This window comes from Pinus tabuliformis, chromosome 6, assembly GCF_031772625.1.
Source record: "Pinus tabuliformis cultivar Carrire ecotype Pingquan chromosome 6, CPIR1, whole genome shotgun sequence".
NCBI lineage: Eukaryota > Viridiplantae > Streptophyta > Pinopsida > Pinales > Pinaceae > Pinus > Pinus tabuliformis.
This window is the reverse complement of record NC_142292.1, coordinates 1939870318-1940158675: the sequence shown is the minus strand read 5'-3', so window position 1 is coordinate 1940158675 and position 288358 is coordinate 1939870318.

Genomic DNA, 288358 nt, shown 5'->3' with positions numbered 1-288358 from the left:
CCTGATTGAATCATCTATCAGGGAGTTGGGGCACCATAAGTGGAATCTGATCACATGGTCTCCCGGGTCTTCACCATTCTTCCCTTCGAATTTTGGAATATCTAATGGAAGTTTAGTTGGGACCGGAGGCCAAGCTAGATTGTACCTAATTGGATCATTCATCAATTTAGTCAACTCTGGCAAATTAAGCATGCCCAGAAAAGAAATTCATGGAGGACCTTGGGAATTCCATTCGGAATGGGCGGGGTTCCCATAGGTCTAAAAAGAATGACCTAAATTTTGAAAGGCACCAGGTTGCCCAAAGTAACTCATAGAGCCTATTGAACCAAAGGGTGATCCTTGTTGTTTAGCAAAATTTAGAGTTTGACCAACTCCTGCCAAAAATCCTCAGTAACTGGTGAAGTTACCCCCAAATGAAGTATTGAAAGGAGTTGACAGCCCCTGATAAGGGTTCCATGCATTAGAAAAGGGTGAAAAAATTTGAAATGAATTAACCGAGGAATATAGCACATTCCCTTGTTGGCCGAAAAATTGATTCCTAGCTCCTATCCCACTAACCGCAGGGTTTACCCAACTCTGAAAGGGGTTACTACCTTGACTTGTAAGAGGAAAAGGCATTGACCCTACTATCAAATTGGAATGTGGTATATGACCACTTCCAAATGGGAAACCCTGAAAAGAAGCTGATCCGCTCATCATGGATGTAGAGGCAGTTGATGTTATATTCAAAGGAACTAAAGGGATACCTTGAGTGGGCATTCCAAAAGTTAAAAATCCAAAACTAGATGCATTAGGCTGAGAACTTCCACTCGTTGACGAAATATAGATGTGTTGGGAGTGTTAGAAGGGATGGAAATAGTTCCTCCCCCTTGCACAGATATGGGAATCTACATGCTCGCAACACTTGTCATGGGTGCCATGCTTCCAATAGTGGCCATTGAAGGGATAGATGTATGTGGACCTGGGCTTGAAGGCCTATGAGTCGGAGTTCCAATGTATAACAAAATGTCTAGATGATCGGGAGGGAGAGAAGAATATAGAGCCGCAACCGACTCTGAAAATTCTTCTACTTCAATACTATCTTCCGACTGGAAGAGTACTCGAGAAAGAACTGGTGTGTTTCTCTCTAACTCTACACTAGTACCAGGTCTATCTTGGGAACTAATGCCCCCAAGTGGAGGATCAATCTTCGGTGTGCCTGTTGCCACTGATTGGAAACTACTAGTAGAATCACTCCTACCCCTTCTAGGAGAAGGCTTTGTTCTCGTAGGTGAAGCCCATGAAGTCTCCGAGACCATCGAGATGGTCGATCAGCCACTTTGAATTATTTTACAAAATCTACTTAAAGACTCAAGAAAATTAAAAAGCTAGGCCGACTAGGAGCACATAACACTCACTAAAATGTCCCTAAAGATATCAGAAATCAAACAACTTCCAAGTATTTCTGCTCCAGGTGATTAGGACCAGACACCAAAATATAAGAAAGGTAATAATAAGGGCCTTCTGAAAATAAACTGGGGTAATTACACCCCAGGCCTACTAGTGAAGGTATCAGAGGTAGTTACACTGACCTCCAAACAATAGCCTTTTCTAGTGCAAGCCCCTAAGCTTCACAAGGGTGCCCTCCAAAAGTACTGTTTAACTTGATACAAAATCAACCTCAGGTTCCACGGGATTCCCTTCTGCGGCCACCTATGTGGATCCCTAGGATAGGCAACTATGGTCACCAACTCGTATCAGAAGTCGGGTGGAACAATCGTGAGGTAGGATCCGACAAGTAAGAGAGGGTGTATCTCTCGTCCTTATCTTCAATAACCCTCCTGCTTTACTTCCAGTCACAGAGCTTTCCTGGTCTCCCTAATGCTATTGGATTTCACTCTTTAATCAAACTTCTATGTTTTACAATTTAGAGCGGCCTTGGAGAGTTAACTCTCCTCTCACCTAATCCAAGGCCCTAACAAACCTAAACTTGTTGGTGTATTTTGATGACAATACAAAAGTTCTAGTTTATTTTATTAAGTGCTTGATTTTAAAAGACTGTTCTTTTAAGTCAAAGGGATAAATGGAAATGAAACCGATGGTGTTTGTATGACGCAAAAGAAATCAATGAAAAATTAACTTATATGAATACAATTGTTTGTTCTTCGATGAAAATAGATTTCTATGTGGGTTCTACGAAACTTCTATAAAGAAAAAAACTTTTTTCCTTTCTTTCCTTAAACACACTTCACACATACAAAAACTAAAAAGACTATTGATGCTTTAATAATGCAAAACTACCCTAATGCAAGGTGTAAATGAAGATGCAAGATCCTAGATTACTCTAAAAAGAACGAAAACAATTGTTTATAACTATTAATAAGTCAACTTAAGTGTTTAAAAAAAATACAAATTTTGAATACAAAATCTTTTCCAAACAAGGAAAAATCCAAAAAGATCGCAATTTAATTTCAAAGAATCAAAAGAAACCAAAATCAAACTTGCAAAAAGAAGACAAAAACAATGTTTTTTAAGATCTTTTATTTTTCAAGAAATAATGAAAACAACCTTTCGAAAGCACTCTAAATGCCACTTAAGACTCAAAGATCGAAAGAAGAGCACAAGGAAACTTTGCAAGTTACAAATTTGACAACGAATGAAAACTTGAACAAAAAGGCTTCAACTTGTACTAAACAACCCAAATAGCAGCAAAGAGCTTGACAAGTTGACCAAAAAGTCAGAAAGGAAACACTTGCAAATTTGTCAAAAGGAAAATTTCAAAAAGCAAGAAAAGGTGTAAGGCCCCAAAATGACAAATAGCAAAGCAAGTAGACCAATAATTGAGCTTGACACTAAGATTGAAAACAATCTAATGTTCTAGAGGACTAGAACAATCAAGAACCTCTGTAAGAAGTCTTGTGTGACAAAACACAAATCATAAAACTCACTCAAAAACAAACCTAGGCCAAAAATTCTCAAAGTGGAAGAGATTTCAAAATAGTAAGCTCGCAAAATAACAAAATTCTATAAACAAAAATTGACCACTCAGAAACCAAACAGACCAAGGAACAAATATTTCTAGGCAAAGAGATTTGAGAAAACAATGCAAAAAATGGTATATGCGACTGTGTTCAAGCACAGAGGTGTGTACACGTGCTTCTGATAAAGGAAACTCCCGTATATGTGGGTTCACTTCACAGAAACAAGTATGTGTACGCTACTATAAATAGACTAAAATGCGTATACAAAGCCTTGCAAGAAAAATAAAAAATAAACCCAGATCAAAAATATCAGACTTAAAGTCTGAGATTATACTGGACCAAACAATACTGTCATAGGAAGCAAATGAGGAACTGAGCCCTAATTGACACTGAACAACCCAAACTAGGAATAACAAGATTGTTATCTCTAGTGGAGTCACCAATTTTGTTACGGGAATAACTACCCTAGGTCTTTTGGTTGAAACCCCAATAGAGCAAGAGAAAACTACAGTAAGAAACCCTCATAAAACTTAGGAAACATGCTTATATAAACAAACTACGTGATAGCGACAATACTCAGATGTCCTTCATTTGGGTAGTTCTAGCAGGGTTCAGACCCTCTACAACTCCTGATGATCTTCGAATCTGCAAATCAACCAATTCGAACATACATATCAGCATATAGATAAAGCATTTTAATGAAACTAACTTTATATCATATAAGCAAATAATTAGTTATACATCAAAATAACATTCATACATGAATTACAACAGTATCTGATGCATAAACAAAGTTAATCTCAGGAACAAGACAACACTTCTTTTTATTGTAGAAAGCTATAACTAACACAGAGAGAATTCACCCGAGTCTTCTTCTTTTGGCTCCAAGTGGAACCATCCTCCAGATCCGTCCAGTCCCATTCTTCAACAGTCTCCTTCCATAACTAATACCATGATATCTCAAGCAAGAGGGAGAATATCAACACTCATGGAAACAAGAGTTTCTTGAAACTTGGGGAAGTGCTTGAAGCACAAGGATACTTCAGACTCTGTCAGCGATAATATCAGTATAATAATTCTATCTCTTCTCCTCCTTAAGGCCTTCCCATAGAAGTCTATTTATACTTATCCCAATTAGTTTTTCAGTTGGGAAAGGGTTGGGAAACAGTTGGGCCATGGGCACTAGGAGGTAATCAACAGGTAAAACTCGTGAATTCCGCCCAAAATTAAGAAAATTTATTTTTTTTAAGTGTTTTAACACATATACACGGGTTGGGTATTGACTAACCTGTGTGTACACACTTTTATCTCAAGGTAAAGTAGCATATAGGGAATAAAACACTGTTTTTAAAATATTTGGACCAAGTCTGGAAGGACGGGTTGCCCTAGGCCATAAACCAAGCATCATAAATACCAAGGGTGGTAAATGGAGTTATAACAGATGGTGCAATCGATTCTTCGATTACACAAATAGCGGGAAGACCATTTGGTCAAACTCTTTCTCTTTCCAATCAAACTACCAATGCATCAGAAAATACTCTTGCCTCCGAAATTAATGTCATGTGATCTGGCAATGCCAAAAATCCAAAGCAAACAGGGAGAAAGAAAAAGGGGGTAAAAAAAAAGAAACAAGATAATTCCCCTCCATAAAAATCATTTGATTCCTATACTTCGACAAGGAAACCTTGTTATCGATGTCTGATCTATAATGACGATCATTTTACAAGAGATTGTCCACACCGCTCTGAGGTCTCTAAAATTTTAAAGACTTCAAACACATCGGCAGTGTTGACTGATATGTTTCCAAACCTAGAGACACATTTGGTTGCGACAAACCATGCTTCGACATCCCAAGTACTCATGTTATCCATCACAAAGCCACATAACAAAGTTTTCGTGTCAATTAGAAACAAAGATTATGGAAATCCATTGTCATCGTCGAATAATCAGGCCAATGTTCAACCTAGTCCTTCGGCTTCAACTTCATCTGAAAATGTTCCACCCATTGTACCTGAATTGACAATTAAACCACCAAAGTGAGTTGTGCACAAATCGACATTTAACCCTCGGGCTTGAGCAGCTCAAAATTATAACATAGTGGAAGAACTTTCTTAATCGCCTTCTACTATGTCGACACTCGAGGTGTTGCAAAACTGTCCCTCCTAGAAGCAGGCTTTACTATGAGCAATAGGTGGAAAATATCATATGGATTCAAATCTTGTGGATTTTAACCATGCGGGATATACACCAGAGTTACCGGCATACTTAGCTTTCCTAATTCAAGTAAAAGCTCTCAATAATAATGTTCACCGAACTACTATTGATGAGGGGACATCTAGTTGCATTATGTCCATGAGCTGCAGGAAAACACTTGGTTCACCACCATTGTCATGATCATCGACCACGTTGAAAGGTTTTGATGGAAGAACATATACTCCATGTGGGATTTTGAGTAACCTAAAAATTGAATAGGGGACAAAACAATTACTGTTGAAGTTGAGGTAGTTGATGGACCCCTCGATTACAACATTTTACTAGGAAGGCCTTGGGTATATGCTATGGCTTCTGTGGTTTCCATGTACTTTCGTATTATTGCATTCCATTTTAAGGGTGGAATCACAGTCATTGATCAGCTAGCCTTCTTTGTCAATAGTTCACAAGCTACGGGAAGCATTCCGTTGGTACACGGAACCCCACTATCACTTCAAAGTGTTGGAGTAGGTCTCTTTAAAGATCCTTCCCTAATGGGTACATTTACCCTACCGTCACCATCTCATTTGGTAGAAGTGGCAAGAGTAGAGTCTTGCAACATGATTTCCTCCACCTCATTTGATTTAAGGAGGAATACCAACAAAATTGAAGTTGATATTAATATTGAGGTGATGCTGCTAATCCCCATTGAATCATCATAGCAATCAATTTTTCGAGCTTGTGCGGCAAACCCAAATCCACACTCAACAATTGTATGGGTAGATCAGTCGTTAGAATATGGTACTTCTTTGGATCCTTTTTCATGTATACATTCTACAGATGAAGGAGTCATCCAATTGATGATGATAGGAGAGGAACCATGGGAAGATTATCATCATTGTTCCCATATTCTATATGACATCAAAGATTATTCAAATGAACTAAAACACCCATCAGTCGTTGATTTCCTATCAATTTCAGTTTTCATAGACACAATCGAATCTAAGAAAAACCTGTCGAATATTGAAGAAACGATTTCTATTAATATTTCGACAAAGCCTAATATTGTAGAGAACATTCATGTCAGAAAATATTGTTCTCCATTGGAACTCGATAATTATAGTCCTTTCTTTCGTGAATTTAGAGATATTTTTGCATGATATTACGAGGAGATGCCAGGAATTGACATTAGTATTGTTGAACACAAAATCAAAATGTACCCTGATGTTAAGCTAGTCTGACAGCAGCTTCAACCTTTTCCTCCAAAGAAAGTTGTTGCAATTAAAGAAGAAGTTGAAAAACTTTTGCGAGTTGGTTTTATTTACCATGTTCCTCTTATTGACTAGGTTTCCAACATTGTTCCTATCATGAAGAAACAAGGAACAATTCAAGTGTGCGTCAATTATATATATGTAAATTAGGGATGTCCAAAGGAAAATTATCCTACTCCTTTTATCGACTAGATTATTGATGAATGTGACGGATGCAAAATATTATCATTTATGGGTGGATTTCTCGGCTATAATCAAATCAATATGTGCCCACAAGACCAATCAAAAACAAATTTTCTTTTTCCATGGGGCACATTTACCTAGAGGAAACTCCCATTCGGTTTGAAGAATGTTGGGGCCACATTTCAGAGGGCAATGAATTTTTCCTTCCATGATATCAAGCACATTGTTCAACCTTACATTGAAAATTTACCTGCTCATTGACGAAAGCGGATTGATCACCCGCAACACTTGAGAGCAATATTTTTATAGTGTCGACACTACAAGATTCGACTCAATCCACAAAAATGTGTGTTTTGCGTTGGTTCTGGTCGCTTGCTTGGATTTGTAGTGTCTCGAGAAGGGATTCAACTAGATCCATTAAAGGTTCAGGCAATTCTGGATTTGCCTCCACCTTCAAATATTTTACAGTTATAGAGACTCCAAGGGAAAGACAACTTTATGATGAGGTTCATTCCTAATTACACTAAAATGGATAAAGTTTTTACACATCTTTTTGAAAAAGGAGATACCCTTCCATTGGGATCAGGTTGCGCAGGCTTCCTTTGACGCTCTTAAAGATACCCTGATTAGAGCTTGATTAATGTACTCTCCAAATTACCAAAATGACTATTACCTGTATCTCACCACTGTAGATAGAACCATTTGGATGGTTTTAGTCCAAGAAGAAAATGGGATTGAACATCCTATTTATTACTTAAGTCATAATCTCAATGATACAGAAAGTAAGTACTCTTATGTCAAAAAACTAGCTTTGGCAGCTATGCAAGTTGTTCAAAGATTTCGCCATTATATCTTGTTACGGAAAACAACTGTCATTTTAGATTGCAACCCTATGACATACATTTTGTCACGTCAATTGCTGGGGGGAAAATATTCAAAATGGATAGTTATTCTACAGGAATTTGATTTAGAATTCATCAAGTCTAAATCAAAGAAATCTCTAGTTTTTGCTGAGTTACTATGTGACCTTCCCTCGACCTCCATCGATTCAACATCCAAACCATCAATTTTGGATGAGTCTCTATTTCTAATTTCATCATCTGATGCATGGTATGGAGATATACTACTTTATTTCCAAACCCAAACTTTCTGGCAAGATACCTCTCGCTCGCAACAACAATGTATTCGTTACCAAGCCAAAGATTATCTGATCATTGGCGACACACTTTACCGTCGTGGTATCGATACAATTTTATGGAGGTGCCTCACGCATGAGGAGGCTGAGAAAGTATTGAATGATTGCCATTCAGGTGCCTGTGGTGGACACTTACCTAGATATGCAACCGCACAAAGAATTCTTCGTGTTGGTTACTTCTGGCCAACTATATTTAAAGATTGTATTATTGTTGTCAGAAGCTATCATGCATGTTAGATATATGACCAAAAAACTAGATTACCACCTGCACCATTGCATCTAGTCATTGTTGTTGGTCCATTTGCCAAATGGGGCATTGACTTTACGACATGTAACCGCACCTCGGTCAGGGGGCACAGGTATATTATAGTCCTCATTGACTATTTTAAGAAATGGGTCGAGGTGATGCCAACATTGAACAATAGTGGTGCAACAGCTGCTCTTTTCTTTTTTAACCATGTGGTTGCCCGGTTTGGTGTACCACAAGCCATAGTTATAGATCATGGGTCGCATTTTCGCAATCACATGATGGCTGAGTTGACTACTAAGTTAGGACTGTCACATGATATTTATACCCCATATTACCCGCAAGTGAATGGACAAGTTGAGGCCATCAACAAGGTCCTGAAGCAGATGTTGCAAAGAATGATAGGGGTTGATAAAAGAAACTAGCACTTAATCCTGTACTCTACCTTGTGGGCATATCGAACCTCGTTGAGAAATGCAATTGGATTTACACACTTTCAGTTGGTGTATGGTTTGGAAGCAATCTTACCAATACAATGTGAAATTTCATCGCTCAAACTCATAATTGACCTGTTACGCGAGACTTCTGAAGAAGAAGTGCGTTTCTTGGAATTAATCCATCTGGATGAAACCCGTCATGATGCCGCATTGGCTAACGAAGCACATTAGAAATGTATTAAGGTGCAATATGATAGGAATGTCAAGCCTCATATCTTCTCATAAGGAGACTTGGTCTTGCTTTACGATTAGGAAGCTGATAAAATTGGAGTAGGGAAATTCGAACCAATATGGATGGGTCCTTATGTTGTCAACCATCTTCTGGCAAAAGGAGCCTATGAGTTAGTAGATTATGATGGGATTCCATTGTTGCAGCCCTGAAACGAGTTGTACCTCAAACATTACTATGCCTGATTAAGTGTAGTAAAACTCACTGTATATATGCTTTCATTGCATGTGTGTGTGTGTGTTTTAGAGATTTTAATCTGGTTAGTAATCTGCTTTTCATTTGTTTTAGATGTCAGAGTCTTCTGAACCTTTTGTTGGTTATGCTGATGGTGCTAGTCGTACTACACAGAATTTGTCTTCTGCAACATGAGCTATTTTCACTTCAAGTGTTGAGTTAGTAAGTTTTCAAGGGATTTGTATCAGTTGATCGACAAACAATATTAGTGAGTATAGCATGTTGATTGAACTAATCTATGATGCCATTTCAATTAGCATTCACCGAATCATCGTTAGGCTGGACTCACAACTCATTGTACTACAACTAACAAACATTTATACTATCTGAAATCCAACAATTTTTTGTATGTTCCTTAGAGTTCATATTTTGGAAAGACATTTTGAGCACATTCAATATCAACATATTTCCAGAAATCTTAACACATTAACTGATTCTCTACATAATTATGTGTTAAATAGACATTTGCAAGACATGTAAAAGTAATATTTTCAATTCACATCATCAGTTGAATAGGATTGCATATAACCATTAAAAACTTTGAAAGTAAAATAGATAGGTGTTCTAAAATTTTTTACAAAATTTGTGCCTAAGACACATTTGGTCATCTGACCCAAAAACTCAAAAATGCATACAAAATATCCTAAGTAGATCTAGTGGTGCTCAGATAATAGGTCACAGCTTGTGCTATCATGCGCAAAAGCCTTGCCCAACAGTTAGGAACACCAATAGTGTGGCACTACAACTTCATAGGTAACTCCTCGATCCGGATATCCGAAATATCAAGGGTTAGTCCCTCTATATGATCCTAAAACTCTGCTAAGGTTTCAACCAAATCCAAGTCTTAGAGAACTGCTCTCCCGATGTTTCTCTCTACTGGCCCACTTACAACCTATTGGTGTACCTTAGGTCGAATAGTACACATCTGTATGCATAAGAGTAATTTTAGTTTAGTCTTGGAAAAATTAAAAAACACAAAAAAAATGTAGAAAATTCAAAAATCAAGAAACACTTTGGTCCAACAACTTACCCATAGCACCCCATTGTGCTCCAACTGGTAGAATCAAATTTGGATCTCCACGGTAATCCATTCCTGAGTATGGATGCTTCTCGATAACAACATGTCGCTCAAGCCAGCTGAAAAATGTAGGGAAGAAAATGATTGTTGACTAACCAACATGTCACGCCATCAATTCAACCCACCTCTGCATACATGGATCTCTAGGACTAGCCATACCTAGTGATACATGTTGTGGTTGCATCAATGGGATTTTCTCTAAGGAAAAAGAAATTAAGATAAAAAAAAAATAATAATAAAAAATAAAAAATAAAAAATAAATTAATTAATTAATTAAATTAATCAGAGACAACCAACATCTCATCAAAAATTATTTTTCAAAAATTGAGAGCCGACATTCATCTTTTTTTCTCTCCTCATTACTATTTAAACCCTCAAATAAGCTCTTATTCTATCAGCATTCATGTTGTCCTGATGATGGATCCCGGTTGGGATTTGAAACGTTGGCAGAAAATGGTTCTTACTGTGGATTCTCCGGTGACTAAGTCGAACATAGTAGAAATTCTTCGTCTTACTGCTTTTTACCTTAGTCAGTTGTTCTTTCAGTAGTGAAAGTACAACCTCTCACCAGTTGAAAACTTTTGGTTCTAGACACTCTAGTGCATACTGCTTATAAGATCTGTTCGCCAAATGTAGTGTCACACTCCTAGCCAATTTTGTGATCGTGAAGAGAATCATTATTAAAGGAAAATCACTTACATCCCTGATATTTATTTTGTCATCCTTGCTATGCTATGTACCTGGCTGACAAAACTGTCTGATGCAATCTCTCATCGATTCACCTCCACGGGAAAATCTAGAAAGTGAGACAGGGGCACCTCTCTTCGATAGTCTGGTAATAAAGTAAATATCCTCAATAGTAAAAGGGACCATCTTGTCCCTAATGTGAAATGTCTGATCTATCGGATCCCATGCACGAACAAGGAACTGTGATAGTTCTATTTGTTGCCTCATTCCGGACAACTTAAAGTATTTGAGTAACCCATAATTTCTGAGGGCCTCAACTGTACCCAGGTTGTTTAGGGAAACCATGTATTGTTCTTCATGCTCTCTTTCTCGCCATGTAATCAACATTATGATCCAATGAAATCCTGAAACACAATAATAAGCTAAATTAGGATCCTTTCCATGGAAAAAATAGGACAAATTTTGGAGCTAACAGCTAAAACAAACTTAGGAAACTCACCCAACGTAACCCAGGCATAGAGACAGTGCACTGCAGAGCATCTAGCCTCCTATTTGGGTGCTCTTTAGTGTAGTTTTTGATGTGAAAGCCTACACTAATCCCAGGGAAAAAAAGTGTAACCCAGGGGCCCCAAAAAACCATAAAATTTTCATGAATGACAAAAGAATGAATTGAAAAGAAAGTAGAGATGTTTAGTTCCTACATGGTTCGGATGGCTCAAGAAATGGTCCACAGAATATTTTGCAATCAACTGGTGAAGTTTGAGGTAAAAACTGAGCTCAGGGCACAAAACTGGATGGTAAGTTCCAAATGGTAAAAATGTTATGGCAAAAACTTGTTTTATGTTTATTTCATGTTAATTAATCGACTAAACATTAGTATTTTCCTATGAAACATATATTTTTAATCCATTTGGTGATGTTTTGAGCAGGTTTTACAACTAATTTGCAGAATTCAACTTGCTTGATTGTAAGTTGTTCTTTTGACCACAGAGCACACTTTTATCTCTTTTTTGAGCTCTGTTAAAAACGAAAAAGGAACCCCATTGGAATCCTCTTTAAGCTCTTTTCAGAATCTCTAAATATGAAAATATTGTCGAGTGCTTGTCCTTTCCAGCTCGTTAACGGATTGGAAAAGATATCTCTCTTGTATTATTTTATGCTTTTTTAGACTTGAGAGATTAATTTACGAAAAATAACTTGTGGAGTTTTCTTTTTGTACCTTTTCAAACTCTCTAAACATGAAAAGGACCGAGTTATCTTTGTCATTAAACTTGTTAAAAACATCAAATAGTGACAAACTTGTCCATCTAGACAAGACCGAGTTTCACCTTCGCTAGACTCATTAAAACATCAAATAGCGATGGATTCACCCAAAGGGTGAAATTATACAACAAGCATATGTTATCCTCCTCAAGCTTGATAAAAATAAAGAGGTACTGGTCAGCAATGACTAGGGAAAATGGAAAAAGGGGAAAACCACTTTATGGTAGCAGGTCGCTCTTGAACATGACACTTTCACTCCATCACCATGACTATCTGGGTTGGGTTATTAGCTTGATGGTTATCATACCATTGGTCTATCATACCATCCATTGCTTTGTTTTGGGTCAATGCTACCAATTCACTTTAGTGTCACTGACATGTTCAAGAGAAGTCATCTAGTCAAAATCCATCTTTTGCAATACCATAAACCTTCATTTTCATGACCACCATTCCTGAACCTTGTGTCGTCAGTCAAATTCCATCTCTAAAATCACTACACTCATTTCATGTTGTTGATGTGGGATACATCAAGGCCCTCCTGCGATGAGTCGCTTCTTGTCAACATTAGCTCATTATCCAAGAAATTGACTTAGAAACACCCATTCAGTACCTTGAGGCTTGGATGCATCAATGGTAGGTTTCTTGCTTTCGGCGATAGGCAAACATCAATGGCCTTCGACCAGAAGACTTTGTATGGTGTTAGACATCAAATCATCCATTCACACCATGCAGAATGTACTGCAGTACCTTGAGGATCATTATCATTATCGGTGATCTCTCTCACATCTGTTAGCAACTTACATCATTGGTTGGTAATCAGATGGTGTCTTCCCATGTTCAACTTCAGATCAGATATTCACATGGTTAGAATCATATTTGAGTGAATCATTAAATGAAATTGAAGACCCTAGATCTAGTTTCATCCATCCAGGCTACAATATCAAGAGTACTAAATCATATGTACAATGGCTTTACATTGATAGTCATTCTGATCATAAGTCTATATCTATAGACAACTGTTTATGTACATGTAATGAAAGTTTATAAAATGAGCATGAGTATGCCTTCCCTCAACAATTCATGTAAAAACAAATATCATGATATATGTATTGTAATTGATGCAGGTAATCTTCCACTTCGATACATCCTCATCACATCGTAATGCATTTAATTCGACATTGGAATTTTTCCGAATTCATTCTTTATGGGGAAGCTATTATAGATCCATTTGGGCACATCAAATCCCAGCATTCAGATCAGTGTTTTACGGCCCATCAAACACTAAATTCAGTTGTTTCATGCCCTAAACAAGTCACCCTTTTGAATGCCTCCTTCCCAGATAGTTTCATGACTTGAAGACATCCAGAAATTTCCTCTAGAGGGACCAGCACAGGTAAACCCTTTATGAAGGTGCGCTGCATAGCAGTTAAGTCCATGTCAGGGTGCTCTGTAGAGCACTTAGGCTTCCTTTCACCTAAGCTAGGCGAGAATGAGAAAAATTCACATAGGGTTTGGGGAATATTCTTATCTTTTGGAGTTATCTAGAAGTTTCCCTGTCTTATCAACTCCTATGAGCTCGAAAATGCATAAGGAATGAGTTAAGGAGCATCCTATACTCTCATCCCTTCCTCCATGGAACTAATTCTAAGTATGGAAGGCCATTCAATGTCACCATTAATGACAAAGATCCTCCTATAAATTGACCACTCATCTAAGTGATCAGGGGTTGGATTATGTTGGATTTTAAGGAGATAATGTTGCTATGAGAGACTTGACTTTGGAGCAAATGATGTGATGCCACAAACTTTTCTTGCTTTTGATGTGATGTGGATGGGATCCAAGCTGAAGGAATGACTTTGAATAAGACACTGATGGTTGTAAGTCCTTCTTTTATCTAATAAAGTGTTTGAACCTTTTTCCATATGTTGTGTTCTTTCATAATGCTTATATGTATGAATTGCTTCTGATTCCTTTCATTTATATTCAATGGATCATATGCTTTGATCAGTTTTCATCTTCTGTTGTGTTTACAGGGTACTTCTCAAGCAGATTAAGTACGGGAAGGAGTGACGAAATCGATACAAGGGAGACGAGAGGAAAGTAGAACTACAGGTAGGCCTTCTATCCCCTCTTCTTATCTATTATTTATAGGAAAAGTTTAAAACACTTTAAACTATTGTTCTAGGCACAACTACTTGTCTAGTGAATTAGTGTTTATCCGTAGATGCTAAATTCTCCAAAATAGTGGTAGATTTCCTAGTCGCCATAATTTTGCTTTCAATTTTTCTTGCCACCTGAATGCCTTCTCCAATGAATCAAGCTCCCAAAGGTGAACCTAATGTTGAATGTGATATTTTAAACACCCTATGAAGACATAAATCTTATGCTGCTCTGGAGTATTGGTTACCCTAATATTCAATTTTTGGAAGTCTTCAATGTGCTCTGTCATTAAACCCTTTTGTTTGAGATTTATCTATTGGCTAAAGAAGGTGTTTTTTTTGTATGTTCATAATGTGCTATAATTTCCTCTATAAAAATTTACCAGGTGACAAGTGGTTTATGAGAAAAAATCCATTTATACCATACAAAATAATTTGGTTCTAAATATAAAGATGCTATAATTACATTTTATAAGTGTTTCGCGTCTTGTAGATCAAAATATTGCTCCATCTGTAGTATCCATGTTACAGGATTCTTGCTATACCTCCTCATATACATCTTTGGAATGCGGTGTTTTTTAAATCCCACATTTGAGTCTCTAAAATCATAATTCATATTCCTTCTATCCTCATCATGATTTTCATGGATTACCTTGTCACCACCGGCAAGCCTTTCTTGTAACAACTTTGTAAAACATTCCTTCAAACCTTCCATGTATGATTTCAAATGATCCATATTAGCTTATGTTCCATTCTTCAAAACTTGCATGTCTTCTTTTAAACCACCCATGTAATCTTTGGTTTCTCTTTGTGAGAGAAAAATTTGTTGCACTTGGTCCTGTAATTTTGATATAGCATGCTGCAATTCTTCCTCTTCATGCATCATATTAGATCTTTACGAGAGCTTAGTGGCTGTAGAATTATTTTGTTTTGGAGGTATTTTAGAACCAAATACTTATATATATGCTTCAATATTCCATTTGAATCACTTCAAACTGATTTTTCAAGAAAGACTTATAACAAAATTTAAAAAATACACACCCTTTTCTTGCTTTTTTGGAACTGGATACTGAAATTGTTGTATATATGTAATTTCGAATTCCCAAGGATTGAAATTAGTTTGTCTATTAGCCCTATGAATATTCTTTCCATTGCCACAAGCTAGAACAATATGGGATTCATTAATATATAGTTATGTCATATCTCCCACGATGACCTGATTATGGAATAGTGTAGTAGAGCGGACTTGTACGGGATGCCATGTGTCATGGTTTCAACATTCAGCCATGAAATTTCTAAAGAAGAAACTAAAATCTGTTTGATTTCAGTCACTTTTTACATAATTCAATTTTGATTCCTGAAATAAAAGTTACGACGATTGTCCCTAGGTTACTTGTTTGAAACTAAATTTTGGAGCATGAAAAAGCCATAACTTCTTCAGACCATATCTTAGACAATATAGAGAAACAAGATCTGAAATTTTAGAAGAGAGTTCACCAAGATGGCAGCTCCATGTGGGTGAAATGTCATGTTCTGATGCTTTGTAAAAGAAAAGTTATACTAAAAATTAAACGATGACTTGTTTGAAGTAGTGAAACCCTAGAATCCAAATCGCTGATAGCAAATGCTATGCAACCAGCTCACAAATAGATATATAAATGACTTAAAAATTATCCTCTTTGTTGGAATAATGTGGAAATGATATGTCCAAATAGAGTTGATAAGTTATGTTCTCATAGTTAGTGTTTAATTCTATCTGTTATGAGTTGTGTCTTCATATTCTGTGTTGTGAGTTGGTGATCCGAATTATTTGGATCTTAATTTTCGTAGAGGTTGTCTATGTGTGCCTATATAATGTATTGGTTGTCCAAGTAGTTTAATCAATGATATTTGATTTCATTATTTTCCATCTCTCTATATTTCTAATATGGTATCAGAGCCAGAGAGGAAGATCTAGTGAGGCTTCATATCTGAGAGCAAGAGGGTTGTGAAAATATGGTTTTGAGATCCTGTTGTTATGGTGTTTCTACCAAATTTTTTATGTTATTTGGTTGAGGAATATTGTTGAAAAATATTGTCTGCAGTCATTATGCTTGTATGTAACTACAGTCTCTGTAAGTGAGAATCCCTTGGAAGTATATAGCTACCGCAAGCATCATAATTATAGGTAGTCTATTGGTTGGAGTCGTAGTGTGTAATTCATCGTGTTGGAGGGTGTAGATTACAATTCAATCAAAATTGAATATTTTATTCACCATAATTCTTGCCATGGTGCTGCCTAAGTTGAAAGGTATGATTTTATTTTTTAAATCAATCCAAGCCATAAGTTTGAGGTTAATTTCTCATGGAGGAGTAAATTGGAGTAATAAGGAGCCCTGTCAAAAACATGAACTCTTATCATGTATTTACTTATTTCAATCTGTTTTATCTTTTGTATTGAGAGAAAATTGTGGATGAGGTATGGAGGCATAAGAAGTCAAAAATTTGGTGAAAAAAAATTATGGTGAAAATTTTGTCTTTATCTATTGGTGAAAATTATCTTTATAGTTATTTTTTGTGAAGAAAGTTAAAAAGGTGTTGGGCTTTTTTTGTTTGGGTGAAATAATTTATTTGAAAGTTTTTTTTTGGGGAGTGTAAATTGTGTTGGGTGAAAAGGAGAAATAAGGAGTATTTTTTAGGCTTTGTTTTTTATTTGAAGCAAGATAGAGTCTTGTTTTTTTAGATCTTGTGCAATTGGTTTTGGATTTGGTGAATCTGGATGTAGATATGGTGAATTTGGGTGTAGATCTAGTGAATTTGGGTGTAGATCTGGTGGACTTGGGTGCATTTTTTTATTGGGGACAAACGTTTTTTCATTATGTCAAATCTTTTGGCTGAAACCTATTTGAAGGAGTCCACTAGGCTTGATGGAGGAAATTATGCAAATTGGAAATTCAAGGTATTAAGAGTTTTAGAGGGAAATAATTTGTGGCCCATAGTGAGTGGGGCAAAGCCCAAACCCACTGCTATTGCAACTATTCCATATTGCGAAAAAAGGGAAACAAAAGAAAAGGTGTTGCTACGAATGTCAGTTAAGTACAACATCAATCCTCATATTAGGGATTGTAAAACATCTAATGGAACACGAGATGTTCTCAAAATCATGTATGAGACATCTAATACCATCTAGATTTTTTTCTTGAAGACCAAGATTTTGTCAATTAAAATGGAGGCCAATGAAAGTATAAGAAATTTCATTTCCCGTGTCAAACAACTAAGTGATAAGTTAGGAGAGATTGGTGAAAAGGTATCCAACACCGACTTGGTCACTATCACATTAAATGGCTTAGTGCAAGATTGTCAAAATGTTTGTTTCAAGTCTTTCAACTAGAGAGAATCCTCCTACTTTTGATGAATTGACAAATATTTTTCTACAAGAGGAAGAGAGAATGAAGAACTTCAATTTGGGCTCAAACAATTCATATTTGGCATTGGTAGTCAAGGGTAAGCAACCATACAAAGGCAAGCCATGGGACAAAAGCAAAGGAGGAATGTTTCAAGGAAAGCAAAAAAGTATGGCACAATCTAAATTTCCAGTTCATGATAAGAGAAATGGTGATTGTTATTATTGTGGCAAAACTAGACATCATGCTAAAGATTTTTATAAAAGAGAAAATAATGAGTCTAAACATAGAAACAAAAGGCATAATGGGAATTTTGTGGACAAAGACACCTCAATCAACGATAGGTTTAAAAATCTCAATTTGTTTGTTTCTGAAGTTGCATTGTCTGTTGTGACTAATGATGCGAATGCATGGTTCATTGATTCTAGTGCATCACTCCATATGTCTTGTAATAAGGATTGGTTTGATGAATTCCATGAGAACATTGATGGAACATGTGTTTATCTAGGAGGTAACAGATCCCTTCAAGTTCAAGGTTATGGAATAGTAGGTGTTATGTTGACTAATGGAAAAGAGAGATAGATCCGTGATGTGATGTATGTTCCTGGTTTAAAAAAGAATTTAATTTATTTTTCTACTATTGTTGAACAAGATCTAAAGGTGGAATTTGTCAAATCACAGTGTGTTTTTAAAGATATCTAGGATCGCTACAAGGTTATTGCCACAGGTACCGAAGTTGGAGGCTTGTATAAGTTGAATGTGAATAAGACAAAGCATCAAACATTGGCATCTACGACAATGCCAATAGAAAATTTATGGCATCAAATGTATGGGCACTTAAATCACAATGATTTAATGTTACTTCAAATAAAAAAAATGGTTGAAGGTCTTCTTGTTATGAAGAATAATCATGCTGAATGTGAAGCATGTGCACTTGGCAAGCAACATAGAGAGAAATTTCCTGTACATGAAGTAAAAAGGCAAAGATAAATACTTGAATTAATTCATATTGATGTATGTGGACCTATGCAAACTAGATCTCTTGGAGGAACATTGTACTTCCTTATTTTTGTTGATGATAGATCTAGATACACTTGGGTCTATTTCATAAGAAATAAAAGTGATGTTTTTGAGTATTTTAAGGAATTCAAAAACATGGTGGAAAAAAAAAATGGGAAATATATCAAAATTCTCAGATTTGATTAGGGAGGGAATCCAAGTCAAGAGATTTTAATAAATATTGCAAAAGTCATGGGATTCTGCAACAATTTATAGTGCCTCATACACCTGAGCAAAATGGAGTTGCTGAGAGGAAAAATAGAACACTACTGGAATGTGCATAGAGCATGCTTCAAGGTAAAGATATCTCTAACGGTTTTTGGGTTGAGGCCATTAATATTGTTGTTTATTTGAAAAATAAACTGAAAGTTTAAATCTGAAAACACCTTTTGAAACATTTTATGGATATAAAGCAAAAGTGAATCATTTAAGAGATCTTGGATGCAAGGCATTTGCACATATTCCAAAATATGAAAGAAGAAAAATTGATGCAAAATCAATTAAGTGAATGTCCATTGGTTATTGTGATGATCAAAAGGCATACAAGTTGTTTCATCCTAATTCACATAGATTGCTTGCAGGTAGGGATTTGGTGTTTCATGAGAATGTAGATGAAGGTGATAAAATGAATAACATAGGTGTATGACATGATATTGATGATTATTTCAAAATAGAAGCAAGTTTTCAACAGGAACAAGAACAAGTATAACAACATGTACAGGAAAAGGTACAGGTTCAAGAGAAGGAAGCATCTAGCTATCATGATACTCCAAGAAGAGAACAAGAGTCTCCACAAAGTAGAAAGAAAGATGAAAGAAGTAAGACTCTAAGGAGGTCATCATGTCAAATTCAGCCATGTATAAGGTATAAAGATTATGCATTGATGTCTCATGTAGTGAATGTTGTAGAACCTTCACATTATGGAGAAGCTAAAGAATATAAAGAATGGAGAGATGCAATGAATTAATAATATAGCTCCATAATGAAGAATGACACATGGGAATTAACAAAATTGCCCAAAGATAAAGTTCCCATAGGATGCAAATGGTTGTTCAAACCAAAGTTTAATTTTGATGGTAGTATTGATAAGTATAAAGCTATATTGGTTGCAAAATTTTATTCACAAAAAGAAGTCGTTGTTTATGAAGACACTTTTGCACTTGTAGATAAACTAGATACAACTAGAATCATAATTGCATTAGCTACAAAAAAAGGAAGGAAAGTGCATCAGTTAGATGTCAAATCTGCTTTCTTGAATGGTGAGTTAAAAGAAGAAGTTTATTTGGTTCAACCTAGGGGGTTTGTAAAGAAGGGACTTGAATATCCTATTTGCGGGTTAAAGAAAGCTTTTTATGGTTTGAAATAAGCACCAAGATCTTGGTATGTGAAAATTGACTCATTATTTTATGAAAAAGGTTTTGTGAGAAGCAAAAGTGATCCTAACTTGTACATCAAGAGAGATGAAGATGGGAACGTTGCCTTGATATATTTTTATGTTGATGATATTATCATAATAGGTGGTGCACTCAGAATGATTAAAGAAATTAAAATTCAGTTCTCACAGGTATTTGAAATGAAGGATCATAGTGAATTGAATTACTGTTTGGGTCTTGCGATTTGGAGGGAATTTCATAAGACAATCATCACACAAAGCAAATAGGAGAAGACAATCCTCGAAATATTTCATATTTTTGAATGCAAACCAGTGCCTACTCCTTTAGAACAGAATGGAAATTTGTATAGTGATGATGGATCTAAAGAAGTGAATGGAACTTTTTATCGTTAATTGGTGAGAAGTTTGATCTACCTCACAACTACCAGGCTAGATACAGCATATTTTGTGAGCATCCTTAGTAAATTTATAGCTAAGCCTTGTGAAATCCATTGGAAAGAAGCAAATAAAGCCCTTCGATATCTGAAGGGAACACTTTATTTTGGTATTTTGTATACTGATGAATCTGATGTTGAGTTGGCAGGTTTTTCTGGTTCAGATTGGGCTGGAAATCCTGATGATAGAAGGTCAACCTCTAGATATGCATTCAATTTAGGATCGAGGGTCATATCATGGAGGAGTAAGAAACAACCAATTGTTTCTTTGTCATCCATAGAAGCAAAATAGAAAGCCTTGACCAATGCAACTTATGAAGCTATTTGGTTAAGGAGGATTTTTGAAGATGTTGGATAAAAGCAAAGAGGACCAACAAGCATCAAATGTGACAACCAAAGTTCCATGAAGCTAGAAAATGATTCCATTTATCATGCCAGAAATAAAAATATTGAAGTCCAACATCATTTTATAAGGGAAAAGATACAATCAAATGAGATTCATTTAGTCTATTATAATACAACTGAGAATGTAGTAGACAACTTTAACAAGCCTCTTGGAAAGATGAACTTTGAAATATGTAGGCAACAACTAGGCATTGTTGAAAATCCATTTCTCCATTAAGGGGGGATGTTGGAATAATGTAGAAATGATATGTATAGATAGAGTTGATGAGTTGTGTTATTATAGTTAGTGTTTGAGTCTATCTGTCATGAGTTGTTTCTTCGTAGTTTGTGTTGTGAGTTGGTGATCTGAATTATTTGGATCTAGATTGTCCTAGAGGTTGTCTATGTGTTCTTATATAATGTACTAGTTGTTCAAGCAGTTTGATCAATGAGATTTGATTCCATTCTTGTGCATCTCTCTGTTTTTCTAGTAATCTTCAAGGGGGGAACTCCTTTACATTACATAAATGAAAAATTCTGGATGATACAAATGGAAAGGCCTCCTTTGTATATAGAGGAGTCTAAGGGGTCACAATATGATTAGGTCCTACATAATAATAATAATGTAAGGGCACAAAAATAACAATAGTAGGAATCTATGGGGCATAAAACTAACAATATGGGGGCTACAAGGGCACAACAATAACAATATGGATGATACAATAACAATAACAATAAGGGGGCTACACTAGTATTATAGGGACTAACAGATTTGGTGAACGGGAGGGAGAAACTACAAAATTAAGAATTCTTATGGTCTAATTTGGTACAGGAGGAAATAAGGCAAAATATCAAAGATGAGACTTCATCGAAGGTCAAGGATGAAGAGAATCATTCCTTGGATGGAAATAAAAATAAAGGGAAAGGTAATAAATCCCAATCCAAAGAAGAATCTAATGAAGGGGGGAAGAAGAAAGACTTGTCGAGAATCAAGTGATTTCACTGTGATGAATTTGGTCACTATGCCATGAAGTGCCCACACAAGAATACTAGAAATAAGACCTCAGGAGGAGAAGAAAGTGAAGCTTTAGCTTCATAGTTCAAGCTTGACTTTACTCTCATTTCATGAATGCAAAACACAGTGATGGGGAGTGTGTGGTACATGGACAGTAGTGCCTCATTTCTTATGACAAGGAATAACAATTTTTTTAGTGATACAGAAGAGAAGGATCTCTAGATACACATCGATATGGGAGATTATGTAAGGTACAACATGACTGGGGTTGGTATATTGACCTTTCAGAGGGAGTCGAACTCCCATCTCAGACTTAAGGATGTGATGTTTTTTCCAGGTCTAAAGAAGAAACTTGTCTCCATTACAGTTTTGGAATACCATAGTTACGATGTGATATTTAGAAAAGGAAATGAATTCCTGAGATACATAACAATGAGAAAGGTGAAGAAGATCGGGGTCCATGTGAAGAACCTCTAAAATCTAGATTTGGAGGATTGTGTTGGATTGATCACAATAGTAGAGAAGATGCAGAGTCATGGTTTTAGTTAACTTTGGTATAGAGTACTTGAGCATTTTGATCATGGTGCTTTGAAGATCATGCAGCAAATAACCATGGGCCTCCCCAAAGGAGAACTAGAGTAGCATGAAACATGCAAAGGGTGTACCTTGGGGAATTACAGAAAATACACTCTCCATGATCGGGATAGTAGAGCACATGCAGTCCTTGAAAGGATCCATTCTAATGTTAGTTGACCTTACTCAACAACCTCCACTTCTAGGCATAAATATTTTGTCATATTTATTGATGAATTCTGACGGAAGTGCTTGATCTTCTTCATGTAAAAGAAGGATGATACTTTCTACAAGTTTTTGCAATTCAAGGAACTTGTTGAGAAAGAAAAATGGGAAACAGGGTGAAGGCCCTTAGGAGAAATAATGGATGTGTACGTGTCGAATGATTTGAAAAAAGTATGTGCAAAAGAAGTCATTCGACAATAGTTGGTAGAACCCCACAACCCACAGCAGAATAGGGTGGCTGAGAGGAAGAACCGCAACATTTTGGGAGCATCACAGGTGATTTTGCATGACCAAAGAATACCTTTTCACTTGTGGATTGAAGCATGTAACGCAACGGTCTACTTGAAAAATAGGATTCCTCATCAGATTCTTAGCATGATTACACCAAAGGAGTCTTTCTCGAGGAGGAAGCCTAATGTGTCACACTTCAGTATTTTTGGAGCCTATGTTTACTACCATGTCTTCAAAGAATAAAGGAAGAAGCTAGAGATGACAAAAAAATTGGAGGTATTCATCGATTAAACAAAAATTCTCCACAACTACCAAGTGTACTTTCCATCCCTCAAGATGATATTTGTGCAAGGGACATAAAATGTGATGAAGACAAAGCCATGTGGTGCTCCCTCGACAAGGAGCTTCAGATTCCACTAGAGGAGGAACTTTTATCTCCAAAATAAGAGCTACAGGATGTTGTGGAGAAGCCATGAGTTGAGAAGAAGATAGCGTAGATAACCACTTGAGCATAACCATCCAGAGAAAGTAGGAAAAGGACTAGCTAAGTTGAGATACTTATGCAAGATGTAAGGGAGAATGTGGGTTCTCCTTAAAATTAGCATAGGCATAAAAGCTCACTAGATCAGTACATTATTTACATGGATCTAATGACTGAGCTTGTAGAGATTGAGCCATCCACTTTTGAGGAAGCAGTAGAGAAACTAGTATGGGTTGATGCAATGGTGGAGTATGAATCCATTGTAAAGAACAGTGTTTGGGAAGTGGTCCCAAGACCAGTAGACAAACTAGTTGTGGGCTTCAGATGGATCTTCAATGTGATACATGCAACAGATGGAACCACAAAAAATTACAAGGCCATATTTGTGGCCAAGGGGTTCTCTTAGGTTGATTGGATTGACTATGATGATACCTTTTCTCCTATAGAAAGGTACTCATCCATTATATCAATCCTTTCTTTGGTTGCAAAGATGGGGTGAAGATCCACTAGATGGATGTGAAATAACATTTCCCAATGGACTTATTCAGGAGAAGGTATATATCGAGCAACCAAAAGGCTTCGATACTTTTGATCGAGAGTCTCATGTGTGAATATTCAAGCAAGCATTGTATGGTATCAAGGAAGGACCCCGTACTTGGTACACTAGGATTGATATCTATCTCATCGGTATGGGCTTTACCAAAAGTGAAGCAGATGAAAACATCTATCATATTTTGGTAGAAGGTAAAATGTTGATTATTGTCTTATATGTTGATCACTTGATTTTGCTGGTGATGATAGGTTGATCAAATATTCCAAGGAAGACCTTGCAAGAGAGTTTGAGATGAAGGACATGGGCCTCATGCACTGCTTCCTTGGATTGGAAATATGTGAACATGATGAGGAATTATTTGTCTCTTAGGGAAAGTATGCCAGTGAGATACTTTAGAAGTTACGCATGGATGGGTGAAAACCCATGGAGACTCCTCTAACAACCAACTAGAGGAAAGAGGATGTCACTTCAAGTGATGAAGTGGATGCTATTGTTTACAAGAAATTGGTGGGTTCACTCATTTATCTTGTGAACACTCGACCAAACATGTGCTTTGTATCCAACCAACTGAGCCAACCTATGGTTAGGCTAACCAAATTTTTTTGGAGGGAATCTAAGAATGTTCTATGGTACCTCAAAGGCACGACCTAGTTTGGACTTTGTTATAAATGGATAGAGGAAGTGAAGTTTGTGGCTTTACAGATGCAGATTGGGTAGGAAGTCCATTAGAAATGAAGATTACATCAAGTCAAATTTTTAGTGTTGGGTTCGCAACATTTTCTTGGTATAGTATGAAGAAAAATATATGTGCCACTCAACTCAGTAAAAGTAGAATACATGACTGAAAATCAAGAAACATGTGAGGCGATCCAGATGAGAAAGATACTTGTTGGCTTATTTTGTTAGATGATGGATCCAACTGTAATTTATTGTGATAATTAGAGTTGCATCAAAATCTCTAAAAAAATATTTTTTCACTATCGATCCAAGCATATTGATATTTGGTATCACCATATACAATAATGTGTGTAGAGGTGGATAATGTTGTTGCAGTACATTCTGACAGAGGAACAAGATGTCGATATTTTGATGAAGGCCTTGTTAAGCGGGGAGTTTAGGTTTCAGAGGTTTAGGATAGGGGTGGTTGATAATCCCTTTCTTGTTGAGAGGGAATGTTGAAAATGCAACAAGAAATTCTCAAGTTGACTTTGCGTTGGTAAAACTAGAGAAAATTCAAATTTCTATTTCAGGAGAAATATTGGAGGTAGTTAACTAAGTTGGAATGACACTCGTCACTTAGTTAACTCAATTAATTCGAGTTGGGGAAGCTTGAGTTCAGTTCAATATGTTTGATTGCTAATTTGTAGAAATATATTTTAGTTAATCTGAGTTATTTTCAGTTAAACTAGTTCTAATTGTCAGAAGAACTAATGGAGGTCAATATGTGGAAGTGGAACTTCAACCAAACTTAGTGATCAACCAACTAACTGATAAATTAGCCGAAAATAATTGTTGCATGGAGAGAATTCAAGTTACCCAGTTGAGATGGGGATTACAAGGTAGTGTACTCTCAGTTGTAGCATATTCCCATGTGTACAGGTGGTGTATGTAGTCAGAGGAATGACCTAGAGGAATTGCGTAATTCAATAGTGAGAAATTCCTAAATAGTAGGGGCCAATTTCTTGGAGGAACAATGCAAAGAAATAGGAGCTTGGAGGGATTGAAAATTGGCTAAGTGTTGACCATAGTCAGGAATTTAGGGAAATGGATAGACTATACACTTGCAGGGTGTGCTCAAGCTTGAGCAAGCACATGTATTTCATCTCTATTCTCTAATTAATGCAATACATATAGAAAGGGATTTTGTGTTGTTTCTTTCCCCTAGATAAATATCTATTCATGTGTGATGTTTCCTTTTGCATGTTTATGGTTTGTGTTCAAGATGGTGAATTGGCTTCCACAAATCAGTTGAGTATCTTCAAGTCTTGTGATTTAATAAATTTCATCAGCAATTTTGAATCTACACATTAATTTCTGCACATCACGATGTGGAAGATAAATGAACCAATAGTAGTCATGGAATAAAATTAGCTCATCTTGAGAAAGAGTATATAGTATAATGGGCATGGATGACTTCAAATTTTATTGATATTTTTTAACCCCAAAACTCAATAGGAAAATTAGGAAAAACACATTGACATTGTTTTGTCACTGCTACAACACCCTCCATAATTTTCACTACATTTCAAATTTTGGAGCCTACTTCATCGCCATATCAAGTGTCATCTCATTTTTCAAGTGTCATTTCATGTTTCTTTGTATGTCATAATTTTTCTTCAATCATCTCAAGTTTCGTCGCATTGATTAGAACATCTCTAGGTACATCTGATGGTCGCAACACCTTTGTGTTGTAAAATGACACTTTTGGTTTGCAGTTGCACACACTTCACTCGTTATACTTGGGGAACACGTAGAAAGTGGCATTTTTTTAGGTACCTATAATACTAGTGTAGCCGCTTATTGTTATTGTTAGTGTAGTCCCCTTATCGTTATTGTTGTGCCCATGTAGTCCCCATATTGTTATTATTGTGCCCCATAGAAGCCCACTATTGTTATTATTGCGCCCTTACATTATTATTGTTATGTAGGCTCTGAATATATTGTGACCCCTTAGACTCCTATATATAGAAAGGAGGTTTTTCATTTGAATCATCAAGAATTTTTCATTTATGTAATTTAAAGGAGGTTTCCCACTCAGAGAGGATAATTTTTAAGTCATTGATCTATGTATTTTTGAGCTAGTTTCATAATATTTCGTATTAGAGATTTGGATTCTATGGTTTTATTGATTTGATATAACATTTTTTCTATGAAGCATCATAATCTAAAATCACAACCACATGGAGCGAAAATCTTGGTTAACTTCATGTATGAATTTTAGATCTTGTATCACTATAGCTTTGGATATATGATCCAAGCAAGCTAGGGTTTTTGCAAACTATAGAATTTCATCTCAAACAAATGACCTAGGGAAAATTATCATAACTTTATGTATCAGCATCAGATTTTAATTTCGTCAAAAGTGACAGAAATAGGATGGAATATAGTTTTTTGGGTATCATTTTCAGGGAAAAAGGTTGAAACAGTGACATGTGGAACTCTATAAAAGTTCTCTCTAGTGAACTAGTCTATAATCGGGTCATCGTGGGATATTGGGCATAACTCTTTCTTTAATAATCCAATATTGGTATGGATTATTCAATTTGAAAGAAGACTCGGAGGGCTACTACAAGACGAAATTTTAGATCTTGGAGATTCACAATTACATAGATACAATAGATGCAATATCTAGCTCCTAAAATGCAAGAAAAATGTGTGTATTTTTTAAATTTTGCATAACTTTTGTTTGAAAAATCAATTTGAAGTGATTCAAAGGGCATAGTGAAGCATAAGTACCATTGTTTTACTTCAAAATGCCACAAAAATAAAAAATGGGCACACCTGGCAAGAAACTATAAATCTCTTCTATGACACATGATGGAGAGAAAGAAATGCAACATGATATATCAAAGTTACGAGACAAGTGAAACAAATTCTGTCCTCGCAAAGAGTAACCAAAAATAAAATGGAAGCTAAGATGGATGGTTTGAGGAATGGTTTCAAAATATACATGGAATATATGAAGAATGGTTTAAAAGCGGACATGGAAGCTTTGAAGGAAGGTTTGACAATTTTTCTACAAGAAATGTTTCCTAATGGCGAAAAGGCATTAGATGAAATTCATGATGAGAACAAAAGAAATGTTAATAATGATTTCATAGAATCTAATATTGGATTGAAGACCCACCATATTCCAAATATAAATATGAACAATTTTGATGGAAATGATCTAGTAACATGGATACTATAGATGGAGCAATATTTTGATCTTCATAATGTGCAACACACACAAAAGGTAGAAATTGCAACTTTATATTTAGAACCTAGTCAGGTTGTATGGTATCGATGACTTTGTTCTTGCAAACCACTTTTCACTTGGTCAATTTTTACAGAGGAAATGATAGCACATTATGACGATACAAAGAGAAACACCTTCGTTACCTAATTAATAAATCTGAAACAAAAGGGTTCAATGGCAAAGCACATTGACTTCCAACAATTGAATATAAGGGTAAATGATATTCCAGAGTAGCATAGGATTGATTTCTTCATAGGTACTTTAAAGGATAACATCAAACATGAGGTTTTCCTTTGGGAACCTGATTCATTGAAGAAGGCATTCAGGTTGGCAAGAAGGAAGCCTACCACTCACAACTATAAAGATGGAAGCTTTTTGCTCCTAGCCTTCCACAACCTACAAGGTTGAAACCAAAAAAATTGGAAGAAAAAAGAGGAAAAGGAATTTGTTATAGTTGTGATAAAAAATACACTAAAGGTCATAAGTGTTCTGAGAAGAAATTAATTTACATAGATTGTGAAGAGGAGGAATAAAAGGAACAAGAAACTTAAAAAGAAGACGATATGCACTAGGAACTAACCCTAGAGAAACAAGAAATGAATCCAACCATATCTTGTAATGAATTAGTAGGAATTACCACTCCTCAAACTATCAATATAGAAGGACATAAAAGGAAGAAAAAGGTAATAGTGTTGATTGATTCAGGCAGTACCCATAACTTTATTCATTATAAGACAGTTGCTTCCTATATCCAACATGAGAGTGTCAAGTGATGGCTGAAAATGGAGGAAATATAAATTGATCTGGAAAGTTCCATAATATAAAGTTGACCATGGGGGAATATGTATTTAATAATCCAATTCTTTCCATTCAAAGGGGTGGTGTTGATGTTGTACTAGGAGTCCAATGGTTACATTCTTTGGGTACGATAGATTTTGATTTTCACAAACTTCTCTTGAAATGTTTTCGGGAAGGAAACGAAGTTGAATAAATGGGTATCACAGGGAAACCAAGAAATATAATTAGCTATAATGGCATGAGAAATCTTCTAAATAAAGAACAATGGGGCGTAATTGAAAAATTATGCTCACTAGAGGTTCAAAAATCGAAATCATCTATTTCTCCCGATCTCCAAAAAGTCTTGGAAAATCATTCCAAGGTATTTGAGACTCCCAAAGGCCTCCCACCTATTCATGATCATGATCATGCTATTCATTTGATTCTAGGAAGTGTTCCTCCAAACATCAGGCCTTGCAAATATCCCTATGCCCAAAAGAGTGAAATTTAAGGTATGGTTGGAGAAATTTTAGAGGTCGGTATAATTTAACCTAGTCAAAGTTCTCCCTTTGATCTAGTAGTATTGGTGCACAAGGAGGATGGATCATGGCACATGTGTCCGTATTATAGGGAGACAAACAAGCTCACTATTAAAGATAAATTTACCATTCTTATCATTGATGAATTATTGGATGAATTAGATGGAGCAATTTACTTCACCAAGTTGGATGTTCATTCAGGATATCATCAAATTAGAATGAAGACTAAAGACATTTCGAAAATAGCATTTAGAACTCATGAGGTTCATTATGATTTTTTGGTCATGCCTTTCGGCCTTTCCAATGCACCTTCTAAATTTCAAGGTTTGGTGAATTCCATTTTCAAACCCTTAGAAAATTTGTGTTATTGTTTTTTTATGATATATCAATCTACAACAAGTCTTGGAAGGATCATGTTCAACATGCTTAGAGGGTGCTCAAACTATTGGAGGAGAAACAATTATATGCAAAAACCTCCAATGTTTCTTTAGAGTATAGGAGGTGGATATATGTCATATTGAATCTCATGAGGGTGTTAAGGTACACCCTAACAAAATTAAATCCATTAAGGAATAGAAAATACCCACAACCATAAAGCATCTATGAGGATTTCTTGGGTTGATAGGGTATTATTGTAATTTTGTTAAGAATTGTGGGAGAATAGTAGCACCTTTAACAACATTATTGAAGAAAGATGCATTTTCTTGGAATCTAGAAGAAACTTTGGCCTTTGAACATCTTAAGGAGGCAATGTGCCAAGAATCGGTCTTAGCTATGCTAGACTTCACAAAAACCTTTATTGTGCAATGTTGCCTCAGGAAATGGAATTGGTGTTGTTTCAATGCAAGAGGGAAGACCCGTTGCTTTTGAAATTCATCCAATCAAAGGAAAGTATTTACAAAAACCTATTTATGAGAAGGAAATGTTGGCAATACTACCTGCACTATATCAATGTCGACCTAACCTAATGGGAAGACACTTCAAGGTAAAAATAGATCATGATATTCTTAAATAGTTTTTGGAACAAAGATTATCTTCAGAAGAGCAACAAAAATTGGTCACAAAGATGTTAGGTTATGATTTTGAAATCATCCACACAAAAAGAGAAGCAAAATGTTGTTGCAGATGCACTCTCAAGAAAGGATGAGGATGTGGAATCATTTCTTTGTGCCATTTCTATTATCCAACTAGATTGGATAACCAAAACAAGGGGTGCATGGAAGAATGACGAAGATGTGTGGACACCCATTCAAAAGTTGCATCAAGATCCCAATACATATGATACATTTAGCTAGAAAAATGATTCATTATGGTACAAATATCACTTATATCTTTGTAAGAATTCCAAAATCAAACAAAACATTCTTTTGGAATTGCACATCTCTCCCTTAGGAGGGAACTCAGGAGTTTTTAAAACATACCATAGGGACAAGAAGGAATTTTTTTGGGATGGCCTTAAATCTGATATTCAAGTTTTTTTTCGCAGAATGTTTTGTTTGCCAACAAAATAAAGTTGAGACAATTAGGACTTGGGTCTGTTACAACATGTATCCATTCCAAGTCAAAGTTGGGCTGAAACTTCAATGGATTTTTTCACAGGTTTACCCAAGTTTGAAGGAAAGAGTGTCATCACTGTGGTAGTTTTTAGAATTACCTAGTATGAATAATTTGTGCATTACCTCATCTATTTAAATCTAGTACAATTGTTACTGCATTTATGGAAAGAATTCAAAAGCTACATGGAAACCGAAAGATTATTGTAATTAACAAAGATCCCATTTTCACTAGAAAATTTTGGAGGGAATTGTTTTATTGTTTGGGTACTCAATTAGCTCATGGCTCACCTTATCATCCTCAATCTGATCGGAAAACTGAGAGATTGAACAAATGTTCGGAAGGATATATTGTTTCTTTGCATCTGATTAAAAAACACAATTGGTCAAGTTGTTACCTCTGGTTGAATGGTGGTATAGCACTTCCATCCAAATTACAACAAAAATGACCCAATTTATGGCACTTTATGGATATCGTCCAACATCCATCACATCATCTTTAAGAGAAATTCTAAGGTTCAAGCAGTGGAAGATCACATCGAGCAACAAAAACAAGTTCTCCAACTCTTAAAGGATAACCTCAGTTTGTCACATAATCGAATGAAACAACAAGCATATCAACATCGCAACAAAACAATTTTTGATGTAGGTGATTGGGTATTTTTATGGCTACAACCATATAAACAAATGTCCCACAAGCAAGCTAAGAAGGATAATAAACTATTAACAAATTACTATGATCCTTACAAGGTGTTGAAAAATATTGGTACTATGGCATACAAATTGGAGCTTCTAGCATCTTCCTGAGTGCACCCAGTTTTCCATGTTTCATGCTTAAAGAAGGTTATAGCTAACCAGCTCCCATTTCAAACAATATTTCTAGAACTTGATGAGGAAGGAAAAATCATATTGGAACATGAAGCAGTTAAGGAAACAAGAACTTAACAACTACAAAATTGATCAATTTCATATTATCTCATCAAGTGGAAGAACATACCCGTTGAAGATTCCACGTGGGAGGATGATACTTTTATACAGGAGCATCCATAACTACTCAAGCGTTGAGGACAAGACTTTTTTGAAGGAGAAGGGCATGTTAGGTCCCTATAATACTAGTGTAGCCCCTTATTGTAATTGTTAGTGTACCCCCCTGACTTTTATTGTTGTTCCCATCTAGTCCCCATATTGTTATTATTGTGCCCCATAGAAGCCCACTATTGTTATTATTGTGCCCTTAAATTATTATTGTTATGTAGGCTCTGAATATATTGTGAACCCTTAGAATCCTATATATAGAAAGGAGGTTTTTTCATTTGAATCATCCAATAATTGTTCATTTATGTAATTTAAAGGATGTTTTCCCCTTGAAGAGGATAATTTTTAAATTGTTTATGTATCTATTTGTGAGCTATGATGTCCACCAGTGCAAGGAGTTGCTTTGCCTCCTGTAACGTGGCAAGGCATTGCGTTGTAGAAATGGTGCACATTGTCGCCCTAACCTCATCGCACTACTGCTGGAGTTCGCAGATCTCTGTATTCAAAATCTACACAGTGGGATCTTCCTACAGGGTCGTCACTACTTCCATGGCTTATTTGAAGAAATTCATGTAGTTAATGACTGTGTCATCCACAATAGTTATCCCTTCTTTGAAAATAGCTTCGCATTGTTCCCTAACTTCTAGTGGAGTCAAAGGTTGTGACTTAAGCTCCAGTTTTGTGATTTTAATATTAATCTTGAACTAAACTCTGGCCACCTTTGCCTTAGCATCGTGGATGCCTGCATAAATTTTCTTGATCTTGGCCTCGAGGAGTGCCTCCTCAGGTATGTGCAACTCCCGCACTGTCTCGCATGCCTCTGCCACCACAGCTACTAGCTAGGCACTCTGTGCCTGTATCATTTCCTCTGCCTTTAGGGCCTCTGTCTTGTCAACGAACAATTGCTCATTGTTCACCCAATATTCACTTATTAAGTTGAGAGTGTGCTTCTCCTGTCCCTCAATTTTGCTGTCACACTTATCTGCATCACATGAAGTTATTCGTTGGGGATCATTACGATATTGAGGCCGACGTTGTTCAGAGTGCTCACAATGACCTTTTCATCGACTGATTCCACACTTAAGGACCCTTTTGGTAGCGTGAATGTCCTGAGGTCAACTGACCTAAAACGTTTTGCAGCTTGACTTGTCCCTAGCACCAGTTTCGTCTATGCAACACCCACCTGACTTGCTTCCACCTCTATCCTGCTGGTCTAGATCTACAGTTCACACAGATCCTTCTGAATAGTACCTAATGACTATAATTGTTGTTGTTCAAATTGCTGCAATAGTTCGGTGGTGGTGTCGTACACTTTGTTCTCGATCTCGTCAAGGTTTCCCGTTGTCAGCATAATGGGATCTAGTAGTGGTTTAGTCACCTTTGACTTCTTCTGAGGCCCATCTATCTATTGTTCCCTTTACCTCTTGACCTAGAATGGTGTGCTCTATCCTTCATCACTACCACCGCCCTACGCTGACTACTCTTCTTCCTTGGTCTCGGTGAAGGGGATTTACCACTTCGCTTGAAGTCATGTTGCTCTTGTTCATATTGCTACTTTGTAGCGCACTCTTTTTCTAATCGGGCCTTCTCCTTGGCCTCCTTCCTTCACTGCGTGGCCAACTTCTAGACCACTTGTTTCGCTGCCTCCCTCTTCTTCTTCTCCCTGGAACTCCCCCTCCTTTGCTGGTACCTGTGGCTAGGTTAGTTAGAGAGTGCCAATCTGCTAGCCACCACTTGATGACTTCCTGAATCACATCCTCCATGGCAAGATATGCCATATCGAACCACTTCTGCTCTGCATCTTTTTGCACCTTCATATACACTCGGTGGAAGTTTGCCTTGAAATCTGTGTACTCTAACAGCTGCTCATAGAAGGTTAGGGACAACCGTCACCACTATTTGATGGCCATGTCAATGCTTGACTCCATCAAAACCTAGAAAATTTTTGTCTCAGTGACCTACGCGGGGTCATTCATAGACCAAAGGGAGGCAAATTGTGTAGCCTCTAGCAAACCTACCCCCAATGGGGCAAACTGACTATCCTCTTGCAGTTCTCAAGTAACCGGCACAATATAGAGCAGCAACCATGCATAGTGGAGGGTCTTGCTCTCATCTTGAGCCTTGCAATAATTCCCAAGGAAATTGCTATATAGATAGTGCGACGAGTTAAACTACAAGCCCTCCATGCATTATGCAGCTAACGAGATCACAGGCATCGAAACCTCATCCACACAGTACTTCCTCATGACCTTACTAGCTAGTAATTGTCTCGCAATTTACACCGCGGGGTTGTTGATGGATGTTATGGAATACCCACACAGCTTCTTGATAAGCTCAAATTTTTCCTTCATCTTCTCTACCAAGTTGTGCTCTCTTGTTTTTCTGCCAAACTCCTTAGCCGGATTCAAGCCTTTTTGTGGCAAGATTGTGATTCTGTGGATGAGCATGTCTGTGCTGGGGATAGGCACACCAAGCCATAAACACCCATCATGCACCAAAGTCAGTAGTTGCTTTATACATATGATATTGATGTTGAAGCGGTGATACTGGGGAACCCATAGTAGGTTCAACAACCCTGATTGACTTACCCTGTGCATCCACTCAAATTGCTCCAACACAGTGACACCAGATTCTTTGTAAAACACCCATTTCATGTAATTCTCCATCGTAAGGTGGGGGAACCTCTCATGGTTAGCCAAGTCCTAGTCCTCCGTATTTAAAAGGGGAACCCTCGCTAAGCATGAACCTTCAAAGGTTATATTTTCTGGCAACAAGTGCTTGTGAATGCCGAATTTCACCACATTTGGGTCCTTGGTGACCTTCACCTTTCGTTTTCGCAGAGGTATATGCTCTAGAAACTTGGAGACGGGCTCAACGCCCTCAACGTCTATGTCTTTAGTGCCCTCTTTAGCCTCCAAATCTACAACCTTCTTAGGGTGCTTGTCCTTCTTTTGTGCCTGGGTAGCAGAGTGCTTCCTATGCGACTCATGAACTGGCATTGGCCTATTATACTTGTCTTTCTTCAGCTTATAGGTCTCATGCAATGGTGTAGGCTTCGGCCTATGTGACCTCAATGTTGTAGGAATAGGAGTTGAAGCCTCCATACTCACAAATTCTGGAGTCGCTCCTTTGAAGGCAATAGTTCCTTCGGTGCTTGAAGTCTCTCCTGGTCCTAACATAATGCTGCAAATAAATTGCTAGGTTTCATTGGGTAGATTATCAAACATAGAGCTTGTGACCAAATCCTCAAAAAACTTGTGATTCATAAGCGACAGACAACACAACACAAAAATTCTAAGAATCCAAAGTGTTCTCTGCTGAATGACCACATGTAATTTATAGGAGGTTTTGAATTCAAATTTTACTATTCCCCCCAAAATCCATCCATTAATGCTGAATTGGTGGCATATCTCCAAATATTTCAGCCTTAAATGGCACCGCCCCGCTCCTCTTAACTATCTCCTGGCTTTCAAATCATGAACAATGACCCTAATGGTCATTTTCTGGCTTTGCTGCACGGTATCTCCCCCCATAGCGCAGCTCCCTTCATATGATCTTTGATATAGTGACATCGCCATTTTCTACACAGTTCCTCTGTCACGTAGCTCCCAAAAGCACACAATGTAGTTTATAGTCTTGCGCTCCCTTGCAACTACCTGGAGCACCAAGTCTGTGCTACCGTCATGTATTCATTGAGTTGGCTCTCTTACAGATGGCTTCAACTAGCTCCCATTCACTTTTCCGGGGGAAAGGTTCTCCGTTCAGCATTGCGAGCTAAACCACACCCCCATCTGTGATGTCTTTGATGACATATGGTGCCAACCAGTGCATCTGAAACTTTCTTGGAAATTTAGCAAACTTACTATCATATAATAAAACCAATTCATTTACCTTGAATGTGTGTAGCGCTATGTGTCGATCATGTCATGCCTTTTCATGTTCCTTTTGTACTTGCTAATGAAATCTAGCCAAGAATCTATCATCTTTGAGTTCCATCAACTACGCAAGCCATTCTTCCAAGGCACTGTAGTCCACCATCCTTGTGAAGGCTACTATGCGTAGACTAGGCATGATATATTCCATAGGCATCACAGCTTCTACGCCATAGTGTTATCAAGAAATATAGTGTCTATTCAGAGCTGCTAGTACCACTAAGACGGGTAGCTATATTAGAAACAAACAGATTAAAGTCACTTGTTTTTCCTTTACGAGAGAGAGCTGAGAAAGAAACAGAGAGTACCAACCTCAGTCTTCTACTTGGCTCCTTGCTTGTTTCCTTTCCCCTTTGACAGAATCTCACCACTGCTTGCTTACTTGCCCTGCTTCAAAGAACACCTGTAGATTCACAACAGCATAATACCAACAAAGCATCGAGATATTTCACTATAAACAATATAGGATCAAATATATATTGACCATACAAATGCATATATCAACACAATATTCAAGGAAACAAAAGAATATGGAGGAAAACTCAAATAGATTTATTAGTAAAAGTAGTAGAAGAGAGAATTACAACCACTTGGTCTGACCCAGTGCCATCCTCCCAACATGAAATCCCTCTTCACCTCATACAAAGCAAGATCACCCAACATTGTCTTCATAGAGAAACCAATAGCACTTCCTTGCAAATTACAAAATTCCAGCCTTTGGATCCCTTGGATGAGGGATCCATATTTAGATGTTTATAGGAGAGTGAGTCAGCTTCTCAGATTTTGATTAGTGTCATTTCACTGATAGTTATTGGTTCCACATGGAGATTTTAGGTACCTTACTCATCCCTGGGCGAACTCAGAGAGGCAAGTGTCAAATGAGCAGTTTCTAGAAGATTCTCTGGGTTTCCACCTAGCAAACAGCTTGTACCATTTGTCTTCTCTCACTCATTGCACTATATAGAAGGGCTTTCCAGTATGCATCGCACTTTTTGCATGTGGAAGGTGAGATGCATCGCACCTTTAGCACTGGGCAGTCTTTATGGTCATGCTTTGACTAGTTATGAGTATTTTTTCATGGAGAACTTTTGGGAGATGATGTAATCAACTAACCTTGCTCCTTTGAGGTATGAAACAACACTTTTAGGGACTTATAAGCCCTTGGTTTATGGGCATGTATGATTGTTTGCAGTGCCCAAATATGTCTATAATAGTTGCCCTCTAAAGCATGAGGTCGTAAATCCTTTTGATGGCGGGTGAAATGCTTTATAATGAGGATCCGAGGTTTTTCGAACTGGAAGGTGACCTGTAATAAGATACAGTACAATACATTATCTTCATAATATTTTTCATGATCTAGCTGAGGCGGGCATTCGTATGCTCAGCTTTGATAAATTCATTTTTATGTACATAGGACAAACAACTATCTGTGTGCAGACTGATGATTCTAGTAGAGCCATCACCCCTTAGTTTGGATGACTATTTGCGCAACAATGATGTACATTTGATGTCTTTATTCTCCTGAATATATCACAGCGTGGATGTATGAAACTAGATCCAGGGTCTTCAAAACTCATTCAATCTTCGCCTGAAGTACAAGTTGATCCATGTGAATAGATGTTCTAATGTCAAACATGGAAAGACATTGCCTAATTACCAACCAATGATGTAAGTTGTTAATAGGTGCAAGAGGAATCACCGATGATGATGATGACCCTCACGGTACTGCAGTACAATTCACGTGATGTGAATACATGAGTTGATGTTGAACACCACGCAAAGTCTTTCGGTCTAAATCCATTAATGCAAACCTGTCATCAGAAGTGAGAAACTTTCCATTGAGGCATGAAGGCTTCAAAGTACTGAAAGGGTTGTTCCTAGGTTGGCTTCTTGGATAATGAGCTGATGTCGACAAGAAGTGACCTGTCGTAGGAGGGAATTGATGGATCCCATATCTATGACATAGAATGGAGCAAATGATTTCGTAGAGGTGAAAACGATCTAATGATACAAGGTTCAGGGTGGTGGTCATGAAGGAATGAAGCGTGAAGGTATTGCAGTGGATGAGACACAAGCTGGGTAGGTGAATTCTCTGAGTGACTTCTCTTGAACATATCGGCGACACTGAAATGGATTGGTAGCGTTAACCCCAAAAGTGGATGGTATAGTGGACCAATGGTAATATGACTGGTGAATGGAATAACCCAACCTAACTCAATCATGGTGATGGAGTGAAAGTGTCATGTTCAAGAGTGACTTGCTACCAATAAAGTTTCTTCAAGTTTCTTCCCAATTTTCCCCAGTCATTTCTGACCAGTACCACTTTATTTTTTTCAAGCTTGAGGAGGATAACATACACTTGTTCTATAATTTTCCCTTCGGGCAAACCCATCGCTATGTTTTAACGAGCCTAGCGACAGTGAAACTCGCTCTTGTCTGAATGGACAAGTTTGTCGCTATTGTTTTAACGAGTTTAACAACAAGAATAACTCGGTTCTTTTCAATTTTAGAGAGTCTGAAAAGAGACAGAAAGAAGACTCCAATATTCCTTTTTCATAATATAATCCCTTAAGTTCGAAAAAGTATAAAACAATGCGAAAGGGATGACTTTTCGATAGTTTTAATGAGCCGAACAAGACAAACACCCGACCTTTTTGTGTAATAATCCCTCAAGTCCAAAAAGATTAAAATCTAGAGGGGGGATGGCACTTCTAATCACTTTAACGAGCTGGAAAGGCCAATTTCTTGGCAATCTCTTCATATTTTACGAGTCAGATGAAAAGAGCTTAAAGGAGACTCATTTTTTGAGGACCGAGTGATGTTTCTAGATAGAAACTGGTTCCAGGTAATGTTTGGAAATTTTCAATCACGACAATGTAAAGAAGGTGGCTAATAGGATCACTCATCGCAGATGTTCCTTAAAAGGAGTAAACAATCAAATGGAGGTGTATGATCGGCTAGAAAAGAGTGGAGGTGATGGTAAGAACACGACCAAGGTTCAAAAGCTGATAATAATATGATCCCAATGGTTATTTACCGGTGGTGGGTTCATTTTCTAATGATCTTAAACTCTGGTGGAACATATGCTCATTACTAGGCTTAATTTTTAACGAGCTTGAACTTCGCATAAAACTGCTCGTGCCAGTCATATAATAAGGATGTCTCATCGATAGGTTCATTTTTTAGGGAGCTTGCACCATTCGAAATTATGCTCTGACTCCTTTTATTATGTAATCTAGAAACGACCAATCCTATGAGTTTAAAGGGTTAAGAACCTACAAACTAAGAAAATAAATGGTTGTTTTTCACTTTCACACAAAAAGGTTTGCATGCCCCCAGGTATAGAAAAGTAGAGTTTCCCAAGTTACCCCTCAATTTGTAGACAAAACATTTGTTCTATTGGGAAAGGCCTAATTTTTCCAAGTTACCCTTCAATTTGCAGACAAAACATTTGTTCTATCGAGAAAGGCCTAACTTCTAATAGAGGTATCTTATTTAGGTCTAATCCCATTTTCCTAAATGGACGGGTGTGTCAGACCAGTCATATATCCTCTACGGAAACCTACCCTATACCTGAAGTTTTCCTGGCGAAGCAGACCAGGGTGCATGCCCCCTGGGTTTCAGTCACGACCACCGAATCACTCGCGCTCATCAAGTGGATGGACTGGAGATTAATGAGACATTCCTTGCACAAAAAGACCTGTTAGTGATGGCATTTGACTATTAGCTATGTTTGAACCAGGGAATGAAAGCTGGTCTAGGAGTTGGACCACTCTGCCTTCATGCGGAAAGCACATTACTCGAAAGAGTGAGGAGACAATGGCTCCCATGCTATAAATGTAGTGACGCCTAAGGAGTAGATTGTAATCTAAAGATCCTTGGACTACTGTTACATTCAGATAAACATTTTTCCTTCTCAAAGTTATAGGCAAACTTGGAAGGATCCCTAATGGTCGACTGGTTCCTTTATTGAAGCCTCTCAGATTTCGCATATCAGGCAAAAGCGATGGCGAACCAAGCACTTTTGAAGCAGTTGTGGAAAGGATACTCACAGAAGCCCCTTCATCTATGATGGTACCAACCATGACCATTTTGTAAGTTTGCACTATGATTCAAAATGGTATATTAGATGGTAAATAGGGTCTGCCTAGTAGATTCCAATCGAAGGAAACGACTAGGTTGCTTGGAGGTGGGACTGAATAAATGGCTGGATACAACTCTGAAGAACTTCCTTCCTAAGATAAAGGGATGGGCAGATTGCCCCCATGTTCATCAGATTCTTTGTTTATGAAAAGATTTTGAACGGTGTCATTCTCATTCTCTTCGGTGATTGTATCATCTGAAGGTAAATCTTCTGAAGTCAAGATGGGGTTGACTTCCATCTCGACCTATTGACTTTGGTATAATGTGGACTCAGAGGGTTTATCTTCAATGATAGGTGCTTCGACCGACACCAAAGGTGGGTCAGTCAGATTTTCAACTAGCAATGGATTCAGCAAGAGTTTCTTGTATCCAGGAGGGAGTCACTGCGACGATGCAAGACGATTATCCAAGACTCTTTTAGCTTCATCCAAAAAGGGACAATGGTGGAGGGCATGATCGCCTTCACACACTCTGCAGGGAAATTTAGATTTTCCTTTCTGTCGAGTGACTTCGCTTTCACTAGTTGACAGTGTACTTCCAACATGATCATCAGAGGTTGATGACACTAGATTGTGCAAGCGGGGAGACCAGTCCCTTAGGATCCGAAGGATGCAAGGAAAATCTCGGTGATAGTGGTCTCCTTTGCAGATGACACATGGAGATTTAGGTTTGGACAGTCGAGTTCGTGGATTTTCGCTAGATGATGCAAAGTTGCCCCTTTTCATCGTTGGCTCCTTCTTTTTCTTCTCCTTCCCTTTATTCTTCTTCTCAGTTACTTGGTTTTTAGTTTTACTAGTTTCACCAAGCAAAGAAGAAGAAGGAAAGGGAGAAACAAATGAAGTAGAAGGTTGGGGGGTGACTCTAGTATCATCTAGTTTTTTATTTGACTACTCAGGAATCACGGTGTTTTGAACGATAGAGGTCGAGATAAGCCATACCAGCAGGCCAATTGTCAATCCAGGGAGGGACAATGTGGCCATATGAGGTGCGCCAACATCTCCACAGGAGGAGAAGGGACTAGGATTTCCCCCAAGGGGAAATCCTTGGTTGGTGGACTCCATTTTCTCAACCCAAGATCAATGAGGGAACAATGACGTTATTCCATTTAAAATAAATTTTAAGACGCTTTGACACAACTTGCTTTTTCACTTTTTAAGAGTTGAGAAAAAGCTAAAGATGACTCTAGTCGCCTTCGATTTTTAATGAGCCTGAAGTGACAAGTGCTCAGATGGACCTTTTGTTGGCATTATGATTCTAGTATGGCTTTATGATACATATGTTGTACTTGATGGCAACCCACTCATCTCAGATGATAAATTATAGTGTAGAGAAAAGTTCACACACTTATATGTAGAGAAAAGTTTATTTCATGTAGAGAAAAGTTCACGCACTTTTATGCAGAGAAAAGTTTATTTCAAGTAGAGAAAAGTTCACGCACTTTTATGCAGAGAAAAGTTTATTTCATGTAGAGAAAAAGTTCACGCACTTTCATGCAAGGAAAAGCGCTATATGTTGGAGAACTTACCTTTGGTCCATGGTAGTTAGTCCTTGGTATTTGAACCTATGAGGAAAAGCGCGTATATGTTGGAGAACTTACCTTTGGTCCATGGTAGCTAGTCCTTGGTATTTGAACCTATGAGGAAAAGCGCGTATATGTTGGAGAACTTACCTTTGGTCCATGGTAGTTAGTCCTTGGTATTTGAACCTATGGTTTCGGACCATGGTACCTCATCAAAAGTGTTGATCTCACGCAATTTCATTGTTGGTTCATGGTATTAGTCCAACAGTTTTTTGATCCTATGGTTTGGGCTCATGGTATTGATCCATGATTTTAGGAAGAAGCTTGCCTATATAAAGCAAAGGAGATCACTTGGCTAATTTGTTCTTGCAAATCGAATATCTTAAGATCTGAAATATTGGGTTATTGTTTTAAAAGTTTGATCTATGAAAGGGAAGTTGAAAGCAAATCTGTGAAGGGTGATCTCTCGAGCACTACAGCTGCGGAAGTGCGGAGGCGCCACAGAAGGCGCAGTGTGGAGGCGCCACAGAAGGCGCAGTACGGAGACGCCACAGAAGGCACAGTGCGGAGATGCCACAAAGCCGCCACAGAAGGCGCAGTGCGGAGGTGCCACAGAAGGCGCAGTGCGGAGACGCCACAGAGGCACAGTGCGGAGGCGCCACAGAAGGCGCAGTGCGGAGGCGCCACAGAAGGCGCAGTGCAGAGACGCCATAGAGGCGCCACAGAAGGTGCAGTGCGGAGGCGCCATAGAAGGCGCAGTGCAGAGGCGCCACAGAAGGTGCAGTGCGGAGGTGCCACAGAAGGCGCAGTGCGGAGGCGCCACAAAAGGCGCAGGTGCGGTGGTCACGGCGCCACAGAAGGCACAGGTGTGGAGGTAGTACAGATATCCGCAGATCTATACCAGTGAAGTTGCGATCCCTGCTTAAAATTTGTTTTAACTGCCTTTGACTATTCTGCAGGGTTTTGGGTGCATAACTGATGTTTGGTTACTGTTATTGAGTTCAGATAACAACATGATTAATGACTTATCTTTATGTACTAGATCTGGTTGATAACTCTCATAATATCATTGTATATGTATGGATTTGGTGATTGGGTGATTCAGAAGGTTGTTTGATTATGAGCTTCAATGTTGTTGTTGGATCCAGTTTGAAAATTTATGAAAAGTGGTCCTTGAAAGAAAAGAAGTAGGGGGTTGTAGCTCCCTTCCAAGAGAGACTGGAAAACGAGAGAGAGTTGTAGCTCTCTGCAGGTTGCAGCCTGCGTACTGGTAAAGGACTGCACCAGTACAAAATCATTGTAACAGGAGTTTCTAATTTGAAAGAAGATAGAGACATATTGCAGCAGGTGGTTTTCACCCACATTGGGTTTCCACCTTATATCTGGTGTTCTTTGGTGTGACTATCTGTTTTTCTTGTTCATGCTCATTATTTTATGGTACTGATATGCAAAAATAATTCAAAGTGTAAATAAGGAAGATTTGTTAAAAGAACTTGATAATACTGATTCACCCCCCCCTCTCAGTATTATTTTCAATGCCTTTTCCTTTAAGGAGTCTGAAAAATAATGAAAGAGACTACTCTGGAAATCTAGATAGAGGGATTACCAAACCAATTGCAAAACTGCAGAATACATTTTACGGTACGACAGTCAATCTTCCCAAATGTTGTGTTTAGTGGATTGCGATCGACGGTAAAGGATATAGCCTATTATGGTCTCCCAATATATACTCGACGGTATGTGGGAGAAGAAGTCCGTACTGGCACTTGTCATCTCAAAGAGGAGGAATCACCAAACCTACGATGAAAGCAACAGTTACCAAGATTTACGACGCCAGAATACATCTTTAGCCTAGACTTCTAGATGTTGTGCGTTAGGTTCCAAAGCATTTTTATGTTCATTGAATTTATTTTATAGTTGATCTTTCTTAATAAGTTTTCCTTTAAGGTTCACGACGTGATGTAGATATACAACTCCTAAATATGCAATCTAAGATGATAAACAGTCGTTTACTCTTCTTTTTACAATGAAAAGCCCAGCTACTAAGGAAAGAGAAATGAAATCCTTTCAACATAGAGCAGAGAGCACACACAAGATGCATTATCCTAAATCAAAATCAACAAGCAGTCTAAATGCAAATGCATGTGCATGTATTTGTTTTCTGCTTTCTTAATGTGTGAATGACAAAAAGAATGCTAAATACAAATCTAAATTATCTCTTCTTTCAAAGTGACAGTACTAACGATTTTCTTTTCAACAAACGACAGGAAGGCAAGACGACACTTTGCAATTTTGAATTGAAAACTATTTTCGACACTTGAAATACTTATAAATTCAGAACAAATACAAGAGTAACAGTGTAATCGACTATCAAAAAGAGAAGTATTCTTTTCTTTAACTGAAAACGACACTTGCGACACTTTCAAATCAAAAGACGACAGCTCTATTAAGCTACTATTTTGTAAATGAGAACTGTGAATGGTGAAAAATACATAAAAACATTCACAAATATTTGTACAATGGAGGCTGAATGATGCAAAGGAAGGGGGTTTCTACAATGGTCTATTGATCATAGACAACAAAACTCCTGAATAAAACTGAAGACAGTGAAGATAAAACCAAAATCTAGAGGCATAAACAGTCTTACCTGATCATCGCACCTATAACATAGGGAAACAGGGATGCATCTCACCTACTGCACACGGGAGGTGCGATGCATCCAGTCTGCCTAAAGGAGAGGGTGTGATGGTCAAGGAACGAGACTTTAACTTGGTTTTTGGTCACAGTTTGCAGTTTAGTTCAGGGATTTAGGCCGAGCAAATGATAGTCAGTAACTACATGGTATAGGGCTGATCTAATTAGGTTACTCAAGCTACCTCTAGGGAACTTAGGATGTTTGCAAGTCAATTGTTCACTTCATAAACAAACCTGGAGATTGACTGAAGAAGTGTTGATCTACTTTGCACTTGCATAGAAAATGCAATTCGAAGGCTAGTTGGCTTGACTTCAGGCTTCATCTGTGGTTTATGAATCAAACAAATAGAGACAAGCAATCAAACTAATCACTCCCTATTGGAGTCTCCATTTTGCTATTAAGAAATCTAGTGTCTATTCAGACCTACTAGTGCCACTAAGATGGGTAGCTATCTTAGAAACAAACAGATTAAAGTCACTTGTTTTTCCTCTATGAGAGAGGGATGAGAAAGAAACAGAGAGTACCAACCTCAGTCTTCCACTTGGCTCCTTTCCCCTTTGACAGAATCTCGCCACTGCTTCCTTACATGCCCCGCTTCATAGAACAGCTGTAGATTCAAAGTAGCATAATACTATCAAAGCATAGATATCTTTCACTGTAAACAATATAGGATCAGATATATATTAACCATACAAATGCACATATCAACACAATATTCAAAGATACATAAGAATATGGAGGAAAACTCAAATATATTTATTAGTAAAAGTAGTAAAAGAGAGAATTACAACCACTTGGTCTGACCCAGCACCATCCTCCCAGCATGAAAGCCCTCTTCACCTCATACAAAGCAAAATCACCCAACAATATCTTCAAAGAGAAACCAACAACACTTCCTTGCAAATTACAAAATTCCAGCCTTTGGATCTCCTGGATGAGGGATCCATATAAAGATGTTTACAAGAGAGTGAGTCAGCTTTTGGGATTTTGATTAGTGTCATTTCATTGATAGTTCTTGGTTCCACATGGAGATTTTAGGTCCCTTACTCATCCCTGGGCGAACTCAGAGAGGCAAGTGTCAAATGAGCAGTTTCTAGAAGATTCTCTAGGTTTCCACCTAGCAAACTTCTTGTACCATTTGTCTTCTCTCACTCATCGCACCCTATAGAAGGGCTTTCCAGTATGCATCGCACTTTTTGCATGTGGCAGGTGAGATGCATTGCACCTTTAGCACTCGGCAGTCTGTATGGTCATGCTTTGATAGCCTGGGGGTGATATGGTGTAGTTTTTTAATGATACACGTGGAACACTTCTATAAGGGCACTAATTGTTTCAATAAGGAAGTGGGTATCATGATCACCCATCGATACCTTTGGGCAACCAAACTTGGGCAACACATATTCAAACTAGAACTTGGTTTTTTTTGCCCCTGTAGAGTCCTTCACAGGCTATGCCTCCACCCATTTGGTCAGATAATCTGTCGCGATGATGATATAACATGCACCAGTTTTCTTGCCTGGGGGTTGAATCGGTCCCACAAAGTTGATTGCCCATTTTTCGAATGGCTACAATGACACCTGAGGATTCAGGGGAATCTCATCCCTTCACAATGGCCTACCCATCCTTTGACATGCATCACATGCCCTACAATAAGCTTTAGAATATTTATGCAATGTAGGCCACCACAATCTGGTGCACAAAATATTCTGCATCATTGCCTTTCGTGCATACTGTCCCCCTACAGCCCCTCCATGAGCTTCAACTAAGATGCTATTTCATTAAAAATTGGTCACATACCATCAAAGTATCTCATCAACGCCCATCTTATACAAATTTCTTGCAATTACTGAGAAGTTTGCCGTGTGCACTACTAACTCCTTTTGTTGGCTAGTGTATCTCTCTAGAGCTATCCCTGTGGTCAAAAGGTGGATAATATCTACAAAGTGGTTGTCTGCTATGTGCATCGCGAAGAGCTGGGCATCCAGTAGCCCTTCCTTCAAATTAGTAGGCTCCTCCCCCATTTCAATTTGTGACAAGTGGTTAGGTCGTGCATTCAACCTTCCTAGCTTGACAATTGCTTCAAATTCATATTCTTGAAACAACAACACCCATTGACATATCCCCTCCCCCCAACACAGGCTTATTGACTAGGTACTTCAAGGCCGACTGGTATGTGTACATATTGAAATGTCCACCCAATAGATAGTGTTTGAATTTTTGGAGCGCATATACCATAGACAATCCCTTGCGCTTTGTCCTTCAGTAGTTCTTCTCAACCTTTGATAACTTTGTACTTACAAATGTTATAAAGTGATCCATCTCTCCTTCACCAGCATATGTCAGTACTGATCCTAATGCAATACATGAGGCATCAACATGCACATGGAATTCCTTCCTCCAATCTGGGAAGACCAATATCGACGCGGTGACCATCTTGTGTTTCAATACATCTAAAATGTGTTGACATTCTTCATCCCAACAAAATGTAGCATCCTTCTTCATTAGCTTTTCCATAGGCGTGTTAATATGAGCATAAGCTTTGATGAACTTTTGATAATATCAAGTATGGCCCAACATTGCACACAACTGTTTGACATGCCTCAGGGCTTCCAAATTGATTATTACTGCAATCTTATTAGGGTCCACCATTAGTCCTTGCTTGCATACCAAATGACTCAGCAAAATCCCAAAGGGGACACAAGACAAGCACTTCTTTAGGTTCAATGCGATTTGATACCTTCGGCATGTATCCAACATTAAGTGCAAACTAGCTACATGGTAGTTTACTAGCCTAAACATTGTCAAGTCATCAAAATATACCTCCAAGAATTTGTGAATAAGCTCTTTGAATGACACGATGACTACGCGAGAGAATATCATCAGCAAATTCTTGAGGCTGAAGGGAATCATTGTATACTGAAACACTGACATTCCATCACGAAGTTTGTTTTACTGTTGTCTTCCGACGCGATCTTGATCTGATGGTATCCAGAGAAGCCATGAGTGAATGAGTAGGCTTCCTGCCCTCCAACATTTTCCAGTACCGCATTAGTAAATGGTGTTTGGAAAGGATCATGGACGCACGAATAATTAGGCATTCTTAGATCTACACAAATCCTTATCTTTCCCTTCTGCTTCTTTTCCTGAACTACCGTTGGGCTCATCCAATCAGATTCCTCCATTGGTTCAATAATACCTACCTCAAGCATCTTATCCAATTCCAAGAGGACATTTTCCTTGTATTTGGGATTAAGGCAACATGGCCTCTGCTTAATGGGCTTCACGTCCAGATTCAAAGTTATTTTCATCACTCCCAAATCACCTATGATGCCTTTCAGGTTAGAAAATTTTGTATGAAAGTGATCGTGGTACTCGCCGAGTAATTCATCAAATTTATCCATTGTGGCATCATCCCAATAATCTCTGATCTTCGTGAACTTAGGCTCCACTTCAATACCAATGTTTATCTACGTACTCTTCACTAACATGGTGATATCTGAGTTCTCTATTTGCAAACCTCTAATCTCGCGGAGACCTTCTATTTCTGGGATATTGATATTCCATGGATCCTCATCCTCCCATTCAATAGTCATGTTATAGCATTCCAACACATGGCACAGTTGGGTGCTCCACTCTGGCTGAAACAATTCCAAAGGATCCTACGAATTCAGAAGATCATTGCCTTAACCTCCTGCAGCGCCTCATCAATGCTTCCAAATCCATCTTCAAAGTTGAAGGTCATCAAGAATTCTTCTCTTAATATAGCCCACCCTATGATGCCATGGCAGAGCTCTATTTCCAAATACAAATTCATAGGGATTATGTCCAGAGTGTGACAGAATAAATGCACCCATTCTAGCTATGGATCTGTTCCATACACTTTAGTCCATTTTTCCGAATGATCACATGGATCATTCCTCCCATCATATTTCTTAGTTAACCGTACTTTAGGACGACCAAATCACATTCTCATCATCCTCTTGTAATCGTTCCACCCATCAAAGTTGTTTTTGTATGTACCCCACCACTGAGCGGGTGTAGTGCGTAGTGCCAAATCCAGCACCTAAAAGAGGCGATACTCTGGAAATTCTCTTTCAAAAGAATTCATAAACTTATCTACGTCAGTTAAACCATTGTAATAAGGTAAATTTCTTACCTTTGATGACATACAGCGCAAAAATTTGGTCATCATGTTTCAGTGCAATGTGGATACTTTGTGTAGCCTGTTTTTCCAATGTTCCAACTCTTCATTTGAATCTGAGGTACAGGAACTTTAATGGTCCAATGAAATATATCCATCAACTGTTTGGTTAACCTAATATTGGTCTCATGCCGTAATTTTGTAGATTTTATCCAAATCATCGTCACTTTCCTCATAGTCACAAACTGGTTTAGTATAGCGCGGTCCTTTTGCAGGGTCCAATGGTACTACAACACAGAGTGATTTCCTCTCAAATGAAATTGTTCTCTTCTTCAAGTTGATGACCCTATTAATATCAATATCCCAATCTATTCCAAGGAGTGTGGGCTATGGATTGTTGTCATCAACAATTTCTATCACTTGAAAATCATCCTGCGCACACGCACCTTCTATATCTATGGTAACTCCCTACAATCATCCCATAGGGATAATCTTCTGTTGGTTTGCTATCCTCAGTTGAATCAGGGACCACTTCAACGCTGGTCTCCCCATTCTCTCCCAGGTCTGCTTATGCAATACATTCACGTCAGACCCCAAATCCAAAATAATATAGTCCATCTCATAGTCTCCTATTTGTGAGGTAAGCCTCATCTTGCACCCTGTTCTCACCTTATGCTTACCAATCTTTCTGACGATGCAGGGTCCATCAAGAGAATTATCCTTACCAGCACACTTTTTTATCAACTCCTGTAGTGCTTTCACAGCCTCTCTATCGCACAGTAGTTTCATACAAGTTTTCAAGAAGGTGGTAAGCACAGAGGGGTTAACCTCTATAGGCGTGCTGGTGTTTGGCAATTTGTTCTGACTCCTTGAGGTAGAGGCTCTAGCGAAGCTTTTCTTCACATCCATGAATTTTTTCTTCACGTGCTCTAGATCGAAACTAGTCTCCTTTTCCATGGCCTTGTGGACCCATCCACCTTCTTTAGGTTTTTTTCCCTTATTGTCACCAGTAGTCATCCTACTTCGTAGCATGATATTCATATTTAGGTCCTGTTCACGGGGCTCAGCCCTCATCATCTGTAATTTCTGGGTAGGATGCTGAGATTGTGACTTATTCTCCTGCATCTTGGCCATCAACACAGGACATTCTTCGATTGTGTGGTCAAACTGAGTACAATATTGACATGATGGGAGTGTCTGATTTGTACACTCTCATGCGTAGTGTCCTGTCATTCTGCAATTGTAACAAATTAGCTACCCACGACCCCTACCAAGTCCTCCTCCTCCTCGGCCTTGTTCACATCCCTGATATCCTCCATGCGCTCCCCCAGTGCCCTGATCCATAGGCTAAGTTTCTACTTTCATTCAATGCGTAGGCATCCTCTCCATCATTAATTCATAGCTTTGACAGTGGCACTCATCCTGACCCATTGATTTGTAGAAATCGAAGAAAAATTGTTGGGGTGTCTGTACAAACTTTTCAACAAATGATCATTATTTGTGACATGTTTTCCGGCCACTTGACAAATAGCACACCATAGCACAGGCCCCATACTTGGTCCTGATGGAGCTTCCTGTCTCAAGGGAATCGACCCTCCCCCTGTCATATAGTTTGGGAAGACATGGTAGTGATCCTTATCATGTCCCTGGCTCTTACACTTCAGGAACCAGACTTCTTCACACACCTCTGTCTTGGCCTCTTTTTCTTTTTTCAAGCTCTACAATTCAAAACAAAGATTTTACAACTACGAGCGAATTTGTTGGACTCCCAAAGATGCATCCTAAATAGGTGTCTCATGTGATCTGATTGCGATTTCCAAAGCTTCTGCTTGGGTTCCTATCTTTTGCTCCAATAAAGTAATCCTTAGGTGGGGTAGGAGCATGGCTATAAACCAATCGTTGTGCTGACTATCTATAGGATTCATATTAGCTTCACAAATCCCACACTTCAGTCTTTGATCTAGTTTCCATGGTGTTTCACCAGGCCTCATCAAGATTTACTTAAATCTAATTACTGACTGCGAGGCAGACTTAGGCTTAGCGAATTCTTTGTCCAAAGTGGTCTGAGTATCTATTAATGATGCCAACAAATTATCAATCTAGTACTTAACATACCATGTTAGCATGCGATCCTATAGAGCGGTAACCAACTACACCTCATTTACGTTATCATCTGTAATCTGTTGTGTTGTCCACATAGCCTTCGTAACAAACGAAAATTGATGCTGATTCTCACTTCCTAAGCCCTTGAAAATTGGCAACTTCATTGTATTCAACATGTTGACCATCGACAATGGTGGTGGTGGTGTGGGTGAAGGTGTATGTTGTGGAGGTGAAGGTGGAGGTAGTTTGGATAGATGAGGTATTTGCAGAAAACCATACCTTATCAACTGGATAGTGCTCTGCGGTGAAGCTTGCGCTCCTCCCTCATCATCACTCACAGGAGATTCAATCAACGGGCTATATTCGGGATATTTTCTTCCCTATCTCTAAAAATATTCTCACTTCGCATAGCTCCAAACGTCAAAGAAGTGGCATAACATGTTTCTCACACAACAACATCTTAATCCAAGTACTCAAAGATCTTAGATACATCCCTCGCGGTCATTTGAGGAAGCGTCACTCTGCTTCACTATAACTGACTGAGGTCGACCGTGACCTCTGTATAAAATCTTCCTATAATCCAATTAAGCCAATGGTCAACAACATGCATGATCTTATCTTTAGAAGCTTCCAACCTTCTCACTAATTCTTGATTCCACATTATTGGACCGTCAAGCTTTCACCTTCCTTAGTCATCTACCAATTTAGTTATCCACTCGTATAGTTCAATCGGGAAGGTGTAAAAGAAAATTTAGTGTATTTATGTAAACAAATATCTGTCCAAGCACTGTTCTTTTGTTAGAAGTGGATTCCTATTTTCTAGCACCGTGAATTCATAGGTTTTTCTATCCAACCACTTCTCAATTTCCTTCTTGGTTAGATTCCAGTGATGCGACATCACAAATCTCCTTTTGCAAATCCTAGTCATAGCAACGGAACCATTTGTTGCCATAGGGGGTCCTCACCTAGGTTCGGAGTTAGTTGCACCAAATAAATCCCTACACTACTGGCCCTTTCAGCATCAATCCGTAGTGTGCAAATTGAAGCCTCACCCGAGGCAGTATGGGGGAATGTTGCAACCAAGTTTCCGCACCTAGAGATCAATGTGATGTCCTTTTGTGACCTAGATCTTCCTTTGCACAGATCTCTAATCCCTTATGGATTATTGTTATAACTTTCTTTAATCGGCCCCTAGACCTCCGCGAAGGTGTACGACTAGATTTTGTGGACCCTGAACATGCAAATTATCTACTTATGAGAACCATAGATTATCTTTAGATCAGTATTTACTCAGATCTACCTAAGTGTTCAATAATTTTAACAGGAAATGTATGATCTTCATGTAATCACTTAACATTAATTGTGTTCATATAATAATACAGATCAAGTAAAGTCACACATCAATGCATCATTATTTCATAAGGACATCATTCATTACAACATACATCGCAATCATACATAACAAAAATAAAGAAATAAAACACAACCATTTCTACACAATATTCTTTATTGATCTTCAATATATGGTTACAGTCTCATTACTTCTATTGCACTTAGTTTTAGTGGTCCGCACTGTTGGGTGCATATAAGGTGTCTTTTAGAACTCCTAATTGCCTCACATTCATTATCAAGTTGGGTAAGTCTTTTTGTTTCAAGAGTGTACATAATATGTGCAAGTGACGGAAATCATTATATCTATAAAGAGTAATGCTTTAAGATAACTTATCAATTTCAATACAAGAGTAAACAGATCAAACCGTAAATCTCAAGCTTGTAACTTCAAGGAAATTAACCTATTCAAGCATCAAAACTAAATCTTAATCTAAACCAATCTAATCAAGAGATTCTAATTGTAATTACATCAATTGAGTGCACTGTCTTAATAATAGAGCTCTTTCAACAGAATCTAAACTACTGCATAGAAATAAAGCATCTAATCTAATCAATAACACTCTATCTTTTAATTAATAAGAAATGATTCTTATCTCATAATTAATTCAATCCATGACATAAATGAATGAAATCAATTGACATAATTAAGAATTAATGAAATGAATACACAAACTCCACACTGATGAAAGTAAATCAATCGTAAAGTTGTAAAATAAAATAATTAAACTTGTAGTAAAATAAAAGTAAAAATATAACACAGGGAACAACAGTGAAATCCACCAGTGACCAGGCCCAAGCCACTAGCAAATATTTCTTAACTACTTCAGAATATCTCAAGTGAACAACAACTCAAATTATGTATTAACCATCAAATTCAAATGTCATTACAATGCGATGTGTCCTTCAAAATCACACTTTGTGTATTAAAATTACAATTGAAGTAAAAAGGTGAGAAGTTTCCTCATCTCTATTCTTCAATTCTCCCCATATTATCCTCCCCTATTTGATCTCTGTTTTCATTTAAATACACAGAGAGCAAAGGGAAGTTACAAAAAAGCTGATTACAAAATGATTTCCATTACAAATTTGGATTATGCAAAACAAATTGATCAGCAAGATCATATCTGAAAGATATTTCCATCAACATTCAGTAGGAAGAAGTCTAATTTGGTATTGCAACTCGAAGAATTTGGAAAACGACTGCAACAACAAATCTGAGAAAATCATCTTCAAAGAACCTTTCATTTTTCTTAATACAGACCGAATTTTGGAAAACTTCTCATTACAAAACTAATTCGGTCTGTTCTGGACAAAACCTATGTTTCAGATTTTCCAAATTCTCCTTCATTTGTCTGAAAAGTCCAATGCAAAACCATCACTTCTTATTCTAGCGAATTTCTGAGTTGGAACATTTAATTGTGTGTTGGAGATCAGATTTGCAATCCGGAAAAGGTCTTGGAGGCTAAAATCATGAGTGATGTTACAACAAATCCATTAATAAACCATCTTTGGTAAAATCATGTATAATAATCATAAATTTATCAAAAATAAAGGAGAAAATTAACATTTATCCATAAGAGCATAAATAATTATAAAATGAAATTATATATTAAATTATGATAAATGACATGATAAATAATGGTACAAATGGGTGAAATAGGCGTCAAAAAGTGATAATAATAATGACAAATTAGTGCCCCAACATACCCCCAAACTAAATATGGTGCATGTCCTCATGCAACCCCAAAGCCTCTGTATTAACCAAGCTATAAAAAATATTCATCCCAAGTCATGAAAGTGATGGAACAAATGAGTTATTCCTCAAATAATGAATATTCAATTTTAGCAATGTTGATGAAGGCGTAACAATTTTCACATTGACTTTCAACCATATGTATATGAAGTTGCAACAAGATATGATATAAGTGGCGACAAACTTCATTAACCATTTTCTCGAAAACTACAAACCAGATTGTGCTAAAATTTGGCAAGATGATTTCTACTATATTAATGCTCCAAAAATCATATCGTTTTGATGCACAGATCATGAGACATAAGAAAAATGGCTATAGGTGACAGTGTATGATTTCCAAAATTTTACAAACTAATTTCACTTGAAATTTTATGGGTTTGCGTATTTTAATGATACCTCTTTGTTGTCCAAAAATTCAGTTCATAGTTTTAAAGATATGCGCAAATAAATTTCTGCACTGTATAAAAATGAAATTGTATGCCTTAAATGAGAAAGAAAGTAGAAAACGTCCATCATTGGATTTCAGAGATCTGTGGTTTGTGCTTTTTGAATTTTTGACCGGAGAATCCACAGTAATAGAATTTTTACACCAACGTTTCAAATCCCAAATGGGATCCATCATTAGGGTTAAGAGAAAGTGTTGGAAATAATACTGAGAGGGGGGGGTGAATCAGTATTATCTAGCAATTTAATAAATCTTCCTTATTTGATCTTTGAATTATTTTAGCATGTTAGTACCATAAAATAATGAGCATGAAAAACAGATAGTCACACCAAAGAACACAAGATGTAACGTGGAAACCCAATGTGGGTGAAAACCACCTGCTGCAATATGTCTCTATCTTCTTTCAATTTAGAAACTTCTTTTACAATGATTTTGTACTGGTGCAGTCCTTTACCAGTACGCAGGCTGCAACCTGCAGAGAGCTACAACTCTCTCTCTCTCTCGTTTTCCAGCCTACTCCTGGAAGGGAGCTACAACCCCCTACTTCTTTTCATAAAGCATCAGATAATCAACAAGTATATAACAGATATAGATCACTACAAATATCAGATCAGCAACAACAGAACTAACCCAGAACACCTTATCAATAGAGAAATTCAATCAACAGAACATATTTAAAACAGAGACGCAGTTTTTCTTTCTGTGGCCTGCGACCAGACGCCGTTAACCTTCTGCTACTCTGCGTCCACACGCAGATATCCTTCTGCTCCGTTGCGTGCCCACGCACTGTTCCTTTGACTGCTCTGCGTTCTGTTGCTTCAGGGACGCACCCAAAGATACTATCGCACCGTGTCTTTCGCTACAGAGACGCACCTGAAAACACTATCGCGCCGCGTCCTTCTGCTTCAGAGACGCACCTGAACCTTGATCGCCCTGCGTCCCCACGCAGGTCTCTCTCTACTGTGCTGCGTCTCGGCGCACTTGCCCTTTACAGTACCTGTGTCCTGGCGCACTTTTCTTCCACTGAACCTACGTCCCTTCAGATATAAATGATATGAAGACTTCAAGACTAACCCAAACAGTTAGATCTACAGATCTGATCATGCGCCATAGAGATCACAGTCCATTAGAAGATTCGCCCTCTTAGATCTGGACTAGATCTCACCAAATAAGATATTCAACCAAAGACAATGCTCAATCCAAATGAACTCCTTTGCTTTATATAGGCAAGCTCCTCCCCAAAACATGGAACAATACCACGAGCCGACACCATAGAAACACAAAACCGTCAGCTAGATACCACACAAGAAACCCCCACATGCTTTTTCTCTGCCTTGAAATGTGTGCACTGGGTGGACGCACCCCCTGAACGGCTGGGCAGCGTCGCTGGCTGCGGACCCTGCATGGTGTACCTGCGGGTACGCACCTCCTGAACTGGTTTCCTACATCCTTCTTAATTTTCAACAAACTGAGAGCCTTGCCACTGGAGTTGCCATCAAGTACAACATCTGTAACATACAGTCATACCAGAAAACATAATGCCAACAATCTCCCACTTTGGACTTGATGGAAACCTTACAAACTTCAGCTTCATTCTCCCCCTTTGACATCAAGGGCAAAGGGTATGCTCCCCCTAAGCTCATGCTCCTCCAGATCTGCAACAAATAACCAGAGATCCACCATGAAAGAGATAGAGACATATTGCAGCTATTTCCAAGATCTCCTTCTCCATAATGCCAACAATGCATTATGTGCTCCCCCTGAGCCTGTACCACCAATAAGAAGATGTTCAACAATAAGATGATGCATCAACAACCCCCAGCTTTTGCCTGAGGTATTCAAACGTGTCCCTGGGCAATGGTTTGGTGAGAATATCAACAACTTGTTCCTTGGAAGGAACATACTCCAACTTGACTTTCTGTTCAAGCACTTGTTCCCGGAGAAAATGGTACTTGATTGGTATGTGCTTGGTTTTTGAATGCATAACATGGTTCTTTGAGATGCTGATTGCACTTGTATTATCACATAAGATGGGGATTGGTGGTGTACAAGTGATTTGAAAATCCTGCAAAGTCTGCATCATCCAAAGAAGTTGGGTGCAACAAGATGCAGCAGCAACATATTCCGCTTCAGCTGTAGACAAGGCGATCGAACTCTGTTTCTTGCTGAACCAAGATACCAGTCTGGAACCCATAAAGAACGCACCACCACTTGTGCTTTTCCTGTCATCCACGCTTCCGGCCCAATCTGCATCTGTATAAGCATGAAGAGAAAGATCTGTATCTCTAGGATACCATAAGCCATAATTTTGAGTCCCTTGAAGATATTTGAAGATTCTCTTTACTGCCTGAAGATGAGTCTCCTTCGGATTTGCCTGAAATCTTCCAACTATTCCAACTACATGCATGATGTCCGGTCGGGTACCTGTCAAATATAGTAAACTTCCAATCATAGATCTGTAGGTTGGTTGATGTACTGCTGCAGATTCATCATTTGCACTGAGACTACATCCTGTGACCATGGGTGTACATACTGGTTTTGCATCTTCCATGCCATATTTCTTCAGAATCTGTTTGAGATACTTGGTTTGAGATAAAAAGATTCCTCCTTCCTTTTGTTGGATTTGCAAACCAAGGAAATATGTCAGTTCTCCTAGCAAGGACATTTCAAATTCTTTCTGCATGACCGAGGCAAAACTTTGACTCATAGCTTCTTCATTGCTTCCAAAAATAATGTCATCTACATACACAACAAGTATTAGCAATTTGTCATTTTCAACTTTTATATACAGATTTCTATCTGCTGAACCTTTTGAAAAACCTTGTTGATGAAGATATTTGTCCAACCGGTAGTACCAAGCCCTTGGAGCTTGTTTGAGACCATAGAGAGCCTTTTTCAATCGGCATACAAGATTTGGATCATTTCCAAGAATGAACCCATCTGGCTGTTCAACGTACACTTCTTCTTCCAAGTCTCCATTCAGAAAGGTTGATTTCACGTCCATTTGAAATACTTTGAAGTTTTGAAAACGTGAGAGAGCAAGGAACATTCGGATGGCCTCAAGTCTTGCAACAGGAGCAAAAGTTTCTTCAAAGTCTATTCCTTCTTGCTGCGCATACCATTTACAAACAAGTCTGGCTTTGTTTCTAATTACTTCTCCATTTTCATTCAATTTATTTTTGAAGACCCATTTTGTTCCGATAACATTCTTATCCTTTGGTCTAGGAACCAGCTCCCAAGTGTTGTTCTTTTCGATTTGCTCAAGTTCTTCATCCATTGCTTTTACCCAACATTCATCTTTGCATGCTTCTTTCACATTTTGTGGTTCAGTAGAGGATAGTAATGCCAAATAGCTTGAGGCTTCTGCAACTGTTCTTCTTGTTTGTACACCTGCTTCTTTTTGCCCCACAATCTGAGATTCTGGATGATTCTTCTGAACATATCTGGATGGAGTTTTCTCTTCTATTCTTGTCTGCTCCTCTGGTTCTTCTTGAGGTTCTTCTTGAGGTTCTTCTTCTTCATCATTCTGTCTTTGAGGGTAGCCTTCATCTTCTTCGATATCTTCCCGATGTACTTGCCTAGGAATGTATCCCTTCTCATCAACCACCACATCAATGCTGTCAACAATTCTGCCAAGTCTTTTATTGTAGCACTTGTATGCTTTGCTATGTGGAGAGTAACCAAGAAGAATGCCTTAATCTGCTCTAGGTTCAAGTTTGCCAAGCTGCTCATCAGTATTCTTGATATAGCATTTGCTCCCGAAGATTTTGAAATGCTTTACCGAAGGAGTTTTACCACTCTAGAGCTCATGAGGAGTTTGAGTGCTGTTTACCCGGACATTTGTCTTGTTGAGAATAATAACCGCAGCATGTGCAGCTTCACCCCAGAAAGTTGCGGGAGTTCCTGATTCATCAAGCATAGCACGAGCCATTTGTTGGATTGTTCTGTTCATTCTTTCAACAACTCCATTTTGCTGAGGAGTTCTAGCTGTAGAGAATTCTCTCCTTATGCCATGTTCATCACAGAAATCGAAAAATTCATTTGAAGTAAATTCCCCACCTCTGTCAGATCTGAGGCACTTAATTTTGTGACCTGATTCATTTTCAACCAAGGCTTTGAAGGATTTGAATTTTTCGAAAGCTTCATCTTTGTGCTTCATAAGTCCTAACCAGACAAACCTGGAGAAATCGTCAATAAATAATATCAAGTATTCCTCTCCTCTAGGTGTTCTTTTCCTGAATGGACCACATGTATCTGTATGTACTAGCTCAAGAGGCATGCTAGCTGATCCTTCCTTCTCTGGAAAGTTAGTCCTGGTTTGTTTTCCAAACTGACATGATCTGCATATGGTGTTGTCAGGAATTTTGATATCTGGAAGATCGCGAACTGCCTGATATTTGCATGCTTTCCTTATTTGTGAGAAGCTTAGATGTCCCAACCTTCGATGCCATAACCAGTGCTCTTCATCCTTGCTCAGATAGCATTTTTGTTGTCCTTCTTCAAATATGTACAGATTATTTGGAGTTCTTTTGCCTTTGAGTACTGTTTTACCTGTATCAAGATCACGAACAAGACATCCATTCGATCTGAAAATAACCTCGGTCCTTTGATCACACATCTGGCTGACACTTAGAAGATTATGCTTCAATCCATCAACATACAAAACATTTCCAGCCTTGACCTTTCCTTTTAACTGAGCAATGCCTTTTCCTTTTATAGTTGCAGGAGTATCGTTTCCAAAAGAGACTTTCTTTCCTTTTTCTAGAACTGAATAAGATTCAAGTTTTTCTTTATCACCTGTCATATGCTTCGAACATCCACTGTCAATGTACCATAGATTTTCCTGTCCCTCTGCATAAAATGCTATTCCACATCTTTCTGTTTGAGGTTCCTTTATTCTCCATGTTTTGGTGCTTGAGGCTTGCTCCTTTTTCTGCTGAAACCTGCTCCTGCATTCAGATTCTTCATGACCAAAGTTATTGCAAATAGAACATTCGACCTCATTTTCAAGAACCGAAAAGTTGTTATAGGTCCTTTTTGTCATCCCTGTCATACTTCTTTGTTTTTGAGCTTCCCTAGTCATGATTGTTTTATATGCAACACATTGAGCTGCTTTGTGACCAAAATTATGGCAAGAAAAGCATTGTCCATTGAAGAAGCTTCTGCGGTTATTGAATCTACCTGCCAACTGATTGTAATTTCTATTTTCATCTATTCTTGAACCAAACTGAGAAGATTTTACCTGTGGCTGGTTGTAGCTTTTGTTCACCCTTAAGATGGATTACCCCTGATAGTTTCTGTTTGTATTTTGTCCCTGCTTTACCTGATTATCTTCATTGTTCTTCTGCTCATTTCTTCTTGCCGCATCAAGGTAACTTTTTGAGGTGGATGCTTGAGAGGTTTCTCCATTGTAACCCAAACCTGTCTTGTTTAGAGGAGACCGCTGCACATTGATAATCTCATCCAAAGTTTCAGATCCTTTGACAAACTTAAGATTAATAGCTTTTGTTTTCTCAATTTCTTTTCTGAGACCAACAATTTCACCTTCTAGTTTTTCAAGATGTTTTTCTTTTTCATCAATTTGAAATTGTAGAGTATCAATGATCACATTCTTTTCTTCTATACATCTCTTGAGTCTAGTAATTTCATCATAGAGGTTATTCACATCTACAGCATCCTCATAATCATCATCTTCAAATGCCATTAACAACTTATATTTATTACCTTGTTCATCTTCATCACTGTTTGATAAACCATCACTATCTTCATGGGTGTAGTAGCTTTTCTTATTTGCACTTTGTTTCTTGTTCCATCTAGCAGGTTCCTTTCCTTTATCCTTATAAGGACATTTTGCAGCATAATGACCTACTCTTCCACATGCAAAGCATTTGAAAGGTAGCTTACCTCTGAACCTTCCAGAACCCCTTTGAAGATTTCTGACAAAATTTGATTCTTCTTCCTCTTCTTCTGGAACATGGCTTGCTTCATAGTAATCTTCTTTGCCTGATGCCTTAAAAGCAGCTTCCCTTCTGTCTGATGGACCTCCCTTTCTCATTTCATAAGCAGTTAGAATTCCATGTAGCTGAGACATAGTGAGAACACGGAGATTTTCCTTTTCTTCTATTGCAGATACTTTAGATTCAAACTTGGGGGATAATGATCTTAGAATCTTTTGAAATACTATAGCCTCTTTTATTTCTTCACCCAAATTTTTCATACAACTAACAATCTCATCTACCCGAAGAAAATAATTAGCAACACTTTCATCATTATACATCTTGAGAGTCTCATATTGAATCTTGAGAGTTTGAAGTTTAGCTTGTTTTACCTGTTCATCTCCTTCATAGCTCGTGACCATTTTGTCCCATATCTCTTTTGCTGATTTGAAGTGCATTACCTTCATGAATTCTGTTTGGGATATACTTCCTAATAGAGTACTGACTGCTTTTGCATTTGTTTCATACTTCTTTTTCTCAGCTGGATCTGTAGGAGTAGCTGAAGGAAAAGCATAGCCTGTTTCTACAATGTCCCAAACTTCTGTACCAAGAGATTGAAGATATGCAGTAACTCTTATCTTCCAATAATTGAAGTTTGTCCCATCAAAAATCGGTGGCCTGATTGATGCTTCTCTCTCGTAGTTGCTCATGATGAACGATCTACCTTCAAGCGATCAAGCTTCTCTGAAGGACCTTCTCTGATACCAATTGTTGGAAATAATACTGAGAGGGGGGGGTGAATCAGTATTATCTAGCAATTTAATAAATCTTCCTTATTTGATCTTTGAATTATTTTAGCATGTCAGTACCATAAAATAATGAGCATGAAAAACAGATAGTCACACCAAAGAACACAAGATGTAAGGTGGAAACCCAATGTGGGTGAAAACCACCTACTGCAATATGTCTCTATCTTCTTTCAATTTAGAAACTTCTTTTACAATGATTTTGTACTGGTGCAGTCCTTTACCAGTACGCAGGCTGCAACCTGCAGAGAGCTACAACTCTCTCTCTCTCTCGTTTTCCAGCCTACTCCTGGAAGGGAGCTACAACCCCCTACTTCTTTTCATAAAGCATCAGATAATCAACAAGTATATAACAGATATAGATCACTACAGATATCAGATCAGCAACAACAGAACTAACCCAGAACACCTTATCAATAGAGAAATTCAATCAACAGAACATCTTTAAAACAGAGACGCAGTTTTTCTTTCTGTGGCCTGCGACCAGACGCCATTAACCTTCTGCTACTCTGCGTCCACACGCAGATATCCTTCTGCTCCGCTGCGTGCCCACGCACTGTTCCTTTGACTGCTCTGCGTTCTGTTGCTTCAGGGACGCACCCAAAGATACTATCGCGCCGCGTCTTTCGCTACAGAGACGCACCAGAAAACATTATCGCGCCGCGTCCTTCTGCTTCAGAGACGCACCTGAACCTTGATCGCCCTGCGTCCCCACGCAGGTCTCTCTCTACTGTGCTGCGTCTCGGCGCACTTGCCCTTTACAGTACCTACGTCCCGGCGCACTTTTCTTCCACTGAACCTGCGTCCCTTCAGATATAAATGATATGAAGACTTCAAGACTAACCCAAACAGTCAGATCTACAGATCTGATCATGCGCCATAGAGATCACAGTCCATTAGAAGATTCGCCCTCTTAGATCTGGACTAGATCTCACCAAATAAGATATTCAACCAAAGACAATGCTCAATCCAAATGAACTCCTTTGCTTTATATAGGCAAGCTCCTCCCCAAAACATGGAACAATACCACGAGCCGACACCATAGAAACACAAAACCGTCCGCTAGATACCACACAAGAAACCCCCACATGCTTTTTCTCTGCCTTGAAATGTGTGCACTGGGTGGACGCACCCCCTGAACGGCTGGCCAGTGTCGCTGGACGCGGACCCTGCATGGTGTACCTGCGGGTACGCACCTCCTGAACTGGTTTCCTGCGTCCTTCTTAATTTTCAACAAACTGAGAGCCTTGCCACTGGAGTTGCCATCAAGTACAACATCTGTAACATACAGTCATACCAGAAAACATAATGCCAACAGAAAGATGATAAAAGAAGAGCCAGATGGAAGAAATAAATACTCATGAGGGAATGAATATTAAAGGAACAGCACAGGTCGGCAAGAAAGATTTATATAAATTAATATCATTTATTTAAAATCTATAAAACAAAATCTTTAAACTAAAATCTATATTAATATTAATATCTAAAAAACTAATATATAAATTAATATTAATATCATAAATCTTTATATAAATCTTTATATAACCTAAAATCTATATTAATATTAATATCTAAAAACTAATATATAACTCAATATTAATATCATAAGTCCTAATATCTATATAACATTAATATTTATATAACCTAATGACTATATAACTTAATATTTATGAAACTTGATCACAATATAACTTAATATTTATATAACCTAAAATCTATATAACTTAATATATATAATAGTATTAATATCAATAAAACCTAATATCTATATCAATATCTAAAAAACTAATATATATATTAGTATTAATATCATAAATCTTTATATAACCTAAAATCTAAATTAATATTAATATCTAAAAAACTAAAATATATATTAATATTAATATCATAAATCCTAATATCTATATAACTTTAATATTAATATAACCTAATGTCTATATAACTTAATATTTATATAAAACTTGATCACTATATAACTTAATATTTATATAACTTAAAATCTATATAACTTAATATATATAATAGTATTAATATCAATAAAACCTAATATCTATATCAATATCTAAATAAATTAATATTAATATAACCTAAATTCTATATTAAATTCTATATTAAAATCTAAACTATATTAAAACCTACATTAATGACTAAATTATATTAAAATCCATGTTTGAAATTATATTAATAATTAGAGCTACAATTGTGGTTGAAATCTATGCTTGGTGGAAAACAACATGGAATAAGAAAGGTTTTGAGAATGAATAAGGAAATCGGTGGATGATGGCATGATCATAATAAATAAATGAATGAAAGTAACACTCCCCCAAACTGAAAGCTTCTATGTCTATGAAAAAGTGAAGTGGTAAAGATGTGGAATGGATGATGATAAATGGTGCTCAATGGATGTTCATGAAATTCTCCTAAACTTTTAATAAATCAGAAACTTATGCTATTTTACCTCAAATTTTACCTCTGAAAAATGTGGAGTGACATGACTTGCATTTGTTGAAGCTGATGTAGGCTGAGTTGATGCTGAAAGTGATGCAAAAGGTGGAAGCCATGCAAGCACATCCTATTTGTGAGTTGCTCAAGCCTCTTCTATTAGTTGCAATAGTGTGGACTCACTGCGAATAGAGTTGCCCCCCATACTTGTTGTTCTCCTGTAAACAATTCACTACTCTACATGCAATTTTCTTGAATACACAATTTTAGTTTTGAAGAGCAACATATAAGCCGCATGCAAAGATTGAAATTAGAAAAAAACTTTTGTATAAATGTAATATTTTGTCAAATCAGCAAGTTATGGTGGAGTTCGGTAATTATTACGCATGCTATTCCATAATGCATACCTTCCCCCCTCAAATCAGAAAAGGGCGTCCATGATCATAAAGCATAGGAAAAATGGAAAGGCAGTTGAGGACTGATAAATGTAGTAGGAAAATCAATCACAGTGGCATAAATATAGAAAAAGAAATCAGAGCAGTACAGGTCAAAGGATGTGAAATGCCTGTAAAATAAAACAAGGATTTAGAACATTATGTAAATAGATATTTACTTTAGGTGGAAAAATATGACGAAAGCATGACCGGCGATACATGTTAATGACTGGTGGTAGAGTGATTGGGCAATAATGATATAATGCATATAAAGATATAGCTTACCATGCATGTTGGCTAATTGAATTAGAAATGTTGTTCAAATGGTAAATTCCCCTTTAGAAATGAATCCATAATTGGTAATAGGAAAGAGAGTATTTGGCAGTGTAACATAGTACTTCAATACCACAAGCAGAGCCACTGTTACTAGCAGGCATTCATAGCCTTGACAGAGTTTCTTTTTAACCCCAAAAATGAGCCAGAGTCCTTCATTTAGTATGTAGATGGTTTTCTATCTTTTATAAAGAGACCACTATGATGGCATGGTAACCAGATAATCATAGTACCATTCACTAGGATATAACAAAGTGATCATATTGGTTCATGATGAGATCCCCTGTCCTTCTGACCATTTTAACCATTAATAAGGTCATTAGCTTGGTGTGGTGGCCATAATGGAATGTCACCTGTTACACCCTTATGATCATGGTAGGCTGGCTCATGATGAGACCCCCTATCCTCTTTAAGACAATGCTTGTTACATTTTCATATTTTTATATTTTAATGCTTTTATTATAAAGAGAGGGAGGCTCATTTACTCCTTAAGAGTTAGGGATGGCATAAGAAGTAAAAAAAATGCCAATGAAAGTTATGCTTTTCCCCCCATGTCATCATATCAAAGGGATTTATCCTTTTGAAAGTGTAAAAGATAAACTAGCATGGTATTAGAATAATAAATCATTTTATGATGTGTCCAAAGAGAAGATATTCAACCAATCATTATATAGGTGCACCATGTCAGCTTCGGAATATAGATGACCATCAAAAGGTTTTATAAGTCATAATGGTATTAATATTACTATTTTTCTTTATCTTAAGCACAAATCCAACTAGATGGTTTTTATTCAAAACATAAAAGAGAAAGAAAAATAAAAAAATGATTGGTGATGAAACAGTAAAGAGAAATCACAGTTATTCCTACAAAAATGAAAAATGTATAGTTCAATCGATTGAACAACAATCGTTCAATCATTTGAACAACAAAAATAAAACATGCAAAAGTATTGTTCAATTGATTGAACAACAATCATTCAATCATTTGAACAACAAAAATAAAACACTCAAAAGTGTTGTTCAATTGATTGAACAACAAAAGTGTTGTTCAATTGATTAAATTGTACTTCATGCCATGAAAAGAAAAAAAAATGAAGAAAAAAAGAAAAATAGGACTAAGATAAGCTAAGAGCAATCACACAAAAGGAAAAGAAGTGTTGTTCAATAGATTGAACAAAAGCTGTTCAATTAAATAAAAAACAAACAATGAAAAAAAGAAAAGAAGTTTGTTCAATAGATTGAACAACAGAATAATGGAAGAAAAAGGTGATGTTCAATAGATTGAACAACAAAATAATCGCAAGAAGAAAAAGTGATGTTCAAAAGTTTGAACAGTAGGGCATCGTAAAAAGTGTTGTTCAATAGATTGAACAGTGGCTGTTCAAAAGATTGAACAGAAAAACAATTGTAAAATGTGTTGTTCAATAGATTGAACAATAGTTGTTTAAAAGATTGAACAACAGCGATTCAATTAAATGAATAGCAAACAATGCAAAAAAGAAAAGAAGTGTTGTTTGATAGATTGAAAAGTAGAATAATGCAAGAAAAACTTTCTGTTCAATACATTGAACAACAAAATAATCAAAAAAAGAAAAAGTGTTGTTCAAAAGTTTGAATAGTAGGTGTTCAAAAGTTTGAACAACAAAATACACAAAAAAGTGTTGTTCAAAAGTTTGAACAGCAAAAAACACAAGAAAAAGTGTTGTTCAAAAGTTTGAACAACAGTTGTTCAAAAGTTTGAACTACAGTTGTTCAAAAGTTTGAGCAACAAAATACGCCAAAAAAGTGTTGTTCAAAAGTTTGAACAGAAGTTGTTCGAAAGTTTGAACATCAAAGCATGCAAGAAAAGGTGATGTTCAAAAGTTTGAACAGCAGTTGTTCAAAAGTTTGAACAACAAAATAGAAAAAAGAAAGTGTTGTTCAAAAGTTTGGACAACAAAATACACAAAAGAAAGTGTTGTTCAAAAGTTTGAACAGAAAAACAGCCAAGAAAAAAGTGTTGTTCAAAAGTTTGAACATCGAAATACGCAAAAAAAATGTTGTTCAAAAGTTTGAACAACAAAACATGCAAGAAAAAGTGTTGTTCAAAAGTTTGAACAGCAGAACACGCAAGAAAAATTGTTTCTCAAATGTTTGAACAGTAGCAGTTCAAAAACTTGAACAACAAAATACAGAAAAAAGTGTTGTTCAAAAGTTTGAACAGCAAAACACGCAAGGAAAAAAGTGTTCTTGAAAAGTTTGAACAACAAAATATGCAAAAAAGTGTTGTTTAAAAATTTGAACAACAGTTGTTCAAAAGTTTGAACAACAAAACATGCAAGAAAAAGTGTTGTTCAAAAGTTTGAACATCATCTGTTCAAAAGTTTGAATAGAAAAATATGCAAAAAATGCGTTGTTCAAAAGTTTGAACAGCGAAACACGCAAGGAAAAAAGTGTTATTGAAAAGTTTGAACAACAAAATATGTTAAAAAGTGTTGTTTAAAAGTTTTAACACCAAAACACGCAAGAAAAAGTGTTGTTCAAAAGTTTGAATAGTAGCTGTTCAAAAATTTGAATAGCAAAATACGAAAAAAAAAGTATTGTTCAAAAGTTTGAACAACGGTTCTTCAAAAGTTTGAATAGCAGTTGTTCAAAATTTTGAATAGAAGAAAGTTTGAACAACAGAGTACGCAAAAAAAAGTGTTGTTCAATTGCTAATGGAGCAGAAACTACAACTTTAAAGGAAGCAACACCTAAAACACATAAACATAAGAGAAATCAAAAAAGAAACAACACTTTATTTAAAGACAGTAAATAAATAAATTAATTAAGTTACAATGGCTATGATGTTATTTCCTAAGGGAATATCAATTTGTCAATGGAAAAAAATGATCTCTTGGAAAAATGGTTTGGCGGTAGTGACATGAATCTTCATATGGAAATCAATTCTCCATTTTTTCTGTTATGAATCTATTAAGTAATGAATTGGAAGAAATGCCCTTGTTAAAAATTTCTTTCAAGAATCGCTCACTCATAAATTGTCCTTCTTTATTCTCCCAGGACCTGCAAAAAAACTAGCGTCTACCTACAACAAAACATTAAAACATGGAGAAAGGGATGTGATCGGACTCCCCTAATCCAAGAATTATGAAAAAAATAACAATTAGCTACTCTGTAAAACAAATCCACGAAGAAAATAACAAAGTAAAATTAATTTATTACGTGCAAGAGAGCAGTGACCAATCATGCTAACCTGTAATGTTTTAATCATAACTTCTTTGTTTTTTGTCCGATTTGAGTTATTCTAGAGCCAAATGAAAGTGCATTCAGATAGATATATCCAACAGAAACAAATTTTGAGGACAAGAAGAATTTATGGTTCAAATACTTTAATGAACAGCTGGCCTCCAAAATATAGGTTTTAAAAATAGGTTTTAAAAATATAGTCGTTTTGGCCTCCAAAAATTGACTGTCACAATTCTATTCCTGAGCTGCCTACTAGACGCCTTGTCAATGTCTTGGTTATAACTTTTTTGTTTCAAATCCAAATGGAGTGATTCAAATTGGGTTTGAAATTAGACATCAAGGGATACTTAGGATAAAATTATGTTTTAAAAATATTCCCTTTTGGTCCCTCAAAACATGATTGTCCCGACTATATTTGCTGAAGTTTCATCAAGCCCGCAAGCCAATGAATATGACATTCAAGCAATTTTTCCAAATTGGTGATAAAAATGAATATGATTGTTTGTAGAAATGTTATTTTAAATATAATACATCTACATACACAAATAAATTAAAATATTTATCACCGATGTTGATTTCCACAGCGTGTTGTAACAAAAACAATTATTTTTACATAATAATAAAAAATGTATTTATTTATGTTCTTATTTATTTTATTTCCTACACTAACCTACTCTTCTTTGAAAAATTAATATGCTTACGTATAATAGTACTTCAAGTGGAGCCATTTTCGAAATAAGGGCTCCAGTATGTACATATCCAAATTTAAAAAATACATGTTAATAAATAGTAGGGTATGAGAAGTCAACTTCCCTTGAAAAGATGGTTCCAAAAGTTATTGAAGTATGGAGTGAGGCTGCAAACAAATGATGGAGTGAAACAAAAATTCAATATATCCCTTACTTCCTTGATTTCCCATAGCCATCATATCATGAAGTTTTTGAGTTCTTAAAACGGCTTGTTGATGCAGGCTAGAAGAAACCTCATTTTCTTTCATAACTTCTACATTTTTTCGATTTGAAACATTCCCAATCTCAATATAAGTCTTCTACAATGGTGCATGTGAGATAGAATGAGTGGGTAGGGTAGGTAAATTTTGCAGTTCAACACTGTAAGCATGTTGTATTGGTTTACTATGATGAGGGTGTGGAATGAGTTGAGTAGGAAATTGTGTAGGGCATGGAGCATTTTGATGATGTGGTTGAATGGGTTGCGTGGATGATTTTGATATGCAAGCAAGATGTTGTGGAAAATTTGGTGAAGAATATGGATGATGTGTTTGTGCTACAAGATGAGAGAGGGTGGTCATGCAATCATAAGATGAACCATGCCAAACTTGTAGACAAGATTGGTGGGGGTTATATTGAGATTGACATGGCGACCGTAACACATGAGTATTCCATAATGGATTATGTAAGTAAGAAAATGGAGAGGAAGTGTTTTGAACCATACATTTAAGCCACGATTTCCATGGGTTTTACCTTGTTGTAGCTTCCCCATCTCTTTGATATGATGCTTCCATCCTAGATAAGGAAGAGTGACTATCTATGGGATGCTCCTTTTGGCAATGAGGGAAAAACACTTCTTCAATTTCTTGATTTTTCTGAACCTACAAAACATCCAATTGTGAGTTTAGAGAGCTAATAAAATCAATTTTAAAATGTTCAAATAAAACATTCATTTCAACTCCTATATCTCCTATTCTTGTAGTGAATTTGGAAAAGAAAGAAGAAATTTCTCTAGAATTATTACCAGCCTTAAAGATTACTCTTGAATACCTTATGCATAATTCACAAAAATCATCATATGATAACTGAAAATATCACATTTTCCCATCAGATTTAAGAGTTCTAAAAATTCATCTTTGATTCCTTTAAGAATGAGTGTTTTTAAGATCTCTTTTCTCAAATGCTTATGCTTTTGCTTTTGAAGGTTGTATTGAAATTGCTCTACATAGTCCTCCAAGATTTCATCTTCCCCTTGTATCATATTAAAAATATATTCATCAGCCTTGCAATAGTCTTGGTACTTCTTCAAAAATACGTTCTTCATGTCCTCCCATGTTTGGATGCAGTTCCCACCATGGCTCATGAACCATCAGAGAGTTATTCCTTTTAGAGTAAGAGAAAACACTTTCAACCTTTGATCATTAGTACAATAATCGTATCCTCTACAAAGTACTTCAAACTCAAATAAAAATGTATATGGGTCTTCATTTTCCAAACCATGAAAATTTGGTAGAGAAGATGGGGGAATTATGTTCATTTATGTCACTCCTAGATATTTGATAGGGAATTCAAAAGTAGAAATGTGAGCCATTTCTTACCATAATAGAAGATGTTCTTCATGTGTTTCTTTGAGGCTCTGCCTTTAAATGTTCCTATCAATTGGTTAGTGAAATGGGTGGTTCTTACATCACCACTTAAGTGAAATCATGAGATTTGTTTTTTAAAATTTCTACATCTTTTTTTTTCTTAGTCATTCACACAGAAATTCAAACATTTATTTCTACTTTAATTCCTACACAATTTTGCTGAAAAGTTGGCATAGGAGCAATCACTTTACTTACACATACGCAGGTTCTTACCTTTCGATTTTAATACCCAGTTTTTTGCAACAAACAAACATCAAACATTTATTTCTACTTCAATTCCTACACAATTGCGCTGAAAAGCGGGTGAGGGAGCAAGCACTTTACTTGTATGCAGGTTCTTACCTTCTGTTTTTAATACCCAATTCTTTCCCAGCAACAAATATCAAACATACATCACTTTTGCAAAATAGCAACACTCTCCCCGGCAACAGCGCCAAAATGTTGGGTGCATATAAGGTGTCTTTTAGAACTCCTAATTGCCTCACATTAATTATCAAGTTGGGTAAGTCTTTTTGTTTCAAGAGTGTACACAATATGTGCAAGTGATGGAAATCATTATATCTATAAAGAGTAATTCTTTAAGATAACTTATCAATTTCAATACAAGAGTAAATAGATCAAACCATAAATCTCAGGCTTGTAACGTCAAGGAAATTAACCTATTCAGGCATCAAAAGTAAATCTTAATCTAAACCAAACTCAATCTTAATCAAGAGATTCTAATTGTAATTACATCAACCGAGTGCACTGTAGTAATAATAGAGATCTTTCAAATGAATCTAACCTAGTGCATAGAAATAAAGCATCTAATCTAATCAATAACACTCTATCTTTTAATTAACAAGAAATGGTTCTTATCTAATAATTAATTCAGTCCATGACATAAATGAATGAAATCAATTGACATAATTAAGAATTAATGAAATGAATACACAAACTCCACACTGATGAAAGTAAATCAATCATAAAGCTGTAAAATAAAATAATTAAACTTGTAGTAAAAGAAAAGTAAAAATATAACACAGGGAACAACAGTGAAATCCACCAATGACCAGGCCCAAGCCGCTAGTGAATACTGCTTAACTACTTCAGAATATCGCGAGTGAAAAACAACTCAAATTATGTATTAACCATCAAATTCAAATGTCATTACAATGCGATGTGTCCTTCAAAATCGCACTCTGTGTATTAAAATTACAATTGAAGTAAAAAGATGAGAAGTTTCCTCCTCTCTATTCTCCCCTCTATTCTCCAATTCTCCCCATATTATCCTCCCCTCTTTTATCTATGTTTTCATTTAAATACACAGAGAGCAAAGGGAAGTTACAAAAAAGCTGATTACAAAATGATTTCTGTTACAAATTTGGATTATGCAAAACAAATTGATCAGCAAGATCATATATAAAAGATCTTTCCATCAACATTCAATAGGAACAAGTCGAATTTGGTATTGCAACTGGAAGAATTTGGAAAACAACCGCAACAACCAATCTGAGAAAATCATCTTCGAAAAACCTTCTATTTTTCTTAATACAAATCGAATTTTGGAAAAATACTCATCACAAAACTAATTTGGTCCATTCTAGACAAAACCCATGTTTTAAATCTTCCAGATTCTCCTTCATTTGTCCGAAACATCCAATGCAATAATGCCACTTCATATTCCAGCGAATTTCAGAGTTGGAATATTTAATTGTGAGATGGAGATCAGTTTTGCAATCTGGAAAAGATCTTGGAGGCTAAAATCATGAGTGATGTTATAAAAAATCCATTAATAAACCATCATTGGTAAAATAATGCATAATAATCATCGATTTATTAAAAATAAAGGAGAAAAATAATATTTATCCATAAGATCATAAATAATTATAAAATGGAATTATATGATAAATTATGATAAATGATGTGATAAAGAATGGTAGAAATGGGTGAAATAGGCGTCAAAAAGTGATAATAATAATGACAAATTAGTGGCCCAACATGCACACTTAGCTGCAGACACTAATCTAGCCCTTTGTGCACTCAGATGCAGAGCCTTTTCCCCTCTAAGACTACTTCTCTGCACTAGACTCCTCCACTCGTAACCATAGACAAACTTAGACTACCTGCCTTAGACTCTCTAAGACACAACTATTTATACAATCGCATGGTCTGTGGACCATGGGTATATCTTCAAAACGCTGACTCAAGCTTACATCAAGGAGGGTAAAACCCTTTTTTGACTCTTAACTAGCCACACGCTTTGCGACTATAATTTGTGAATACTTTACATCTTTTTACATCGAACTAGGGCTTTTTCCCCAAAACTAACCCCAGGGGACCCCATCCCAACAATTTCTAACATTAGTACAAGAGTATCCTAGATTTGGAGAGGCACCAGGTTGCCATGGATTACTCATAGAATGACCTAAACCATAAGGAAATACTTGTGGCCTAGAATTATTCAAAGGGTATCCACTCCCTATCTCAGGGTAACCATGCATGGGGTTCTTTTCTCATAACATAACATTTAAAGAAAGGGAAAGCCCCTGATAAGGATTCCATGCACTAACTATCAAAGGAAATACCTATGAGGTACCAATGGAAGGGAAGGGCATACTACCCTTTTGACCAAAATGATGGGATAAGTTCTCAGTCCCTAAACCACTAACGGAAGGATTTGGCCATCCCTCTCTTCCTTGGAAAGGATTAACATTATGAGCATGTCATAAGTTCAAATGTGGATTGGAAGGAGTAATATTACCACTTCCAAAAGAAAAACGCTAAAAGGATGGTGAACCACTTGGCATAGAAGTAATAGATGTGGCAACAACATATGGGAAGGTTGAAGGAACTGGTGGAATGCCTCTGGATGGCATCCTGAATGGATAGGCACCAGTGAAAGGAGTAAAAGGTTGGGTGCCCCCACTCGGACCTGGAATGCATATAGAGCCAACAACTAATTTACTAGGTATAATAGTAGAGATATAAATAGTACCCCCTCCTACAACTGAAGGAGGGCTCTACACACCAGAAGTATTAGTATCCATACTTACGCAACTAACATTGGCCATCTGGAAAAATAAGGAGAGTGAACATGGCTTGTTGGCCTATGAGTCAGGGTACCCACATATGAAACAACATAAGGAAGGTGAGAAGGAAGAGGTGTCAAAGGATTCATGGGGGACTTAGGGACATACTCAATATCAATAGTGTATTCTAATTGGACCAACATCCTAGAAAGGACCGAAGCGTTTCCATCCAAATTATGAACTAAACTAGGTTCACCCTGTGAAATGAGAGACCCTAAATTAGGATTAATTTCCGATGTGTCAACTGCTATTGGTTGAAAATCACCAGCATAACCACTCCTCCGCCTTCTAGATGAAGGCTTGGCACTTATAGGTGAAAGCCCATGAAGCCTCCTAGATTGATAAACATGTCAATCGAGCAATTCTAAATATTAAGAGAACTTTTGAAGACTCAAAAAATAAATAATTATTGCAATCTAGGAGCAAAGAGCACTCACTAATAAGTCCCTAAAGATACAACAAAACAAATAGCTTCCAGGGATTTCTACTCCAGCTGATTAGGACCAGACACCAAAATACAAGAAAGTGAAGATGAGGACCTTCCAAAGATAGTTTGGGATAATTAAGAGCCAATTCTACCATCGAAGGTATCAAAAACAATTACATTGAACTCCAGACAATAGCCTTTGCTGGTGCAAGTACCCGAGCTTTGCAAGCGCACCCTCCGGAAGTATTGTGAAAGTGATGCAACATCTGTCTCAGGTACCACGGGAATTTTCCCCCACAATCATTTGTGCGATCTCTAGGATAGAAAACTAAGGTCACCAATTCATAATCAGAAGTCAGGTGGAACAATCACAGGCTCAGGATCCAACAAGTAGGAGAGGGGGCATCTCTCTTTCCATGTCTTCACTCATCCTCGTGCTTAACTCATGTTTTAAAATAGCTTTCTCGAATAGCTTAACGAGTCTGGATTTTCACTCTTTAATCAACTTCTATGTTTCAGTTTAGAGTGTCCTCAGAGAGTTTACTCTCCACACACATATTCCAAGGCCCTAAATTCCCTAGACTAATTGATGTATCTATGACAAAAAGAAAAATCTAGTTCATTTTAGATTAAGTGCTTGATTTTATTGGTTGTTATTTAGGTCACAGGTAGTAGAAGTGAAACTTATGATGTTCTAACACAAAATAGAAACCAATAGAAAACTAGGCTACATGCAAATGGAACTTCTTTTTCTTCAATTAAAAGTGATCTCTACAAGGTTCTATGAGAAATATATGAAAGAAAAGACGCTTTTCTTTTTCTTTTAAACAAGCTCAAACATTCAACATCTATTGAAAGAGACTAAAATTCCTAAATAACAAACTATGAAAGAGACTAAATTGCCTAAAATACAAACTACCTTATGCATACTAGAATGCCTAAATGCAAGATTATATAGAATTCTCTAGACAAACAAATGTGTTCTTTCAAATTCCTAAAGCCAAAATTTAACCATATAAGGAGAAACAAATATCCAAGACAAGATCTCCCAAGAGAAGCAAATTTCAACCTCAAACAAAGATCCACACACTTGTTGATAAACCAAAAGATAAAAAACCAAAACCAAAGAAGTAAAAGGAAAAAAAGAATGTTTTTATTTTTCTTTGAAGGACTTAAAACAAAATTTTTAGGAAATTAAAGCAATCAATCACCTCAAGAGAAAAGTCTCCAAACTTGACAAGCCATAAAAAATCACCAAGATGATAAGACTAAAGTGACTAAGATACCAAAAGACTTGAAAAAATTGACCTAAAGGATACCTAAAAGATTCTGAAAAACAGAAAGATTTTAGGAAACCAAAATCCTTCACTGAACTAAAATTGCAAAGATGTTTCTCAAATAATAAAAAAGAAACCAAATGAGTCAACCTTAAGAATGCAAAGCGAAGTAGTGAAAATATTGGATTATACGAAAATTGAGAATCAAATCACTATTCTAGAAGCATAGAAAAGTTGGACACTTTACTAAGAAGGTATGAAATCCAAACTAAGAATGAAAAACCTCAAAAGAGTTTCAAACCCTAGGTTTACAAACTATTTTTCAAAAATAAACAACGAAATCGACACTAGCAAAAACCAAGACCATTGTAGACTGCAAATGACTTCAAAATAGTAGGAAAAGTAGGCTACTTCCCCAATTGAATGCAAAAATTTGACAAAATTCAAAATTTCCTAAATATATGTGACAGTGTATTGGTAGAGCCAAGTGTACATGTGACTATTTATGAAGAAACAAGCGTATATGTGGGTTTATTTGGAATAAAATGTGTGTGTATGCTTCTATATATAAGAAAAAGTGTGTATATGCAAAAAATAGAAAAAATTAAAAAAATACAGACCTGATCCAAAAGATCAGACTAATTTCCCAAACTATAGATGAGTCAATAATACTGGAAAAATCAAGAAACAAAAAAGAGAAGCCCAGATCAAGGAAAAAACAACCCTTCTAGGAAATACGAGACCACATTCCCTAGTGGAGTCATCAACTCTGTTGGTAGGAAAAAATTACCTAAGGTAAGGGTTGAAAACCTCAACAGGTTGAAGGTAGAATATCAACAAGAAGCATAAATTCAAGAAACAAAACTATGTAAAATACTAAAATTGGGTTTGAGAGGAGTCCTCGTAGGTCCTATGTTTGATGTCGATCTCGTAGTGTCCAAAACCTCTACTTCCTCCTAAGTGATCAGATCTGCAACATAGTTCAGAGAAGCATATACATGGCTAGTAGATCAAAGTGCATGCATAATAAACATGTTAGATCATCAAACATAAACACATAAATCATGATATATTAGACATGAATCATAAAAAACATGAGATCATAACATATCAGGAACAAGACATGGCTTCTTTATTGATATTAGTAAATAGTAGTGAAAAGATACAACCCGATTTGAGCACGACACCAAAGAAACCTCCTTTTGGATCCATCCAGCCCAAGCCTCAAATATCACCTATCTGGCATCTGCAAAAGTATTCCATGGAATAGAATATGAGCATCTTTGTAAGGAAACAAGGGTTTCCTATGATTGGGATTGTAAGAGGAACAAGGAAAATTGGAGTTGATATGGCGACAAAAAGGACTATAACGGAAATATCCTCTCTCCTTCCATGATTAGGCCTTCCCATGAGGTGTATAAATACCACAATAAATTAGTTGATTTAGTAGGCCACGGGTTTTTGTAGGTGGGATTTCAGTGAAACTCGTAAACACAGCCCAAGAAATAGGAAACTTTTTTTATTTTTTCATATTTTAAATTATGTACACAGGTTTTGTATTATGGTATCCGTGTGTCTACGTGATTTTTGTAGGGCATAGTCACGTATGGAATTGAAAATATTATTTTTAATAAATGACCAAGCCTGAGTGGGAAATGGTTTCCAAAGGCCATATCAAAGCATCAGAACTACAAGAGTGTTGAATGACGCTATAACACAAGGCCAACATATGAAATGTCATGTCCCTTCCTTTTTCTAGGAGTCAACATAAATTAGTGATTGAGCCGACATGGACTTTTTTTTGTGTATGCATTGAGACTATCAATAATACTTCCAAAAAATCATCTCTAAGTTCTAGAATTTTAACAATCCTTTGTGTTTTGTTGCCAATTTCATCTTGTCTTTGTTGCGTACTTTAGTAGATCTAGACATATGGATCAAAACATGATTCGTAGAGGCTACTATCGAGCTGCCCACTAACCTTGTAGCCTAGACTGAGCAAGTGTTAAAATTTTCTAGCTAATCAAGCCATTTAGGGGTGACTTCTTGCCCAAACATCCAACTTGTACATAATGTTTTTCAACCTCCTTCTTGTTGGTTATACACACTACAAGAAAAAAGGACATTGGTGAGGGGTGAAGAATGTCACCATAAGCTCATTAGTGATGGTCAAAAGAGCATTCATCACCAAAAACTGAACTTGACCAAAGGTGGCATCACCAAAAGTATAGGTGTTGTAGTCACATACAAAGTTCGTCACCAATAATGATTTATAATGATGGATAACAACGTCACCATTTCATATGAGTAATGGTGAGGGACCATAGCCTCCGTCACCAAAATCTGAATGTCACCAAAGGTGGTGTCGCCAAAATTATAGGTGTTGTAGTGACATTCAAAGTTCATCAACAATAATGATTTATAATGACAGATAGCGACCATCACCATTGCATATGAGCAATGGTGATTGATCATAGCCTTAGTCACCAAAAACTGAATGTCACCAAAGGTGGTGTCACCAAAAGTATAGGTGTTGTGGTGACATTCAAGGTCCATCATGAATATTGATTATAATGACAGATAGTAACCATCACCATTTCATATGAACAATAATGATTTATTGTGATGGATCTTTAATGGCCATCACTATTGGTGCATGTATATGGTGACGTTCATTGATCGTCACCAAAAGCCGCATTGCTAGAAGTATAGGTGTTGTGGTGACATTCAATGTCCATCACGAATAATGACCATAATGACGGACAACGACTGTCACCATTTCATATCAACAACAATGCTTTATGGTTACAAACCTTTGAGGGTCGTCACTATTGATGCGTATATATGGTCGCAGTCGTTGACCATCACCATTTCATATTTTTGGTGGGGGTCAAAAAATGTCACCAAAGCTCATTGGTGATGGTCAAAAGAGCCTTCATCACAAAAAAATGATCATCGCCATTCCATATGGATGTCAGGGCATGATGGAATTGAACCACCAACCTCCTGCTTGTAAAGCGAGTGCTCTTCCATTGAGCTAGCACCTTTTAAAGAATTATATTTTTAAAAATTAGACCTTGAAACATCATAAATTGTAAATTCTACAACTTTCAATAAATTAAAGTCTCAACAATATTTTACTACACAAGCAAAGCAACATTGAAGATGTAGGTCCCTACCTAATGGTTATTGAAGTTATGAAAATTGGGTGGAGGGAAAAATAGTTATGTCTAAGAGAATCAATATGTTCAATTGAATACTCAATTATAAGTGAAACTTTGAAAACATTTATAACCTATAAATGACCTATAACTATTAAATGCACCAAATATTGCAAAGGAAATGTCATAAGTGGATATCATATGGAAAAAGAGGAGGCGGGGACTTGGAACCCTTGTGCATCTTGTCATGCCTTAGCACTTGGCACATATTATCTTGTTTGACATGTCTTCATACTATCTGGCACATTTTAGCATGCCCTATCATTCCCTAACACACCTTGGCAGTCATGACCTCACAACTAGAATTGCATTTTTCCATGACTTGAGAACCTTACATTTACTAGAACACCTTGGCACTCCCTAGTTTTCATGCCCTTCGTTATCCTCCATAATGTCCCAAGCTGATGAAGAGATCAATAGAGGTAACCATAGACCAAGATTTTAGTTTCGTAGCTAGCCCTACCAAAGCAGAGAGGGCTCTCTCTATGAAATCATAGCCAAGAGATGACTGGAATGTAAAGGATTTTAGTATAGATAGCTAGGGTTAGGTGGGTTTTTGGAAAATTTAGGGACTTGGAACTCTATCCACCGGTATCTTGTCTAGCAAGGACTTTGTCAAGGAGGCAAGGACTTGGAACTCTGTCTAGGATAAAGCACCTAACATGCATGAAAGAAGCTCCCTAGAATAGAGTACCTCCTACCTACAAGAGTGTCCCTTGCTCAAAATATAGAACCCTTCTCTACTATGCACTTTTCTTACAAATAAATCTATGCATAAAATAGTACTAAGAGAAAAACCTAAATTAAGAAAAGTGAGCATCTAAGTCAAACTGTAAAAGTATAATAAATATGGTTCTATATAATTATGGGAAACACTAGACAAGATTGCTTTCATACAACAACAATAAGATTCCTAAAATCGATGCGATTCTTTCATCGTTGCTATACCCTCACAGCAAAACTGGAATCTATAGCATGTACCCCAAGGCTGTATGCATTTGCTGAAGGTGTATATTGAGAGGATCTACTGAGATGAAGTACTATTGAAGGAGAAACACCTTCAAAACAATAGATAAAGTCTATTGTGAATTCAACCCATTTTCATAGATACCAAGGCTACTACTGGGTACACTTCTCCATTGAATGGAAGCTACAATGTATTGTAGTGCTACTGAAGGAAAAACACCTTTAGCATGACACTGTTAAAACTATAACAGATATTGTCACTATGGCCTCGGTTGTCGATGATCTCATCAATATAGGTAACAACTTCGATAATTGAAAAACCAAAAGGTGAGCTGCATAGATCATTTGAAATGACAGATTTGGGCATACTTTATTATTGTTTAGGAGTGTTAGTATAGAAAATGCATGGTAACTTGTTGCGTCTTTATGTCATAGGCCAAGGATGCCAAGAAATAAATAAAATATTAAATAGCATGGTATAAGTCGATTGTAGGTTATTTTGAAACGGGAATGGAATTCTCCTTGTGCAAGTTCTAATCTAGTGGGTATAAATTTAAATAAGAAACTGATAGTTATGGGGTTGAAATTGTCTCACAATTCATGAAAAGTCCCAAATTTGTTCACTAGAAAGAAGTAGAGCGAGTCATTAGGTTTATGGAATGGAACACCCTATTCACAAGAAGATAACTTGATATTAGTCGGGCATATTATTTCTCGTCTTCTTGTACGTGTGTGCTTTGAAAAGATCACCACATCCAACGACTTAATAACAACTCTGGTAAAGTTTATAGATGTGAAACACTTATGAAAACCCATCACTTAAAGACAATTGAGTGAGGAATATGTCGAAGGATTCAATCTTGCACTCAGTCATAAAAAGGAAGTTGGGGTATCCAGCATCTTGCCAACAAACCAACTCCAACCATAATATGAAAGGCATGTTAAATCTGCAACTTCTTTCCCACTTTGTAGTATTGTCCCTCTTGAGTTTCAACAGGTACCTGGCTGCTTAGATCCACAAAACTCGTGCCAGGTAAACTCTGCATAGTACAATTGTGACGTACAAGCTTGACACACACTCTAGTTTCCCTCTAAAAGAGGGTAAGTCAAAATATTATGACAATCTTAACTGTAATTTGATCATACAATATTGAGGTATTGCATGGAATAAACAATATACTATCAATGCACTAATGAAGAACTCAAAATAAATGAATTTCTTATTGCTACAATAGTGCCTCTTGGGATTCTCAGATAAAGCACCTAACCTGCATGGAAAAAGCTTCCTATAATAGAGTACCTCCTACCTAGAAGTGTGTCCCCTGCTCAAAATATAGAACCCTTCTCTACTGTGCACTTTTCTTAAAGATAAATATGTGCATAAAACAAAACTAAGAAAAACACCTAAATTAAGAAAAGTGAGCATCTAAGTCAAACTATAAAAGCATACTAAATATGGTTGTATACAATATTGAGGTATTGCAAGGAATAAACAATATACTATAAATGCACTAATGAAGAACTCAAAATAAACAAATTTCTTATTGCTACAATAGCACCTCTTGGGATTCTTGGATAAAGCACCTAACCTGCATGGAAAAAGCTTCCTAGAATAGAGTACCTCCTACCTAGAAGTGTGTACCCTTCTCAAAATATAGAACCCTTCTCTACTATGCAGTTTTCTTAAAGATAAATTTTTGCATGAAACAGAACTAAGAAAAACACCCAAATTAAGAAAAGTGAGCATCTAAATCAAACTATAGAAGAATACTAAATATGCCTAAAATCGATGCACTTCTTTCATCGCTGCTACAACCTCATAGGAAAACTATAATCTACAACATGCGTCCCAAGGTTGCATGCATGTACTAAAGGTGCAGACTGAAATTATCTACTAAGATAAAGTATTTTTGAAGGAGAAACACCTTCAAAACAATAGATAGAGGCTAATGTGCATTCAACCCATCTACACACAAGCCAAGGTTGCTACTGGGTACACTTCTCCCCTAAATGGAAAATACAATGTATTACTACTCTACTGAAGGACAAACACCTTAAAGGAAACATGGATAAAACTAGAACATATGTTGTCACTGTGGTATCAGTTGGAGAAGTTCTCATCAATATAGGTAACAACTTTGATAATTGAAAAACCAAAAGGCGAGCTACATAGATCATTTTAAATGATAGATTTGGGCATACTTTACTATTTTTTTGGAGTGTTAGTATAGAAAATGCAATGTATATTGTTGCATCTGTATGTCATAGACCAAGGATACGAATAAATATAGAAAACATTAAATAGCATGGTACAAGTCGATTGCAGGTTCTTTCGAAACAAGAATGGAGTTCTCCTTGTGCAGATTCTAATCTATTGGGTATAGATTTAAATAAGAAATTTATAGTTATGGGTTGGAATTGTCTCACGATTCATGGAAAGTCCCAAAGTTGTTCACTAGAAATAAGTAGAGCGAGTCGTCTGGTTTATGATTGGGAACACACTATTCATAGGTAGATAACTTCAAATTAGTTGGGCATATTATTTCTCCTCTTCTTGTACGTGTGTCCTTTGAAAATCTAACCACCTCCGAAGACTTAAGAACAACTCTAGTAAAGTTTATAGGTGTGCAACACTTCTGAGAAAACCCATCTCTTAATGAAAATTGAGTGTGGAATATGTCGAAGGATTCAATCTTGCACTCAATCATAAAAAGGAAGTTGGGGTATCCAACATCTTGCCAAAAAACCAACTCCAACCATAATGTGAAATCCAGGTTAACTATGAAACCTCTTTCCCACTTTGTAGTATTGTTGCCTCTTGAATTCCAACAGGTATCTTGCTACTTAGATCCACAAAACTTGTCCCTAGTAAACTTTGCATGATACGATTGCGATGTGCAAGCTTGACACACACTGTAGTTTCCCTCTAAAAGAGGGTAAGTTAAAATATTATGGCAGGCTTAACTGTAATTTGATCATACACTATTGAGGTATTGTATGGAATAAACAATATACTATCAATGCACTAATGAAGAACTGAAAATAAATGAATTTCTTGTTGCTATAATAGCGCCACTGTTACAGGGAAAAGTGTCTACACAGAACTGCTTATCCCACTAAGGTGTGGTAGCTACCTTAGAAACAAACAAAGTAAAGCTACTTTCATTTTTCCTTTATGAAATATAGATGAGAGAAGAACAAAGGAGACCAACCTTTGTCTTGCGCTTATCTCCTACTTCGATTCCTCTCTCTCCTAATAGTCCTTCGCTACTTGCTTCCTTGTACGCCCAGCTTCACAGAGTACCTGTAGGATCAAAGTAGCATAACACTATACAAGAACATGGATCTATAATCATAAACAATCTAGGATTAGATGTAAATTGACAATACAAATGCATAAAACATAAATGACACAAGAGTATGGAGGAAAACTTGAATAGCTTTTATTGATAATCAAGAAAGAGCCAAGGGAGTTACAACCAGTTGTTCTGACCCAGCATCATCCTCTCGGCACGTAAGCCCTTCTTCACCACATACAAAGCTTAGATCACCCAACACTATGGTGTTGTCTCAAGAAACCAACATCAATTCCTTACAAGATGCAAAATTCTAGCCTCTGGATCTCTGGGATGAGGGATCCGTATATAGATATCTGTAAGGGAGATGAGTCAGCTTGTGATTTGATTAGTGTCTTCCCTCTGATAGTTCTTGCTTCCACTTGGAGATTAATGATCTCTTACTCATCCTTAGTTGAATTCAGAGAGGCAAGTGTCACAGGAGAAGTTTCTGGAAGATTCCATGCCTCTCGAGCTCGTGAATTGACACTGCCATTTGTCATTTCTCGCCCATTGCACCCCATAGAAGGGCTTTTTGAAATTCAACGCACCCACAAAGTGTACTTAGGTGAGATGCAACGCACTTTGCCTATGGAGCAGCTGAAATGATCCTGTTTTGACCAGTTCTGAGCAGTTTTTCATGGAGAACTTCTGGGAGAAGATGTAATCTGTTGACCTTATTCCTTTAGGGGTTAGAACAACACTTTTAGGGACTTAGGAGCCCTTGGTTTATGGACATTTTATGCTTGGGGTTGCAGTGCCCAAAAATTTCTATAACAGTTGCCCCCTAAAGCATGAGGTCGTTAATCTTTTGATGTCGGGTGAAATGCTTTATTATGAGGATCCGAAGTTCTTTCAAGCCGGGAGGAGACCTATAATAAGATACAATACAATACATTATCTTCATAATTTTTTCATGATCTAGCTGAGGCGGGCATTCCCATGCTCAGCTTTATAAATTCATTTTCATGTACATAGGACAGACAATCGTCTGAGTGTAGACTGATGATTCTGGTAGAGCCATCATCCCTTTGATTGGATGATTATCTGTGTAGCAATGATGTACATTTGATGTCTTTATTTCCATGAATAAATATCGCAGCCCGGATGGATGAAACTAGATCTAGGGTCTTCAAATCTCGTTCGATCTTCACTCAAAGTACAAGTCTATCCATGTGAGAGATGTTCTGGAGTCGAACATGGAAAGACATCGCATGATTACCAGCCAATGATGTAAGCTGTTAACAGGCGCGAGAGGAATCACCGATAATGATAATGACCCTCAAGGTACTGCAGTACAATTCACGTGGTGTGAATAAAGGACTTGGCATCAAACACCACACAAAATCTTTTGGTCGAAGGCCATTGATGTAAACCTGTCGCCGGAAGTGAGAAACTTGCCATTGAGGCATGAAAGCTTCAAAGTACTAAACGGGGTGTCCCTAGATCGAATTCTTGGATAACGAGTTGATGTCGACAAGAAGCGATCCATCATAGGAGGGCCTTAATGAATCCCAAATCAATGACACGGAAAGGAGCAAATTATTTTAATGGAGGTGAAAACGATCTGATGACATAAGGTTCAGGGTGGCGGTCATGAAATAATGGAGTATAAATGTATTGTAGCGGGTGAGACACAGGTGAATTCTCTGAATGACTTCTCTTGAACATATCGGCGACACTGATGTGATGGATTGGTAGCATTAACCCCAAATGTGGATGGTGTGATGGGACCATGGTGATGTTACCAGTGAATGAAATAACCCAACCTGACTTGGATGCGGAGTGAAAGTGTCATGTTCAAGAGCGACTTGCTACCAACAAAGTTTCTTCAAGTTTTCTTCCCAATTTTTCCCCAGTCATTGCTGACCAGTACCTCTTTATTTTTGTCAAGCTTGAGGAGGATAACATATGCTTGTTCTATAATTTTCCCTTCGGGCAAATCCATCGCTATGTTTTAACAAGCCTAGCGATAGTGAAACTCGTTCTTGTCTGCTATGGACAAGTTTTTCGCTATTAAGTTTTAACGAGTTTAATGACAAAGATAACACGGTACTTTTCAATTTTAGAGAGTCTGAAAAGGGATGTAAAGGAAACTCCAAAATTCCTTTTTCATCATCTAATCTCTTAAGTCCGAAAAAGTATAAAACAATACAGAAGGGATGAATTTTCGATACTTTTAACGAGCCGAACAAAACAAGCGCTCGATATTTTTGTGTAATAATCCCTCAGGTCCAAAAAGACTAAAATCTAAAGGAGGGATAGCACTTCCGGTCCCTTTAATGAGCTGGAGAGGCCAATGGCTCGGAAACCTTTTCATATTTTACGAGTCAGTTGAAAAGAGCTTAAAGAAGACTCGTTTTTTGAGGAACGAGTGATAAAATTGGGTAGCATCTGATTCCAGGTAAGGTTTGGAATTTTCCAATCACGGCAGTGTTACAAGGATGGCTAGTGGGATCACTCTTCGCAGTTGTTCCTCAAAAGGGGTAAACAATCAAATGGAGGTGAACGATCGGCCAATACAAAGTGGAGGTGATCATGAGAACATGACCAAGGCTTTAAAGGCTGAAGTACTACATTCACGATGGTTATTTACCAGGAAATAGTTCATTTTTTAATGAGCTTAAATGCGAGGAGAAACATTTGCTCATGACTTATGTTTATTTTTTAACGAGCTTGAACTAGTGCTAAAACTACTCGATTAATTCAGTCGTATAATAAGAATGTCTCATATATGAAAACAACAATTTTTAGAGTTTTGCCCCACATCCTTTCTTTATGCAAGTTAGGAAACAATTAATCCTACGAGTTTAAAGGGTTAGAGGACCTACAAATTTAAAAAATAAATAGTCGCTCTTCGCTTGCATGCCAAAAGGTTTGCATGCCCCCAGGTATAAAACAGATTTTCAAGGTCACCTTTCAAATATCCAAAAAAACATTTATTTTATCAGGAAAGGTCTACCTCTTTCAGGTTACCAATGATTGTTCTATTCACAGCGCAAACAAAACACTTCTTCGGCGATGTCTACCGGAATAGACAAAGGTGAGACAATCCACTCACATAACTTTGACAAGGGAATCTTATTCCAGTCTAACCCCCTTTTCCAATCATGGGTGGGAGTACAGACTAGTCATATATCCCTCGCGGAAACCTACCCTATACCTGAAGTTTTCCTGTCAAAGAAGACTAGGGTGCATACCCCCTGGGTTTCAATCATGTCCTCTGAATCACTCGCACTCATCAGGTTGACAGACTGGAGATTGATGAGACATTCCTTGTGTGAAAAGACCATTCAGGGATGGCATATGACTATTTTCTTTGTGTGATCCGGGAAATGAAAGCTGGTCTATGAGCTTGAGCACTCTTCCTTCGTGCGGAAAACACATTACTCTAAAGATTGATGAGACAATGGCTCCCATGCAATAAATATAGTCTCGTCCAAGGAGTATATTATAACCCAAGGGTCCTTGAACTACCATTACGTTCATGTGGATGATTTTCCCTCTCAATGTTATGGGCACATTGGGAAGGATCCCTAATGGTCGACTGGTTCCTTTGTCAAAGCCTATTATATTTCTCATCTCAGGTAAAAGCGATGGTGAACCAAGCGCTTTCCAAGCAGTCGAGGAAAGGATACTCACAGAAGCCCCTTCATCTATGATGGTACCAGCCATAACCATTCTATATATTTGAGCAATAATTCGGAATGGTACACTAGCCAGTAAACGGGGTCTGCCTAGTTGATTCCAGTCGAAGGAAGCAACTAAGTTGCTTAGAGGTGGGACCGAATAGATGGCCGGGTACGAATCTGACGAATTTCCTTCCTGCGGTAAAGGAATGGGTAAATTTCCCCCATGTTCATCGGAGTCTGTGCTTACGAAAAGAATTTGGACGGTGTCATCCTTATTCTATTCTTTGACTGTATCATCTGAAAATGGAAACTTTGAAGGCAAGACCGGGTCAACTGCTGCCTCGACCTTTTGACTTTCATCTGGTATGGGTTCAAATGGTTTTTCTTCAATGATAGACGCTTTGGCTGACCACCTGGGCAGGTCAACCGGATTTTCAACTAGTGACGGACTCGGCAAGAGTTTTTTATATCCAGGACGAAGTCGTAACTGTGAAACTGGACGATCGTCCAAAACTCTTTTAGCTTCGTCTAAGAAGGGACAACGGTGGATGGCATGATTGTCTTCGGACAGTTTACAAGGAAATCTATATTTTCCTTTTTGTCCTAGGGCTTCACTTTCACTAGTCGACGGTGTGTTTTCAACATGATCATCAGAGGTTGACGACACCGGGTTGTGCAAACGAGGAGACCAGTCCCTTAAGATCCGAGGGATGCAGGGACAATCTCGATGATAGTCGTCTCCTTTGCAAATGACACATGGCAACTTAGGCCTGGTTGGTGCAGTGTGTGGATTTTTGCTAGACGATGCTTGGTTGCCCCCTTTCGCTTTTGGCTCCCTCTTCTTCTTCTCTTTCTTCTTCTTTTCCTTCTTCTTCTCAGGTACTTGATTTTTGGCTTTACCAGCCCCATCAAGCAAAGAGGAAGGAGGAGAGGAAGAAATGGAGGAAGTAGAAGGTTGGTGGGTAACTCTGGATTCATCTAGTTGCTGACTCGATTATTCAGGAATTGCGGTGTTCTAAATGATAGAAGTTGAGAAGAGCCATACGGGCAAGCCGATTATCAATCTTGGAAGTGACAATGTGGCCATATGGGGTGCACCAACATCTCCCCAAGAGGAGAAGGGACTAGGATTTCCTCCAAGGGGAATTCCTTGGTTGGTGGATTCCATTTTCTCAAGCTAAGATCAACGTAGGAAAGGGTGATGATTATTCTGTTTAAAATAAATTTTAGACACTTTGACACAACTTGTTTTTTCAATTTTAAAGAGTCGAGAAAAAACAAAAGATGACTCTAGTTGCCTTCGATTTTTAATGAGCCTGAAGTGACAAGTGCTCAGATGGACCTTTTCTGTTAAGGAATCTAAAAAGGAACGAAAGGGACTGCTCTGGAAATCTAGGCAGAGGGATTACCAAACCAATCGCAAAACTGCAGAATACTTTTTACGGTACGGCAGTCAATCTTCCCGAATGTTGTGTTCAGTTCATTTTGATCGATAGGGCGGTAGACACGGCTTCCTATGGATAAAGGATTAAGCCTATTGTGGTCTCCCAAAATATACTCGACGGTACGTGGGAGCAGAAGTCCGTACTAGCACTTATCGTCTCAAAGTGGAGGAATCACCCAACCATCAGTGAGAACAACAGTTACCAGGCTTTACGACACCAGAATATGTCTCTAGCCTAGACTGCTAGATGTTGTGCTTTAGGTTCCAAAGAGTTGTTAGATTCATTGAATTTATTTTATAATTGATCTTGCTTAAGAAATTTTCCTTTCAGGTTCACCGCGAGATGTAGATGTACAATTCCTAAAATGCAATGTAAGATGATAAACAGTCTTTTATCTTCTTTGTGCAATGAAAATCCTAGCTACTAAGGAAAGAGAGACAGTATTCTTTCACAAAGAGCAAAGAGCACACACTATATGCACTATCCTAAATCAAACCAATCAAACAGTCTAAATGCAAATGCACATGCATGTATTTGTTTTCGGCTTTCTTAGTATGTGAATGATAAAAAGAAAGCTAATGTGCAAATCTGAATTACATTTCAAGCGACAATTACAAAAAAGTTTCTTTTCAAAATAAAAAATGAAGACAATCACAACACTTTACGATTCAGAAATGAATACTTGCTTTCGACACTAGAAAAACTACAAATTCAAACCAAATACAATAGTAACAGGGTAATTGGCTATCAAGAGCAACCAAACTCTCTCCTATGACTGAAAACGACACTTGCGACACTTTCAAATCAAGAAACGACAGTACAATTATGTTACTTTTTGCAAAGAAGAACTGAAAATGACTCAACAAATACACAAAAACATTTACAGTCCCTTTGCATAATGGAGGTGGAATCTCAGCAAGGAAAGGGGTTTCAAACAGAGATATATTGATTACAAACAGCAAAACTCATGAATAGAACTGAAAAGAATGAACATAGAAACCAAAACTGAGGAACAATGCCTAGTCTGATCAGCGCACCTGTAACATAGTGAACTTGAAATGCAGCGCACCTACTACACTCGGGAAGTGCACTGAATTTCAGATTCACAGAATAGAGCCTACGCTGGGCCAGAGATGAGACTTTCCTTGGGTTCCGGCTCACAGTTTGCAATTCAGTTCAGGGGTTTTGGCCGAGAAGATGGTAATCAGTAAATCAACAATCAGGGGTAGATCTAAGCAGGTTCCAAGAGCTACCACGAGGGCAATTAGAGAGTTTGTAAATCAATTGTTTAATTCATAAACAAATCCTGGAGATTGACTGAAGCGGCATTTATATACTTTGCATTTGCATAGCAAATGCAGTTCGAAAGCTACCTGGCTCGACTTCACGCTCCATCTGTAAGTTTATAAAATAAACAACAAGGAAGATAAACAAACAACCTAATTGCTCCCCAGCGGAGTTGCCATTTTGTTACAGGGAAAAGTGTCTACACAGAACTGCTTATCCCACTAAGGTGTGGTAGCTATCTTAGAAACAAACAAAGTAAAGCTAATTTCACTTTTCCTTTATGAAATATAGATGAGAGAAGAACAAAGGAGACCAACCTCTGTCTTGCGCTTAACTCCTAGTTCGATTCCTCTCTCTCCTGATAGTCCTTCGCTACTTGCTTCCTTTTACGCCCAGCTTCACAAAGTACCTGTAGGACCAAAGTAGCATAACACTGTACAAGAACATGGATCTATAATCATAAACAATCTAGGATCAGATGTAAATTGACCATACAAATGAATAAAACATAAATGACACAAGAGTATGGAGGAAATCTTGAATAGCTTTTATTGATAATCAAGAAAGAGCCAAGGGAGTTACAACCAGTTGTTCTGACCCAGCATCATCCTCTCGGCAAGTAAGCCCTTCCTCACCTCATAAAAATTTTCGATCACCCAACACTGTGATGTTGTCTCAAGAAACCAACAGCAATTCCTTACAAGATGCAAAATTCCAGCCTCTGGATCTCTGGGATGAGGGATCCATATATAGATATCTGTAAGGGAGATGAGTCAGCTTGTGATTTGATTAGTGTCTTCCCTCTGATAGTTCTTGCTTCCGCTTGGAGATTGATGATCTCTTACTCATCCTTGGTCGAATTCAGAGAGGCAAGTGTCACAGGAGAAGTTTCTGGAAGATTCCATGCCTCTCCACCTCGCAGATTGACACTGCCATTTGTCATTTCTTGCCCATCGCACCCCATAGAAGGGCTTTTTGAAATGAAACACACCCAAAGAGTGTACTTAGGTGAGATGCAACGCACTTTGCCTATGGAGTAGCTGAAATGATCTTGTTTTGACCAGTTCTGAGCAGTTTTTCATGGAGAACTTCTGGGAGAAGCTGTAATCAGTTGACCTTGTTCCTTTAGGGGTTAGAACAACACTTTAAGGGACTTAGGAGCCCTTGGTTTATGGACATTTTATGCTTGGGGTTGTAGTGCCCAAAAATGTCTATAACAGCCACTCTTGGGATTCTCCAAGGAGCCACTAATTTATACACATTTGGAATCTTTGCTTGGTTTGCAAAAAGATTAAGCAATGGTAGTGATCACTCTTTGCCCTCCCATGGAAGGTCTATACAGAGTCAACAATAAATTGATTTAAAAGTGAGGTATATGACCGAAAAGTAGGAGTCCGACTCTTCAACTCTAATTTAGTGGCAAGGAAATATTCAACTGTAAATGCTTGATCTTCTACAGTGTAAATTTCTAGATAAATGGTTAGCGTAAATCTATCCATTGTCCACATATCCCAAAAAACCATGTATGTCTGGACTCAAGTTGTTTGTAAGAGAGGGGAGATCACATAAATAATCCATTATCAAAAGAAAAAGTTAAAGCACAACATTCTATGGAGAAATTTTTTTAAATTTTATTACATACCTTAGAATTTTTGAAAGGACATAACTTAAGCTTCTCACTCCTTCCACACTTCATTAAATATCCCCCTTTTCCAATGCAGATGTGGCCTGCAAAATCACAATCAACAAATAGAATATGAAAAGTAAGTTTAATTAATTAAATTAGCTTTGTTATACCTCAAGCAAATGGACTATGAGAAATTGGATTCATTCTCTACAAAAGATGATATAGCAAGATCTAATTACATTTTTAACTGAAACAAAGTTAAATTGGATTCATGCTCTGCAATAGACAATATAATGAGATCTAATGACATTTTCAGCTCCAACAAAGGTAATTTGAGTAAGTTCAAGCTCCAAAATGATGGCATCCAACTTTGGAGTGGCAGTTACTATATATATCTAGCTAGAGGCTATAACATAAAGATATTTGTTATATGTGAAGATAAACAAAAATGAAAGGAATGTGAAATTTTGACCATCAACTATAAGTTCCTTTCAAGTACTAGATCAAACCATAACATTGTTATCAAGATAATAAACTCACCCATTCTAGTACGCTTCTAGTAGTTTCATGATAAAACTTAAAATAAATAAACTTCAAACAACATAAATTAACTAACAATATGTCTGAGGTTGGTTACCTAAGGATTATATCATACTAAATTACCTTTTGCATCTAACATTGAAAATGACTGTGAAAGAAATGAACACAAATTAGTGATTATGATGGATGCATGTGATGAAATAAAATAAAATAAAGACCTTTCTTCTTACTACTGATGAGCCTTATAGGGGATTCTTGGATGAAGTTGATCTTGATCTACTTTTTGAAATCAAAGAGACACTTTCTAGCTACTCTAACTTGGCGGACAACGACCCTAATGCTTATGAAAATGAATATGGAAAGAAATAAGCATCGATGAACTTGGTCTTGAAGAAGGTGTCTCAAAGTATAATATGGATAGTATTTTAAATTTCTACAGCTAGCAGAGGGATTTCCGAGTTGGGTTCCCTAGAAATTTTGTTTTTTTTTCTATAATGTGACTGTGTTTTATTTCTGTTCTATACCACTACAAATTGGTAGAGATATTTTGTCTTCATGCAACAATTAGTTTCAAATTTATTCATTCAAGCAGTAGCATAATTTCAAGAAAATTCTACACAAGGAACAATTAATCTATATTTTCACTTATATCTTTTGCATGTAAAATTCACAACTAAATTTTCGTCCAAAGTGTTTAGGTTACTGGCAAGTGGTATCACAACATATCTCAACATTGCAAGGCATAAATCATACTATTCAATAAGGTTGGAACTTGACATACAAAATTCTTCCCAAGTTATCCAAGCAAGAAAACTGTTGATTTTTAGTTCTAAATCTATCCAACCAGAACAAAATTATGCCATTTTCAACACCCTCTAGTCAAAGTTATTCCTGGCCTCATTCAAGTCAATTAAGAATATGTCAATATCGTTGAGATTTCTTCTTTATTTCATGCTTCTATGTTGTATATTTATTCAACCTAATGTATCATTTATGTTAATTGATTATTCATTAAAAATTATTTAGTCCGTCCAGCGAATCTACGTAATATTCTGATCAGTTTTTGGGAATACTCTATTAGATATTTGCAGCAGAAAATAAAAGATTGTTTTAGTACCTAGCGTTATAAAAGTCTAATCTAGTAAAATTATTTTGGGTTGTTTCCCTAAAAATATTTACAAAATTTTCAATCCCAAAGCCATTTCAGGGAGAATTTTAGCCAGCGAGAAATTTGGTATTATTTTTGGAAAATTTGAATGCAAATAAAATAAATTCTTCCCGTTTGTTCAAAAGATTCTAGCACCAAATATGAGTGAATTCACAGAACTTAAGATTTGGAAATAATTAAATTTCACTTCACTTTTCCAGGGCCATATATGAGTGAATTCACAAAACCTGAGATTTGGATTCTGGAAACACTTAAATTTCACCTCATTTATTAGGATTGGAAGCTCCCTGAGTTACAAACATCTAGCATTAAAGATCTACTTTGCTTGTTTAATGACTATGTTTAGTTTATAAATAGTGATACAAGAATCCTTGTATACATGCTTGAAATAGTTCTTTGGTCACAACTAATGAAACTGAACTCCATGAATACATAACAAACAAGGTAGAATGTAAGAGAGCATATACTTTTCAACATATACTCTGACAAAAATAAACATCTATACAGTCATATAAAGTTGTCACCACACCAAAGAAGGAATTTAAAAACAAAATAAAAATAGGAACAGGCTTGGATTGTTATGGTTACTCTAACAAAATGTTAAATAGGAACAATATGTTAATATGGAAAATAGTTTAGTTGATTATGATATATTGAGCCCAAGGGATTAGCCCAACCGAATGTCATTAATGTTACTAGGTATTTAGCTAGTTGTGCTGGCAAGTGCCTTGTTTGAAATCCCTTGGGTGAGTTGCACTAGTCAATGCCAATGGGTTTACCATAGAGGCCATCCATGAAAGTGGGGAAACATCCATTCGGATTCCCCAAAGAGTTCTTCTTGGAAAAAATAAAAATAGGATTTCCTAAAGAGAAATTCTGAGATGCATACAGTGTACACCCAGTAAAATCAACTCTATAAAGACAAACCACAAAAGAAGGAAAAATACATATGCTTTTACCTATGTTCCTTCTTTTTCTCTCCCACCCTATGAAAAGTGAAAATACGCTATTCTTAAACTTAAAAGAAAGGATGAAAAAAATAGTGAATTTTGGACCAGTCCTCCTTGTGTGGAAGAAGACTAAAAGTGGGTTGGAAATGCATAGGGGTTATAAATGAAACATACATGGGTGCCATTAATGGATTGAAGAGGTAAAACCTTAACTCACAACTGTCTTCAATCTCGTTTTCCCTCCTGCCCTGTGAAAAGTGAAAATATGCTACTCGTAAACTTAAAAGAAAGGATGAAAAAAATAGTGAATTTTGAACCAGAGATCTGAGGTGTGTGTACTCCTCCATGTGTGGAAGAAGACTAAAAATGGGGTGCAAATGCAGTGAGGTTAGAAATGAAACATACCTGGGCACCACTAATAGATTCAAGATCCAATGGTGGGGGATCTGAGGTGTGTGTACTCCTCCCTATGTGGAAGAAGACTAAAAGTGGGGTGGAAATGCAACAAGGTTAGAAATGAAACATACCTAGGTACCATTAATGGATTGGAGATCCAATGGTGAGGTTCGATATCAGTCTGCTACTGGTAAAACCTTAATTCACAACACTCTTCCATCTCGTTTTCTATCCTACCCTGTGAAAAGTGAAAATATGCTACTCTTAAACTTAAAAGAAAGGATGAAAAAAATAGTGAATTTTTAACCAGTCCTCCTTGTGTGAAAGAAGACTAAAAGTCGTGGAAATGTAGCCAGGTTAGAAATGAAACATACCTGGGCACCATTCATGGATTGAAGATCCAATGGTGGGGTTTGATATTAGTTTTCTATTGGTAAAACCTTAATTCACAACTCTCTTCAATATAATTTTCCCTCCCACCCTGTGAAAAGTGAAAATATGCTACTCGTAAACTTAAAAGCAAGGATGAAAAAAATAGTGAATTTTGAACCAGATATCTGAGGTGTGTGTACTCCTCCTTGTGTGGAATAAGACTAAAGGTGGGGTGTAAATTCAGTGAGGTTAATGAAACATACATGGGTGCCATTAATGGATTTAAGATCTAATGGTCGGGTTTGATATCAATCTGCTACTGGTAAAACCTTAATTCACAACTCTCTTCGTGAAAAGTGAAAGTATGCTACTATTTTTCCCTCCCTCCGCCTTATGAAAAGTGAAAATTTAATTCACAACTCTCTTCAATAAAACCTTAATTCACAACTCTCTTCAATCTTGTTTTCCCTCCCTTGTGAAAAGTGAAAATTTAATTCATGACTCTCTTCAATCTCGTTTTCCCTCCCGCCCTGTGAAAAGTGAAAATATCTACTAGTTTTCCCTCCACCCTATGAAAAGTGAAAATATACTACTTGTTTTATAATGTAAATGAAGATTGGAATTAGGAGGGCTTTGTTACATCAAAATTAAGGCTGAATTTTTTCAAAAATGTTAAAATTTCCCTCCCTAAAAAACAATAAATACAATATTTATAGAGTATATAATATATGTGTAGGTGTAATGTAAGTATGTAAACAATTCTAAATATGGGCTTAGTTAAAGAATAATAGTAATAATAATAATAAAAGTAAAAAATATGGGGATGAGTGAAAAAATCTAAATGTTGGCTCAATTAATAATAAAAATAATAAAATTCAATTTGTTATATTTTGATTTTGTTATTAACTTGTGAATAGGTTTTGTTACAATACCATGAGCCAATACCATGGCTTATCAATACCTCAAGGCAAAAAACCATAACGTATTTCACAACCAAAATATTTTATAACAATATGACAAGATTCTTAAACATGGTTATTCACCCCCGACTTTACAGTGGGTATTATTAACTTGTAAAAAATTGGTTTTGTTATAATACCGTAGGCCAATACTATGGCTTATCAATACCACATGCTCTAAAAATATAACTTATTTCACACTCAAAATATTTTATAACAATATGAAAATATTCTTAACCATGGATATTCATTCTCACTTTACCATGGATATTATTAACTTGGAAATAGACTTTGTTACAATACCATGGGAGAATACCATGGCTTATCAATATCACATGCCCAAAAAACATAACTTATGTCAAAATCAAAATATTTTATAAGAATATGACAGGATTCTCAATCATGGATATTCACCCCCACTTTGTCATTGATACTATGAACTTGTGAATAGGCTTTCTTACAATAGCATGGGCTAATACGATGGCTTATCAATACCAAATTCCAAAAAATCATATCTTATTTCACAATCTAAATATTTATAACAATATGACAAGATTCTTAACCATCGATATTCACCCCCACTTTACCATGGATATTATTAACTTGTAAATAGGCTTTGTTACAATACCATGGGCCAATATCATGCCTTATCAATACCACATGCCTAAAAACCATAACTTATTTCACAATAAAAATATTTTAATTTAATTTAATTTTATAACATTTTTTATTTGAAGGTAATATGAAAAGGGTTGTAATTAGTTTTGAGATATATATAAACCCTCTATCCTCATGACTACTAAAATTATTCCCATATAAATTAAATTAAGGTTTTAATAAAATTAAAAATGAGAATACGTTTGTATTTAAAGATGTGAAATTTATATAATACAAATATTAGTAAGAGCCAACATATATCTATCTTAACTAAGTATCCAAGTGATGATAACAATCAAAGTGAAGGGAAGAGAGGGGAAGGGAGATAGTGATGAAGATGGAGGGTGGAGAGAGAGAGAGAGGGAGTGATGGGGGAATACAGAGAGAAGGAGGTAGGAAGAGAGAGAGGGGAGAGAGAAAAGAAGAGAGTGGGGGAGATAGATATGGAGTTGGAGGGGGAGAGAGAGTGAGGAAAGAACTAAGGCATAGGGAGATAGAGGTGGAGAGAGATGGAGGAAAAAACTAAGTCATAGGGAGATATAGGTGGAGAGAGAGAGGGAGTGAGAAGGGATAGATGGATAGAGAGAGAGAGGGAGAGAAGAGAGGAGGGGAGAGAGATAATAGGTCAAGATAAAGATAGGGAGAGAAGGGAAAGAGAGAGGGAGGGAGGCACAAAGATGGAGGGGGGAGAGAGAGAGTGATGGGGGGGACAAAGGGAGGTGAGAGAGAAAGGGAGAGAGAAGAATAAGAGAGAGGAGAGAGAGATGAAGTTTGAGGGGGGGAGAGAGGGAAGGAAGAAGAAAGACATAGAAGGAGAAAGCGAGAGAGAGAGGGAGTGACAAGGGAGCGATGGAGAGAGGAGAGATAGAGGGAAGAGAGAGAAGAGGAGAGGAAGAGGGAGGGAGAGAGAGATAGATATGGAGAGAGAGTGTGTATGTTTGGGTGGTGAGATAGAGAGAGGGAATAAGAAAGAGACACATAGATACAAATATAGATATTATATAGTATTATATAACCAACCTAGATCCATCTTAACCTAGATCTATCAAGCGCCAAAAAAGAGACTTAACCTAGACTTAACCTAGATCTATAATGCCTTGGAGGAAGTTAAACAGGTCCACCATCAATGGGATAAGCTCCTCTTTCAAAGGGATAGCTCCCCTCTTCATGGGATAAGTTCCTCTTTCATTGGGATGCATGAACCATCTGGAGGCACTCAATCCACATCAAACCATCTTCTAGAATGCTCTAGAATAGACCACAAGTAAGTTTTTTGAAGTAAAACTTGCGCCTTTTGACTTTTACAGGGGCACGCACCCACCTCTTTACAGACAGAGCATACAAGTATGCAGGTATTATGAACTTGAGGTGCGTACACGAAGGTAAGAGTAAGAGAAAGTGCAGAACCAGAGTTATATTGATTTTTAAAGGCTTTCTCTCTTTTTTGGAGTTTGACATGAGGAGCAGAGGTATAAGACTTGCCAAGGAGGATAGTATGGTTGTTGATGGAGCCATACTGACTGCAAATAGTCATGGTGACAAATTTTAGTGTAACAGATTGCCCCCTAAAGTGGGAGGTCTGTAGTAGATTAGGGTTTTATATCATCTAGGAAGGGTGAAGGACTTTATCATTTCGAGGATTATCTTGTGGAGAGCCCAGTTGGAACCTGCAAATATTCAACACATATGTGAGATCATATCATCGCTGAGGTAGGCATTCCCATACTCAGATCAAAAACTTTAACTAACAAACTAACTACTTCTCTGATATAGGAATTATTTTGCAATACATCAAAATCATAGACTCATGTAGACACAGTATGGGCGCAACCATCTGTTTATAATTAGTCTACTATATAATGAATACAAAACTCCTTACAGCCTGGATGGCGGAAACTAGATCCAGGGTCTTCATTTCTACTTCCCGAAATAGTACGATTCTATCCATGCGAATAAATCAGTTGATGTCGAACATGGTAGAAACCACTTGATTACCAGTCAATGATGTAAACTATTAACAAGTGTGAGAGATACCACCAGTGATGTCAATGGTTCTCAAAGTACCCAGTACAATCCATGAGATGTGAATGAATGTGTTGATGTCGAACATGTCATGGAATCCTTCGATCGAAAGTCAATGATGTAAACTGTCGTCAAAGGTGAGAAACCTGCCATTGAGGCATGCAGATTTCAAGGTACTGATGATTCCTAGATCATCTTTCTAGATAATGTGCTGATGTCGATAGAAAGTGATCTGTCGTAGGCAAGCCCACAACACGAAATCATAGATCAAGTTGAAGAAATGTAGCTGTAAGGACTGACTCAGGGATGGTCAAGATGGATGACAGATATTTTGCAGATGAATGGTTTATTTGCAGTGACCTATTGAACACATAACGACACAACAGATGGCTTGGTGACAATTGACCCAAAGTTAATACCCAGAAACCGGCTGAAGACTTTCGATGTGGTTTGATCAACTGTTAGGCAAAGGATTTCCCAACCCAGGTGAATGAAAAGTGTCGTGTTCAAGAGTGGTGATAAGGTTTTTCCGAGACAAAGGATAACAAATAGGCTCATTTTTCTCTCTTTTCCCCCACCATTTCTGGCAAGTACCTCTTTATTTTTTACAAGCTTGAGGAGGATAACATTTGCTTGATTATAAGCTCATCCTTCGGATGAGTCCAACTTAGTTTAGATTCGAACCCTAAGAAGGAGTGGTTCGTTCCTGTTTGTAATCGAACAGGTCCTTTACTGTGAAATTTTAATGAGTCTAGTATAGGAGAAACTCGGCGTTTTTCAATTTTAGAGAGTCTGAAAAACTTAAGAAGACTCCAGGGTCGACCTTTTTCATAAATTTGTGTCTCCCAAGCCTGAAAAAGTATAAAATAATACTTGAGAGAACCGCTTGATCTTTACGACCAAGGAGTACTTTCATGATTAGTGTCTCTGATCTGAAAAGTAAAAAGCGATCAAGGACACGTCGTTTTATTTCCAATATCGAATTTGAAATGACAAAAATCCGGCAATCTTTCATGTTTTTATGGTCATAAAAGGGTTGTAAGAGGACCGTCTTTTAATTCTGTTTTAATGAGTGTAAAAGAAACACTCAGCAATCTTTTCATGTTTTAGGAGTCAGAAAAGGGCTTAAAGATGACTCTGATGTTTTTGTTTGTAAAAAATGACAATTTTCCCAGAAAATCCTTTATCCTGCACAAAAACCAACACATTACTCATACCTATTGAAGATAGATAAAAATACTTTGAAAAATACCTTTTCATGGTGAAAAATAAACAAATTTACCATTTATTTACCCAAAAAACCTATAAAAAGGGCTTTTACCAATTCATTTTTACCATTTTACTGTTGAGGAGAGAAAAAGGGCTTTTGCCAAGAAACTTCCGGTGGACATTGCGGAGAATCCGACCGTCGAAACTGAACACCGTCTCTTCTAGGTAATTTTCAACATCCTCCTCTTCAATTTCATCCGTTTAGAATTCTTTTTTAGGCCCCAGATTTCATTTTTTGGAGGTCTTGGGATTTCAAAGACTGCCTCTTGGGGTATGCAGGTGCCACACTAGGGACCTGCGTACCCGGACATTTTCTCAGTTGGAAAAATGTCGGGAGTACGCACCTTGCCTTCAGGGACCCTGTGTACCCACGCCCTGTTCCTAAAGGCGAGGTGCGTACTCCGCGCAACAAGTTTTTAAACCCCAAATTCTCCAAAATGGACCAAAGTTTTTTCTTTTCATGGAATCTAATGGATGTTTTTTGGCATGTAGATTGTTCACCATGCTCGATTGGCGTGAGAGAGAGCACGAAGATGTTGATTTGGCTGCCATTAATCATCAACTGTCAATTGATGCTTTGAAGGCATGCGGCCTTTATAAATACTAGGCCATACCTAGCATGAGGGCCCAAGAGAGCTTTCTAGAGTGGCTGGTAGAAAGATGGAATGTTCAGGACCAGTGTTTTTATATTGGAGGGCACCAGCTCGGGATGGAGCCCGAAGATATCTACTTTCTTACTGGTTTGCCCAAGGGAGGTGAACACTTGACTCTGTTCGGGACTAGGCCGGGTGGCCAGTCCATCGCTAGTCTCCGACTAGAGTGGTGTAACACTCAGACTCAGGAGAAGGGGATAGAGATCAAAACTATATCCCGTCCTGAACTTAAGGTGATTTCCTTTACAGTTACCAGACTTTGCAGGGCTGCTGCTTTACACATTGCCACTAGATCCCAGATGCGGATGGTGATTGATTGCTACGAGGTACCATTTTCAACTGGTGTGATGCTGTGTTGGCCAATGTAAAAGGCCAACTGACTAGAGCCAAAAGCAGACAGTTAAAGACCTTTGGTTATGGGCCTTTAGTTGTGAGTTTTGGCTTAGAGAGGGTTCCGATGCTGATCCCACAGCAGCTCACTGTTGGGGTCGGGCTTCCTTGAGAGCCCAAATTGATGCGATGGGTTGCGGTTATGGCCCGTCATCCTGATGAGGGAACGGAGGTCGTCTGATTTACTCCAGAGTACTTTCGCTGGTTAGAAGACCAAGTCTTTTCTATACAGGATTTTCCTTATGTCGGAGTTGATTTTCGTTGAGATCCGGACATGGTTCTTCCACCGGGAGAACAATGGGATGATACAGGTAACTTCATTTCTCACAAGTTTTTGAAACTATCTATTTTTTTTTGTTTGTTTTATATCGTCTCAAAACTGATAGTAATAATTTTCAAAATGTAGATGTAGGCCCACGACGTCCAGCCAATCTCCGACCTTATGAGAGGAGACTAACAGTTGCAGCGGCACCGGCCCCATGGGACGAGGCCACAGAGACTTTGGCTGAGTTGGAAAGTGACCTAGAGCGTCTTACAGCGGACATACCAGAGACTACCATAGATGATATTCCAATCAGGCTTCAGCACTATGTAGTCGGGGTCCCAGGACCTTTTAGGAGGTTCTTGTGTAGGGTGGCCCGTGCAGTGGTGTCATATAGAGATCATCACCAGTGATTGGATGGTTGTTTTTGTAGACACATGTGACATTTGGTTTTTTGTACTTATCAGTTTTGCCGATCATTAGGTGTTTTTCAACCTATGATCGAAGACAATGTTTTTTTGACACACTCCTATCTATATATATATCATTATTACCGGCTTATCTTGTAAATCATGTTATGGAATGGTTTTAAATTTACATGTATGATTATTGCAAATGTCTATTTAACATTCAAGAAGCAATTACATCTACTAATGTATTTAAAGACCTTGAAATATGTTGATATTCAATGTAATCAAACTCACGTTCCAAGAGACGCACTCTCAAAAATAACCTTAATAACACTGGATTTCTAATGGCATACACTCTATTAAGCTGTAATACAACGACTTCAGAATCTAACCTCACTATCAAACTCCGAATCCCAAACGAAATAGATTCAGACAATAACTCAATCACTGCACTGTATTCGGCAATGTTGTTTGTTGTTTGACCGAGGCTCACCCCATGCATAGATACTAACTCGTCAGAGGGCAAATAGATAACCCAAGCTACGGAAGAGATATTCCGTGTACTACGACAAGCACCATCAGTGAAACCAATGTATGTTTGAAGAGGCATCGACATCTGCATCATCAAGAGTAAAACCAAGATAAGCCAGAATAACGACAAAAAAACACACTCTCTAGGCTAAGCACACTGTCTAAACTAACAAACACTTGCTAGAAAGAAAAACTAACCTAACTAAAAATCTCCATACCCATCTTTTAAGCATAATACCTCTTTAGGTAAAGTCCATTTCTGGGTTTACCCAAAGAGTCCCCGTCAAAGTCTACCAACTCATAGGCCCCTTTCGCTAGCTTTTGCTTGACAATATAGGGCCCATGCCACATAGGAACGAATTTTCCAGCACCTAATTTATCATTAGCTTGATCATATAATAACACTAGGTCTCCTTCCGAAAAATTTCGAGGGGTCACATTTCGATCATACTGAACTTTCATACATTTTGCGTGAGTCTCGATCGCCAATGCAGCATCACGTCGATTCTCATCCAATTGAGCTAAGTATAATAAATGCTTCTCCTCTTCGGAAGTAGCTGGAAGTAACTCGATGGCCATTTGCAGTGACGGGATTTCGCATTCAATGGGTAGCACAGCTTCCAAACCATAAACTAGTTGGAAAGGAGTGAACCCTGTTGATGTTTTCACTGAGGTTCGGTATGCCCAAAGCGCTGAAAATAACATGTTGTGCCAATTTGACCGATGAATACCAATGATTCGTCGGATCATGATAACTAAAACTTTGTTGATGGACTCAACCAGACCATTCACTTGTGGATAATAAGGAGTTGAACTATCGTGACCCAAACCAAGCTGGCCTGTAAGTTCTGTCATCATAACGTTTCGAAAATGGCGCCCATGGTCAGTGATTATCGCTTGTGGGACACCAAACCTAGCAATTATATGATTGACCATGAAAATTGCAGCTGTCTTGTCATCTGCCTCGAATGTAGGCATCGCCTTGGCCCACTTAGTAAAATAATCTACCGCAAGGATGATATATGCATGCCCCCCGGTCGAGTGAGGGTTACATGTAATAAAATCGATACCCCATTTTAGCAAATGTCCCCCATGGACAAATGAAAGTCGCTTTTGGTTGATCAGCAGGTAGAATGTTGATTTGATTGTATCCGGAAAAACCGTCCATAAAGGAAAATATTTCGCTGCCGGCACAATCATCAATTATTTGATTGATATAGGGAGTTGGGTAGTTGTCTTTTGGACAAGCTCGATTAATGTCCCTATAGTCGATGCATATTCTTATTGTTCCCTGCTTTTTTTTAACTGGAACAATATTCGATACCCAATCCGTTAACGGGATCGGATAAATGAAACCTGCTTTCAACAGTTTTTCAACTTCTGCTTTAATTGCAGCAGCTTTTCGTGGGTGAATCTGACGCAAACGTTGCCAGACGGGTTTAGCATCCAGGTAAGTCTTGATCTCATGAACAACAATCGTGGGATCAATTCCTGGCATTTCCTCATAGGACCAGGCAAACACATCGCGGAATTCTTGAAATAGGGCCTTATATATTTGAATTTCGTCATCTGTACACGAGGCACCTATATGAATGTTTTCAACAATTCCAGGCTTAACCGAAATGTCAATGGGAATAGTTCGAGAGATATTTCCCAAATTCAGCTCTGAATCAGGATGTTTCATGGGATTCTGAGCTTCCTTGACATATTCAGCTGTAAAAATTGATGAGAAATCATTTTCAAAATGATCATCCTCGGGTAAAAACGAAGATCTATGATGGAGATCGTCCCATGGTAAATCATCTATACACAAGACTTCACGAAGTTGCTCGTCAGATGAAACAACTTCCGAAAATGCTATTAACTCCGAGGTTGATGTGAAAAGTGATTCCTCATGGACCACATTCATTTGGTCGATTTTGGTTGAACACGGGTCGGTAAAAGACTGCACGGCTTCATAGGCAATTTCATATGGACTCAAAGGCATAAAATTACCAAATGAGTCTATTTCAGATTCAGAAGGAACGATCCAAGGATCGTCATAAAAAATAGTGTCTGATGTAATCATATGAATGGTTGCAAATGAAGATGATGTGTTGAGTGGAGGAAAAGGAAAAGTTCCCAGTAAACCGGCATCTTTAACTAATCCTACTCCAACATCCTTATATGGGATAGTCGTTTTACCGACATGCTGAATACTCTCTAAAGAGGTTGGATCGGATGAAAAGTAAGACATCTGGTCTATTGTTATGATCTTTCCATTATGTAAGAACTTTATGACTCAGAAGACCGATGAAACGACCGTTGTCATAGCATAAGACCAACTTCGACCCAAGAGAAGGTTGTAGTCTAGAGGGGCATCAACCACCTCCACATCTAGACTAACGGTTTTTCCTTCAAACCCTATAGGCAAATCTTGTAGAATGCCAAAAGGATGAAACCCACGGCCATCAAAGGCCTTAAGAATTGTTGGGGATTGATTTAGTGAAGGAGAACCAAGCGATCTCCAACACTGTATCGACATAATACACGTTGAAGCTCCCTCATCAATTACAGTCCGATGAATAGGCCTGTTTTTTACTATCACTAGGATCTCGAAAGCCATTTGATGAGGTAAACGCGGTGTACTATTTTCTAAATCAAAGATTATTAGGTTTGGGTCCTGAACGTCAACAACTCCTATAGCCGACAAGAGTAATTTGCGTTGTGCTGGGCATGATTGCAGCACTGCCAAAGCCGACATTGCTGAGGGTGAAACAGCTAAGTCCTCAACAATGTTATAATTCTGGGCCGCTCTCGCATGTGGATTGAAAGCAGACTTCCGAAGTATACCCTTGGCGGGCGGTTTGATTACTAAGTCTGGGTTAGGCTTCTCGATCTGTAGCGGATCAGAACCGGGAGCTAAGGTTGATGGATTAGAATGAGAAGATTCTGCTTCTTTGCCATCAACAGGACTTTTACTACCATAATCTTGCGATCGAGTCGCAATCCTTACATGGGACATCATCAATATGGGCTCTTCATTGGCACTCGAGGAAGAACCTATCATCTTGCTGTCTTTTGGAAATGGATCCTTCAAAACAGTAGGAGTTTGGGAACCTTTGACCATCTTCGCAACCTCTGCTTGATGAGGGCAGTCTCTTGTAAAGTGTTCCTCTTCACAAATAAGACAAGGATAACGAGGTTTGTGCTTTTCATCATTGGATTCCGCCTTTTCAGTTTTCTCCTTTGGAGTTTTGTCTGCTTTATTCTTCTTCTTCCCTTTCTTCTTTCCACCGGTTTTTGATTTAGTCGTAGATGACTCTACAGCGTGAATATCGGCGGAAACCTCTGCAGAAGAATCTCCTGTCGGGGAATCAGGCAAGGTTATGATAGGAGAAGAATTCTTGGAAGACTTCTTCTTACTTTTAGTGTTCACCGTACCAATCATGCCATCAGCAGCATGAGACCCTGACGGAGCAGCAGCGATTTGATTTGACTTAGGAAGATCAGGGATCTTTTCATGTAACGTACCTGACTGAGTATAAACTAAGTAAAGGTACTGCACTTGAGCAATCACTTGCTCCTCAGTAACTACTCAGGCCTTAGCTACGTCTTCAATAATCTTCGGTAATAATGATTTAACAAACCATTCAGCTAAGATCTGGTCCGGGATAAAAACTTTCACTAACCGCCTTCGACGTCTCCATTCATGAATATGATCGGAAATATAAGTGGACGTCGATTGCTTTAATGAAGTTAGTAACTCCGTGCCATTATCATATCTGACCGGCAACTGAAAATGAGTTAAAAACGAGGTAGCTAACTGGCTAAAATTATAAAAAGAGGCCTGTGGTAACTCAATGTACCACTTGGCCGCAAGACCAATGAGAGTGCGCTGGAAAAGACGTAAGCAGATCGAATCATCCAAGATGGAATTAGAGGCACACCAGAGGTGGTAAGTCATCACATGATTCGACGGGTCCTCTCCAGTTTTACCCTCAAACTTGGGAATGTCACTGGGCAACTTATTCGGCATTGGCAGCCAAAACAGAAGATAATTAATTGGATCGTTCGTTAGGTGCGACAAGTCTGGTAAATCCAAAGTTGCGATAAACGGTAGCTGCCGATTAGGATCTCTCAAACTCTGGGTCACTATACTAGCCCCAGGAGGAGGATATCCAGGATAACTAGGAATAGGAATCGCGTTTGGGATATTGTATCCTCCTAGAAAACCAGGATTAACCAGACCGTACTGGGGTTGTTGTGGTTGTTGATAAGTATACCCAGGATACGGTTGATACTGGTAAACTGGCTACTGGACAGCAGGACCGAATTGGTACTGTCCCTGGTACGGTTGATAAGTGAATTGTGGTTGACTTGTGACAACTGTACTTAAACCAGGTTGTCCTACAGGCATCTGAACCGTAGTTTGAATCATGGATCCAGACGATGGTAAAGATGTCTGAGGAGTAGATACAGGAACAATAGAAACCGGAGCTGTCGATACTCCAGAAGTAAGTGGGGTAGATTGAACAGATGTTGCGGCAGTTGCAGCAGTCGTTTTAGATGGAGTACAAGGCGAATAGGCCCAGACTGAGAAACTACCGAAGGTACAGAAGTTTGAATATTAGACTGGACTGGTTGTTGGGGTGAACCAGAAACTAAGGGTTGTCCAGTTTGAGATGACAACTGTACATTTGGCTGCAACACCTGTTGAATTTGCGATGGATCCCACACTATGTTCATTCCGGGGTACTGACCCATAACAGGTTGAGAATATTGAGATCCAAAACCGGGTTGAGGATAGGATTGATAATTGAAAGGTACATTTCCCGTTCCTTGAACATAAGATTGACCTTGGGGTGGTTGGAAACCTTGGTTCGAGTACTGACCTTGGGGTGGATACCCTTGAGGCATGTACTGATACTGGGGTTGCCCTTGAGGTATAAATTGATACTGGGGTTGACCTTGGGGTACATATTGAGTCTGGGGTTGACCTTGAGGAATGTAATGTACCGTAGGCATGTACTGTCCTTGAGGTTGCCCCCCAGATGCAAATTGTGTACCTTGAGGTTGCCCCCCAGGCGTTAATTGAGGCTGCCCCCCAGGCGGTAACTGGCCACCTTGAGGTTGAGAATTGGGAATAGAACCTGACATCATAAGAATGTCTTCTACGCTCAACGGCTTTGCACCATTACTTCCAGTGAATATCCTTTGTTCAATGGGTTGAGGAGATGCTCCCGGAAAAGTACTAGAAAGTGACTGATACCCAGAGGGAACAGAAGGACCACCATACAAAAAAGATTCAGGCGATTGAGTAAACATGGATGACTGACCTGACATATTTACGGGAGTATAAAAACCCCTAGGTGGATAAGGAGCACGAGGTGGTGAAAAACTTAACCCTGAGTTGTCTAGATAATTAGTTAAAGAAAGATACCAAGTAGTACTTCTAGGTGGACTGTAAAAAATCGATTCACGCTCCCTTAGCTCAATAGTAGGTTGATTTTCAGGGATAGGGATGCCTATTTCTTATTCCAGAGCAAGTTCTTCAATAGCTATCAAACCAGAAGGAAGATTTTCGGTGATGAATCTTTCTACCCTAGGTGAATCAGGAGCACTAGAAGTTGGAGAGACAAACCCCGATGTTGGAGTAATAGGTTCAGATATCTCAGGTTCTCCGCCTATATCACTAGTACATGAAAACCTACCAGCAAGTTCGGAAACTGAAATAGCTTCAGGATTATAACCTGTTTCTAAAGTTTGGTAATCAGGATGAACAACCAAAGAAGACTCTCCTTCTTCAGGTGACCCAACTTTACTGCCACTAGGAGCTACGAGGACTTTCAAACCTTCGTAATGGCCTGGGATGTCTTCAGAAGGTTGGCCCTGAAGTCTACGGGACTTCCTCAACAAATCAGTCACGGTTACAACCTCAGGAGACTGGCCCCGAAGTCTATGGGACTGTCTTGGTAATTCAGCCACAGCTAAAAACTTTTAACTACTACACACGCAAACAAAGTAAAATCTCAAAGCAAACCACCTAAAGTCTCTAAAGAACCAAACAAATTCGAATCACACACCTAAAGAATCTAGGGCGTCAAACCACACACAAACAGTAACTTTCCGGACCGAAAACACTAGTTGGTGATGAAATCCAACATCGCAGAATTCAGTACAGAAATGGCGGGTGGAACAGTTACCCCGACAACCTGCTTAATGAATAGACTGGACCAAGTTCCTCCACTTTAACCGTCTCGAGTGAAGTGAACCCCGCAGAAAATCCAAGTGAGTCTAGCCGACGTCTACTCTAGGTACAGTGGGATCTTCCCTCCACTGTCACCTTAGGAAGAATCCTAAAGATAATAGTCACTAAGGTCACCAACAGCAACAAATATACCTGGGGGAACAGTCTAAGATCCGATACGCATGCAAGGGCAGAGTAACAAGCTCAATCCCCTTGCCGACTCCTTGACAATAATCCAAGGTTTACCGACAAGTGAACCCAGGCTCCTCGATAATGGTTAATCCGAGGTTTACCGTTTGTAGTACGTGCATATCTGGCGTCGTTCCCAATGAAGGAGGATTGATCCCCTCACTGGTTTGGACACAATCTCGTGCTTCTCCTTTAAGAGGAGCTTTCCCAGAGCATAAATGTAACTATTGGATTTATCCTACTGCAAGATAAGCTACTTGTTTGGTTTTACTGTCTTGGAGAGTTAATTACTCTCCTACTCCAAGACACTAGCCTGATCTATGTTGGTGTATCAGAGCCCTAGTAAATAAAAAGTTACTAAGTTAATTTTACTTTAAGCGTTAATTTTTATGGCTTTTCTTTAGGACAAAAGGTAGCGGAGATGAAACTTATGATGTGTAGACTCGACTCAAATCCACTAAAAAGATGCACCTAGGATGAAAAAACAATCTTTCTTTTTCAATGAATTCCCTAGTTAAGAGAGTTGGAGAATGCAAAATTTATAAAGACAACTTTCTTAACAATGAAAATCAAAGAAAAAATATCTTTATCTTTTCCAAAGCACACAACACAAGACCACTAATTATTTCACGAAAACTTCCTTTCTCTTTTCAAAGACTTCAAACGCCACTAAAACAAACTTTCTTCAAAAGAGATTTTGTATTTTTTTTTTATTTTAACAAAGCATGTAAAACTACTTAACAACAATCAATTTAAAGATCTATGAAAATCTAAGAGAAATTTACCTAAAAGCAAATCTAATGAGGTAAAAGCCTACAAAATATAATTCCAGGTTGTTTTACTCAGTTACAATTCAACCAAGGACTAATTCATGCAGAATCATAAATCAGTCAAAAACAAAAACCAAAATAAAAAGCTCTTGTTCTTTTTCTTAAGAATGAAATTCACAGCTTAACAAACAAGCCTTCTCGAAATTCTGCAAAGAGGCAACACAACGGTAGGTTTCTCAAACAAAGGTGGATTTTACGAATGGTCTGACTCCTAAGAAGACTGAAAATACCAGGGATATCCAAGGTTTTTACAACTTCTAAAGCCAGAGTCACTACAAGACCAATACAAAAATCAAACCTAGGGCTAGAACTTCTATGAACTTCACTAAAACCCTTGATGCTAATGAAACAAGCCTAGATGAGAACTTCTGATAGGTAACCAGTGGATCTGGGCAGCAATAAATAAACTATAAACAAAATCTAATAGGTAAAAAGGAAAAAATTGAAATTTTCTAAACTTTTGACAGGGTATGCAGGCAGCCTGTTTGCACATGTGCGGCCACGGTCTGTGTACAAAGCAAAAGTGCGTACAGGTACACACTGTGCTTAACGCAGAGGGTGCGTACTGCTCTCAAAAACAAGAAAAATAAAAAACTAACTCAATCCTAAGCTATTCCACCCAAATTCACAGTCAATCAGTCAAAAACCAGAAAAAAATCAACGTTTCTCAAATCAAAGTATCAATCAAAAGAGAAATCAATCAAATCCATGGATTCCCCAGCGGAGTCGCCATTTTGTCATGCGGAAAGAGTCAATTTTGCGGAAAAAACTGACCTCCCTAGAAAACAAGGCTTTTCTAGTGACAAACAAAACAATCAAGCACTATCTTTCCCTAAATATGCATTTAAAATAAAAGCAACCAGGTGTTTAAGGCTTACCTCTAGTCCAACGTTGTTTGTAGAAGCCAAGCCTCTTCGATCTAGATGAGCTCCTTCTCCTTGAAGCCTGCATTCACTAACAAGCAAACGATTACATAGCACTTGAATAACTCATATAATAAAACATATTCATCATAAAGACCAAGGAGTTTATGAAACAAATTATATATAACAACTTGTTGAGAAAAATGAACTTAATTGTATTAATTGGAAACAAAAGAAACAATTACAACCAGCGCCTTGGTGTTGTGCAGGTCCCTCCCAGGGTCCAGCAAGAGTTCTTCTCTACTTTGATCAGCTCACCCACTTCCAAATGAAGCTAAGAAAGGATTGGAATCTCTCCTCTCAAGCTCTATAAGGGAGTCCTAATTTCAGCAGCATCTACCATTAGGAATGTTCAGCTTTCAACCTCCCTTGCCTCTGGCCCAATGCCTGTATTTATAATGCTTTGGAGGAAGTTAAACAGGTCCACCATCAATGGGATAAGCCCCTCTTTCGAAGGGATAGCTCCCCTCTTCATGGGATAAGTTCCTCTTTCATTGGGATGCATGAACCATTTGGAGGCGCTCAATCCACGTCAAACCATCTTCTAGAATGCTCTAGAATCGACCAAAAGTAAGTTTTTTGAAGTAAAACTTGCGCCTTTTGACTTTTACAGGGGTACGCACCCACCTCTTTACAGACAGAGCGTACAAGTACGCAGGTATTATGAACTTGAGGTGCGTACACGCAGGTAAGAGTAAGAGAAAGTGCGGAACCAAAGTTATATTGATTTTTAAAGGCTTTCTCTCTTTTTTGGAGTTTGACATGAGGAGCAGAGGTATAAGACTTGCCAAGGAGGATAGTATGGTTGTTGATGGAGCCATACTGACTGCAAATAGTCATGGTGACAAATTTTAGTGTAACAGTATACTAGTGTTAGAAAATTATATATTACGGAGCAATGGAACACATAAAATATTACAGAAATATAAACACAAAAAACACATAAACAAGAGAGACATAGATATACGTGCTTCACCTAGTTTGGGTTACGTCCACAGAGAAACAAATAGTCCTTATTTTATTATATTATCCAGCAAATTGAAGAGATACAACCTACAGTAGATACATTGTAACACCCTCTTCACTCTCAATCTCCTCACTCTTCCTCACTCAGAATACATATATACATAGACATGATACAATTCCCTCATATATAGTGAGGGGTTTCCCTCTAGGGAAAAAAACCCTAAATTAAACATAACTTCTACAGTCATATCATCCGCCTAATGAACGGCCCAGATTGACTAGAAATTACTAGACTTTTACAAGGAAATTTTACATCCCCGAACCCTCGTCGGGGGACCGCTGGCCCCCAGAGCCCCCAGCTAGGGGGGATTTACCCCCCCAAACCCCTGTAGGGGGGACAAGTACCCCCTGCATGGAGGGGTGTATAGTCTTCCTTGGGTATACATCTAGCTGGAACCTTTGAATACAGATGATAGTCAGGCTCCACACCCAACAACTAGGTGGGTGAAAACAAGAGAGAGTATATGGTAAGTGGTTAAATAGTTAAAAACAAATTTTAGTTAAGGAGAAAGTTATAAAAATCTAACAAATAGGCTAGGGTTAGGATATTACTATTTTGGGACATCTAAAGTTGAAGGTACATTTTATGGAGGTGTAGTCTAAGCCCTTGGGTGTAGCACACATATTATGGGTATCTTGGACTTTTGGTGTGTGTTAGTGGTGTCAACTAGTGGTGGAGTGTCCAACCAATGAGTAGGAAAAGTTTTTCATTTACAAGGTTGGCATGAATCAAGTATTCTCCCTCTCTACCCAAATCTAAGATGAGGAGTGTGCATAATTAACTTATTATTGGAACAAATTGCAAATATTTGATTATCTTTAAGTTCAAGGGCTTGAAGTGTCTACCTCAACCTACAAATCTTTAAAGGAACTATGTGTTTTTCAATTAAACCCTTGTGGTGAAGGAGCTGCAAAAGAGGAAGGCCTTATGGCTATTTTTTAGGGGTTGTAATGACCCTCGTCTTGTGGTAAATATGGAGATATGATGCTAATGGTCTTGATCTTAGTACATTCATGTATATAATGTAAATATTTTCCTATCACCTTGCATTGTGTAAATATGATAAATATTTTGTGGTTACCCTGATGTACATGTTGAAGTTCCACTTGCATGATTATGGGAAACACTTCTTAGTTATCATTGTGTACATGGGGAAGATCATAATTACTCTATGTGATAAAAACACCTAGTAATATTTTCACACTGGACACTATACAATAAACTTAACCCTAATATCTTAGTGAAGAACAAGTAACTTGCTAGACTCTAGAGGGGTTTCTGGATTGACAATTAGTGAAACTCATTGTAGTTAGGTGTGCCAATCTGTGGTGAGTGTTAGTGAGTGCTAACGAAACACAAGGGAGCAATAGGTCAAAATGCATGGAAATGAATGAATAAGAGTGTGTGATAGGGAGTGTCAACGAGTTCCAAGTGTGGTAAGAGGGGAGTGACATGGTATGCTAAGCAGTGCTAAGTCATTCTAGCATGCTAGAGCTACACGCAACCAATATGTGCTAGGTGCCAAGGTGTGCCAAATAGTGCTAGGAAGTGTTAGGGAGGGTTAAGGAAACACAAGGGAACACTAGTTGAAAATAATGCATGCAAATGAACGATTAAGAGTTTGTGATAGTAAGTTTCAGTGATTTCAGGGTGTGCTAAGGAGGGAGTGACAAGGTATGTTCGGTAGTGCTAAGGCATTCTAGAGGCCAGGGAAACATGACAAGATGTGCTAGGTGTTAAGGTGTGCCAATGCATGCCATGGAGAGTTATGGAGTGTTAGGGAAAAAAATGGATCACTAATTTCAAATGCATGGAAATGACTGAATAAAAGTGTGTGACAGGGATTGTTAATGAATTATAGGTGTGCTAAGGAGGGAGTGACAAGGTATGCTAGGTAGTTCCAAGGAATGGTAGAATGCCAGGGTGACATGCCAAGATGTGCTAAGTCCTAGGGTGTTCCAATGCGTGTCACGAAGTGCCATGAGAACACACGGGAGAACTAGTTCAAATTGCATGGAAATGAATAGATAAGAGTGTGTGATAGGGAGTGTCAGCAAGTTCCAATTGTGTTAAGGAGGAAGTGACAAGGGTATATGCTAGGTAGTGCCAAGGAATTCTAGAGTGTCAGGGCATGTTAGGGAGTGGAAAATCATGCCAAGGAATGTAGGGGATGATAATGTGTGCCATTGAGTTCCAACAAATTGTTATATGTGCCAGATGTTATGGCATGTGAAGATGTAAACTATGTTGCTTAGTTGTTTTATGGGAACTGTTGGATGTGAGCCTTGACTTGGTAACCTATTAAGTGGAATGAGCTAATATTGGACATGAGAAGCCTAAGATGAGTTATAGTCCGTTAGGGGAACAAGGCATAGTCTAGTTGTAGTAAATGTAGCTTGGTAAAGTTGTTGTAGTCGAGGCAAGACTTGGTTGGGTTCCTAAGTCTAAAAGAAAATAAGGGTAGTTATGAGGGAATGATAATTAAGGAGTGCCATGGCATGCCAAGGAATGAAAGGGCATGCTAACATATGCCAGATAGTGTCAATGCATGTCAAGGAGGGTTTGGGACTGTAAGGGAATCATAAGGGAGAACTAGGTCAAAGTGCATGGAATGAATGAATAAGATATTATGTCAGGGAGTGTCAGTGAATTCTAGGTGTTCCATGGACGAAGTGTGTTAGGAGAATTTCATATTAGGACTTGTTAGAGGAAAGGATACGATTGTGATAAGAGGATGGAAAAAGAAGTTTGAGACAAAGGGAGACTTTGGTCTAGGCACAACACTATTTTTTCAATGACTTGGTTGGGTTCCCAAGTCACAAAAAAAGTAAGGTTATCTATGAAGGCATGAAAACTAGGGAGTGCCAACGTGTGTAAGGAATTTCAGGAAGTGATAACACATGTTATAAAGTTCCAAGGAATGTTAGGCATGTTAAGACATGCCATGTGCTAAGGCATGCCAATGTGTGCTAGATTCTAGGATGTAGCGCCAACACATGATAGGGATTGCCAAGGAAACACAAGGGAGGACTGTTTCTAGGAAAACTAGTATTTCTAAAGAATGCTAGCCCTCTAGGTTTGGCAGCTACTGTAGAAACAATAGTTTAAAGCAATTCAATAATTTTCCCTATGTGTAACAGATAAGGGAAAGATAATGGAACCAACCTGGAACTTCTGCTTAATTCCTTGCTTGATCTCTCTCTCCTTTGGCAGATCCTGCAACTCCTCCCCATACTTAACACGCTTGGAGAGTACCTGCACAAGTACAACAATAAAGAAGCATAAAAGCATCGTGATCTATTACAACATAAACATTATAGAATTATATATATAATGAACAAATGATAGCATTCACAATTGCACAATCATATGGGAGAAAACTTGAAGAGCTTTATTAATAGAAAGGAGAATTACAACCCAGTTGTCTGATCCAGTACCATCCTCCCAGCTTCAATCCTTCTTCACCTCATGAAATAGCAAGATCACACCAACAAGAATACAATGCTCTCTCCTCAATGACAAAACTATCAGCACTTCCTTGCAATTCACAATATTCCAGCCTCTAGATCTCTTAGATGAGGGATCCATTTATAGATGTTTGCAAGGGTGTGAGTCATCCATGGGGTTTGATTAGTGTCATTCCACTTGTTACAATTGGTTCCACAAGACAAGGGATTGGAGATGGTTTCCTAGTTCCCTTGTTCATCCCTGGGCGAATTCAGAGAGGCAAGTGGCATAGGAGAAGTTTCTAGAAGATCCCATGAGCAACAAACTAACAAACTGTCTCAGACATTTGTCCATCCTTTCCCATCGCACCCTATAGAAGGCCTAAATAGTATGCATCACACCTTGGTAGTGTACCACTCAGTATGCATCACATTTTGCCAATGGAGCAGCCAGTATGGTTCAATTTAGGCAATTTCTGGATGGTTTCTCAGATGGAACTTTTGGGGAATGATGTATTCAGATGACTATGTTCCTTTAGGTTATGAAACAACTATTTTATGGGTTGATGAGCCCTAATACATGATGTGCCCAAATATGTCTATAACAGTTTCCCCCTAAAGCATGAGGTCGTAAAAATTCATGTTGGGTGAAATGGTTTATCATGAGGATCCGAAGTTCGAACTAGAAGGTGACCTGCATCAAATTACAATACAATACATCATCATAATATGATTTTCATGATCTAGCTGAGGGAGGAATTCCCATGCTTAGCTTTATAAATTTCATTTCATGTACATAGATCAGATAGTCGTCTACAGATATAGACTCGTGATTCTACAGATATAGAGTCACAATCCATGATTAGGATGACCATTTGTGTAGAGTCTTTGTACATTTGATGTTTTTATATCCCTGAATATATCGCAGCCTAGATGGATGAAACTAGATCCAGGGTCTTCAAACTTGTTCAATCTTAGCTCAATGTACGAGTCAATCCATGTGAAGAGATGCTCTGAAGTCGAACATGGAAAGACATCGCCTAATTACCAGCCAATGATGTGAGATGTTAACAGACGCGAGAGGGATCACAAATAATGACAATGATCCTCAAGGTACTACAGTACAATTCACGTGGTGTGAATACATGATCCAATGTCGAACACCATGCGAAATCTTTCGGTCGAAGGCCATTGATGTCAACCTATCGCCAAAAGTGAGAAACTTGCCATTGATGTATGCAAGCTTCAAAGCACTGAAATGGTTGTTTCTAAGTCAACTTCTTGGATAATGATCTGATGTCGACAAGAAGTCACTCGTCGTAGGAGGGCCTTGATGTATCCCACATCTATGACATGAAACGAAGCAAATGATTTCTGGAGGTGAAAATGAATTGATGACACAAGGTTCAGGAATGGCAGTCATGAAAAAAATGAAGGTTGGAGATATTGTAGTGTATGAGACATTAATCGGATGGTGATTTCTCAACTGAATGACTTCTCTTGAACATGTCGGTGACAATGAGATGAATTGGTAGTTTTAACCCCAAAAGATAGATGGTATGAAAGACCAATGGTATGCTGACCAGTGAATGTAATAACCCAACCCAACTCAATTATGGAGATGAAGTGAAAGTGTCATGTTCAAGAGTGACTTGCTAGCATAAATTCTTCAAGTTTTTTCCCTTTTTTCCCCAGTCATTTCTGACCATTACCTCTTTATTTTTGTCAAGCTTGAGGAGGATAACATATGCTTGTTCTATAATTCTCCCTTTGGGCAAACATGTAGCTATTTAATATTTTAACGAGTCTAGCGACAGTGAAACTCAGTCTCGTCTAGATGGACAAGTTTGTCACTATTATTTTAATGAATTTAATGACAAGGATAACTTGGTCCTTTTCATGTTTAGAGAGTTTTGAAAAGGGATGAAAAGAAAACCCCTTAAGTTCTTTTTTGTAAAGTAATCCCTCAGGTCCGAAAAAGGATAAAATAATATAAGAGGGATGACATTTCCAATACTTTGACGAGATGGAAAGGACAAGCGCTTGACAATCTTTTCATGTTTAATGAGTTTGAAAAGGGTTTAAAGAGGACTCTATAGTTTTCTTTTCATTTTTGAATCAAAGCTCGAAAAGAGGACAAAAATTTTGCTTGGTGGTCAAAGATGTTCATTTCACTATTTATCACATTAGATTCTTTCATCAGTTGTTCAACCTACTCAAAACTCCATCAAATTGATTAGGAATACATATATATGGACAAAAAATGAACTAAAACCAACATTTCACTTTGAAGTACATGGAAATTAAACATAAAAAGTAGTTTTAACATTTCATTTTCGTCATTTCATTTCAAATTTGGGATTTTGGAGCTTTAAAGTGGTTTTCCCCCTCAAATTTCACCAGTCGATTTCAAAATATCTTGTGGACCATTCTCCATGCTCTCAGGACTAGGTAGGAGCTATCCTTAAGCTCTTCATTTTCATTTCCTCTTTTCTCGATTCTGGGCAAGTTTTTTCACTTTTTTAGGCCCCTGGGGTTTAAATATTTCATTCCTCAATCATCACACCTAGCTAGTATCTAAAGGTGTGATGCATACTGAGTTGCCAACAAGCCAATCAATATGCATCTAACCTTGCTCAAAGGCAGGGTGCGATGGGTGCAGAAAGGAAACTTTATACAGTGTTTTTTCATCAAATTTATACCTACTTTTTGCTCAAAATTGGATCCTAACTCATCTATTGTTTGTGTTTTAGATATTTTTTGGATCAAGATAGTTGTCACATGGTGTGGGACATGAAGAGGAGGAAATGATTGCTTTACATGACCAGGGCACAGTGGATGCATTAAGAAACTATTGTTTACTAAAGTTTTTCCACATATCCAGCATGAGACAACATATTAGTTTGTTGCAGTATCTTCTCAATGCTTGGGATCCTATTAACCAAGTATTCCAGATTAGAGGTAAATCTATTCCTTTCATGATCGAGGATATTTATTTTCTGATGGGTTTGTCGAGGCGTGGTGCCCCTCTTTCACTATCAGGATTTGCTCATGGGGGCGAATCTGTGAAAGATTACATTTGTCAGTTCTGCAGGGATGGATCTCAACCTAGTAGAGATGGTAAGATTAATATCTGAGATGTTGCCGATCAACCTTTGAGGACCATTTTATTTACCTTTGCTAGATTGGCTGGTAGCGTGGCTTTACATTTAGCGAACAGATCCTACATGCAGTATGCCTTGGAATGCCTAGAACCGAAGGTGTTCAATTGGTGTGAGGCGATACTTCCTGTGATAGAAGAGCAACTGTCCAAAGTAAAGAATGGAAGAACCAAGAACTTTGGTTGGATCTATATTGACTGTTTTTTCTTTGGAAAGAATTCCACTGATGCAACCTCAAAACATTTCATTAGGATTGCCTACACCGAGGGAACCACGGATGCAGAGATGGGTGGAACTTATGGCTAGACATGTTGGCCAGTCACCGATCTCCTTCTCAGATGCCTTTTTCGAGTGGTTCAACCACTAGGAGATGGTGTTTGTAGAGTATCCATATACCGGGATGGATTTCCGAGGCAATCCAGATTTGGCTTTACCAGTTGGTGAGTAGTGGAGTGTTATAGGTACGATGATTTGACCCCATCTTTCTTTTTTAGTTTTATATTGTTTTTGTGTTTTTGATGCTACCAAGACTAAAAAAACTCATATGTGTGTGCAGATATTGGACCAGTACGACCAATGGTACACCCACGAGAAGCAGATGACGCTCCAGCAGGGGAGGCTATAGGAAGGGCCATTCTTTGGGATCTGGATATATCAGAGACCCTGGCAGTGCTAAAGGATCAGATCGAGGGCCTCACTCTTGGCATTTAGGACGTCAGGACCGATGAGTTACCTTTTAGGCTACAGTGCCATACTACTGGTGTAGAGAGTCGTTGGACTAGGCTCCTATGCATGATAGCACAGGCAATGACATGTTATCACCAGCATCACTAGTCTAAGATGTTTTTCTGCATTCACTTTTGAGTTACTAGGTCAGATGACCAATTTTGTCTTGGACACAACATTTTATGAAAACATGTAAACAACTATCTATTTTGATTTTTGGAGTTTTATTTTGGCTAAGTGATGAAATCCTAATGCAAATGTTGATGTGAAATGCTTTCTTTACATATGCTGCAAATGTCTATGTAACACATAGTTTGCTAATGAATCAGTCAATGTGTTTAAGTTTCTTGAGATGTGTTGATATTGAATGAAATCAAAATTTCTTTCCAAAATCCTAACTTTGAGGAACATCCGATGAACATTTGGGTTCCGAACGAAATAAATGCCAGTAAGTTGTAGAATGACGAGTTGTTAATCTAGCCTAACAATGAGTCGATGTATGCCATGTGAAATGACATCAGAGAGAAGTTCAATCAATGCGCTATAATCAATGATGTTTTTCATCAATCGACCAATACATATCCCCCTGGAGCTCACTAACTCGGCGCTTGGAGTGAAGATGGCCCAGGCTGTAGAAGATAGGTTCTGAATACTACAACTAGCTCTATCGGCATACCCAACAAATGGTTCCAAAAAGTCTAACATCTGCAAAAAATGTGAAGTGGATTACCTAACCAAAATGACAACTCTAAAAGAAAACACTCAAAAATGCAATAAAAGCATATGTACAATGAGTTTATAAACTTAATAAAGCATTGTAGCACTTAATATACAACTCATTTCGGGGCTGCGACAGTGGAATCCCATCATAATTGACTAACTCGTAGGATCCTTTTGTTAATACACATTTAACGATGTAAGGGCACATCCATAATGGTTCAAATTTACTTGATCCTAATTTATCATATTCTTGATCGTAAAGTAAGACCAGGTCACCTTCTGAGAAGACACGAGGCTTAACATTTTTTTCATATTGTGCCTTGATGCATTTCATATAGAAACCAGACTAGGTGGAAGAGGTAAACCGTCAGGTTTGTAAAAGATTTCTGGATTCGAAGAAGGTATAGCTTTTGCATTGACAGATACTGGAGGGGTGACACTTTCTGAATACTGAAACTCAAAGTCCAGATGTTCAGGTAAATGAAATTCAGTCCCAAAGGGAGGTTGTTGAACAACTATTGGTTCAAATGTAGCCTCGGTTTGAACTAAGATGGATTCTGTATCAACTCTAGATGGAGTTGTTTCAGATACAGAAGTGTTTACCGCTACACTAGGATCAGTTCTAATGTCCTCTTGTAACTGCAGAACTTCCTCTTTGAAAGTAGATGTACCAGAAATAATTGGAGTAACTGGAGTCTCTGACGATGTTGGAACAAAAGTTTCAAATAAACCAGATGAACTGGACTCAGTTAAACGAGACCTCTTTGTCTGGATTGGCTTCGCTTCTGGAGGCAAAGAGGGTTGAATAGCTAATCTTCGCGAACGAAGGGGTTTTGATTGACTTTCTTCCATGATTTCAGATTACTTGATCAAGTCAAAATTGAGGGGAAAATTATGTTATTCCAAATTCAATTAATTTTAATGACGGTTGGACACAACTTTTATTTTTTAGTTTTTAAGAGTCAAGAAAAAGCTAAAGATGACTCTAGTCTCCTTCAATTTTTAATGAGCCTGAAAGGACTTTTAGAGAGTCGAAAAGGAATGAAAGTGACTACTTTGGAAAATCTAGACAAATGGATTACCACACCAATCACAAAACTGCAATATACATCTTGGTGATAAATTAAAGAGAAATTACCAATGACTTATTTACGACAGTCAATCTTCCTGAATGCTATGTTCAGTGCATTGCGATCAATAAGGCGGTAGACTTGGTTTCCTATGGATAAAGGATTTAAGCCTATTGTGGTATCCCAATATATATGCGATGGTATAGGGAGCACAAGTCCATGCTAGTACTTGTCATATCAAGGAGGAGGAATCACCCAACCTTTAATGAAAATGACAACCACTAGTTTTAACGACGTAGGAACACGTCACTAGCCTAGACCTCTAGATATGTTGCGTTAAGTTCCAAAGAATTGTTAGGTTCATTGAAATTCATTTTAAAGTTGATCTTGTTTATAGTTTTCCTTTCAATGGTTCACCAAGTAATGATGATCTTGAATTCCTAAGATGCAATCTACAATGATAAACAATCTTTGTTTATTTGAGCAAGGAAAATCCTAGCTATTAGGGAAAGAAAGATAAGAGTGCTTTTAAGCAAAGAGCAAAGAGCACACACTAGTGTATTTCCCTAAATCATCTTTTCACACATAAGTCATAAAATGCTAAATGCAAATGCATGTATCTATTTTCTCTTTCCTTAATGTGAACGATGCAAAAATGAAACTAAATGCAGCAAAGATCTGAAATATTTCACTCAAAATGACATTTTCGACAATTTCTTCTTCAAATGGGAAAGGAAGACTCAAAATGACACTTTCAATTTTGAATAAAAATTCTTTCAACACTTTGAATATAAAAAAATCAAATCATGTTCATCAAGAAAAGTTTAATTGATTATCAAGGGAAGGATGAATTTACAACACTTCTCTTTTTGACAAAAACGACAATTACGACACTTTTTGTATCAAAGCAACAAATCAACTAAAACAACTGTTTGACAAAGGATTGTAAATGAGGAACAAATACAAAAAAAGTTCACCAATGCTAATGTAATTGAGGTTGATCTAAGTGATGCAAGTAAGCTTCAGTGAAGAGGTACTATTCATATGCATCAAAACAACCAAACAAAACTGAAAACAGGACAAAAACCCTCAATTTCTAGATGGAAAAAGAGTTCAGTCAATCATCACACATAGGCTTCACAGAAATTGAGATGCATCACACTTTCTACACTCGGGAGGTTCTATGCATATTGGAACACAGTGCGATGGTCCAGGGTGCACAACTGAAAAGGTTTTTGGCTCAAATGTGGAGCAGTTTTTAATGAAGTAAGATGGGTTTTGATGAACAATGATGAGCAAAGCATGATGGAATGTCTTGAGAGGTTACTGAGCTGCCAAAAAGGGCATCTAGATGTGCTTGTAATTCAAATGTTTAATTCATAAACTAAACCAGAGATTGCCTGAAGTAGCATTCCTCTACTATGCAATTGCAAAGCAAGAGCAATTCGAAAGCTACCTGGTTGGCTTCAGACTCTGTCTATAGTTTATCAAATTGAACATAAAAAAAAAACAATAACAACAAACAAACATCTATTCATTGCCCAGTGGAGTCGCCAATTTTTTTATGGGAAAAGTAGTATTCCTAAAGAATGCAAGCCCTCTAGGTTTGGCAGCTATCCTAAAAACAATAGTTTAAAGCAATTCAATAATTTTCCCTATGTGTAACAGATAAGAGAAAGATAACGGAACCGACCTGGAACTTCCGCTTAATCCCTTGCTTGATCTCTCTCTCCTTTGGTAGATCCTGTAACTCCTCCCCATACTTAACATGCTTGGAGAGTACCTCCACAAGTACAGCAACAAATAATCATCAAAGCATCATGATCTATTACAACATAAACATTACAGAATCATATATATAATGAACAAATGATAGCATTCAAAATTCCACAATCATATGGGAGAAAACTTGAAGAGCTTTATTAATCGAAAGGAGAATTACAACCCAGTTGTTTGATCCAGTACTCCCAGCTTCAATCCTTCTTCACCTCATGAAATAGCAAGATCACACCAACAAGAATATAATCCTCTCTCCTCAATGACAAAACTATCAACACTTCCTTGCAATTCACAATATTCCAGCCTCTAGATCTCTTATATGAGGGATCCATTTATAGATGTTTGCAAGAATGTGAGTCATCCATGGGGTTTGATTAGTGTCATTCCACTTGTTACAATTGGTTCCACAAGACAAGGGATTGGAGATGGTTTCCTAGTTCCCTTGTTCATCCCTGCGCAAATTCAGAGAGGAAAGTGGCACAGGAGAAGTTTCTAGAAGATTCCATGAGCAACCAACTAACAAACTATCTCAGAAATTTGTCCATCCTTGCCCATCACACCCTATAGAAGGCCTGAATAGTATCCATCACACCTTGGTAGCGTACCACTTAGTATGCATCGCACTTTGCCAATGGAGCAGCCAATATGGTTCAATTTAGGCAATTTCTGGATGGTTTCTCAGATGGAACATTCGGGGAATGATGTATTTAGATGAATATGTTCCTTTAGGGAATGAAAAAACTCTTTTAGGGGTTGATGAGCCCTAATACATCGACATATAAGTTTGGGGTTGATGTGCCCAAATATGTCTATAACAAGGACTTGTTTCAGTTACATGTAAATGAATGAATGTGCATGTGTGATAGGGATTCTTAACAAGATATAGGTGTGCTAAGGATGGAGTGACAAGGTATGATCAGAAGTTCCAATAGATGATAGAGTGCTAGGAATTCTTAATAAGATGTGACAAGTGCCATGGTGTGCCAATGTATACCAAGGAGTGTTAGGGAGTGTTAAGGAAACACAAAGGAGCACTAGGTCATAATGCATGGAAATGAAGGAATAAGAGTGTGTGGCATGGAGTTTTGGTGAGTTCCAAGTGTGTTAAGGAGGAGTTACAAGGCATGCTTGGCGATGCTAAGGAATGCTAGAGTTCTAGGGTGACATGCGGCCAAGATGTGCTAATGCGTTTAAGGAAGTATTAGCTGGGAGTGCCAGGGAAACATAAGGGAGAACTATGTCAAAATGAATGGAAATGAACAAATAAGAGTTTATGATTAGAAGTTTCGATGAGTTTTAGTTGTGCTAAGGACAAATTGACAAGGTATGCTAGGTAGTGTTAAGGCATACTAGGGGCTACGGCGACATGCCAAGATGTCATAGGTGATAGGGTTTAACAACACGTGTCAAGGAGTGATAAGAAGTGCTAGGGAAACACAAGGGAGAACTAGGTAAAAATGCATGGAAATGAATGAATAAGAGTTTGTGACCAAGAGTGTCAACGATGTCTAGGTGTGCTAAGGAGAGAGTGAGAAGGTATACTATGTAGTGCCAAGGAATGCTAGAGTGTTAAGGCGGTAGGCCAAGATGCGTCAAGTGCTAGGGTGAGCTAGGGAGTGTTAGGGGTTGTCAAGGAAACATAAGGAAGCACTAGTTCAAAATGCATGGAAATTAATGAATAAGAGTTTGTGAGAGGGAGTTTCAATGAGCTCTAGGTATGTTAAGGAGGGAGTGAGAAAGTTATATTCTAGGCAATGCCAAGGTATGCTAAACTACCAAGGCATGTCAAGAAGTGCTACAGTGTGCTAGGGAGTGTCAAAGCATGCCAAGGAGTGTAGGGAATGTTAACGCATGCCACATAGTGCCAAGGAATTCTAAGACATGTCAGGTGCTATGGCATGTCAAGACGTAAATTGTGTTGCTTAATTGTTTTAGACCAAGGTTGGATGTGATGAGCCTTGTCCTAGTAACTTGTTAAGTGGGATGAGTGAGATTGTACATGAGTACCCTAATATGAGTTACAAGTAGTTCTTAGGTGAACAAGGAATATGTTGAATTTCCATGACACATGAGAATCCGAGTTTCGCCTTAGAATTTTTATGAGAGCGCACTCAAGTGCCACAACACATCTACTATGCAGAACAAAATCTACCATGAAATAAAAAGCAATGGATTGGCTGCACATAGTTTAGGGTTTGCACATCTTCATATGTTTATGCTTATTATGGTGATATACAATAGCCATTTATATGTCTGGTGTAAGACTCCTCTGGAGATTTCTATCCAACAACAACATCTCTGTGGTAAAAGGTGTATTTTCAGAGGTTTCTCCGTCAAAAATAGCAACCAAAAGGGACCTTACTATGCACACAGATGAATAATTAAGAATATTGTTATCTATGAGTGCTGATGTGGAGATATGGGACAAAATTACACAGGCAATGAACCCTTTTGTTCAACCAATCAAGATCTAAAAAGGAAAATGTGTGATTATATATACATCTGTGATAGTATTTGGTGAAATTCCAACCTAACCCACAAATTTGTTGACATTTTGCTGGAGCTGACCTATAATTGTTCCTAAATTTAATAAACATGTAAAATAGGAATGACTTTTCAATACAAAATATAAATTGATAGGAACATGGCCAAATTGTGAAAGTGTAAAAATTGGTATGGTTTAAAGGGATTGATCCTTTTGAAAAGTCTTAAATATGGTAATGAAGGTTGAGCCTTGTTCTAGAACCCCTTTGGGCATCCATCTTAGGAATTGGTGTAGGATGCAACACTTCAGAATAATTTTTTTAGCAGTGATGTCAACACTTGTATAGTGACATGGGGTTGGAGTTGGCCTGTCAAAGCTCATTGGTCTACTTTGGAACTTCTCTAGGGTGATGCCTTAGATGATTTGGAGTACGAGGGCATGATTTAATATTTAGTTTTCATTGAAGAAGCTTTTGAGGCTAGATACTGTAGAAAAACCCCTTGTTTTGAACAAGGAAGCACATGCCACTGAAGAAAGTAACAACAAGTAGACAAATTTGAAACTCAAATCACATCACTATTTATTACTCTTTGAAAAAAGAAATAACTAAAAATTTCAAACACTACTATTCAATTTTCCTTTAGTCTAGAAGCTACAATGAATCTGGAAAGATGTACAACAATGTCTCAACTTTCTTAACTCCTAATCTTAATGCACCTTCCTTGATGGATAGACAAGACAATTAAAGTCTGTCGCCAGTGAATATGATATGAGATATGCAAACATGCTTCCATAGCTAAGGATGAGAATTAATAAGCTAGGGAAGTTCTCCTTTTAACTATGCATGCAAAAACTAAATAATGCAAAGAGTTTCACTACTCTAGGTGGCAGAAACGAAACCACTACCTAAGGTAACTGCTTTGCCGAGAACAAGATATTAAGGACTCAAAAACTTTGTTGCTTCCTTCAAGAGAGGTGTATGCCAAACAAAACTAAGCTATCATACACTATCCTCCAAATTCATTCACCTTTAACAGAAATCTTGTGCCCAGAAAAAGACAAGAGACCAATATCCAACAGAATTCGGTGATCAGCCAGAGACCCTTGTGCTCAAATAGCGAGATAATAAGGGAATGTCAACTAGGGTGGAATATTTCACCCCTGAAATTGATAAGAGATAGAAGGAGTCAAAAACTATCAGACCTAATGCTGAAGAACAAATAAATTAATCCACACTTGGTGATCCAAAATGAATTCAATCCTTCTTTATTTATAGATTTTCCAAAGGGGTTTCATATTCTTAAGTGATTGAGTAAACCTTACCCCAAACCCCAAATTTGGGATTTTTCAACCTAGTTTCCCCAAAAATTTCCCAACAATGGGTATTTTGGGGTTTTTCCCCTTTGTGGAGGACTATAGTCTACAGGGATGGATAGGATATTATGTCCCATTCGTCCTCAATTTGTAGAGGACATTACATGGCACCTAATTAAATAAACAATGCTTTAGTTTAGGAGGTAATAACTAAATTCTTATTTATTTCCACATAGGACATACATCTTGCAAAAATGATCATGGGGTACAAATACTACAAAAGGCATAAATCTTACTAGCATTGTCATAGTCCAAGAATAAAAACCCTTTCAAGTGAAACAAGGTTAGTACCACATACTACAAGCAATAATGAAAAATTCAAAAACAATATACTTATTCAATGAAAGAATGACGAATCATATTAGCACACTTTAAATTTAATAGCTCTTGAGTTGCAGTTTCAATCAAAATTTCTCAGGTTGGATCATAATTAAGTACTCAAGGTTGTTTTGGGTCCAATTTGGGGAAAAGGAGGAGCTCTTGGTGACAATGGGATGATCGGGTTTTTCAGAAGGGAGCTCTACTATACTTTTCAACATACAAGCCATTCATTCTAGTGGAGGAGATATAGAGAAGCCTTTAATAAGGACCTTTCCAAGATAAATTTGGAGGAAAATCCATTTTCAAAGCTTAAACATACTTCTAGATTCAAACAAGAGTAGTCATTTTTCAAAACAATTATTAATTCCCAAGAAATTGGAGCCAAGCTGACATGCTGACCATTTATTCTTCTACTGGACATGTCCACTATTACCCTACTTTCTGTATGAGTTACGGGAGATAAAAATAATGAGATACGAGAGATAGTGAGTAGATACTATTATTATTCAAATTTAATAAAAAATATTATTATGTCTTCCTCGACATAAAAGAAACATCTTCCATAAAATATTTTCTCCATGAATCTGATTTAAAATGAATCTCTTTCGTTGATGCAGCCAGCCACAAATAGAAATGATGTTGATGGGCCAATTTCGGTTTAGAAAATTCACAATTAATTTCAATTGTAAGATCTCCTATTTTCAGTTTAGATTTCAGTTATAAGCAGTGAAACAGGAGTCGTCGATGAATCACGATTAATCACGAGTCGAAATCGGCTCACTTTCTAAATGATCCAATCTAAATATTTGCAAGTCAAACTCATGTTGACCAAGTTTAACTCATGGTAAATGCAAGTTTGACTTGAGACTTACCAATTAAAGAAGATTCCTGCAATTGATTCCAAATTATTTGATTTTCAGTCTTGACTCGACGAGCACGAGTTTTTCAAGTTTAGGTATGTCGCATTGCTAAAAACTAAACGTCGGTCGTTCCAAAATTTATTTCTCATTTTTCAGGCCAAAAACTCATACGTTGAGACCTTCAGTAATAAATCACTACTCACTATTACGTAGTCTAGACTCAATATCGGGGAACCGCCAAGGTGAGCCTAAGTCTAGACTCCATATCAGGCAGTCGCCAATGTGTGCTCTATCCATACTCCATATCGGCCCTCGGGCAGTCACACATCACCTTCAACATGTGTTACCTTTAGGCTTAGCCACTTCACTCTTCAACAATTGAGGTACATTGGCACTTGGATTAAATAATGGGTATATTACTATATTGAAGTTTCAATGTCATTTTCAATGGCAAGTTTCAAGTTTCACTATTCCGCAATCGAATGTTCAGTGTATTCCTTTGGTTATGAATTTTCAACCCCATAAATGGGGCTTAAATAGATTTAAAAAATGCACTAAGAAATGGTTTCATACCGACCATAGACCAAGTCATAAAGCATTCCTTCCTTGGTCAATGTCTTGCCAAATTCAAAGGATTTAACCACGCATTCACAACTTTGGCTATTTTTGTTCTTCCAGAATCTATTATTGATGTATTGGTTCAGTTTTCTTATGCTAAACGAACTTACAAATTCGAGATTACAATGCAATATATGTTGATAATATTTCCTTTAGGTAGCATTTCCTCATATATACCTAATTGTGTTTCAAGATCATAATGATATATTAGGTCGAAATGTGCTTGTGTTGCTAGATAGACTCCTCTTTCATCCTTAACAAAAGCTCATATCATTTAAAACCAACCCTCTTTTTTGCGAAGTTATATATGGCATTTTTAATTTTAATCTTTTATTGTATTTTACAAGAGCCAAATTAAATAGAACACACAACTCCAAATCTAAACAGAAGCCACAATTTAAACACAAGTCCAAAACAACAACAATGTCGAGGGAGAAGGACTTTGCTTGGGCTTATTGTGAAAAGATTCTTGGATACCCTAAGCTCCTTTGTAAATTTTGAAAAGCGAAATGTAGTGGAGGAATTTATAGATTCAAGTACCACCTTGCACAAATACCCGGCCATGATATAGGTCTCTACAAAAACATTGACGAAAATGTCAAACACCAAGCAACCTTGGCCATTGATATGTTGATTCAACATAATGCAAATAAAGAAAAGAAAAAAGATAATAGGAACTCCTGGAGTTGACAATTTTTCTAACACTACCCCATTGTGATCTCCCTTTGTTGAATCCTCAATGCAGTTCCCAAGTTTCCCACACATTCCTCCAAGTCCAAGTCAAACTCAAGGCCAAATGAATCCCCCTACATTCAACATTAGAGGTGGAAACATAAACACCTTTTTTTCTCCCCGCACTAAACCCAGTTCCAAACCTACCTTGGATACCACTGGTTGGAAGAAAAATATCCATAGTCAGGTGTTATAGACATTTTTGTGCCTTACAACTCTAAGCATGAAATGTCCATACACCAAGGGCTCCTAAGTCCCTAAAAGTGTTGTTCTAACCCCTAAAGGAACAAGGTCAACAGATTTCAACTTCTCCCAGAAGTTCTCCACCATAAACTGCACAGAATAAGTCAAAACAGGATCATTTCAGCTGCTCCACTAGCTAGGTGCATTGCATTCACCTAAATACATTGTGAGGGTGCATTGCATTGCAAAAGTCCCTTCTGTGGGGTGCGATGGGCGAGAAATGACAAATGGCAGTGTCATTCAGTGAGGTGGAGAGGCAATGGAAGCTTCCAGAATCTTCTCCTGTGACACTTGCCTCACTGAATTCGACCAAGGATGAGTAAGAGGCCTTTAGTCTCCAAGTGGAAGCAAGAACTGACAGAGAGAAGACACTAATCAAATCACAAGCTGACTCATCCTCCTTACACATATCTATATATGGATCCCTCATCTCAGAGATCCAGAGGCTTGAATTTTGCATATTGTAAGGAATTGCTGTTGGTTTTTGAGACAAACATCAGAGTATTGGGTGATCTATGCTTTGTTTGAGGTGAAGAGGGTCTTCTTTGCTGGGAGGTTGATGCTGGGTCAGGAACCACCGGTTGTAACTCCTCCTGGATCTTTTCTTGTTTATCAATAAAAATTATTTGAGTTTTTCCTCCATGCTTTTGTATCACTGATGCTTGTTACATTTGTATGGTTAACTTAAATCTGATCCTAAGTTGTTTATGAATATAGATCCATGTCTTTGTATAGTGTTCTTCTTCTGTGATCTTACAGGTACTTGGTGAAGCTGGGCAAGTAAGGGAGCAGGTAGCTGGAGACTGTCAAAGAAGAGAGGGATTGAATCAAAGGATTAGCGCAAGACACAGGTTGGTTCTTTCTATTCCTCTCTATCTATAGTTCATAGAGGAAATACAAAAGTAGTTTTTCTCTGTTTGTTTCTAAGGCAGTTGTCACACCTTAGTGGGATAGAGCAGCTCTAAATAGAAACTTTTCCCTGTCACAAAATGGCGACTCCACTAGGGAATGTCTAATTATTTTGTTTGTGTATCTCTTTGTTGTTTGTTTCATAAACTTATAAGTAGCATTCGAACTGCATTTTCCATAATAAATGCAAAGTAGACATCTGCTGCTTCAATCCATTCACTGGATCTGTTTATGATTTGAACAGTTGATTCACAAACTATCTAATTTCCCTTGTGATAGCTCTTAGATCCTCCTTAGATCTACCCCTGATTGTTGAAATTACTGATTGCTTTTACTCGACCAAAAACCAAAGACTGAACTGCAAACTGTGACCTGGAACCCTGACAGATTCTCGTTTCTGGCCCAACGCAGGTACTATTAAGAGATCCTGAATTTCAGCGCACTTCCCGAAAGGGCAACCTGTGCTGCATTTCAGTTTCTCTGTGTTACAGGTGCGCTGATCAGACTAGCCCTGTGCAGTTGTGGTTCTTGTGCTTCATTCTTTCCAGTTCTCTCTCTGAATTTTGCTGCCTGTGATCAGTATATGTCTGTTTAAAACCCCTTTTCCTTGCTATTATTCCGCCTCCTTTGTACAAAAGAACTGTAGATGTTTTTGTGTGTTTGTTGAGTCGTTTACAGTTTTCCATTGCAAAAGTATAATAGTCGTACTGTCGTCCTTTGATTTGGATCTGTCACAAGTGTCGATTTCGATCATAGGAGAAAGTTTGATTGTTGTTGATGGTCGAATATACTGTTACTATTGCCTTTGGTTTGAATGTGTGATTTCCTAGTGTCAAGAACAAGTGTTCATTTCAAAATCGCAAGCTGTCGTAATCATCTCTGTTTTTTATTTCAAAAAAGAGCCTGTTTATATTTGTCGCTTGAAAAGAAATTCAGATTTGTACATCAACTTTCTTTTCAGCATCAATACTAAGAAAGTCGAAAACAAATACATGCATGTGCATTTTCATATAGACAGTCTGTTTGGCTTGATTTAGGAAAGTGCATTTACAGTGTGCTCTTTGCTCTTTGTGAAAAGATTGTGTCTTTCTTTTCCTCTAGTAGCTAGGATTTTCATTGCCCAAAAGAGATAAAAGTTTGTTTATCATCTTTAGATTGCATTTTAGGAATTACATCTACATCTCGTGGTGAACCCAAAAGGAAAACTTCATATGCAAGATCAAATTAAAATAAATTCAATGAATCTAACAACGCTTTGAAACTTAACGCACAACATTTAGAGGTCTAGGCTAGAGACGTATTCCGGCGTCGTAAAACCTAGTAACTATTGTTCTCACTGATGGTTGGGTGATTCCTCCACTTTCAGACGATAAGTGCAAGTACGGACTTGTGCTCCCACGTACCGTCGAGTATATTTTGGGAGACCCCTATAGGCTTAAATCCTTTATCCATAGGAAGTCGTGTCTGCCACCCTATCGATCGCAATGCACTGAACACAGCATTTGGGAAGATTGACTGCCGTACCGTAAAAAGTATTCTGCAGTTTTGCGATTGGTTTGGTACTCCTTCTACCTAGATCTCCAGAGTAGTCCCTTTCGTTCCTTTTCAGACTCCTTAACGGAAAAGGTCCATCTGAGCACTTGTCACTTCAGGCTCATTAAAAATCGAAGGAGACTAGAGTCATCTTTTGTTTTTTCTCGACTCTTAAAAACTGAAAAAAGAAGTTGTGTCAAAGCGTCTAAAATTCATTTAATTCAAAAACATACCTTCCCTTTATTTTATTTGATCGAGTAATCTGCAATCGTGGAAGAAAGTCAATTGAAACCCCGTCATTCACGGAGGCTTACGAGTCAACCGTCTTTGTCTCCGGAATTGAAACCAGTACGGACAAAGCGAACTCATTTAACCGGTTCCAAATCTCCTATTAAAGTTAGAACAAGTGTTCCAATGACATCAGAGACTCTGGTTACTCCAAACATTTCTGGAATCCCTGCCTCTACAGAAGAAGTTCAACAGCCACAGAAGGACAGTGATACTGATCCTAGTCTGAGAGTAAACACTTGTGTTACTGAACCAGTTCCATCTACAACTGGTTCAGAGAGTTTTACTCTTCAAACATTTGTCGTTGCCGATTTCACACCTTCTTCGGCACCAGAAATTTTTTACGGACCTGACAGTCTTCCCCTTCCACCTGGTCTGATTGCAATAGAAGAAATTGTAGAAGATTCTCAAACAAGTACTCCAACGCAATTTGGAGTCGGGATCACTCTATATCCTTCTTCATCAGAAGTTAGTCTACCACCAGCGGAAGCTCCTGTAGAATCGCTAGGTAATCTTTTGGATAGAATAAAAATGTCTGAACAACCGTCAACATCTAGGACTATGTCGTCTGACACAGTGACGGCAGAACTCCCTGCTATCACTCCGACAATGTTCGCGGTATACCATCTGTCCCGACTAGCTCTCAGCCGCTAGAAGGAGCCCACTCAGGGGTTATTTCGACAGTATGGTCCATTCTTGTTTGTTAATCCGGAAACCCTTATGTTGAGTCTCAACAAATTGATCCATTTGGAGGTCAATTTGGGCAGTCCGGTCCCTAAGGGCAAACAATTCCCTTGAGTTCCGGATTACCACCGTATGGGGGGTAGTATACCCTTTCATTATCCCCTCTGGGAGGATATCCATACGGGAGTTCACAACAACATTCAGGTTATACTGGAATTACCTCAAGTGGTTGGGTACCTATACTACCTCAACAACCAAGAGTTGTGTATTCAATGCAACAATGCGTACCTATGTCGGATATCCTGACTACGCCAGCTATTGTGACGGTGTCGCAAGTTCAAACGCTGCCTCTTGTATGCCAACCTCAGGTTTCTCAGGTTGTAATGCAACAGCCCTTTGACCCTGCGACTCAACCACAATCGCCGACTAGTGGAGCGACACAGGTCCAGATGGGTACAATTACCCCTCACCTTGGTCAAACGGTTAGTATCGGGCAACAGCACATGGCTTCACAACCATGGCTGGTGCAATACCAACAACCGCAATTCCAACAAGTATACCAAGGTTCTGAGCAGCAAATCTTTGCGAACAGTGGACAGTCGTACATTCAAAATGGTCAAAATCAACCATTTTACAATGGTCATGTCCACCAACCTTACCAAACATAGTAGCATCAGATGCATTATGCCGATATGCAAAGACCAACTGCTCATGTAATCCCATCTTATCCTGGGTATGCTTCACCTAACCTGAATCAACAGTTACCCTTTTTGGCAACCTTAGAGTTACCTGATTTAAATCGGTTAACAAACGATCCAATTGCTTACGCCCCTTGGTGGCCAGCAATTCCACATAAACTTCCATCATATATTCCTAAATTTAATGGAAATCCGGGTGAAGATCCATCGAATCACGTGATGAACTTTCATCTATGGTGTTCATCAAACACCCTAAATGATGATTCGATAAGACTTCGCCTCTTTCAGAGGACGTTAACGGGTCCGGCGGAAAAATGGTACATTGAATTGCCTAGAGCTTCGTTCGACAACTTCAGTACCTTAGCCACAACCTTTTTAACCCATTTTCAGTTACCAATAAGGTACGAAACGGGAACAGAACTTCTTACCAACTTCAAATAGAAAACGGCCACTCACATATCTGATCATATACATGAGTGGCGACGTCATCGTAGGATGGTAAAGATGTACGTCCCCGATCAGCTCTTAGCTGAATGGTTTATCAAGTCATTACTACCTTCCATCACGAAAGATGTGGCAAAGGGGGGAGTCGTAACAGAAGAGCAAGTTATCGCTCGTGCGCAATACCTGGACTTGATTTACACTCAGTCCGGCACGCTCTACGACAAAATACCTGACGCCCCTAGACTAGAATTCTCAATTCCTCCTCCTCCTAAATCAAACAATGACTCTCATGCCGGCGATGGCGTGATTGGCACGACAGACACGAAATCGACAAAGGCTACATCCAAAAAGGTCCGTAAGATTTCAGGTCAAAATGCAAAAGACGAGTTTCTTGCTTCGGAAGTAAATGCTGTATCGATAAACAAAGGAAAAGAAACCAAACAACCAGGAAGCAAGAAAAAAGGCAAAGGGAAGAAGAAGAAACAGGAGGAATCATCACCTGAAAAATCTTCTTCAAACCCTCCTGGAAATAGGAAACCAAAAAATCCATGCTTTATACGTGATGAGGATCATTGGACCTCAGATTGTCCACACAGAGCTGAGCTTAAGAAATTCTTCAAGAATTTGAAAACCTCCGCAGTGTTAACTGATCCGTTTCCAAATCCAGGGACAAATCTGGTTGAGAGTGGAAATGCTTCCCCATCTCAAGTGCTAATGTTGTCGTTTTCAAAATAGCAAAATGATGCTTTGATATCGACAAGGAACAAGGATTATGGGAATCCATAGCAGTCGAACAACAAGGATAAAGATCAACCAAGTAGTTCGACAACGACTTCGACAGAAGTTGTGCCACCCACCATTCCTGAATTGACGATAAAACCGCCAAAGGGAGTAGTACACAAGTCGACATTTAATCCCTGTGCTAGAGCGGCACAGCATTATAACATAGTGGAAGATTTGGCCCAATCGCCATCCGCTATGTCGACTCTTGAAGTACTACAAAATTGCACATCCCAAAGGCAGGCTTTATTATCGGCCATTGGTGGGATTGACCCAAAGGATTCCAATCTTGTATCCTTCGATCATAAAGGATACGATCCTCAATTACCAGCTCAACTATCTTTCCTTGTTCAAGTGAAAGCCCTCAACAAAAATGTTCATCGAATGATTATTGATGAAGGGGCATCTACATGCATTATGTCGATGAGTTGCTGGAAAATTTTAGGATCTCGAACCTTGTCGCAATCTTCGATGACATTAAAAGCATTCGACGGAAGGACATATACCCCATATGGTATCCTAAGTAACTTGAAAGTTGAACTAGGAGGGAAAACGGTAGAAATAGATGTTGAAGTCATCGATGGGAATCTTGATTACAACATCCTACTAGGAAGACCATGGATATATGCCATGGCAGCTGTTGTGTCGACCTATTTTAGAAAGATTGCATTTCCCTTTCAAGGAGGGATTACAATCGTTGATCAACAAAACTTCCTCCCCAATGGTTTTCAAGTTACTGGAAGCATTCCCATGATCCATGGAAGCCCCCATTCGCTTCAGAATATCGGAGTAGGCCTACTAAAAGATCCTATACTAATGGGAACTTTCGCTCTTCCACCTCCAATCAATCTGGCGAAAGTAGCGACGATAGGAACTTGCAACATGATATCTTCTACAAAGATCTCAGAAAACGATATCGACATGGATCATGCAGTGGTTTTGCCCCCAAGCCCAATGGAAATATTATAGCAATCAATGTTCCTAGCATGGGAGGCAAACCCAAATCAACGCTCATCAAGCGTTTGGATAGATAGGTCTAGAGAATATCGTACTCCTTCGGATCCTTGGTCGCGAGTGCATGTCACTGACAAAGGAATTGTCCAATCTATGGTAACTGAAGGAGCACCATGGAATGATTCCCACCATCGTTCTCTTCTTCCAGATTGTGGAGAAGATACTCAAAATGACCTTTATCATCCTTCAGTCTTTGATTTTCTGTCAAATACTATAAATACAGTGGATTCCGAGCGAAACTTGTCCAACATTGAAGAGACAATAGCCATAAATATCTCGACCAAAACAGATGTTGTAGAGAATATTTATGTTGGCAAATGTTGTTCTCCTTCAGAACTGGAAATATATAACGCTCTTTTTTGCGAATTCAGAGATGTCTTTGCTTGGTCATACAGTGAAATGCCAGGCATTGACTCGAGTATCGTTGAACACGAAATTAAGATGTATCCAGATGTCAAACCAGTACGACAACGGCTAAGACAGGTGCACCCCAAGAAAGCCGCTGCCATTAAGGCAGAAGTTGAAAAACTTCTTCATGTTAGTTTCATCTACCCGGTTCCTCTAACCGATTGGGTATCAAATATTGTCCCTGTTATGAAAAAACAAGGGACAATTAGAGTGTGCGTCGATTATAGGGATGTAAATCAAGCTTGTCCAAAAGACAACTACCCTACACCCTTCATTGAACAGATAATTGATGAATGCGTCGGATGCGAAATCTTTTCATTCATGGATGGATTCTCCGGGTATAATCAAATAAATATCCGCCCACAGGACCAGTCAAAGACTGCATTTATTTGTCTGTGGGGCACATTCGCATATCAAAAATTACCCTTTGGTTTAAAGAACGCATGGGCGACGTTTCAGAGGGCAATGAATTATGCCTTCCATGACATCAAAAACATCCTCCAACCGTATCTTGACGACCTTCCGGCTTATTCACGAAAGTGGACTAATCATCTGCAACATTTAAGAGCAATATTTCTACGTTGCCAACACTACAAGATATGACTCAATCCGCACAAATGTGTATTTTGCATTAGTTCTGGTCGTTTACTTGGCTTTGTAGTCTCCAAGGACGGGATTCGTCTCGACCCATGTAAGGTCTAGGAAATCATAAATTTGCCTCCACCTTCGAATTTGCTTCAAATTCAGAAACTCCAAGGGAAAGCGAACTTTCTGAGGAGGTTCATTCCAAATTACGTAGAACTTGCTAAAGGTTATACATGTCTTTTGAAAAAGGAGGTACCCTTTTTCTGGGATCAGGTTGTGCAAGCTTCCTTTGATGCTTTAAAAGATTCGCTAATGAAAGCATCATTAATGTACACCCCTGATTATCAAAGGGATTTTAACCTGTATCTGGTTGCAGCAGATATGACCATTGCAATGGTTTTAGTTGAAGAAGTCGATGGAATTGAGCATCCTATATATTATTTAAGTAAAAACTTAAATGATACAGAAAGCAAATATTCTTACGTTGAAAAGCTAGCGCTTGCAGCTGTTCAAGCGATACAGAGATTTCGACGCTATGTCCTCTTTCAGAAAACTACCATTCTGTCAGATTGCAACCCCATGACTTATATATTGTCGTGACAGTTGCTGGGGGGCAAATATTCAAAATGGATAGCAATCCTACAAGAGTTTGATCTGGAATTTGTAAAATCCAAGGCAAAGAAAGCTCTAGTTTTCGCAGAATTATTGTGCGATCTCCCATTGTCGTCCAACGATGAAACATCCGAAGAATCAATCGTGGATGAAAGTTTGTTTCTGATATCAACAAGCAATGAGTGGTATGGGGATATAATCATTTATCTCCAAACCTAAAAATTTAGGCCAAACACCTCCCACTCTGAACAAAAACGTATTCGATACCAAGCAAAAGACTACATGATCATCGGTGATACACTTTACCGTCACGGTATCGATACAGTTCTGAGGAGGTGCCTCACCCATGAAGAGGCCGAAAAAGTCCTGAATGACTGTCATTCAGGCGCGTGTGGGGGGCATCAATCTGGATATGCTACAGCACAAATTTTTTTACGAGCAGGATACTTTTGGCCAACAATGTTCAAAGATTGCATAAACGCAGTCAGAAGTTGCCATGCTTGTCAAATTTTTGATAGCAAAACCAGAGGACCACCCGCACCTCTGCAGCCAATAGTTGTTGTTGGGCCATTCGCCAAATGGGGCATTGATTTCATAACATGTAACCCCACCTCGACCATGGGGCATGGGTATATCATAGTCGTAGTTGACTATTTTACCAAATGGGCCGAGGCGATGCCTACATTAGATAATACTGGTGAAACAACTGCCCTCTTCTTTTTTAATCATGTAGTCGCCAGATTCGGCGTACCACAGGCTATAGTCATAGATCATGGATCGCATTTTCGCAATCACATGATGGTCGAATTAGCTGCCAAACTAGGGTTGTCTCATGATAGCTCTACTCCATATTATCTGCAAGCCAACGGACAAGTTGAAGCAATCAACATGGTCCTGAAACGCATGCTGCAAAGGATGATCGTAGTTCACAAAAGAAGATGGCACCTAATCCTGTACTCAGCTTTGTGGGCTTACCGAACATCGGTAAGGAATGCAACCGGGTTCACACCCTTCCAACTGTTACATGGCCTGGAAGCAGTCTTACCAATCCAGTGTGAAATCTCGTCTCTCAAACTCGCAATTGATCTCCTCCCCGGAACTTCAGAAGAAGAGGCTCGTTTCTTGGAATTAATCCAATTGGATGAAACCCGTCGTGACGCCGCTTTGGCTAACGAAGCCCATAAGAAACGAATGAAGGCGCAGTTCGACAAAAATGTCAAACGCCGTGTCTTCTCAGAAGGTGACTTGGTCTTGCTTTACGACCAAGAATCCGATAAATTGGGAGCAGGTAAATTTAAGTCTTTATGGATGGGCCCCTATATTGTTAAACGAGTGTTAGCAAAAGGAGCCTACGAGTTAATGGATTATGACAGAATTCCACTGGCGCAACCTCGTAATGGGTTGTACCTCAAGCGTTACTATGCGTAATGGTAACCAGTATGCTTTTGTTATGTTTTTGTTTTCGCTAAAGTGTTTGTTTTGGTCAAGTAATCCACTTTTTTCATTTATTGCAGATGTCAAACCTATTGGAGTCATGTGTTGGATATGCCGATGGAGCGAGTCATAGTTCGCGGAACCTGTCCTCCACAGCCTGGGCCATTTTTGATCCAAGTGGCGAGTTAGTAAGTTTCAGAGGTGTATGTATTGGTCGATCAACGAATAACATCGCTGAGTATAGCGCGTTGATAGAGCTTCTCTCTGATGCCATCACTCATGGTATACGCCGACTAATTGTCAGGCTAGACTCACAACTCGTAATACTACAACTCAATGGTATATATTTCGTCCGAAACCCAGCTATTTATCGCATGTTCCTAAGGGTTAAGATTTTGGAAAGACAATTTGATCTTATTCAATATCAACATATTTCCAGAAACTTAACACATTAACTGACTCATTAGCAAACTATGTGTTAGATAGACATCTGCAACATTTATAAAAAGAAACACATCATCAATGTTTTGCATGTGGATCATGGAGCTCAACCAAAATAAAACTCCGAAAATCAAAAATATATATAACTGTTTATGGTTTACACATAATGTTATGTAACCAAGACAAAATCGGTCAAATGACCCAAAAAATAAAAATGCTAGGGGGCACCCTAGTCTAATGATGCTCGTGATAGCAAGTCACAGCCTGTGCGATCATGCGTAAGAGACGAGTCCATCGTCTGGGCACACCAGTAGTATGCCGCTGTAACCACAAAGGTAGCTCGTCGGTCCTCACATCTGGAATACCAAGAGTGAGGCCCTCAACCTGCTCCTGTAATGCTGTGAGAGTCTCTGCCACATCAAGGTCACGAAGAATAGCTCTTCTGACAGCCTCTCCTGCTAGGGCAGCCGCTGGTACTCTCAGGCGAACTACTGGGCGAACGGGACCAACATCTGCATGTACACATGAGTTTGATTAAAGTCTTGATAGAATAAAGCACAAGGACATTATAAACAAAAAAAAAATGATAAACAGGAATATGGTCAAAGATTTTACCAATGACGCCCCACTGCTCGCCATCCGACAGTACTAAATCTGGATCACCCCGGAAGTCCATGCCAGCATAGGGATACTCAGAATAAACCATCTCCTGACGATCAAACCACCTGAAGAAGGTATCAGAAAATGAAATCTGAGACTGGCCAGCATGCCTAGACATATGGACAACCCATCTCTGCATACGTGGTTTAGTAGGAGAAATTAAATCGAGTGCAATGTACTGCGGCTGCATCAGTGGTATCTTCTCCAAGGCAAAGGCGGTCAAAATAGAACCATACCCAAATTTCTTCAACCTCCCGCTCTTTATCTTGGTCAACTGTTCTTTCATCACAAGAAGTACTGTGTCGCACCAGTTGAACGCCTTCGGTTGGAGGCATTCCAAGGCATGCTGCATATAAGATCGGTTGGCTACATGAAGAGCCGCACCACCGGCCATTCTACCAAAAGTAAACAGAATAGTCCTGAGGGACCTGTCAGTGACATCACGAATGATAATCTTTCCGTCTTTACTCGGCTGAGATCATTCTCTGCAGTACCGGCGAACATAATCTCTCACAGAGTCGCCTCCTCGGGCCGAACCTGACAAAGAGATGGGGGCACCCCGCCTCGACAAGCCAGTCAAGAAGTAGATGTCAACTACAGTCAAGGGGATGGATTTGCCTCTGATCTGGAAAACCTGATTGGTAGGATCCCAAGCATCGAGCAAATACTGCAGTAAGTTGATCTGCTGTCTCATGCTAGAAATGAGGAAGAACTTCAGCAAGCCACAATTCCGCAGCGCATTCACTGTAACTGGATCATGTAGGGCAAGCATGTCCTCTTCTTCATGCTCACGTTCTTGCCATGTAATGATCATCTTACTCCAAAGGTCTCTGAAAAACAAACAAGAGAGGAGTTAGGTCCTGATTTTGATGAGAAACAGGCAAAAAATTCCATAAAAATTGTGCATCAAATTCCCCTTTTTGCACCCAACACACCTGCAGCAGTGTTCTAAGTGCGTTGAATGTCAGATAACCTTTAGACAGGCCAACATTCAATGCAGGTTTCGATACACTAAGGGTGCGTTGATGGCAGAATGAGTTCCTTAAACCCCAGGGACTCAGAAAAGCTAGGAATCAAGCTGAAAATGCAAAATGGAAACCATGAAATGGAAGAGCTAAGTTTAGCTCCTACCTGGTCCAGACGGCACCGAGAATCGTCCACAGAATCTCCCGAAATTAGCTGATGAAAATCGAGGGGGAAAAGCACCTCCAAAGCTCCAACAAACCAAGTTCAAATGAAATGGTAAAATGAGAGGTAAAAAACACTTTTTCATTACTTTTACGTAGTTCAAAGTAAAATATTAGTGTTCTAACTCGTTTTCAAGCAAATATTGTTCATTTCTGACTAGTTTGATGAAGCAGTTGAAAATACAGTACGATCTTTGAAAGGACAAAGCTATTTATGATAAGATCAAAAGAAGACCATCTAATCGAGCAGTGTTACCGCAAGGTTCAAGCTCATTAAAAAGTAAACATAACACATGAGCAAATGTTTCCACCCGCATTTAATCTCGTTAAAAAATGAACTATTCCCCGGTAAATAACCACCGTGAATGTAGTACTTCAGCCATTAAAGCCTTGGTCGTGTTTGCACCGTCACCTCCACTTTTTCATTGGCTGATCATTCACCTCCATTTGATTGTTTACCCATTTTGAGGAACAGCTGGGAAGAGTGATTTCACTAGCCATCCTTGTGGCACTGCCATGATTTGAAAATTCCAAACCTTAACTGGAATCAGCTGCTACCCATTTTATCACTCGTTCCTCAAAAGACGAGTCTTCTTTAAGCTCTTTTCAACTGACTCGTAAAATATGAAAAGATTGCCGAGTCCTTGGCCTTCCAGCTCGTTAGAGGGACAGGAACTGCTATCCCTCATCTAGATTTTAATCTTTTTGCACCTGAGGGATTATTGCACAAAAGGATCGAGCGCTTGTTTTGTTCGGCTCGTTAAAACTATCGAAAATTCATCCCTTCTGTATTGTTTTATACTTTTTCGGACTTAAGGGATTAGATGACGAAAAAGGAATTTTGGAGTTACCTTTACATTCCTTTTCAGACTCTCTAAAATTGAAAAGGACCGAGTTATCTTTGTCGTTAAACTCGTTAAAAAGATTAATAGCGACAAACTTGTCTTTAGACGAGAATGAGTTTCACTATCGCCAGGCTCGTTAAAACATAGCGATGGGTTTGCCCGAAGGGCAAATTATAGAACAAGAATATGTTATCCTCCTCAAGCTTGACAAAAATAAAGAGGTACTGGTCAGCAATGACTGGGGAAAATTTGGGAATAAAACTCAAAGAATCTTTATTGGTAGCAAGTAGCTCTTGAACATGACACTTCCACTCCGTGCCCGAGTCGGGTTGGGTTGTTTCATTCACCGGTCACATCGCCATGGTCACGCAATACCATCCACATTTGGGGTTAATGCTACCAATCCATCACATCAGTGTCGTCGATATGTTCAAGAGAAGTCATCCAGAGCAGTCACCTGTGTCCCACCCACTACCATACATTATACTCCATTCTTTCATGACCGCCACCCTGAACATTACATCATTAGATCGTTTTCACCTCCATCAAAATAATTTGCTCCGTTCCGTGTCATTGATGTGGGATTCATTAAGGCCCTCCTGTGACGGATCACTTCTTGTCGACATCAGCTCATTATCCAAGAAGTTGATCTAGGAACACCCCATTCAATACTTTGAAGCTTGCATGCCTTAATGGCAAGTTTCTCATTTCCAGCAACAGGTTTACATCAATGACCTTCGACCGAAAGAATTTGCGTGGTGTTCGATGCCAAGTCCTTTATTCACACCACGTGGATTGTACTGCAGTACCTTGAGGATCATTATCATTATCGGTGATTCCTCTCGCGCTTGTTAATATTTTACATCATTGACTGGTAATCAAGCGATGTCTTTCCATGTTCGACTTCAAAACATTTCTCACATGGATCGACCTGTACTTCGAGTAAAGATCAGATGAGATTGAAGACCCCGGATCTAGTTTCATCCATCCGGGCTGCGATATATATTCAGGGAATTAAAGACATCAAATGTACAGCATTGCAGCACAGATAATCATCCTACCAAAAGGAGGATGGCTCTATCAGAATCATCAGTCTACACTCAGACGATTTTCTATCCTATGTACATGAAAATGAATTTATAAAGTTGAGCATGGGAATGTCCGCCTCAGCTAGATCATGAAAATAGTATGAAGATAATGTATTGTATTGTATCTTATTACAGGTCTCCTCCCAGCATTGAAAGAACTTCGGATCCTCATAATAAAGCATTTCACCCAACACCAAAAGGTTAACGGCCTCATACTTTAGGGGGCAACTGTTATAGACATTTTTGTGCCTTACAACTCTAAGCATGAAATGTCCATAAACCAAGGGCTCCTAAGTCCCTAAAAGTGATGTTCTAACCCCTAAAGGAACAACGTCAATAGATTACAGCTTCTCCCAGAAGTTCTCCACTAGAAACTGCTCAGAATAAGTCAAACAGGATCACTTCAGCTGCTCCACTAGCTAGGTGTGTTGCATTGCACCTAAATACACTGTGAGGGTGCGTTGCATTGCAAAAGTCCCTTCTGTGGGCTGTGATGGGCGAGAAATGACAAATGGCAGTGTCATTTCGCGAGGTGGAGAGGCAATGGAAGCTTCCAGAATCTTCTCCTGTGACACTTGCCTCACTGAATTCGACCAAGGATGAGTAAGAGGCCTTCAGTCTCCAAGTGGAAGCAAGAACTGACAGAGAGAAGACACTAATCAAATCACAAGCCGACTCATCCTCCTTACACATATCTATATATGGATCCCTCATCTCAGAGATCCAGAGGCTGGAATTTTGCATATTGTAAGGAATTACTGTTGGTTTTTGAGACAAACATCAGAGTATTGGGTGATCTATGCTTTGTTTGAGGTGAAGAGGGGCTTCTTTGCTGGGAGGTTGATGCTGGGTCAGGAACCACCGGTTGTAACGCCTCCTGGATCTTTTCTAGTTTATCAATAAAAATTATTTGAGTTTTTCCTCCATGCTTTTGTATCATTGATGCTTGTTACATTTGTATGGTTAACTTAAATCTGATCCTAAGTTGTTTATGAATATAGATCCATGTCTTTGTATAGTGTTCTTCTTCTGTGATCTTACAGGTACTTGGTGAACCTCGGCAAGTAAGGGAGTAGGTAGCTGGAGACTGTCAAAGAAGAGAGGGATTGAATCAAAGGATTAGTGCAAGACACAGGTTGGTTCTTTCTATTCCTCTGTATCTATAGTTCATAAAGGAAATACAAAAGTAGTTTTTCTCTGTTTGTTTCTAAGGCAGCTGTCACACCTTAGTGGGATAGAGCAGCTCTAAATAGACACTTTTCCCTATAACATCAGGCAAGGAAGGCCATTGCTAACTTTTGGTACTATTTTGAGATACCTTTCCACTATGCCATAATTCCTTATTGGCAAAATATGATTGATGCAGTTGTTGTTGGAGGTGTTATCACTCAGGTTGTTCCCTTTGACTCCCAAGGGAATACGGCCGAGGTAACCACAAACCAATCTTTGGATCACAGGTCCTAGCCTACCTGCAATCATAGAGGGCTCTCTCTTTAGGATTTAGCTTTGTTTTGGTAATGTTTTAGGCTAGTTATGATGTACTGAATTATGTTTAAAGTTTTGGTTGAATGATGTCTTCTAGCAGCTGAGATGAGATCTTCAGAAGGTTCAGTCCATTGGGCAATGGAGTCTGTGATTATGTGTTGTTTGAGGTATTGAGTAAGAGTGATGAAACTGCAGGGCCATATAGATATATCATGAAACAAACTTCAAATTGTGAATATGAAATATGTCCAACCAGTGAGAGGCAACTAAGAATCCTCCACCAAACTGGTGATGTGGAGAAAGGAAAATCACTCAGGAGCAGATTTGAATTCCTGAATAATATTCACTGTGAAAGTTTTAGTATGAAGGTGAGCAACTAAGAATTACACACTCATAACTAATACTGAAGAAAACATTCATAACAGCATAGATTGAGTTTCAGGGTGTTCCATGAAATTATCTTGAACTATTCTTTTTCTGTGCTATCAAACCTGTGAAATATAGAGCATGAGCAGATTATGAAAGAATGAAACACATAACAAGAGGGTTCAGGAAACTTATTGTGCCATGAAATAGCGTAGGAATCCTGTAGCAGCAAGCAATCACACCACAACACATCAAAACAACTCAGAACTCTAGAAATTCCATTAGCTCCCTGTATTAAAAGTCTAAAATTTACAGCATAACTTCTCCAGAAGAAAAATCAACAACCCCAGCAAGTTCATGCATGGGGATATATATACAATCGTTTTTACAAAATATCTTAACGCTGAGTCATTTGCTCAATAACTGCGTTTACCAACTCTCAAAAATATCAGAGACAATAGTTATTGCTACTTTAAATATACAATGAATGCCTTTTCAGCGTTATCAGATTTTTTTTTTTTTTTTGACTTTTGGAGGCCGCTGGGTCGGTTGGGCACTTTGTATTAATTCTGAATGATACGCTCTTTATTGCTCTGTCGAGGTGCAGCTATCTCAGCCCCATCATCTGCATCTGTGGTCATTTGCCTTTGCTGGTCAAGCTGGATTGCTGAGTTGGCATTTTCCTTAATCTCTCTCCCAGTCAAAACAAATATGTATTAACTTTCCGAAATTGCTGACTTTCTGATAAAAATACAAAAATATGGTGAACAATTTGTTTTCTACAGCAGTGTTTGTATCATTCCTGTCCACCATTCCTGAGTAGGCAATTGGTGCCTTAAGATTATGCCTAGAGTCTCATCTACCTCCGTATATTTGTAGTAGTTTGGAGGCACTTCAAAAAGATGTCTGATCTCATGTGCAATGAAGAATAAATTCTCTATTTTGTCATAGAGACTCCTCCCAGATGGAGGCCCTGATTCCTCTGGGGTACTTACTGCTGCAGTGATTTGATTTGTGGCATATGTGTCTACCCTCTTGGCATAATTTTCATGAGATAGTAACCTTCCTGCACTAGTTACTAAGCTGGGAAGGCCTCTGTTATGCAATGTTGTAATCTTCTCAATGAATCTGTTCACTTCTGTCTGCATCTCCTGACACCTTATGTCCAATGTTTGCACATGATTTCTTAGAGTGAGCACTCTTTTCACAAGTAAAATGGTATCAGTCCTGTTAGTGATACCCATTGCTGCTAACTAAGGGCCAGTGAGGTTATTCAAAACGTTGATCATCTTATTGGCGATTTCAGGCATATTGCCTATAGATGCCCTTGCTCTTTGATTCTCTTTTTGGGCCCTGCCTATTAGATCCATATGCTCATGGATGGTTTCAATGTATTGCCACTGATACGTTATAGATTGACCAATGTGGGTCCACAGGATCTTCTTGATTTCAACTACAACTTTGTCAATAGAGAGCTCTTTCTCTAGTTCTTTGATTTTCTTCTCAAGAGCTCTTACTTCCCTTGTTTTTTCCAGCTACACTTTGCTTGGATTTGTCATATTTTTCATTAACTATGGCCAATTTTTCTTTAGTCTCATTCAGTTCTGCCATCTGTGCTTCTAGAGCTTCCAGCTCCTTCATCATGTTTTGCATACTCAGGCTGGGACCCTGATCTGGTGCTGTTGCTAGCGCTGATGCCGAAGGACCTGCCTCTGATGTTTGTCCTGTAGGAGGTGTTGCTGCAACAGTAGAGAGTGGCACACCTTAAGTAGATGTAGATGTCTGCGCTGGCTGCATTGGTGCCTCACTTTGTCTTGATTTCAGTGCCACCTCTAGTGCACTCTCTGTTTCCATTAGCCTCTTGTATACACTCAGGAGTAGAGCCATTACATCCTGATCCTTTTTTTGCTCTGCTACCTCTGCAGTTTGAGGGTGAAGGCTAGCTGGCAGCTTGATATGCTTTCTCATAGTTGCTACATCCTCATCTCTTTTCTTTAATAATGCCTGCACACCCTTAGGGTCCTTTGGATCATGACCCAACTCTATGATGATCTCTTCGAAGGACTTGATTCTGTTGTCCTCTGCCTGGGATGATGCCTTCTCTAATTCCAATTGAGCTGCAGTGTTGTGTAGGGAATTTTGTAGTTGGTGTGCCAACAGGGTCTTATCAACCAATGTAGAATATATCATTTCGCCTGTTTGCCTGTGGAGCTCAATTTGATCCAAGGGGTGGATATCTCTGGAAAAAATTTCCAGATTGGTTCTAATGTAATCGGCAGCTGTTTGAGGCTGATGCATGGTAGGCCTGAAATGACTAAGAGTAATTTTCTGCTCTTGAATGTCATAGGCAGACATTAATCTCTGTTGATTTGTTGGTGCCATCTTCAGTAGATGGTTGTAAATCTGGTGCCTGAGGGGCTCATTCCTTTTCTTTATGTCAATAAATTGCTGCTTAATGCTGGAGTCTGCCTTTGATTTCTGCCTAGAAGAGCTAACCTCTGTCCCATGTGGAATGTCCTGCCCTTGCTGCAGAGAGCTAGTTGATGTTTCAATGCTAGGAGGGGGTATATTTTCAATTGGTCTCTCTGGTACTTCCTCCTCTAAAAAAGGGTTCAACCTCTGTCTCTTTTCTCCTTGCTGGTTCATAGAGGTAGTGAGAGGAGTGTCCTCTTGCCGATCCCTCTTTCTTGTCCTGTCCTCATTAGCAGGTGTTTGTAAAACAGAGGACTCAACTGTCACCTCCTACCTTGGAGGAATTTGTTCATGTGTTTGCTGTTCTGTGTGGGCAGGTTGCTTGGCTCTCCTTTCCTGCTGCTCTGCCTGCTGCTCCATAATTGGAGGTGTTTCTTCTTGCTGCACTACTTTGCCTTTAGTCATGTCTGCTGGTGGGTCAGCTGCTTTGGCAGGCTGTTGAGGAATGGTGGATGAGGAGGCAGCTTCTCCACAATGTTGAATGCCAGAAGACCAAACCTGTCCAAAATACTCCAAGTCAACTGCTTTTTCTAAATTTTTAATATCTTTCTCTGCTATTTCTTCTTCACTATAATCTTCCACTAATGTACCCTTTTTCCACTCTATTTGATTAGCATATTGTTCAACTTCTGGAATGCTAATGTGGTCATATGGGGCAAGCCTATGCTTGATTCTTCTGAGGCTTATGAAATGGTTAGGGTCATAGGGTGCCAAATAGAAGCTTGTCTTGAGTTGGAGGGCTTTTAGCATTCGGTCTGCCTCATTCGAAGCTTCTTCCCTCTTATTGAAGATGAATGGACCCAACTGATGCCTGATTTTCAGTTGTGCCTTCTTGTTTTTGCCATGGAAGTGAATCATATATGTGTTACTGAACTGTCTGAAGTACTCTAGAGCAAAGAGTCTCATGGGGACATATCTTGGTAGCCTGTATGGTGCTAACTCACAGCCATATATCCTGATCACTGTATGGTGTTGGTAAAAGTACCAATCCCCTATGTTATAGTTCTTAGACAGCTGAAGGATTTTCTGCATATCATCTGTGAGTCTAGGAGGAGGTGAACTTTGCAGCAGTGATAAGGCTGGGTGAATGAATAGGCCAATAAATTCACAGTATGTATATGGTGAGTAATGGATGTGATGGCAGACTGATGTCCAGAACATTACAGACCTTCTTTTTCCCTTTGGATCTAGTTTCTTGAGGAAAAGAGGAAAAGCATCAGGATCATTGTACAGTATCAGATGATATATATAAGAGGTGTACTTGAATACCCTCTCTCTTTCCAGATTCATGAACTGTTCATGCATTTTGTTGGATATAAATGAAGCATAGTCATACTGGACAGCAGGGAGCTGTCCTGGGGTAAAAGTGGATAGTACCACCAGTGTTGTCTCATCTACAAACTCACTAGTCTTGAACCCTAGGATGGAAGATATCATATCTACTAATAGTCTCCCTATGTCATTAAACCAGACATGTAGATAAGGGGGAGGCTGCTTAGGCTGAAACTCTGGAATCATAAACAGTTGGCCAATTGTTGTAATTTGTGAATTGGAGAGCTTGGCACCCTTCTCTAATAAAAGCTGCATGGACAGAGGGACCAGTGGCTTTGCAGGTTGAAACTACAGCATTTGATTTATGGCTTCAGGAGTAATATGGAACAAGACAGAGCCTGAAGGACTCAGAACAGCTCTTTGAGTGGGGTCATAGTTTGAGCGGCACTGATGGATCAAGTCAGGAAACTCATTGACCTGAGGGAGATAGTAGATTGGCAAATGGTAATTCCAAATTCCCAGGAGGTCTGTACCATCTTTGTGTTTCTTCCTTAACTGACACACTGCTTCTACATGGTATTTGTTACACAACTCTATAGTGTCTTTCATCTGATAATCTCGTTCTGCCAGGGCTAGCCATTCCAGGTCGTTATGTGGGGCATTTAATGGGGCAATGTTCAATGCCACTGGAGTCTCCATGGTCAACTAAATTTGGAATTGTATTTGAGAATTTTTCCTTGGGCTCAGTAATGCAGAACAGTGGATTTTGCGGGAGCAGGGCAATTTGCAGAGGGGAAGAGGCAAACTGGGGTGAAATTGAGTCAAAATGCTCCAAGGATAGGTTTACTGAGCAAATGCTGGGATTTGGGAGTTGCTTTCTCAGTGAATTTATCAGGCAGAGGCTCAGGGTTGTGAATGCGCAAACAAACTGTGAATTTGTGGAGATTCGGCACAATGGGGACTTCTGTGAGTGAAATTGGGCTTACAGTGTGGAGAAAGACCAATGGTTTATAAGGATTTCTGGTTTTTACTGTTCTTTCTTCTTTTCTTAGTTTCTTCAGTGAATTAGGTAAAAACCAAGCGCGGAGGGAGGAAACTGATAAATACCTGGTATACTTGGCATAATGGTGGAAATGCAGGTGAATTCGGGGCGCCGGTCAGCTAGGAGCAGTCTTCAAAGTTGGCAAGTAAACGACGTACTCGCTCATGCAAGAGTATAGTGAACAAACTTTGCAAATAACGCAAAAAATGGGCTTTTTGGGTAAAATAGTGAAAATTTGGCTTTTGGCGTGTTTTTGTCGGATGACGTCAGCATGATGTCATGGGTGGGGTCGGGTATGGAATGATGAGGTGGCGGCCGGTGGGCAACCCCACGTGGACAGGTGACCTGGCAGATAGCTCGGAACGATGGCAGATGGGGCGGTGATGCGACGCTGAGGTGGCAGTGACGTAAGGATGACATGGAGGTGACGTATGGTGGAATTGGCAGAGCGGTAAGTGGTTCGATCATACCGCTTATGGTACGAGAGCGGTTTCAGTAGGAGGTCGCTCGATACGATCTGGGAACGACACGCGTCCGAGCCTTGACGTCATGCTCTGATAGATTTCGGGCGCTATCGTCTGGGCATCAGAGGCGGTCTGAAATTACTGTGAGTCGTCGGATGGGAGGGCCCAGATCCGACGGTCGACGGACTGTGGAGGTGCGGGATGGATACGAAGGGTCCCGACTGGGTTTTTTAAATGATATTTTTTGTTTTTTGTGTTGAGCGCGTTGTAACAATAACTTAGGATAAGCGGAGAAAGTGGGTTTTGCGATGGTTTATAAGCCAAATGGGTTAATTAATATTTGTTCGCAAAGTAGGGTTAGGGCTGTTAAACCAAGCAGATCTTGGTTTAATCCCGAGACTTTGTTTTTGGTGCTATTTTTCCTATTGCGCTTAAATCTCTTAGCACTCCGGCCTTTGAAGTTATAAGGCTATATTGCCTAGGGAAGGGGGAATATATACTTTAGGGCTTTTTATATAAAATCATGATATAATAATAGGGAAAAGGGGAATATAGGGAATTAAGTAATAATGTGGTTAGTAGTTAATATGGGAAGGGGATATAGATGATAGGTAGCAGACACTAAGTTGTTAGTGAACAAACTTAGTTTTAAGAGTAGATCAAAATGAAAAGATTTTTACACAAGAAATGTGGCTCTTTTATATAACAAGAATCAGCAAATGAGTTTGATTTCTGTTATGAACAAAGGTGATAGTGGGATGTTAGAAAGAAGTTTGATAGGGAATGATTGGGAAATTAGCCATGCTTCATTGTGCTGCCACAAAAATGCTGAATAGGAAGATCTGTACTGGCCACCATGTGTTTCCTTTGCTTAGGCCAGTGATATGAGAGAAATCATGCTTCTGCAACCTCACTACCTACCCATCTTATTTCCTAGCATTTTTTGTTTCTTTAGGGAGGGTGCACTTAGACTTGCAAACCCTCATGTGCTCTTTTCTTTTTGCTGCCCTCCTATCTAAATATAGCCTTATATCTTCCAAGGGCCTAGATTAAGCTAGTGGGCTCCTTTCTTTCTCTATCAACTAATCATCGATCAAGCTCAAACTGTTTGAACAGGTACTCATTACCTATTCTAAAACAAGCAATTCAAAACATGGCATGGCCCAGCTTGAACTGTTGAGCCATATCTCAAGATAGCAGTGGCATTTTGATTGGCCACTTTCCTGGTCTTTCTTTGGGGTTCATTTCAATTCTTTTTTCTTTTGACCAAATCATTTTCTTGCCCTTTGATTATTCTTTTAAGGCATACCCTCTTTTCATTTTTTAAACTTTTTGCTTTGTCCACAAAAATGACCTTTGTATCATCAAAGATGATCATTTTTAGTATTTCCACTGTCAATCATGAAATATGAAACCCTATTGGTATAGGAGGCTAACAGTGGCTCCACTTGGGGATGACTTTTCTAGATGAAAAGTCAAGATCAGTAGGTCAGATTGCCTTCTTTTCCACCTTTCTGCATTTTAACCTTTGCTTTTGTTGAAGACTGAATATGTGAATCCTTTGAAACCTGCATGCAATACTCCTTAAGTTGATCTGTTCTGAAATTACAGCCCTGTTTTTGCCTTGATTCTCTAATCATTTCTCATCTCCTAGATAATTCCCAAATACTTTCTCTCATTCTCTCATGCCAAAGTGGATAGTATTTATCAAAATAGTGCAGCACCTTAGTTCTTCTCAAAATCTTCTTCATTTGGAGCTCTATTTATCCGCTGCAAATAAACATACTGAAATACAAATTTATGTACAATATACAATTGAGCAATGCTTGATCAGAGGGGATCAAAGTAATGCTTGAGCGTTCTCCCATTGACTGGGCCTTCCTCAGTGTTTGAACCATCCAAGCTCTTTAGAAAATAGGTGTTATTACCTTGTACAGCACAGATCATATAAGGTCCCTTCCATAAGAAATCAAATTTTCCATGTTTTCCTTTGTCCTCCCTTCTAGAATCCCATCTCAGCACTTTGTCTCCCATAGAGAAGTCTTCAGCTTTGGTTCTCTTGTCAAATATTCTTTTGAGCTTTTCTTGCAGTACTTGGGTTCTTTCATAGACTTCCTCCCTTGTTTGCTACAGGTGAATTGTCTGATTGATTCTTCTCTGAATGTCATTTGGTTCAGTTTGTATTTCTTGCAGCAACTTGATTACAGGAACACCTAGAGATGAAGGGAACCTTGCTTCCATTCCATAAACTAGTTCATATGGACTTGTACCAATGGATCTTTTGGTAGTTAGTCTATCTGCCCATAGAGCATTCACTAACTTCTTATGCCAATTCTTTTTGTTTTCCTCCAAAACTTTTTTGATGATATTGATTAGGCTTTTATTGGAAGATTCAGCTAGGCCATTGCCTTGAGGATAATAGGCTGTGGAGTGACCTAAGGTCATATGGTATTTGTGACAAAAGCTGATCATTTTTTTGGACTTGAAAGCAACAACATTTTCTGTGATAATTTTGTCTGGACAGCCAAATCTGGACAAAATGTTGGTCTCTAGAAATTGTATGATAATGGAGTCATTGGCCTGCCTACAGGGGACAACTTCTATCCATTTGGTGAAATAGTCTGTAGCAGTCAGAATCCACCTATGCTGGCCAGAGGATGGGGGCTGAATTTCACCAATAAAGTCTAGACCCCATTGCTAGAATGGTCTCTCAATTGAAACAGGTTTGAGGGGTAAAGGCAACAACTTTCTATTTCCTTCAAAGATTTGACACTTGTGACAAGACATTACAAATTTTCTCACATCATTGAATAAGGAGGGCCAATAAAAACCAGCTCTTAGGATTTTATCAGCAGTGGATTTCCAGTATAAGTGTCCTCCGCAGTCACCTGCATGAAATTCTTTGAGGACATTGTCAGTTTCATTCAATGTTAAGCAGTTAAGTAAGATCCCTTCATGATTTCTCCAAAACAAATCATTGTTAATAATACAAAATTTTGATGCTTTCATTTTCAAGAACCTTTTCTTAGTTCTGGACAACCTTGGAGGAGCTTGCAGGTTTAGTAATACAAAACATATATCAGTATACCAAGGGGATTGCATAAAGGCTTGGTTAATTTGTGGAGTCTCCATCTCCTGTTCGTTGTCCAGTTCATTAATGTCAAGGGCTTGGAAATTGGTTTCAGCCATCAACTTGGCTAGACCCTATCCTTTTATCAGTTTGGTAGGCTTGATTTCCATGTCATATTCTAAGATTTTGGCAATCCATTTGCCCCTCCTACCTTCAATTCCTTCTTGGGTTAGAATGTCTTTCACTACTGCATTTGGGACATAGGAAACGATGTGGGAGTACAGGATATAGATTCTAAAGTCCTTGATTGCTTTCACTAGTGGATAGGCTTGTTTTTCCATGATCTGATATTTTAAGGGAGCATCCCTGAGAGATCTGCTAAAGAATGCAATGGGTTTCTCACAACCTTGATCATCTTCTTGTAGTAAAACAGCAGCAGTTGTATGTTCAGAAGCAAAGGAAAAAATGATGAAGTCTTTGTCAAATCTAGGGCTTGTTAGGACTGGTGTGTTTGTCAATGCTTTTTTAATATCCTCAAAGGCTTGTCTAGCTTCTAAGGTCCATTTGACCTTGGATTCCTTTTTTAGCATGTTGTTTAACAGTCTGGTGAGCTCAGCCAAATTAGGAATGAACCTTCTCAAGAAGTTGATTTTTCCTAGGAAACTTTGGAGTTCCTTGATGTTTCTTGGATGTGGTACTTGTAGGATGGCTTGAATTCTATCCGGATTGATCCTAATACCATCTTTTGAGATTATATGTCCTAAGAGTTTACCTTCCTCTAGCCCAAACAGTGATTTCTTTGGATTTAAAGATATGCCATATTTTCTACAAATTGTGAAAACTTGCCTCAAGTGTTCTAAGTGTTCTTGGTCTGATTTTGAAAAGGCAGTTAGATCATCCAGGTAGACCACTAGAAAGTCATGAATTTCCTTGGCAAAGGCTATATCCATAGCTCTTTGGAAAGTAGCCCCTGCATTTTTAAGCCCAAAAGGCATTTAGACATATTTGAAAGTTCCCTAAGGTGTTGTGAAGGCAGTTTTGTCTTGGTCATCTGGGTGTACTAGAATCTGATTGAATCCTAAAAAACCATATAATAATGAGATCCTAGAGGCTCCCACTACCCTTTGCAGGATATGATCCATTTTTGGTAAGGGGTAATGGTCTTTGAGAGAGACTTTGTTTAAATTTCTTAGGTCAACACACAGTCTGATTTCTCCGGTCTTTTTCCTAGTAGGCACTAGGTTTGATATCCATTCTGAGAATCTGATTGGAGCAATGATTCCTGCTTGATACATATGTTTAACCTCTTTTTCAATAAGAGGAAGGAGCACAGGGTTCACTCTTCTGAGCTTTTGTTTAAAAGGTTTTTTATTTTCTTTTAAAGGTATAGTGTGCTGGATAACTGAGGTATCATAAGACTTGAGGTCCTCATAGCTCCAGGCAAAGACATCTTGAAACTCTTTGAATAACTCAATGTATTTCAGTTTCTGCTCAGGTGGTAATGCTTTGGATAACTTTACCATTTTGGGATTTTCTGGGGTCCCAATGTTACAATCTTCTATTTCGGCATTTAATGGTTGCATTTTTGGTCTTCTTGAGACATCATTTGAATCAAACAGATCCTCCAAAGGGGTTAAACCTGTGGGCAAAAAATTATATTTCAACTCAATTACCTCTGTTTCAGTTTCAGCCAGTTCATCTTCATCTATCTGACCCAACTTTTGTATGGTTTCACTGTTAAAGGTGGTAGGATGCATAACTGCATTAACTGTTTCTGCTGATATTTTCTGCGTATTCATGTGTGCTTGTGGTTGATCATCTCCAGTGATTGAGTCAATGTTAATGCCAGAGAATTCCTCTTTTAGAGTGAGGAAATTATTTATCTAAGTATCATTCTCAAAGACTTGCCAGTTTTTGATGTTGTCTGGAACTGCAGGCCTGTGTTTGATTTCAGCAGTGAAAGTATGAGTGGGCTTGAAAGGCAGTTTACAAGTGCTGGCAAAGGTTGCTAAACTGTGAGCATGAAGATTGAGTTCCCTGGAAATTTTAGTCAACTGTGATTGTGAGAAGGTGTCAAGTACCTGAATAGCTGCTGCCTTATATGCTCTCAACCTTAGATCATTTGTAGTAAAGTTTCCTTTAATTTGTTGTATGATTAGATCTGAATCCCCTAAGATTGAAATTTTAGTTGCACCCAAATTTTTTATGAGTTTAAGACCTAGCAGAAGGGCCTCATATTCAGCCATGTTGTTTGTACATCGGAAGTTCAACCTATATGCATGACCCTCAGCCTGGTCATTGTGCATATTATGGATCCAGACTCCTGCCCCAGCTCCTAACTTGTTTACAGAACCATCAAATTCCAAATACCATAAGGTTTCATGATCAAGATTTGAATTGAGGTTTTTAGAGAATTGGATCATGGGCAGGTTGGTTTCTTGCAAGTCACTTGATATATTGTGTCCTTTTGTTGCTTCAGCTCTTTCTACAGTCCTTTGGTCATGTGGAGCATATTGTTCAATGACTTTCTCTGGCTCTGCTACTATTAATAGTTCAGAATAAGCCTTGCTATAAATGTCAGCATTGTAAAGAATAAATGAATCCATGTCAGAATGTATTGAATAGATTGGGAAGTTTTGAGGCTTCTCTTGACTGCTTACCACATATTTCATCAAATTTTCACGGTATAATCTCTTTGGCTGCCCAAAGACTGAGATGGTTGCATAGGACATATCTAATTGCAAAGATCCTTGGAGTTTGGCCCCCAAAGATCTGGACAAGAGCATGCCATACTTAGGGGGTATGTCAGCTACCACCACATCCATCAAGATTGTTTTGGTTGGGTATTGGACCAGGGAGACACATAAATCCTTAATCAATCCTAAGCACCTGACCTGGCTTGAATCAAATGAGAATAGATCTTTATAAGGCCTTGTGATGTCTAGGTCAAGTTTTTCCATTACAGATTTGGGCATTAAGTTGTGTGAGGCCCCAAAATCAAACATTGCATTGTGCAGTTCTTTATCATGGATGTTTAAGCTGACATAGAAGGGTGGAACCCCTCCATTTTCTATTTCTCCATTAACCTCAGGTCCGAACAGCAACTCTAGTTGGTCATCTAGGACATTCACAACATCTTTATTATCTGATACCTGGAGTGACTTGTTAATCTGTTGTCTGTATATTTCATGTCTGGCTAATTCCGAAAGAGGAATTGATATCTTGAGCTTACTTATTTTTGTTTCCAAGCTAAAAGGCTTTTCAATTTGCATCTTGGCATTAAGTGCAGCAGGTTTTTCTTTTTCAGCTGAGTTATCAATGATCTTTTGTTCATGGTTGGTATGATTTTGAGTAAAATTGGTACCATGTTTGCTTCCAAGGGTATTATCTGACTTCATTTTTACTGGATGAGGTGGGACTGGCTGTTTTTCAGATGTCTATTGCTCTGAAATATCCTCCACAGTGACTTCTGAGGAATGTGGGTTTGAATTGCCATGTGATTGTGGGAGAGTAATCTTATCATTGATCTTTTTTGGCAGCTTATTGTCCTTTGGTTTAAGAGGTTCAGTCACATCTATCGTTCTGGTCCTTAGTTTATACTTTTTGTGTACCTCATACGCAGCTGCATCATACCCTTCTTTGAAATCAAATGATTCTCCTGACTTAGTGTGGTATTGATTGTCATTGTAAACCTCTTGATCTTCTTGTGTTAAGAATACTTGATGCTCACTGTCCAAACCCGTTAGGTTGATGTGAGGGTCCTCATTAGGTTCACTAGATGTTGAAGCCTCAGCATAATTTTCTTGGAAAGGGGGTCTGACATGCTGGTCAGGATCAGTCCTTCCAACATTAGGATTTTGATTCTTTCTAAAGTTTGGGTTTCTAATATTGCTTGTTTGCCCTTCCCAGGATGACTTTCTTTCTATGGTTTCCACTCTATCCCCAAGTCTATCCATACCTTTGATGATTGCATCTAGATTTTGCTCAAATGATGAGGGTTCTTCCTTAAAAGTAGTTCTTCTTTCAGTTCTTGCTCGGTTTCTCTTAGCAATCAGATTTGCCTCTACACTTACAGCTATGGTTTGCATGTCTGCCAAAGTTGTAGGGGCTCTTTCCCTTAGTTGATATGCCATATCAGCATGAAACCCATCCGGGAATTTAATCAATGCTAAATCAGGTGGAAGCCTAAGATTTTGAGGAATGGCATTGTAGATAGTATTGAATCTAGTGCAATAGTCCAAGACAGTTTCTTGAGGGCCTCTCCTTATGGTGTCATATTCAGATAAAATATGTAGAGGATCCTTTTTCTTTTCCCATCTGTTTAAAAAGGACTGGTAAAGAGCACCTGAATTAGGTATAGAATTTGCAGCAAGCGCTCTAAACCAAGTTCTTACTTCACCTGTCAGACTTTGTACAAAAATTTTCATTCTCACATCATCATCATCTATCTCATAGTTTTCAAAGTAATCTTGCATTTTCTTGGTATGTTGTAAGGCAGTGTATGTACTGGTTCCATCAAAATAAGTAATCTTGCTTTGGTATTCCTGAGGCATAGCCCGAGGATTACCAGGTAACTGAAGGGGTGCATAACGATTAGCCATATTTGGAGGGATAAGTGGGACAACGGGTAGAAGGGGAGCAACTGGAACAAGAGGGACAGCAATTGCAGTTTGTGTATTAGGTGTACACGATGTATTTTGTGAAGTGGATGAGGAAGAGGGGGAAGAATGAGTTATATGAAGGTGGACTGATGGTTTAGCAGGGGTTGGAATAAAACTTTGCTGAACTGCCTCAGGGCTGGATTCAAGAGATTGTTCTGGTTCCTTTTGGTTCCTAAGAATCTTAGGAATCAAATTAGGGTTATCGAAAACAGGTGGAGGATTTGGGTCAGGATTTGACCTTGTATGCCTAGTTCTCTTTTTAGGATCCAGCTTCTGAACTTGTTTTTGGTAATTTTTTGAGAATATTTTCAGAATGGTCAAGGGAATGTTTAAATTTTGGAACCACTATCTAGAGAAGACAGCAGTTAACACATTAATTCGGTTCCCCAGTGGAGTCGCCAGTTATGTTATCACTCAGGTTGTTCCCTTTGACTCCCAAGGGAATACGGCTGAGGTAACCACAAACCAATCTTTGGATCATAGGTCCTAGCCTACCTGCAATCAGAGAGGGCTCTCTCTTTAGGATTTAGCTTCGTTTTGGTAATGTTTTAGGCTAGTTATGATTTACTGAATTATGTTTAAAGTTTTGGTTGAATGATGTCTTCTAGCAGTTGAGATGAGATCTTCAGAAGGTTCAGTCCATTGGGCAATGGAGTCTGTGATTATGTGTTGTTTGAGGTATTGAGTAAGAGTGATGAAACTACAGGGCCATATAGATATATCATGAAACAAACTTCAAATTGTGAATATGAAATATGTCCAGCCAGTGAGAGGCAACTAAGAATATTTCACTAAACTGGTGATGTGGAGAAAGGAAAATCACTCAGGAGCAGATTTGAATTCCTGAAAAATATTCACTGTGAAAGTTTTAGTATGAAGGTGAGCAACTAAGAATTACACATTCATAACTAATACTGAAGAAAACATTCATAACAGCATAGATTGAGTTTCAGGGTGTTCCATGAACAAATCCTGAACTATTCTTTTTCTATGCTATCAAACCTGTGAAATATAGAGCATGAGCGGATTATGAAAGAATGAAACACATAACAAGAGGGTTCAGGAAACTTATTGTGCCATGAAATAGCGTAGGAATCCTGTAGCAGCAAGCAATCACACCACAACACATCAAAACAACTCAGAACTCTAGAAATTCCATTAGCTCCCTGTATTAAAAGTCTTAAATTTACAACATAACTTCTCCAGAAGAAAAATCAACAACCCCAGCAAGTTCATGCATGGGGATATATATACAATCGTTTTTACAAAATATCTTAACGCTGAGTCATTTGCTCAATAACTGCATTTACCAACTCTCAAAAATATTAGAGACAATAGTTATTGCTACTTTAAATATACAATGAATGCCTTTTCAGCTTTATCATAATTTTTTTTTTTTTTTGACTTTTGGAGGCCGCTGGGTCAGTTGGGCACTTTGTATTAATTCTGAATGATACGCTCTTTATTGCTCTGTCGAGGTGCGGCTATCTCAGCCCCGTCACCTGCATCTATGGTCATTTACCTTCGCTGGTCAAGCTGGATTGCTGAGTTGGCATTTTCCTTAATCTCTCTCCCAGTCAAAACAAATATGTATTAAATTTCTGAAATTGCTGACTTTCTAATAAAAATACAAAAATATGGTGAACAATTTGCTTTCTACAACAGTGTTTGTATCATGCCTGTCCACCATTCCTGAGTAGGCAATTGGTGCCTTAAGATTATGCCTAGAGTCTCATCTGCCTCCGTATATTTGTAGTAGTTTGGAGGCACTTCAAAAAGATGTCTGATCTCATGTGCAATGAAGAATAAATTCTCTATTTTGTCATAGAGACTCTGCCCAGATGGAGGCCTTGTTTCCTCTGGGGTACTTGCTGCTGCAGTGATTTGATTTGTGGCATATGTGTCTACCCTCTTGGCATAATTTTCATGAGATAGTAACCTTCCTGCACTAGTTACTAAGCTGGGAAGGCCTCTGTTATGCAATGCTGTAATCTTCTCAATGAATCTGTTCACTTCTGTCTGCATCTCCTGACACCTTCTGTCCAATGTTTGCACATGATTTCTTAGAGTGAGCACTCTTTTCACAAGTAAAATGGTATCAGTCCTGTTAGTGATACCCATTGCTGCTAACTGAGGGCCAGTGAGGTTATTCAAAACGTTGATCATCTTGTTGGCGATTTCAAGAATATTGCCTAGAGATGCCCTTGCTCTTTGATTCTCTTTTTGGGCCCTGCCTATTAGATCCATATGCTCATGGATGGTTTCAATGTATTGCCACTGATCTGTTATAGATTGACCAATGTGGGTCCACAAGATCTTCTTGATTTCAACTACAACTTTGTCAAGAGAGAGCTCTTTCTCTAGTTCTTTGATTTTCTTCTCAAGAGCTCTTACTTCCCTTGTCTTTTTCAGCTACACTTTGCTTGGATTTGTCATATTTTTCATTAACTGTGGCCAATTTTTCTTTAGTCTCATTCAGTTCTGCCATCTGTGCTTCTAGAGCTTCCAGCTCCTTCATCATGTTTTGCATACTCAGGCTGGGACCCTGATCTGGTGCTGTTGGAGAGGTATATCCCCTCTGCGGACAGAGGCGATCCCACTAGCCCAAAATGGGTCTAGCAACAATCAATTCACGCTACCATGCAAGTTCCTAGTTCTAAACTGAAAGTGGATTATGAGAACCAACCTGGAGTCTGACGCTAATGTCGATGAAGAGTTGATACTCTCGCTCCCTTGCTTCTGTTGGATACCTATACCAATAGGTTTCATATTTCATGATTGGCAAGCGAAAGGCCAAATATGCTCTGCTTTGGTATCCCAAAGATCCCATATTTCCTAGAAAGAAAGAGGTGGGTAAAGTGTTTCAAGTATTGAGGACCTTATTTCAATTTTGTGGATGATTCAACAGTCTAATCTGGATCATGCCATGTGTTCAATTTTGAGTTATAGAATAGAGAAAGAAGTCTGTCCAAACTGTTTAATCTTGGCAGACAAGTAGTTTAGGTAGAGAAGCAAAGGTTCCCAACAGCTTAATCTGGGACCTTGGAAGTGATAAGGGTAGAAGTAGATAGAAAAGAAAAAAGAAAAAGCCAAAGAAAAGAAAAGGCAAGTAAGGGTTTGCAAGTCCAAATGCACCCTCTATGGAGAAACAAAAAATGCTAGGGAAATAGCTGGGTAGGCAGTTGTGGTTGCAGAAAGGGTATTTTCACCATTACACATATGTCAACAGGTGTTTTGCCAAGGCAAAATCTATCAATAGAAAAAGTGGTTAATTCCATCATATTACAGCAAGGAGCATGACTAACTTCCCTCTTCCCCTTTATTCCATTACTAACACTCCCTTTCTTTCAGCTGAGATTTATGAAGAGAGATCATGGTTTTATGGTGGTTCTAGTTCATTCAGAATCCACATTTCTTGTCTAAGATCTTTTCATTTTGATCTACTCTCAAAACCAAGTCAATTTCAGATAAACTCAGTAAAATCCCTTTCATTTGCTCCCTTCATTCATATTAACCTCTAATTTTACTATATAGCTCCCCTATTTTACCCCTTCCCCTAATAATACTAACACTAAGGTGTATAAAGCCCCAAATCTTATATATACTCCCTCCCCTTGGCATTATAGCCATATGGTCTTCAAAAGGGACCAAAGTGACATCTGGTCACTTTGGTGAACCTGTCCCATCCCATTCCCCCTTGCTGCAAGTCAAACTGCTCCTCAAACCACCATTTGCATTGGAAAACCCTTACAAAACCCTATTCCGCCTTCAAATCCTTTGAAAAATTTACCAAAGTTAGAAAACCCGCCTCTGGCGCATTTCCAAAGGGTTAGCGCATTATTGGTTAAATGAAAAAACATTCGAAAAACCAATAAAAAACCCATAAAACCTAAAGTTCCCCGCCCGCATATAACCCGAGCACCTCCATACTCCGCCCACCGTCGGATCAAGGCCCGAAGATCTGACGATCCACGTCAATATCGGAGCGGCTCCCACTGCTGTACTTTACCGCCCGAGATGCTGACGTTGCGTCACGTCAGGGCCTCTCCACGCGTCAAGCACTGAGGTATCTCGGAGCCGGGCCTGACAACTTCCGCGCCGTACGCAAACCGCCCCGAGAAACCGTAGCGGTTAGCTTTAACCGTAACCGCTACAGTCCTAACTGCCACCTATTTTCCGCTAATTCATCGCCACGTCGCGTCCGCTCGTACTCACCTCTGCCATTCGTCCACCTGTCCGCTGACGTGGTTGCCACCTCATTGCCCCTTGGACCAATAATCTACTGCCACGTCACCCGACGACGTCAGCTGACGTCACCTCACCGTGACCCACCAATGACGTCATGCTGACGTCATCACGAAAAAGCGCCAAAATGGTAAAAAACCCATATTTACCCAAAAAAGCCGTGTTTTTTCCCATTTTCACTCCTGTCGCTATTGTTCTCCCTGCATGACCGTTTATGTTCGAATTTCCGCCAACCTGTTGATTTAACCCGGGCGACCTCCTCAGCAGCAAACGTGCACACCTGCTCGACCTCTGCTCGCCAATTTACAGGTGCCCCTCTCCTACAAAAAGCAACTTGGAGCAGCTGCTACATCATCAACAACACAGCAGCAAACTGCCGAGAAAGCACCACAGACAGCAAGCAAAGATAAAGGGAAGCAGGTGGAACAGCCACCTCCATTGACAGAAGAACAAGTGGACACATTGCTACAGCAGCAAGAAGAGATGGAGCAGTAGGAATTCGGGCAGCAACAGGAAGAGGAACAGTTTAGTGAACAGCAGCCCTTGCAGCAAGAAAAAGTGACTGATCCTCCAAGCTCCACTGAGCAACAGGCTCAGACAGTGGTGCCTCCTAGAGCAGAAACTACTGTTGATACCTCGGTCCTCCAAACCCCACAAAAGGAGGATTTCACCAGGAAAAGGGATAGAGAGACTCCCCTGACTTCATCCATTAATCGGGGAGAGAAAAGACAAAGACTAAATGACTCCCAAGAGGATGACATAGCAGTGAGGCAAGCAATGGGCATGGGCCCACCCAGTGGAGAAGTTTCAGCCAGTTCATCTCAGCATGAACATGATAGAACTATAAGAGGAGAGGTCAGCTCCTCCAGCCAGCACAGAGAGGGACAGTCAAGCATCAAGCAGCAATTTATTGACATTAAGAGGAGGAGTGATCCTATTAAAATACGGCTGTACGATCATTTGCTGAACCTGGCTCCTACAAATCAGCAAAGACTCATGTCTGCCTTTGATGTAAGTGAAGGCAAGATGATCATGAGTCACTTCATGCCCACAACACTGCATCCTCAATCTACCTCGGATTACCTAAGAACCAACATGGAGGTGCTGGCCAAAGACATACACCCTATGGATAAGATTGAATTACATAAACAAACTGGTGAAATGGTGTATGCCTCCTTGGCAGGTGAGACATTGGAGAACTACAAATTGAAGAGCAGCCTTGATAATACAGCCTCTCAGCTGGAATTGGAGAGAGCATCATGACAAGCCAAGGACAACCGGATCAAGTCCTTGGAAGAGGTAATTATCGAAATAGGACATGATCCTAAAGATGTTAAGGGTATCCAAGAACTCCTGAAGATAAGGGATGCAGACATGGCGGCTTTAAGAAAGAAAATCAAGCTCCCAGCTACCATCCATCCACAAACAGATGAGGTTGCCCAGCAAAGGCAGGAAAAGGATACTACAGACCTGCTGGTATCCCTGTACAAGGAGCTGGTTCGAACTCAAGACCAGCTAGGACAATCATAAGCTGCAAAGGCAGCACTACAAATAGCAATGAAGCAAAGAGAAGAGGGCCAACCCTCCCAGCCTCCTCCTGTGATAATTAATCTTGAGGAAGTCCCTCCAACAACTACTCCTCCTCCTCAGCAAACGGGAACTACAGCACCATCTACAGCAACGACTACACCAACACCAGGACAGACTCCCAGTCTGGATATGCAGAAGCTACAAGCTGAGATCCAAATTCTTGAATCCCAAATGAAAGAGCTTGATGAAGTCAAGAAGACTTTGGCCAAGGTGAATGAAAAATTTGACAAAAGCAAGCAGAATGAAGCAACAAAGGAGAGAGAGATAAAAGCTCTAAAAAAGAGAATAACTGAACTAGAAAAAGAGCTTGCACTAGAGAAGGTAACAGCAGAACTAAAGGCAGTCCTCTGGAGTAACATCGGTCGATCCATCACCAATCAGTGGCAGTACATTGAGACTATGGATGAGAAAATAGCACTCATCACCAAGGAAAACAAGGAAATACACAGAGCAAGAGCAAGCCTTGGCCACATGCCAGATGCTGCCAACAGAATGGTCAATGTTTTAAATAACAAGACTAGCTCTCAACTAGCTGCCATGGGAATTACTAACAGGACTGAAACAATCTCAGTAGTTAAACGAGTCCTGACACTAAGAAGCCTAGTTGGAACACTGGAGAGGAGAACACAGGACATGCAGACTGAAATCAACAAATTCCTGGACAGATTCCTGGCATTACAGAACAGAGGCCTCCCCAGCATTTTAAGCAGTGTAGGAAGACTGCTCACCCTAGAAAATTACAACAAAAGGATTGATGCCTATGCGGTAGCACAAATTGCAAAACAGCCCAGTACCTCAGCAGATACAGGGCCAGCATCGGGGCAGAATCTGTATGATAGGGTGGATAGTCTGTTTTTTATTATGAATGAAATTGATCATCTGTTTGATACACCACCGAATTTCTTTAAGTATACTGAGGCAGATGAGACTATGGGGGCAATCATAAGACACCAATTGCCCACACAGGAAGAGTGGAGGAATCTGACACAGGTAATCTTATCAGGTCCGAACCCGTGAGGTTAGTTTTTTCTCCAGCACATGAGCAGTCATACGCAGGCACAATTTTGATGAATAAAATCTACAAGGAAGAGGCAGAAGCTGAGCCAACTCATCAGAGCTATTCTCTCACCACTGCAGCAGTCACAATCACAGGTGACAAACACAGCATACAGCGCACAAGCCATAAAGTCGGGTTCTCCAGCATTCAATCAAAATATCTCAACCGACTCAGCAGATCCCAAAGGCCAAAATATCTTCTGACAGAACAGTAAAGCGCCTTTATTTTGTATTCAATGCTGTAATAAATTTCTGAGATTAATATCTCAAAGTTGGTAAGAACATTAAGTCTGAGATAACTCAGGACTCAGATATTTTTGTAAACAATCGCAAGTATATATTGGCCCCTCACAGAAGCTTAAAGGGTTGTTGTTATTTTCCTTTGGAAACTCTCACTTGCTATAAAAATTCTCAGAGAAATAATACAAAGGGAGAATGGAATTTCCAAAGCGTGGTGTATTTGGTGCGTTGTGATGAATGGTGAATGTTGCAGGATTCCAGAGTGTTTCATAAAACAATAAGTTTTCTCAAATCTCTGTATTACATGTTTTCGAGTCTTTTGTTCTCTTTTATTGTTCAGATGTTTTACACTTAATAGCAAAGTAGAAGAATGGTTCCAGGACTTAATCCATGATTACCCTGAACTCAAACTGAGCTATTATCCATGTTTTCCTCAGATACAGTAACAGAAGTGTAATTCTTAGTTGCTGCACTTTGAAACTATATCTTTCGCTGTGATAGACATTCCCAGGGATTCAAGTTTGCCCCTGTGACATCTGTCTTTTCTCATAACCAGTTTGGTGGAAACAGTTAAAAATGAGTGAAAATTCTTGAATGCTTTCATTGTTTGTCTTACCTGTTTCCTGTTATTAATCAAAATTTGTTCTGTGAAGCATCCAAATGGCCCTGTAAGTTTCACCGATTCATCTCAAAGTTTCTAGACACCTACCGCTACAGACTCCATTGCCCAATGATACCTGACTCTCTGAATATTACATCACAAGAGATCTGAAGGAATTTCTTCAACCAAAACGTAATCAAAACCTGTGCATAATAGCTAGCCTAAAACCCTATCATAAACAGTTAGAAATCATAAAGAGAGAGCCCTCTCTGATCACAGTTTGGCTAGAAACAGTGATCCAAAGATTGGTTAGTGGTTACCCCGGCCGTATTCCCTTGGGAGTCATAGGGAACAACCTGGGTGTTAACATAATTGGCGACTCCGCTGGGGACTTCTTAAAAGTTTTTTTAGATACTATCTATCTTCCAAAGCTACCATCAAGCCTGAAACTAGCCAAGAGGCCTTAGGACTGTTTCTGTAAACACAGGGACAGCTTTAGGGAAGAGCTAACTAGGGAATCTTCATCCTAGCTTTGAAACATATATAGTCATTCCAGAATTCTTACCTAGTCCTTGTACATATAAACCCTCCTGTATAAAGTTCTAAAAGAATACGTAGAAGCTGGCTCCCAAAAGAAACCCAAGGCACACTAGGGCAAACCCTGACCCTGATCAACCCATCATTGTTGATAACCCAAATATCATTCCAAAGAACATAAGGAGACAGCAAAAGCAGGAGAAGCCTGCTGATTCAGATATAAGTTCAGACCAACCTATCCTCATTCCTACTCCTTGCAAAGTCCTTTTTCGGTCCACCCCTAGTTCCCCTAGTTCATCATCAACACCTCAAAGCCCTCCTCTCCCATCTTCACCATCTGCACATACTCTTTCAACCAGTTTCCCGCTTGTTACCCATCCTATTAACCCTGTTACACCTGTAATCCCAGCTGTCCCATTTGTTCCTATTAACCCTATAAACCCCATAAACATGGCTAACAGATATGCACCTCTACAGATACCAGCCAATGCACCGGCTCTACCTCAAGACTACCAAACCAAAATCTCATTTTTTGACTCCCATGGCCCTTTGACAGCTGCCCAGCATGCTAAGAAGATGCAAGACCACTTTGAGACCTATGAAATAGATGATGACAGTGTCAGGATGAGAATTTTTGTTCAAAGCTTAACCGGGGATGTCAGAACTTGGTTTAGATCCCTGAATGCAAATTCCATTGCAACCCCTGAGGTCCTGTACCAAGAGTTTACCAACAGATGGGAGAAGAAGAAAGATCCTCTACACATACTCGGTGAATATAACACTATCAAAAGAGGTCCCCAAGAAACAGTCTTGGAATATTGTGCTAGGTTTAACAATGTATATAATGCTATCCCCCAGAACTTAAGGCCCCCTCCTGATTTGGCCCTGTATAACTTCCCTGACGGTTTTGACTCTGATATGGCCTATCAGCTGAAAGAAAGAGATCCTCCAACCCTTGCAGAAGCTCAAAGAGTTGCAGTCACTGTAGAGGCCAACCTAATTGCCAAGAGAAACAGGGCAAAGCTGGAAAAGAAGGCTGGTTTGAGAGAAGAGCCCTCAGGCTTTGATCAAAAGTTGGATGCAATACTAAACAGCATGAAGAGACTGGGTGAAAGAGTGGAATCAGTTGAAAGAAAGTCATCATGGGAGGCATCACAAAGCAATCCTCCTAGAAACCCAAATTTTAGGAGAACGCAGAACCCAAACATAGGAAAAACAAGTGCAGACCAAGACATTAGACCCCCTTTTCAAGAAAACTATGCAGAAACTTCCTCGGCCAATCAGCTCAATGAAGATCCTGAAATCAACTTAATGGGTCTGGATGGTAAAAGCCATGTTTTCTTAACACAAGAAGACCATGAGGAGGATGAAAGCAAAACATTCCAAACAAAATCAGGAGAATCCTTTGACTTTAAACAAGGGTATGACACTGCTGTCTATGAAGTCCATAAACAATACAAACTAAGGAGTCGGACTGTAAATGTAAATCAGCCCGAAAAGGTTAAGGAGAAATAGCAATCTAAAGAAACCTTAGTCACTGAACCTAATGACAAAACAAACTTGCCTACAAAAGAAGTAGTGGTTGAGGAAGTCACTGAATTACTGTCCCCACTACAACAGCCCACGGCAACCTCATCCTCCCACCCAAATCCGAACATTACCCCTCAAGACATGGGTATGAGGGGCAGGTTCCAAAATCAAGATGAAATCCAACAAGAAGATTTAATGAACAGAGAAAGGACTGCTATCCGTGACTCTAAAATCCAAGTTGACAAACCCTTTGACCTAGGAGCAGAGATTGGCAAGTTAAAGATAGCAATTCCCCTTTCAGAGCTAGCCAAGCATGACATATATAAGCAACAGATCAAAAAATCCCTTCAGCTCACCAACAGCAAAGATGATGTAAATGTGCTAGATGACACTCCAGAATTACTGTTTGGCCCAGAGGTAGATGGAAAAACAGTAGTCACAGGGGTTTTACCTTTTTATGTCAGCCTGCATGTTCATGATAAAATACTGCATAATGCAATGTTTGACTCAGGTGCCTCTCACAACCTTATGCCAAAAGCTGTCATGGAAAGATTAAACTTGGATATAACAAGACCATACAAAGACCTGTTTTCTTTTGATTCTAGTCAAGTCAAATGTTTGGGCCTAATAAAAGATTATGTGTGTCCCTGGTTCAATTTCCCAACAAAACCATACTAATGGATGTTGTAGTTGCTGATATCCCACCCAAATACGGGATGCTCTTATCAAGATCATGGGGAGCCAAACTCCAAGGCTCCCTGCAATTAGATATGTCATATGCAACCATCTCTGTATTTGGGCAACCAAAAAGACTTTATAGGGAAACACTCATGAAGTATATGGTCAGCAGTGAAGAAAAGCCTCAAAATTTTCCAATATATGCTGTCCATTCGGACATAGACTCCTTCATCCTCTTCAATGACAGCGCAAGCCTCTCAAACAATGACATTAAGACCGAAACACTCATACAAGAACAAAACATTGATCAAACAAGTAGCACCTGCCAAACTTCAATCAGCCCAATAATACACATAAACCCTCCTCTAATTGTCAAAGATTGTCAAACAAATGATGAAATTATCCTAGGAAACAAATGGGAAAAGAAACCTCAACTCATGCTCACGTTGCCATCCCATGAACAGAATTTTAAACCTCCCGTTCAGCAAGACATTCTGTGGGCCCTAGAGTTTGATGGCTCAGTCAACAAGTTAGGGGCAGGAGCTGGAGTATGGATACATAACAAAGAGAAAGGCTATGCAGAAGGCAGGGCTTACAGATTGAAGTTTAGATGCACTAACAACATAGCAGAATATGAAGCTCTGCTGCTGGGCCTAAAGCTAGCAAAATCACTACAAGCTCCTAAACTCTCCATCATGGGAGACTCTGATCTAGTGATTCAACAAGTGAAAGGAAATTTTGTTACCAATGACAAAAGATTGAGGTCCTATAGGTCTGCTGTAATTGAAATATTAGAGACTTTCTCCGAGTTTGTTATCACAAAAATTCCAAGGGGCCACAATCTCCATGCACACAGCTTGGCAACATTTGCCAGCACCTTCAAATTCCCATTAGAACCCAACAATTGTTTCACGGCAGAGGTCAAATATAGGCCTTCTATTCCAAACAATGTCAAAGAGTGGCAAGTATTTGAGAATGACATGCAAATAAACAACTTTTTAACCTTGCAACAAGAGTTTACAGGATTAAATATTGACCTTGAGACAGCAAGTCAATCACAAATATTTGATGGAGCAAGTCCATCACAATTACAGTTTCAACAGTCTGCCCACCCAATGTCACCTAGAACAGCCAAACAATTACTCAGTCCAACCATTTTCAACAAAGAAAACATTCAGCAAATTCACCAAATTGACTGTGAAGAGGTGAGCAACGCTGAAGATGAAATCATACAACTCAAAGACAATCTCCTTCCAGCAGGCCTTACCCCACTAGAGGACATTTTTGACTCAAATGATGTCCCCAGGAAACCAAAGATGCAGCCATTAGATGCAACAATTGAAGAATGTAACATTGGTACCACTGACAAGCCTAAAATAATAAAGCTATCTGCTGCTTTGCCCCCTGATCAAAAACCCAAATATATTGATCTCTTTAAAGAGTTCCAAGATGTCTTTGCTTGGGGTTATCAGGATCTAAAGTCATACGATACCTCTGTTATCCAGCATACCATTCCCCTCAAGCCTAATCAAAAACCATTCAAACAGAAATTGAGAAGAATCAATCCTGTGCTCCTTCCTTCCATTGAAAAAGAATTACAGAAAATGTTCAAAGCTGGTATCATAGCACCAATCAAGTTTTCTGAGTGGATTTCAAATTTGGTCCCTACAAGAAAGAAAACTGGTGAGATTAGACTTTGTGTAGACTTAAGGAATTTGAACCAAGTGTCACTCAAAGACAACTACCCCTTACCCAAAATGGATCACATTCTTCAAAGAGTAGTAGGAGCTTCAAGGATATCATTGCTGGATGGTTTCTCAGGTTTCAATCAAATCCTGGTACACCCTGATGATCAAGACAAAACTGCATTTACTACCCCATGGGGCACTTTCAAGTATGTGAAAATGCCCTTTGGATTGAAAAATGCAGGGGCAACATTTCAGAGAGCAATGGACATTGCTTTTGCAAAAGAGATTCATGACTTCTTGGTCATTTACTTAGATGATCTAACACCCTTTTCAAAATCTGACCAAGAACACTTGAAACATTTAAGACAGATCTTCATAACATGCAGGAAATATGGTATTTCCTTAAACCCCAAGAAGTCATTATTTGGCTTGGAAGAAGGGAAACTTCTAGGGCATATTATTTCAAAAAATGGCATAAGAATTGATCCAGATAGGATACAAGCTATCCTACAAATGCCTCACCCAAGGAATGTCAAGGAGCTGCAAGGATTCTTAGGAAAAATCAACTTTTTAAGAAGGTTTATCCCAAATTTAGCAGAATTAATCAGATTACTAAACAATATGCTAAAGAAAGATTCAAAGGTCAAATGGACTGTTGAAGCAAAACAAGCTTTCGAAAGTATAAAATTGGCCTTGACTCAAACCCCAGTGTTAACTAATCCACAGTTTGACAGAGACTTTATCATTTTCTCATTTGCCTCCCAGCATACTATTGCTGCTGTATTATTGCAGAAAGATGACCAAGGGAATGAAAAGCCCATTGCTTTTTTCAGCAGAGCTCTTAGAGATGCCCCCCTAAAGTATCAGATAATGGAAAAACAAGCCTATGCTTTGATCAAGGCTATTAAAGACTTTAGGATTTACATCCTTTACTCCCATGTTGTGGCTTATGTACCAAGTCCTATTGTCAAAGACATTCTCACCCAAGAAAACTTAGAGGGCAGGAGAGGAAAATGGATTGCCAATATACTAGAATTTGACATTGAAATAAAGCCTACAAAGTTGATAAAAGGACAAGGTTTGGCCAAGTTAATGACAGAAGCAAATTTCCAAGCCTTAGACATTAACCAACTGGACAGTGAAACAGAGCTGGCGACTCCAAAGATCAATGTAGCCTTTGAACAATCTCCTTGGTACTCTGATATCTGTTATGTGTTACAAAACCTGTGTGCTCCCCCAGGACTGTCCAGAACTAAGTGTAGGTTCCTAAAAATGAAAACATCTAGATTTTGTGTGATGGATGAAAATCTACTGTGGAAAAACCATGAAGGTATTTTGCTGCACTGTCTAATAGAGAATGAAACCAACAATATCATGCAAGACTTCCATGCTGGAGACTGTGGTGGACATTTGTACTGGAAGTCCACTGTGGACAAGATATTGAGGGCTGGTTATTACTGGCCTACTATGTTCTCTGATGTTAAGAAATTTACAGCCTCATGCCACAAATGCCAACTGTTTGAAGGCAAAAGACAGTTGCTGCCACTTCCTTTGAAGCCTATTGCAACAGAGAGACCTTTCCAACAATGGGGCTTGGATTTCATTGGGGAAATTCATCCCTCATCTTCAGGGCAACACAGATGGATTCTAACAGCAACAGACTACTTCACCAAGTGGATTGAAGCTGCCCCATGCAGACAAGCAAATGATTCAGTAATCATTCAGTTTTTGGAAAACAATATACTGGCTAGATTTGGCTGCCCAGACAAGATAATAACAGACAATGCTGCTGCCTTCAGATCCAAGAAGATGGTGAACTTCTGCCATAAATTTCACATTATTTTGGGCCATTCTACAGCTTACTATCCTCAAGGAAATGGCCTTGCTGAATCATCAAACAAAAGTTTGATAAATATCATAAAGAAAGTGCTGGAAGAGAACAAAAAGAACTGGCATAAGAAACTAGTAAATGCCCTATGGGCAGACAGACTAACAACTAAAAGATCAATTGGGACCAGCCTATATGAGTTAGTCTATGGATTAGAGGCCAGATTTCCTTCATCACTAGGAGTGCCGGTTATGAAACTTCTGCAAGAAAGCCAAGCAGAGCCAAATGACATGCAAAGAAGGATTAACCAGATAATTTGTCTACAGCAGACCAGAGAACAAGTTTTCAGCAGAGTGCAGATACTACAAGAGAAACTGAAAAGAGCTTTTGATAGAAGAACCAAAGCAGAAGATTTCAATGTGGGGGACAAAGTTTTAAAGTGGGATGCAAGAAGAGAAGAGAAAGGGAAACATGGAAAGTTTGACTGTTTATGGAAAGGACCATTTGCTGTCCAAGCAGTACAAGGTAACAACACTTATTTCCTCAAAAGTCTTACTGAAACTGACTTGGATGAAGGTCCTGTTAATGGCAGGATGCTGAAGCACTACTTTGACTATTCCCCATGAGTAGAACCTAAGGATTCTTTGTATATATGCAGATGTACATATTGTTTTCTGTTTTAGATTGTAAAGAGAAGTTTTCCCAAGTGATTTACCAAGCAGTAAAAGGCAAATAGAATCAGAGGTCTTCCAAAAGAGAAACACACTATTTTGACACATTCATGCAGCAGATTTCAAAGACAAAGATGGGCAATCAAGGAACAAGGCAATCTGACCTGCTGTTCTTGGTCTTTCAAAAGAAAAACCATCCCCATGTGGAGCCACTGTTGGATACCTATACCAATAGGTTTCATATTTCATGATTGGCAAGAGAAAGGCCAAATATGCTCTGCTTTGGTATCCCAAAGATCCCATATTTCCTAGAAAGCAAGAGGTGGGTAAAGTGTTTCAAGTATTGAGGACCTTATTTCAATTTTGTGGATGATTCAACAGTCTAATCTGGATCATGCCATGTGTTCAATTTTGAGTTATAGAATAGAGAAAGAAGTCTGTCCAAACTGTTTAATCTTGGCAGACAAGTAGTTTAGGTAGAGAAGCAAAGGTTCCCAACAGCTTAATCTGGGACCTTGGAAGTGATAAGGGTAGAAGTAGATAGAAAAGAAAAAAGAAAAAGCCAAAGAAAAGAAAAGGCAAGTAAGGGTTTGCAAGTCCAAATGCACCCTCTATGGAGAAACAAAAAATGCTAGGGAAATAGCTGGGTAGGCAGTTGTGGTTGCAGAAAGGGTATTTTCACCATTACACATATGTCAACAGGTGTTTTGCCAAGGCAAAATCTATCAATAGAAAAAGTGGTTAATTCCATCATATTACAGCAAGGAGCATGACTAACTTCCCTCTTCCCCTTTATTCCATTACTAACACTCCCTTTCTTTCAGCTGAGATTTATGAAGAGAGATCATGGTTTTATGGTGGTTCTAGTTCATTCAGAATCCACATTTCTTGTCTAAGATCTTTTCATTTTGATCTACTCTCAAAACCAAGTCAATTTCAGATAAACTCAGTAAAATCCCTTTCATTTGCTCCCTTCATTCATATTAACCTCTAATTTTACTATATAGCTCCCCTATTTTACCCCTTCCCCTAATAATACTAACACTAAGGTGTATAAAGCCCCAAATCTTATATATACTCCCTCCCCTTGGCATTATAGCCATATGGTCTTCAAAAGGGACCAAAGTGACATCTGGTCACTTTGGTGAACCTGTCCCATCCCATTCCCCCTTGCTGCAAGTCAAACTGCTCCTCAAACCACCATTTGCATTGGAAAACCCTTACAAAACCCTATTCCGCCTTCAAATCCTTTGAAAAATTTACCAAAGTTAGAAAACCCGCCTCTGGCGCATTTCCAAAGGGTTAGCACATTATTGGTTAAATGAAAAAACATTCGAAAAACCAATAAAAAACCCATAAAACCTAAAGTTCCCCGCCCGCATATAACCCGAGCACCTCCATACTCCGCCCACCGTCGGATCAAGGCCCGAAGATCTGACGATCCACGTCAATATCGGAGCGGCTCCCACTGCTGTACTTTACTGCCCGAGATGCTGACGTTGCGTCACGTCAGGGCCTCTCCACGCGTCAAGCACTGAGGTATCTCGGAGCCGGGCCTGACAACTTCCGCGCCGTACCCAAACCGCCCCGAGAAACCGTAGCGATTAGCTTTAACCGTAACCGCTACAGTCCTAACTGCCACCTATTTTCCGCTAATTCATCGCCACGTCGCGTCCGCTCGTACTCACCTCTGCCATTCGTCCACCTGTCCGCTGACGTGGTTGCCACCTCATTGCCCCTTGGACCAATAATCTACTGCCACGTCACCCGACGACGTCAACTGACGTCACCTCACCGTGACCCACCAATGACGTCATGCTGACGTCATCACGAAAAAGCGCCAAAATGGTAAAAAACCCATATTTACCCAAAAAAGCCGTGTTTTTTCCCATTTTCACTCCTGTCGCTATTGTTCTCCCTGCATGACCGTTTACGTTCGAATTTCCGCCAACCTGTTGATTTAACCCGGGCGACCTCCTCAGCAGCAAACGTGCACACCTGCTCGACCTCTGCTCGCCAATTTACAGGTGCCCCTCTCCTACAAAAAGCAACTTGGAGCAGCTGCTACATCATCAACAGCACAGCAGCAAACTGCCGAGAAAGCACCACAGACAGCAAGCAGAGATAAAGGGAAGCAGGTGGAACAGCCACCTCCATTGACAGAAGAACAAGTGGACACATTGCTACAGCAGCAAGAAGAGATGGAGCAGCAGGAATTCGGGCAGCAACAGGAAGAGGAACAGTTTAGTGAACAGCAGCCCTTGCAGCAAGAAAAAGTGACTGATCCTCCAAGCTCCACTGAGCAACAGGCTCAGACAGTGGTGCCTCCTAGAGCAGAAACTACTGTTGATACCTCGGTCCTCCAAACCCCACAAAAGGAGGATTTCACCAGGAAAAGGGATAGAGAGACTCCCCTGACTTCATCCATTAATCGGGGAGAGAAAAGACAAAGACTAAATGACTCCCAAGAGGATGACATAGCAGTGAGGCAAGCAATGGGCATGGGCCCACCCAGTGGAGAAGTTTCAGCCAGTTCATCTCAGCATGAACATGATAGAACTATAAGAGGAGAGGTCAGCTCCTCCAGCCAGCACAGAGAGGGACAGTCAAGCATCAAGCAGCAATTTATTGACATTAAGAGGAGGAGTGATCCTATTAAAATACGGCTGTACGATCATTTGCTGAACCTGGCTCCTACAAATCAGCAAAGACTCATGTCTGCCTTTGATGTAAGTGAAGGCAAGATGATCATGAGTCACTTCATGCCCACAACACTGCATCCTCAATCTACCTCGGATTACCTAAGAACCAACATGGAGGTGCTGGCCAAAGACATACACCCTATGGATAAGATTGAATTACATAAACAAACTGGTGAAATGGTGTATGCCTCCTTGGCAGGTGAGACATTGGAGAACTACAAATTGAAGAGCAGCCTTGATAATACAGCCTCTCAGCTGGAATTGGAGAGAGCATCATCACAAGCCAAGGACAACCGGATCAAGTCCTTGGAAGAGGTAATTATCGAAATAGGACATGATCCTAAAGATGTTAAGGGTATCCAAGAACTCCTGAAGATAAGGGATGCAGACATGGCGGCTTTAAGAAAGAAAATCAAGCTCCCAGCTACCATCCATCCACAAACAGATGAGGTTGCCCAGCAAAGGCAGGAAAAGGATACTACAGACCTGCTGGTATCCCTGTACAAGGAGCTGGTTCGAACTCAAGACCAGCTAGGACAATCAGAAGCTGCAAAGGCAGCACTACAAACAGCAATGAAGCAAAGAGAAGAGGGCCAACCCTCCCAGCCTCCTCCTGTGATAATTAATCTTGAGGAAGTCCCTCCAACAACTACTCCTCCTCCTCAGCAAACGGGAACTACAGCACCATCTACAGCAACGACTACACCAACACCAGGACAGACTCCCAGTCTGGATATGCAGAAGCTACAAGCTGAGATCCAAATTCTTGAATCCCAAATGAAAGAGCTTGATGAAGTCAAGAAGACTTTGGCCAAGGTGAATGAAAAATTTGACAAAAGCAAGCAGAATGAAGCAACAAAGGAGAGAGAGATAAAAGCTCTAAAAAAGAGAATAGCTGAACTAGAAAAAGAGCTTGCACTAGAGAAGGTAACAGCAGAACTAAAGGCAGTCCTCTGGAGTAACATCGGTCGATCCATCACCAATCAGTGGCAGTACATTGAGACTATGGATGAGCAAATAGCACTCATCACCAAGGAAAACAAGGAAATACACAGAGCAAGAGCAAGCCTTGGCCACATGCCAGATGCTGCCAACAGAATGGTCAATGTTTTAAATAACAAGACTAGCTCTCAACTAGCTGCCATGGGAATTACTAACAGGACTGAAACAATCTCAGTAGTTAAACGAGTCCTGACACTAAGAAGCCTAGTTGGAACACTGGAGAGGAGAACACAGGACATGCAGACTGAAATCAACAAATTCCTGGACAGATTCCTGGCATTACAGAACAGAGGCCTCCCCAGCATTTTAAGCAGTGTAGGAAGACTGCTCACCCTAGAAAATTACAACAAAAGGATTGATGCCTATGCGGTAGCACAAATTGCAAAACAGCCCAGTACCTCAGCAGATACAGGGCCAGCATCGGGGCAGAATCTGTATGATAGGGTGGATAGTCTGTTTTTTATTATGAATGAAATTGATCATCTGTTTGATACACCACCGAATTTCTTTAAGTATACTGAGGCAGATGAGACTATGGGGGCAATCATAAGACACCAATTGCCCACACAGGAAGAGTGGAGGAATCTGACACAGGTAATCTTATCAGGTCCGAACCCGTGAGGTTAGTTTTTTCTCCAGCACATGAGCAGTCATACGCAGGCACAATTTTGATGAATAAAATCTACAAGGAAGAGGCAGAAGCTGAGCCAACTCAGCAGAGCTATTCTCTCACCACTGCAGTAGTCACAATCACAGGTGACAAACACAGCATACAGCGCACAAGCCATAAAGTCAGGTTCTCCAGCATTCAATCAAAATATCTCAACCGACTCAGCAGATCCCAAAGGCCAAAATATCTTCTGACAGAACAGTAAAGCGCCTTTATTTTGTATTCAATGCTGTAATAAATTTCTGAGATTAATATCTCAAAGTTGGTAAGAACATTAAGTCTGAGATAACTCAGGACTCAGATATTTTTGTAAACAATCGCAAGTATATATTGGCCCCTCACAGAAGCTTAAGGGGTTGTTGTTATTTTCCTTTTGAAACTCTCACTTGCTGTAAAAATTCTCAGAGAAATAATACAAAGGGAGAATGGAATTTCCAAAGCGTGGTGTATTTGGTGCGTTGTGATGAATGGTGAATGTTGCAGGATTCCAGAGTGTTTCATAAAACAATAAGTTTTCTCAAATCTCTGTATTACATGTTTTCGAGTCTTTTGTTCTCTTTTATTGTTCAGATGTTTTACACTTAATAGCAAAGTAGAAGAATGGTTCCAGGACTTAATCCATGATTACCCTGAACTCAAACTGAGCTATTATCCATGTTTTCCTCAGATACAGTAACAGAAGTGTAATTCTTAGTTGCTGCACTTTGAAACTATATCTTTCGCTGTGATAGACATTCCCAGGGATTCAAGTTTGCCCCTGTGACATCTGTCTTTTCTCATAACCAGTTTGGTGGAAACAGTTAAAAATGAGTGAAAATTCTTGAATGCTTTCATTGTTTGTCTTACCTGTTTCCTGTTATTAATCAAAATTTGTTCTGTGAAGCATCCAAATGGCCCTGTAAGTTTCACCGATTCATCTCAAAGTTTCTAGACACCTACCGCTACAGACTCCATTGCCCAATGATACCTGACTCTCTGAATATTACATCTCAAGAGATCTGAAGGAATTTCTTCAACCAAAACGTAATCAAAACCTGTGCATAATAGCTAGCCTAAAACCCTATCATAAACAGTTACAAATCATAAAGAGAGAGCCCTCTCTGATCACAGTTTGGCTAGAAACAGTGATCCAAAGATTGGTTAGTGGTTACCCCGGCCGTATTCCCTTGGGAGTCATAGGGAACAACCTGGGTGTTAACAGCTTCTAGAGGTCACAATCCTCACGATCTCTGCGAACGGATACTTGCACATGCAAAGAACGAAGCGAATACAAGCATAAAATCCACTAAAATACAACTATATATCAGTCAGAAAGGAAATAGATCAAACATTATCATAATGAACAGTAAGATCGGAACCATAATGATAGTCGTTTATTAATGAATAATCAACAGAGAAAGATACAACCAAGGTTCTGACGTTGAACCTCTCCTCTGGCTGGGCGAGCAGCTATGTATGTCTTGCAATAGACCTTCTCTCTCTCAGACTTCCGGTAGCATAACCTCCCTATGCTTCAAGACTCTTACTATCACTCAAGACAAGCACTATCACAACTAGCATTACTCAAAAACTAGCTTGTCAAATGCATGAGGACAGACTTTTATAGATGGAGAAGGGGAGGAAGATACAATGCATCAAGACACCCATTATGGATTGGCATTATCTCCAAAAATCCGCTGTGGATAGATGTAGAGGATAGATGATGACTCTCAACATCTAGAAGATGAGTTTTATCCTCAAAAGACTTCATGACTTGAAGGAAAAAACATTTGGGCGCGCGTTTGTTAAAAATCTTTACCAAACTTGGTTGGCGTGGGTGTTGTTCTAAGACAGAGCACCAATGGTCGCACCCACTTTTGAGGATCTCATTGATTGGCGCGGGTAGTACATTATGGACCCACGCTAATGGAAAAAGGGCACTTTTCAGGGATATTTTGCAGGAGGTGTCTTCAGGGAACATGAAGTACATTCTTAGGGGAACATAATGCAAGTGTTTTTAGGTTATGTCACTGCTCACAGGTCCCGGAATGAGTCCTCCAAAGTACGGAAACAAGGGTAATAGGGACGGTGACCAATGGTGACAAATTACTGTGTAACAAATGCCCCCTAAAGCATGAGGCCCGAGAGAGAGAGAGGGGTGAAATGCTTTACAAGAACACATGTAGCTGCCGCCGAGAATCTGCATCGAGAGATACAACTGATAGCTCAAGTACATGATATATGTGGTATGGTCACAGCCATCCATAAGAGAGTACATCTAGATCCATAGTATGGGCATAGCCATCTGGTTAGGATCAATGAATCGACTCAGGTATGGTCGCAGCCATCTAGTGAATGAGTCATGTAACAAGAATCACGCCTGGATTACAACAGACAAAATCCAGGGTCTTGCACTCCATCTCGACCCGAACAAAAGTACAAGTTCAAGCATGCGAATATATGAGCTGAAGTCGAACATGCATGAACATTGTCTGATTACCAGTCAATAATGAAAACTGTTAACAGATGCGAGAGGTACCACCAATAATGACAATGGCCCTCAAGGTACTATAGGTACAATCTACGGCGTGCGAATTAGTGATCTGGCATCGAACACCCGTAGAAACATTCGATCGGAGGCCAATAATGAAAACCTCATGTCAAACACGAAGAACCTTCCATTGAGGCATGTAGGCTCCAAGGCACCTAAAAGGAGTCTCTAGATCAGCTTCCTGGATAATGAGCTGAAGTCGACAGGAAGTGACCTTGATCGAAGGTGGGCCATAATGTTTCCCACATCATCGACACGAGACAGAGAGATAATGTTGTGAGTCAAGATTATGTGAGCTATCAGGGGGAGGTTGTTTCTCTGCAAAGGTCAACTTCTCTTGAACATATCGGTGGCACGATAGTGGAATTGGCAGTATTTGACATCAATGGATTAGAGGTCATGGTGACGAGGCAATGAGCAGATGAGAGGTCAAACAGGATTACCCAAATCCATGGAGGCAAGTGAAAAACGAGATGAGATATCCCCACCCAGACACGAAAGCAGATGAGTGCCATGTTCAAGAGCGACATACTGCCGACACGACAATAATTATGGTTCCATTTTTTCCCCCGCCATTTCTGGCGAGTACCCCAATTATTTTTAACAAGCTTGATAGGGATAGCATATGCTTGTGGTGCGTCATTTCGACAGAATCCGATGTCATCGGGTTTTAACGAGTCTGACAAAGGAAGAACTCGGCGTCTTTTCATGTTTAGAGAGTTTGAAAAGACAGCAGAAAAGGAAACTCCAAGGGTGTCCTTTTTCGTAAAGTTGTGTCTCTCGAGCCCGAAAAAGTATAAGACAATGCTCGAAAGAACTGCCCGACCATTACGATCGAGGAGTACTTTTCATAAATAGTGATTTCGACTTGAAAAAGTAAAAAAGCAATCAAAACCATGTCGTTTCGTAACCATTAACGAGTCTGAAATGACAAAAACCCGGTAATCTTTTTATGTTTTAATGGTCGACAAAAAGAACTTAAAACGACCGCCCCTTATTAACGTTTAATGAGTCAAGAGGAGTAACTCGGCAATCTTTTCGTCTTTAAACGGTCAGAAAAGAGCTGAAAGCAGACCTTAAAGTAACGTTTTCACATGTTTTACCGAGCTTGAAAAAGTAGAAAAAGGAGCTCGTCCTAGAGGAACGAGTGGTATAAAGGGTAGCAACTGGTTCCAGCAATGGTGGAACTACTCAAAACATGTAATGGTCAAGAGGCTGGCTAATACAAACCACTCATCACTACGGTTCCTTAGGAAAGGATAAACAACCAAGTGAAAGCATATGATCGGCCAAAGAGATGGTGGCGATGGAATGAAACAACCAAGGCTCATCTAACAAAATTTTGCGGATAGGCGACAATCACAAGATGTGAATTAGGTATGGGTTCATTTTTACACAAGCTTGAACCGTGGAGAACTCTGCTTGGATTTGGTTTCATGTTTACACAAGCTTGAAACGAAAAACTATGCTTGTTATAAGTTCGCATGCCCCCAGCATAGTAACGCAAATCGAGGTACATGCCCCCCAAGCTTTATTGCATTCAACAAAGTGGATGGAATGAACGTTCACTCTCGAGATCTATGAAAGACTCGACTTGTATTTTACGAGATCTTAATCAAAAGACTTGATTTGGAAAGGGAGTTGTTTCATTTTTTAAGGAGCTTGACATAGGAAAAGAACTATGCTCCGACCGAACTTCATCATAATGAACAGGAAGTCGGGGCTTCTGAGAGTGTCACTCCCGATGCAAGGGAAACATCTTGGAAGTCAAGGCCCAATGCCCCCAGGACACTATGCACAACGACGGCATCACTGGATAGAGGCACGGGATAGGTGGCCACATAGTTGATCTGTGCTGGGGCAGATGCAACTGGTGGATGAAAACTAGGAGGGGATGACGACTGCGCAGGAGGGACCCGTGGACGAACGAACAATAATTGATCGATAGTCACAATTCTTCCATCATGTGGAAAGCAAACCACACAGAAAAGTGAAGAGAGAAGGGCCCCCATGGCATAAACATAGTGACGGCCAAGGAGAAGACTGAAATCTAAAGCACCTTGGGTAACCGATATGTCTATATAGACGGTTTTGCCTCCCAAAGTAATAGGGAACTTTGGAAGGATCCCTAATGGTTGACTAGTTCCTCCGTCAAAAGCTGTCAGATTCGGCACGACTGGCACAAGCTGTGGGGAACCCAAAGCTTGCCAAGTAGTGGCAGGCATAAGACTGACAGATGCACCCTCATCCAAAACAGTGCTAGGTATCGCCTTATTATAGGCGTGTACCGTAACCCAGAAAGGCACATGGGATGGAAGGAGGGAGGTGGTAAAATTACTCCAGTTGAAGGAAACGACTGAACTACTTGGTGGGGGAATCGTATGATTGCCCCCATGCTCCAAAGGGACCGAAGCAGGACTCTCGGGAGCAGCTGGGATAGGAGAGTCATTTCCAGACTCAAGAGAATCTAAGGAGACGAGAAGAACATGGGAATTATGCTCTTTCGAAACAGAGTGATCGAGTGGTGAACTCGAGTCGACACTCTTTTCGACCAATGGTTGGTCTGGAACAGGCTTGGCAGAGCTAGGTTCACGAAGAGGAGGCTGGACAAGAGAGGAATCTTGGTCGATCTCTTTGTCAGCAGGGCAATGATCTGCGGCTGCAGAGAGACGTTGATAACCAACGGGAAGTTGGGATGAGGGAGCTGTAAGACTTTCCAAGACAACAGAGGCTTTATCCATGAGCGGACAAAGGTGAAGGGGATGACTACCTTCACAAAGTCTACAGGGGATTCGAATCTTCCCTTTTCCCTTAACATTTTCAGCTGATAGTGTAGCATCGTCGTGAGCTTCAGAGGATGATGAGGGGCGGGCCGGATCGCGAGACCATACTTCTAAGACCTTGGGAATGCCAGGACAATCGCGAAGAAGATGGTCCTCCTTGCACAACCTACAAGGAAATTTAACCTTCCGCAGAGGAGCAGAAGGTGGCTCGACTTGAGTTGTACTTTTAACCTCTCGCTTAGGAGTTTTCTTCTTCTTCGTCTTCTTCTTCTTCTTCTTAGCCACCTGGTTACTTGAATCCAGACTTTCGCCAGGCGAAGTAGAAGATGAGGACGCAGAAATAGGCGAAGAAGGGGAGAGGTCCACCTTGGAATCAACATGATGTTGTTCGGGTGGAGGAGACGGTGTAATAGGATTCATCACACTCGGGACTACCGAGGTCGAAAACAACCATACGGGCAAACCGATGGTTAACCCAGGCAAAGACAAAGTTGCCATATACGGAGCACCGACATTTCCAAAAGAAGGAAATGGACTAGGGTTTCCATCCGGGGGAACACCTTGGCCGGTAGACTCAGGGAAGGATGCCATTGAAAACGAGAAAGAACCCTAGTCAAGCTAACGAAAACAAGATCTAACTGGGTAAATGTGAATCGTGGCCGAATAAATTTTAAGACGCACGGACTTAACTTGACCTTTTCATGTTTTAAGAGTCGAGAAAAGGATGAAAAGATGACTCTAGTCTCCTTCGAATGTTTAATGAGCACGAAGTGACAAGACGCTCACTGGCACCTTTTCTTTTAAGGAGTTCGAAAAGGATCAAAAGTTACTACTCTGGAGACTCTAGGAAAAGGGTTTACCAAACAATCCGTAAAACTGCTTATACACCTTGGCAATCAGATGAAAACCAAGGACTTCCCGTGCGGCAGTCAATCTTCCCGAATGTTGTGTTCAGTGCATTACGGCTTGTAAGGCGGCAGACACGGCTTCCTGTGGATAAAGGATGATAACCTAGTGGGGTCTCCCTTATATACGCGACGGTACGTGGGAGCTCAGTCCGTGCTAGACCACTATCGAGTCACAAGAGGAGGAATCACCCAACCATAATGTGAAACAATAGTGACTAGGTTTAACGACGCCGGAACACGTCTCTAGCCTAGACCTCTAGAATGTATGCGTTAGGTTCCAATGCGTTGTTAGATTCATTTGATTTATTTTACAGTTGATCTTCAATTAGGTCTCAGTTTTTAGGTCCTACCGTATGTGATCTCTCAGAATTTCCTAAATGCAAACTATATGCCAAAATATATCATTTCGTTCAATGAATGCTAACTACAGAAGAGTTGAGATTTTCAAACAAACAAAATGATCATAAAACAAACAATGATAACTCTAATGTAGCTAATGGCAATAAAAGAAACTTTTCTTTAAAGTCATTAATCACTAATCAACAACAAAAAACTTTAATTTCCATTAACTAATATAACGCAAAAGAGATTGTTCGTTTTTCTTTTATTGGCAAAATGTACTAAGTAAATTTTGAGAGATACGATAACAAAGAGAGAAAAAGAAAATTTCACTCAATGGACACAATCAAGTCTTTGAAAAGAAAGGCAATCCTTCTAACCAAGAAAAAATCCAAAATCTCAACGAGCCATGTGATCTAGGCTCAAAACGAAGCCATATGGAAATCAAGCAAAAAGAACTAAATTGCTCGAATAACCCAAAAACAAGCTTCAACAACCACCAAAAAGATGCAAAAGAGTATCCAAAAATTTGACTGGATCAAGAGAAGACTGAAACAGAAACTCGCAAACACCCAAAGTATGCAAATGTAATCTATGCACACTTTTCATTCATATCCTGAAAATGAGAATTCTAATTATGCAAGTGTGATCTATGCACACTTTTCATTCATATCCTGAAAATGAGAATTCTAATTATGCAAGTGTGATCTATGCAAGAGAATTCTCAAACACACGATGATTCTAATGTAATCTAAGAACCAATCAAGTGTAAACCAAGAAAAATGGGTGAGAGTTCCAAAGATCATAAACTAAAAACACTCAAAGGCGATTAACACTCATACACAATTTACCCCCCCCCCCCCCCCCAGCGAATGAGGGGGAAATTTTTTTGCAAAAACAAAAGCAAAAAGATGCAAAATTGTGAAAAGATCGAGACAAACCTCTAAGTAATGATCAAAGGAAATCAAATTAATAATTTGCCAGAAAAAGACTCAAAACCAGTCAAAAAAGACTCTGATACATTCAGATGATTGAACAAAACAGGAAACCCAAGCTTCGGAGGCTGTAAACAAGCAAAATGAACAAGTTCACAGGGTTGGCGCGACTGTCAGGAAGAAAATTGTGCTAATTAAGCATTGGCGCGGGCTGTACACTGGCAAGTGGCGCCAATTGGCGCGACTGTCATGAAAAAAAGAGCGCCAATCAAGTTTGCTAGCTTAAAAATAAATCAAGCAGTCCAGGGTCTGATAGACAGTATTCAAATAGATCAAACAGCAAGAAAAAACTTTAAAACTGACCCAGAAAGCTCATTTGCACAGGAAAGCAAGAGAAAACCAAAACACAGGACAAACTCTAAGCTGTTCGGTTCGTAAACCAAACCGGAGATTGACTGAAGTGCCGTTGATCTACTTCGCTAATGCAAAGCAATAGCGTTTTGAAGGTTGCCTGGCCATGCTTCAAGCTCTGTCCAAGGTTTATGAATCAAACAACAAATAGCTCCTCCCCAGTGGAGTCGCCAAATTGTTGGAGAGGTAAATCCCCTTTGCGGACAGAGGCGATCCCACTAGCCCAAAATCGGTCTAGCAACAATCAATTCACGCTACCATGCAAGTTCCTAGTTGTAAACTGAAAGTGGATTATGAGAACCAACCTGGAGTCCGACGCTAATGTCGATGAAGAGTTGATACTCTCGTTCCCATGCTTCGACAGGTCACAATCCTCACGATCTCCGCGAACGGATACCTGTACATGCAAAGAACGAAGCGAATACAAGCATAAAATCCACTAAAATACAACTATATATCAGTCAGAAAGGAAATAGATCAAACATTATCATAATGAACAGTAAGATCGGAACCATAATGATAGTCATTTATTAATGAATAATCAATAAAGAAAGATACAACCAAGGTTCTGACGTTGAACCTCTCCTCTGGCTGGGCGAGCAGCTATGTATGTCTTGCAATAGACCTTCTCTCTCTCAGACTTCCAGCAGCATAACCTCCCTATGCTTCAAGACTCTTACTATCACTCAAGACAAGCACTATCACAACTAGCATTACTCAAAAACTAGCTTGTCAAATGCATGAGGACAGACTTTTATAGATGGAGAAGGGGAGGAAGATACAATGCATCAAGACACCCATTATGGATTGGCATTATCTCCAAAAAGCTGCTGTGGATAGATGTAGAGGATAGATGATGACTCTCGACATCTAGAAGATGCGTTTTATCCTCAAAAGACTTCATGACTTGAAGGAAAAAACATTTGGGCGCTCGTTTGTTAAAAATCTTTACCAAACTTGGTTGGCGCGGGTGTTGTTCTAAGACAGAGCGCCAATGGTCGCACCCACTTTTGAGGATCTCATTGATTGGCACGGGTAGTACATTGTGGACCCGCGCTAATGGAAAAAGGGCACTTTTCAGGGATATTTTGTAGGAGGTGTCTTCAAGGAACATGAAGTACATACTTAGGGGAACATAATGCAAGTGTTTTTAGGTTATGTCACTGCTCACAGGTCCCGAAATGAGTCCTCCAAAGTACGGAAACAGGGGTAATAGGGACGGTGACCAATGGTGACAAATTACTGTGTAACAGGTGTTGTTGCTGGCGCTGATGCCGAAGGACCTGCCTCTGATGTTTGTCCTGTAGGAGGTGCTGCTGCAGCAGTAGAGAGTGGCACACCTTCAGTAGATGTAGATGTCTGCGCTGGCTGCATTGGTGCCTCACTTTGTCTTGATTTCAGTGCCACCTCTAGTGCACTCTCTGTTTCCATTAGCCTCTTGTATAAACTTAGGAGTAGAGCCATTACATCCTGATCCTTCTTTTGCTTTGCTACCTCTGCAGTTTTAGGGTGAAGGCTAGCTGGCGGCTTGATATGCTTTCTCATAGTTGCTACATCCTCATCTCTTTTCTTTAATAATACCTGCACACCCTTAAGGTCCTTTGGATCATGACCCAACTCTATGATGATCTCTTCGAAGGACTTGATTCTGTTGTCCTTGGCCTGGGATGATGCCTTCTCTAATTCCAATTGAGCTACAGTGTTGTGTAGGGAATTTTGTAGTTGGTGTGCCAACAGGGTCTTATCAGCCAATGTAGAATATATCATTTCCCCTGTTTTCCTGTGGAGCTCAATTTGATCCAAGGGGTGGATATCTCTGGCAAAAATTTACAGATTGGTTCTAATGTAATCGGCAGCTGTTTGAGGCTGCTACATGGTAGGCCTGAAATGACTAAGAGTCATTTTCTGCTCTTGAATGTCATAGGCAGACATTAATCTCTGCTGATTTGTTGGTGCCATCTTCAATAGATGGTTGTAAATCTGGTGCCTGAGGGGCTCATTCCTTTTCTTTATGTCAATAAATTGTTGCTTAATGCTGGAGTCTGCCTTTGATTTCTGCCTAGAAGAGCTGACCTCTGTCCTATGTGGAATGTCCTACCCTTGCTGCAGAGAGCTAGTTGATGTTTCAATGCTAGGAGGGGGCATATTTTCAATTGGTCTCTCTGGTACTTTCTCCTCTGAAAAAGCGTTCAACCTCTGTCTCTTTTCTCCTTGCTGGTCCATAGAGGTAGTGAGAGGAGTGTCCTCTTGCCGATCCCTCTTTCTTGTCCTGTCCTCATTAGCAGGTGTTTGTGAAACAGAGGACTCAACTGTCACCTCCTGCCTTCGAGGAATTTGTTCATGTGTTTGTTGTTCTGTGTGGGCAGGTTGCTTGGCTCTGCTTTCCTGCTGCTCTGCCTGCTGCTCCATAATTGGAGGTGTTTCTTCTTGCTGCACTGCTTTGCCTTTAGTCATGTCTGCTGGTGGATCAGCTGCTTTGGCAGGCTGTTGAGGAATGGTGGATAAGGAGGCAGCTTCTCCACGATGCTGAATGCCAGAAGACCAAACCTGTCCAAAATACTCCAAGTCAATTGCTTTTTCTAAAGTTTTAATATCTTTCTCTGCTATTTCTTCTTCACTATAATCTTCCACTAATGTACCATTTTTCCACTCTATTTGATTAGCATACTATTCAACTTCTGGAATGCTAATGTGGTCATATGGGGCAAGCCTATGCTTGATTCTTTTGAGGCTTATGAAATGGTTAGGGTCATAGGGTGCCCAATAGAAGCTTGTCTTGAGCTGGAGGGCTTTTAGCATTCGGTCTGCCTCATTCCAAGCTTCTTCCCTCTTATTGAAGATGAATGGACCCAACTGATGCCTGATTTTCAGCTGTGCCTTCTTGGTTTTGCTATGGAAGTGAATCATATCTGCGTTGCTGCACTGTCTGAAGTACTCTAGAGCAAAGAGTCTCATGGGGACATATCTTGGTAGCCTGTATAGTGCTAACTCACAGCCATATATCCTGATCACTGTATGGTGTTGGTAAAAGTACCAATCCCCTATGCTATAGTTCTTGGATAGCTGAAGGATTTTCTGCATATCATCTGTGAGTCTAGGAGGAGGTGAACTTTGCAGCAGTGATAAGGCTGCGTGAATGAATAGGTCAATAAATTCACAGTATGTATATGGTGAGTAATGGATGTGATGGCAGATTGATGTCCAGAACATTACAGACCTTCTATTTCCCTTTGGATCTAGTTTCTTGACGAAAAGAGGAAAAGCATTAGGCTGATTGTACAATATCAGATGATATATATAAGAGGTGTACTTGAATACCCTCTCTCTTTCCAGATTCATGAACTGTTCATGCATTTTGTTGGATATAAATGAAGCATAGTCATACTGGACAGCAGGGGGCTTTCCTGGGGTAAAAATGGATAGTACCACCAGTGTTGTCTCATCTACAAACTCACTGGTCTTGAACCCTAGGATGGAAGATATCATATCTACTAATAGTCTCCCTATGTCATTAAACCAGACATGTAGATAAGGGGGAGGCTGCTTAGGCTGAAACTCTGGAATCATAAACAGTTGGCCAATTCTTGTAATTTGTGAATTGGAGAGCTTGGCACCCTGCTCTAATAAAAGCTGCATGGACAGAGGGACCAGTGGCTTTGTAGGTTGAAACTGCAGCATTTGATTTATGGCTTCAGGAGTAATATGGAACAAGACAGAGCCTGAAGGACTCAGAACAGCTCTTTGAGTGGGGTCATAGTTTGAGCGGCACTGATGGATCAAGTCAGGAAACTCATTGACCTGAGGGAGATAGTAGATTGGCAAATGGGAATTCCAGATTCCTAGGAGGTCTGTACCATCTTTGTGTTTCTTCCTTAACTGACACACTGCTTTTACATGGTATTTGTTACACAACTCTATAGTGTCTTTCATCTGATAATCTCGGTCTACCAGGGCTAACCATTCCAGGTCCTTATGTGGGGCATTTAATGGGGCAATGTTCAATGCCACTGGAGTCTCCATGGTCAACTGAATTTGGAATTGTACTTGAGAATTTTTCCTTGGGCTCAGTAATATAGAACAGTGGATTTTGCAGGAGCAGGGCAATTTGCAGAGGGGAAGAGGCAAACTGGGGTGAAATTGAGTCAAAATGCTCCTAGGATAGGTTTACTGAGCAAATGTTGGGATTTGGGAGTTGCTTTCTCAGTGAATTTATCGGGCAGAGGCTTAGGTTTGCGAATGTGCAAACAAACTATGAATTTGTGGAGATTCGGCACAATGGGGACTTCTGTGAGTGAAATTGGGCTTACAGTGTGGAGAAAGACGAATGGTTTATAAGGATTTCTGGTTTTTACCGTTCTTTCTTCTTTTCTTAGTTTCTTCAGTGAATTAGGTAAAAACCAGGTGCAGAGGGAGGAAACTGATAAATACCTGGTATACTTGGCACAATGGTGGAAATGTAGGTGAATTCGGGGCACCGGTCAGCCAGGAGCAATCTTCAAAGTTGGCAGGTAAACGACGTACTCGCTCATGCAAGAGTATAGTGAACAAACTTTGCAAATAACACAAAAAATTGGCTTTTTGGGTAAAATAGTGAAAATTTGGCTTTTGGCGCGTTTTTGTCGGATGACGTCAGCATGACGTCATGGGTGGGGTCGCGTACGGAATGATGACATGGCAGCCAGTGGGCGACCCCACGTGGACAGGTGACCTGGCAGACAGCTCGGAGCGATGGCGGATGGAGCGGTGATTCGACGCTGAGGTGGCAGTGACGTAAGGATGACATGGAGGTGACATATGGTGGAATTGGCAGAGCGGTAAGCGGTTCGATTGGACCGCTTATGGTACGGGAGCGGTTTCGGCAAGGATGCCGCCCGATACGATCTGGGAACGACACGCATCCGAGCCCTGACGTCATGCTCTGACAGATTTCGGGCGCTATCGTCCGGGCATCGGAGGCGGTCCAAAATTGCTGTGAGCCGTCGGATGGGAGGGCCCAGATCCGACGGTCGACGGACTGTGGAGGTGCGGGATGGATACGGAGGGTCCCGGCGGGGTTTTTTAAATGATATTTTTTGTTTTTTGTGGTGAGCGCGTTGTAACAAGAACTTAGGATAAGCGGAGAAAGTGGGTTTTGCGATGGTTTATAAGCCAAATGGGTTAATTAATATTTGTTCGCAAAGTGGGGTTAGGGCTGTTAAACCAAGCAGATCTTGGTTTAATCCCGAGACTTTGTTTTTGGCGCTATTTTGCCTATTGCGCTTAAATCTCTTAGCGCTCCAACCTTTGAAGTTATAAGGCTATATTGCCTAGGGAAGGGGGAATATATACTTTGGGGCTTTTTATATACAATCATGATATAATAATAGGGAAAAGGGGAATATAGGGAATTAAGTAATAATGTGGTTAGTAGTTAATATGGGAAGGGGATATAGATGATAGGTAGCAGACACTAAGTTGTTAGGGAACAAACTTAGTTTTGAGAGTAGATCAAAATGAAAATATTTTTACACAAGAAATGTGGCTCTTTTATATAACAAGAATCAGCAAATGAGTTTGATTTCTGTTATGAACAAAGGTGATAGTGGGATGTTAGAAAGAAGTTTGATAGGGAATGATTGGGAAATTAGCCATGCTTCATTGTGCTGCCACAAAAATGCTGAATAGGAAGATCTGTAATAGAGTTTAGGCTTCTGTGATCCATATCAATTTAGAGAGAGAATCTTCGGCGAAAATCACATGGAAAATCATTTGTCGACGCGTTTCGAACCAACAAGTGTGGTTCATCATCAGGACAGGTTGAAGAAACAGATCCAGCTGAGCAAGTTAAATAGACAGAGCAGAGACTCCTGACTAACGGCTAGTTTGACTCCAGGATCGGGGTCAAAAATATTTTATTAGTTTAGTTAGCAGAATTAGGACCAAAATATAAATTGAAGGGTAATTTAGTTTACAAATTTTAATAAAAATTAGTTAAATAATGGACCTTAAAAGCAATATATATAACATAATATTATTTAAAATATTAAAATTATAAATTAATAAAAGATCTAACAAAGGTCAAAAGGGGGCCATAAATAATAAAATAATCAAATCAGAAGTAAAAACCTATAAATATTATTAAATAAATAAATTTTAAATATTAAATAAATAAAATAATCAAATCAGAAGTAAAAACCTATAAATATTATTAAATAATTAAATAAATAAATTTAGAATAAATATTTATTATTAAATAAATAAATTCAGAATAAGATTAGTTAAAACATAAAAATAATAATAGTAAATAAAATAATAAAGATAAAATAAAATTAAAAAAATAAACAAATCAAAATTAAAAAATTAAAAAATTATGGAAAAATTAATGGAAGAAAATCACAGAGGATAGAAAAATAAGTAACCAAGAAATAAGAATAAAATAAATAGGTTAGTTAGAAAAACTAGTTAAAAAGTCTGAGTAAATAAAATAAAGACAAATAAAATATAGGAGGGTAGGTTAGTTAAATAAATAAATAAATTCAGAATAAAATAAGTTAAAAGGACAAAAGTCAGTTAAAATAATAATAATAATAGTAAATAAAATAATAAAGATAAAAATAAAAATAAAATAATCAAATTAGAAGTAAAAACCTATAAATATTATTAAAAATTATCGAAAAATTAATGGAAGAAAACCACAGAGGCTAGAAAATTAAGTTAAAAAATGGTAACAATGTAATGAATAAATGAGAATAAAACAAATAGGCTAGTTAGAAAAATTAGTAACAAGTCGGAAAAAATAAATAAACTAAAGACAAAACAAAATGTAAGAGGGTAGGTTAGTTAAAAAAGTAATAATTGAACAAATAAAATAAGAATAAAAATAATAAAAATTAGTTAAAGGACTAAAACAATAAAGGTGATAATAGAATGAATCAATAAAAGTAAATCCATAAATCAGTAAAAAATGAAAAGGTTAATACTAGATAAATAATAAAAATAATAATAAAAGTAAATAGATAAAAAGAAAAAACCCTACAAAAGAGGGCGGAAACCAACTAGGAGGAGAGAGCAGGGACCCAACATCTACTGACTTTCCAGCCATCATCTCTATTAAGATTGCAAGGTCTTTTTTCAATTTCAAGCGCTTCCCTAAATTTACGATGATGGAAATGCGAAACCCTAGCAATAACCCTAGCCTCCTCAATGCAAACATGATGCTTGGTTTTCTCAGCATGTTCAGCTAAAGCGGAGGACTTGGTTTTCCTATGCTTAAGATCCGCAGCGTGCTCACTAATCCTTTGATTAATAGAGCGACCAGACTCTCCAATATAGGGGGTCCCAAAGGAACAAGGGAGCAAACAAACCCCTTTCATATCCTTAGGGTCGATAGGATACTTTACAGATCTTAGGGATCCACGAATGGTGTTCAGGGGCCTGAAGGTCACAGGGATACTATGCTTCCGGAGAATCCTCCCAATCCTATCAGTAGTCCCCTGAACATACGGAAGAAGGACACCTGGGATACGTTCCTTCGGTTCCCTTTTATTCAAAGAATTCTTGGAAGCCTTAAGGAAAGCCCTCTGGCCCAAGTATCTACTATAGCCATTCTCAACAAAGACACCAAGCAGATGGGATTTTTCATCCTCGAAGCTCTTTTCGTCGGAGATTCTAAGGGCCCGAGTAGCAAGGGTATTGAGGACACCCATCTTTTGAGCCGGGAAATGGTGGGAATTGGCATGAAGATACTGCTCCGTATGAGTTTTCTTACGAAAAACTCGATGGGCGAGGGAACCATCACTATTCTTAGAAATAAGAATATCAAGGAAAGGAAGGCATCCATCAACTTCTTGCTCCTTAGTGAACTTAATGGCTGAGGATTGGTTGTTGAGATGATCAAAGAAGAGATCAAGCTCAACCTGCCCATGAGGCCATATGACATTGGTGTCGTCCACATACCTTCTCCACAGCTTAGGCAGGAGCCGAGAAGAGCTAAGAGCCTTGGATTCAAAATCTTCCATAAAAAGATTAGCAACAACAGGGGAAAGGGGGGAGCCCATCGCAACCCCACAGGTTTGCTCGAAGAACTCTCCTTCAAAACTGAAAAAGGTGGAAGTGAGACAGATCTCAACCAACTTAGCCGTGTCAGGATCTGTTAGGCGATGGATCACCTCCATGGCTTCATTAATAGGGATGCAAGTGAACAAGGAGACAACATCAAAACTAACAAGAATGTCCCCAGGATCAAGCTTAATGCCCTTGAGTTCTTCAATAAATGAAGCAGAGTCTTTCACAAAGGACTCTGTTCGACCAACCAAGGGTTTAAGCTTTAACGCAAGAAACTTTGCCAGAAGGTAGGTAGGACCTCCAATGGTGTTGACGATGGGCCTCAAGGGGGCACCTTCCTTGTGAATTTTGGGGAGACCATAGATTCTAGGGGTAATAGGGTTGCTTTCAATGAGCTTATGGTGCAAGGAACTTAAAGAGCCAATGGATTTAATGGCCAAGGCAACATTCCTTGCAACCTTCTTCAAAGGATTTTTTGAAAGCTGCTTGTAGCTACCACTATTATGAAGATGATCCAGCATCTTGCTGCGGTAATCAACCCTATTAAGAATGACAGTAGCACCTCCTTTGTCTGCTTTAAGAACAACAATATCTTTGTTCTGGTTCAAGGATCTGAGAGCTAAAAATTCATCCTTGCTAAGGTTACTCTTAGGCGGCCTAGCCTTTCTCAAGGCAACAGCACAATCCTGCCTAATCGTATCCTTGATCCTATCAGGTAAACCCCTGATTCCAAACTCAATATCGCAAATGATATCTTCAACGGGAATCTTTCTAGGGGCCAAGGAAAAATTTAAACCTTTACCCAGAACCTTAAACACCGAAGGGGGAAATTTGAAGCTAGAAAGATTAATAACCCTTTTAGAAGAAAGGTTATTAAAACAAGGAGACACCTTATTATTAATAAAATTCGAGTTAGAAAAGAGTTTGTTACTCAACCAAATATTATTAACCCTATCATAATTGTTATTGTTACTATAATCAATGTTGTTAATAGTATTATTAATACTCATATTATTACAGCCATTATAAGAAATCACCTTATTACTATGAATATTATTATTAAAAATATTACTTTTAATACGATTATTGTTATTATTCATATCATGGTTAATAACAATACTATTATCATTATCGTTGATTCTATTAATATTCTTATAATTATTAACCTCATAATCACTAAAAGAGATAACGCTATCAATGTTGTTAATAGTATTATTAATACTCATATTATTACAGTCATTATAAGAATTCACCTTATTACTATGAATATTATTATCATAATTATTAAAAATATTACTATTAAAACGATTATTGTTATTATTCATATCATGGTTAATAACAATACTATTATCATTATCGTTGATTCTATTAATATTATTATAATTCTTAATCTCATAATCACTAAAAGAGATAACGCTATCAATAGCTGAACCGGTGGCGCTGCTATGTAACCCATGGAGAGGCACCGTAGACCGCGCTGGACAGCAGACCGAAAACTGGGAATCGAAGACCGAGCCAACTCCCTTGTTTTCGGAACGCCTTGACTTATCGGGTACCGGGGACACGGGTAGATCATTCAAAGACCCAGAATACCCCAGCTCCACATCAGCACGACCAGTCTGATCAGTGAGACCAACCCGCGATTTCCAACCGAGCGCTGGGGAAACCGAGCCTTCAGAAGGAAACGGCGGACCAAGGGCTAACGGACCAGAATCATTACTGTCCTAGGAGGCGGAGCGAGCCATGGAAGACAAAGCAGCAGGCTCAGAAACGCTGAGAGTTACATCACCATGGCTGCTGACCCGAGACAACCGGCAATCGCTTGGAGGAATAACGCAAACAGTATCCCTGTCGACAGGAAGGGTGGATAGATTTCCAGCAACGCACTGCTCAGAAACCAACCCTAAAACCTCATCTGCGCAGAGAAGACTCTGCTTACCTCCTCCAGGTGAAACCGAGCCCCCTATAGAAGAATGCAGGCCAGAACCAGCACTAACCAAGGGATCAACGGCATCCAGAGACAAGAAACCAGAGTCCCCATCCGAGCGGCCAGATACCCAATCCTTCAGCGCCGAGATTTGCCCAGATGAGACCCTGCTCCGGGAAGCTGCTCCCACGGATCTATCAAGAAGATCAGAATTCCCCGCCAACCTTAGGAACTTAGAGGCTTGATTTTGCTTACGAATCTCCTCTAACCGAAGAGACTTCAAAGCTGAACAGGCCTCTATTCTGGCCCACAGAGAGGCGGAAATTAAGTTACTAAGATCTAGATGAGGTTTTAGGGTTGGTTTCTGAGCAGTGCGTTGCTGGAAATCTATCCACCCTTCCTGTCGAAAGGGATACTGTTTGCGTTATTCCTCCAAGCGATTGCCGGTTGTCTCGGGTCAGCAGCCATGGTGATGTAGCTCTCAGCGTTTCTGAGCCTGCTGCTTTGTCTTCCATGGCTCGCTCCGCCTCCCAGGACAGTAATGATTCTGGTCCGTTAGCCCTTGGTCCGCCCTTTCCTTTTGAAGGCTCGGTTTCCCCAGCGCTCGGTTGGAAATCGAGGGTGGGTCTCGCTGATTAGACTAGTCGTGCTGATGTGGAGCTGGGGTATTCTGGGTCGTTGAATGATGTACCCGTGTCCCCGGTACCCAATAAGTCAAGGCGTTCTGAAAACAAAGGAGTTGGCTCGGTCTTCGATTCCCAGTTTTCGGTCTGCTGTCCAGCGCGGTCTGCGGTGCCTCTCCATGGGTTACATAGCAGCGCCAACGGTTCAGCTGTTGATAGCGTTATCTCTTTTAGTGATTATGAGATTAATAATTATAAGAATATTAATAGAATCAACGATAATGATAATAGTATTGTTATTAACCATGATATGAATAATAACAATAATCGTATTAATAGTAATATGTTTAATAATTATGATAATAATATTCATAGTAATAAGGTGAATTCTTATAATGACTGTAATAATATGAGTATTAATAATACTATTAACAACATTGATAGTGTTATCTCTTTTAGTGATTATGAGGTTAATAATTATAAGAATATTAATAGAATCAACGATAATGATAATAGTATTGTTATTAACCATGATATGAATAATAACAATAATCGTATTAATAGTAATATTTTTAATAATAATATTCATAGTAATAAGGTGATTTCTTATAATGACTGTAATAATATGAGTAATAATAATACTATTAACAACATTGATTATAGTAACAATAACAATTATGATAGGGTTAATAATATTCGGATGAGTAACAAATTCTTTTCTAACTCGAATTTTATTAAGAATAAGGTGTCTCCTTGTTCTGATAACCTTTCTTCTAAAAGGGTTATTAATCTTTCTAGCTTCAATTTTCCCCCTTCGGTGTTTAAGGTTCTGGGTAAAGGTTTAAATTTTGCCTTGGCCCCTAGAAAGATTCCCGTTGAAGATATCATTTGCGATATTGAGTTTGGAATCAGGGGTTTACCTGATAGGATCAAGGATACGATTAGGCAGGATTGTGCTGTTGCCTTGAGAAAGGCTAGGCCGCCTAAGAGTAACCTTAGCAAGGATGAATTTTTAGCTCTCAGATCCTTGAACCAGAACAAAGATATCGTTGTTCTTAAAGCAGACAAAGGAGGTGCTGCTGTCATTCTTAATAGGGTTGATTACCGCAGCAAGATGCTAGATCATCTTCATAATAGTGGTAGCTACAAGCAGCTTTCAAAAAATCCTTTGAAGAAGGTTGCAAGGAATGTTGCCTTGGCCATTAAATCCATTGGCTCTTTAAGTTCCTTGCACCATAAGCTCATTGAAAGCAACCCTATTACCCCTAGAATCTATGGTCTCCCCAAAATTCACAAGGAAGGTGCCCCCTTAAGGCCCATCGTCAACACCATTGGAGGTCCGACCTACCTTCTGGAAAAGTTTCTTGCGTTAAAGCTTAAACCCTTGGTTGGTCGAACAGAGTCCTTTGTGAAAGACTCTGCTTCATTTATCGAAGAACTCAAGGGCATTAAGCTTGATCCTGGGGACATTCTTGTTAGTTTTGATGTTGTCTCCTTGTTCACTTGCATCCCTATTAATGAAGCCATGGAGGTGATCCATCGCCTAACAGATCCTGACACAGCTAAGTTGGTTGAGATCTGTCTCACTTCCACCTTTTTCAGTTTTGAAGGAGAGTTCTTCGAGCAAACCTATGGGGTTGCGATGGGCTCTCCCCTTTCCCCTGTTGTTTCTAATCTTTTTATGGAAGATTTTGAATCCAAGGCTCTTAGCTCTTCTCTGCTCCTGCTTAAGCTGTGGAGAAGGTACGTGGACGACACCAATGTCATATGGCCTCATGGGCAGGTTGAGCTTGATCTCTTCTTTGATCATCTCAACAACCAATCCTCAACCATTAAGTTCACTAAGGAGCAAGAAGTTGATGGATGCCTTCCTTTCCTTGATATTCTTATTTCTAAGAATAGTGATGGTTCCCTCGCCCATCGAGTTTTTCGTAAGAAAACTCATACAGAGTAGTATCTTCATGCCAATTCCCACCATTTCCCGGCTCAAAAGATGGGTGTCCTCAATACCCTTGCTACTCGGGCCCTTAGAATCTCCGACGAAAAGAGCTTCGAGGATGAAAAATCCCATCTGCTTGGTGTCTTTGTTGAGAATGGCTATAGTAGATACTTGGGCCAGAGGGCTTTCCTTAAGGCTTCCAAGAATTCTTTGAATAAAAGGGAACTGAAGGAACGTATCCCAGGTGTCCTTCTTCCGTATGTTCAGGGGACTACTGATAGGATTGGGAGGATTCTCCGAAAGCATAGTATCCCTGTGACCTTCAGGCCCCTGAACACCATTCGTGGGTCCCTAAGATCTGTAAAGGATCCTATCGATCCTAAGGATATGAAAGGGGTTTATTTGATCCCTTGTTCCTATGGGACCCCCTATCTTGGAGAGTCTGGTCGCTCTATTAATCAAAGGATTAGTGAGCACGCTGCGGACCTTAAGCATAGGAGAACCAAGTCCTCCGCTTTAGCTGAACATGCTGAGAAAACCAAGCATCATGTTTGCATTGAGGAGGCTAGGGTTATTGCTAGGGTTTCGCATTTCCATCATCGTAAATTTAGGGAAGCGCTTGAAATTGAAAAAAGACCTTGCAATCTTAATAGAGACGATGGCTGGAAAGTCAGTAGATGTTGGGTCCCTGCTCTCTCCTCCTAGTTGGTTTCTGCCCTCTTCTGTAGGGTTTTTTCTTTTTATCTATTTACTTTTATTATTATTTTTATTATTTATCTAGTATTAACCTTTTCATTTTTTACTGATTTATATGGATTTACTTTTATTGATTCATTCTATTATCACCTTTATTGTTTTAGTCCTTTAACTAATTTTTATTATTTTTATTCTTATTTTATTTGTTCGGTTATTACTTTTTTAACTAACCTACCCTCTTACATTTTGTTTTGTCTTTAGTTTATTTATTTTTTCCGACTTGTTACTAATTTTTCTAACTAGCCTATTTGTTTTATTCTCATTTATTCATTACATTGTTACCATTTTTTAACTTAATTTTCTAACCTTTGTGGTTTTCTTCCATTAATTTTTCGATAATTTTTAATAATATTTATAGGTTTTTACTTCTAATTTGATTATTTTATTTTTATTTTTATCTTTATTATTTTATTTACTATTATTATTATTATTATTTTAACTGACTTTTGTCCTTTTAACTTATTTTATTCTGAATTTATTTATTTATTTAACTAACCTACCCTCCTATATTTTATTTGTCTTTATTTTATTTATTCAGACTTTTTAACTAGTTTTTCTAACTAACCTATTTATTTTATTCTTATTTCTTGGTTACTTATTTTTCTATCCTCTGTGATTTTCTTCCATTAATTTTTCCATAATTTTTTAATTTTTTAATTTTGATTTGTTTATTTTTTTATTTTATTTTATCTTTATTATTTTATTTACTATTATTATTTTTATGTTTTAACTAATCTTATTCTGAATTTATTTATTTAATAATAAATATTTATTCTAAATTTATTTATTTAATTATTTAATAATATTTATAGGTTTTTACTTCTGATTTGATTATTTTATTTATTTAATATTTAATATTTATTTATTTAATAATATTTATAGGCTTTTACTTCTGATTTGATTATTTTATTATTTATGGCCCCTTTTTGACCTTTGTTAGATCCTTTATTAATTTATAATTTTAATATTTTAACTAATATTATGTTATATATATTTCTTTTAAGGACCATTATTTAACTAATTTTTATTAAAATTTGTAAACTAAATTACCCTTCAATTTATATTTTGGTCCTAATTCTGCTAACTAAACTAATAAAATATTTTTGACCCCGATCCTGGAGTCAAACTAGCCGTTAGTCAGGAGTCTCTGCTCTGCCTATTTAACTTGCTCAGCTAGATCTGTTTCTTCAACCTGTCCTGAGGAAGATCTGTACTGGCCACCATGTGTTTCCTTTGCTTAGGCCAGTGATATGAGAGAAATAAATGCTTCTGCAACCTCACTACCTACCCATCTTATTTCCTAGCATTTTTTGTTTCTTCAGGGAGGGTGCACTTAGACTTGCAAACCCTCATGTGCTCTTTTCTTTTTGCTGCCCTCCTATCTAAATCTAGCCTTATATCTGTTGTTGGGAAAAGTATCCAATACGGAATGACCCTATCCCACTCTAAGGGTGATAGTACCTCAGCAACAATCGAAGCAAAGCTATCTAAGATTTCTTCTTTATGAAAGTAAAATAGGGGAGAAAGAGATCCACTAACCAATATCTTTAGCTAATGGTTGATCCAATCTTCTCTCCTTGCAGCTTGCTCCCAGCTTCTTGCTCTTTCACTGACCCAGCTACACCAAGATCCTGCAAAATGGCAAGAGAGGGAAACTACAAGAAGCATACATTCATAATTGATTCAAGGATTAGAATAAATCAAATACACAAGTATTATAATACATCATTGAGACACATGCATATAGAAGAACCTCAAATGCTTTATTAATGGAAGAAGTAAAGTTCAGGAAGTGATACAACCATAAGAGGCCCAATCCAGCATCACCTTCCCAGCAGAAAGAAATCTCCTCTTCATCTCCTTCAAAGAAAATCACCCAATAGCTCTAAACTCAAACCAACAGCACTTCCTTACATTCACAAGATTCCAGCCTCCTTAGACCTCATGAGAGAGCTCTATATATACGAGTTTTGGAGAAAGGATGAGTCAGCTTGAGAGCTGACTAGTGTCCTCTCTCACTTCAGTTATTCTTCAGTTCTTGAGTCCACTTGGAGGTTCTTGCTTCCACTTGGAGATCTAGACCCTCTTACTCATCACCAGGTGAATTCCTTGATCCAAGTGTCATTTTGGAAGCTTCCTGGGCGCTGACACCTTGAGGAATGACTGTGCCACTTGTCCAAGTACGCTCAGCGCAGGTGGCCTTCTTTGCAGTTGACATTCAGCGTAGGTACAGAGTGGAGCACTTGACATTCAGCGCAGATGCTCAGTGGAGCAGTTGACATGATCCAGAATTTGCTTGTTTTTGAGTGTTTTCAGGTGGAGAACTGATATTTAGTGCTGTGGTTTGCTGACCTTGTTCCTCTAGGGGTAGGAACAACATGTTTAGGGACTTTGGATCCCTTAGATTATGGACATTTCATGCTTCATGCTGTAAGGCACAAAAATGTCTATAACAGTTTCCCCCTAAAGTATGAGGTCGTTTATCGGGTGAAATGCTTTATCCGGAGGGTCCGAAGTTCATTCAATCACTGAGAGGTGACCTGTAATAAAATACAATACAATACATTATTTTTCATTCTTCTTTCATGATCTAGCTGAGGCGGGCATTCCCATGCTCAGCTTTATAAATTCATTTTGGTACATAGAACAGACGATCGTCTGATGGTAGACTGATAATTCTCTGCTGAAATTATCATCCTTTGAGTAGGATGATCATCTGCTGCAATGATGTACATGTCAAATGTCTTTATATTTCCTGAATATATATCACAGCCCGGATGGATGAAACTAGATCTGGGGTCTTCAAACTCGTTCGATCTTCACTCTAAGTACAAGTCGATCCATGTGAGAATTGCGCTGAAGTCGAACATGGAAAGACATCACTTGATTACCGGTCAATGATGTAAACCGTTAACAAGTGCGAGAGGAATCACCGATAATGATAATGACCCTCAAGGTACTGCAGTACAATTCATGTGGTGTGAATAAAGGCCTTGGCGTCGAACACCACGTAAAATCTTTCGGTCGAAGGTCATTGATGTATACCTGTCGCTGGAAGTGAGAAACTTGCCATTGAGGCATGCAAGCTTCAAAGTACTGAGGGGGTTTTGTTCCTAGATCAACTCCTTGGATAATGAGCTGAAGTCGACAAGAAGCGATCCGTCAAAGGAGGGCCTTAATGAATCCCACATCAGTGACACGGAATGGAGCTAATGATTTTAGTGGAAGTGAAAACAATATGTGACATATGATTCAGGGTGGCGGTCATGAATGGATGAAGGATAATGTATGGCAGTGGATGGGACACGCTTGACTCTTTCTGAACGACATCTCTTGAACATATAACGACACTGATGCGATGGATCGGTAGCATTACCCCAAATGGATGGTTTGGCGAGACCATGGTGATGAGACCGGTGAATGAAACAACCCAACCCGATGTGGTACGGAGGAAAAGTGTCATGTTCAAGAGCGACTTGCTACCATTAAAGCTTTGAGGTTCTCCCAATTTTTCCCCAGTCATTTCTGACCAGTACCTCTTTATTTTTGTCAAGCTTGAGGAGGATAACATATGCTTGTTCTATAACCTGCCCTTCGGGCAAGCCCATTGCTATGTTTTAACGAGCCTAGCGATAGGGAAACTCGTTCTCGTCTAAAGACAAGTTTGTCGCTATTTAATCATTTTAACGAGTCTAACGACAAGGAAAACTCGGTCCTTTTCATTTTTAGAGAGTCTGAAAAGGTACAGAAAGTTAACTCCAAACTTCCTTTTTCGTCATCTAATCCCTTAAGTCCGAAAAAGTATAAAACAATACAGAAGGGATGAGTTTTCGGTACTTTTAACGAGCCGAACAAAACAAGCGCTCGATCTTTTTGTGCAATAATCCCTTGGGTCCAAAAAGATTAAAATCCAGAGGAGGGATAGCTCTTCTGGTCACTTTAACGAGCTGGAAGGCCAAAACTCGGCAAACTTTTCATATTTTACGAGTCAGATGAAAAGAGCTTAAAGAAGACTCGTCTTTTGAGGATCGAGTGATGAACAGGGATAGCAGCAGATTCCAGGTACAGGTTGAAATTTTCCAATCATGGCAGTGTCACAAGGATGGCTAGGTGAAATCACTCTTCGCAGCTGTTCCTCAAAATGGGTAAACAATCATATGGAGGTGAACGATCGGCCAAATGACAGTGGAGGTGACAGGTGCAAACACGACCAAGGCTTTTTATGGCTGATAAATTTACGATCACAGAGGTTATTTACCGGTTCATTTTTTCTGAATGAGTTTGAACTCTAAGGGAAAGCTTGCTCACAATCTTATGTTTATTTTTTAACGAGCATGAACTATGTGCTAAAACTGCTCGGATCTTGCGTTTATTTTTTAACGAGCATGAACTTTATGCTAAAACTGCTCGATTATATGGTCAAATTTTGATTTTTTACCATTACTAGCTTTTCTCTTTTCAAAGATGGTACTGCATTTTCAATTGCTGCATCAAACTTAGTTAGAAATACATAATCATGAGATGAAAACCCTAATATTTTGCTTTGAACTACGTAAAAAGTCATTAAAAAGAGTTTTTACCTCTCATTTTACCATTTCATTTGCATTTTGTTTGTTGGAGCTCTGGAGGTGCCTCTTCCCCCTTGATTTTCACCAGCTGATTTCGGGAGATTCTGTGGACGATTCTCGGCGCCGTCTGGACCAGGTAGGAGCTAAACACTAGCTCTTTCTTTTCATGGTTTCCTTTTCCTGTTTTGTGCCTGTTTTCAAACTTTTCTGAGCCTCAGGGGTTTTGCCAGGGCGCCCTAACTTCAGCGCAGGTTCCCCCTTCGAAACCTGCGTTGAATGTCAAGCTGCCTTAAGGCAGCCTGACCTTCAACGCAGGTGGGACACTCTCTACCTGCGTTGGGCTCAGAAAACTGAGTTTTTGGCTCATTTTTTGATGAATTTTCGCCAGTTTTTCACCAAATTCAGGAACTTACTCCTTCTTTTGTTTGCCTTGCAGGGAACTTTGAACAAAATGTCCCTTACATGGCGAGAACGAGAACATGAAGAGGAGGACATGATTGCCCTCCATGACCCTGTCACGGTGAACGCGCTGCGGAACTGTGGCTTGCTGAAGTTTTTCCGTATCTCTAGCATGAGAGCACAGATCACTTTGCTGCAGTATATGCTTGATGCTTGGGATCCTATTAACCAAGTATTCCAGATTAGGGGAAAGTCCATCCCCTTGACCATGGAGGACATGTACTTCTTGACTGGATTTTCAAGGCGAGGTGCCCCCATTTCCTTGTTAGGTACGGCCCGGGGGACTGATTCCGTGAGAGATTATGTCCGCCAGTATTGCAGGGAAGGTTCCCAGCCGAGCAGAGACGGCAAGGTTGTTATCCGTGAGATTACTAACAGGTCTCTTAGGTCCATTTTTTATACCATTGGTAGGATGGCCGGTAGCGCAGCTCTACATGTTGCCAACAGATCTCATGTGCAGCATGCCTTGGAGTGTCTCCAACCGAAAGTATTCAACTGGTGCGATGCAGTACTTGTTCAGATGAAAAGTCAGTTGACCAAGGTGAAGGACGGGAAGCTGAAGAACTTTGGATTTGGTTCTATTCTGACTGCCTTCGCCTTGGAGAAAATCCCACTGATGCAGCCTCAGTATATTATACTCGACTTGCCTTCCCCGACCGAGCCACGCATGCAGAGGTGGGTCGATCACATGTCTAGGCACGCTGGTCAACCTCAGATTACTTTTACTGATGCCTTCTTCAGGTGGTTCGAGCACCAGGAGATGGTCTTTTCCGAGTATCCATATGTGGGTATGGATGTCCGAGGTGATCCGGATTTGGTGCTACCGGATGGCGAACAGTGGGGCGCTATTGGTAAAATCTTTGACCATATCATTGTTTACTGTTTTCATTCATAATGTTGTTGTGCTTTATTCTATCAAGACTTTTAATCAAACTCTTGGGTGCATGCAGATGTTGGTCCTGTTCGTCCAGAAGTTCATCCGCGATCGCCCATTGCTGCCCCGGCAGTGGAGCCTGCTAGGAGAGTTGTCCTTCGCGACCTTGACGACACTGAGACCCTTACAGCTGTGCAGGAGCAGGTTGAGAGCCTCACTCTCGGTATTCCGGATGTACGGATCGATGAGTTACCTTTACAGTTGCAGTGGCATACTACTGGCGTACCTAGACGATGGACTCGTCTCTAGCGCATGATTGCACAGGCTGTGACGTGCTATCATGAGCACCATTAGGCTAGGGTGCCCCCTAGCACTTTTGAGTTTTTGGGTCATATGACCAATTTTTGTCTTGGTTACAGAACATTATGTATAAACGATAAACAGCTTTATATATTTTGATTTTCGAGGTTTATTCTGGTTGATTTATGTGATCCATTTGCATAGCACTGATGCATTTCCTTTTATAAATGTCGTAAATGTCTATCTAATACATAGTTTGCTAATGAATCGGTTAATGTGTTTAAGTTCCTGGAAATATGCTGGTATTGAATTGAATCAAACTGTCTTTCCAAAATCTTAACCCTTAGAAACATTCGATAAATAGCTGGATTGCGGACCGAATATATACCATTGAGTTGTAGTACTACAAGTTGTGAGTCTAGCCTGACGATTAGTCGGCGTATACCATGGGCAATGGTATCAGAGAGGAGTTCTATCAACGCGCTATACTCAGCGATGTTATTCGTTGATTTCCCAATACACACACCTCTGAAACTCACTAACTCGCCGCTTGGATAAAAAATGGCCCAGACTGCAGAGGATAGATTCCGCGAACTACGACTCGCTCCGTCGGCATATCCCACATATGTCTCAGAAAAGTTCGACATCTGCAACAAATGAAAAAGGTGGATTACTCAACCGAAACAAAACACTTTAGCGAAAACAAAATACAACAAAAGCACTCAGGTTACTACTTAGGCATAGTAACGCTTGAGGTACAACCCGTTGCGGGGTTGCGCCAGTGGTATTCCGTCATAATCCATTAACTCGTAGGCTCCTTTTGCTAACACTCGTTTAACAATGAAGGGACCCATCCATAAAGAATTAAATTTTCCTGCTCCCAATTTATCGGACTCTTGGTCGTAAAGAAAGACCAAGTCACCTTCAGAGAAGACACGGGGTTTGACATTCTTATCGAACTGTGTCTTGACTCGCTTCTTATGGGCTTCGTTAGCCAAAGCGGCGTCACGATGGGTTTCATCCAACTGGATTAATTCCAAGAAACGGGCCTCTTCTTCTGAAGTTCCGGGGAGGAGGTCAATTGCGAGTTTAAGAGACGAAATTTCACACTGGATTGGTAAGACTGCCTCCAGGCCATACACCAGTTGGAACGGTGTGAACCCAGTGGCATTTTTTACCGATGTTCGGTAAGCCCACAAGGCTGAGTACAGGATTAGGTGCCACCTTCTTTTGTGAACCCCGATCATCCTTTGCAACATACGCTTCAGGACCTTGTTGATTTCCTCAACTTGTCCGTTGGCTTGCGGATAATACGGGGTAGAGCTGTCGTGAGATAGCCCTAGCTTGGCAGCTAATTCAACCATCATGTGATTGCGAAAATGCGATCCATGATCTGTAACTATAACCTGCGGTACGCCGAACCTGGCGACTACATGATTGAAAAAGAAAAGGGCAACTATTTCACCAGTGTTATCCAATGTAGGCATCGCCTTGGCCCATTTGGTAAAATAGTCAACGGCGACTATAATATACCCATGCCCCCCGGTCGAGGTGGGGTTACATTGCATGAAATCGATGCCCCATTTGGCGAAAGGCCCCACAACAACTATTGGCTGTAAAGGTGCGGGTGGTCTTCTGGTTTTGCTATCAAAAATCTGACATGCATGGCAACTTCTGACTGCGATTATGCAATCTTTAAACATGGTTGGCCAGAAGTATCCTGCTCGTAAGATTTTTTGTGTTGTTGCATATCCAGATTGGTGCCCCCCACACACGCCTGAATGACACTCATTCAGGGCTTTCTCGGCCTCCTCATGGGTAAGGCACCTCCTTAGAACTGTATCGATACCACGACGGTAAAGCGTATCACCGACGATCATGTAGTCTTTAGCTTGGTATCGTATACGTTTCTGTTCAGAGTGAGAGGTGTTAGGCCTGAAATTTTGGGTTTGGAGATAAACTATGATATCTCCATACCACCATCGCTTGTAAATATCAGAAACAAATTTTCATCCACGATTGACTCTTCCGATGTTTCATCGTTGGACGACGATGGGAGATCGCACAATAATTCCGCGAAAACTAGAGCTTTCTTTGATTTGGATTTTACAAATTCCAGATCAAACTCTTGAAGGATCGCTATCCATTTTGAATATTTTCCCCCCAGCAACTGTCGCGACAGTATATATGTCATGGGGTTGCAATCTGATAAAATGGTAGTTTTCCGAAAGAGGACGTAATGTCGAAACCTTTGAATCGCTTGAACAGCTGCAAGCGCTAGTTTTTCAACATAGGAATATTTGCTTTCTGTATCATTTAAGTTTTTACTTAAATAATAAATAGGATGTTCAATTCCATCGACTTCTTGCACTAAAACCATCGCAATGGTCGTATCCGCTGCAGCTAGATACAGGTTAAAATCTCTTTGATAGTCTGGGGCATACATTAATGACGCTCTTACTAGAGAATCTTTCAGAGCATCAAAGGAAGCTTGCGTGACCTGGTCCCAGACAAAAGGTACATCCTTTTTCAAAAGATGAGTGTAACCTTTAGCAAGTTCTGCGTAATTCGGAATGAACCTCCTCAGAAAGTTTGCTTTCCCTTGGAGTTTCTGAATTTGAAGCACATTTGAAGGTGGAGGCAAATTAATGATTGCCTGAACCTTGCAAGGGTCGAGACGAATCCCATCCTTAGAGACTAAAAAGCCAAGTAACCGACCAGAACCGACGCAAAACACACACTTGTGCAGATTGAGTCTTATCTTGTAGTGTCGGCAATGTAGAAATATCACTCTCAAATGCTGCGGATGATCAGTCCGCTTTCGCGAATGAGCCGGAAGGTCGTCGAGATATGGTTGAACGATGTTCTTGATGTCATGGAAGGCATAATTCATCGCCCTCTGAAACGTCGCCCCTGCATTCTTTAAACCAAAGGGTGATTTTCGATAAGCGAATGTGCCCCACAGACAAATAAACGTAGTCTTAGACTGGTCCTGTGGGCGGATATTTATTTGATTATACCCGGAAAATCCATCCATAAAGGAAAAGATTTCACATCCGGCGCATTCATCAATTATCTGGTCGATGAAGGGTGTAGGGTAGTTGTCCTTTGGACAAGCTTGGTTTACATCCCTATAGTCGACACACACTCTTATTGTCCCTTGTTTTTTCATAACAGGGACAATATTCGATACCCAATCGGTTAGAGGAACTGGGTAGATGAAACCAGCATGGAGAAGTTTTTCAACTTCTGCTTTAATGGCAGCGGCTTTCTTCGGGTGCACCTGTCGAAGCCGTTGTCTTACTGGTTTGACATCAGGATACATTTTAATTTCATGTTCAACAATACTCGAGTCAATGCCTGGCATTTCATTATATGACCATGCAAAGACATCTCTAAACTCGCGAAAAAGAGCGTCATATATTTCCAGTTCTGAAGGGGAACAACTTTTGCCGACATGAATATTCTCTACAACATCAGGTTTTGTCGAGATATTTATGGCTATAGTCTCTTCAATATTGGATAAGTTTCGCTCGGAATCCACCGTATTTACAGTATTTGTTAGGAATTCAAAAACTGAAGGGTGGTAAAGGTCATGTTGAGTATCTTCTTCACATTGTGGAAGAAGGGAACGATGGTGGTGATCATTCCAGGGTGCCTCCTCAATCAACATTGATTGTAAGATTCCTTCGTCAGTCCCATGCACTTTCGACCAAGGATCTAATGGGGTACCATATTCTCCAGACCTATCTACCCAAACGCTCGATGAGCGTTGATTTGGGTTCGCCTCCCATGCCCGAAACATTGATTGCTACAATATTTCTATAGGGCTTGGGGGCAAAACCATTGAATGATCCATGTCGACTTTGTCTTCTGCGACCTTCGTGGAAGATATCATGTTGCATGTTGCTACAAACGGGATATTTCCTATATGGATAGGAGGTGGCAACGCGAAAGCTCCCATCATTGTGGGGTCTTTCAATAGGCCTACTCCGATATCTTGAATTGAATGGTCGCTCCCATGGATCATGGGAATGCTTCCTGTAACTTGTGAACCATTAGGGAGGAAGTTCTGTTGGTCGACGATCGTAATCCCTCCTTCAAACGGGAATGCGATCTTCCTAAAATAAGTCGACACTACAGCTGCCATGGCATATATCCATGGTCTTCCCAGTAGGATGTTATAGTCAAGATTGCCATCGATGACTTCAACATCTATTTCTACTGTTTTTCCCCCTAGTTCAACCTTTAAGTTATTTAGGATACCGTACGGGGTGTACGTCCTTCCGTCGAATGCTTTTAATGTCGTCGAAGATCGCGACAAGGTTGGAGATCCGAGAGTTTTCCAGCAACTCATCGACATGATACATGTCGATGCCCCCTCATCAATAATTGTTCTGTGAACAGTTTTGTTGAGTGCTTTCACTTGAATAAGGAAAGCTAGTTGAGATGGTAACTGAGGATCATATCCTTTGTGATCAAAGGATACAAGATTGGAATCCTTAGGATCCACTCCACCAATAGCTGATAACAACGCCTGCCTTTGGGATGGACAATTTTGCAGTACGTCAAGAGTCGACATAGCGGATGGCGATTGGGCCAAATCTTCCACTATGTTATAATGCTGCGCCGCTCTGGCGTGAGGATTAAATGTCGACTTGTGTACTACTCCCTTTGGCGGTTTTATTGTTAACTCATGAGTGATGGGGGGTACAACTTCTGCCGAAGTTGTTGTCGAACTACTAGGTTGATCTTTACCTTTGTCGTTCGACACCTGTGGATTCCCGTAATCTTTACTCCTTGTCGAAATCAAAGCATCATTTTGTTGCTTAGAGATCGACAACATTAGCACTTGCGACGGGGAAGCATTTCCACTATCAACCATATTTTGACCTGGATTGGGAAATGGATCAGTTAACACAGCTGAGGTTTGGGAACTTTTAAAGAACCTCTTTAACTCAGCTTTGAATGGGCAATTCTTTGTGAAATGATCCTCTTCATCACATATCTGACATGGATAAATTTGTTTCCCTTGCCCAGGAGGGTTTGAAGAAGTCTTTTGAGGGGATGACTCACCCTGTTTCTTCTTCTTCCCTTTGTTTTGCTTCTTCTTGCTTCCTGGTTGATTGGAATTTTTGCCTTTATCTGTTGATACGGCGTTTATTTCCGAAGCAAGAATTTCTTGATTTGCTTTTTGATTTGAAGTCTTACGGGCTTTCTTATTCGAATCCCTTGTCGACTTTGTGTTTGCAGTGCCAATCACACCGTCGCCAGCATGAGAGTCACTATTTGATCCAGGAGGAGGAGGAATTGAAAATTCCGGTCTGGGGGCGTCAGGTATCTTGTCATAGAGCGTGCCAGACTGAGTATATACTAAGTCTAAATACTGGGCATGAGCAATAACCTGCTCCTCTGTTACGACCCCTCCCTTGGCCACATCTTCTGTTATAGCAGGAAGAAGCGACTTTATAAACCACTCAGCTAATAGCTGATCTGGAACATAAATCTTTACCATTCTGCGACGACGACGCCACTCATGTATATGATCGGATATATGTGTGGCCGTTGTCTGCTTGAAATTGGTTAAGATCTCTGTTCCAGTTTCGTACCTTATAGGTAACTGAAAATGGGTTAAGAAAGTCGTGGTTAGGGAACTGAAATTGTCGAAAGAGGCTCTAGGTAATTCAATATACCATTTAGCCACCGGACCTGTCAATGTCCTCTGAAAAAGGCGAAGCCTTATCGAATCATCATTCAAGGTGTTCGACGAACACCACAGATGAAAAGTCATCACATGATTCGACGGGTCTTCTCCAGGATTTCCATTGAATTTAGGAATGTCCGACGGAAGCTTGTGAGGAATTGTTGGCCACCAATGGGCATAGGCAATTGGATCGTTCGTCAATCGATGTAAATCTGGTAATTCTAAAGTTGCCACGAATGGTAACTATTGATTTAGGTTTGGCGAGGCGTACCCAGGATACGATGGAATCGCCTGAGCAGTAGGCCTTTGCATACCAGCATAATGCAATTGATGCTGGTATGACTGATACGGCTGGTGGACTTGACCACTGTAAAGTGGTTGATTTAACCCGTTTTGAATATAGGGTTGTCCACTATTCGCAAAGATCTGTTGCTCAGATCCTTGGTACACCTGCTGGAACTGTGGTTGTTGGTACTGCACCATCCATGGCTGTGAAGCCATGTTTTGCTGTGCTATACTAACCGACGGACCAAGATGCGGGGTAATTGTACCCGTTTGGACCTGTGTCGTCCCGGCAGTTGGCGATTGTGGTTGTGTTGCAGGGTCAAGGGGCTGTTGCATTACAACCTGGGGTTGACATACAACAGGCATCGTTTGAACCTGCGACACGGTTACAATAGCTGTCGTCGTCGGGATGCTAGACATAGGTACACATTGTTGCATAGAATACACAACTCTTGGCTGTTGGGGTAACATAGGTACCCAACCACTTGTCGTAACTCTAGTCAAACTTGAACACTGTTGAGAACTGCCGTATGGGTATCCTCCCGGAGGGGGTAATGAAAGGGCATATTGCCCCCCATACGGTAGCAATCCGGAACTCAAGGGTATGGCTTGCCTTTGAGGACTGGATGGCCCAAATTGACCTCCATAGGGATCAATTTGTCTAGTTTCAACATAAGAATTACCGGGTATTATACCGGAAGAACAAACTGGAACAGACCACACTGTCGAAATAGTCCCTGGGTGGACTCCTTCTAGCTGTTGAGAGCTAGTTGGGACAGATGGTACACCGGCAAACATCGTCGGAGTGGCGGCAGGGAGCTCTACAGTCGCTGTGTCATTCAACACAGTCCTAGATGTCGACGGTTGCTCAGACATTTTAAGTCTATCCAATAGACTGCCTAGCGATTCTACAGGAACTTCCACTGGTGATGGACAAACTTTTGATGTAGAAGGAAAAAGAGTGACACCTACTCCAAAATGAGTTGGAGTATTTGCTTGTGGGTCCTCTACGATTTCCTCTATTGCAATCAAACCAGGTGGAAGAGGAAGACCATCAGGTCCGTAAAAGATTTCTGGTGCCGAAGAAGGGGTTGTTTCGACAGCGACAGTTGTTTGAGCAACAATACTCTCTGGACCGGTTACAGATGGAACTGGTTCAGTTATGCAAGTACTTGTTCCCAGACCAGGATCAGTGTTACTGTCCCTCTGTGGCTGTTGAACTTCTTCAATAGAGGCAGGGATTCCAGAAATACTTGGAGTAACCGGGATCTCAGATGTTGTTGGAACAGTTGTTCTAACTTTGATAGGAGATTTCGACCCGGTTAAGCGAGTTCGCTTTGTCTGTACTACTTTCGATTCCGGAGACAAAGACGGTTGACTCGCAAGCCTCCGCGAACGACGGGGTTTCAATTGAATTTCTTCCACGGTTGCGGATTACTCGATCAACTAAAATACAAAAGGGGGAATTATATTTCCGAATTGAATGAATTTTATTAGACGCTTTTAGACACAACTTGCTTTTTCAGTTTTAAAGAGTCGAGAAAAAGCTAAAGATGACTCTAGTCTCCTTCGATGTTTTAACGAGCCCGAAGTGACAAATGCTCGGATGGACTTTTTCAGTTATAGAGTTTGAAAAAGGCCAAAAGAAACTGCTCTGGAGATCTAGGCAGAGGGTGTGCCAAACCTTTCGCGAAACCACAAAATACGTTTTACGGTACGGGTGGTCGATCTTCGTGAATGCTGTGTTCACTGCATCGCAATCAGTAGGGCGGCCGACACGGCTTCCTAAGGATAAAGGATAAATGCCTATAGGGGTCTCCCAATATATACGCGACGGTACGTGGGAGCACAAGTCCGTATTAGTGCTATCGTCTCTCAGGAGGAATCACCCACCTTCGTAGAGATCGACAGTCACTACGTTTAACGACGTCGAAACACGTCTCTACCTAGACCTCTACTGGGAGCGTTATGTTGCAAAGCGTTGTTAGGTTCATTCAATATATTTTAAGTTGATCTTTTTTTAAAGTTTGTCTTTCAGGATCACCACGAGATGTATTGGTACAAATTCCTAAATGCAGTCTAAGATGATAAGCAAGCTTTATAATCTTTCAACTTTGAAAATCCTAGCTACTAAGGGAAAAGAGAGCGACTATCTTTTCTCAAAGAGCAATCAGCACACTCTAATGCACTTTCTCCTAAATCAACATGCAAACTTATCAAAAATGCAAATGCAAAATGCAGGTATTTCTTTTCTCTTTCTTAATGTTGATGTATTACAAAAAGAAAGTTGTTGTATATCTTTGAATTCAATTTCAAGTGAAAGCAAACAAGCTTTGTCCAAAATCAAGACACCTTAAGATTTACTTGTTTCGACACTAGAAATACATAAATTCAAACCATATGACGAAAGAAAAAGCTCAATCAGCTATGAACAACAAACAAACTAACTCTTAAGATCAATACGACACTTATCACAGGTCTAGATCTAAGAGGCCACAGCAAGACTAGTTCACTTTTTGTTATGGGAAACTGCAAATGATATAAGAAATACACAAAGAACAAATACAGTTTCTTTATACAACCGAGGCGAAATAGTGGCAAGGAAAGGTGGTTTCAGATAGGTACATTGACTGATAACAGGCTGCAAAAACAAAGGATGAAAACAGGGCAATAAACAGCAGGGAACCCCAGTTGCACAAGGCAAAACTGGTTCAGCGCAGGTAGTACACTGTCAGTTTGACATTCAGCGCAGGTAGTCCCTTCGGGACCTGCGATGAAATGTAGACTGCCTTCACAGTGCCTGTAATCAAGAGAGAAACTCTCGTTTCTCTTGGTTTCCAGGTCACAGATTGCTCAAAAATTCAGAGTTTTTGGCCAAATCAAAAGCTATCAATCAAGTACACACTAAAGGGTAATTAGGAGGATGAAAAGCTATCACTAAGAGCTGTTCAGAGTCCTTGTGGATCAGCTCTTCAAATCATAAACATGCCCAGAAACTGAGCTAGAGTAGCTGCCCTCGACTTTGCATTTGAAAGATCCAAATGCAGTTCGATTCGGTACTCCCTATGTTTAGGAAATGAATAGCAAAAACACAAACAACCAACAAGATACGTTCCCCAGCGGAGTCGCCAATTTGTTGTTGGGAAAAGTATCCAATACGGAATGACCCTATCCCACTCTAAGGGTGATAGTACCTCAGCAACAATCGAAGCAAAGCTATCTAAGATTTCTTCTTTATGAAAGTAAAATAGGGGAGAAAGAGATCCACTAACCGATATCTTTCGCTAATGGTTGATCCAATCTTCTCTCCTTGCTGCTTGCTCCCAGCTTCTTGCTCTTTCACTGACCCAGCTACACCAAGATCCTGCAAAATGGCAAGAGAGGGAAACTACAAGAAGCATACATTCATAATTGATTCAAGGATTAGAATAAATCAAATACACAAGTATGACAATACATCATTGAGACACATGCATATAGAAGAACCTCAAATGCTTTATTAATGGAAGAACTAAAGCTCAGGAAGTGATACAACCATAAGAGGCCCAATCCAGCATCACCTTCCCAGCAGAAAGAAATCTCCTCTTCACCTCCTTCAAAGCAAATCACCCAATAGCTCTAAACTCAAACCAACAGCACTTCCTTACATTCACAAGATTCCAACCTCCTTAGACCTCATGAGAGAGCTCTATATATACGAGTTTTGGAGAAAGGATAAGTCAGCTTGAGAGCTGACTAGTGTCCTCTCTCACTTCAGTTATTCTTCAGTTCTTGAGTCCACTTGGAGGTTCTTGCTTCCACTTGGAGATCTAGACCCTCTTACTCATCACCAGGCGAATTCCTTGATCCAAGTGTCATTTTGGAAGCTTCCTGGGCGCTGACACCTTGAGGAATGACTGTGCCACTTGTCCAAGTACGCTCAGCGCAGGTGGCCTTCTTTGCAGTTGACATTCAGCGCAGGTACAGAGTGGAGCACTTGACATTCAGCGCAGATGCTCAGTGGAGCAGTTGACATGATCCAGAATTTGCTTGTTTTTGAGTGTTTTCAGGTGGAGAACTGATATTTAGTGCTGTGGTTTGCTGACCTTGTTCCTCTAGGGGTAGGAACAACATGTTTAGGGACTTTGGATCCCTTAGATTATGGACATTTCATGCTTCATGCTGTAAGGCACAAAAATGTCTATAACAATATCTTCCAAGGGCCCAGATTAAGCTAGTGGGCTCCTTTCTTTCTCTATCAACTAATCATCTGTCAAGCTCAAACTGTTTGAACAGGTGCTCATTACCTATTCTAAAACAAGAAATTCAAAACATGGCATGGCCCAGCTTGAACTGTTGAGCCATACCTCAAGATAGCAGCGGCATTTTGATTGGCCACTTTCCTAGTCTTTCTTTGGGGTTCTTTTGAATTCTTTTTTCTTTTGACCAAATCATTTTCTTGCCCTTTGATTATTCTTTTAAGGCATACCCTCTTTTCATTTTTTTAACTTTTTTCTTTGTCCACAAAAATGGAACCTTTGTATCATCAAAGATGATCATTTTTAGCATTTCCACTATCAATCATGAAATATGAAACCCTATTGGTATAGGAGGCTAACAACAGGTCCAGGGTTCAAAGCTCCTTCATTAGAGAGAATTGGACAAATTTGCTATTAGAAAGTGTTGAAGATTCCATAATTTTGCTATCTGAGTTTCGTTCATCATGGGTAGAAACAGGGTGCATGATCATGAGTGATGGATGGATAGATCAAAGGAATATAACTTTAATAAATCTCCTTGTATCTTTCCCAGTAGGTACAATGTTTCTCAAATTAGTGGATGCCTCAAATAAGGTTAAGACCACTCAACTTGTTTGTGAAATGATGGAGGAAGTCGTTCAAGAAGTGGGAGAAGAACATGTTGTACAAATTGTCATTGACAATGCAACTAGTTATATGGTTGCTGGTAGACTTTTTGAGATTAGGCACCCCACTATTTTTTGGACCTACCGTGTTGCCCATTGTATAGATTTAATGCTTGAGGACATTGATAAGCTTGATTGTATACATGAGGTTGTGGAGAAGGAGAAATCCATAACAAGATACCTATACAACCACATCATTTTCCTAAACACCATGAGAAAATACACTGAAGGTAAAGAAATTGTTCGACCTGCAGTGACTAGATTTGAAACAAATTTCATATATTTGCAATTTGTGGTTGAGAAAAAGATAAATCTGAAGAGGATATCCTTGGGACCTGTTGCCACTCAAAAGTCTTCCCTAGAAGTTATCAAAAGAAGGAATAATCTGAGGTAACCACAAACTAGTCTTTAGACTCAGGTTCTAGCCATCCTAAGTCTAGAGAGGGCTCTCTCTTTATAATCTAACTTTGTTTGGGTGGGATTTTAGGCTAGTTCTTAATGCTCATGAGGATTTTGATTTTGATTGAAAGTGGGGTGGTGGAATTCTTGGAATAGATGGATAGAGCTAGGTCTTTAAGCCATTGGGCTATGTAGTCCATCAAAGGATATCTTAACTAGATCAGATCATTAAAGGGATTGCTCACAGGGCAGGCTAGCAAAGCAAAAGGAAAATCTTCAAAGGGCTTATGGATGGAATGATTCTAATCAGGGTAAAAGGGCAATGAAGAATCCTTAGACTAGGATCAGAATTAGGAACAGGGGGTAATCATCAACAAAGGGAAATTAAGGATTGTTTGTTACATAGATCACAAACAGAAACTACAGAAGTAAGGGAGCACTTAAGAATTTTCTAACTAAGATAGTTTAGTAGAAAACATTGAGAAGGTAAACAGTCAAAATAGAGTGCATTAAAGCAAGTTATAAAATATCATTCCTAGTTTACCATTCAGATTTCATAGAAACACATATGACTATTAATAAACATAAGGAAAAACAATAATACACATGAAGAAATACTTATTTCATTTTCACTTTACACAAGAATCCTGTAAAATGTCTGAACTTTATTCCATGATCTAGCAAGCCAATCCAGTCTTGATACAATAGCACTTTGATTTTAGATACAAGTCTATAGAAATGTCTTTGAAATCCACCCTAAATACTTCGAGATGGGAAGTATTTATACAAAAAATATTACAAAATATCTCATAATAGTTTGAGATTTAATTAAGGAAATAAAAATATCTTCAAGCATGAAGATAGAGACAGATGGAAAACTGTGTCATGATGTCCCTCTTATTGCCATAGTGTTGGCTGTTGTAGTTGAAATTGAGTCCTTTTATGCTAGCTAATATGTGTACGCTGGAATCATCTTTGTCTTTGGTCTTTTACTAATACTCTTTAACCTGCTACTCTTTGACCCTGTTCACCTGTTCCATCTGTCTCTCAAGACTTACTATGGTAACTTATAGTAAATCTGTCATTTCTTCCCACCACTCATCCTCAGGTAACTTTATTTTGAGCATTCTTCTATAGATCTCATCTACCTCAGTGTATTTGGAAAAATTAGGCTTGGTGACAAACAAGTGTTTCACCTCATGCTCTAGAAAGAATAGATCTTCTAAAGTATCATACAATACTTTCCCTGTAGGCAAGGCCTTGATACCTGAAGTGCTTGCTTGATCCTTATCCAACTTCCTTAATCTATCAGTATAGCCCAATTGGGCCATAAGTTTTTCATGGATGACCGTAGGACTTGGAAGGCCTTTATTCCTCAAAATTTGAAACTTTGCCATGAATCTGTCAATGCCCACCTACATGTTATGGTATTTTCTCTCCAGGTTAAGCATAAGGTTTCTTTTAGAAAGAACCTTTTGACTTCTATGATGGCTTCGATTTAGTCTTCTACACCCATCTCATAAATAAATGGATGAGTCGATTAGCTTTCCTAGGCTGGTCTCCTAAATCTTCCTTTACTTTCTTAATAGCCTTGGTGGCCACTTTCACCAGTTCTGTTCGCTCAAATATTACTTGAATTGATGGCCAAATATCATTGACAGATTCAATGATATTGACCCAGAGCATCTCCTTAGTCTGTCCTAGTGGCTCTTGTAGAGTTAGATATTTTTCTAGAACCTTAATCATCTCACCCATTCTTAGGGCTTTCTGTGTTTCTTCTCTCTATTGTATTTAGGAAAGCTTGCAGTTAGTCTCTAAGATTGCCACTTTCTCCTTGAGCCTTTTGAGTTCTATTGCCTTGATGGACATTTACTCCATCGCTTTCACTAACTCTGTTGTCTTTTCTATTGAAGCACCTATTGTTGTAGACTCAGCTGTGACTGGCAGTGTTGCGGCAAGTGGAGCTATTGGTGCCAAGGATGCTTCTAGTGTTGAGGGAACTACAGTTGTTACTGTGGGAATGGGATTTGTAGAAGTGGTGGCCAGTTCACTTTGTTTGGACTGAATTAATGTGTCCAATTATTTCTCTGTTTCTTTCAACTGGTCATTTAGCTTTAGGACCAATTCCATAAGCTCCTCTTGTCATTTTTGGGTCTCTAGGACCTCTGCTGGTTGTGGGTGATGCAGTGGTGGAATCTTAAGTTGCTTCTTCAAAGTAGCTATGTCATCATTTTTCTTCTTGATCACTCTTTCAGTGGGCTTCACATCTTTGGGATCATGTCCCAACTCTATGATTAAGTCCTCTAAGGACTTGATTCTGGTTTTTTTTGCCTATGAGGGGGCCTTTTCCAATTGGAAATGAGCTGATATATTATTTATGGAATTTTGCAATTGGTGAGCTGCAATGGCCTTCCCTGTCAAGGTGGAGTATATCATCTCCCCTGTCTGCTTGTGCAGCTCGGTTTGGTCAATAGGATGTATGTCCTTTGCCATCACTTCGAAATCTATTTTCTTAAAATCAGCTAATGTCCTAGGTTTCTGAGTGGTAGGTTTGATAAATGTCATCTACATCTTACCTTCTTTGACATCATAGGCTGACATAAGCCTTGTCTAGTTTGTAGGTGCCATTTTTAAGTACTGTGCATAAGTCTGGGCTTTTAGCCTCTCATTCTTGGCCTTTATATCCTTGTACCTTTCTCTGATGTCTTGATCCATGTCAGTTGGCATCCTAAAGGAGGACACTTCAACACTTTGTTGCCTTTCCAACATCTGAGTATTTGATGTGGAAGGCTCTAGTGTGCCCCTAGAAGGAGTGGCAAGCCTGCTTCTTTCTCTTTTTGTGCTGGTAGCCCCTACTGTTTCTTCTGTAAACTCCTGTTCAGAGACAGGATTCAACCTTTTCCTTTTGACCTAGCTGGTCTCTGCATATGTCTGTGTGGTTGCTCTGCTTGAGGTAGTGGCCTCTTCCCTATTTCTTTTAAGGCTTTTCTCCACATTTAGAGGAGTTTGCAAGTTAGGGGGAGTACTCATTATGTGCTGTTCTATACCTGTTTGATTCAATTCCTCTCATAGGTCTGGCTGCTCTGACTCTTCTTGCACCTAGGATTCTTCTTCTATTGGTGATTCACTTGGTGCATGAGATTCTCCCTGTATTTGGGACTGTCCTTGGACTTGAGATTCTCTTGGGACCTACAGGAAAGAACCCTCATCAAGCCTTTTCTCTAAATCAATCATGGCATTTTCAACTGCAACTTCAGTGTTATCCCTATCTACTAAAGTATTTTCCACCAATTCCAATTGATTTGCATATTTCTCTATATCAGGGATTCGGTGGTGAATGTAGTGAGCCATCTTGTTTTTCTGTCTTCTATTGTAGATAAAGTCTCAGGGGTTAAATCTCCACATAAATCTTTGTTTCAGTTTAAGTCTATGAAGGATTTCTTCTGCTTCTTTCCCAACTTCTCTGTTGTTACACACAAAGGGGCCTAGTTGATCTTTGATTCTGAGTTGGGCCTTCTTTTTGGCCTTAACAAAATGCACCTCATCTGAGTTGATTATTTGCCTATAGTACTCCAGATAAGATAACCTCATTGGGAGGTATCTGGATAGTTTATATGGGGTCAACTCACAACCATAGATCCTAATTTCTGTGTGATTTTGGTACAAGTACCAATCTCCCACTTTGTGTTGTTTTGGTAGCTGCGGGATCCTCCTTATATCTAAAGTGATTCTTGGAGGAGGACTTCCTAGCAGCATGGTCATTATAGGATTTACAAAAACATCTATGAAATGTATGTATGGATAAGGGGAATCATATTTATGTACTAAAGGATTCTGGAAAATCACTGACCTAGGATGACCTTTAGTGTCTAGCTTTTAGAAAGTGAAGGGGAACTTGTCAGCTTGGTAATATAAGAAAAGGTGGTACAAAACTAAAGAATACTTAAACACTCTTTCATTACTCATTCTCAGAAATTGGTCATGCATCCTATCAGCTATGTACTTGGCATAATCATACATGATAGCAGGGGGTTGTCCTGGAGTAAAAATGGACATGAAGGCTAAGAGGATTTCATCTATGTATTCACTGGTTGTATAGCCTAAGATAGAACATATCATTGCTACTATATCCTGACCAAATGGGTAAAATATGGTAGCCACACATCGGGGAGGGTCCTTTGGGATGTGTTTTTCCTCCCTGATGAAGGTTTGGACTGTTTCAACAAGTTTAGTAGTGGCAAGCTTGGGAAATTTGTCTAGTAAGTCTCCAATGGAAATAGGGGTTAAGTTCTACCCTTTTTTTAGCTGCAACATTTCATTGATTGATTCGACAGTGATGGTGAAAAGGATGGTTTGGTTAGGGGACATTACTGCTCTTTGAATAGGAATGTAGTTTGCATGGAAATAATGGACAATCTCTACAAAGATATGCACCTCATGGAATTGGTACTTGGGAAAATTAGACTCCCAAAGGCCTATTTTATCAGCTTGGTTTAGGTATTGGTCTTTGTATCGACAGTATATTTTGAGAGGGGATTCATGGATAGAGGTGTCCTTGATTTGGAAGTCTTTATCAACAAGGGGAATGTGGTCCAGGTCTAGGTGAGGAGTAGTAATTGGCCTGACATCCATGGAAATTTGGGCAGCCATTCTTAGCTCTTGTGGATTTAAGAATGGGGGAAAGTAAATTTTCAACTTTTTGAGGCAATGGGGGTTCAATTCCAGGTGGGTTTTATGTTATTTAAAATTCCCTTTAATTTCATTTAAGAAAGATTTAGAGGCTTGTTTGGAAATTAACAGACTTTCAATGGATTCTGGTTTAAATACCAGGAATTGATCAAAACAGGGTGTGAACCAGGTAACTGGCAATTCTGAACGGTTGAAAAGGCTTCGATCAAGCTGGAAGGAAATCTGGGATCTTTTGGTGTCTTTAGAGTGCAGGTGTACATGGGTCGAAAAATTTCAATGTTCATTGGTGCGTGCATGGAAAATTATAGTTAAAACAATAGAAACAACGATTTGGGGCTTTTTTGGATTTATGCGCAAAAAAATAATTTGGTGGGTACGGGTGAATAGTGACTGTTTGTCATGTAGCGAGATGAACAGTGACAGTTTTGGCAGGTAGCAGGCTAGCAGTAAGTAGTTTACTTTACACAGCCTTTGGGTGCTTGGTGGTATTGGGGCTAGGCCACTCGATTCCACTCATCGAGTGCCATGTCACCTCAAGCGCCTGGCGAAAAAAAGCCCATTCCAAGCGGGTATTGTTCGGACTTCGGGCCCTTCCGAAATCAACATGGGCCGTCGAATGGGGAGGGGGGAGATCATGTGGTGGTCAGGCAGGGGAGTTGCATGGAGGGTAATGGAGGGGCTTGATAGGCATTTAATCGCAATGGTTTTAGTTTAATGAGGGGTTAAGGCGGGGAATAAAACTTTCAGGGTAGGGATATTAAAGTTAAAGGGGTTTAATACAATATATATAGGAAAGGGTTTATTTTTCAGGAATTAATATATGAATATTGTTAAAAGTTAATATGAAGATTGCGGGAGATAATTGAAGTTTGCTAAGCATAATTTGTTTTTGCAATTCCTTCGATTTTTACATAGAAAAAAAACAACTTAGGCTAAGTGCATTTTTGTGGGTTTTTCATAAATAGGGGTATCCATGGGGGTGATTGCTTTTCCTTAGGAAAATGGTGTTTTAACCTTAGGAAAAGGGGCTTATTAGGGGAAAATGAGTGAATTGAAAGGGGTGAGCATTTATGAGGGGATTTTAGTACTTAAGACCTATAAGTCATTGGGCCGAGGGTCCGGTCCCTCTAGAAGTCATAGAAATGCTCTGAGCCCCTTTGACTTAAGATTTTAGGTACTTCAACCTTATTGTGGGAAATTAGTTAAGTAAAGGGTGAAATGGGTGAGGGGAAATTAGTTAACTTGACTTTGTGAATTTTATGCCAGCCCCATTTCTCATTCATACTTAGAACTTTCATGATGAGGGTGATAAATATGCTTTTGTCTAACAATCATCACAATTCTACAACCTTTCTTCTACTTACCCATCTACTCATCCTACCATTTTTACTTCTTTTTATTAGGGTGCATTTAAGATAGCAAACGCTTATCAAAACATTTTTCTTTTCTTTACAATGGAAATATAACTAAACCTAACCTTGTTACATCCAAGGGCTCAGATTAAACAGTTGAGCTCATTTTTATGTACTCTACCTAATCTACTTATCTGCCAAGATTAAATAGTTTGGCCAGATTTTATTCTCTATCTATGAACATGAAATTGAAACATGAAATAGCCATGTTTAAACATTTTGGCTATCGTGGATTGTGGCAAAGATTACAAGTTGCACACAATCATTTGTTTTGCACAAAAAGTAAATAGTAGTGGCATTTTGACTACCACACTTTCATGGTCTTTTCTTTTCTTGGGGTTCATATTTTTCATCTTTTTTGACCTTTTTATTCATTTTGTCCTTTGATTTTTCTTTTAAGACATACCCTCTTTACATTTTTTAATTTTTTGAATATGGAAAACATTTGCAGAAAGAAAAGGTATGTACATATTACAACTTTAATCTCAGCCAATCAAACATTATGACTCCTATTGGTATAGGAACTAACAGTGGCTCCACTTGGGGATGGAATTTCCTGGTGAAATGTCAAGAACTTGTAGATCAATGGCCTTCTAAATTGCTATGATGTCGCTATGCAACATTTTCCTTTTCACTTTTCTGCATTAGTGCTATTTATGATAGTAAAACCTTTGAAGCTTAGGGCCTTCTCTTCGGGCTTCAACTCCAAAGATTCACTATCCAATCAACTCTAAACTTTGAAAAATAGAATATGTACAAATGATTAGTGGAATTAGTAACTAGGTTCAATGTAGTGTTTAAGAATTTGACCATTAACTGGTCCTCCTTCTGCTTCTGTGCCATCCATCTCTCTGAGGAAGAAAGCATTATTACCTCTGAATGCATAGATGACATATGGGCCTTTCCATAGGAAATCAAATTTCCCATGTTTACCTTTATCCTCTCTTCTTGAGTCCCATCTTAAAACAATAACTCCTAGGTAAAAATCTTATGCCTTAGTTCTTTTATCAAAATCCTTCTTGATCCTTTCCTGCACAACTTGAGATCTGATGTACACTTCTTTCCTGGTCTGCTGTAAATGAATTGTTTGGTTGATTCTTCTTTGGATGTCATTTGGTTCAACCTGCAACTCTCAGAGCAGCTTCATCACTGATTTTCCCAAGGCTGATGGGAAAACAACTTCCATTCCGTAAACTAGTTGATAAGGGCTAGTTCCAATGGACATCTTTGTGGTTAGCCTATCTGCCCATAAGGCATTCACTAGCTTCTTGTTCCATGTTTTCTTATTGTCTTCTAACAACTTTTTTATGATATTCACTAGACTCTTGTTTGAGGACTCTGCTAGTCCATTTCCTTGGGGGTAATAAGTTGTGGAATGGCCCAAGGTTATATGTTACTTATTACAGAAATCAATCATTCTTTTAGACTTGAAGGCTGCTACATTATCAGTGATGATTTTGGTTGGGCACCGAAATCTAGATAGGATGTTGAATTCAAGGAAGGTTATTATCATAGTATCAGTGGCTTGCCTTGATGGTATGGCTTCTATCCATTTGGTAAAGTAATCTGTAGCAGTGAGAATCCATTTATGTTGTGCAGAGGAAGGTGGGTGGATTTCACCAATGAAGTCAAGACCCCATTGTTGAAAAGGTGCTTCAGCAGATATTGGTTTCAGGGGGAGGGGTAAAAGCTTTTTCTTTCCTTCAAAAATTTGGCATTTATGACATGAGGTTACAAATTTCTTTACATCAGAAAACAAAGTGGGCCAATAGAAACTAGCTCTAAGAATCTTGTCAGCAGTGGTTTTCCAGTAAAGGTGTCCTCCACAGTCACCTGCATGAAACTCTTGTAACACCTTGTCAGATTCTTCTTTCAATAAACAGTTAAGAAGGATGCCTTCATGATTCCTCCAAAACAAAGCATTGTCAAGTATGCAAAATTTTAAAGATTTCATTTTTAAAAACCTTCAGTTGGTCCTGGATAATTCAAGAGGAGCTTGTAATTCTTTTAAAACATATATGATGTCAACATACCATGCTGATTCAATAAAGGCCTAGCTGATTGGTGGAGCCACCATCTCCTCTCCATTATCCATTTCGGCAATAAAATTTATGTCTAAGGCCTGATAGTTCGATTCAGCCATGAGCTTGGCTAAACCTTGGCCTTTGATTAACTTTTTTGGCTTGTTTTCTAGGTCATATTCTAATATAGTAGAAATCCATTTCCCTCTCTTTCCATCTGGACCATCATGAGTTAGGATATCCTTGACTACTACATTGGGGACATAGGCTATTATATGAGAATATAAAACGTAAACTCTAAAACATTTGATAGCTTTGACCAAAGTAAGGACTTGCTTTTCCATTATATTGTACTTTAAAGGAGCATCTCTCAGGCTTTGCTAAAAAAGGCAATAGGTTGTTCATAACCCTCATCGTTCTTCTGTAGTAGGACTGCAGCAATTTTGTGTTCTAAGGCAAAATAAAAAATAATGAAATCCCTATCAAACTTTGGACTGATCAAAACTGGTGTTTTTGCTAAGGCTAGTTTAATATCTTCAAAGGACTTCTTAGCCTTAACTATCCATTTTATGGTCGAATCTTTCTTCAACATGTTATTCAGCGATCTGATTAACTCTACTAAGTTAGAAATAAATCTCCTAAGAAAGTTTATTTTTCCTAAAAATGCTTGTAATTCTCTGATGCTCCTAGGATGTTGTATCTATAAGATGGCTTCAATTCTTGCAGGGTCTATTTGGATACCATCTTTAGAGATTATGTGGCCTAAGAATATTCCCTCTTCTAATCCAAATAAAGTTTTTTTAGGATTCAAAGAAATTCTATAGTTCCTACATTTGATGAAAACCTGCGTTAGATGATCCAAGTGTTCTTTATCAGATTTTTAGAATACAATGATATTATCTAAGTATATTACTATGAGGTCATGGATTTCCTTAGCAAAATCTATGTCCATAGCCCTTTGAAAGGTGGCCCTTGCATTCTTTAATCCAAAAGGCATTTTCAAATAAATGAATGTGCCCCGAGGAGTAGTGGATGCAGTTTTCACCTGGTCATCTAGGTGAACTAAAATCTGATTATAACCAGAAAACCCATCCAATAATGAGATCTTGGTTGACCCTACTACCCTTTGTAATATATGATCCATTTTAGGGAGAGGGTAATTGTCTTTGAGTGAAACTTTATTGAGATTCCAGAGATCAACACACAGTCTAATCTCACCAGTTTTCTTCCTTGTTAACACCAAATTGGAAACCCAATCAGAGAACCTAATTGGTGCTATTATCTTTGCTTCATAAATTCTTTTGATCTCCTTTTCAATAGAAGGTAATAGAATAGGATTGATCCTTCTAAGCTTCTATCTCAAAGGTTTCTGGTTTTCTTTTATGGGAATGGTGTGTTGTATTTTGCTAGTGTCATAGGACTTGAGGTCCTCGTAACTCCAAGCAAAGACATCTTGGAATTCCTTTAGCAATTCTATATACTTCACTTTTTCAGTAGGAGGTAAGGACTTTGAAAGTTTTATTAATTTCAGATTTTCCTCAGTACCTATGTTGTACTCCTCTATATCAGATTTTAAGGGTTCCATCTTCGGTTTTCTAGGGACATAATTTGAATCAAATGAGTCTTCCAAAGGATTTAATCCTCTGGGCAAAAAGTTGTCTTTGAGATTAATGATTTCAGAATCTTCATTAATTATCTTTTCAATTTCAACTTGCTTTAGGTTTTGAATATCTGATTTTGTAAACTTTGTGGGATGGAATCTATCTATCTCTTCATCTTTTAATTTGTTAATTTCTATTTTATCTTTAAAATCAGGATCTACTGTTATGTTAGTATCTATATTTCTATTTACAAATTCTTCCTCTAAAGTTAAAAAATTATTTATTTGTTGGTCATTAGTGAATACTTTCCAGTTCTTTAAGTTATCTGGGATAGCAAGTCTGTGCCTAACCTCAACTGTGTACTAATGGTTAGGTTGAAATGGTAACTTACAAGTGCTAGCAAACATTGCTAAACTATGAGCCTGCACATTATGTTTCCTTGGAATGACTGCAAGCTTAGTTTCTAGAAAAGTGTTCAATATTTCTACAACTGTTCCTCTATAAAAACTTAGTCTAGGGTCTTTGGTCATATATATAGCATTGATTTGTTTTATAACCAACTTAGAATCTCCCATAATAGACACTTTTATGGCTCCTAACTTCTTAACCAATTGGAGACCTAAAAGAAATGATTCATACTTAGCCATGTTGTTGGTGCATTTGAAATTCAGTGTGTAGGCATGGCCCTCTGAGTAATCATTCTCTAAATTGTAAATCCACACTCCTACTTCTGCTCCTAACTTGTTCACTGATCCATCAAAATCAAGATGCCATAATATTTCATGTTCATAATTCTTACTGTCTGGGGGGATAAAATCTTCTTTGATTAAGGTATCTTGATTATCTTTTTCATCTGAAAGCTCTTGAGTTTGGACAACTTTAGTTGGAACTGTAACTGCAATTTCTTTTGGTTCTGAAATAATGTTGTTTGAAGCAGTTTCTTGTGTTTATTCAACATTGTACAGAATAAAAGAATCAATGTCAAAATGCATGGAATAGATAGGAAAGTTTTGAGGCCTAGCCTGGCTACTCACTACATATTTCATTATGGTCTCTCTATATAGTTTTTTAGGATGTCCAAAGACTGAAATTGTGGCATATGACATGTCAAGTTGCAAATATCCTTGGATTTTAGCTCCCCATGATCTAGCCAATAGCATGCCATATTTAGGTGGTATATTAGTAACAACTATATCCATAAGAATAGTCTTAGCAAGGTATTGTACTAGGGAAACATAGAGGTCTTTGATCAACCCTAGGCACTTTACTTGACTTGAATCAAATGAAAACAAATCCTTGTAAGGCCTAGTGATATCCAAGTTCAATTTTTTCATAACAGATTTAGGCATTAAGTTGTGTGAAGCCCCAGAATCTGACATTGCTTTGAGTAAGATCTTATCATGAATGTTAAGGCTAATATAAAAGGGTGGTATCCCTCCTTCTAATGGTTTTCCATTAACATCAAGACCGAATATAAGCTCAGGCTGATCATCAAATAAGTTAACAGAGTCTTCATTCTCAACGAAGTTTAAATATTTGCTTATTTGAGACTTGTAAGTTTCATTTTTAATCAAATCTATTAAGGGAACTGAATTTTTTAGCTTAGCCATCTCTGCACCCAAATTGAAAGGCAAAGGGGTTTCCTCTATTTGAGGATTTGGAATTCTCACGACAGGGTTTTGAGTAGGCTGGTCTTCCTTTGCTACATTTGAAGTATTTTTTTGTGGATTTTCTAATGGGATGTTTGGAGATTCCTCCACTGTCTCCTTGGAGGGGATTGAAGTGGATAGTTGATTATCAGGGGGTTGGTCATTGGTTATATCTACAATGGTGGGACCAGAAGGATTCTGATTTGGTCTAGAGAGGATTTGGAGAGTTTTTGTAACTAGAACTACTTTGATTTTCTTAGGTTTATTTGGTACTGCTTTCTTATTGTTGTTAGGAGTATTAGTGTTCTTTTTGCTCCTCAAGTTGTACTATTTGTGTACTTCGAAAATAGAAGAATCATAACCTTGCTTGTAATCGAATGATTCTTTAGATTGGGTCTGTAATTGCTGAAGCATATGTATTTCCTGGTCATCTTGAGTGAAAAATACAGTCTCCTCCTCATCTAATCCCATTAAGTTAATTTGTGTGTCTTGTTCAGGATCTTTTGAATGGGAAGTTTCAGCATAGTTTCCTTGAAAAGGAGGCCTAATATTTTGATCATGTCTATTTTTTCCAGTGTTTTGATTTTGATTATTTCTAAAGTTTGGATTTTTCACTGGAGGTGCTTTTTGATTATCCCAGTGAGGTTTCCTTTCAATATTCTCTAACGTATCCATCAGTTTTTCCATTCCTTTGGCTAAGGCATCTATTTTAAGGTCATAGGATGAGGCTTCATCTTTCAAGGGTACTCTCCTTTCATTCCTAACCCTATCCCTTTTTGCTAGCAAATTAGCTTCTACACTAACTGCTACACTTTGCATGTCTTCTAAGGTTGGAGGATTTCTCTCTCTAAGTTGGAAGGCCATATCAGTATCAAAATCATCAGGAAACTTTATCAAAGCTAAGCCAGGTGGGGGTCTGAGATTGGCTAGTATTGCAAGTATATATTATTAAATCTGGTACAGTAATCCTAGACTGTTTCATTTGGTCCTCTCTTGATTTTTTCATATTCTGAAAGGATTTGCAGAGGGTTCTTTTTCTTTTCCCATCTATTTAAAAATTGCTGGTAGAACACTTCTAAAGTGCCTATGCTACTGGTAGGTAAATATCTAAACCATGTTCTTACATCACCAGCTAGAGTCTGAGCAAAAAGTCTCATTTGGACATCTCCAATATCAATTTCATGTAATTCAAAGAAATCTGTCATTTTGTTTGTGTGTTGTTGTGTTGTGTAAGTTCCTATGCCATCAAATTGGACAATTTTGTTTTGGTAATCTTATGGCATGGCACCTCACGGAGCAAGCAACACAAGAGGAGCATATCTATTTGCCATGGCAATAAGTTGGGCAAGACTAAGAAGTGGGGTTTGGGTACCAAGAGGTGATATAGTGGGTGATGGGGAATTGGGAGTAATGGGTGAATTATGTGTAATGGTAGGTTGGCGGGGAAGTGACAGTATAAGTGGAGGTGTTGAATGAACTTCAGAGATGGAGGGGAATAATGGTGAACTAAAGGGAGTTGAAATTGTTTCAGAAAGATTATGGATCTTAACATTAGTAAGGGATGACTAAGGGGAATTTAGAATATATTGACTAATTGATAGGTTTGTCCTTTGGACTTCAAGTTCTGCTTTAAATTCTGGATCTAGAACTATGTCATCAAGTGGACTCTCAGACTTAGTTCTAAATAGGGAAAGGTCAAATGACTCATCAAAGGGGAGGTCTTCTAAAAACAACCACTCATCAAGGCATGAATCTGCTTTGATTGAAGGTGTAGGACTGACCGAACTTTCTTGTCTTTTGGATATTCTGGAAATCAGATTAGGATTATCAAATACTTGGGGAGGGTTTGGATCTGGGTTGGCCCTAGTATAGGGAGTTCTTTTTCAAGCCAAAGTTTCAAACTTTTGTAGTTACTTTGTTTTTATGAAATTTTTATAAATAACTTCTAATAAACCCTTCAAGAGGCTTGAAATAAAGATTTGAAATTTCTAAAAGGTTTATTAAGACTGATGATTTGATTCCCCAATATGGTCGCTACTATGTTATCACTCAGAAGTCTTCCCCAGAAGTTGTCAAAAGAAGGAATAATCTGAGGTAACCACAAACCAATCTTCAGACTTAGGTTCTAGCCAACCTAAGTCCAGAGAGGGCTCTCTCTTTATAATTTAACTTTGTTTGGGTGGGATTTTAGGCTAGTTATCAATGCTCATGAGGATTTTGATTTTGATTGAAAGTGGGGTGGTGGAATTCTTGGAATAGATGGATAGAGCTAGGTACTTAAGCCATTGGGCTATGGATTCAATCAAAGGATAGCTTAACTGGATCAGATCATTAAAGGGATTGTTCACAGGGTAGGCTAGCAAAGAAAAAGGCAAATCTTCAAAGGGCTAATGGATGAAATGATTCAAATCAAGGTAAAAGGGAAATGAATAATCCTTAGACAGGGATCAGAATGAGGAACAGGAGGTAATCATCAACAAAGGGCAATTAAGTATCCTTTATTACATAGATCACAAAGAGAAACTACGGATGTAAGGGATCATTTAAGAACTCCCTAACTAAGATAGTTTCGCAGAAAACATTAAAAAGGTAAACAGTCAAAACAGAGTGCATTAAAGCAAGTTTTGAAATATCATTCCTAATTTACCATTCAGATTTCATAGAAACACATATAATTATTAATAAACATAAGGAAAAACAATAATACAAATGAGAAAATACTTATTTGATTTTCGTTTTACACAAGAATCCTGTAAAATGTATAAAATTTATTCCATGATCCACCAAGCCAATCCTGTGTTGATATAATAGCACTTTGATTTTAGATACAAGTCTACAGAAATGTCTTTGAAATCCACCCTAAATACTTCAAAATGGGAAGTATTTATACAAAAAATATTACAAAATATCTCATAACAGTTTGAGATTTAATTAAGGAAATAAAAATATCTTCAAGCATGAAGATAGAGACAGATGGAAAAATGCATCATGTTGTCCCTCTTATTGTGGTAGTGCTGGCTGTTGCAGTTGAACTTGAGCCCTTTTATGCAAGCTGATATGTGTATGCTGGAATCATCTTTGTCTTTTGCCTTTTACTGATACTCTTTAACCTGCAACTCTTTTACACTGTTCACCTGTTTCATCTGGCTTTCAAGATTTACTGTGGTAACATATAGTAAATTTGTCATTTTTTCCCACCATTCATCCTCAGGTAACTTGACTTTGAGCATTCTTCTATAGATCTTGTCTGCCTAAGTGTATTTGGTAAAATTAGGCTTGGTGGAAAACAAGTGCTTCACCTCATGCTCCAGAAAGAATAGATCTTCTAAAGTATCATACAATACTTTCCCTATAGGCAACGCCTTGATACCTGAAGTGCTTGCTTGATCCTTAGCCAACTTCCTTAATATATCAGTATAGTCTAATTGGGTCATAAGTTTGTCATGGATGACCATAGGACTTGGAAGGCCTTTATTCCTCAAAATTTGAAACTTTGCCATGAATTTGTCAATGCCGACCCACATGTTATGGCACTTTTCATCCAGGTTAAGCATAAGGTTTCTTTTAGAAAGAACCTTTTTGACTTCTATGATGGCTTCAATTTTGTCTTCTACACCCATCTCATTAAGTTCATGCTTGTTCTTACTGTTCAAGAAATGGATGAGTCAATTAGCTTCCTCAGGCTGGTCTCCTAAATCTTCCTTTACTTTCTTAATAGCCTTGGTGGCCACTTTCACCAGTTCTGTTTGCTCAAATATTACTTGAATTGATGGCCAAATATCATTGATAGAGTCAATGATATTGGCCCAAATCATCTCCTTAGTCTGTCCTACTAACTTTTGTAGAGTTAGATCTTTTTCTAGGACCTTAATCTTCTCACCCATTCTTATGGCTTTCTATGTTTCTTCTCTCTATTGTATTTGGGCAAGCTTGCAGTCAGTCTCTAAGCTTGCCACTTTCTCCTTAAGCCTTTTGAGTTTTATTGCTTGGATGGACATTTCCTCCATGGCTTTTACTAACTCTGTTGTCTTTTCTATTGAAGCACGTGTTGTTGTAGACTCAGTTGTGACTGGCAGTGCTGTGGTAGGTGGATCTATTGGTGCCAAGGATGCTTCCAGTGTTGATGGAACTACAGTTGTTGCTGTGGGAATGGCAGTTGTAGAAGTGGTGGCTAGTTCACTTGTTTGGACTGAATTAATGTGTCCAATTATTTCTCTATTTCTTTCAACTGGTCATTTAGCTCTGGGACCAATTCCATAAGCTCCTCTTATCCTTTTTGGGTCTCTAGGACCTCTGCTAGCTGTGGATGATGCAGTGGTCAAATCTTAAGTTGCTTCTTCAAAGCATTTATGTCATCATTGTTCTTCTTGATCACTCTTTCAGTGGCCTTCACATCTTTGGGATCATGTCCCAACCCTATGATTAAGTCCTCTAAAGACTTGATTCTGGTGTTTTTTGCCTATGAGGAGGCCTTTTCCAATTGGAATTGAGCTGATATATTATTTAGGGAATTTTGCAATTGGTGAGCTGCAATGGCCTTCCCTGTCAAGGTGGAGTATATCATCTCCCCTGTATGCTTGTGCAGCTCGATCTGGTCAGTAGGATGTATGTCCTTTGCTAGCACTTCATAATCTATTTTCTTAAAATCAGCTAATGTCATAGGTTTCTGAGTGGTAGGTTTGACAAATGTCATCTGTATCTTACCTTCTTTGACATCACAGGCTGACATAAGCCTTTTCTAGTTTGTAGGTGCCATTTTTAGGTACTGTGCATAAGTCTGGAGTTTTAGCCTCTCATTCCTAGCCTTTATATCCTTGTACCTTTCTCTAATGTCTTGATCCCTATCAGCTAGCATCCTAAAGGAGGACACTTCAACACTTTGTTGCCTTTCCAACATCTAAGTATTTGATGTGGAAGGCTCTAGTGTGCCCCCAAAAGCAATGGCAAGCCTACTTCTTTCTCCTTTTGTGCTAGTAGCCCCTACTGTTTCTTCTGTAAACTCCTGTTCTAAAATACGATTCAACCCTTTTCTTTTGACCTGGCTGGTCTATGAATATGTTTGTGTGGTTGCTCTGCCTGAGGTAGTGGCCTCTTCCCTCTTTATTTTAAGGCTTTTCTCCTCATTTAGAGGAGTTTGCAAGTTGGGGGGAGTACTCATTATGGGATGTTATATACCTGTTTCATTCAATTCCTCTGATAGGTCTGACTGCTCTGACTCTTCTTGCACCTGGGATTCTTCTTCTATTGGAGATTCACTTGGTGCCTGAGATTCTCCCTGTATTTGGGACTATCCTTGGACTTGAGATTCTCCTGGCACTTGCAGGAAAGAACCCTCATCAAGCCTTTTCCCTAAATCAATCAGGGAATTTTCAACTGCAACTTCAATGCTATCCCTATCTACTAAAGTATTCTCCATCCATTCCAATTGATTTGCATATTTCTCTATCTTAGGGATTTGGTGGTGAATTTAGGGAGCCATCCTGTTTTTCTGTCTTCTATTGCTGATGAAGTCATAGGGGTCATATCTCCACATAAATCTTTGTTGCAGTTTAAGTCTCTGAAGGATTTCTTCTACTTCTTTCCCAGCTTCTCTACTGTTACACACAAAGGGGCCTAGTTGATCTTTGATTCTGAGTTGGGCCTTCTTTTTTGCCTTAACAAAATGCACCTCATCTGAGTTGATTATTTTCCTGTAATACTCCAGAGAAAATAACCTCATTGTGAGGTATCTGGGCAGTTTATATGGGACCAACTCACAGCCATAGATCCTAATTTCTATGTCAATTTGGTACAAGTACCAATCTTCCACTTTGTGTTGTTTTGGTAGCTGCAGGATCCTCCTGATATCTAAACTGATTCTTGGAGGATTTCCTAGCAGCATGGTCATTACAGGATGTACAAAAGGATCTATGAAATCTATGTATGGATAAGGGGAATCATATTTATGTATTAAAGGAGTCTAGAAATTGACTGACCTAGGAAGACCTTTAGTGTCCAACTTTTGGAGAGTTAAGGGGAACTTGTTAGCTTGGTAATATAAGAAAAGGTGGTACAAAACTAAAGAATACTTAAACACTCTTTCATTACTCATTCGCAAAAATTGGTCATGCATCCTATCAGCTATATACTTAGCATAATCATACATGACAACAGGGGGCTATCTTGGAGTAAAAATGGACATGAAGGCTAAGATGATTTCATCTATGTATTCACTGGTTGTATAGCCTAAGATAAAAGAGATCATTGCTACTATATCTTGACCAAATGGGGAAAATATGGTAGCCACATATGGGGGAGGGTCCTTTCGGATGTGCTTTTCCTCCCTGATGAAGATTTGGAGCATTTCAACAAGTTTAGCAGTGGTAAGCTTGGGAAATTTGTCTAGTAAGTCTCCAATGGAAATAGGGGTTCAGTTCTGCCCTGGTTTTAGCTGTAGAATTTCATTGATTGATTCAGCAGTAATGGTGAAAAGGATGGTTTGGTTAGGGGACATTAATGCTCTTTGACTAGGAATGTAGTTTGTATGGCAATAATGGACAATCTCTGGAAAGATGTGCACCTCAGGGAATTGGTACTTGGGCAAATTAGACTCCCAAAGGCTATTTTATCAGCTTGGTTTAGGTATTGGTCTGTATATTGGCAGTATAGTTTGAGAGGGGATTCATGGACAGAGGTGTACTTGATTTGGAAGTCTTTATCAGCAAGGGGAAGGTGGTCCAGGTCCAAGTGAGGGGTAGTAATTGGCCAGACATCCATGGCAATTGGGGCATCCATTCTTAGTTCGTGTAGATTTAAGAATAGGGGAAAGTAAATTTTCAATTTTTTTGAGGCAACGGGGGTTCAATTCTAGGTGGGTTTTATGTTATTTAAAGTTCCATTTAATTTCAATTAAGAAAGATTTAGAGACTGGTTTGGAAATTAACAAGGCTTTCAATGGATTCTGGTTTAAATACCAGGAATTGATGAAAACGGGGTGTGAACTAGGTAACTGGAAATTTTGAACAGTTGAAAAGGCTTCAATTATGCTGGAAGGCAATCTAGGAGCTTTTGGTGTCTTCAGAGTGTAGGTGTACGTGGGTTGATAGCTTTCAATGTTCATAGACACGTGCATGTAAAATTATAGTTAAAATGATAAAAACATTGATTTGGGGCTTTTTTGGATTTATGCGCAAAATGTCAATTTGGCGGGTACGAGTGAACAACAACCATTTGTTGCGTAGCGGGATGAACAGTGATAGTCTTGGTGGGTAGTGGGCTGGAGGTAAGTGGTTTACTTCACACAGCCTTTGGGCGCTTGGCGGTATTGGGGGGAGGCCGCCCGATTCCACTCATCGAGTTCCACGTCACCTCAGGGGCCTGGTGGAAAACAACCCATTTCGAGCAAGTATTGTTTGGACTTTAGGCCCTTTTGATATCTACATGGGCCGTCGGATGGGGAGGGGGGGATCGTGCGGTGGTCGAGCACGGGAGTTGCATGGAGGGTAAGTTTAATAAGGTGTTAAGGCAGGGATTAAAATATCTAACAAGATTTGATTGGTTAATGGGTTGAACTTAATTAATCACAGATCGATTAATTATGTCATTTGTTGGGGTCGGGTAATATGAATTTTATATTTCAAACTTTCAGAGTAGGGATATTAAAGTTAAAGGGGTTTAATACAATATATACAGGAAAGGGTTTATGTTTCAGGAATTAATATATGAATAATGGTCAAAGTTAATATGAAGATTGCAGGAGATAAATTGAAGTGCACTAAGTATAATGCGTCTTTGCAATTCCTTCGCTTTTTACATAGAAACATTACAACTTAGGCTAAGTTCATTTTTGTGGGTTTTTCATAAAAATGGTTATCGATGGGGGTGATTTCTTTTCCTTAGGAAAATGGTGTTTTAACCTTAGGAAAAGGGGCTTATTAGGGGAAAATGAGTGAATTGAAGGGGTTGAGTGTTTATGAGGGGATTTTAGTACTTAAGACCTATAAGTCATTGGGCCAAGGGTCTGGTCCCTCTATAAGTCAGAGAAATGCTCTAAGCCCCTTTAACTTAAGATTTAAGGTACTTCAACCTTATTGCGGGAAGTTAGTTAAGTAAAGGGTGAAATGGGTGAGGGGAAATTAGTTAATTTGACTTTGTGAATTTTATGCCAGTGCCATTTCTCATTCATACTTAGAACTTTCATGATGAGGGTGATAAATATGCTTTTCTCTAACAATCATCACAATTATGCAACCTTTCTTCTACTTACCCATCTACTCATCCTACCATTTTTACTTCTCTTTATTAGGGTGCATTTAAGCTAGGAAACCCTTACCAAAACATTTTTCTTTTCTTTACAATGGCAATCTAACTAAATCTAACCTTGTTACATCCAAGGGCTCAGATTAAACAGTTGAGCTCCTTTTTATGTACACTAACTAATCTACTTACCTACCAATATTAAGCATTTTGGCCAGATTTTATTCTTTATCTATGAACATGAAATAGCCATGTTTAAACATTTTGGCTATCATGGATTGTGGAAAAGATTATAAGCTGCACACAATCATTTATTTTGCACAAAAAGTAAATAGTAGTGGCATTTTGACTACCACACTTTCATGGTCTTTTCTTTTCTTGGGGTTCATATTTTTCATTTTTTTTTACATTTTTATTCTTTTTGTCCTTTAATTTTTCTTTTAGGACATACCCTCTTTACATTTTTTAATTTTTTGACTATCGAAAACGTTTTCAGAAAGCAAAAGGTATGTACATATTACAGGTTTAGTCTTATCCATTCAAAAATTATGACACCTATTGGTATAGGAACCTAACATGACCTGAGTGGATGGCATATAAATATTCCAAGACCCTTGAAAGCATTGAAGTTGTTGCGCTTGTGTTTAATGATGGTTTCTGGAAAGATGCCAAAGAGATTATTGTCGTGATGGAGTACCTTGTTAGACTTCTCAGGTACTTCAAGTCTTTTAACTTTTTCATGTTTTAAATTTCATTTCAAGCTTCTTTTTATTTTCGATGTTTCATATTAGTTTAAATTTGAAAGCTTGAACTTTCAAGATGGTTGATGGTGACAAACCCGCTATGGGTTACATTTATGAGGCGATGGATCTCGCAAAGGAGGCCATCAAAAGAAGAGATGGGGATGAGGAGGAAAAGTATATGCCTCTTCGGGATATTATTGATGCACATTGGGATAGGAAATTGCATTCCCCCTTACATGCTGCTAGGTACATTTTAAACCCATAGTATTTTTATGATAATAGAAAGTTTAATGAGGATGGGGAGGTTCACAGAGGACTTATGACATGCATGGGAAGGTGCTTCCCTGATCCAAAATTTCAAAGTTGTGTCTTTCCCAACTATAGGATTATAGAGCACCACCTAAATTACTTTTGTATACCAGTGTTATATGAGAAAGGTCTAAGGTGTTGCCACGTACCCTTTGAGGCTTGAAGGCTTTATCAGTTCATTAAATTTCTTTAAAATTTATTTTGTATGTTAAATGTTTTATTAAATTTTGTTGTCTTTTTAATTTTTTAGTATTTAGTATTTAGTACTTCTACTCATGAACCCTTTCCACTTGCTAGGTCTTTGGTGGCAAAACTTTTGTAGCGATACACTAGATTTGAAGAGATTTGCCATTCGAATTTTAAACCAAGCATGCAGTGCTTCAAGTTGTGAGTGCAACTGGAGCATGTTTGAGAAAATACATTCTAAGAAGCGCAACCGATTGACACAAAAGTGCTTAAATGACCTTGTATTTTTCCATTACAATCTACAACTTTGCAACATGAAAATACTAGGTGAGAGCTTGAATTTGAAGGTTTTGTAATCTGATTTGAAATTTAAAGTTTAAAATTTAAAGTTCAAATTCAAACTTAAATTCACATTTCAATGTCTCATGATAATGATAGGTTTGGATCATTCACCTATAGACCTTGAAGAGATAGATTTTCGAACTAGAAATGCAGCAGATTGGGTCCAATTAGAGGAGGCTCCTCTTTTAAGCCTACATGACTTGAATAACTTTGAGAGTCAAGCAAGCGGAGGAGTGGGTGGAATTTCTTCTAGTTCTTGCTCTTAAGAGTCTTATACTCTTAGTTAGTTATTTTTTCTAATTAGTATGTAGTTGTTTGTAAACTTTTAGAAGCAGTTGCTTCTAGTTCTATCTAGTCACTAGTTAGGAGTCATGACTGAGTAATTTGGATCATGTCTGGACTCATAACATATATGAGATGCTTATTCATTCATGATATTTTGGAAATCTATTGATATTATGAATTGTTTTTACATGGCTTTACTGAATATAAATGAAAAACATATATTTTTTTTAAATTCAATATATGTGTATATTTTTATTTATTGAATTCACTGATTTTTTCCCGATTTTTTTCTGATTTTTCCCCAATCTAATTAAAACTCTTAGCTCTTTTGCCTCACCAATTTATTGTCTATTCCGAGTCTGGTAACATTTGTTACAAGTTTCATTCTTCACTTATGAGTGCTAAGGTGTGCTAGAGAGTGCCAATGCATGCTGAGGAGTGTTAGGGAGTACTAGGACAACACAAGGGAGCACTAGGTCAAAATGCATGGAAGTGAATGAATATGAGGGTGTGTTGGGGAGTGTCAATCAGTGCTAGTTGTCATGCCAAGGACAGAGTGACAAGGTATGATAAGAATAGGTAAGGCATGCCAGGGAATATCAGGGAATGTCAAGAAGTGCTAGAGTGTGCTAGGTAGTTCCGGGGTGTGCTAACATGTGCCAAATAGTGCCAAGGCATTCCAGGTGCTAAGACATGCTAGGATGTGCAGGGTGCCAGAGTATGCCAATATGCGTCAAGCAGTTTCAAGGCAAAAAAAGGAATAACCAAGCTAAAATGGAAGGAAATTAACACATAAGAGGGTTAATAAGTCGAGACTTTATATTTTTGAAAAGGGGCATGCTAGGCACACTAATAATATGGTCCCATACATGCTAAGTGTCAATGTGTGCCAAGTGCTAATTTTTGTCAATGCTATATTATACCAAGGAGTTCCAGGGTATGCTAGAGAGTACAGGGAATGCCAACACATGATAGGGGAGTGTTATGCTATGCTATGGCATGCCAACATGTGCTTTAGTGTCCTACTCATGGAAAGATGTTCTAGGTACAAAGATGTTCCAAGTACAAAGATGTTCCAAGACATGCGAGGTGCCAAGGAATGTTAGTGTATTGTTCCAAAGCATGTTAAAGTGTGACATGAGTGTTGAGGAGTGCTAGGTCTCTCTCATTAATAGAATTGACAGAGCTTTACTATGTATTAAATAATATAGTTCCTACACACACTAGTGGAACTTTATTTAAAGGAAATTTTCTAGATAATAAACCTAATAGAGATAAATCATGTGTTGACTCATAGGAAGACTATATCATTATGACTTCAGGGAAATGATACAAACTAATTACTTCTTAACAAACTAACTGGCTATTATAACCACTATGACCTTTGACAAATAATGAAAAAGACTCCACAACAATGGTTTTAAATCATTATATTTTGACAAAAAAATAGTAACAGGTACATAGCATCATCAAAAACTCATTGGAATGATCAATGATGATGAACATTTTTTGACCATCACCAAAAGTAACCAAAAAGAGCATTGGTAAGGGCCAGTAAAAGATCATCATTCGAAGCGTCACCAAAGAGAGAATTAGTGATGGGCCTTTAACAACCCTCACCAAAAGTGTCAGCATAGAGAGAATTAGTGATGGGCAATTAACGACCATCACCAAAAAGTGTCATTGAAAATGGCTTTAGTGACAAACCTTAAAGGACCATCACTATATACACTTACAACAACGATTTTTTAAAGACCGTCACCATATGCGACATTGGTGATGGACCTTAAAGGTCCGTCACAGGCATGAAGCGTCATAAAAAACTCATTGGAATGATAAATGATGACGAACATTTATTGGCTGTCACCAAAAGTAACCAAAAAGATCATTGGTGACTGTTAGGTTCCCATTTTGTCTATTTTTTACTGTATATTTTGCCATTGTATTACCCTCTTCAACCCTTAAGTGAAAGCCTTTGCTAGGTGTTTTGGCTTAATCACTCCAAAAGGTACAGAATAACTTTCCTCATTACTACATGTTTAATTATTTAACACGTAATCATGCTATCTTTATAATTATTTCCTGAAGTTGATTAAAGTGTTGACTAATTTCTGAAACTGCCTAACTGGCAGGATCACATTCTTTCATTGCTGAAACAGCGCAAACTGTGAAGCTGAAACAGTAAGAACAACATGAACCTCGATGCTGAAACACCACGAATAGCATGCGCATTTTGAGGAACAGTTGGGATTTGCGTAACAAATCTGCATCAGTAAAAGAGTCTGACTGATTACTATATTGGTCATGATCTTCATAGCTGTAACAATATTTTGTTATCGAAAACTGGCTTCCTTATTTTTGGTACAAAAGGATTAAAAGTAAATGTATGAAAATCTGTTGTAATAGATGTCTCCTCTATAAAGAGGAGACATCTACATTAGAGAAGGGGGGTAACAACTGGTAATACAGAACTTGTAGTGAAGTGATAAGACTGAATCTCTTTCTGTAATATGGTTTATTGGCAGATGAATACAATTATGTTCTGAGCATTTTATTTTAATTCCTGTGTTCTGGGGAATCTTGTGAGAGGGACAGGGCCCACCTTCATCACAAGATTCACCCATCTTCTTTCTGTTGTGTGGTGTGTGTGTGTGATTTCTATTTACATTACAGTTACTGCTTCTACTAATATTTACTTTTGCTAAACTCTGTTTTCCTTTTAGCTGATTACTGTTGTATATGAAGACCTCACCGGTGATTAGGATTCATAGAGTGTATGCGTGAACTGGCCAACAGAGGCAGGTGCTGAAAGTCCTTACTCTGAGGATAGGGTCCTGATCCTTTGTTGCAGGACAACCATCACTTCCTTTTGCAGACTTGTTTCTTTTAAGATATTTGTTCTTACTTCATTTTCTGCAATAGGTTGTAACTACTATAACTGTTGTAACACAGAGTATGGATTTCATAAGATAGTAGACTGTTTATACTACAGCTTTTAATACCATTAAGATTGAGTACATACAATACGTAGTCACCTTTGGAATAATCAGACTTTCCCGGATTGATAATTAATGTGGCACTCGACTGTTTTATCATTAAACAATTAAAGTGACCAACATTTTGGCGCCGTTGCCGGGGAAGGCGACTAAAGATTTTAAGGGTATTAACATTTTTTCTTTAGCAATTCAGGATGCATGAGAGGATGTAAGAAGGTTAACCATTCAGGCGGCAAAGGCAAGGGAGGAGGAAGAAAAACTTTTATTGACGATATTATGTCAAAAGCTGAGACATCCCAGAGGTTAAGCTCTCGGAGGCCATAGACCCAACACTCTTCCCAGACATATTTTCAGATAGAGGAAGTAGTGGGACCAGAGAGGGTGATAGGATTATCAGAATATACTGAGGAACCGGCGGAAGAAGACGAACGATCAGTGGAAGAACCAATAGAGGAAGTTAAGGTGGAGGAACCAGTGCAGGACATTGAAATTCCAACAGAAAATTCTGAAGACCGGGTAAGCGCATCAGGAAAACAACCAATGGAGGATAACAATGAAGGACTTTTCGGTGGAGGCCACAGAATAGAGGGAATGGGAGAAAATTCTCTCTCCACTCTGGAATTCCCCATTAGAGATCTTCCCAGAGGAGCAACTCCTATGAAGAATATCCCACTTTCGGCATTACCCAATTTCCATGGGTTATCCACAGAAGATCCTGATGAATTTCTTTTTGAATTTGATATACTATGTAGAAGATACGACTATGTTAATTGTGCTCAGAAATTAAAATTGTTTCCAACCACATTAAAAGGGAACGCATTAAGATGGTTCATGAGCTTGGGAGCTCATGTGATTACAACATGGGACCAGATGAAGGAGAAATTTTTGGCTAAATACCAAGATTATTATCGAACAAGAGAAAGGAAGGAGGAATTATTCAAGATGACTCAGAAGGAGGATGAGAGTCTGGAAGATTTTGTGGAAAGGCTACAATATAACTTATAGTGATCTGATCATCCTGATATGAGTAAGGACATTCTCAAGTCAATACTGCTAAGACGGGTATGAGATGATTGTTTAGATATGTTAAATATGCTTGGAAAAGGAGACATATCTAAGGAATCCTATGATGAGATTATCAATCTCTGTAAAAGATGTTCGAGAGGAGCAGCAAGCAGACCAAAAAGCAAAGACAGTACATACTCAAGGGTCCAGAAATCAGCAAGTGGAGGAGCAACACGGGCCGAAATAGGTAACTTACTTGAAGAATTTAGAACTGAAATGTTAAGCTCTTTTGCTTCACAAATTGATACCTTGCAGGTTAGAAAGAAGCAGGCAGAAGAAGAAGTTTCTCTTGGTATTTTCTGTTCTAAATGCAGGGAGAAACACCCACTAAGGGAATGCCCCCTGGACAAGGTACCGATCTGCACTATTTGTGAAAAGGACCATGAGACTCAACAATGCCCTTCTTTTCCAGGAATAAAAGCAGCACTACAGCCAACTGAAGAAGAGGCTGAAGCAGTGTACCTCCTCACACAGAGAAGACAATGGCAACCACGAGGACCAGGTACGAATTCTAACATGTCGTTTAATCGTTGGAATAATCATCCTCCTTTTCAAACAAATTACCCACCCTTCAACCAAATGCAGTACCCACACCTTAATCAAATGAATTTTCCACCCATGCAACAACCAAGCCCTCCTTTTGTTGATCCTATGATGTGGAACCCTTGGCCTTTACAGCAACCCTATCAATGGAACCCGAATTGGACAGCTCCACAGATCCCATTTCCAAACCAATTACCTCAGTATCAGCAATCTCTCTCCTTACCATCAAATGCCCCACCTAATAATCAGACAATAAGACCTCAGCTGCCTATACAACCTAACCCCAACCCGAATAATAATAAAGCTCTGCAAGTAATTGATGTTCAAAACCAACTGGTTTCCCCTCTGCAATGCAATGACATTCATTTACACTCAGGAAGAATACTTGAACCCATTTTTGATGACATCACTTCTGATTCTGATAAAGAAGAAATCGGAAAAGAAAAGTCATCTAATGCTGAAACAGTTGGATCATCTTCTAATGACAATGCTGAAATAGTTGAAACATCCTCTAAAAGGACTGCTGAAGTAGCAGAGCCACCATTCCCTGAACATTTGGCTCTTACCAAAACACTTGAGCCACCTGCTTTTAATTTGTTAGGAGAACTACAAAATTTATATGTTAAAATTCCACTCTTACAGGCACTAAGAGATGTACCGATTTATGATAGAACTGTTAGAGATATTGGTATTAAGAAACCTGGGAGAAAAGCTAAAGACCCACTCACAGTTCATGTGATGGCCGATCTAGCTGCTCTAATGTCAGAAAAGAATCCCCCTGTGAAATATGGTGACCCTGGTCACCCTACAGTCACAGTTCAAGTTGGTAAAACCTTTGTTTCTAAAGTTCTGGTAGTTTTGGGTGCTGCAATAAACATCATGACACTTGAAACAGCATAGTTACTGCAGTTAAAAACTTTTATTAGGGAAACCCCAACCATTCTAAAGCTGGCTGATCGCTCCACAATCAAACCTGAAGGAGTCATTGAAGACTTGATAATTTCGGTCAAATCTTGGAACTACCCAGCTGATTTTGTGGTGTTACAAACCAAAAATAAGTTGGGGGGTCATCCATTGATTTTAGGGAGACCTTGGCTGGCCACAGCAGATTCCTTTATTAGCTGTAGGCTAGGTTCAATGACAATTTCTAATGGATGTGAAACCAATCAACTTACTCTGTACCCTCATTCCACACCTATGATTAATAATGATAATTCAGTATGGTTAGATTATGAGGATGATGAGACTCAACCCATTTTGACTGTCGGACAAGCCCTAACTTTTAAAGATTCAACTGAATACGAATTAATTAGTCGTTTTATTTTTTAACCTTCTTTGGTTAATCCTGAAATACATGATCACTTGACTTCAATCTTGGAATCTGAATCACAACAGAATCTTAAAACTGAAGATCTATCTCAGACATCAGCTGGCACCCCCTCCAAAAGTATAGCAGTTGAAATCGAGCCTGGAAAAACATTAAATATAAACGCTAACTTAATAGATGCTGAAACACAACAGTTAATGAAGTTACTCCACGAGAATAAACAAGCATTCGCATGGGATTACATAGATATGAAGGGAATTTCTTCTGCATTATGTACTCTCTGAATTTATATTAAAGAAGGATCCCGCCCTGTTGTTGGGAAAAGTATCCAATTCGAAATGCCCCTATCCCACTCTAAGAGGTGATAGTGCCTTAGCAACAAACAAGGAAAGCTATCTGAGTATTCTCCTTTATGAGATGCAAATAGAGGAAGAAGGATGTAACTAACCGGTGTCTTCCGCTAGTTTGTCGATCCAATCACTCTCTCTTTTATTCGCTTCCCGCTGCCTGCTCTTTCACTGGTCCAGCTTCACCCAGTTCCTGCAAGATCACAAGAGAGGAAAACTACACAAAAGACATAGATTCACATTCATAACTAGTTTAGGATCAGATGTAAACTAAATATGCAAATATAACAAAACATCATTGAAATACAAGCATATAGGAGAAACTCAAATAGCTTTATTGATATGATAACAAGGTTCAAGAGGATATACAACCAATTGAGTCCCGATCCAGCATCTACCTCCCAGCAAAGGAATCCCTTCCTCTCCTCCAACAAAGCATAAATCACCCAATGTACTAATCTCAATCTCAAACCAACAGCAATTCTCTGCAAAGTACAAAATTCCAGCCTCCTGAACCTCTGGGTGAGAGATCCATATATAGATGTGAGCAGAGAGGATGAGTCAGCTTATGTTTTGACTTGTGGCTTCTCTCTGTCAGTTCTTGCTTCCACTTGGAGGTTGAGAACCTCTTACTCATCACTTGGTCGAATTCATTGAGGCAAGTGTCATTGAGGAAGATTCTGGAAGCTTCCAGGGTCTTTCCACCTCGTTGAATGAACTTGCCATTTGTCATCTCCCGCTCAGCGCACCCTGGTAGTGCTTCTACCTGTGTTGCAGTGCAATTGGCCAGTGTAACCTCTGCATTTCAACGCAGGCAGCTAGTGGAGCTACTGAATTGATCCTGATTTGACCATTTCTGAGTGATTTTTGGTGGAGAACTTCTGGGAGAAGCTGTCTTTGGTTGACCTTGTTCCTTTAGGGGTAGGAACAACTCTTTTAGGGACTTTGGATCCCTTGGATTATGGACATTTCATGCTCAATGCTGTAAGGCACAAAATTGTCTATAGCAGTTGCCCCCTAAAGTATGAGGCCATTTATCGAGTGAAATGCTTTATTAGGAGGATCCGAAGTTCTTCCAATGCTGGGAGGAGACCTGTAATAAGATACAATACAATACATTATTTTTCATATTGCTTTCATGATCTAGCTGAGGCGGGCATTCGCATGCTCAGCTTTATAAATTTATTTTTCTGTACATAGAACAGACAATCGTCTGATGGTAGACTGATGATTTTGATGAAATCATCATCCTTTTGGTAGGATGATTATCTGCTGTAATGCTGTACATGTCAATGTCTTTATTTTTTCTGAATATATATCACAGCCCGGATGGATGAAACTAGATCCGCGGTCTTCAATTTCGTTCGATCTTCACTCTAAGTACAAGTCGATCCATGTGAGAAATGTTCTGAAGTCGAACATGGAAAGACATCGCTTGATTACCAGTCAATGATGTAAACTACTAACAAGCGCGAGAGGAATCACCGATAATGATAATGACCCTCAAGGTACTGCAGTACAATTCACGTGGTGTGAATAAAGGACTTGGCGTCGAACACCATTGAAAATCTTTCGGTCGAAGGTCATTGATGTATACCTGTCGCCGGAAGTGAGAAACTTGCCATTGAGGCATGCAAGCTTCAAAGTATTGAAGGGGGTGTTCCTAGATCAACTTCTTGGATAATGAGCTGATGTCGACAAGAAGTGATCTGTCAAAGGAGGGCCTTAATGTATCCCACATCAGTGACACAGAATGGAGCAAATGATTTTGATGGAGGTGAAAACGATCTGATGATATATGGTTCAGGGTGGCGGTCATGAAAGGATGAAGGATAATGTATGGTAGTGGATGGGACACGGTTGACTTCTATGGATGACTTCTCTTGAACATATCGGCGACACTTGTGTGATGGATCGGTAGCATTTACCCCAAAGATGGATGGTATTGGCAAGACCATGGTGATGTGACCGGTGAATGAAACAACCCAACCCGACTCAGGCACGGAGTGGAAGTGTCATGTTCAAGAGCGACTTGCTACCAATAAAAGTTCTTTGAGTTTCTTCCTAATTTTTCCCTAGTCATTTCTGACCAGTACCTCTTTATTTTTGTCAAGCTTGAGGAGGATAACATATGCTTGTTCTATAATTTGCCCTTCGGGCAAACCCATCGCTATGTTTTAACGAGCCTAGCGATAGTGAAACTCATTCTCGTCTAAAGACACGTTTGTCGCTATTAATGTTTTTTAACGAGTTTAACGACAAAGATAACTTGGTCCCTTTTCATTTTTAGAGAGTCTAAAAAGGTACGTAAAGATAACTCCAAAGTTCCTTTTTCATCATCTAATCCCTTAAGTCCAAAAAAGTATAAAACAATACAGAAGGGATGGATTTTCGATAGTTTTAACGAGCCGAAAAAAACAAGCGCTTGATCTTTTTGTGCAATAATCCCTCAGGTCCAAAAAGATTAAAATCTAGAGGAGGGATAGCACTTCCGGTCGCTTTAACGAGCTGGAAGGCCAAAACTCGGCAATCTTTTCATATTTTACGAGTCAGATGAAAAAAGCTTAAAGAAGACTCGTCTTTTGAGGAACGAGTGATGAAACAGGTTAGCAACTGATTCCAGGTAAGGTTTGGAATTTTCCAATCACGGCAGTGTCACAAGGATGGCTAGTTAAATCACTCTTCGCAGCTGTTCCTCAAAATGGGTAAACAATCAAATGGAGGTGAATGATCGGCCAATGGAAAAGTGGAGGTGACGGTGCAAACACGACCAAGGCTTTAATGGCTGATAATGTTACATTCACGGTGGTTATTTACCAGGGGATAGTTCATTTTTTAACGAGCTTAAACGCGGGTGGAAACATTTGCTCGGTGCGGGTTTATTTTTTAACGAGCTTGAACCTTACGGTAATACTTCTCGATTAATCCAGTCATATGATAAGAATGTCTCATGTAAGATGCCATTTTTTATGGAGCTTGCGCCTTACAAAGCTTTGCTCTGGAATCCTTTCTTTATGCAAGTTAGGAAATGGCTAACCCAAAAAACAGATAAATAACTGCTCTTTGCTTGCACTCCAAAAGGTTTGCATGCCCCTAGGTATAAAGTACGGTTTCAAGGTTACCCCTACTTCATTTTCCGCCAAAACATTTGTTTTACCGAGAGAGGCCTACCTCTTTCAGGTTACCCAAAGATTGTTCCATTAATCTTTCAAACAAAACACTTCTTCGGCGATGTCTACCGAGATAAACAAAGGTGAATGACGATGCCCGCCCTTTCACATAACTTTGACAAAATAATCTTATTCTAGAACAACCCCTCTTCCAATCACGGATGGGGTACGGACTAGTCATATTCTCCCGCGAAAACCTACCCTATACCCAAAGTTTTCCTGCCGAAGTAGACTAGGACACATGCCCCCTGGGTTCCAGTCATATCCTTCCGAATCACTCGCGCTCATCGGGAGGACGGACCGTGGGTTGAGACATTTCTTGCGTGAACAGACCATTTAGGGATGGTATATGTGTTACACTAAAAAATGTCACCATGACTATTTACAATTAGTATGGCTCTATCAACAGTCATGCTATCCTCTTAGGCAAGTCTTATGCCTCTGCTCTCCATGTCAAACTCCAAAAAGAGAGAAAATCTTTATAAATGTATTTATCTCTGGGGACGCAGGTTCTCTCAAACCTTACCTGCGGGTACGCACCCAATGTTCACAAAATATGCGTCTTTGGACGCTTTGTATGTAAAGGGGCAGGTGCGTCCCCCTGTAAAGGTTAAAATGTGCAAGTTTCATCTTTAAAAAGTTACTTGTGGTCATTTCTAGAGCATTCTAGAAGGTTGTTCGACGTGTATTGAGCGCCTCCAGATGGTTCATGCACTCCTACAAAAGAGGAACTTATCCCATCAATAATGGAGCTATCCCATCCAAAGAGGGGATTATCCCATTGATGGTGGACCTGATTAACCTCCTCTTGAGCATTATAAATACAGGCATTGGGCCAGAAGGAGGGGAGGTTGAAAGCTAAACATTTCTAAGGGTAGATGTTGCAGGAATTAGGACTCCCATTTAGAAGCTTGTGAGGAGAGATTGTCATCTTTACTTGTTCTATTTGGAAGTGGGTGAGCTTTGTCAAACTAAAGGAGAACTCTTGATGGACCCTGGGAGGGACTTGCACAACACCAAGGCTCAGGTTGTATTTGTTCCTTTTGTTACCTATTAATGCAAATGAGTCCATTCTTCTCAATAACTTGTTATTTATGAGTTGTTTCATGTACTCCTTGGTCTATGTGTTAAATATGTTTTATTCTGTGAGATTATCAAGTGCTATTTAATCGTTTGATTGTTAGTGGATGCAGGTTTCAAAGTGAAGGAGGAGCTCATCCGGATCCGCGGAGCTGGACTGCTACAACAGCGTTGGACTACAGGTAGGATCTAAACACTTGATTTCTTATATAGTAAATGCATGTTTAGAGAAGGATTGCTCTTGTTTGTCTTGTTTGTCACTAGAGAGTCTTAGGCTCCTAGGGAGGTTGATTTGTGTCCGTACTATCGACTCTTTCCGCTTGACAAATTGGCAACTCCGCTGGGGAATCCATTGATGTGAAAGTCTTTTCCTTTGTATGAACTTTGCTCTGAGAAAATTGGTTTATTTTTCTGGTTTTTGGCTCTGTGACTTTGTCTTTGGGTGGGTTAGCTTAGGGTTAGATTCATTTTGGTTTTTCTTGAATTTTCCAGTAGGACGCACCCTCTGAGTATTGCACAGTGCGTCCCTGGACTCACTGTCGCTGTGTGCACAGAGCGGGCCCGCACCTGTCTTAATGGGTCGCCTGCGTCCCCTGCTAAAATTTGAAAAAATTCCATTTTTTGCATTTTTTCTCTTAGATTTTACTTTTTTCTCAGTTTTTACTGCCCAGATTCATTAGTCCCTTGTCAAAGATCTTCACCTGAACTTGTTTCGATAGCATTGAGTGTTTTAGTGGATTTCATAGAAATTTAAGCCCTAGGGTTTGATTTTTGAGTAGGTCTTGTAGTGACTTTGGTGGTAGAAGTTGTCAGGCCTTAGATATCTCTGGTTTTGTCAGCATTCTTAGAAGTCAGACCTGTCATAAAGTCTACCTGTGAGATCAACTTACCATTGAGTTGTCTCTTTGGGCAAATTTCGAAGAGCTTGTTGATTGAGTCTTGAATTCCATTTTACAAAAAGAACAAAAAGATTTGAGTTTTGTTTTAACTAGTCTTTTGATTCTGCATTAGCTGGTCCTTGATTTGATTTTGGTCAAGTAAAACAACCTAGAATCATCTTTGTGAGCTTTTGCCTTGTTAGGTTTGCTTAGAGTAATTTCCCTTTTGATTTGCTTGTGAGTCAAGTTTTCATAGATTTTATAGTTTTTGAGATTGATTTTCGTTAAAATAGATTTATATGCTTTATTAAAAAGAGAAAATACAAAAAAAAAAACATCTCCTTTGAAAAGTTTTGTTTCAAGTAGCTTTGAAAAGTTTTGAAAGAAAAAGAGTTTTTCGTGCACGTAAAGAGTGGTCATGTTTGTATGCTTGAAAAGATAAAGAGAATTGTTTCTTTGATTGTCTTTACTAAGAAAGTTGTTTTCTATAAAATTTGCATCTCTCAACTCTCTTAGTTAGGAATTTCATTGAAAGAGGAAAGTAGCGTAAATCATCTTAGGTGCATCTTTGTAGTGGTTTGAGTCGAGTCTACACACCATTGGTTTCACTTCCGCTATCTTTTGTCTTTAAGAAAAACCATAAAATTAACGCTTAAAGTAAAATCGACGTAGTAACTTTTATTTACTAGGGCTCTGAAACACCAATTTAGATCAGGCTAGTGTCTTGGAGTAGGTGAGTAATTAAGTCTCCAAGACAACAAAACCAAACAAGTAGCTTATCTTGTGATAGAATAAATCTAATTGTCTCATTTGTACTCTGGGAAAGCTCCTCTTAAAGGAGAAGCACGAGCTCATGTCCGAACCAGTGAGGGGATCAATCCCCCCTCGTTGGGAACGACGCCAGACACGCACGTATTACAAATGGTAAACCTCGGATTAACCATTGTCGAGGAGCTAGGGGTCACTTGTCGGTAAACCTTGGATTATTGTCAAGGAGCCGGCAAGGGGATTGAGCTTGATACTCTGCCCTTGCGTGCTATCGGAGTTTAGACTATTCCCCTAGGTGCATTTGTTGCGGTTGGTAACCTTAGTGACCATTATCTTTAGGATTCTACCGAGGTGACGGTGGAGGGAAGATCCCACTGTACCTGGAGCAGACGTCGGCTAGACTCACTTGGATTTTCTGAGGGGTTCACTTCACTCGAGACGGTTAAAGTGGAGGAACTTGGTCCAGTCTATTCATTAAGCAGGTTGCCAGGGTAACTGTTCCACCCGCCACTTCTGTACTGAATCCAGCGATGTTGGGCTTCATCACCAACTAGCGCTTTCGGTCTGGAAGGCTACTGTTTATGCTTGGTTTCACGCCCTAGATTCTTTAGGCGTGTGATTCAAATTTGTTTGGTTCTTTAGAGACTTTAGGTGGTTTGATTTGAAATTTTATTTTGTTTTCGTGTGTAGTAGTTAAAAGTTTTTAGCTGTGGCGGAATTACCGAGACAGTCCCGTAGACTTCGGGGCCAGTCTCCTGAAGTTGTTTCTGTGGCCGAATTGTTGAGAAGATCCCATAGACTTAGGGGATCACCTCCTCGAGACGACCCGGGTAATCTAGAAGGTTTAAAGGTCCTTGTAACTCCTCCTAGTGGCAGTAGAGTAGGTTCACCTGAAGAAGGAGAATCTTCCTTGGTAGTCCATTCAGATTATCAAGGCTTAGAGACAGGTTATAATCCCGAAGTTGTTACAGTTTCTGAGCTTGTTGGTAGTTTTTCGTCTGCTAGTGATACAGGTGAAGAACCTGAAATATCTGAACCTGTTACTCCAACTTCTAGTGTTCCAGATTCAGCGAGAATAGAAAGAATTATCACCGAAAATCTTCCTACTGGTTTGATTGCTATCGAAGAACTTGCTCCAGAGGAAGAAATAGGCATTTCTAACCTTGAAGATCAACTTACTATTGATCTAAGGGAGCGTGAATCTATCTTTTACAGTCCTCCTAGAAGTACTACTTGGTACCTTTCGTTAACCAATTATTTCGACAACTCAGGGATAGGTTTTTCTCCACCTTGTACTCCTTTTCCACCTGGAGGTATTTATACTCCTGTAAATATGTCTGGTCAGTCGTCCGTGTTTACTCAAGCTCCTAAATCTTTCTTACACGGCAGTCCTTCTGTTCCCACTGGGTATTAATCGCTTTCTGGTACCTTTGCGGGGGCGTCTCCTCAACCCGTTGATCATGGGTTATTAGCTGGAAACAATGGTAATATACCATTAGGTGTAGGAGACGTTTACATGATGTTAGGTTCAGCTCCCGTTTCCCAACCTCAAGGTGGCCAATTACCGCCTGGGGGGTAGCCCCAATTACCGCCTGGGGGGCAACCTCAAGGTACACAAATTGTGTCTGGGGGGCAACCTCAAGGTCAGTATGTACCTATGGTGCAATACATGCCTCAAGGTCAACCCCAGCCTCAATATGTACCCCAGGGTCAACCTCAGTATCAATATCAACCTCAAAGATGGCAACCTCAAGGGTATCAACCTCAAGGTCAAGGTCAACCCCAGTATTAGTATTTACCCCAAGGTTATCAACCTCAAGGTTATCAACCACCTCAAGGTCAGTCATATGGTCAAGGTATGGGAACTGCACCTTTCAATTATCAATCCTATCCTCAATCCGGTTATGGACCTCAGTATTCTCAACCTGTTACGGGTCAATACCCTGGAATGTTAGTGTGGGATCCATCACAGGGTCAACAGGTGTTGCAGCCAAGTATATAGTTGGTACCTCAAGCTGGACAACCCGTAGTTTCTGGTTCACCCCAGCAACTGCAACCTGCCCAGTCAAATGTTCAAACTTCTGTAACTTCGGTAGTTACTCAGCCGCCAATTGCACCTAGTACTCCATCTCAAACGGCTGCTGCAACTACCGCTGCATCTACCACACTTACTTCTGGAGTATCGACAGCTCCGGTTTCTACTGTCTCTGCAACCACTCCTCAGGCATCTTTACCGTTGTCTGGACCTACGATTCAAACCACGGTCCAGATGCCTATAGGCCAGCCTGGTATAAGTACGGTTGTCACTTCTCAACCTCAATTTGTTCAACAACTGTACCAGGGATAGTACAAACAAAGGCAAGCTGTCCAGCAGCCGGTTTACCAGTATCAACCGTATCCTGGGTACACTTATCAACAACCTCAACAACCCCAGTACGGTCCGGTTAATCCTGGTTTTCCAGGAGGATATAATATCCCTAATGCGATTCCTGTTCCTAGTTATCCTGGATATCCTCCTCCTAGGGCTGGTGTCATGACTCAGAGTTTTAGAGATCCTAATCGGCAATTACCGTTTATCGCAACTTTGGATTTACCAGATTTGACGTGCCTAACGAATGATCCAATTCAATATCTTTAGTTCTGGCCGCCAATGCCAAATAAGTTGCCCAGTGATATACCCAAGTTCGAAGGTAAGCCTGGAGAGGATCCGTCCAATCATGTGATGACTTACCACCTCTGGTGTGCTTCAAATTCTATCTCGGATGATTCGATCCGCTTACGTCTTTTTCAGCGTACACTCATTGGTCTCGCGGCCAAGTGGTACATTGAGTTACCACGGGCCTCTTTTTACAATTTTAGCCAGTTAGCTACCTCGTTCTTAACTCACTTTCAGTTGCCGGTCAGATACGATAACGACACAGAGTTATTGACTTCACTAAAACAATCGACGTCCACGTATATTTCCGATCACATTCATGAGTGGAGACGTCGAAGAAGGTTGGTGAAAGTTTTTATTCTGGACCAAATCTTAGCTGAATGGTTTGTTAAATCATTGTAACCGAAGATTACTGAAGATGTAGCTAAGGCCGGAGTAGTTACTGAGGAGCAAGTCATTGCTCAGGCACAGTACCTTGACTTAGTTTATACTCAGTCAGGTACGTTACACGAGAAGATTCCAGATCTTCCAAAATCGAATCAAATCGCTGCTGCTCCTTCGGGATCCCATGCCGCTGATGGTATGATTGGTACGGTGAACACAAAGAACAAGAAGAAGTCTTCCAAGAGTTCTACTACTCCTATAATCACCTTGCCTGATTCCCCGACAGGAGAGTCTTCTCCTGAACTTTCCACCGATATTCACGCTGTAGAGTCATCTACGGCCAAATCAAAAAATGGTGGAAAGAAGAAAGGAAAGAAGAAGGCTAAAGCAGACAAGGCTCCGAAGGAGAAAACGGAAAAGTCGGAAACCAATGACGAAAAGCGCAAACCTCGATATCCTTGTCTTATTTGTGAAGAGGATCATTTTACGAGAGATTTCCCTCATCAGGCCGAGGTTGTGAAAATAGTCAAAGGTTCTCCCACTCCTGCTATGTTAAAAAATCCATTTCCGGAGCAGGAGAATAAGATGATAGGTTCTTCCTCGAATGCCAGTGAAGAACCCATTTTGATGATGTCTCATGTGAGGATTGCGACTCGATCGCAAGATTATGGTAGTAAGAATCCTGTTGATGGTAAGGAAGCAGAATCTTCTCACTCTAACCCATCAACCTCAGCTCCTGGTTCCGATCCACTACAGATCGAAAAACCTAACCCGGACTTAGTAATCAAACCGCCCGCCAAGGGTGTACTTCGAAGATCTGCTTTCAATCCACATGCGAGAGCAGCCCAGAATTACACTATTGTTGAGGACTTAGCTGTTTCACCCTCAGCAATGTCGGCATTAGAAGTGCTGCAATCATGCCCAGAACAACGAAAATTACTTTTGTCGGCTATCGGAGCTGTTGATGTTCAGGACCCGAACCTGATAATCTTCGATCTAGAAAATAGTACACCGTGTCTACCCCATCAAATGGCTTTCCAAATCCCAGTGATAGTCAAAAACATGCCTATTCATTGGACTGTGATTGATGAGGGAGCTTCTACGTGTATTATGTCGATTCAATGTTGGAGATCTCTTGGTTCTCCTTCGTTGAACCAAGCCCCCACCATCCTTAAGGCCTTTGATGGCCGTGGGTTCCGTCTGTTTGGTATTCTACAGGAATTACCTATAGGGGTAGAAGGTAAAACCGTTAGTCTGGATGTGGAAGTGGTTGATGCCCCTCTAGACTACAACCTTCTTTTGGGTCGAAGTTGGTCATATGCTATGACAGCGGTCGTTTCATCGGTCTTCAGAGTAATTAAGTTTCCACATAACGGTAAGATCGTGACTATTGATCAGCTGACATACTTTTCATCCGACCCAGCCTCTTCAGAGAGTATCCAGCATGTCGATAAGACGACAATCCCTTATAGGGACGTTGGCGTAGGTTTAGTTAAAGATTCTTGTTTACTGGGAACTTTTCCTCTCCCTCCAATCAGCATAGACCCTTCATTTGCAACAATTCATATGATTACATCAGAAAACATTATTTATGATGATCCTTGGATTGTCCCATCTGAATCTGAGATAGACTCATTCGGTGATGCTATGCCTTTGAGTCCATATGAAATCGCTTATGAAGCTGTCATGTCTTTTACCGACTCGCGCTCTGTTGGAAATAATACTGAGAGGGGGGGTGAATCAGTGTTATCTAGCAATTTAATAAATCTTCCTTATTTGATCTTTGAATTTTTTTTTTGCATGTCAGTACCATAAAATAATGAGCATGAACAAAGAAAACAGATAGTCACACCAAAGAACACAAGATGTAAGGTGGAAACCCAATGTGGGTGAAAACCACCTGCTGCAATATGTCTCTATCTTCTTTCAAATTAGAAACTCCTTTTACAATGATTTTGTACTGGTGCAGTCCTTTACGAGTACGCAGGCTGCAACCTGCAGAGAGCTACAACTCTCTCTCTCATTTTCCAGTCTTCTCCTGAAAGGGAGCTACAACCCCCTACTTCTTTTCATAAAGCATCAAATGATCATCAAGTACATAACAGTTACAGTCCACTACAGTTATCAGATCAGTAATAATAGAACTAACCTAGAACACCTTATCAACAGAGAAATTCAATCAACAGAACATCTTAAGACAGAGACGCAGTTTTCCCTTCAGTGGCCTGCGACTAGACGCAGTTAACCTTCTGCTCCCCTACGTCCACACGCAGAGATCCTTCTGCTGCGCTGCGTGCCCACGCACTGTTCCTTGAACTGCACTGCATCCTGTTGCTGCAGGGACGCACCCAGAAACACTATCGCGCCGTGTACTTTACTGCAGAGACGCACCCAGAAATGCTATCGCGCCGCGTCCTTTTGCTCCAGGGACGCACCTGAACCTTAGTCGCTCTGCGTCCCCACGCAGACCTCCTGTTACTGCACTGCGTCCCGGACGCACCTGAACCCTTCTGCGCCTGCGTCCTGGCGCACCTGAACCCTTACTGCACCTGCGTACCTCCGGGCATAGATGATTTCAAGACTTCAAGAGTAACCCAAACAGTCAGATCTACAGATCTGATCATGCACCAAAGAGATCTCAGTCTTTCAGAAGATTCGCCTTTTTAGATCTAGACCAGATCTAGCCTTATAAGATATTCAACCAAAGACATACTCAAACCAAATGATCTCCTTTGCTTTATATAGGGAAGCTCCTCCTCAAATCATGGAACAATACCACGAGCCGACACCATAGTAACACAATACCGTCGGCTAGATACCAAGAGTAAAACACAAGAAACCCCCACGTGTGCTTTTATCTGCCTTAAAAAGTGTGCACTGGGTGGACGCACCTCCTGAACAGCTGGCCTGTGTCTCTGGACGCGGCTTCTGCATGGTGTACCTGTGGGTACGCATCTTTTGAACTGATTTCCTGCGTCCTTCTTTATTTTCAATAAAAAGAGAGCCTTGCCATGGGAGTTGCCATCAAGTACAACATCTGTAACATATATAGCCATTCCTGAAACATAATGCCAACACGTTCAACCGAGATCGACCAAATGAATGTGGTCGGTGAAGAATCACTTTTCACCTCAACCTTAGAACGGATAGCGTTTCCCGAAGTCGTGTCATCTGACGAACAACTTCGCGAAATCCTAAGTGTAGACGATCTACCATGGGAAGATCTCCATCACAGATCTTCGTTTTTACCTAAGGATGATGCATTTGAAAATGATTTTTCATCTATTTTTACCGCTGAATATGTCAAAGACGCTCAGGATCCAACGAAACACTCTGATTCAGAGTTGAATTTGGGGAATATTTCTCGTACTATTCCCATTGATATTTCAGTGAAGCCCGGAATTGAGGAGAACATTCATATAGGTGCCGCATGTACAGAGGATGAAATCCAAACTTACAAGGCCCTATTCCAAGAATTCCGCGATGTGTTTGCCTGGTCTTACGAGGAAATGCCAGGAATCGATCCTGACATTATTGTTCATGAAATAAAAACCTACCCGGATGCTAAACCCGTCCGGCAACGGTTGCGTCAGATTCACCCTCGAAAAGCGGCTGCGATTAAAGCAGAAGTCGAAAAGCTGTTGAAAGCAGGTTTCATTTATCCGATGCCGTTAACGGATTGGGTATCGAATATTGTTCTGGTCAACAAGAAACAAGGAACAATAAGAATCTGTATCGACTATAGGGATATAAATCAAGCTTGTCCAAAAGACAACTATCCTACGCCTTATATCGATCAAATTATTGACGATTGTGCCGGAAGTGAAATGTTTTCCTTTATGGATGGTTTTTCGGGCTATAATCAAATCAATATTCTACCTGCCGACCAACCAAAAACGGCATTCATTTGTCCATGGGGGACATTTGCTTATTGCAAATTACCTTTTGGGCTTAAGAATGCTGGGGCCACTTTTCAACGGGCGAGGTCTTACACATTTCATGACATCGAGCACATTGTGCAACCGTATCTCGATGATTTGCCTGCTCATTCTTTACATCGAGCTGATCACCTTGTCCACTTACGAGCAATCTTTATGAGGTGTAGGCATTATCGAATTCGGTTGAATCCCCACAAGTGTGTTTTCTGTATAGAAACAGGTCGATTGCTAGGCTTTGTTGTTTCAAAAGCCGGCATTCGCTTCGATCCCTCAAAGGTTGAAGCTATCATCAAATTGCCTCCTCCTTTGAGTTTGCGCCAACTCCAAAGTTTGCAAGGGAAAGCGAACTTTTTACGCCGATTCATCCCAAACTACGCCGAGGTCACTAAAGGTTTTACACGGTTGTTGAAACAGGACGCTCAATTCTTTTGGGACGAGATTGCCCAACAATCTTTTGATGCACTTAAACACGCGTTGACCCATGCACCGTTGTTGCATCCTCCCAACTACAACCAGGACTACTTCTTATACCTCGCAGCTTCGCATTCCACCATTGGAATGGTGTTAGTTCAAGAAGATGAATTCGGAGCGGAACATGTGATATATTATCTCAGTAGGACCTTAAATCCCACTGAGCTAAAATATTCGCATGTGGAGAAATTGGCCCTGGCAGCCGTTCAAGCTGTCCAGCGTTTTCGTCACTACATTCTTCTCCGTAAAACTACAGTTATTTCGGATTGCAACCCTATGATTTACATTTTGACAAAACAATTGCTAGGGGGCAAGTACTCTAAATGGATCGTTATCCTACAAGAGTTCGACTTGGAATTCGAGAAGTCCAAGTCTAAGAAATCCTTGGTTTTTGCGGAATTGATGTGTGATTTCCCTCGTGCTGACACAGAGACTGTGGCAGAGGAGTCCATTGCGGACGAATCTTTGTTTCTTATCAGTACTTTAGATCCGTGGTACGGGGATATAATCATCTATCTCCAAACCCAAACCTTTCAGCCTGAAGCTTCAAAGGCGGAACATTGAAAAATTCGGTTTCAATCCCAGCAATACAAAATTATTGGAGATACACTTTATCGCCGGGCGGCAGACTTAGTTTTTCGACATTGTTTAACTCACGAAGAGGCTGAGAGGGTTTTGAATGATTTTCACTCTGGAGCATGTGGCAGTCATATGTCTGGGTATGCCACAGCTCAGAAGGTGTTGCGCGCTGGCTATTTCTAGCCGTCCATGTTTAAAGATTGTATCATTGCAGTCCGGAAGTGCCACAACTGTCAAGTGTTTGATCGCAAGATGCGCGCACCACCTGCTCCTCTCCACCCTATAATTGCCGTTGGTCCATTCGCCAAATGGGGTATCGACTTTATTACTTGTAACCCTCACTCGGCCGGGGGGCATGCGTATATCATCCTTGCGGTTGATTATTTCACTAAATGGGCCGAGGCGATGCCTACATTCGACGCATGCGGCAAAACAGCTGCAGTTTTCGTATTCAATCATATTATAACTAGGTTTGGTGTCCCACAAGCAATCATTACTGACCATGGGAGCCATTTTCGAAACATCATGATGACTGAGCTTACAAGCCAGCTTGGTTTGCGCCACGATAGCTCTACTCCTTATTATCCGCAAGCCAACGGTTTGGTTGAGTCTATCAACAAAGTTCTGGTTATCATGATCCGATGAACCATTGGTATTCATCGGTTGAATTGGCACAACATGTTATTTTCAGCGCTATGGGCATACCGAACCTCAGTGAAAACTTCAACAGGGTTCACTCCTTTCCAGCTAGTTTATGGCTTGGAAGCTCTGTTACCCATTGAATGCGAAATCCCATCACTTCAAATGGCTGTCGAATTACTTCCAGCTACTTCCGAAGAGGAGAAACGTTTATTGTACTTAGCTAAATTAGATGAGACTCGACGTGACACTGCATTGGCAATCGAGACTCACGCGAAGCGAATGAAAGCTCAGTATGATAGAAATGTGACCCCTCGAAGTTTTTCGGAGGGAGACCTAGTGCTATTATATGATCAAGCTAATGATAAGCTAGGTGCTGGAAAATTCGTTCCTATGTGGCATGGACCCTACATTGTAAAGCGAAAGCTAGCAAAAGGGGCTTATGAGCTGGTAGATTTTGATGGGGACTCTTTGGGTAAACCCAGAAATGGACTTTACCTAAAGAGGTATTATGCTTAAATGGTGGGTATGGAGAATTTTTAGTTAGGTTAGGTTTTCTTTCTAGCTAGTATGTTTGTTAGTTAGCCAGTGTGTTTAGCTTAGAGAGTGTGTTTTTCGTCGTTATTCTGGCTTATCTTGGTTTTACTCTTGATATTGCAGATGTCGACGCCTCTCCAAACATACATTGGATTTGCTGATGGTGCTTGTCGTAGTACACGGAATATCTCTTCCGCAGCTTGGGTTATTTATTCACCCTCTGACGAGTTAGTTTCTATGCATGGGGTAAGCCTCAGTCAAACAACGAACAACATTGCAGAATACAGTGCAGTGGTTGAATTATTATCCGAATCTATTTCATTTGGAATTCGACGTTTGATAGTGAGGTTAGATTCTGAACTTGTTGTATTACAGCTTAACAGAGTTTATGCCATTAGAAATCCTGTGTTATTAAGGTTGTTTTTTAGAGTGCATCTCTTGGAACGTGAATTTGATTACATTGAATATCAGCATATTCCAAGGTCTTTAAATACATTAGCAGATGCAATTTCTTCTCGAATGTTGGACAGACATTTACGATAATCATGCAAGTAAATTTAAAAACCTTTCATCACCTATGTTAAACAAGATAAGTCGGTAATAGTGATATACATATAGATAGGAGTGTGTCAAAAAATATACATCGTCTTCGATCATAGGTTGAAAAACACCTTATGATCGGCAAAAATGATAAAGTACAAAAAGTCAAAAATGTCACATGTTTCTACAAAGTGACTAGCCAATCACTGGTGGTGCTCCCTATACGACACCACTGCACGGGCTACCTTACACAAAAATCTCCTAAACGGTCCAGGGACTGCGACTACATAGCGCTGAAGTCTGATAGGAATATCATCTATGGTAGTCTCAGGTATATCCACCGTCAGACGCTCTAGATCCTGCTCCAACTCAGCTAGTGACTCTGCAGCCGCGTCCTGTGGGGCCGGTACCGGTGCAACTGGATCTCTCCTCTCAAAAGGCCGGAGGTTGGCTGGGCGCTATGGTCCAACATCTGCATTTTGAAAATTTTTACTGTCAGTTTTGAGACGATATATATAAAAAACAAAAAATACATAATTTGAAAACTTGTGAAAAATAAAGTACCTCTGTCATCCCATTGTTCTCCCTGTGGAAGAACCATGTCTAGATCACCTCGAAAATCTACTCCGGCATACGGAAAGTCCTGGATCGAAAAAACCTGGTCCTCTAACCAGTGAAAATAACTATCAGAGAATCGAACAATCACTGTGGCCTCGTCAGGATGCCGGGCCATCACCGTAACCCATCGTATCAGCTTTGGCTCCCGAGGACTCAAGATATCAACAGTGAGTTGCTGAGGGATCAGCATCGGAACTCTCTCTAAGGCAAAGCTCACAACTAGAGGCCCATATCCAAAGGTCTTCAGTCGTCCGTTCTTTGCCCTAGTCAGTTGGCTCTTCATATTAGCCGACACAGCATCACACCAGTTGAAAATGGTGCCTTGGTAACAGTCAATCGCCATCTGCATTTGGGACCCAGAGGCAATATGTAAAGCGGCTGTGCTGCAAATTCTGGTAACCGTGAAAGCTATAACTTTGAGTTCATGCAGAGAGATGTGTTTGATTTCCACGCCTTTCGCATGGTGTGCATTGGGTGTGCACCAATCTGCCCGGAGACTAGCAAGGGATTGGCCACCCGGCCTAGTCCCGGCTAGATTGAGTTGCTCGCCTCTATTTGGCAAGCCAGTAAGAAAGTATACATCAGAGGGCTCTATCTCGAGCTGGTGCCCTCCTATGTAAAAGCATTGCTCTTGAACGTTCCATCTCTCAACCAGCCATTCCAAGAATCTCACCTGAGCCCTCATGCCAGGTATGGCCCAGTATTTATATAGCCCGCATGCTTTTAGGGCATCAATGGAAGGTTGATGTTCAATTGCGGCTAAATCAACGTCTTCGTGCTCTCTTTCTCTCCAATCCAACATGGTGAGTGCCCTACACACCAAGAAACAGAGATTAGAATTAATTTGGGAAATTTTTAATGGTTATTTGTGGAGTTTGGGGTTTCAAATTCCGCCTTTCACGGGGTACGCACCCCGCGTTTAGAACACAGAGCGTCGGAACGCAGCTGGCCTGAAGGTGGGCTGCGTCCCTCGACCTTTTTCCTATACAGGAAAAAGTCGGGGGACGCAGGTCACCCGAAGGGCACCTGCGTCCCCCGCAGAGCGCACTTTGAAACCCAAAACCCCCCAAAAATCAAAACTAAAACCTAAAACACAATTTTAATTGGATGAAATTGAAGAGGAGGATGTTGTAAAATACCTGGAAGAGACGGCGTTCGATTCTGACGGTCGGATTTTCCGCAGCGACCACGGGAAGTTTCTTGCCAAAAGCCCTTTTTTCAACCTCAACAGTAAAACGGTAAAAATGACATGGTAAAAAGTCTTTTTATAGGTTTTTTGGATGAATTTGTTCATTTTTCACCATGGAAGGATGTTTTTCGATGTATTTTTGCCTATCTTAAACAGGTATGAGTAATGTGTCGTTTTTGTGCAGGACAAAGGGATTTAGAGGGAAAATTGTCATTTTTCACGAACCAAAATATCAGAGTCATCTTTTAAGCCCTTTTCTGACTCCTAAAATATGAAAAGATTGCCGAGCGTTTCTTTTACACTCGTTAAAACGGAATTAAAAGACGGTCCCCTTATAGCCCTTTTCTGACCGTAAAAACAGGAAAAGATTGCCGGGTTTTTGTCGTTTCAAACTCGATACTGGAAATAAAACGACGTGTCCTTGATCGCTTTTTACTTTTCAGGTCAGTGGCACTAATTATGAAAGTACTCCTTGGTCACAAGATCAAGCGGTTCCCCCAGGTATTATTTTATACTTTTTCTGGCTTGAGGGACACAAATTTACGAAAAAGTTCAACTTGGAGTCTTCTTAAGTTTTTCAGACTCTCTAAAATTGAAAAACGCCGAGTTTCTCCTATACTGGGCTCGTTAAACATTTCACATTAAAGGACCTGTTCAATTACAAACAGGAACGAACCACTCCTTCCTAGGGTTCGAATCAAAACTAGGTTGGACTCATCCGAAGGATGAGCTTATAATCAAGCATATGTTATCCTCCTCAAGCTTGTTAAAAATAAAGAGGTACTTGCCAGAAATGGTGGGGGAAAAGAGAGAAGAATGAGCCTGTTTGTTACCTTTTGTCTAAGAAGAAACTTTATTACCACTCTTGAACACGACACTTTTCATTCACCTGGGTTGGGAAATCCTTTACCTCACAGTTGATCAAACCACTTTGAAAGTCTTCAACCGGGTTCCGGGGATTAACTTTGAGTCGTTTATCACCAAGCCATCTGTTGTGTCGTTATGTGTTCAAGAGGTCTGCAAACAAAACTTTCATCTGCAAAATACTTATCATCCATTTGACCATCCCTGAGTCAGTCCTTACAGCAACATTTCTTCAACTTGAACAATGATTTCGTGTTGCGGGCTTGCCTGCAACGAGTCGCTTTCTATCGACATCAACACATTATCTAGAGAGATGACTTAGAAATCGTCAGTACCTTGAAGTCTGCATGCATCAATGGCAGGTTTCTCGCCTTTGACGTCAGTTTACATCATTGACTTTCGATCGAAGGATTCCGTGAAATGTTCGACATCAACTCATTCATTCACATCTCATGGATTGTACTGGGTACTTTGAGAACCATTGACATTACTGGTGGTCTCTCTCACGCTTGTTAACAGTTTTCATCATCGACTGGTAATCAAGTGGTTTCTACCATGTTCGACATCAACTCATTTATTCGCATGGCTAGAATCGTACCAATTCGGGAAGTAGAAATGAAGACCCTGGATCTAGTTTCCACCATCCAGGCTGCGAGGAGTTTTGTATTCATTATCTAAGTAGACTAATCATAAACAGATGGCTGCGCCCATACTGTGTCTACAAAAGTCTATGATTATGATGTACTGCAAGATCATTCCTGTATCAAAGTAGTTAGTCTGTTAGTTAAAGTTTTAATCTGAGTATGGGAATGCCTACCTCAGTGATGATATAATCTTATACATGTATTTTGTGTTGAAAATTGCAGGTTCTGACCAGGCTCTCCACGAGATAATCCTTGAAATGATAAAGCACATCACCCTTCCTAGATAATACAAAACCCTAATCTATTACAGGCTTCGCACTTTAGGGGGCAATCTGTTACACTAAAAAATGTCACCATGACTATTTACAGTTAGTATGGCTCTATCAACAGTCATGCTATCCTCTTAGGCAAGTCTTATGCCTCTGCTCTCCATGTCAAACTCCAAAAAGAGAGAAAGTCTTTATAAATGTGTTTATCTCTGGGGACGCAGGTTCTCTCAAACCTTACCTGCGGGTACGCACCCAATGTTCACAAAAGCTGCATCTTTGGACGCTCTGTATGTAAAGGGGCAGGTGCGTCCCCCTGTAAAGGTTAAAATGCGCAAGTTTCATCTTTAAAAAGTTACTTGTGGTCATTTCTAGAGCATTCTAGAAGGTTGTTCGACGTGTATTGAGCGCCTCCAGATGGTTCATGCACTCCTACCAAAGAGGAACTTATCCCATCAATAAGGGAGCTATCCCATCCAAAGAGGGGATTATCCCATTGATGGTGGACCTGATTAACCTCCTCTTGAGCACTATAAATACAGGCATTGGGCCAGAAGGAGGGGAGGTTGAAAGCTAAACATTTCTAAGGGTAGATGCTGCAGGAATTAGGACTCCCATTTAGAAGCTTGTGAGGAGAGATTGTCATCTTTACTTGTTCTATTTGGAAGTGGGTGAGCTTTGTCAAAGTAAAGGAGAACTCTTGATGGACCCTGGGAGGGACTTGCACAACACCAAGGCTCAGGTTGTATTTGTTCCTTTTGTTACCTATTAATGCAAATGAGTCCATTCTTCTCAATAACTTGTTATTTATGAGTTGTTTCATGTACTCCTTGGTCTATGTGTTAAATATGTTTTATTCTGTGAGATTATCAAGTGCTATTTAATCGTTTGATTGTTAGTGGATGCAGGTTTCAAAGTGAAGGAGGAGCTCATCCGGATCCACGGAGCTGGACTACTACAACAGCGTTGGACTACAGGTAGGATCTAAACACTTGATTTCTTATATAGTAAATGCATGTTTAGAGAAGGATTGCTCTTGTTTGTCTTGTTTGTCACTAGAGAGTCTTAGGCTCCTAGGGAGGTTGATTTGTGTCCGCACTATCGACTCTTTCCGCCTGACAATATGACTATTTGCGATGCGTGATCCGAGAAATGAAAGCTGGTCCATGAGCTTGACCACTCTTCCTTCGTGCGGAAAACACATTACTCTAAAGAGTGAGGAGACGATGGCTCCCATGCAATATATATAGTCTCGTCCAAGGAGTAGGTTATAATCCAAGGGTCCTTGAATGACCATCACGTTCATTTGAACGGTCTTCCCTTTCAATGTGATAGGCACATTGGGGAGGATCCCTAAAGGTCAACTGGTTCCTTTATCGAAGCCTAATAGATTCCTCATTTCCGGCAAAAGCGCTGGTGAACCAAGCGCTTTCCAAGCAATAGAGGAAAGGATACTCACAGATTCCCCCTCATCAATGATGGTGCCAGCCATAACCATTCTATATATTTGGACGATAATTCTGAATGGTATGCTTGCTGGCAAACGGGGTCTGCCTAGTTGGTTCCAGTCGAAGGACACAACTAGGTTGCTTGGTGGTGGGACCGAGTAGACGGCCGGATATCGCTCTGACGAACTTCCTTCCTGCGATAAAGGAATGGGTGCATTGCCCCCGTGTTCGTCGGAGTCTGTGTTGATGAAAAGAATCTGGATGGTGTCATCCTTATCCTATTCAGTGACTGTATCATTCGAAGATAAATCCTCTGAAGGCAAGACCGGGTCAACTGTCGCCTCGACCTTTTGACTTTCATCTGGTATGGATTCAGTTGGTTTATCCTCAATGATAGACGCTTCAGCTGACCACTTGAGCGGGCCAGCTGGATTCTCAACTAACGAAGGACTTGGCAAGAGTTTTTGATATCTAGGAGGAAGTCGTAATGGCGAAACCGGACGATCTTCCAAGACTCTTTTAGCCTCGTCTAAGAAGGGACAACGGTGGAGGGCATGGTTGCCTTTGCACAGTCTACAGGGATGTCTAGCCCTCCCTTTCTGTCCTGGAACTTCACTTTCGCTAGTTGATGGTGTACTTTCAACATGGTTATCAGAGGTTGACGACACTGAATTGTGCAAACGGGGAGACCAGTCCCTTAGTATCCGAGGGATACAAGGACAGTCTCTGTGAAAGTGGTATCCCTTGCAGATGACACATGGCGATTTAGGCCTGGTCGGTGCTGTGTGTGGATTTTCATCAGACGACACTTGTTTTCCCTTATTTGCCTTTGGCTCCTTCTTCTTTTTCTCTTTCTTCTTCTTTTCCTTCTTCTCCTTAGGAACTTGGTTTTTAGATTTACCAGTTCCGTCACGCGAAGAGGAAGGAAGAGAGGAAGAATTATAGGAAGTAGAAGGTTGGTGGGAAATTCTGGACTCGTCTAATTGTTGATTCGACTGTTCAGGAGTAGTGGTGTTCTGAACGACATTGGTTGAGAAGAGCCAGACTGGCAGGCCAATTGTCAGTCCTGGAAGCGACAATGTGGCCATATGGGGCGCACCAACATCTCCCCAAGAGGAGAAGGGACTAGGATTTCCACCAAGGGGAATTCCTTGGTTGGTGGGCTCCATTTTCTCAACCTAAAGACCAACACAGGAAAAAAAAGGGGTGATTGTTCTGTTTAAAATAAATTTTAACGACGCTTAGACACAACTTTCTTTTTCAATTTTAAAGAGTCGAGAAAAAGCTAAAGATGACCCTAGTCTCCTTCGATGTTTTAATGAGCCCGAAGTGACAAATGCTTGGATGGACTTTTTCCGTTATAGAGTTTGAAAAAGGCCAAAAGGAACTGCTCTGGAGTTATAGGTAGAGGGTGTGCCAAACTTTTCGCAAAACTGCAGAATACTTTTTAGGGTACGGGCGGTCAATCTTCCTGAATGCTGTGTTCAGTGCATTGCGATCATTAGGGCGGCCGACACGGCTTCCTATGGATAAAGGTTTTATTCCTATAGGGGTCTCCCAATATATACGCGATGGTACGTGGGAGCACAATCCGTACTGGCACTTATCGTCTCTCAGGAGGAATCACCCAACCATCAGTGAGGCGACCAGTGACCAGGTTTTACGACACCGGAACACGCCTCTAGTCTAGACCTCTATGTTGTGCGTTATGTTACAAAGCGTTGTTAAGTTCATTCAATTTATTTTAGGTTGATCTTTCTTAGAAGTTTGCCTTTTTGGATCACCACGAGATGTATGATACAATTCCTAAATGCAGTCTAAAGATGATAAGCAAGCTTTTATATCTTTTCAACAATGAAAATCCTAGCTACAAGGGGAAAAGAAAGACACCATCTTTTCTCAAAGAGCATAGAGCACAAAATAATGCACTTTTCCCTAAATCAACATACAAACTATCAAAATGCAAATGCACATATGCATGTATTTGTTTTCACTTTCTTAATATTGATGCCTAAAAAGAAAGTTGTTGTACAAATTTGAATTCGATTTCAAGTGAAAAACACAAACAAGTTCCTTTTTCGAAATCAAAAAGACGATTACGACACTTTATGATTTACTTGTTTTGACACTTGAAATGCATAAATTCAAACCAAAAGACAAAAGTAGAAACTAAATCAACTGTGAAACAGCAAACAAACTCACTCCTAAGATCAAAACGACACTTACGATAGGTCTAGATCTAAGGGCGACAGTATGATTAGTTTACTTTTGTAATGGGAAACTGAAAATGATGTAACAAATACAGTTTCTTTATACAACCGAGGTGGAATTGAGGCAAAGAAAAGGGGTTTCAGATAGGTACACTGACTGATAACAGGCTGCAAAAAATAGAGATAAAACTGAGCAAAAGGAAGCAGGGAACCACAGCTGCACAAGGCAAAGACTAATCAACGCACCCTCAACACAGAGAAATTGAATTTCAGCGCAGGTAGCCTTCACGGGACCTGTGTTGAAATGCAGAACCTCTTCACAAGGTTTGCGCTGAAGCAGAAACGAGAGTTTTTTCTGGGTTCTGGGTTACGGTTTGCAGTTTAATCTACAGTTTTTGGCCGGATAAAAGCTATCAATTAGGTACAATTAGAAGGATGATTTATAGGAGGACTAAGATCTATCACAAAGGGCTGTTAGAGCACTTGTGGATCAGCTGTTCAGATCATAAACAGGCCCAGTGAGTGGACTAGAGTATCTGATCTCTACTTTGCATTTGTAGATGGCAAATGCAGTTCGATTCGGCACTCTTGAGTTTATGAAATGAATAGCAATAGAAACACAAGTAAACTAACAAGATACTTTCCCCAGCGGAGTCGCCAATTTGTTGTTGGGAAAAGTATCCAATTCGGAATGCCCCTATCCCACTCTAAGAGGTGATAGTGCCTTAGCAACAAACAAGGAAAGCTATCTGAGTATTCTTCTTTATGAGATGCAAATAGAGAAAAAAGGATGTAACTAACCGGTGTCTTCTGCTAGTTTGTCGATCCAATCACTCTCTCTTTTGTTCGCTTCCCGCTGCCTGCTCTTTCACTGGTCCAGCTTCACCCAGTTCCTGCAAGATCACAAGAGAGGAAAACTACACAAAAGACATAGATTCACATTCATAACTAGTTTAGGATCAGATGTAAACTAAATATGCAAATATAACAAAACATCATTGAAATACAAGCATATAGGAGAAACTCAAATAGCTTTATTGATATGATAACAAGGTTCAAGAGGAGATACAACCAAGTGAGTCCTGATCCAGCATCTATCTCCCAGCAAAGGAATCCCTTCCTCTCCTCCAACAAAGCATAAATCACCCAATGTACTAATCTCAATCTCAAACCAACAGCAATTCTCTGCAAAGTACAAAATTCCAGCCTCCTGAACCTCTGGGTGAGAGATCCATATATAGATGTGAGCAGAGAGGATGAGTCAGCTTATGTTTTGACTTGTGGCTTCTCTCTATCAGTTCTTGCTTCCACTTGGAGGTTGAGAACCTCTTACTCATCACTTGGTCAAATTCATTGAGGCAAGTGTCATTGAGGAAGATTTTGGAAGCTTCTAGGGTCTTTCCACCTCGTTGAATGAACTTGCCATTTGTCATCTCCCGCTCAGCGCACCCTGGTAGTGCTTCTACCTACGTTGTAGTGCAAATGGCCAGTGTAACCTCTGCATTTCAACACAGGCAGCTAGTGGAGCTACTGAATTGATCCTGATTTGACCATTTCTGAGTGATTTTTGGTGGAGAACTTCTGGGAGAAGCTGTCTTTGGTTGACCTTGTTCCTTTAGGGGTAGGAACAACTCTTTTAGGGACTTTGGATCCCTTGGATTATGGACATTTCATGCTCAATGCTGTAAGGCACAAAAATGTCTATAACACGCCCAGTCCGCCAACCCCAACGACGAATGAATCCCAATTTAAGGGAAATTGTGAAAGAAGAACTTCAAAAACTATTGAATGCAGGATTCATATATCCTATATCTGATAGTGAATGGGTTTCACCATTGGTAATAGTGCCTATGAAAAATGGAAAATGGAGAGTGTGTGTGGATTATAGAGCTCTGAATAAGGCCACTCAAAAAGATCATTTTCCCTTACCATTTATTGATCAGGTGCTAGATAATTTGGCAGGTAAGAGATTCTTTTCCTTTTTGGATGGATTTAGTGGTTATAATCAGATCAAGATTGCACCCCAAGATCAAGACAAGACCACTTTTACTAGTCCATGGGGAACTTTTGCCTATAAAGTTCTTCCATTTGGACTATGTAATGCCCCAGCAACATTTCAAAGGGTGGTGATAGGAATTTTTTCTGATATGCTTAATGATTCCTTAGAAATATTTATGGATGACTTTACTCCTTATGGTGTGACTTTTGAAGATGCCTTACAAAATCTTGAAAAAGTACTTAAACGGTGTATAGAAGCACATCTTGCCTTAAGTACTGAAAAATTTCATATGATGATGAATCAAGGTATTGTTTTGGGACACTTCATTTCATTCCTAGGAATTCAAGTTGATCCAGCTAAGGTGCAAGTAATTCAGACTCTGCCTATCCCGAAAACACAAACTGATGTAAGAAGTTTTTTAGGACATGCTGGATATTATAGAAGATTTATCAAGGATTTTTCTAAAATAGCTTCTCCTTTGTTTGTGTTACTTATGAAAAATGTTGAATTTAAGTGGACTGATGGTTGTCAAAAAACATTTAATGAACTTAAACATCAATTGTCTACAGCTCCTATTTTAAGAGGACCTGATTGGGCACTTCCCTTTCATATATCCTCTGATGCTTTAGACACTGGAATAGGAGCTGTCTTGGGTCAAGAAGAAAACAATCTTCCCTATTCTATCTATTTTATTAGTAAAAATATGACCCCTGCTGAACTTAATTATACAGTCACCGAAAAAGAATTCTTAGCAGTTATTTATGCTATTAACAAGTTTCGACATTATATTACTGGTTACACTACTTTTTTCCATACTGATCACTCGGCCATTAAATATTTAATGAACAAATCAGTTACAAATGCTCGAGTTACCAGATGGTTATTATTATTACAAGAATTTGATATCACAATTGTAGATCGACCAGGTAAAGAAAATGTAGTTGCTGATTTTCTTTCTCGGTTAAAGACTGATGAAAATATTCCAGTAGATGATTCTTTTCCTGATGAATATTTATTTGCAGTATCTACTCACTCACCTTGGTATGCAGACATTGCCAATTACTTAGTTGCAGGAAAACTACCATCACACCTATCGCACAGAGAGAAAAGAAAGATTGTTCAGCAAAGTGCTAGGTACAGCAGGATAAGTGGGTGTCTCTTTCACACAGGACTCGATCAGGAAATTTGAAGATGCATCAGAGAAGATGAAGCTTATGATATATTGAAGGCTTGCCATGATGGCCCTTGTGGAGGGCATTTTGCAGACAAAAGAACAACACACAAAGTTCTCAGAATGGGTTACTATTGGCCCTCACTTTTTAAGTATGTAAAGAAATATGTTAGGGCCTGTGATAGCTGTCAGAGAATGGGCCAGCCTAATCACAAGGATGAAATGCCACTTAACCCCCAGGTAATACTTGAACCTTTTGAAAGATGGGCACTAGATTTTATAGGTCCCATCAATCCTCCATCCAATCAAAGAGTCTATATACTGGTTTGCATAGATTATATGACTAAGTGGGTAGAAGCTAAGGAACTTATCAAAGCTAATGAAGAATCAGTATTAACTTTTCTATTTGAAGAAATCTTTGTTAGGTTTGGTTTGCCTAGAGAACTAGTCACAGATGGAGGACCTCCTTTTAATTCTCATGGCTTCAAAGATATACTTCGAAAATATCACATTAAGCATAAGATGACTACACCTTATCACCCCTAAGCAAATGGGCAAGTGGAAAGTACAAATAAAGTCATAGAAGCCATTTTAACAAAGACAGTCAAGGAGAATAGAAGGGACTGGTTTCAAAGGTTGCGTGAAGCATTATGGGATTACAAAACTACTTGGAGGAACACTACGTGTTTTTCACCTTATGAATTAGTATATGGTAAAAATGTTGTTTTTCCTGTGGAATTTGAGATCAAAACCTTTAGCTGTTAACCTTGATTTGACTGATGCACAGACAGCTAGGTTGCAGCAGCTTCAAGAATTGGATGAAAAAGGTTGGATTCCATCCATCAAACAACCATGATACAACAGCAAAGAATCAGGTGACATGAAAAAACTATTAAGCACAAGAAGTTCCAAAAAGGTAATTGGGCTTTACTATATGACTCCCGTTTTGAAAATTTTCAGGGGAAATTAAGAACAAGGTGGCTAGGACCTTATGAAGTGGATGTTTTTCCAAATGGAACAGTCAAACTCCTAACGATTGATGATAGCAGAACACCATTATTAGTGAATGGGTATCGACTCCGTTTGTATCAATGGCCTATTTCTAAAGAGGATTTCAAAGCTACTTGCATGACAAATATACACTATACCTTTTTGGGGGAATTTGTTATCCCTCAATGCACTTAATTTCCTGTTTATGTATTTATTTTTAGATTAGATTTCTTAACTAATAATCCCTGTCAAGGGTTGCCATGTTACAATTAATTATTTTGCAGATCTTAGCTTTGGATGGTGGCTGAAAAAGAAAAATTCCAGTATAAGAGGAACTAATCTGCAGATTGGAAAAGCATTGTCATTCCAGATCATAATCCATTTCCCATTGCTGATACACCATTTCCTGTTGCTGATACACCATTTCCCGTTACTGATATATCATTTCCCATTGTTGATACACCATTTCTCGTTGCTAATACACCATTTCCCGTTGCTAATACACCATTTCCTGTTACTAATACACCATTTCCCGTTACTGATATATCATTTCACATTACTGATACATCATTTCCCATTGCTGATACACCATCTCCCGTTGTTGATACACCATTTCCCGTTAATGATACACCATTTTCCTGTTACTGATACACTATTTTCCTTTTACTAATACACCAAATCCCACTGCTTAAACACCGATCTTTTCTATTTTTCCTAAATATCCCCATTCTTATTCCCGAGAATGAACTATTATTTCAAAAACAAATATATCATTCTTGATTCAAAGGAATCAGCCATTTATCCTGTTAATAATACCTCTTCACTACTGCTTCTTGTAAATAATAAAAACCCCGAGGATAAAAACCCTCACACCTTACAAATCCTTGTTGATCATTAACCTATTAAGGACGAGATAACACTTTTTTGGCACAGCAACCAAAGGTAATTGTAAAGGTACACATGTTATGTGTGAATATTAAATTTCAGATAATGAGGAGATAGTTGACATGACCGCTAAAAACGTCGTACTGCCAACCATATCATTCAGCCGCAGTTGGGGGGGATTACCGAAATATTTCAATCATTATAGGACATGCCTATCGCCGCCATCCCTATTCCTCTCGGTTGTGTCTAATCCACCCCGCTTATTCTTGACCACGTCATAATTCTATTTTTGCAACGTTCTGCTCTATTTCGACTTCAGCAACTCGGCTCTGCACTCTATATTTTGCCTAAAACAGTAACCATGGGTGGAGATGCTGTTAGACATGAACTGGGCTCGACGACATTACTGGAATTTTACCCAGACGCATACCAAATCTTCCTTCAGGCAGGATGGGTGGACTATTTTAGAAGACTTCCGGAATTTGATTTGCAGCAAGTTCTCGAATTTGCATGCAACTTGAGGGAGGGGTATTCTACTGTCCAAGGGGTCAGGATCCTAGTGACAGAAGAAGACAGCACAAGTTTCGGGCTTCCAACCAACGACATTCGCTGGTTCAGTAGGAAGCATCTTATCCTCAATGCGCAGCAAGATTTCCTGCAACCCAGGGACCAGGTGGACGCAAAAGGCAAGGGAGTTGCGCTTCGGTCATTACCACCACCTTGGCCAAAAGTTGCAGAATTTGTCAAGCACTACTTCACTTGCGAGGGCCGCTACCAGGTAGTCTACCAACATGAATTTGTCTTATTGAATCATTTGCGGCATGGTCGTCTAGTAAATATGCCTTAGATGAAATTGATATACAAACAGACCCAGTAGGTGAAACACAAGAACCACCTGTTGGGGAGAAAAAAGAAGACGACCTGCATGTGGCTGTTACACAAGAACCAACCACAGACCCAATAGGTGAAACACAAGAACCACCTATTGGGGAGCAAAAAGAAGATGACCTGCATGTGGCTGTTACACAAGAACCAGCCACAGACCCAATAGGTGAAACACAAGAACCACCTGTTGGGGAGCAAAAAGAAGACGACCTGCATGCGGCTGTTACACAAAAACCAGCTACAGACCCAATGGGTGAAACACAAGAACCACCTATTGGGGAGCAAGAAGAAGATGCCTTAGATGAAACTGATATACAAACAGACCCAATAGGTGAAACACAAGAACCACCTGTTGGGGACACATATGAGGAAGATAATGCTGAACAACAATTTTCTTTTCCTTTGGAATCTGTAACTGTAGAAGCCCCAGTCACTCTAGCCTCCCTACAAGAAGAGAATGAGTTCTTAAAATCAGAAATTGAGGCCTATCAGAAAGAATTAGCAATGGCTAGGGAAGCCTATAAAGAAGAACTCAACCTGTACATGTTAGCTCAAGTAGCATCTCAAGCTGAAAAGAGTATAGAGAAAGAACAATACAGTGAATACATGTGCAGTGAATGTGGGGATATCTATACTCAGGCAGGATATAAAATAATTGCAGTCCCCTTGACTGGAGCCAGTCCTGTTATATTTAAAAAGGAACACCCTGCTGTTCCACAAGAACTAGCAGGATCTTCAAGGATTTCAAAGGAGGAAGCAGAACCACTCCGGCCTACCCAAATTATTGAGGAGCAGAAACCTGAAGAAGAAGCAGAACCACTCCGGCCTACCCAAGTTATTGACGAGCAAAAACCTGAAGAGGAAGCAGAACCACTCTGGCCTACCCAAGTTATTGACGAACAGAACCCTAAAGAGGAAGCAGAACCACTTCGGCCTACCCAAGTTATTGATGAGCAGGAATCAGAATCTAAATCTTTCACAACTGTGCATATACAAACTGAACCTCCCTGTGTTAGTGATGCTCATGCACAGACTTCTACTTTTCAAGAATTAAGCTACACATGGAAAGAAGAATATGAGCTTTCCCAAGGAAAGGAATTTCAACAGCAGAAATCATTATGGTTTAACTATGCCTATAGGAATTGGGAAGCAATGGAACAATCTCGTGCACAGTACAAAGAAAATAAGCAATTAAAAGCCAGACTGTCCCTCATCGTTGATTTGGTCCAGCGCTTACTGGCTTCAAGAAAGCCTTCTTTTAATTACTCTATATTCTTGAGAGAACGCTTGGCGTTCCTTCAATTGAAAGCAATAAAGGATGGCAGACCACAACAAGTCTCTACACCACAGCAATTCATTGAAAATTTTTCAGAAGCACCAAACAATGATCAGAATTTGTTGTGCGAACTCTATCTTCATAACGAGGCTATGCCTGAAGATAGAAAGATTAATTTACTTCCTATTTATGGTGATATTCAAATAAGAGCTTTTATTTCCTTTTTGGCTAATCAATTCACTTGGCAGAATGCTTTCATGTCTGCATAACACAATGAGGAGAACTGTCTTCTCTGGATTCGCCCGGAACCACAAAATGCAGCCATCTTCCTCATGGAGCATCAACAGAATCTAAAAGAGATAGGCATGACCGATCACATTAGGAATCTACAAACAGCAGTCTTGGAAGACTGCTGGCACTATGTCAAAGCTAAAGGACCTTTGGCTATAAAAGCAAATGAATTTTTCTGGGAACAATGTCCCAAAGAAAGAAGGGAATACCATCCCTACAATCCCCTCAATCTGCAGGCAGCAATCTCAAGGATACCTGCTTATGTAAAATGCATGAGACAATGTGTTGAACGGTGGATTGGGTACCGTTTTCATTTCCCTCTCTTATGGCTTCCTGGAGAACAATACAAGGCTCAATTTTCATTGACTAAAAAGGAAGAATTGGCAGCATGGAAAAGTATTCAGAATGCCCAAGGGTTCAGAGACATGGCTGACAACACTTTCTACACTTACTGTATAAGCAATCTACACTGTTCAGCTCAGTATTCTGATTCCGATTCAGATTAGGCGTTGCATGTGGACATGCAACATGTTCAGTTGGGGGGGATGTTAGGTTCCCATTTTGTCTATTTTTGACTGTATATTTTGCCATTGTATTACCCTCTTCAACCCTTAAGTGAAAGCCTTTGCTAGGTGTTTTGGCTTAATCACTCCAAAAGGTACAGAATAACTTTCCTCATTACTACATGTTTAATTATTTAACACGTAATCATGCTATCTTTATAATTATTTCCTGAAGTTGATTAAAGTGTTGACTAATTTCTGAAACTACCTAATTGGCAGGATCACATTCTGTCGTTGCTGAAATAGCGGAAACAGTGCAAACAGTGAAGCTGAAACAGCAAGAACAACATGAACCTCGACGCTGAAACACCACGAACAACATGCGCATTTTGAGGAACAGTTGGGATTTGTGTAACAAATCTGCATCGGCAAAAGAGTCTGACCGATTACTATATTGGTCATGATCTTCATGGCTGTAACAATATTTTGTTATTGAAAACTGGCTTCCTTATTTTTGGTACAAAAGGGTTGAAACTGAATGTATGAAAATCTGTTGTAATAGATGTCTCCTCTATAAAGAGGAGACATCTACATTAGAGAAGGGGGGTAACAACTTGTAATATAGAACTTGTAGTGAAGCGATAAGACTGAATCTCTTTCTGTAATATGGTTTATTGGCAGATGAATACAATTTTGTTCTGAGCATTTTATTTTAATTCCTATGTTCTGGGGAATCTTGTGAGAGGGACAGTGTTGGCATTATGATACATATGTTGTACTTGATGGCAACCCACTCATCTCAGATAATAAATTATAGTGTATAGAAAAGTTCACGCACTTATATGCAGAGAAAAGTTTATTTCATGTAGAGAAAAGTTCACGCACTTTTATGCAGAGAAAAGTTTATTTCATGTAGAGAAAAGTTCACGTACTTTTATGCAGAGAAAAGTTTATTTCATGAAGAGAAAAAGTTCACGCACTTTCATGCAAGGAAAAGCGCGCATATGTTGGAGAACTTACCTTTGGTCCATGGTAGTTAGTCCTTGATATTTGAACCTATGAGGAAAAGTGCGTATATGCTGGAGAACTTACCTTTGGTCCATGGTAGTTAGTCCTTGGTATTTGAACCTATGAGGAAGAGCGCGTATATGTTGGAGAAATTACCTTTGGTCCATGGTAGTTAGTCCTTGGTATTTGAACCTATAAGGAAAAGCGCGTATATGTTGGAGAACTTACCTTTGGTCCATGGTAGTTAGTCCTTGGTATTCGAACCTATGGTTTTGGACCATGGTACCTCGTCAAAAGTGTTGATATCACGCAATTTCATGGTTGGTTCATGGTATTAGTCCGACAGTTTTTGATCCTATGGTTTTGGCCCGTGGTATTGCATCCAAAAGTGTTGATCTCACGTACTTTCATGGTTGGTTCATGGTATTAGTCCAACAGTTTTTTGATCCTATGGTTTTGGCCCGTGGTATTGTGAAAGGCCTAAGACTATAAAAGAGGAAGGAGATCATTTGGCAAAGCATCTTCTGAATTATCGAATATCTGATAAAGTGCTAGATCTGGAATATTGTGATTGGGTTTTGGTGCAGATCTGGATCTAAATGAAGAAGGAACCTGAGCGTAAGGAGAAGGATAAGTTCTATTGATGGGTCAAAATCTTAAGGCTGGAATAGTGGTATCTCTATATGATTTTGATCTGTGATATGTGGCATACGCTTGATCTATAAATCTAATAATCTGGGTCTGAATTATTGATGCATGTTTTATTTTACACATGTTATGATCTGGGTATGTCTGATGTAACAACTGCAAAGTTATAAGGAAATATTTGCAGATCTGTATGTGGGTTGGCTTTGGTGAAATCAGAGATTGATGATGGAAGTGTAGTTGATGGGTCCAGTCTGAAAATTTATGAAAAGTGGTCCTTGAAAGAAAAGAAGTAGGGGGTTGTATCTCCCTTCCAGGAGAGACTGGAAAACGAGAGAGAGTTGTAGCTCTCTGTAGGTTGCAGCCTGTGTACTGGTAAAGGACTGCACCAGTACAAAACCATTGTAAAAGGAGTTTCTAATTTGAAAGAAGATAGAGACATATTGCAGCAGGTGGTTTTCACCCACATTGGGTTTCCACCTTACATCTTGTGTTCTTTGGCGTGACTATCTGTTTTCTTTGTTCATGCTCATTATTTTATGGTACTGACATGCAAAAATAATTCAAAGAATAGATAAGGAAGATTTATTAAAAGAACTTGATAATATTGATTCAACCCCCCTCTCAGTATTATTTCCAACAATTGGTATCAGAGTAGGTCCTTCAGAGAAGCTTGATCACTTGAAGGAAGATCATTCATCATGAGCAACTACGAGAGGGAAGCATCAATCAGGCCACCAATTTTTGATGGGACAAACTTCAATTATTGGAAGGTAAGAGTTACTGCCTATCTTCAATCTCTTGGTACAGAGGTTTGGGATATCATAGATACAGGCTACACTTTTCCTTCAGCTACTCCTACAGATACGGCCGAAAAGAAGAAATATGAAACAAATGCTAAAGCAGTCAATACTCTGCTGGGATGCTTATCTCAAACAGAATTCGTGAAGGTTATGCAATATAAATCCGCAAAAGAAATATGGGACAAGATTGTCTTGAGCTACGAAGGAGATGAACAGGTAAAGCGTTCTAAACTTCAAACCCTCAGGATTCAGTATGAGAATCTCAGAATGTATAATGATGAAAGTGTGGCTAACTATTTCCTTCGGGTAGATGAGATTGTTAATTGCATGAAAAACTTGGGTGAAGAAATAAAAGAGGCTATTGTGGTTGAAAAAGTTCTAAGATCATTGTCCCCCAAGTTTGAATCTAAAGTGTCTGCAATAGAAGAAAAGGAAAATCTACGAATTCTTACTATGTCTTAGCTACACGGAATTCTAACTGCTTATGAAATGAGAAAGGGAGGTCCATCAGACAGAAGAGAAGCTGCTTTCAAAACTTCAGGCAAAGGAGACTATTATGAAGCAAGTCACGTGCCAGAAGAAGAAGAAGAAGAAGAATCAAATTTTGTCAGAAATCTTCAAAGGGGAACTGGAAGGTTCAGAGGTAAGTTACCTTTTAAATGCTTTGCTTGTGGAAGAGTAGGTCATTATGCTGCAAAATGTCCTCATAAGGATAAAGGAAAGGAACCTGCTAGATGGAACAAGAAACAGATTGCAAATAAGAAAAGCTACTACACTCATGAAGATAGTGATGGTCTATCAAATAGTGACAAAGATGAACGAGGTAATGACTATAAACTCTTAATGGCATTTGAAGATGATGATTACATGGATGCTATAGATGTGGATAGCTTTTGTGAAGAAATTTCTAGACTCAAGACATGTATAGAAGAAAAGAATAGGATCATTGATACTCTACAACTTCAAATTGATGAAAAAGAAAAATATCTTGAAAAGTTAGAAGGCGAAATTGTTGGTCTTAGAAAAGAGATTGAGAAAACAAAGGCTATTAATCTTAAGTTTGTCAAAGGATCTGAAACTCTAGATGAGATCATCAATGTACAGCGCTCTCCTCTAAACAAGACAGGTCTGGGCTATAATGGAGAAACTTCTCAAGCATCCACCTCAAAGAGTTATCTTGATGCAGCAAGAAGGAATGAGAAAAAGCACAATGGAGATCACCAAGTAAAGCAGGGACCAATTACAAACAAAGACTATCAGGCAAATCAGGGGCAATCTGTCTTAAGGATGAACAAAAGCTACAACCAGCCACAGGTAAAATCCTCTCAATTTGCTTCAAGAATGAATGACAATAGAAATTACAATCGTTTGGCTGGAAGATTTGATAACCGCAGAAATTTCTTCAATGGACAATGCTTTTCTTGCCATAACTTTGGTCACAAAGCAGCTCAATGTGTTGCATATAAAACGATCATGACTAGAGAAGCTCAAAAACAAAGAAGTATGACCGGGATTACAAAAAGGACCTATAACAACTTTTCGGTTCTTGAAAATGAAGGTGAATGTTCTATTTGCAATAACTTTGGTCAAGAAGATTCTGAATGCAGGAGCAGGTTTCAGCAGACAAAGGAACAAGCCTCAAGCACCAAAACATGGAGAATAAAGGAACCACAAACAGAAAGATGTGGGATAGAATTTTATGCAGAGGGACAGGAAAATCTATGGTACATTGACAGTGGATGTTCGAAGCATATGACAGGTGATAAAGAAAAACTTGAATCATATTCTGCTCTAGAAAAAGGAAAGAAAGTTTCTTTTGGAAATGATACTCCTGCAACTATAAAAGGAAAAGGCACTGCTCAGTTAAAAGAAAAGGTCAAAGCTGGAAATGTTTTGTATGTTGATGGATTGAAACATAATCTTCTAAGTGTCAGCCAGATGTGTGATCAAAGAACCGAGGTGATATTCAGATCAAATGGATGTCTTGTTCGTGATCTTGATACAGGTAAAACAGTGATCAAAGGTAAAAGAACTCCAAATAATCTATACATATTTGAAGAAGGACAACAACAATGCTATCTGAGCAAGGATGATGAGCACTGGTTATGGCACTGGAGGTTGGGGCATCTAAGCTTTTCACAAATAAGGAAAGCATGCAAATATCAGGCAGTTCGTGGTCTTCCAGATATCAAAGTTCCAGACAACACCATATGCAAATCATGTCAGTTTGGAAAGCAAACCAGAACTACCTTTCCAGAAAAGGAAGGATCAGCTAGCATGCCTCTTGAGCTAGTACATACAGATACATGTGGTCCATTCAGGAAAAGGACACCTCGAGGAGAAGAATACTTGATATTATTCATTGACGATTTCTCCAGGTTTGTCTGGTTAGGACTTATGAAGCACAAAGATGAAGCATTCGAAAAATTCAAATCCTTTAAAGCCTTGGTTGAAAATGAATCAGGATACAAAATTAAGTGTCTTAGATCCGACAGAGGTGGGGAGTTTACCTCAAATGAATTTTTCGATTTCTGTGAAGAACATGGGATAAGAAGAGAATTCTTTACAGCTAGAACTCCTCAGCAAAATGGAGTGGTGGAAAGAATGAACAGAACTGTCCAACAAATGGCTCGTGCTATGCTTGATGAATCTGGAACTCCCGCAACTTTCTGGGGTGAAGCAGCACATGCTGCGGTTATTATTCTCAACAAAACAAATGTCCGAGTGAATAGCACTCAAACCCCTCATGAGCTCTGGTATGGTGAGACTCCTTCGGTAAAGCACTTCAAAATCTTTGGGAGAAAATGCTATATTAAAAATACTGATGAGAAACTTGGCAAACTTGAACCTAGAGCAGATGAAGGCATCCTTCTTGGTATTCTCCACACAGCAAAGCATACAAGTGCTATAATAAAAGACTTGGAAGAATTGTTGACAGCATTGATGTAGTGGTTGATGAGAAGGGATACATTCCTAGGCAAGTAAATCATGAAGATATCAAAGAAGATGAAAGCCATCCTCAAAGACAGAATGATGAAGAAGAAGAACCAGAGGAGCAAATAAGGATAGAAGAGAAGACTCCATCCAGATATGTTCAGAAGAATCATCCAGAATCTCAGATTTTGGGACAGAAAGAAGCAGGTGTACAAACAAGAAGAACAATTGTAGAAGCTTCAAGCTATTTGGCATTACTCTCTTCCACTGAACCATAAAATGTGAAAGAGGCATGCAAAGATGAATGTTGGGTCAAAGCAATGGATGAAGAACTTGAGCAAATCGAAAAGAACAACACTTGGGAGCTGGTTCCTAGACCAAAGGAAAAGAATGTTATAGGAACAAAATGGGTCTTCAAAAATAAATTGAATGAAAATGGAGAAGTAATTAGAAACAAGGCCAAACTTGTTTGTAAAGGGTATGCGCAGCAAGAAGGAATAGATTTTGAAGAAACTTTTGCTCCTGTTGCAAGACTTGAGGCCATACGAATGTTCCTTGCTCTCTCAAGCTTTCAAAACTTCAAAGTATTTCAAATGGACGTGAAATCAGCCTTTCTGAATGGAGACTTGGAAGAAGAAGTATACATTGAGCAGCCAGATGGTTTCATTCTTGGAAATGATCCAAATTTTGTATGCAGATTGAAAAAGGCTCTCTATGGCCTCAAACAAGCTCCAAGGGCTTGGTACTATCGTTTGGACAAATATCTTCATCAACAAGGTTTTTCAAAAGGATCAGTAGACAACAATCTTTATATAAAAGTTGAAAATGACAAATTGCTGATACTTGTTGTGTATGTAGATGGCATTATCTTTGGCAGCAATGAAGAAGCTATGAGTCAAAGCTTTGCCTTGGTGATGCAGAAAGAATTCGAAATGTCCTTGCTGGGAGAACTGACATATTTTCTTGGTTTGCAAATCCAACAAAATGAAGGAGGGATCTTCTTGTCTCAAACCAAGTATCTCAAGCAGATTTTGAAGAAATATGGTATGGAAGAAGCAAAACCAGTATGTACACCCATGGTCACAGGATGTAACCTCAGTGCAAATGATGAATCAATAGTAGTGCATCAACCAACTTACAGATCTATGATTGGAAGTCTACTTTATTTGATAGGTACCCGACTAGACATCATGCATGCAATGGGAATAGTTGGAAGATTTCAAGCAAATCCAAAGGAAACTCATCTTTAGGAAGTAAAGAGAATCTTCAAATATCTTCAAGGGACTCAAAACTATGGCTTATGGTATCCTAGAGATATAGATCTCACACTTCATGCTTATACAGATGCAGATTGGGCCAGAAGCGTGGATGACAGGAAAAGCACAAGTGGTGGTGCATTCTTTATGGGTTCCAGATTAGTATCTTGGTTCAGCAAGAAACAGAGTTCGATTGCCTTGTCTATAGCTGAAGCAGAATATGTTGCTGTTGCATCTTATTGCACTCAACTCCTTTGGATGATGCAGACCTTGCAGGATTTTCAAATCACTTGTACACCACCCATCTCCATCTTATGTGATAATACAAGTGCAATCAGCATTTCAAAGAACCCAGTCATGCATTCAAAAACCAAGCACATACCAATCAAGTATCACTTTCTCCGGGAACAAGTGCTTGAACAAAAGGTCAAGTTGGAGTATGTTCCTTCTAAGGAACAGGTTGTTGATATACTCACCAAACCATTGCCTAGGGAGACCTTTGAATACCTCAGGCAAAAGCTGGGGGTTGCTGATGCATCATCTTGTTGTTGAATCTCTTCTGATTGTTGGTTGTACGCAAGGTTCATTTGAAGTATATGCATACATGTGCTGGGTTGCGGATTGGTCAAAGATCGAATGGCACAGGTTCAGGGGGAGCATATCAGGCATTGTTGGCATTATGGAGGAAGTACAGAAGGAGATCATGGATGCTGGTCTGAATATTGCTGCAATACGTCTCTATCTCTTTCATGGTCATGGATTATGGTTCTTCTTTGCAGATCTGGTTTATAGTCAAGGGGAGCATGTTCTTAGGGGGAGCATAACCCTTTGCCCTTGATGTCAAAGGGGGAGAGTGATTGGTTGTTGTTGCCATCAAGTCCAAAGGGGGAGATTGTTGGCATTATGATACATATGTTGTACTTGATGGAAACCCACTTGTTGTTGGGAAAAGTATCCATTCAGAATGCCCCTATCCCACTCTAAGGTGTGACAGTGCCTTAGCAACAAACAAGGAAAACTATTTTCGTATTCTTCTTTATGAAATGTAAACAAAGAGGAAGGATGTAACTAACCTGTGTCTTTCGCTAGTTTGTTGATCCAATCGCTCTCTCCTTTGTTTGCTTCTCGCTACCTGCTCTCTCACTGGTCCAGCTTCATCAAGTTCCTGCAAGATCAGAAGAGAGGAAAACTACACAAACATAGATTTACATTCATAACTAGTTTAGGATCAGATTTAAACTAAACATGCAAATATAACAAAACATCATTGATATACAAGCATATAGGAGAAAATCAAATAGTTTTATTGATATGATAAGAAAGTCCAAGAAGAGATACAACCAAGTGAATCCCGATCCAGCATCTACCTCCCAGCAAAGGAATCCCTTCCTCTCCTCCAACAAAGCATAAATCACCCAATGCACTAATCTCAATCTCAAACCAACAGCAATTCTCTGCAAAGTACAAAATTCCAGCCTCCTAGATCTCTGGGTGAGGGATCCATATATAGATGTAAGCAGAGAGGATGAGTCAGCTTATGTTTTGACTTGCGGCTTCTCTCTGTCAGTTCTTGCTTCCACTTGGAGGTTAAGAGCCTCTTACTCATCACTAGTCGAATTCATTGAGGCAAGTGTCATTGGAGAAAATTCTGGAAGCTTCCAGTGTCTTTCCACCTCGTTGAATGAGATTTCCATTTGTCATTTCCCGCTCAACGCACCCTGGTAGTGCATTCACCTGCGTTGCAACGCACCTAGCCAGTGTATTTGGGTGCTTTGCAACGCAGGCAGCTAGTGGAGCCTCTGAATTGATCCTGATTTGACTAGTTTTGGGCAATTTCTGGTGGAGAACTTCTGGGAGAAGCTGTCATTTGTTGACCTTGTTCCTTTAGGAGCTAGAACAACATCATTAGGGACTTAGGATCCCTTGGTTTATGGACATTTCATGATTGTAGCTATAAGGCACAAAAATGTCTATAACAGTTGCCCCCTAAAGTATGAGGCCGTTTATCGGGTGAAATGCTTTATTAGGAGGATCCGAAGTTCTTCCAATGCTGGGAGGAGACCTGTAATAAGATACAATACAATACATTATTCTTCATACTGTTTTCATGATCTAGCTGAGGTGGGCATCCCCATGCTCAGCTTTATAAATCCATTTTTCTGTACATAGGACAGACAATCGTCTGATGGTAGATTAATGATTCTGATGAAATCATCATCCTTTTGGTAGGATGATTATCTGTGCTGCAATGTTGTACATGTCAATGTCTTTATTTTTCCTGAATACATATCGCAGCCCGGATGGATGAAACTAGATCCGGGGTCTTCAATCTCGTCTGATCTTCACTCTGAGTACAAGTTGATCCATGTGAGAAATGTTCTGAAGTCGAACATGGAAAGACATCGCTTGATTACCAGTCAATAATGTAAACTGTTAACAAGCGCGAGAGGAATCACCGATAATGATAATGACCCTCAAGGTACTGCAGTACAATTCACGTGGTGTGAATAAAGGAATTGGCGTCGAACACCACGCAAAATCTTTCGGTCGAAGGTCATTGATGTATACCTGTCGCCGGAAGTGAGAAACTTGCCATTGAGGCATGCAAGCTTCAAAGTACTGAAGGGGTGTTCCTAGATCAACTTCTTGGATAATGAGCTGATGTCGAAAAGAAGCGATCCGTCAAAGGAGGGCCTTAATGTATGCCACATCAGTGACACGGAATGGAGCAAATGATTTTGATGGAGGTGAAAACGATCTGATGATATATGGTTCAGGGTGGCGGTCATGAAGGAATGAAGTATAATGTATGGTAGTGGATGGGACACGGTTGACTTCTCTGGATGACTTCTCTTGAACATATCGGCGACACTTATATGATGGATTGGTAGCATTTACCCCAAAGGTGGATGGTATGGCGAGACCATGGTGATGTGACCGGTGAATGAAACAACCCAACCCGACTCAGGCACGGAGTGGAAGTGTCATGTTCAAGAGCGACTTGCTACCAATAAAGGTTCTTTGAGTTTCTTCCCAATTTTTCCCCAGTCATTACTGACCAGTACCTCTTTATTTTTGTCAAGCTTGAGGAGGATAACATATGCTTGTTCTATAATTTTCCCTTCGGGCAAACCCATCGCTATGTTTTAACGAGCCTAGCGATAGTGAAACTCGTTCTCGTCTAAAGACAAGTTTGTCGCTATTAATGTTTTTAACAAGTTTAACGACAAAGATAACTCGGTCCTTTTCCTTTTTAGGGAGTCTAAAAAGGAACATAAAGATAACTCCGAAAGTCCTTTTTCGTCATCTAATCCCTCAAGTTCGAAAAAGTATAAAACAATACAGAAGGGATGGATTTTCGATAGTTTTAACGAGCCGAACAAAACAAGCGCTCGATCTTTTTGTGCAATAATCCCTCAGGTCCAAAAAGATTAAAATCTAGAGGAGGGATAGCATTTCTGGTCGCTTTAACGAGCTGGAAGGCCAAAACTCGGCAATCTTTTCATATTTTACGAGTCAGATGAAAAGAGCTTAATGAAGACTCGTCTTTTGAGGAACGAGTGATAAAATGGGTAGCAGCTGATTGCAGGTAAGGGTTGGAATTTTCCAATCACGGTAGTGTCACAAGGATGGCTAGTGAAATCACTCTTTGTAGCTATTCCTCAAAATGGGTAAACAATCAAATGGAGGTGAACGATCGGCCAATGGAAAAGTGGAGGTGACGGTGCAAACACGACCAAGGCTTTAATGGCTGATAATGTTACATTCACGGTGGTTATTTACCAGAGGGTATTTCATTTTTTAACGAGCTTAAACGTGGATTGAAACACTTGCTCGGTCTTATGTTTATTTTTTAACGAGCATGAACTATGTGCTAAAACTGCTTGATTAATCCAGTCATATGATAAGAATGTCTCATGTAAGATTCCATTTTTTATGGAGCTTGCGCCTTACAAAGATTTGCTCCGCATCCTTTCTTTATGCAAGTTAGGAAACGACTAATCCAAAAAACAGATAAATAACCGCTCTTTGCTTTCACTCCAAAAGGTTTGCATGCCCCCAGGTATAAAGTACGATTTCAAGGTTACCCCTACTTCACTTCCGCCAAAACATTTGTTTTACCAAGAGAGGCCTACCTCTTTTAGGTTACCCAAAGATTGTTCCATTAATCTTTCAAACAAAACACTTCTTCGACGATGTCCACCGAGATGAACAAAGGTGAATGACGACGCCCGCCCTTTCACATTACTTTGACAAAAGAATCTTATTCTAGAACAACCCGTCTTCCAATCACGGACGGGGTACGGACTAGTCATATTCTCCCGCGGAAACCTACCCTATACCGAAAGTTTTCCTGTCAAAGCAAACCAGGACGCATGCCCCCTGGGTTCCAGTCATATCCTTCTGAATCACTCGCACTCATCAGGAGGATGGACCGTGGGCTGAGACATTTCTTACGTGAAGAGACCATTTAGGGATGGTATATGACTATTTGCGATGCGTGATCCGGGAAATGAAAGCTGGTCCACGAGCTTCACCACTCTTCCTTCGTGCGGAAAACACATTACTCTAAAGAGTGAGGAGACGATAGCTCCCATGCAATATATATAGTCTCGTCCAAGGAGTAGGTTATAATCCAAGGGTCCTTGAATGACCATCACGTTCATTTGAACGGTCTTCCCTTTCAATGTTATGGGCACATTGGGGAGGATCCCTAAAGGTCAACTAGTTCCTTTATCAAAGCCTGTCAGATTTCTCATTTCAGGCAAAAGCGATGGCGAACCAAGCGCTTTCCAAGCAATAGAGGAAAGGATACTCACAGATGCCCCCTCATCAATGATGGTGCCAACCATGACCATTCTATATATTTGAACGATAATTCGGAATGGTATGCTTGCTGGAAAACGGGGTCTGCCTAGTTGGTTCCAGTCGAAGGACACAACTAGGTTGCTTGGTGGTGGGACCGAGTAGACGGTCGGGTATTGCTCTAACGAACTTCCTTCCTGCGATAAAGGAATGGGTGGATTGCCCCTGTGTTCATCAGAGTCTGTGTTGATGAAAAGAATATGGATGGTGTCATCCTTATCCTCTTCAGTGACTGTATCATTCGAAGATAAAACCTCTGAAGGCAAGACCGGGTCAACTGCCGCCTCTACCTTTTGACTTTCGTCTGGTATGGATTCAGTTGTTTTTTCTTCAATGATAGATGCTTCAGCTGACCACTTAAGCGGGCCAGCTGGATTCTCAACTAACGAAGGACTCGGCAAGAGTTTTTTATATCCAGGAGGAAGTCGTAACGGTGAAATCGGATGATCTTCCAAGACTCTTTTAGCCTCGTCTAAGAAGGGACAACGGTGGAGGGCATGGTCGCCTTCGCACAGTCTACAGTGAGGTATAGCTCTCCCTTTTTGTCCTGGAACTTCACTTTCGCTAGTTGACGGTGTACTTTCAACATGGCCATCAGAGGTTGACGACACCGGATTGTGCAAATGGGGAGACCAGTCCCTTAGTATCCGAGGGATGCAAGGATAATTTCTGTGAAAGTGGTCTCCCTTGCAGATGACACATGGCGATTTAGGCCTGGTCAGTGCTGTGTGCAGATTTTCATTAGACGACACTTGTTTTCCCTTATTTGCCTTTGGCTCCTTCTTCTTTTTCTCTTTCTTCTTCTTTTCCTTTTTCTCCTTAGGAACTTGGTTTTTAACTTTACCAGTCCCGTCACGCGAAGAGGAAGGAAGAGAGGAAGAATTAGAGGAAGTAGAAGGTTGGTGGGAAATTCTGGACTCGTCTAACTGCTGATTCGACTATTCAGGAATAGTGGTGTTCTGAACGACATTGGTTGAGAAGAGCCAGACCGGCAAGCCAATTGTCAGTCCTGGAAGTGACAATGTGGCCATATGGGGCGCACCAACATCTCCCCAGGAGGAGAAGGGACTAGGATTTCCACCAAGGGGAATTCCTTGGTTGGTAGGCTCCATTTTCTCAACCTAAAGATCAACGCAGGAAAAAGGGGTGATTATTCCGTTTAAAATAAATTTTAACGACGCTTCGACACAACTTAATTTTTCAATTTTAAAGAGTCGAGAAAAAGCAAAAGATGACTCTAGTCTCCTTTGATTTTTAATGAGCCTGAAGTGACAAGTGCTCAGATGGACCTTTTCCGTTAAGGAGTCTGAAAAGGAATGAAATGGACTGCTCTGGAGTTCTAGGTAGAGGGTGTGCCAAACCAATCGCAAAACCACAAAATACTTTTTACGGTACGGGCGGTCAGTCTTCCCGAATGCTGTGTTCAGTGCATTGCGATCAGTAGGGCGGCCGACACGGCTTCCTATGGATAAAGGTTTTATGCCTATAGGGGTCTCCCAATATATACTCGATGATACATGGGAGCACAGTCCGTACTGGCACTTATTGTCTCTCAGGAGGAATCACCCAACCATCAGTGAGGCAACAGTTACCAGGTTTTACGACGCCGGAACACGTCTCTCTCCTAGACCTCTATGTTGTGCGTTAAGTTACAAAGTGTTGTTAAGTTCATTCAATTTATTTTAGGTTGATCTTTCTTAGAAGTTTGCCTTTTTGGATCACCACGAGATGTAGATACAATTCCTAAATGCAGTCTAAAGATGATAAGCAAGCTTTTATATCTTTTCTACAATGAAAATCCTAGCTACAAGGGGAAAAGAAAGACACAATCTTTTCTCAAAGAGCATAGAGCACACTGTAAATGCACTTTTCCTAAATCAATCCATACAAACTGTCAAAATGAAAATGCACATATGCATGTATTTGTTTTCACTTTCTTAATATTGATGCCTAAAAAGAAAGCTGTTCTACAAATTTGAATTCGATTTCAAGTGAAAAACACAAGCAAGCTTCTTTCGAAATAAAAAAAGACGATTACGACACTTTATGATTTTGAAGTAAATACTTGTTTCGACACTAGAAATTCACAAATTCAAACCAAAAGACAAAAGTAAAAGCATAATCAGCTGTCAACAGCAAACAAACTTACTCCTAAGATCAAAACGACACTTACGACAGGTCTAGATCTAAGGGCGACAGTATGACTAGTTTATTTTCGTAATGGGAAACTACAAATGATGTAACAAATACACAAAAACAAATACAGTTTCTTTTATACAACTGAGGCGGAATTGAGGCAAAGAAAAGGGGTTTCAGATAGGTAGACACACTGATAACAGGCTGCAAAAAAACAGAGATAAAACTGAGCAAAAAGAAGCAGAGAACCACAGCTGCACAAGGCAAAGGCTGATCAACGCACCCCTTGCACAGGGAAACTGAATTGTAGCACAGGTAGCCCTCTCGGAACCTCCGTTGAAATGTAGAACCTCTTCACAGAGCCTGTGCTGAAGCAGAAACGAGAATTGTCTCCGGGTTCTGGGTTACGGTTTGCAGTTTAATCTATGGTTTTTGGCTGGATAAAAGCTATCAATAAGGTACAATTAGAGGAATGATTTAAAGGAGGACTAAGAGCTATCACAAAGGGCTGTTAGAGCACTTGTGGATCAGCTGTTCAGATCATAAACAGGCCCAGCGAATGGAATAGAGTAGCAGATCTCTATTTTGCATTTGTAAATGGAAAATGCAGTTCGATTCGGCACTCTTGAGTTTATGAGATGAACAACAATAGAAACACAAATAAACTAACTAGATACGATCCCCAGTGGAGTCGCCAATTTGTTGTCGGGAAAAGTATCCATTCAGAATGCCCCTATCCCACTCTAAGGTGTGATAGTGCCTTAGCAACAAACAAGGAAAACTATTTTCGTATTCTTCTTTATGAAATGTAAACAAAGAGGAAGGATGTAACTAACCTGTGTCTTTCGCTAGTTTGTTGATCCAATCGCTCTCTCCTTTGTTCGCTTCCCGCTACCTGCTCTCTCACTGGTCCAGCTTCATCAAGTTCCTGCAAGATCACAAGAGAGGAAAACTACACAAACATAGATTTACATTCATAACTAGTTTAGGATCAGATTTAAACTAAACATGCTAATATAACAAAACATCATTGATATATAAGCATATAGGAGAAACTCAAATAGTTTTATTGATATGATAAGAAATTCCAAGAAGAGATACAACCAAGTGAGTCCCGATCCAGCATCTACCTCCCAGCAAAGGAATCCCTTCCTCTCCTCCAACAAAGCATAAATCACCCAACGCACTAATCTCAATCTCAAACCAACAGTAATTCTTTGCAAAGTACAAAATTCCAGCCTCCTGGATCTCTGGGTGAGGGATCCATATATAGATGTAAGCAGAGAGGATGAGTCAGCTTATGTTTTGACTTGTGGCTTCTCTCTGTCAGTTCTTACTTCCACTTGGAGGTTAAGAGCCTCTTACTCATCACTAGTCGAATTCATTGAGGCAAGTGTCATTGGAGAAGATTCTGGAAGCTTCCAGTGTCTTTCCACCTCGTTGAATGAGCTTTCCATTTGTCATTTCCCGCTCAACACACCCTGGTAGTGCATTCACCTGCATTGCAACGCACCTAGCCAGTGTATTTGGGGGCTTTGCAATGCAGGCAGCTAGTCGAGCCTCTGAATTGATCGTGATTTGACTAGTTTTGGGAAATTTCTGGTGGAGAACTTCTGGGAGAAGCTGTCATTTGTTGACCTTGTTTCTTTAGGAGCTGGAACAACATCATTAGGGACTTAGGATCCCTTGGTTTATGGACATTTCATGCTTATAGATGTAAGGCACAAAAATGTCTATAACACCACTCATCTCAGATAATAAATTATAGTGTAGAGAAAAGTTCACGCACTTATATGCAGAGAAAAGTTTATTTCATGTAGAGAAACGTTCACGCACTTTTATGCAGAGAAAATTTTATTTCATGTAGAGAAAAGTTCACGCACTTTTATGCAAAGAAAAGTTTATTTCATGAAGAGAAAAAGTTCACGCACTTTCATGCAAGGAAAAGCGCGTATATGTTGGAGAACTTACCTTTGGTCCATGGTAGTTAGTCCTTGGTATTTGAACCTATGAGGAAAAGCGTGTATATGTTGGAGAACTTACCTTTGGTCCATGGTAGTTAGTCCTTAGTATTTGAACCTATGAGGAAAAGCGCGTATATGTTGGAGAACTTACCTTTGGTCCATGGTAGTTAGTCCTCGGTATTTGAACCTATAAGGAAAAGCGCGTATATGTTGGAGAACTTACCTTTGGTCCATGGTAGTTAGTCCTTGGTATTTGAACCTATGGTTTTGGACCATGGTACCTCGTCAAAGGTGTTGATCTCACGCAATTTCATGGTTGGTTCATGGTATTAGTCCGATAGTTTTTGATCCTATGGTTTTGGCCCGTGGTATTGCATCCAAAAGTGTTGATCTCATGTACTTTCATGGTTGGTTCATGGTATTAGTCCAACAGTTTTTTGATCCTATGGTTTTGGCTTGTGGTATTGTGAAAGGCCTAAGACTATAAAAGAGGAAGGAGATCATTTGGCAAAGCATCTTCTGAATTATCGAATATCTGATAAAGTGCTAGATCTGGAATATTGTGATTGGGTTTTGGTGCAGATCTGGATCTGAATGAAGAAGGAACCTGAGCGTAAGGAGAAGGATAAGTTCTATTGATGGGTCCAAATATTAAGGCTGGAATAGTGGTATCTCTATATGATTTTGATCTGTGATATGTGGCATACGCTTGATCTATAAATCTAATAATCTGGGTCTGAATTATTGATGCATGTTTTATTTTACACATGTTATGATCTGGGTATGTCTGATGTAACAACTGCAAAGTTATAAGGAAATATTTGCAGATTTGTATGCGGGTTGGCTTTGGTGAAATCAGAGATTGATGATGCAAGTGTAGTTGATGGGTCCA